General features: G+C 45.9%; 1 protein-coding gene and 1 pseudogene across 1 annotated transcript; one reads left to right on the forward strand and one right to left on the reverse strand.

Annotated features, from left to right (window-relative positions):
• Positions 1-1,374: 1,374 nt before the first annotated feature.
• SEMA3E (semaphorin 3E) lies at positions 1,375-223,404 on the forward strand. Its single transcript, XM_055000402.1, has 17 exons — positions 1,375-1,579; positions 100,118-100,278; positions 124,707-124,766; positions 131,441-131,560; positions 163,226-163,319; positions 170,041-170,160; positions 171,633-171,775; positions 174,652-174,766; positions 175,948-176,017; positions 176,857-177,001; positions 187,637-187,859; positions 190,306-190,397; positions 194,028-194,069; positions 200,016-200,182; positions 213,539-213,606; positions 219,963-220,102; positions 221,660-223,404. The coding sequence occupies exons 1-17, from the start codon at positions 1,459-1,461 to the stop codon at positions 222,113-222,115; spliced, it is 2,337 nt and encodes a 778-aa protein (XP_054856377.1). The 5' UTR covers positions 1,375-1,458; the 3' UTR covers positions 222,116-223,404.
• LOC129343965 (isocitrate dehydrogenase [NADP] cytoplasmic-like) lies at positions 96,514-100,892 on the reverse strand (annotated as a pseudogene).
• Positions 223,405-227,422: the final 4,018 nt, after the last annotated feature.

Here is a 227,422-nt window from a genome sequence, read left to right on the forward strand (position 1 = left end):
ACACTCACCATTGGCTGACAGGTTCCACAGTCTGTCTAAACGTCAGGTAGACTGACTATGGTAATAGTTGGAACTATTCAGGCAAACAGTACAGTTGATGTAGATCTGTGAAAAGCAAAGATCTACTAGAGGCACTGAAAAAGCTTAGCTAAGACCTTGTACTGTCCTTCCGAGAAAGCAGGATAGGAAGCAATTAGGAAACCATCAGTCTACGTAGCTGTAGCTTGAATTTGAGGCAAATGCTATGTTAGGAACGCCAGGAAAACTGGATTGGCGGAATGCAGGCAGCTTCCCTGGCTTTTGTGCATATGTGGTGGTTCCTGTAGAGCGTAGCTCAGGCAGGGCAGCTGAATTCCTCCAGGTTTGCCATCCAGCCTACATGCATTTCAATTTGGATATTCTGATCAAACCTTTAAAAAGATGAGATAATCTGCTCTGCATATATTTGGCTGCAACATTCTCTGTCTCTCTCTGTCTCTGCCAGGTTCCTCACAGCCAAGATTCTGTCACTCTTTTGCGCCGTCATCAACCTTTCCTTGAATGAGAGTTACTTCTGAGTAATAAAAAGCATCCCGAGCATGTTAGCAGGTTTTGTTTTGTCCTGGAAGCAGAAGGTAGACTGGAAAGAGTACCTGGCAAAAAAGCTCAGCAGCGCAGAGGAAAATCCTATAAAGGAAAAGCCTTTTAAAAAACAGAACATCTTCGGATGTTGTTGAGAGTGTTCTTTTAGGGGATTCAGGAGCTCGGTGTGGGAGAGCCTGTTCTAGGACTGAACGCGGCTTGGGTAGCCTGGCGAGAAGCCAGAAGCCCGCTGCGCCTGGTCACGGACCTGAACGGCCGGGCCCTGGAGGGGGTGGGGCAGAGTGCCCTCAAGCCACAGCGGACCGATGGCAACCCCGGGCGGGATTTTCCGGGCAGGAGACTGAGCGAGGGGAGCGGGGGGGGGGGGGGTCGCCATTGCCTGCCTGATCCGCCCCGGTCGCCCCGCTTGGCTTCTGGGATCTGGCTGGCCCTGGGCCCGTCGAACACTGAACCCCGGCGGGGCTCTCTTGGGCCCGGGCGCGCCTCCCGCCGGGCTCCCGCCGCCGCCTCCCCGAGCCAAGCGCCACCGAGCCGGCTCGGCAGCCGCGCTCTCCCATTGGGCAGCGGAAGGCGCGCGCTCCGGCACGTGGCACGTGGCCCGCCAAGCCGGACCGGGCAGCCCCTCCCGCCGCCGCCGCTCTGCCCGCCCGGGAGGAGGAGGCGGCGGCGCGGCTGGGCTGGGCGGGGGCTGCGCGCTCGCCGGGCGCCGCCTGCCTGCCTGCCCGCCCGCCCGCCCGCCCGCCCTTCCTCCCGGCTCGCGCGGCTGCAGGCGGGCCCCACTGCAGGCGGGCATCGCCGCTGGGCAGCCGCGCCGGAGCTCCTCGCCGGGCTGCTTCGCTCGCCGCGGCCGGGCTCGGAGGCGCCGGGTGGGGCGGCATGGCAGCGGCGGCGCCCCTGCGGCGGCGGGCCCCGGCGTGGGCCGCGCTGCTGCTCCTCTCCTGGGCCGGACGCCTCCCCGGCCAGAGCAGCCCGCCGCGGCTGCGCCTCTCGCCTCAAGGTAAGCCCGGCGCGCCGCCCCGCCCCGCCCGGGGCTCTTGCGCCGCAGCAGCCGAGGGCGGGCGGGCAGGCGGCGGGCGAGAGGGGCCCGCGGCAGGCAGGGAGGCAGGCAGGCCGGCGAAGTTCCCTCCGGCCGGCCAGAGTTGCGCGCTCGGGCTCGCGTCCCGACTGGCCCAGGAGCTGCCCGGCGCGCCAGGCCGGCAGTCCGCGGGGCGAGGGGGGGGGCTGCCTCCGCCCGCCGCTGCCCGGACCCTTCGCCCCCCGAGGAGCCGCCCGGAGAGCCCCCAGGGCGGCGGGGCTCTTCCGAAGCATGCCCGGGCTCGGGCCGGGGTGGGGGAGAGGCCCGGCGGGGCGTTTCATCTCGCCCCTGCCGGCGCCGAGTGCAGAAGCTGCTCCTGTCCCCACCCGGGCATTTGTTCGGCTCCTTGCCCCGGGAGTCTTGTCGCCCCTCGACAGAGAGACCCGTCTCGGCTGCGCCGCCCGCGCCCGGCCCGGCCCGTGGAGTGGCCGCAGAGCCCGTGTGCGCGCAGCCTGACCCTGCGCACCTTGCATTCGCCGGATGCGCGTGGCGTTGGCACCCCCGTTGGGCTTACTCGCGCGGACGTCTCATCGCTGGGCAGGGAGGCACAGGGCCAGGCTACAAGTGAGGAATGACACTTGGGCGGCAAGTGGATCCAGTGGAGGGCAAGTGAACAGGGAGGAGTACACTTGCCCTTCAAGTGTCATTCCTCACTTGTACTTTGGCCCTATGTCCGCGTGCATGGTGCTGCAGCCTGACTTGGAGAGCAAGACCCATAGGGTGCCTTGCTTCTGAGCGACTAGGGGGTGCCGTTCTGCACGTCTGAGGTCACTTGGGTGGGATCCAAGAGGGGCTTCCTGAACGTGGCTTTGCCAGCATAGAGTGGTGTCCCGTGTCAAGCATGTTTCAGGTTGATAAGGAATATCGTATTTACATGTAGAATATATAGCCGGCATTTAGAGTTGTAATCCTTCCAAAAGCCAAATAAGGTTGCTCGTGATCAACTGCAGAGACAAGAGGCAGCTGGGGGCCTCCTCAGTCATAGGTCACGGGGCCACATCAGTGGGTCTTCCATGATTTGGCAGTTGGACTGGGGAAACTGGGAAGGACATTCTGATTCTGCTCGACCGCCCACCCCCACCCCCCACCCCGCAATCCTCTCCAATCTATTCAGGAATAGTCCAAGTCTGTACTGACAAAGTACTTTCATTTGCTTAAGGATTAGAGGCTTAAAGAAGAAGAAGAAACTGAAAGTGTTAGGATGTAGCACTCAGCTGCATGGACAATCGCTCCGTGCCATCAATCTCACAGGGGGGCTTCAGGACAGTCACTCTCCCTCGGCTCATCTACCTCTTGAGAGGGAAAAATGGAAGAGGAGAGGGTGGAGGAAGGGTTAGGAGAAACATGCACAAAAATAATGGCCGTTTGCAGCGTGATGTGCTGGCTTAACTGTATTCACAGTAGAATGTGGAAGAAGTTGTGCTTTCTACGATTTTAAATCAGGCTATCGGGCAGTATTACCCCTACAGCTCTCCTATCACAGCTCTCAGCTTGGACTATGCAAGCAATAGACTGAAAGTGGAAGAACGGGGCTCCTCTGCATACTGTCTCCTGCCCTGCCCTTTCAGGAGAAAAATGCCAAATTGGTATCCATGAAAGAAATGAATGACATTATTGACGTTTTGGAGATACATGTTTCTCCCTTTTTCATAATATTAGAATTTCAGACCACCCAATAAAACTGACTGGAAGTAGTTCAGGACAAACTGAAGAAAGTACTTATTCACATGACATGTAATTGACTTACGGAACTCACTGTCACAAGATGCTGCAGTTGCAATCTTCACAGCAGCAAAGTAACAGAATATTACAGACTTTCCCAGACAAAAATAGACAGCCCCCTGCCCTTGAGGCACATACAATCTAAAACAGACAATTGGGGGGAACATCAGAGGGATGGAAGAAGGACAGTCACGATGTCGTGTATTTAGGGCTGTTAACTGGCCTGAGGATTCTGGGATACGCCAAAGGGCCACAAGATAGGCTTTAAGGTAAGAGGTTGTCAGCCTGCAGGTGGGGCCTCGAGTTCTGGAGTTACATCTGATTTCCAGACGACAGAAATCATTTTCCTTGGAGAAAATGGCTGCTTTGGAGGGCAGAATCTTCGGTATCCCATCTTCACCAAGCTCTGCCCACACCCCAGACTCTGTGTTCCCCAAGCACCACCAGATCTCCAGGAATTTTCCAAGCCAGAGGTGGCAACCTTGGTACAGAGTACCGAGAAAGAGAGGACCATATCCCGACTCAGGGAGGGTGTTCCCGGCATAGGGGCAGAAAGGAAGGATGGGTGGAGATGTGATGGAGAATACAACCCAAAGGCAAGGACCTACGGAAAGGCAAGGATCGAGGGACAGGGTGGAACAAGCCCATAGTGGCAACTGATAGCCTCCTCTTGGCTTTAAGAAAGGATGAGGTCTGTCTGAGCAGCATATCCTCACTGGCAAAAGCCCTCGTGCGCTTCCCTCCCCTATACTCACTCCTCCTGGCAGAAGAGTAAGCAGCAGCCCCACACCACTGCCCTCCTCCCAGTCCGCACCGTTTAAAGGAAGACTACGTCCGTGTTGATGAACTGTACCATGGCCACTTGCCTGCCTGCACGACGAGCCACGAGGCAATGTGGGTGGTACGCCCACGTTCAGGAATGCCCACTGAGGAGGTGGTGCTTCCCCTGTAGCAGGACTGGGGAGGGGGGGCATCAATTAATCTGAAGTCTGAGTGAATTCAGATTAATTGATGTACCCTGTTTTCCTGTGCGAGGGCATCTCTGCCCTCTTCCCAGGAACTGCAGCTGGCTTCACAGGCTGCCGATCAAGCCAATTGGTGCCAGCAGCAGCCAAAGGGTTCCCAGGAGTCCCCTGCACAGCCTCTGCTGCGCCCTCCACCCAGGGCCCAGATGGGAAAATTTGGGTGGGGCACTGCCCCTGTAGGCCCCCACTGGGGCCTCAGCCCTGCCTCATCCTGACCACCATGAGAGCAGATTGGCATTATCGGAGCTGATATCGAATGCTTTCTCCGAGACGATGCTCTCCTTCACACTGTCGCCACATCACTTGAAAGCATTGCTAGTACGCCCCAAGCGCACATCCTAAGTGGATCATTTAGGATACCTGTATTAAAGAACACACACTTTTGTTCTCTGAGTGAATTCGGATTAATGGATGTACCCTAAGCAGTCTTTGAGAGGCACCCTTAAGATTTAGGGGGGAGGGAGGGAGAGGGCGCCACGGGCAGTTTTTACAATGCTGACTATAAAGGGAAAATGGAACAAATCAAGACAGTTGAAAATGCTAATCTGGCTGTTTAGATAGATGACTGCTCTCAGGTGATACATTTTCTAATGATTCATAAAAGTAGCAGAGGTTTGTATAATGCCTTGACACCCTGGAGCTAAGTATCGGCACCAGCACTGATGGGATGTTCCTGCACTTAACATAACCTGTGAGGGTTTTTAGAAGCCCAGAGGCGACATCTCCTCATTGGAACAAGACAGCCTTCTAGGAGCAAGGCTGCTTCTATGGTTGTGGAGTGTAAAATGACATGAATTGAGGTGGAAAATGCTAACTTTAGGCATACGCTGGTCTGGAGGTGAACAGGTGGGGAAAAGATCTTGGGGTCATGGTGGACAGCTTGGTAAAAATGTTGACTCAATGTGCAGAAGAGAGGAAAAGGCAAATTCTGTGCTAGGGTTTATTAGGAAAAGGATTGGGAAAAGAAGCAAATGACCAATGCAGCAGCCTTAGGGATACTGCCTGCAGCTCTAGTTGCTCACAGTAGTCTCAAGAAGGAAAAGGTGAGAAGGGGGCAACCAAGATGACCAAGGGGGTTGGACAGATTCAGAGACGGCAAAGTTGTAGTGACTAAAATGGAAACCCCCTGCTCAGAGAATAGCAGAACGGGGGGAAAGCAACGAGGGGCAGAAAGCCCTTCCAGAGGTGCCTGGTTGGCCATGTGTGAGACAAGGAGCTGGAACAGATGAGGGGTCTGCCAGAAGCAGGGGGTTTTCCAAGGATTTCAGAGGTTAAGGAAACTCGCTTGAGGGCAAGATACTCTGGCAAGATAAATAGGCCTTTAGTTGAGGGGGAAAGCTGGCATGTAGCACTCTTGCCACCGGGGAAGCAAAACAGTCACCCCTTAATTTACAGTGCCCCGCACACCCCTGAGTAGCGGCAGTGCAGGCAGCTTGGCCAGGTCTCTTCCTCCGGCTGCCACATGCTAGGCCTCGGCTTCCCAGGCACAGCTTCCAGGACCCGCAACACCTGGCAGTCTGTTAGATCATGCTGGCCTGGGGCTGCTCTTTGCACCTGGTGCTCTGGAGGATCCTTCAACTCTTCCTTAGAATATGGTAAAAAAGAAGCAATCCTGCACCTACTTGTGGGTATGGTCTCTAGTGCTGGCATGCTTGAAGCCAGAATGGGATTGCCTGACAACACCGTTCCTCAAGACTCCCCGGAGGTTCTTCTGCAACGGCAATCCAGAGGCCATTGGCCTGATCCAGCACCCCTGCTTTGGTGAAAGTTCCAAATTTGAGAAAAATCCAAAAAGAATCTGGTGCCGTCTGAAATACAAACTAGAGTGTTGTGGAATGAAGTTTTGAAGATAAGTGCAGGTTTCACCAGATGCATTTGAACAAGGAGGCCGTGATCTGTGACGGTGGTGGCGGTGGAGAGTGCCCTCAAGTCACAGCTGGCTTATGGCACACACACACACACACACCCCAGTGGGGCTTTCAGGGCAAGAGACTGAGAGAGGTGGTTTGCCATTGCCTGCCTCGGCAACCCTGGGCTTCACTGGAGGAGTCCCACCCAATCACTCACCAAGGCCCGCCCTGCTTAGCTTCCAAGAGCTGGAGATGAGGCTCCCCTGGGCTATCCAGCGCAGGCAGTAAAAGAGAGTTCATACCACAACCTTTTTTATGGTTCCCCGAGAATGATTTTTATTTTTTACATTAAGCCATTTAAATCATTGATTGGCCACATGGAAGGAAATGTCTTGTTTCATTGATTTCTCTTCCACATGCGCATATATATATATATTTAAAAAAACCCTTTCTGGTTACAAGAATCCCAAATTGCCCAGCAGCTATTAATAAAGAATTGTCCTTGCTGGGAATAATTGCTGCGATGGAGGGCTCACTGAAAACCCCATTGATCTCTACATCTGTATACCGTGTTGCAGCAATCAGAATAAAGCAGAAATACGGTCGTGTCTTTCTCTATGGGGTCTGTCCTTGGTAGGGGCAAGAGTGGAGAGGTGAGGGGCACCTCACCAAATAGTCCAGATAAACCAGGTAAGCTGCCTCCTTTGCCTGGTTTCCTATGAGAGTACTGCCGATATTAACAGCTTCTGTATTCACTTGCTGGCATAAATGTTTTTTCCACTGATTAAAATAAATAGTGTGTTTGACTGTGTGTTCCTTCAACCAGTAATTTAGTTGTAACACATCATAAATCTGGCAATACTTTTACATGAAAAATCCTTTCCTTCAAGCAAGGGTTTGATCTCACTCCAGTCAGTTTGCATGTATCCCAGTGTATTTAACAGGACAAAATTTCATCTTCAAGTTATACATTCCTCCTTTTGTATGGTGTGTGCACAGTGCACTTGTACTTCCAGCTGATGGTGGCCTCCAACCTTTGAGGTCAGTGTTGTAAAGTAAGGAATCAGAAGGGGCATACTTACTTACTTAGCGTATTTTTATGCTGGCTCTCCCAAAGCCAGCCTGAGGTGGTTTACAAAATACAAACACTACAAACTAAATATTAAATGCTATTAATTAAAATCTAGCATTAAAAACTCAGTCCGGCATAGAAATGCAGACCAGCACGGCTGCCCACCTTGACCTATCCACAGGGTTGTGGTGAGGATAAAAATGGAAGGCAGGAGAAGGGTGTCAGCTGCTTTGGGTCCCTGCTGGGGAGAAAGGCAGAGTATAAAAGAAGGAAATAAAATAAAGAGTATCAAAATCAACCTCTTAATTAAAGCCTGGGTGAACAGATACGTGTTGGCCTGGCGCCTAAAAGGGAACTTAAGGAGGGCATTCCAGAGGCAAGGTGCCACTACAGAAAATGCCCTCTGTCTCTAATTGCCCCGACCTGGGCTCTGCAGGCGGGCACACCGAGACCGGGGCTTGAGAGGCAGATCTTAATTGCTGGGCTTGATAGCAGGGGAGGCGGACGGTCCAGCTGCCATCCTCCCACTCCAAAGGTGGTCACATTCAGTCCCTGGGGAAAGGGGCAACTGTTGCGTTTGCTAACCAGCAGGATCGAGTCCCGTCTTCGTGGTGCAGTGCAGAGATCCTGCCGAGGCCATTGAGGGCACAGTAGCATTACGTACCACGTTCTTTTCTGCAAAGTCAGACTTGCATTTTGCAGCAAGGTGCCATTGGGGGGGGGGTTGATAACCTGCTTCTAAGTGTGTACAGTGTGGAAGAAATGGGATTGGTGAAAGCATGTGTAGTGCTTATTGTGTGTGAGAGACATCAGCCATTTGCTCCGAGCATCCCATGCTTCTCTTGTACCACATGGAGGGTTTCCATGCCAGCAGTCATCTGTAACACTGAGGTGGAGGTGCACTGTGCAGTCAACTGGGCCGGGAGGGTATTAGCTGACAGACAGGAAGGGAGAGGAGAGGAAGTTTCCTCCAGCCTGCCTGTGAAGGAGAAATGCAATTACTGCGGGTGCTCTGGGAGAAAAGCACAGTAACGGGGGGGGGGAGGGAGGTGGGGCTCAGTGCTGTGGAGGTTTGGCTTTGGGCTGCCGCCTGTCCCAAGGGGGGGGGGCCTTCTGTGTAGCTGCGGCTGACTGTATATGCCACACTAGCCTTTCCAGGAGCAGGAGTGGTTGCCTTTGGAGCACAGGGAGTCCACAAGGGGGGATCGCCTCTGTGCGGAAGTCGCCCTGGGCTGGAGTCTAGGCTGCTTTCTGCTGCTGCTGCTGCTGGCCTGGGAGCTTGACCACAGCGACTCTCGAGAGGGTGCTGCATGGAGGTTGTTTTAAGGGGCACCTGCCTGGTGAAGGTAACATGTAGGAAGAGGCCACGGCGGCCCAGCTGCAGGCCAGAGAAGGAGCAGCTGCTGGGAGCTTGTTGTGCCCCCCCCCCAGTTCTGCCACACACTGCTCAAATGCTGCTAGTAGTCCCTGAGGAACAGGCAGGGAAAGATGCTCCAGCCGCTCCATCCCGCCCAAGGCTCCGGGCCTTTGATATTGTACTTAATGTGCTGTCAGTAAAGCAACTTGAGAAAACCTTTGATCGCCGGGCAAGGGATCGATCTTTTAAATAAGCAACCAAGCATTTTCTAAGCATCTTCCTAAGTGTTTCTAAAATCATCACTGCAAAGAGAGGCAAAATAGGGACAGAATGGACAGGAGGCAGGCAGAAAAAGACCCCTTCCCTTTTGTAACGAGAGGAAGTTCTTTCCCTGGGGGTTTGCTGTTGTCTTGTGGTGCTGGTCATTCATTACAAGGACATGCTTCATCCATCGTCCTATAAGGTGTGAGATGGCTGCTCCTTTGCAACATTTGTCCCTCCTTTGCAACTTCTTGAACATCATGATCGTTGTGTGAGAAAATGGCCTGGGGGCCATTTTCTTTCCAAAGCATACCAAACTTGGTGGGGACCTTCTCCTAACTCTCCACTAATGACACCCCAAGTTTCAGAATGATTGGACTTCAGGACGCCATGTTATGGCCCCCCAAAGATGGTGCCCCGTCTGCCTTCACTCTCCATTGTTCCCTATGGGGAAAAACAGTATTTTCTAGGTGGCTTGGGGTGGCATTTTGCAAGCAAAATGCACCCAGTTTTCAGGGGACCTGCTCCTACCTCTCCTCCCAAGCTCCCCAAGTTTCAGGGAAATTGCACTTTGGGGGGGCATTTTATACCCCCCCGCAAGGTGTTTTCTATCCCATGCCATATTTCTACTGTGGGGAAAACTCCCACACAGCAGAAACATGGATTGTGTCTGCCAATGGCCGCAGCCAAAGTCCCACTCACTATCCACCCCCAACAGCCCAACAGAAGCAAAGACATACACCCCCAAGTCCTCCCCAAACCCTCAGAGCTGGCTGGCCAGCCACTCTCCATTCGTCCCTATGATGAGAATTTTTTAAACTTTGCTCCCAGGGGCACTTATGCACAGGTTGGGTGCCACACAGCACAAGCATGCACCCCTGATACAAGCTCATCCCTGCGATAGCACAGCAGAAGCAAAGACACGCACCCCAAAATCCTCCATCACCCCCAGAGCTGGCTGGCCAGCCTCTCTCTATTCTTCCCTATCTTCACACCAGAGAATCACACACACACAATTATTTTTTTTTAAAAAAAAAATCTTAATGTTTTTAAAACTTTAAAACAAGACCAGCTCCCCCCCACCAACAACAACAACTGGAAACAAAACTAAAGCCCCAACAGTAACTTTAAAACAGGACCAACCTCCCTACACCAAACAAATGCCCCAGCCATCAGCCACTCAAAGCAAAAAAGGCCACCCTCCCACACACACTCAAATAAGCAAGAATCCACCCCCCCAAATTAAAGAGTAATTTAAAGTTTTTTTAAAAAATCCCTTCCCTTCCCCCCCCTCGACAAGCAAAAACCCACCTCCCTCCACAGAGAAAACCCAGTGAGTCACTGACTCTCTTACCAGTCCTGAAGTCCAGCAGTGAGTCAGGCAGGCAGGGAATCCTCCAGGTGAAGTCCTCACACTCCAGAAGTCCATGCCAACATGGAGACAGAGAGTCTATCCAGCAGTGGAAGTCTCTCAATGTCTCTGTGTAGGCCAAGGAAATATGTAGCCTGGCCCAAAGGCGAGCCTCCCAATTTAAATCCCCTGCAGCATCTCCTTCCAGAGAATCCATTGGCTGGAAGGAGGATGCAACAGCAGGATTGGACACTCCTCTAACTCCCCCCTCCCTTCCCTGATCCCCCTCCCTCCTCCCCCTTGTACTCCTAGTCTAGTCACGCACCCCTCCTCCCTCCTCCCATCCTGTATATTAGGCGGGAATCTTTGACAGCAGCACTTTTCTTGCTGTTTGCAAGTTTGCAAATAGCAAGAAAGCTCCTGCAAGTTCAAGCTTCCCACTTTTTTTTACAAGATGGGAGGGGGAAGGAGGAGGTTGTAATGAGTCACTCACTCCTTCTCCCGCTCCCCTATAGTAAAAAAGAGCGGGGAGCTTGAAACTGCTGCAGAAACAGCCAGCCAAATGCTGCCGCAGCTGCTCCCAAAGCTTTCCGAAGTTACCTGAATTGCTTCAGAACGCTTTGCTTTGGTATTTCCAAATTGGGCCCATTTCAGGTACTTTATCTGAATTGGAAACCCGAAGCACGCAATCCTAGCTGTTATTCACATTGCCAATATGATGGTCACACATTTATGCTAGTTTACACCAGAGGGGCCCCTGACCTGGATACTCAAGGTGTGCCTGATCTCATCACATCTCAGAAACTAAGCAGGGTTGGCCTTGCTTAATAGTTGGATGGGAGACCTCCAGCAAAGACCAGGGTTGCAGAGGCAGGCAGGCAATGGCAAACCACCTCTGTTAGTCTCTTGCCATGGAAACCCTGCCAAGGGTCGTGATAATCTCAAAGTGCAATCATGCATAAATTGCCAATAATTTAACTATTGTAATACAATAGTATTTAAAAACCAAAATTCAAGAGCACATCTTGCGTATCAGAAACAAAAGGCTGGAAGCCCCTCTGGTGCAGCGTTTCGCACAGCACCATACAAATGAAAAGGATTTTAGATTCTCAGTATTATATGTGGTTAACCCCAATTTTAAAGTTGATGTCCAGAAAGCATAGTTACAATTGGAATCACAGTGTATTTTTAGATTAAACTGTTAAACCCCACAGGGACTTAACAATGAGATTGATTATTCATGCTTTTTATAATTATGATTTAGTAATACCTTTAAGAATCAGTTGGGTGTTAGGCTATGTTTGCTTTAACAACGATGATACAAGAGGTCACGCCACAGTGTCAAACTGTCAAACATTAGGCCAACTTGATGTTGAAAACATAGCAGTTTACAAAATAGTGACTATATTGGTTGTTGTGGATTTTCCGGGCTGTATCTCTGTGGTCTTGGCATTGTAGTTCCTGACGTTTCGCCAGCAGCTGTGGCTGGCATCTTCAGAGGTGTTAACCACAACAGAGAGTAATGCGGTAAACTGAACAATATAAGACAAAATTTACCCACGTAATCTTACTAATGCACTCAAATTTTAATTTCACTGTATATAACACGTATAATCACCACAACAGTATAGTCAATTGTTAAACCACATCTATCATTAATACCCCTATCGTATAGTCAGAAATACATTTGTACATAGGAAGTGATTCTGTTATTGGGTACTCAGTGAAATATGTTGGAATGTGATTCAATGACTGTATTCTTTGACAAAGATATTCTTGAAACGGGATTGATAAGGATCTAGACCACCCGTTAGAAGAAGATTTATTATCACAAAAAAATTATTTTTGTAATACAAGATCTGCAAAAGGACTAATTCTGTGATCTATACGGTCGACTGGAATGAACTTTGGAAACCACACTTAGCCCCTGGTCTGAATACGAAGCACCCTGGATCTTGAAGCTTGTTGCAAGTATTGGTGTTTGAATGGTGCTAACTCTGCATTTGCACTTTATTCATTGGTGCAATGATATACTATGGAGGCACTTAGAGCACTAAGCACTTTATTATTGAAATGGAAGCCTGAAGGTGCCTGTACAAATGTATTTCTGACTATACGATAGGGGTATTAATGATGGATGTGGTTTAACAATTGACTATACTGTTGTGGTGATTATACGTGTTATATACAGTGAAATTAAAATTTGAGTGCATTAGTAAGATTACGCGGGTAAATTTTGTCTTATAATCTTCAGAGGAGTAGCACCAACAGACAGAGATCTCTCAGTGTCAACCTGGTGCTACACCTCTGAAGATGCCAGTCACAGCTGCTGGCGAAACGTCAGGAACTACAATGCCAAGACCACAGCGATATAGCCCAGAAAATCCACAACCATCGTTCTCTGGCCGTGAAAGCCTTCGACAATATAGTGAGTATATTTTTGGAAGGATTATGAGTAGTTTCTATGAATGAACAGGAGAATGTAATTTGGTTGTATATGTGTTTGTCGAACTTCCATTGAAAAGTTGTTCAGCCCCTGAAGAAGCATGGTTCAAAACGGCATTATGAACACGCTGGCAAACCCATTGTCTTGTTGTTTCATTTTGGGTTCCAGAATTGGACCTGGGTGTACGTCCACTCATTTGGAAGGCAAATATTTGCTAAAATAGAAAGTAGAGAACAAATAACCATCAGTGAATTTTCTTTGATGCTACATTTACTCACCTCCTCCACATCTTTGCTTCTTAAAGCAATAGCAATAAGGCTTACAGGTGAACATTTACCATTTGGTCTTGAAGATTTCTTGTACTGTGACTCCTTATATCTACTTAAGATTGGTCTAGATCTTAGGACTGTATTTATTATATTGTATTACAATAGTTAAATGATGGGCACTTTAAGCACAATTGCACTTTGAGGTTATAGTAGTTTTATAATAGTTGTGTGTATGTTACTTTAATCCCCGGGCGGATTGTTCCTCTGTTCTAGTGGCTATATAGTATCCTGGGGAGCCTCTCTGTGTTGTAAATAGGGGTCACCATCAGCTATGACTTCAGGTCACTCTCCACCACCACACCAGAGGGGGAGAACCCAGACTGCCTCCACCCCTGTGCACATGTTAATTTCATAGTTATATATTGCTTCTACATGCAATCTGCACAGTTCAGAATACAATTAACAATACCAATTTCACAATGAAATGACCAGCATTAAACACAAATCAACTAAAAACAACTAAAACGGTGAAATACAGAAATATAATAGCATTTTTTCAACATTACTAACTTGCCTCTATCTTGTTTTATATATTCAGGGTTGTTAAATTAAATACCACTAATGTTTTGGAGGATGGACATAAATGTATGTGCCCCTGAAGGAATGCACACAGGCACATACACACACACTGATGGAAAAACCACAGCTGGTTCAAATATCAAAATAAATCTCAATCTACAAATTCAAATTCTACCAAAATACAATGTAAGCAACAACTGCAACAAAGGAGACAATGTCTAGCTAGAGTTTAATTTTCCTTCTCGCTAGAGAAAATGTGTTAGCTCTTGACAGCCATTTCCCTGTCCAAAAACTGCAGTAAGCTACAAAAATAAGTAAGCTACAAAATAAATAAGACAATATCGCACTCTGCTACTTGTGGTGAGCTTCTGATTAACACAGAGAACACTCCCTTGGAAATAAATTCTTTGGTAAGCGGAAGAGACATTCTGGAGTTCACATATTTCTGCAGGGGAAACTGCAGGGGAAACTGGCACAGGCCTAAAGCCACTGGAACAGTGTGCTGCCAACATTGTGCCAGTGTGAATCCAGTGCTGATGTCAACATGGCCCAACTGAGCCAGCACCAACACAAGTTCCAGAAAAAGGTGGACCTTGTGTTGTTCTCTTAGTTGGTCTCTTCAGCCCATATCCTGTCCACAGTGCCAGTATGACATTATGCCAGCAAATATGTTGGCTCAAGTATACACTCAGTGGGAGTTCAGTTGAACTGAACAACAGAGCATCCTCTCCCCCCCCCCCCCACTGCCTCCTGCCATGCCTACAGGGCATTGGCACAGCTTAAAATAGCTTGCAGCCAATCACAGCTCCCCTAAGCACTAGATAAACTCCAGTCAGGTTGATGGGGCATGGCACTGGGCTGCAGCTCTCTGCCCTCCTGTGGGGCACACTGAGAGCACGCACAGGTGCCTTGGTGATGACAGCTCTGGAGAACGTGTACTTGGCACAAACAGCCAAAGCTGAGAACAAACTTTGGTTCTGCGGGTGCTGGGAAAGAACTTCCTGAATTCAGTACAGGGATAGAGACCTGGGAAGGTGCTTAGCCAAACAACTGGATGCTGAGACAGCTCATCAGCATGAGTGGCCACTCTGCAGTTAATGGGTTTGATGGTGCAACATTTCAGCTGTGCCTGGGATGCCTTCCAGGGCTGCCTGGTGGTTAGCCCTTTGCCGGGCTATCTGGAGATCCTCATACACACTAAGCATGTGCTACTCTGCTGTGCTTCACCTTCCTTTCTCCACAGGAGGGGCTGCCAACTTTTTCTTTAAGGAGAGCAACTTTCGAGCAATGAACAGTTTCCTGAATTACACTCCCCCAAGCATAGTACTAAATTTTGTTCTGTCATAGAAGGACGATGAAGAGCACCAGAAATGAAGCCACCTGCTAAGCAGCGCAGCAAAAACCAGTATGAAAGAAAAGCTTTTTTTTAACCTAGAACAGATGGTTTTTTCTTCATATTTTCCAGGGCCTTCTAGGGGCTCCAGGAAGTATTCTGGAGGCTCATGAGCTGTGTGTAGGAGGCTCCTGATCCACAGACTTTCCTGCCCTGGCTTTGACACCAGGAGATCCAATGGAGGATTCCTCTGTGCTTAGCTGGGCATGTGGTCAGAGAAATGCTCTGGATGGTGTGTGGGTCCTAGACCTGTCTCATGCAACTTGTTGGTGGCTGAAAGGGAAACTTTGCTTTATTCTCAGCTTCCCCCTTGGTGGGACTTGAACCCATCCCTCTTATTTCCTGCATAAGTTCCTTTTCTCCAAAAATCTGTTGGGGAGGTGACAAGGTTGTCTTTCAGGTTCCACCACCGGGTGGTCGGCACCTAGGGTGGGCTTGCCTCCAGAGTTCCTCCCTCGCTGCCGGAACTCTCAGGTAGCCTCATAAATACCCTCTCTCAGTTAGCTGTCAGGTAGCCTCAGTTTACAGCACCCCCAGCCCTCTCCCTAGTCCCAAGCCCTGCTCTTGACAGCGTGGAGTCTAGGGCTGGCTCTCTCCCTCCTCAGCTGCCTATGGGAGTCCTCCTTTAAGACATGCCCCTTTGAAGTAGCTCCACCATCCCCTAGGTGCCACCAATGTTTTAAGGATGCCCTCCCCAGGTGACTTCCCCCACCTAGCCCTGGGACTGCTCCCTGACTCATCTTCTGTCCAAAGTATCAAAGCCCCACCACAGGGTCGAGCTGGCTGGCATTTTCCTGCCCAACCTTCCCATGGTGCTTTCATCACTTCCAGCTCCAAAGGTATCTGCGTTGTCACTCTTCCTAACAGTACCATATTAAGTACACCCTTCTAAGAGCCAAAACAGACAAGATGCCTGATGCGTGGAGGACACTCGTCAGTTTCCCACAAGGGTCCACAGGAAGTGTAATGAGAAAGAACCTCTGTCGGGGAGAAGAGGGAGAACTCCCGCTCATCGCCACCTGCTCCCCTTGCTCCCCTAAAAGCACTTCACAGCCTCCTCACCTGCAAGGAGCAGCCAAGCTCCTCTGGCGCTGCCTCAGCAGTTCAAAGTGGAGAAAGGGAAGTGGGGCAGCTGCCGCTCAGCTGGGCTCGGAGGTGGCGTATGTGGCTTCCAATTGCGCCCCAGCAGCAGAAGCACCTCCGCCAGGCATGCAAAACATGAGCCCCATGCTGGCTCCCTGTGCTCGTGCCATCCATCCTCCTGCCACTGCCAACGAGGACAGGGCGCGCACACTCAGCTTTTCCCTTGTTCAGTGCCCGTGAATCATTCTGCAGCTCCTGCTCAGCTCCTAGTCCCTCAGCGCGAGGGTGCACCCCAGCTGCCACCACCTTGTCCCTCTCACCATTGCCAGCATGCTCAGCTCCCTCTGGCTGCCGAGTGCATTTGGGGGAGAAACCACACTAGAGGTCAAAAAGCAAAATTATAAATATTGATTTATGAATATATTGAAATGAAAAGTGACTAGTGCATTCTACATCAATACTAATAAGATCAATATTTATAAATAGATAGCAATAAATATACATATTTAGGATACAATTCTCAATTGAAGACCAAAATCAAGATGAGTAATAGTCACAAAAATGTTATAATCCATAGCAAACCTCTATATGGCCAACCTTGAGAAGATGTTTATTCACAATAAACATACTAATCCATTTCACAATAGAATTTGCATTTGTAAGCGCTTTATTGATGATCTGTTTACTTTATTTGATGGGCGAGACTATGAGCGGGACCACAAGTGACGCCTGACACAGGTTGGACACTAGTCAGCTTCCTTCAAGTTTTGATGGGAAATGTAGGCATCCTGGTCTTGCAGCTTGACTCTCTGACTGCTGTCCAATGGACTTTTCAACTGTCACTTGTCCAACATTCTGCCAAGCTGCCTACATTTCCCATCAAAACTTGAGGGAAGCTGACAAGTGTCCAACCTGTGTCAGGTGTCACTTGTGGTCCCGCTCTATGTTAATGAATTTGGGGTCTGGATCAATCAACTAGATGAGAACATCAAATTTTCTTTACAGACAGATCCTAGTCATATTAGTTTTTTAGATGTGGTGGTATATAGAGATGTGACTCACAGAGTAGGAGCGAGACCTTATTAAAAACTCACTGATAAAAATTCATATTTACAATACCAGTCGTACCATCTGAGACATATACGAGATACCTTACAGTCAGATGCTCCATTTAAAGCATAACTCTACTTCAGATTCAGATTACACCAGAGAAAGTAAGATACTTGAAAGAGCATTTAGAGAGAGGGGCTATCCTGAAATCCTTTTGTCACATGCTAAGGCACGAGCTGATGAGAGACCAAGGAAGGATTTATTTGTCAAGAGAGACCGCCAGGCTGATTGCAGACTGAGATGGGGTCTAGAATATACACCTTTGTCACTGGATATTAAACGTATTGTTCACAGACACTGGCACTTACTGTCTGGAATTTCGGGATGTGAGAGACCACCAGTGATTGGCTTCAGGAGAACTAAAAATTTAAAAGATTTAATTATTCTTTTAGATCAGAGAATCCCACAACTTACAGTTAACAAGCCTAATGGACATCATACATGTGACCATTGTAAAATTTGCCCTCTGATTTTAAAGGGTGACAGAGTGAAATTATTACATAGATCATCACCGATTAGATTAAAAGGTTTTCCCACTTGCCAAACACCAGGTGTTGTGTATTTAATTATATGCAACTGTAATAAACTGTATGTAGGAAACACTATTAGACTAGTGAGGACTCGTATATTGGAACATATATCGAGAATCCAAAATCGAGTGATGGACGCTCCATTGGTACATCATTTCATTAACTCACATCATAACTATTCATAGCCAGTAACAGCACCCCTAGTCAGACCCAACAGGAATTATTACGTAGAGAAGCTTTTTGGATTCATTCATTAGATTGTTTACACCCTCTAGGTTTAAATAATGATCTGAATTGGTCTTGCTTTTTGTGAACTTTTTGTGCATCTGATGAAGAGAACTGTGATTCTCGAAAGCTTATGCTACAGTAAAGTTGGTTAGTCTTAAAGGTGCTACTGGACTCTTTTCAACTTTATTTTTTGTTAGTCATGGGATTCTGTCTCTTTAATTTTGTGCCATTGTGCGTCATTTAAATAACTGAATGTTATGTTACAATGTTGCATTTGGCCGAATCTTGGAAATTGAGTATGAGACGCGTATATTGAGAAAGCCATTATTGGATACTCTTATGTAAAAATTGGGTTGTGAAGTCTGTATATGATAATTAAGATATTTTTACTTTGTAGAATGCTTAGGAGCCCCATGGTGCAGAGTGGTAAGCTGCAGTACTGCAGCCCAAGCTCTGCTCACAACCTGAGTTCGATCCTGGTGGAAGCCAGGTTCAGGTAGCCAGCTCAAGTTTGACTCGGCCTTCTATCCTTCCGAGGTCTGTAAAATGAGTACCCCGGTTTCCTGGGGGTAAAGTGTAGATGACTAGGGAAGTTTCAGATAGGCCTCCAGCATATCTGCCATGCCCTGAGGTGTATTGTGGTTGTGAAAGTATTGTGTCTCTGAGTACATGCAGAATAAAACCAGTATTCTGTTGCTTTGTTGCTAACTTCTTATCTTCCAGGCAAGGTGTTTTCATTACTAGTTCCTGCTGAAGCCTGGGAACCTGACCTTGGACTTAATACAGAGACTGAGCAGAACTCCTTTCTCCCTCCCTTCCCTCCTCCCAGGCGATGTGTGCCAAAACCTCCAACGGCCTCTCCTTCCCTCTGGGAGGTGGGGTGGAGACATATAATTGAACCTGCTTTACTACCTTTAGACATTCTGGTCAATTCCATTGTTACAGCTTCTTGAACTGATATTCTTCCTAATAAAATCTTCTTTAACTCATACACAAGAGTGATGCAGTGAAGTGATTGGGGAAGTATCTGGCAAGACCTGACAGGAAGGCAATGGCAAACCACCCCTAACAAAAAGTCTGCCAAGAAAAACGTTGTGATGTGATGTCCCCCCATGGGTCAGTAATGACTCGGTGCTTGCACCTTTACCTTTTTTTTGTAGAATGCTTGCTGGATACACTAATAGACTCATACTGTTCAAATTGCATTCGTGGTAAGCGTTTATGGTTTGTATCTTGAAAATGTTTATTGAAGTATTTAAATAAGATATTTTGAATGAATTATGCTTTATTTGTAGAATGCCTACTGGAACTGGTGGACTGCTTTAATTGGCCCCAGATAAGGTTTTTATGAAACATGTTTGAGCAAATTAGCCAGCCACTTGTTGGGCAGTGGGGTCCTTCGGGTCCTTCCCCCATCTATTTGGCTTCACCTGTAAAGAGAACAAAACGGGAAAAGTAAAATTTGGTTCTTATTGATTGATTGACTTGCCTGTTGAACTTTTGCCTTCGGCTGAACATTTTTTTTCTGGAACCGACATCTGCATGAAAGAAGGGAGGAAAATATCATATATGAACGATGATGTTTTTGTGACTATTACTCCCCTTGATTTTGGCCTTCCATTGAGAATTGTATCCTAAATATGTATATTTATTGCTATCCATTTATGAATATTGATCTTAAATATTTATTACTATTTATATGGAATGCACTAGTCACTTTTCACTTCAATATATCGTAAATCAATATTTATAATTTTGCTTTTTGACCTCCAGTGTGGTTTCACCACCAAGTTTTTTGGTTTGTGGTTCTGGGGATGCCTCTGTTATAATTGCAAGTGCGTTTATGGGAGCAAGGGGCAGAACTGGAAGAAGCACACGCTCCCTCCAAGCCCAGCTGAGCTGCGGCTGGCACGGCTTCCCTTTCTCCCCCTTGAGCTGCTTCCTCCACACATCAGGCATCTCGTCAGCTCTAAGTCCTTCTAAGTCAATCAGCTTGAAATGGCACTTCAGCAGTATAACCCTATACAAAGTTATCCCAGTCTAAGCACATTGGTGTCAATGGACTTAGAAAGGAGTAACTGTGCCTGGGGTTGCACTGTAAATGGATGGTCGTTGTAGTGCAGCAGAAACTGTTTTTATCATCTTAACTAATTTTGGATACATGGCCCTCAAGTTAATGGCCATTTCAGAACAATACCATGTGGATCATAGAGTTCTGTGCTTTGTGTGTGTTTTTGGCAAGGGCTCTCTATAGCCCCCCTCTTAACGGCATCTTGCAGTGGGACTTGGACTGGTTTGTTGTTGCTTGTTATAAAAATAACTGCATGCTGTGTTATCTTCACTTGACATGCTGCTTTTTTGTTTGATGCTGGAGAACTGAGTGTTACTTGAAGCTGCAAGACACAAAGGGGCTCGAAGTGCCTGTTTCTGTGCTCTTATCTCCCTGCTTTCAAAGTTACAATACCATCTGGTGGAAACTTGATGGTGCAAGTGGGTATTCTATGGAAACAAACGTTTTATTTTATGTGGGAGTATATTTTCAAGGTGATTTACTGCATGCTATATGGCAGTGTTGTCTTCCTGAGGAAGCTTGGGACAAAGAGGATTGCTAAGCTTTGCAGCTGAGAATACTTCTCATTATGAAATCTGGGTCCTCTTTCTTTTCATGCTATGAGACACAGATGATGATACCACAGTGTGCAGTCAAGACTAATTAGGAAACTGATTTTTGAAACAACATGCTTCCCTTTGAGGGGAAAGCCTTGGAAAAGCAGTTCAGTCCTTTGTAAGCATTTGTTCATCAGTTAAGCTGTTCTCCAGTTCAGGGCGGAAAGTGTCTTGACGTAGACCAGTTCTTATGTGATACAACCAGGGCTGTTCAAAGAAGGCCCTTCCTGCTATGTTTGTCTTTTTAGGATGCTTTGTAGGATGCTTTTGTTAGGGAAAGGGGCAGGAGCCTCCCCCAGAGGGGCTATATAAGGGCTCAGTACAGGGTGGCCGGTGAGGGGTAGTTGGGAGTGGATTTGAGCGAGAGTGAAGGTGACAGAGAGAGTGTGACAAGGCTGAGAGAGAAGGGCAGATTCAAGCTGAGATACCCCTGCGAGGAGAAAGAGGGAACTCGGGTGCTGTCAACCCTCCTCCTCCCTCAATACTGAGGCCTACCCTGTGCCCGCACCTAGCATGGTAGCCAACCTGGAGGGATGCCCCCCAGGCTCTGATGACCTTGAAGGGGGGCCTGACAAATTAGTGGCCTGTATAGGGACTGTGTCCCAACCTCAACCACACATACTGACCCCAGCCATGCAGACAGCCAGACTGTCCCACCTAGCTCCAGCCAAACTTCTATCCTCTCCTGCAGAGCCGCAACCACCGGCACCAGAAGCCACTCAGACTCCTGCGCCAACCAGTCCCTCAACTGATTCCTCCCCTAGAGACATGGATCTGGCCCAGTTTGAGCAGTGGCTGACTGAGTGACAGAAAAATTGCTCCGGGATGTGATGATGCAACAGCCTGAAGCACAAACCTTCCTGGCCAGAGACCTATGCTGGGCTTGGGAGAGTACCCGAGCCACAGCCAGTGGCCAAGCCACCCTGGTGACAATTCTGAAGCCATCCCCCTTTATGCCAATCCAGCGTGGGCCGGAGGCGGACATGAAGGCATACTTAGACATTTTTGAACGAACGGCAGACATTGCCTAGTGGCCCAAGTTGCAGTGGTCCTACATCGTAGGACCTTACCTGATGAGGAGGGCTCAAGCTGCCCTCTGGGCGTTACCTAAGGACCAAGCCACTAACTATGACACCTTGAAGGCCACAATCCTCCTCAAGTATGAAATCAACGAGGAGACCTTCAGGCAGCGATTCCGGGCATGGGTGTGGTGCAGGGGGGCCACCCCTGGCTGGTGGCTGCCAAACTATTGGAGCTGGCCACCTATTGGCTCAATCCTTGGACACCCGGAGAGAATGCCCTCGCTGACAAACTGGTCACAGAGCAGCTACTCCAAATTGTACTGCTGGAGGTCCGCACTTGGACCTTACAGAACAAACTGGGAGCGCCAAAAGATCTGGTGACACTCCTGGAAAACTTCATGGCCACTGAGTATGCCAACAGATTCATGGAGCCGTTGCCTGCTGGCCAGCAGGGATTCCAATGGAGCCAGACTGTGGGCCCCACAGATGGGGGCCCTCAGGAGAGTAGCCCCACTGGAGGGCACTTCAGGTCCCAGAGTTGCCCCCTTCTTCCAATGGACACCTCCAATGCAAAGTACCACCATGTCGAACCCTGCAGCAGCAGTCCAAGGACAGGACAGAACGAGGGAGAATGGGACCAGAGGATGGACTCCCTCCATCAAGAGGGGGCCCTGCTTTTTGTGTGGACAGTTAAGCCGTTACCACAAGGACTGCCCACTCATGGAATGTGATGCAGGATGGGAAGTGGCCCTGCCAGTCAGCACCGGGCCCAGATGAACCCCCAGCCCCCTAGTACCTGTGCTCCTATATGGAAGGAGGGTGCATGCTCTGCAGGATTCAGGCAGCACAATATCCTTGGTGACAGCCCAATTACTACCCTCTGATCTCCCGGTGTGCAGGTGGACCCAGGTCTTGTGCATTTACCGGCAGACCCACAAGTGGCCGATCATCCTGATTACACTGGAATATGGAGGAGCCTCCATGTCCTCGAGGTGGCCAAGGTTCCTGATCATGTTATTGGGGCGGGTCGCCCCCTGATTCTCAGGACTCCTCCACGAGGTCTTATCCAACACAGTGGTCATGTGGGGGAAGACACAGAGGCTGAGGCCCCTGGACCCATCAGGGCCCTGGACACAACACCGACCAGTCCAAACTCAGATGCCTGGCAAGCTGACCCCACCTTCGTCACAGCCCAGGAAACCGATGCCTCATTGCAACACCTGTGGGAGATTGTGACAGTGAGTGTGGGGCAAGTCTGGGATGCCCTACAGGCAGCCCATCTACTCCACATAGAAAAGAGGGGAGGGGTGTTTCACATGGTTAAAACCCCAAGAGGGCAGGGGGAGACACAACAGTTGTTAGTCCCCATGGCCTACAGAGTGGAGGTGCTCCACTTCATGCATGAATACACCTGGGTGGGGCACCTGGGAGCCACCAAGACCCTAGCCAAAATTCTTGACTGGTTCTTCTGGCCCTCAGTAGACGTTGATGTGAAAGCTCATTGCCAGTCATGTCCCACGTGTCAGAGTCTCTGCTAGTCTTCTGTTCAGTGCCCCCTTGGCTCCCTTCTCAGTGGTACCCACCTCATTCCACTGGATAGCAATGGGTTTTGTGGGGCCCCTGCCCAGGGGTTTCCGCTATGCTCTCATGGTAATTGATTATGCCATGAGATTCTCCAAGGTCATACTACTACAGACGATGCAAACCCCCAGGATTTTGAAGGCCCTCCTGTAGTTCTTTGCCATGGTGGGCTTACTGACCAAGGCCCTGACTGACTGCGGAACCCTGTTCCGATTGGCACTGATTCAGCACCTGTACCAGAACCACGACAGCTGCCAGATCTTCACGTCAGCTTATCACCTCCAAACCGACGGTCTAGTCAAGCCACTCAATCAGACCATGTAAGAGCTCTACGCAAGCTAACATATGACCGGCCAAATTGGTGGGACCTCTATGTGGACCCCCTCCTGTTCGTACTATGAGAGACTCCACAGGCCTCAACTGGCTATAGTCCTTTTGAGCTGGTATATGGACATAAGCTCCGCAGACTGCTCGATCTGCTGGGGAGACGATGGACCACTCTGCCGGACATGCCAATCTTTCTGCCAGGCGAGCATGTGCGGCAGGTATAGGCCAACTGACATAGTTCTGGGAAGAGGTGAAGTGGTGCCTGGCAGCTGGCCAGGCCCAGCAGAAGAGAGTGTACAACTGGGGGATGAGAGAATGCTCCTTTAAACAGGAAGAGAAGGTGCTAGTACCCCGGATGGCATTCCTGCAAGAGGAAGGGGACTCCTGTCAAGGCCCCTACGAGTTGACTCGCATGCTAGGCCCCCTCACCTACAAAGTCCGGTGTGGAGGCCAGGGACAAAGCACATCCCTCCATATCAATCTCCTGAAGAAGTGGCATGATAGACTGGCCACTGGCTGTCAGTTGGTGGAGGGCCCCCTGGAACTCCCGGGGAGCAAACTCCCATGGACACCGTGGCACCCACCTATGAGGAACTCCAAGTCGACCCTCACCTGTCCCCAGAACAGCAGACCCAACTCACAAGTCTCTGGGCCTGGGTCTCTGGTGTTTCTCCTGGGGGAGATGAATCTGGTCCAGCACGCTATCCCCACCGAATCGGGTCCACTCGCATGTGCTACATGGAACCTATCCCCCGCAACCAATGGGAAGTAGTGGATCGCAAAACAAACAAGATGCTCTGGTTGGGTGTCATAGAACCCTCTAGGAGTGCCTGGTGCAGCCCCATTGTTCTGGTATCCAAGCCAGATAGCTCATCCCACTTCTGCATAGGCTATCGCAAGATGAACCAGGTCACCAATAACAATAACAACAACATTCAATTTATGTACCGCTCTTCAGGACAACTTAATGCTCACTCAGAGTGGTTTACAAAGTATGCCATCATTATACCCACAAAAAAATACCCTGTGAAGTGGGTGGGGCTGAGAGAGCTCCTAGAAGCTGTGACTGACCCAAGGTCACCCGGCTTCAAGCGGAGGAGTGGAGAATCAAACCCAGTTCTCCATATTAGTGTCCCATGCTCTTAACCACTACACCAAACTGGCTCTCCAAGTTTGACGTGTACCCCATGCCCCACGTCATCCTGGTGGCCCACCTTGGAGCCACCTGTTACCTGTCTGCTTTCAACTTGATTAAGGGGTACTGGCAGAGCCCCATAAAACCAGAAGACCCTCACAGACTCATCCAGTTTCTCCGGATGCCCTTTGGTCTGCATGGCACAGCAGCCACATTTCAGTGCTTCATGGATCAGGTCTTGAGAGAATTCGCCCTTGCCTATATTGACGATGGAATCCCATGTGTGAAACCTGGAAGCAGTCCTGCTAGCTTTCTGACGGGCATGCCAATCCCAAGTAGAGGCAAATTGGGTTTTGGGAGCTCCCATACGTGAAGTTTGTGTTTGGCGGTGGATGACTGCAATCTCCCCTGGAAAAAGTGGCTTCCCCAGCAGATTTTCCACAACCTGGTCCAAGAGGCAAGTGCGCTGCTTCCTTAGGCTGCTAAGGTATTATGGATGATTCATCCCACACTTCGCATACGAGACAGGACCCCTGACTGACTGCCTTAACAAGGGCACCCCAACCAGGTTGTGTGGACAGACTGTGAAGGAGCCTTCTGCTAACAGCATGCAACTCTGGAACCCTGAATTCGAGAAACTTTCCAACAGGCCACAAATGTTTCTAATACCAGTCTCGGGGCTGTCTTGACCCAGGAACACAAAGGAGCAGACATCCCTATCCCATTCCTTAGAGGAAACTACAGCCCTCTGAGCAATGCTATGCCACAGTGGAATGGGAGGCCCTGGCAGTCAAATGGGCCATCAGGGCCCTCCAATATTACCTTGCAAACAATCCACTCGTTCTTGTGACAGACTACGCCCTGCTCCGATGGCTCCATTGGATGAAGGATCATAACTCAAGGGTCTTAAGATGGTACCTCTCTCTCCTTCCCTACAGGTTCTCCATCCGTACTGGGCTGGCCGCACCATGCAGACGCCGACTATATGTCATGCCTCTTTGAACTTGACCTGCCTACACTGATGTCCACGCCCAGGTGTGTGTCCAGAGGGAGAAGCGCAGCCCCCCAGATTCAGTGCCCCAGCCTCCCCGGGACCCACGTGGCGACCACGGAGCCCAGTTGGAAGGAGGAGCAGGAGGATGACGATGACACGGCCCACTGCTCAGCTGGAGTGGAAGAAGACCTAGCAGCTCACCACTCTGCTAGGGGAAGGGAAGATCCAGCCAAAATCATCCCCACGTCCTGGCTCCTTGTGAGGCTTGGAGAGAGCCCGGAAGCCACAGAAGCCCCCACCTCAGTGGAGACCCAGCTGGAGGAGGAGGCAGGAGGCACCTCCCATGCCACTGAAGCTGCATCAGCGCAGAGGGTCAGCACCAGAGGCCTGAGTGTGCGGGCAAATCCCATGGCACCTGAGATGCTGGGAAAGAGGCTGGGCCACACCCCTGGATAGAGGCCAGCCAGCCCTGCCCTGCCCTGCAGGGTGGCCGAGAGGACATGGGAAGAGGCCAAGGGTCAGACATGGCCACAGGAGAGGCCGAGAGAGAAGAGCCTGGTCATCACCCTGGGAGGGGTGGGGGAAGGGCTGGGAGTCTCCCCCAGAGGGCTATATAAGGGCACAATACAGGATAACAGTCAAGCTGTCAGGAGTTAATAGAGCCAACCTTGGACCCCACTGACCTGTCCAGTTACCACCCAGTTTCGAACCTTCCGTTTCTGGGTAAGGTGACTTAGCGGGCAGTGGTGGAGCAGCCTACTGGACCCATTCCAGTCTGGCTTCCACCTGGGTCACAGGACTGAGACAGTGCTGATCGCCCTCATGGACGATCTCCGTAGGCATCTGGACTGAGGTGGGTCGGTGCTGCTGGTCCTGTTAGATCTCTCAGCAGCGTTCAACACAGTCGACTATGAACTGTTGACCCACAGCTTTGCCAATGTGAGGATTCGAGGTATGACCTTGCAGTGGCTTGTCTCTTTTCTACATGGTCGGGGACAGAGTGTGGTGCTGGGGGAGAGGTTATCAGCATGCCAACCATTGGTGTGTGGCATCCTGCAGGGGATGATACTCTCCCCTTTGTTGTTCAATCTTTACATGCATCCCCTTGCCTAGCTGGTATGGAGTTTCAGACTGGGTTGCCATCAGTATGCGGATGACCCCCAGTTGTATCTGTTGATGGCTGGCCAGCCTGGCTCTGCTCCCGATGCCCTAATTAGAGCATTGGGGGCCGTGTCTGGATGGGTGAAGCAAAGCAGACTGAAGCTGAACCCCATGAAGACGGAGGTCCTGTACTTGGGCCATGGGGTGGCAGATGTGGGGATCCAGCTCCCAGCCTTTGATGAGGCACTACTTGTGCCCATTTCATCAGTCAGGAGCCTTGGTGTGACGCTGGACTCCTCTTTATTAATGGAGGCCTAGGTCACGGCAGTTGCCTGGTCTGCCTTTTTCCATCTCCAGCCGGCCAGGCAGCTGGCCCCCTGTCTCTCTGCCCATGACCTAACAACAGTGATCCATGTAAAGGTCACCTCCAGATTGGACTACTGTAACTCGTTCAACACCGGGCTTCCCTTGAGTCTGACCCGGAAATTGCAGCGGATCCAGAATGCTGCTGCACGTATCCTGAAGGGAATTACATTCAGGGCACATGTGATTCCGACTCTGCAGCAGCTACACTGGCTCCCTGGGGAGTTCCGGATCAGGTTCAAGGTTTTGGTCTTGACCCATAAAGCCCTGAACGGACTGGGACCAGCATACCTGAGAGACCGCCTCTCTCTGTATGTACCTTGGAGAGTGCTTAGATCTGCAGATAAACACCTACTGGTGGTCCCTGGCCCCAGGGAGGCTTGACTGGCCTCAACCAGGGCCAGGGCGTTTTCGGTCCTGGCCCTGACCTGGTGGAACTCTCTGTCGGAAGACACTCCAGCCCGCCATGATCTTGTATCTTTTTGGCAGGCCTGTAAGACAGTGATGTTCCACCAGGCATATGGTTGAGGCCAGCACTGGGTCCATCTAATTGGCCTCCCTGCCAGTCTCCTACCAGTGGAGGGCCATATGATCATCTGCCCCCTACACATGAAGAGTTATAGTCAGAGTTATTAACTCACACCTCCACCCTTTCTTATGTGTATGACGTGCAGGGAAAAGGGAAGGGGACCCATCTACGTTACTGGAAATTATGTTTGTGATAACTGAGTCTGTGATTTTATTGTTTTATCTATTGTCATTCTTATCTATTGCTGTAACCCGTTCTGAGCCCACCTGCAGGGAGGGTGGGCTATAAATTAAGTAAGAATAATAAGAATCCAAAATCGTGTTGTGAAAGGCATTGGGATTCTAGGGGGGAAATTAAATACTCATAGAGGGAATATTGAGGACTAGAGAGAGTCACATCTTGATATTACCAAAGTATCATGGGAGAGTGAGATGAATAAACTGACAGAAATCTGAGTGAAAGGAGAGAGAAGTGATTGTGACAACTAAGTCAGGAGAATAACATGCCCAGTTTTATTTTCTGAAGAAAAATTATCCAGCATCCTGAAACAGATACGCTGCATGTACTAATAAAGGTTTATTTTGATTTTTGTTCACCCCAGAGTCATCCTCAGGGCCACGTAGTCCCATCAAGGAGCCTGAACGCTTGGGCACAATATTCAAGGGACAATTAATGAACCAGATTGGAACTGCATTCCTGGTGGCAGCATTACCTATCCAGAGGGTGAAATAACAAGAGAGTTTAAGGCACCAAATCTAACCACACAATACAAAGGAGGTTGTGACAGTATGTGTGTGTAAAGTGCCATCAAGTTGCAACTAGGGCATGGATAGCCAAAATTTGAAAAACAGGCATAAATCCAAATACAGAGTTGAAAACAATGCTGGGACAAGACATAAACAACCTGACATGGCATAGTAAATGGCACGAAAACTACCCAGTAGAAGCATATTTATAGGGAAAGAATATCCAAGGTAGTAGAGCCTGCAGTCCCTATCCCTTTTCCAAACCATCTCTCTGAGCCATTTCTTTACAGCACCTGGGTAAGAAAGCCATCCTGAATAATTCCGTTTTGCCTACGTATTTTGTGGATAACCAGAAGAGTAAGAGCTTTTGTACCTCTTCAGGCAAACCATTCCATAAGGTGAAGGGCACCACAGAGAATGCTGTTGATTTAGCCCACTTGCATGGTGGCACCTCCAGAAGGCCCTGCTGCAATGAGCGAAGCTGCTGTGGCAGAGCAGAGGGGGGGGGCAGTCTCACAGATACGAGGGGACATGACCGTGAAGGGCTTTGTACGTGATGTCTAAAACTTGGGACTGAGCTCAGAAACTGACGGACAGCCAATGAAGTGACTGCACACCCCACCTAGTTCCTGAGAATAACAGAGCTGTGGCGTTCTGCACCATCTGGAGTCTCCAAGCTGACTTTGAGGGGAGACCTGTGGAAAGTGCATTACAGTCGTCCAGTTTCAGTGTTACTACAGTGCGGATCCAGTGGCCAGATTGGTTGTTTCAAGGTACTTAGTTGAAAGAAGGCCCTTCTCTAGCAGCAATGCTGGATCTAGTATGACCCCCAGGCTCTTAACTAAGTCTGCAGGGGTCAGTTTTCAAGATCTCTGCCTTCCCAACCAGCATCACGTCCATTTGGTCAGTTTTAATTTGTTTACTTTCAGCCATTTTACCCTAGCAGTCAGGCAGTTACTCAAGACTTCTACTGCATTGCCAGGGAAATTGTGAGATGCAGAGCTGGGTATCATCTGCATATTAACGACATCCAGTTCCCTAGCTATGCATGATTTTTCTCCTAAAGGCTTTACATAGAAGTTGAATAAATGGGGGATAAGATTGCGCCCTGTGGAACCCTGCAAGATAAATTCCATACTGGAGATAGTTGGTCTTCAACAGCAACCCTTTGAGGCTGTTCCTTGAGGAATGATTCGAACCAGTCCAAGGCATCAAGGGGTATGATACCTACTGCTGCCTTCAAATGCCTCAGCATAGTCTACTGTATCAGAGGTTGAAGATAAATCCAGTGAACTGTTCAACCAGCGCTAGCCTATAGCCTTGATGTTTTCTTGGACACCAGCAGGGCAGAATATACATCTTTAAACCTGGTTTGTGCTAAAGCTGCAATGCCCTACTTGGGAGTAGCCTCAGTGGACACAGTAAGGCTAACTTCTAAGTAAACATGAAGAGAACGTTAAATTCACATACATATGTGTGCACCTGAACCCAAGGTTTGCTTTTCCATGTACTTGTGTACACAGAGAGGGACGCGCGCGTGCGCACACACACACACACACACACCAACACTACAGTATGCACAACCTATATTCTTATGTTCAGCTCTTGAAGTCTTCTACAATGCAGTCTAGCAATGCAGTCTAGCAAAACAACACTGCAGTCTAGCAAGTCCACTGAAGTCACTGAGCTTAGAATGCTGCAACACTACTTAGAAAGGCCTTGACAGCTTAGAAACGGAGTTTTACTCCTGCTTTGCCTTGCTATAAAGATGTGCCAGTTCGTTGTCTGCACTTGGACAAATGCACCAGCCCTGAGCTGACAGCATGTAAAACGTAAATGGGTTTGGCTGATAGAGGGAGGAAAGAATGTTGAAGCGCACACGCCTGCGTGCCTGAGACATTTTTTGTGCTTTGGTTCCTCGCCACTAGATCGTTTCTAGGTCATCTAGATGGCAACAAATCCCAGCCAGGCATCTGCATTGTTTCATTCTGGAGAGCAAATACCTTAAGCCCATGTGGTTTCTGCAAATACCAGCTCCTGTGTATGACCCATAAGCTGTTTGCAGATCCTTGCAGCTACCACAGATGGGGAAAAAATCAAGGACTCTTTATTGATTACAGGATGATATGAGAGGTCTGTAAAATGCACATAAACATACAGGGCTGTGAAATGTGCTGGGGTTGCGCAAACTACCCCAAGGAAGTATCATTCAAACATGTCTGAATGTCTCCTAGGGGTCTTCTTGACTGGGGCATCCTCCCAAGTCACATGGCAAAGCATAGGTCCCAGCTGGGCTTTGGGCTTCCTTGGCTGTGTCTGGGTCCTAGCACTGACACACGTGGGCACTGAGACGGGATCCACAGGAGTGGCCAGCAAAAGCCACAGGTTCTGTGGAAAGTCTGGACCAAGCTTTGGCAGATTTTCTTTGGTTCTAGAAGCCAGCTGAAAAACGTAGGAGCCGGATTCGTATTTCAGCCTTCAGCCTTTTCTGATTATTGCTGCCATAAAAAAACATTAGAAGAAAAACAACGGGCAACCCCGGTATCTATAGAACGAAAACAACAAGACCAGGGAATCGCAAAAGTACACAAAGTTGATATTAATAGTTCAAAGTGCAACCGTGCAAAAATGTGTCAAATTGAATAAATACAATACAAAGTTACAGAGTCCATCAATATCCAACTCATACAATACAAAATAAATATCCACAGTCCATAGCAATCATTTAACAATTATAAAGTGCAACATGCTGTCAATGAAAGACCGCCAGTAGGTGGAATACGGTGCAAGATGTTCTGTCTTAACAGTCCATAGAATAAATATGAATACGTTGAAAATCGCCGACGGGAATATGCAGGCAAATTTTTCAATAACCCGTTTCGTGAGTACAAACTCACTTCATCCTGGGCGTACAACAATTTGGACTGGGCACAAAGTGCAACATTTGTTCAGAAGCACCCACTCCTACGGCTCATGAAAAGGTGGTATGGACGGACCAATGCCAAATGGAAAAGGACGCTTCTGAACAAATGTTGCACTTTGTGCCCAGTCCAAATTGTTGTACGCCCAGGATGAAGTGAGTTTGTACTCACGAAACGGGTTATTGAAAAATTTGCCTGCATATTCCCGTCGGCGATTTTCAACGTATTCATATTTATTCTATGGACTGTTAAGACAGAACATCTTGCACCGTATTCCACCTACTGGCGGTCTTTCATTGACAGCATGTTGCACTTTATAATTGTTAAATGATTGCTATGGACTGTGGATATTTATTTTGTATTGTATGAGTTGGATATTGATGGACTCTGTAACTTTGTATTGTATTTATTCAATTTGACACATTTTTGCACGTTTGCACTTTGAACTATTAATATCAACTTTGTGTACTTTTGCGATTCCCTGGTCTTGTTGTTTTCATAAAAAAACATTAGGCATTCTTCTAGGTGCCATGGCAACCTGGCAGCTGGGATTTGTCAAGCCCTGATTTGGGCACTGTATTTCTGCAGACTCCTCGTACGCATTTGTGTATGTCTGCCCTCTGAGTTCAGCTAAGGAGGCTCTGCTTCAGGTGCCTCCTTTTGGAAGAGGGGATTGGTGGGGATTTTGGGGAAGGTCTTTGGGGTCATTCATAGACTGCCCTCCTCCTCCTGATTAAACTTGGCAGTACAAAGCACATTGCCTGGGGTTTCTAAGGGCTCATTTTTGTAAAAACTTTTGCTCTTCTGACATGATGTTTGTTCCTTTTGTATTTGGCTTGTTGGTTTGATTTTTGCATTGCTTTTAATTGACACAATTGTACACATTTTAACTAGCAAAGCACAGATTCAAACACTCGTGTGTAATTCTATGCAAGAACACAAAGGTGGGCTTGGCGTTTGTCTAAGGCTTTGGCAGCTTCACAAATTCCACAAGCTAAACCATCATGGATAAGAGCGGCCTTAAGCACTTCTTGAAGGACAGTGTTAACATCCACTACGCCTCCAGCAGGTTGCTCATAGCCTCTGTGAGCTGAGGCTGGCAAAGGAAGCATCGGCTCATGGAAAAGGAAGCGTTGACTTCCTTTTCCAGCATTGGCTCATGGAGGCTGTGAGCAACCCCAGGCGGGAGCATTGCTACCAACCATGGCCGAGGAAGACATTGCTGCTGGAAGTGTACTGGATGTTAGCACTGCCCATCAAGAAGTGCTTGAAACCGCACTGATCCATGACGGTTTAGCCTGTGGAATTTGTGGAGCTGCCAAAGCCTTAGACAAACATGTAATTCTAGGACTTCTAGTATCTGTCCAAGAAGGAGCGGCTCTATCTTTTGAGGGAATTTTGGAGCAAAGTATATTAATTTTTCCTCATTGTATATCTGTTGCAGATGCTGGAACGGACTTCTATTTTGCTTACTTTTTGGATAGCTTTCCTAGCTTGCTTCAGAGGCAGCCTCTTGTGTGTGTTGTAACACCTCTGGGCTAACAGAAGTATTCTCTCAGGTTTATAGACTATCCTTCTGACTTGACATTCACTTCCTGAAGTTTGTGCTGTTATACTCCTTCATTTGAGGCCAAGATAGAAAGATTTGCCTGCAATAAATCCAAACTCAGCAAAGCCTGGATGATTGACCCTCAAGACTGAAGTGTCAGATGGCTGGAAATTTCAATCTGCGCAGGAAATACAGTTCATTCACAGAATAATGTATTTGTTAAGACTGGTTAGTTCAGCATCATAATAAACTCTGTTCCTGTTGGCTGCAGCAAATGATATTTGGCTCTTTGCCAGTATTCTGAGAAGGGCAGAAGCGTAGATGGTCCTCTGTGAACCTACAGACTCCTGTAAAACAGCAGCTGTTGAGGAAAAGGAATTTCACAGTGAATGTGTGAGCCTTACGAAATTGCATTGCTCACATTTCATCAGCCTGCAAGCAGCACATTTTCCAAGCTGTAGAATCCTATGAGCATAGTATCTGAACTTTACCATATTATTGTTTTTTGCCAGTTTCCAGATTCCTTGCAAAATGAATATTTACTAATAGATTTAGAAGGAACTTAAATAAGACTCTTCTGTATGTTAATGATTATATTTGGCAATGGCTAATGTGGCACTTCTGCCAAGCAGTAAACTAATATTTGGACGAAAGGCTGACAGAATTCCAAGCCCTTCTAAATGACGTCTGCTCCAAACTTGGTAGTGGTGAATTGTTGGGGGGGGGGACCTAAAGGCCCATTGACTTCAAATTGTGATGCCATTAATGTTCTGTTGTAAGTCAAATAGCAGACTTTTTGAGGGTTCTAAGTTCATTAATAATGAGGGTGACAGGACCATTCCTTGTGACATACAATAGCTTTCTTTGTTAAGGCTACTAAAGTAGAGAGAACTTGAAGGAGCCAGCTAGAAATCAGTTTTTGTTGGTTGCAAGGCTAAGCTAGAAAATACAGGATAATCATAAGAAATGAAGACAGCTAAATTGTAAGAAGACAAGATCTTAAGAATTTCAGCAAGGCAACCCAAGCATTTAAAACTGCCTGTTAGAGAAGATACAGGAGTTTAGTTTGCAAATGCACAATTCCTTAGCAGGGCATATTCTTCTTCTAGATTCTGCCAGGAAATCTAACAGAAGAGTAGTCCAAACTGTGCACATTCCTACTGCATTTTGACAATATAGATTTCTTTATCCTCCATTCACCTTAGATTCCTATCAGACCATCATGCATATGTTCCATGAGCACATCACCTAGATGGACATCTACATGGACATCATGTGGAAAAATGTAACGGCTTCAGTGGCACCTTAGAGACTAACAAATTGTATTGCAGCATACACTTTTGTGAGCTGGGCCCACTTCCTTGGATACATCCATCAGGCCAAAGGCAGAGTGTAAACAACAGAAGGGTGTGTGGGGGAGATGTTAGAAAGAGGCCAGCGTAAAACAAGATCCAACCAAAAGAGCAATCAGTCTACTTGAAGTAGGTCAGGACCTCGGCCAATTGCAAACAGGCAGTCAAAGTAACATTCTAGCACTTGGGAACGGCCCTCGCTGTTGGAGAAGTGAAAGAATGCCAGTCCTTTGATCACTAGAACTGCTGGCACAGAACATCTTTATTATATTCTAAGGGGGGCGGGGGGGGGCTGTGATTTATGCTTTCTACTGTTCAGAGCTTGTTGAGAGCTTCTTCCTCACAGCAGGGAATCAGCGATTGGCTATGATGTACGGAGGACAGAAGCTGTCCATCACAGGGACCTGATTCAGGCCATGCATTGAATGGGTATCTGACTAACACTGAAGCTTCTGGTTAGCTGCCACAAATATCTTTGTATCCTGATCTGAGAATCAGACTGCATTACTTTGCCAATAAGTTCTAAATTCAATTTTTCCCCTTTTAAAATGGAAAGTGTTCCTGTGTTTTGTAAACTGCTTTGATTTTTGTCTGAAAGAAAGGTGGGATCTAAAATAATTTAATGAATTGTAAATAACATAGTATTTTCAGAGCGAAATATGAGAATATAAAATATTCACATATTAGCTTACTAGGGAACATTTCTTGGTGCTGTGGATTTTATGTGCAGCTGCAATTTATAATTAAGTTGAATGTTTCAGTGTGGGATTGAGATGGAGTAAAATTTCATTGAAATGGCATATTTTTCATGCCTCAACACAGTTGGCTAAAAATGTCATGATGCTAGGAAGGCAATATCCAGAGAAGTGAAAGCTTACAAGAGGCGTTTCTGTGTGTATCAATATTTCCCCTCTTTTTGGTCATCTCCTGCTTAGTTGCTCTCTGTTTGCAAATCTTCCTGCCCTTCCTATCACTGAAAGGCTCTGTTAAGACCTTGGGTGCCTTGTTGGATCCTTGTCTCCTGTCTGAGAGCGGAACTACAAGTGACAAAAGGCACAGGTTGGACACTTGTCAGCTTCCCTCAAGTTTTGATGGGAAATGTAGGCATCCTGGTCTCGCAGCTTCGCTCTCTGACTGCTGTCCAATGGACTTTTCAACTGTCACTTGTCCAACATTCTGCCAAGCTGCCTACATTTCCCATCAAAACTTGAGGGAAGCTGACACGTGTCCAACCTGTGCCTTTTGTCACTTGTGGTTCCGCTCTGAGAAACAGATCTCCATGACAACAAAAAGTGTTTCTTCCCAGCTCCACCTGGTTAGGAATCTGGCTCCATATTTATAGACACCTGATCTCACACTCATCCATGCTTCAGTAACCTCAAGGCTAAATTACTTTAACATGCTCTAGGGGGTTGCCCTTGAAGAAACTACAGCTGGTACAAACGGTGGTAGTTAATCTATTATCTAGGGCTAGCTGACAGGACTGCCTCACTCCTATTCTGAGGTCCTTCACTGGCTGCTAATTAGTTTCTGGGTCCAATTCAAGGTGCTGGCACTCCCCTTTGAACCTCTTCATGATCTGCCTGGGGCCTACATACTGGAAGGACCAGCTCTCCCTACATGTCCCCATGTGACCAGGCATCCCATTCCCTTGATGGGAATCCCCTGGGCCTTGTTTCCACTGCCTGTTACCACTTAGAGCCAAGCTACAAGCCAGACAGGACGCCTACACTTCCCGTCAAAACTTGTGGGAAACTGACACGGGTTCTCCTCGTGTCAGTCGTCACTTGTACCTTGGCTCTTAGAGGAACATGTCGTTCACTTCGAGCACACAAGGAGGAACTTTGGAAATGGGGGCTCCAGAGAAAGGGCAGGGAGCCGTGCTGGCATCACCACGGGCTAGGCAGTTACGTCCACGTGTGGCTGACTTGGAGGTGTCATCAGCATTCAGGGCTGTGATGGTCAGTGCAGGCAGCATCACTGGCTATACTCTCTAGAGCAGCTGCTGTACTCTTCTTCCAGCCCGACCCTAGTTTGGCTCACGTGAAATACAAAAAAGTATAAATGACACAAAAGCCTTCTAGATGAATAAGAGGGCCAAGATCCCTCCAGACAAATCTTCATGAGGTTTGTTAATTTTTTCCTTGTGTATTATCCTTCCATCATACTGGGGAGGATCCAGCCATTCTCCAGGGAGCCTTTCTCCAGCCTAATGAGCCTTCCTTCAACTTAAAGGGTTCTTTCTCCCATGGAAGAGCCGCTTAATAGGAGGAAGTCTGCTTAGATTGAAGACGGGCTTCAGTCTTGAGCCAAAAGGAAACGTGAGGTATGACTGCTTCGACTAATGACTTTGCTCAGCGGAGTAATAAGACAGGGTTAGGATCCACCCCACTAGAGATAGTTATTACCACACAGTCCCATATCTTCCTTCCTTCCTTCCTTGTTGATATTCTTGCATAGTTCATTCTTCGTATTGGATGAGGTGGCTGTGGGAGAAGGAAGTGGTAAGGTTCCCCCCCCCCTTTAAAAAAAAATTACTTAAAAAGAAAAAAAGAGTAGAACGTGCATTGAAAAGCTTTGATAGTATACAAAGTAGTAGATGTAGGCTACAACAACAACAAAAGAAACATATATGAGATATATAACAGCACAACAAAATTACAAAATGCTACTCCTCTCTCTCTCCTTAATTACTTGTACCCAAAATTTTATACTTCACACTCTATATTCAATCTTATATTTCACGTTTTATATTCTGTATTTTTGAGATCTTAATTTTATAATTAATTTATGTCCATATTAACTTTTCTTGATTTTTCTTAATTTCCAGTTACGTTAACCATGAAACTTTTCCCCCTTGAGCTTGAATTTCTTGCCACGTCTTTATATTTCCTTGTTTATCCACCATAAATTCCTAGTTTACATGCTCAGTTTTGTTTCAGGAAGGCTTTGAACTGAAACAGCTGCTGCCTGATCTGGCCATGAAATTGAAACATCATTAACATATCCGTCACGTTCAATAATAAGGAGAACTACCGCTGTCTTTTTTAGTTATGTCCAGTATTTAGACCAGCAAGGTCTAAATACATTAAAATCTCGGAAGATAAATACAGAACTTACCAAACTCCAATAACTGTAAAACTGAATTTTAAAAATCGTATATCAGGGCTGGTAATGTTCCCTCGAAAATCTAGAGCCCTACGATGCACAAAGGTTGCTCAGGCCGAGAATCTCTCTGCAGTCCATGAGGAAAAATCCAAGACGGGTGAAGTAATGTGGGTCTCCTGAGAAACTCCGCAACACAGAAGGTTTGGCTTTTGCCTCCATGAGATAACCCTCTGATTCTGAACCTACAGACGTTCTGGGGATACTTAGCAAATCTCCAAAACAATGCTGACCCGTCACATCAGGCAGTCACGGAATCCTCCCAGCTGAATTTCCAGTGGCAGGGCCATCTCCATTGAAAGTAGAAAATTCCTGAGGGTACCTCCCGGTGAAATAATTTTGAGCCCCCATAAGTATCACAAGACTCCCCAAATAGCATAAAACATGGAATAAATATCCCAGCTTTGCATCTTCAGATTCATCATCTTCAAGGTGTCCCTCCCTGGCCACCTTGGCAGCTCAGCTATGCATGCAGTTCAGGACAGGGAATCTACACCTTCTTATGTATGACTTCTTCTTTGAGAGCCAGTTCGGTGTAGTGGTTATGAGTGTGGGACTCTAATCTGGAGAGCCGTGGTTGATTCCCCACTCCTCTACTTGAAGCCAGCTGGGTGACCTTGAGGCAGTCACAGCTCTCTGGAGCTCTTTCAGCCCCACCCACCTCACAGGGTATTTTGTTGTGGGGATAATGATAACATGCTTTGTAAACCACTCTGAGTAGGCATTAAGTTGTCCTGAAGGGCGGCATATAAATCAAATGTTGTTGTTGTTATCCCCCTGGAGTCCCACCTCACCCAACGGTCTCTGCCAAGCCCGCTGCCCCTCTTCTGCAAGCTCCCTTCCAGAGCCCTCTGACCTTCTCCATCTTGTTTACTGGTTCTTAGGGCCACCGCCTGGCTCTGGGGCAAAGCTGAATGTGGGCACCCCCCCTGGAGGCTCACACAAAACAACCTTTTGTTTTTGTTCCTCCTTTCTCTTGCTTTGAGCACCTGTCTCAAACAGCAAGTGTCTATGTGCTCTTGGGCAGCGGTCTCAGGGCACTGCCTGACTCTGGGGCCAAAGTTAGTGGGATTCTCGCCCGAGAGCTCACAGGACTGATATTCTTTCTTGGAGCACCTGTCCTTAATTGTAAGGGGTCTGTGGGTTATGTCCCTCCTGTGCCAAAAGTAAAGTGGTCCACTGTCAGGCTCTGTCTGGGCCACTCACACATCCTTGAAGGGGAAGGCCATGTCAGTCGGTCTGTAGCACTGTCAAATATCTCCTCATGGGCAGGGGTGGGGGGGTGCTGTTTCAGTAGTGTGCTGCAGTAGGTGCTGCCACAAACCAAAGAGCAGGAGGCATCTGTCCATGCCGCCAACTCCAACTGGTGGGTTTTACTGGCAGGAGGCAGAGTCTTATTTTGAACAGTGCCCCTCTTGAGAGGGTGTGGAGGGAATCTGTTGGTACCGCTATGTCTGGAGAGTGGGTTCTGTTGGCACTGGCAGCCACACAACTCCTCAGTATGGGGGAAGGGCATAGGTCAGCCATGCTGCCCTGTGGTCTCCATACAGACCAGAGGCCTTATTTGGAGAATCAGTGCCACCTGGAAAGGTGTGACCAGTGGGCATGATTCTGTTGCATCACTCTGCTGTCCCAGGGTGAGGGAGACGCCCCCTGGGCATTTAGAATTTCCTCCCTCCAAGGGGGAGGCATCCATCCATCCCATCCTCTCATGCCTGTCCCATAGTGAGGGGAGACACCCCCCCAGGCATTTAGAATTTCCTCCCCGCAAGGGGTAGGCGTCTGTCCGTCCATCCCACCTACCCATGCACATCCCAGGGTGAGGGGAGACAGCCCCCCAGGCATTCTTAGAATTTCTTCCCCCAAGGGGGAGGTGTCCATCCATCCCACCCACCCATGCATGTCCCGGGGTGAGGGGAGATCCTCCCTGGCATTTTTAGAATTTCCTCCCCCCAAGGGGAGTGCTGCCACATACGGCAGGTGGGTTCTCGTCAGCCACCACCAGTCCTCCTCAGAATGAGGGCCGGGCATCTTTCTATCCTCGATGCTTCTCCCCCAACAAATGTGGGACGGTATCCAAAGGTGTTGCCATGTCCATAAGGTGGATTCTGCAGACAGGCAGTAGACAAGAGTCCATCCATCTGTCCATTCCATCATAGTACCGTCCCCTCAACCTCTGTCCATTCAGTGCTGCTATATCCGGCTAGTGGGTTTTGTTGGCAGCCATCCCCAAGAGTGGGACTTATAAAACCCACATGCAAGATGTGGTGTGCGCCCCTTAAGGTCCAAGGGGGTGCTGCGGGCCACCCCTTGAGCCCATGGGTGGGGGAGAAGCCCCCCCGTAAGAGTGGATATTAGAGTAACTCCCCCCCCAAGAGAGGAAGACATCCATTCATCCATCCCCTGCTGCCACGTACAGCAAGTACAGACTAACACAGCTAACTCCTCTGGATCTCCCCCCAAAGAGGGGGAGGCATCTGTCACTGCCGCCATATACGGCAATGATATGCCCACGAGGAGGGGTGGCCACCGACAGAACCAACATGCCATATATGGTGGGCACCTCTGAAAGCACAAGGGAGGTGCGGGTCATCCCCACCCCCAAGCCCGTTGCCCATGGGGGATGAAAGGGAGGTGGTTGGTTTTGCTGACCGCCTCCTGGGCCCATAAGGAGGGATGACCACCAAGAGAACCCACATGCTGTATTTGGGGGCTACCACTTAGGGCACAAGGGGGTGTGGGCCACCCCCACTCCCAAGTGCATTGGCCACGGTGGGGGGGGGCAGAAGGGAGGCTGATCGCCTCCACGAGGAGGGGCAGCCACCAAGAGAACCCACACGCTGTCTCTGGTGGCCGCCCCTCAGGTCATATCTCGGGATGAATTGCGGGGTTTTGGAGAAACATCCAGCTCATCCTGCACACCCCAAACTCTTGGGACTGTCTCTGCCTGCTGTCCGCCCCCACTCCATTTTCTTGGCCCAGCTCCACACCACGGCCGGTGCTTCCTCCTCCTCTGATCCAGCCACTCCCAGTCCCCGTTTCAGTCATGCACTCTGGCTTCACTTCCCACCCTTCCCGTTGACCGTTCCAATCAATGTATTGCAAAGTGGGAGGGTGGGTGGGGGAGGGCCTGCTGAAGTCTCCCTGTGAGTTTGGCATCTCCAGGTATGAAGGGAACCGTTGAAGTGCCCCGGGTTATTGTGTTTTATTTTATTGGTTTCTTAAGTCTGCCTTTCTCACTGAGACTCAAGGTGGATTACCCAATGTAATAGGGTATATAAATGCAAATTTGCCAGGAAGCTTGCATATATTGTGCTTCTTTACTGATTACCACTTGTAATTCTACCCTTTGTTTTTAACTGGGCAAGAGCTTAAACAATACTGTACTTCACAGACACTTTAAACTCTTCTTCTCTTGGCCTGGCGCCTACATCCAAGTAGGCTGGCAGTGGCTCCTGCTTCAGAGACACCGGAAATGTGAACTGGCTCTCAATAATTAATAAACATGCTTCTTAGTATGTTCCTGGCTTATGGATTGTAGCTTTTGCTATGACACATAGCAGCCTTTTTCTGTTTTAAGGAGAGCTGCTTGCTTCACTGTTTTTATATTTTCTGATGCCGGTTTATTTAATCCTTTGGAGACTACCCTGCAGTCTGATGAACAGCTATAACCTCTCAGTGCTAAGAAATCTTTGTCTGAATAGCCTTTGTAGTTTGTCTTCTTGATGGAAATAACCACTCACTTTTCTACACATGCACACCCCCAAACGCACTTGCTAGGGGGGATTCCCCCCCCCCCAAGGAAGGTCCTCTTTGAACAGCAGGTTTCATCATTTTAGTTTTCTCTTCAAGGGTTTAGCTGGGAGCAGCCCGCAGGGCACTAGAGGCTGCTGCATATGTAATCCTTGCTGTTTGTTACGGGTATTCAAGAATGATGGAGCCACTGTGGGTGAAGATGGCAGGAGGCGCCAGCACTCCTGTCCCCTAACCCTGTTCGTTACATCAGGGACGAGGATTTGTTCCCAACAGCTCATCTCTCCTAAGAGTTTGTGTCTTGGACATCAGTTTCGACATACCTTATGCCATATGAATAATCTGACTGTTTAACCATGGGGAGGTCATGCAGCACTCATTGTCAGCATAAAGCACTCTTTTCCTGTTCATTTTGTGTATAGTGAGCTAATTGCTTGGAAGAAGATCTGTTTGCTTACAGCCAGTCCTCCCATTACAGTTTAGAAATGCTACTTCAGAAAAAAATCTGGATTTTTGCTAAGATCTAAAAGGGATGGACACCCGAAATGTCAAAGCAGGCGGATCTGAAGCTTGGGGCAAAGTTTGTTTGCGCCTGGATGTATCAGGAATCCTTACCTTTTAAGGGCAAGATTTGGGTCCAGCAGCACCTTAAAGACCAGCTAGATTTCCAGAGTAGATGCTTTCGGGAGTCAGAGCTCCCTTCATCCGATGGCTTTGGCTCTGGAAAGCTCCTACCCTGGAAATCTAGTTGGACTTTAAGGTGCTGCTGGACCCAAATCTTGCTCTTACACTACAGAAACTACCACTTGAAACTACCTTTTTAACGTACACTCTCCTAAACATGCAAGTATGACAGTTATGTTTTGCATAAAGACTTCAATAAATACTATATCACCAAACAGCAACTAAGAGGTACAGCGTTTTAGTTGACATTCGTATCTGGGTATGCAGGAAGAGAGAGAACCCAGGATTCCTTCTGTTCTGTGATCAAGCTTGTGAGGGAATGTTTCCCCTTTCCACTGCCTGCTTAATTTCCTCCTGCAAGTACTCCGGGTAGAGAAATTCCTGGAGATTTGGGGAGTGGAGCCTGGGGGTGGAGAGGGTTGGGAGGGACTTCAGCAGGGTACAATGCCATACACTCAACCCTCCAAGGCTGCCATTCTCTCCAGGGGAACTGATCTCCAGGAGATCTCCAGTCACCACCTGGAGGTTGACAACCCTATCTATTATTAGGTGGTATTCCTGTGTATTTTTTGGTGCAGGGAGCACCTGGCAAGATGTGTCCTGGTGGTACAAGGAGGCTTTGAATGGCGACATTTGGGGAGAGGAGAAGATTCCGCACTGGAATAGTGGTGTTAGACTATGGAATCCCTGTTATCTAGAGTTTGTCTCCCCCTTCTGCAAGAAGCAGAAGTTTCTTGATTTCAAAAGGTTTATTGAAAGACAATGCTCAGGATACAAGTGTCCATATTTCAAGGCCTAAAGAAGACTTGACTGAACCAAGGCTTTGTTGAGAATGAGATACAAAACAAAACCAGCAACACATCAAACCCTTCGTTCCCAGCCTCCCCCCATAGTTCCGTATGCTGAGAACGTGGACGTGGGAAGGCCCGGGCTGCCAAGGTCTTTGGCTGAAGAGACAGATAAGAAGTATTCTCTCCCATGGAAAATGCGATCAAAACAACATCTTGGCCTGGAGGGAGAAAAACTTTAACAACTGCAACTTAAACATGGCGGAACTCTGGTTAAGAACATGAGCCTTAAAAGAGATCCTGACAAGTGGTACGCAGTCACGGTACAATAGTGCTGATCATCTCAGATAGGGGGGAAATGATCAAAAGTTACTCCTGCAAAAGTTCCTCCTAAAAAAGTTCCTCCTACAAAAGTTGGTGAACAAAAAAGAAAGCAGATCCATGAGAGCTGAGTCATGTTGCTACTGTTCAACAGTGCCCCACCTCCCAAAGATGTGCCTGGGACTGGTTTAAACCCCTTCTCATGGAATGGACTCAAAAGGTTTTAATTACTGAAATATTCTGAGGCTGGAGTTACCTTTCTTGTGCCCCCCCCCACACACACACTTACATACACACACACACTTTGGGCAAGGGTATAAGGCAAGAGTATAAGTATAAATAGCAAATGTATTTTATGAAAGTGGAATTAATGCAGAGAAGCTGGTTTAAGCCTAGAAATTGACAGCTGAAATGCATCGTATATGAATTTCAGAATATGTACAGGTATATGCCGTTGTATCTTTTGGCTTCTTAATTGTCCTATTTTTGCATAATTTATTCTTGTCCCAAATCTCTTTTTATTTGTGCTGCAGAGTAAGGATTAAAGTGAAAAAGTCATCTTGAATTACTGTAAGCTTTCATGCATGCATTAAAATAAGTGGCAGATTAATCTGACATTTGAGGAGGGGAATACAGTTTCAGTACATTATTTTGCTGGTTAACACGGCTTGGCTTCTCTTGGCATTGGCTACTCTCATTTACTTTAGCTGCATTACTGGGGGAAACGCATAAATCCCACTCTGGCGGATTCCGGATTGTCCAGCAGGACTTGTGTGGATGTAGTTGCAAATTTGAGCCCAGGTCTAGAGCATCAAGGGGTCGTCTCCCAGCCATGCTTCATCTAATAAACATCAGGCCTGGCTAGGGGATTCTCTCAGACTCTCCACTTCATCAAACACAGTTGTATGAGTTAAAGGTCCTTATTAGCAATTGCTCCCTAGGAGTGCAAGAGTACATAGTAATTGCCTGGAATGCCAAAGCCAAGTCTTCCCCAAGAGGTTATACCTCCAGTCCCCTCCCCCTAGTTCAAACAAGTTGAAGTCAGCAAAAGTCCTGAAAGAGATGCAGAGCTGAGTTTCCCGAGGTCGGTTCCCAGACGTTCAGTTCCAACTGCACTGATAACACCACTCAACCCAAGCAAAGTGTAGCCAAGATACAGTGAAGGAAGAATGCTACACAACTACACATCCCCCCCCCAGTAAATATATGTTCACATGTATGGATGGCCTGTCTGACATTATCCCCCCCCCAAATCCTATCTATAACATGATCACCCCTCCCTCGGTTTATCAGGATAACATTTGTGAAAAGCTTTGATGAGTTTTCTAGCTCTTACATCTTTAGACTGAACCCGCTCATTTTGACTCTGGTCAAAGTACTTCCAATGGATAAGGTAAAGCAATTTTCCCCTTTTCCATTTTGAGTCCAACACAGCTTCCACTTCATGATGAGGTTGTCCATCTACCATGCGGGGGGGAGGAACTCCAGATTGTGGGTGCCAGACGTCTGCCCCTGGGCTTTCTTTTAGCAAGCTGAAGTGGAATACTGGGTGTATGTCTCAATTTTTTTGGCAAATCTAGCTTAACAGCCACTACATTTATTACTTCGAGAATCTTATAAGGTCCTATGACCTTCCATCCCAACTTTTTGCTCGATTGTTCCCCTTTGAGATTTTTTGTGGACACATAAACCTCATCTCCAGGTTTCAGATCCCAAGGGAGGAAGCGTTTATGGTCTGCATGTTTTTTGTAATCCTGTTTGGCTTTTTCCAGGGTTTTTGTTATCAGATCCCACTGTTCCACGATAGAGTTCCACCAAGTGCTGAGATTTCCCCCCCACACACACACACACTCCCAAGCGAGGATCTTTCACAAACGGCAAGGGTCTGCCTTCCCTTAGATGCTCCCGTAGAATTATGGACACTATTGTTGTAACAATATTCTACGAACGCCAAAAAATCAGTCCAATTATCTTGTTGATAATTAATGTAACATCTTAAAAATTCCTGCAGGATCTGATTAACCCTTTCGGATTGCCCATCGGGCTTAGGATGGTACGCTGAACTCAATCCTTGAGTCATGCCTGTTACTTCCATTAGCTCCTGCCAAAACTTGGCAACGAATTGTGGGCTCCGGTCCGATATTACTTTGTCAGGAAATGAATGGAGACTTACTACGTGCTGCATGAACAATGTGGCCAACTTCTTGGCTTTTGGCAACTCTGAGCATGGGATGAAATGGACTTGTTTGGGAAACAATTCTACCACAACTAGAATCACAGTTTTCCCTTTGCTCGGAGGAAGGTCAGTGATGAAGTCCATGGATACTACAGACCAGGGTCGGGGTGGGGTTTCTAGAGGTTTTAATAGTCCTGGAGGTTTCCCCCGTCTTTTTGCCCATTTAACAGGTCTGACATGTGGATACGTATTGCGATACTTCCTTCCTCATTCCTGGCCACCAAAACTGTCTTTGTATTAAGTGCAGTATTTTTAAATAATGCAGATGCCCGGCCAACTTGGCATCATGACAGTGTTTCAAGCTCTCTCCTCTCATTCCCGGCAGGACATACATTTTGTTGCTCTTATACCAGCAATCATTTTCTCCTTTCTCTAAGTCCTCAGGCCGATTTTCCTCCCCCTCCTTTTCCAGGTCTGCCTTCATTTTCTCTTCCCATTCCGTGGGGGAAGAAAGGGAAAGGCAAGATGGAAGACCGAATCATTGCTCATGAGATGGCTGTGTCGTCTTCATATAATCTTCTATCTGACCACATCTCCCAGTTAGAGAGTTTCACTCATTCAAATCATTGTGTCCTTGGACTCTCAGAAAAATCTGAAAAGATGGGACAGAAGAGGCTGGCTGAATTTATAGAGATGCAGCTTCTTGCAGATTATCAGTTGCAGATTGAACAAGTTTACAGGATTCCTAGGGCACCAGGCAGTGTAAACAAACCAGCCTCTATAATTGTCCCATTTTTAAGAGTGGAGGTGAGAGATCACCTTCTACATATGGCAAGAAAGAAACAGGATTTGATTTGGGGTCCTAATAAAGAACGGACCATGCTTTACCCAGATTATACTAAAGAAGTGTCAATATTACATCTTTAATTCATGGGGGGGGGGGGGAGATCTTGCAAGAGATTTGACTTTGCAATACTATATCAAGTATCCTGTCATCTTGTGTCCAAAGTCAAATTAAGACATCTCACAACCCAGATTCTGCAGAAGCTTACCTTATCCATCTAAAAAAATGAATTGTTTGTGCTGACTGTCTGAAGACATATTAGAACATTTATACATATACAAATTAATCCGGATGAAAGCAATCTTCCCTCTTCCCTCACTTTTTTGTCTTTTTCCCCTTCTTGCTTTGACTTCGAGATCTGAGCATAATGCAGGCTAGAGGTAGCAACTTAGCTTTTTGATAGGTTCTGTGTGTGTGTGTGCGCGCGCGCACATGTTCGTGTGTACATGTGTATTTTTTTCTCTAAGCATCTCTAAGATTTATGGCCAATCAATACTCATATGTATATTCATAAAATATTCATATCTATATAACTATAAAGAGGGGGCTGGCTGGTACTGTGGAGACTTCTGACATCCTACCCCAGATCAAAGATTTCTTTTTACTTTTAAAACACATTCTATTTTTATTTATTTATTTCTTCATTTTTGGCATGGGGTGAGAACTGTTGCGGTGGGCAACTGCTACATAATTTGCAGAGTTATTCTCCTACTTATTTTGTTTTAATTAGTAATTTTTTGCCATGCATAGTTATTTTGTTTACTATTTTTTGACAAGTATTTTACTTATAATAAGGTTCTGTATGCGATATCCTGTATCTGTTCGGTGAAAAGTGAAGTGAGCTTTCTTGGTTTATGTTCAATGTGATAACATGGAATGTTTAAGGGCATGAGAGCCGCTAGTAAATGTGAAAAAGTAATCTCCAAATTGAAAAATCTTAATTCTGAAATGGCCTTTTTTTACAATGATAAAAACAAATTGTTTAGAGACTGGGTTGGAGAGGTATGTTACAGATACATCTACTCAATCTAAGGGTGTGGCTATATTAATACATAAACGTGTCTTTTCAGGTTCAAGAAGTAATAACAGACCTAAATTTTGGTAGTGAAAAACTCATTCTATTATGGTTATAATTAATGTATACAGCCCAAATGTGGATTCTCCAGATATGTTTCAACAATATTTCAATAACTTGGTAGATCTAAGATATAATTATTTGTTAGTGGGGGGAGCTTTTAATGCAATATTAAATAGAGCTTTAGATCAAAGCATACTCTCACATAAAGAACGTTCATTGGTGAGATCTACATTTAAAGTCTGTATGGCTGAACTAGGTTTGATTGACCCTTGGTACATGTTACACCCAAAGGACAGAGACTATACTGTTATTTCTTTTTTACCTCATAACCGTTTATGATCAGATTATTGCCTTGTTTCAGTTGTACTGATGCCTCAAATCAAAGCATATGATATAGATGTAATTGTTCTTTCTGATCATGCCCTGATTTCATTAGTTCTCCAGTTTCCAGATTGGGTTAGACCACCCAGTCTATGGAGTCTTAATGCTTCTCTACTCAATAACAAAACTTTTGAAACCCAAATGATAGCTGAACTTGCAAAGTATTTCAATATTAACCAAGGTCCTGTGAATACTTGTGCTCTTGAATGGGAAACTTGTAAAGCTTTTATCAGAGAAAGGATTATTGTATATGTCTCTCAGAAAAAGAAGCTTAGAGAAAGAGAAGAAATGAATATGAACAATAAGTTGAAATATTTGTTGACTGGGTTTGCTACAGCTCCAAATCCAGATCTCTATCGAGAGCTACAAAAGGCTAAGTATGAGTCGAATATCATATTGTCTATGAGATCAGAATATGCTTTGACATGCTTGCACCAGTCATATTGAGAAAGGGGAGAGTAAGCAGGCAGATTATTGGCTCACTTAAGACAGCAAAAGAAGAGGAACTATATGCCTTTGATTAAGGAAGAGGAGAATGTAATGCATACTACCTCCACTGAAATAAATTTATAGTTTCAAAAAATTACAATATCTTCTGATTGCATTAAATATTTCATTATCATTTTTGTCTTCTTCCAGTTAATTTTATATCCTAAAAGGGATCCAAGTTCTTCAATATGTTCCATTACATACTGAAATGATTTTTGTGGATCCAAAACTGTTAAAACCACATAATCTGCATAAATTTTCATTTTAAATTCTCTGTCTTCCACTTTTATTCCTTTAATCCTTGTGTTTTATCTAATCTTTGTAGCTAACGTCTTTATTGCTAAAATAAATAATAAAGGGACATTTTCGATATTGCCCAGATGCTTTTATGTATCTTGGAATATTTTTTTTTTTGAAAAAATTTTATTGGGTTAGAATCCATTATTTTTACATTTACATTCAATTTTCCCCAATTTTCCATTTCTAACCCCCTCCCTTTCCCCCCCTTTTGTTGACTTCCAACAGCTTTCCAACCCTTTGTCCCTTTTCCCTTACTTCTATTAGATTCCTCTATCTAAAACAAATATATATTCTCCATTATTCTAAGCAGTACATCCTTAACTATTTTTAATATTATATACCCAAACTGTAAGTCTTTGTGTCCATCTTAGATAAACAATTTATCCCATTTTCCAATTTCAAATATTTCTATATATCATAAACCATGTAAATCATACATTCATTTAAATCAAACAATTTGACTTATTCTCTATATATTACTCATTCTATCTTTTTATAATAATTCTATATAACTCTCATCACATAGTCAATCAATTTGACTCATCTATACCTTCAGACATTCAGTTTGGTGCATTGTACAAATCTTACCAAAGAAAGAAAATATTGTTGGTTAATCAATCCTTATATTTAATCCTTATAGTTAATTATTTTCTATCGATATTCTGTTTATTAACCTATATATATCTATATATATGTCAATCTATTAATCTAACTGCTTATAAATTCACATTTATCTCTTCTCCCTCCGGTAAAGTCACCCCCTCTACATTTTATTGTACTTCAGTAGTTCTCAAACTGCCACAGTTTTCCTCCCACCTCCCATTTCTTCTCCAGATATTGTTTCAGCTTCTCCCAGTCTGTGTTAAACTGCCCTGAGTCCAGATCTCTCAGTTTTCTTGTCATCTTGTCCATTTCAGCCATGTACAGCAATTTGTAAATCCAATCTTCAATAGTTGGCACTTCTTGTACTTTCCATTTTTGCGCATACAAAAGTCTAGCTGCTGCCGTCATATAAAATATCAACGTCCTGTGATTGGGCTGGAATTCCCTCCATTCCCAAGTTCAGTAGCAGGAGTTCTGGGTTCTTATTGATTTGAAATTGTAAAATTTCACTCATTTCTCTTATTATTTCCCCCCAGTACTGCCTGGCTACCTCACACGACCACCACATATGATAGAGGGAGCCCTCATGCTTCCTGCATTTCCAGCATTTATTAGAAGTGTTCAAATTCCCTAGCGCAATCTTCTTTGGTGTCATGTACCAACGATAAATCATTTTGTAAATGTTCTCTTTGATGCTAGTACATGTCGTTGTCTTCATTGTAGTCTTCCACAAGTATTCCCATGCCTCCATTGTTATTTCTTTGTTAAAATTTATAGCCCATTTCACCATTTGTGTTTTAACTGTCTCATCCTCGGTATACCATTTCAACAGTACTTGGTATACCTTGGATATTCTTTTCTTGTCCTCTTTAAGAAGGGTCTGCTCTAGTTCCGAATTCTCTATTCGTATACCTCCCTTTACAGAGTCCGAGTTATATAAGTCTCTGATCTATCTATACTGGAACCAGTCGTAGTTAGGTGATAGTTCCTCTTGCGTCTTTATTCTAAGTTTGGATGCTTCAGTTTTAATTATTTCTTTATAAGTTAAACATTGTTGTTCATTATCAACAGCTCTCGGGTCTATCACCTCATATGGAACCACCCACAAAGGAGTTCCTTCTTGTAAATAAATTCTGTACTTCTTCCAGATTGTGTATAGACTTCTCCGTACAAAATGGTGCAGGAACATCGAGTTGACCTTTACTTTGTCGTGCCATAGGTATGCGTGCCATCCGAATATTTTTTATATCCCTCTAGGGCTAATAATTTCTTGTTCTTTAATGTCATCCACTCTTTCAGCCAGACTAGGCAGATTACATCATGGTAAAGTCTCAGATTGGGCAGTTGCATTCCGCCTCTTTCCTTTGCATCTTGTAAAACTTTCATTTTCACTCGAGGCTTCTTGCCTGCCCATACAAAATCTGATATTTTCCTCTGCCATTTTTCGAATTGTTTAGAGTCTCTGATGATTGGTATTGTCTGTAGCAAAAACATCACTCTTGGTAACACATTCATTTTAACTGCTGCAATCCTACCCAACCATGACAGATTGAGCCTATTCCATTTAATCAAGTCTCTCTCTATCTGAGTCCATAGTTTTTCATAATTGTTCTTAAATAAATCTATATTCTTTGCAGTCAGTTCAATTCCCAAATATTTCACCTTACTTGTTACTTCACAGTCCGTTGTTTCCATTAACAATTGTTGTTTCTGCTTAGTCATATTTTTACATAGTATCTTTGACTTCTTTTTATTAATATAAAAACCTGCCAAGTCTCCAAACTCCTTGATCTTATCTATCACTTTTGGCATGTTCTCCAACGGGTCCTCTACGATCAACATTATATCATCCGCAAATGCTCTGACCTTGTATGAATAGTCCTTTATTTTTATTCCTCGAATTTCCTCGTCTTGTCGTATTTGTATCATCAGGATCTCCAATACTAAAATGAACAACAGTGGAGACAACGGGCAACCTTGTCTTGTTCCTTTACTTATAGTCAATTTCTTAGTCAGTTCATCATTCACCACAATTGCTGCAGTCTGGTCTCTGTAGATTTCCTTAATTGCTCTGATGAATCTTTCTCCCAATTGTAGCTTTTCCATAGTGGCAAACATAAAGTCCCAGTTTAAATTGTCAAATGCCTTTTCAGCGTCAACAAAGAAGAAAAACCTCTTTATCACAACGCTTATCATAATATTCAATAGCATCAATCACTGTCCTTAAATTGTCTCTTATTTGTCTGTCTGGCAAAAAACCTGCTTGCTCCTCCTCTATAACTTCCGAGAGCCACCCCTTCAGTCTCTCCGCCAGTATCTTCGCAAAGGTTTTATAGTCATTGTTAAGTAACGATATAGGTCTGTAATTTTTCACATTAGTCAGATCTTGGCCCTCTTTTGGGATCAATGATATGTTCGCTTCAGACCAGGTGTCTGGAATCCTTTGATCCCTTAGAACTCCATTGATCACCTCCTTTAGGAATGGTGCCAGCTCATTGGCCATAGTCTTATAAAATTTAGCTGTAAGTCCATCTGGCCCTGGCGCCTTTCCTAGATTTGCAGATTGTATTGCCTTACTTATTTCCTCATCCGTTACTTCACTGTTCAATTTATTTCTCCAAGCATCCGAGATTTCTGGAAGTTTCATTTTCTCCAAATATGACGCTATTGAATCTTTATTTACTTCTTTCTTATTGTACAGTTTAGCATAGAATTTATAAAAGGCTCTACTAATGGTAGTCTGTTCCAAATACGTTTTGTCATCTTCACAGATTTTATTTATTGTTTTCTTTTCCCTTCTCTTCTTCAGTTGCCATGCCAAGTACTTCCCAGGTTTATTTGCGCCCTCAAACGCTTTCTGGTTCAGCCTTTTGAGATTCCACTCCAGTTCTTTATTACTCATTGCTGTTAGCTGTTCTTGAAGTATTTTAATTTCCTGGTATAATTTCTTTTTCCCTGGTCTCTTTTTTAATTGTATTTCCTTGGCTTTTATTTTCTCCTCAATCTCTTGTCTTTTCTCCTCTTTCTTCTTTCTTGCTCTACCATTTAAGTCCATTAGTATGCCCCTTATAACCGCCTTGTAAGCATCCCAAACTTTATCAGTTGGTACTTCTTTATTCACGTTATATTGTATGAAAAACTTTGTCTCTCTTCTCAGTATTTCCATATTCTCTTTTTCCTGTAGCAAATCCTCATTTATTCTCCATGCTTTCCTTTTTCTCCTTTTCCCTAGTTTCCACATAATTGGGTTATGATCTGAGCCTACCACCGGCATTATTTCTACATCCTTAGTCCATAACGCCAAATCTTTTGAGGCCCAGATCATGTCAATTCTTGATAATGTGGAGTGCCTTGCAGAATAAAAAGTAAACTGTCTACTTTTAGGATATTCTCTCCTCCATACATCTTCAAGAGTCTCTTGTTGAATCAACTCAAAAAAGAGCTTTGGTAATAGTCCTCTTTTCTTTTGTGCCATTGTAGTCTTTTTATCCAGTTCCAAGTCTGTCACTCCATTGAAGTCTCCAGCAAGAATTATCTGGTCATATGAAAGATCGTCTAAATGCTTCCTCAAATCCTCAAAGAAGCTCTCTTTTGCACCATTAGGTGCATAGATTCCGACTACCAACACTCTCTTTAAGTTCCAAGTACATTCCACTGCTACAAATCTGGCTTCCACATCTTTCATTATGAATTTTGGTTGTAGCTCCTCTTTTACATACAACACCACTCCTCTTTTTTTCTTACTTGAGGCCGCTACAAAATCCTTGCCCAATTTTCCCAGTTTTAAATATTTTACATCCTGTTTTCGAATATGAGTCTCTTGCAAACAAACAATATCACATTTTTGTTTTAATAGCCAGTGGAAGATATTTTTCTTCTTATTCGGTGAATTTAGTCCGTTTACATTCCAAGATAATACTTTACACTCCATACTCATAATCTTGTTGGTAAGTCTTTTTCATTGTCCCTTATAAATCGCTCCATTTCCCTCTCAGATCTGATACGCTTTTTGGCACCTCCAAATTCAAAGGACAAACCCTCTGGAAGCTCCCATCTGTACCTAATTTTCATGTCCTTCAACATCTGGATTAGCGCTTTATATTTTTTCCGATCTAGTAACACTGATCTGGGTAATTCCTTCATTATGATGATTGTCTTGCCATCGATCTCCAATGGATCTTGAAACTGTTTAGTCACAATCTTCTCTTTCATGTTTCGTGTTGTAAATTGTACAATCACGTCTCTTGGTACTTTCCTCTGGGTTGCAATTCTCGAGTTCACACGATATGCCACATCTAGGATAGCCACAACTTCCTCCTCCTCCTTCCCCAGGTATTCAGCTAACACCTCGGTCATCTGTTCTTGCGCTGACTTTCCTTCCACTTCTGGCAAGCCGCGAAAACGTAACTGCTTCTCCATGTGTTTAGTTTCTGCAACTGACATTCTCCCCCTCATCAGTCTCATCTCTGTTTGTTGCGTGTCTGCTAAGTTCTCCATCGCGTCTTCTACTGTTTTAACTCTCTGCTGCGTCCCTTGTAATTCATTTTGTATTGTTTCCATACCTTTCTTCACTTCTGACAGCTCCGATTTTACTTGTGACAGCTCCGATTTTACTGTCTGTTTAACCTCTTTAATCAGCTCCAATTTCATGTCTTTGAATTCCTTGATCACCTCTAAAAGTTTTTTGTCCAGGTTTTCTATTGCCGATTGCCACTCTTTTTTCGACATCGTGGGGCTTGCTTTAGCTCGCTCCCATGAGTCCGCTCTCTTCCTTAACTCCGTGGCGTTAAATTTAGTTCCTTTTTTATTTCAAATGTCCCGGTCTTCTTGCATTAATTAATTTTTAAAGGGTCCAAAATGTCGGGCGTCTTTTCTCTATGGTTTCTCTATGATTTTGTAATCCAAAATGGCCTACTTCCTTTTCCGCTGAGGCCGCGACCCTTCCCCTCTCAAAGATGGCGATTCCCTTCTTCCTGCCCTCCAGCAAGGGCCGCTTCTCTCCGGCCGCTCTATTGTTATTACGCACTTCCTGTCTCCCGTCTTCCCACAGCAGATCTCGCGATGGTGTCTTTTTCTCACAGCTCCAAAGCCACAGGTATTCAAAACAATAGTCCGATTTCTTTAATAACTTCTTTAAACTTAGTCTCTTTTCAAATACAACTCCTGCCGAGTCTTCCCCTCCTTTTCACTAGTCTGTTGCAGTTTAAAAATCTACTTTTTTTCCTCTCTGTTTTTATCAATCTGTCCGGTATCAGAAGATAGTGATCTTTACCTTCCCTTCACTTTTCTCGGGTTGTAATCGCTGTTTCGATTTTAAGTTCTCCTCTCAGCTTCTTCCCCCAATCGAAGCTTGGGTATGTAGGTCTTATGCCAGCCGAATTGGCCCCAGAACTGCCGCAGAGATTGTAGCCGACCCGTCGCAGGGTGGGACCTCAAGGATCGGGAGGGGACCCGTTGCGCAGAGCCCCCCCTCGTCCGAGATCTAACTCACCCTAGGGTCTTGAGCATTCTTTGCCTGCTCTCCGCCTGAGAGCAGTCGGCCGCGGGCTATTTTCACCCCGCCAGCCGCTTAAAACGGCAGTCCGGTCAGCTCCGCAAGTGGAGCTGCGTTAGACCTCCATGAATCCCAAACCGGAAGTCCTGTATCTTGGAATATTGATCCCAAGGAATATTAAGCACATTATTTTATTTTATTTAATTTTGGCGGCGGCGTCTCTTGCCAGCGGCCGACAATTTGTGGTGCGGATGTAACCACTAAAGAACTTCACGGTGGTCTACTTAACGTGTGATTATTGGGTGACTCCTGTGGAAGTTTTGATGAAACAAGATACTAGCTGGCTCCTTGTTCAGTTGCGGGGTCCTTGTACCCCTACCACAGCACCTGTGGAAAGAAAAGAGAGTATAAAGAACACTGAAGACTCATCATTATCACTTTTATGGATATTTACTTTGACTGTTGAAGCACTTTTCCTTTTGCTTCTGATTTACACCAGCAACTGCATTGGAAATATAAAATAGACTGTTACTATATACAGGAGGGCTGTTGTTTGTAATATCTTTTTGTAAAATTATTGCATATTGGATTTGGACATACAGGTACCATTTTTATATTGATATTTATTATATATATTCATGTAGCATTTTGCACTTTGTAATATATTTGAAATATACATATACATTCTAGAATTTTTTGTTATTGTTCCCCTCTGCATTTTTGTATTTTTGCTTTTGTGAACTGCTACTGAATGGCAATATTTACAATTGCAACATTTGTTAGCGCTCAAATATGTTCTGGCAGCTCTGAGCACTTCAGAATCACCCCCACTTTTGGAAATTCTTATTGAATCAATATAGAAAACAAAACCTACAATATTTGTTTATAAATATTTGAGGTGGATTAATAAATATGATACACAGGGCCTTAGAGATGAATGGAATAATGAGCTGGAGCATCCAATTTTGCTGAAGCAATGGAGTAAAGTCTTAAGCCATGTATCTATTACCGCTATCCACCTTAAGTTGTGATTTATTCAGCAAAAAATTGTGTTTAGGGTATATTGGACACCACATGTCATGTATGCCAGCATACCTGCCAAGATTGTATTCTGCATTTTGTACTGGTCAATGCTGTTTGCCAGAGCTATATGCTGTATTCTGTGTAGATCATCTGAGAGTGTCTTAACTGCTAATATTAATTGCAGGAGAGCCAGTGGGGCCTCTCTGTTATCAGTTGAAAATATGTACTTTCACTTATTCCAGCAAGTGTCCTTGAAGGCGAGCTGCTAGCAGTGGACATTGTATTCCCCCCCCCCTGAGACTGGGATATTTTCCTTTGTACTTCATGTAGTCTAAACTAATCTGTTCCCATGCAACTTCTTTGGGATTCTGTGCCAGAATGTCAACAGACCCCGAAGGGTGGGAAGTTTCCCTATAATTAGTAATTCCTTTGTTCAAATTGTCACTTCTGCCAATTGCCACCTTTGGGTGAACACCCTGAACTGTATGGATCTCAATAAAGCTACTTCAGCTGGAACACCTGTGTGTTAACTGTGGATGGCTTGCGGGACCTGACTGCCAGGGACTGACACCACAGCACCTTTTGTTAAAAGTTCAAGCACAAGTGTCTAACTGTTGGCAGTGTAACTCACAAGATGCATCTCTTAAGCATACACTTTGGACATCTTCAGTCATTCAGCCCTTCTGGGAGGAAGTCATTAGTCAGATTAATTTTGTATTAGAAAACTCATTTATTTTGGAGGATGGGTTAATGTACTGATAAACTCTTTGCCTGTCTCTTAGACTCTAACGGTAAACAGAAATGGACCCTCCATGGCCTTAGAGTTGCTAAAAGATTTATACTACAATACATAAGCCCACTGCCTGTAATTCACTGGACTGAAGACCTTATAAACTTATCAACATTGCAATGTATTGCATGCAGATGGCAGTTGCATATGAACTTATTGTCAGATAAGCCTCCATCATATCTGCCATGGGTTAAATGTTCCAGCATAGATGTCATGTGTTATGCGTTCCTTGCTAGAGTCATTAATATGCCTCTGAGAACATGCAGAGTAAAGCCTGTCTTGCTGAATGGTTGCTAGCTGCTTATCTTGCAGGTGTTTTGGTTATGACTTCCTGGCAGGCCTGGGAACCTGGCCTTGAAGTTACAGCAGAGACTGCACCAAGCCTCTAAGCGACTGAGTAGAGCTCATCCCTTCCCTTCTCCCCTCTTCCCAGGCTCCGAGCGCCAAAATCCTAATGGACTTTCTTTCCCACTGGGGGGAGGGGTGAGAATTTTGACCTATAATTAACCTTGCTTTGCTACCTTGGGCCATTCCGGCCAATACTCCTGTCCTAGTATCTTGATACTGGTACTTTTCCTTTAATAAAAACAACTTTAACTCATACACCTGAGTGATGCAGTGAAGTGTTGGGGGAAATACCTGGCAAGACCTGGCACTTATTTTTAGCTATTTGGAAACCCTTTATGTATACTTACGCTTACGTATAGGTTTACTTATGATTTCCTTAGGTAAATCTATACCTATGTATAGATTTGTCCATGGTGTTTTTGTAGCCAGCCGTTTTCTTTTGTTTGCTTTTTGGTTTATTTTTGTTTTGCACTAAGATAATTAAAAAATGGGGTGGGGGGAGCTCATCATGAGAAAGCAGCCTGTGCGACTGGGGGGGGCCTGGTGAGGCGGGTCTGCCTTCGAAAGTTCCCCTTCCTCTCCGTCTAGGTTGGGGTCGGAGTGCTCAGAATCAGGGTTGCAGACCCCCTCCTCCAGCTGGGAAGATTTCAGAGGAAAATCCCACTGGTATGGGGTGGGGAGGCTTCTTTGCACTGCTTTAGTAGGCCAAGGGGTTTCCCTGGTTTCTTGAAGCTGGCCTGCCAGATAGCCTTGGGCCCAATGGGTAGCCTTTCTCTCAGGAGGAATGCAGGAGGCAGGGGGGCATCGGAAGGGCTGTGCCTCTCTCTGTCCTGAGATTGCTCTGTTCTGATGAAACAAGTTGGCCTGCCCCTCCTGAGGACCCTCTCCCGTTCCAAGGGACCCAGGGAAACCAGATTAACCTGTTCACTCAACCGCCTCCTGATTGGTCTGCACGAGAGTTGCAGGAGCAGCTGGTGCAGACTGCGTGCAATGGCTGCAGTTGAGAGCTACAGTTGCAGGCAACCTGCAGCCAAAGCTGCAAGCAACCCGAGTACTTGGAGTTTCAGCCTTTTACTCTGCAGTGTTGCTTTGGGCAGCTAATTTGCTCCTCTGCTTTTGTTTAAGCCATTCATTCGGCTCCAAGGTCACTTTCTACTACGATGGCCATCTCCATTTTAGTTGACTGAAATGTAGATGACATCGTTGCAAGGGCTCCGGCAGCGAGTCAGTTGGAGCAGAGCGGGCAAAGACCAAAGGATCCCCCCCCCAACATAGACATAGAAAGGAAAATACACATATTGTATATACACTTGGGAAAAAAAGAATGGCCTAGGAGCAAACTCTGGGGCAAAGAAGGCCCCTAAGCAGTCAGAGCTGCAGCAGAGTTTGGCACTCGCACGGAGGCAGGAAAAGAGCTGAGGAACGGAGGGCTCCTCCCTCTCCCCAGAGATGGGAAAGGAATGGCCCAACATCCTGCCTCCAGGGATTATGGGAGAAGGAGTACCCAAGCATCAGGATGCCCCCCTCTCTTCAAATGAGAAATGGCACCCACACTAGAACTAGAACTGCTTTGGGTATGATTTGCAATTATATTTGATTTTTTTTAAAAAAATTGTATTATCGGTTCCTTCTCTGACATGAGGCTTGCCATGGTCTCTCATCTGCATCATTTATCAGATCTACCTGTGCCTCGCTTTAGTGTTGCTTCTCCCTCTGCCTCTCATAATGCAGTCCCAGAGTCACACCCTTCTAAGCCCATTGCGTTCAGTGCACTTAGAAGCATGAAATTCTGCATAGGATTGCATCGCTTGTATTTGATTACATTTGGTGGCTGACACCTGCAAAAATCAAATTAAGTCATAGCAAAGAAGACTAAAGCACTTGCATCATCATGGAATATTTCACATTGATTTCAGATTTCAGCTTTATTATGAGCACTCCCCGCCCCAATCCCTTTTGGAAACCATCTGATCATGCTGAGCCTGTTATTTCCAGAAATGTCACAGTGACATTTCATGCTAATATCTGGAAATCAAACGTTGAACTGTATTCTTATCTCCTTGCAGATGGTCGTCTTTAATCACTGAGTTACGCCCCACCAAGGAAAGATGCAGGCAAGATCTAGAGTATTCCTCTCTATCTTCCAGGTTGCTCATCTGCCTCAGGGGAATTGCCCGGAGCTTTGAAGGCTGAGAAACCATCACTCGTTCTCTTAACACAAACACAAACCCATACATATTTTCATTTTTGAAAATTTTAAAAATCTGTTCTTGGAAGCATTTGTGTGTGTGTGTGGGTGGGTGGGGTGCTTTTAATGGAATATTTCTTTCTCATCTCAGAATAACTTTGTTCATAATGTTTCATGGCAACATATTTAATAGTGTTTAGGGAGTTAGATTCTTGACCAACCCTCCTTTCTTCCGACTTCCCTTCTTGTGTGCCTGGTCTTTTGCCTTCATAGTGTCATCCTGTGAGCATGTCCTGTTTTTATTTTTAAGTGTTCTACTGTGCCTAATGAATGCATCTGTTTACTAAAAAACAACAGTAGTGGTTCATTGTCAGCTGTGTTAATTATACATGTTTGCAGCAGGTCATATAGCTGTGTTAGTCTACTGTAGCAAAACAGGCTCACATTTATTCCAGTACGAGATTTCTTGTGACGGAGCTCAATTCCTCCAATACAACGGAGGGGGGGGGGGAACCCTTTACCTAAATTTTAAGCTGCTGGAGGAGAAGGGGAAAGGGGGAGGAGTTGAGCAAAACTATTTATAACATGGGAAGCACACCTGGTTTATGACATCAGGCCTCTCTTTCCTCAGTTTCTCCCCCTTTTCCTCAATTCCTCCCCCTTTCCACTCCATTTTTGCAACTTTCTGAAAATGAGGTAAATGATTTTCTTTTCATATGAAGTTTGACTTATGAAAGCTCACACTGGAATAAATGTTGTTAGTTTTTAAGGTACCACTGGACTTTTGATTTGCATGTCATAATCATGGTTAGTTATGGGAAATTGGAGATGAAAAAATAGTTGCAGGTTGTTGTAGTTTGGCAGAAAGTAATTGTGATGGGAGTCAGAGACTTTTAAAAATGTGTTCTTTAATATTACGGATCCACAGGAATTAGCCATGTTAGTCTGTAGTTGCAAAATAGTAGAGTCCAGTAGCATCTTTAAGACTAACCAACTTTATTGTAGCATAAGATTTCAAGAACCACAGCTCTCTTTGTCAGATGCATCTGATGAAGAGAGCTGTGGTTCTCGAAAGCTTATGCTACAAATAAGTTGGTTAGTCTTAAAGGTGCTACTGGACTCTTTACTATCTTTGCAGATGTTTCTTCAATGAGACCTAATGGGTAGCAGCCAGTTTCCTGATTATAGTAATACCAAGGACCGATCAGAGACTCTCACATATGGAGACGTGGGGAGCACGTAACAATATTCCACATATAATTCCTTAAATAATCCCATCTTGTTTAAAGAAATTTTTCCTTTCAGCTGTACCAGGAAGTTTCTGTTGAAACAAACAGTTTGAAGGCTTGCTGCACCTGACTTCTGCAATAGAAGATTCTGAATAGTTAGAAATATTGAAGAAGTGAGCTGTAACTAGACGTGGGCATGAACCAAAACACAACCCAAAATTCGTCATGAACCAGTCTAGTTCATGGTTTGCAAACTGATGGTTTGTCAGAGCCCATTTCTGACAAACCACCACGAACTTTAGGCCGGTTTGTTTGGTTCATTTTTCAGTTCGTCACTGCAGACAGCCTGGCGCCGATCAGTCAGTTTCCTAGGCAATGGGGGGGGGAATGGGCTTTTTGCTGCCCTAGAAGTGACGTTTTCATGAACCAAACGAACCGTTTCGAAAACCAGGGCAAGTTTGTGAAAGTTCATGGTTCGTGAAACACAATGAACCACGAACCACATGGTTCAGTATTTTCCCAGTTTGTTCCCGCCTCTAGCTGTGACTCATGAAAGCTTATACCCAATTATAGGCGCTACTGGACTCTTGCTCTTTTCTAGGAACACTGGTTTTGCTAAAGTCAATTAATAACTGTCTTGTTTTCCTGTCTTCATTCTCTCTGGGTTTTTTTCCCAGACATGAAACACAAAATATGGGTTAAACTGGTTTTTATTAACTGATCTACATAAGTATTTTAAACACCTCATGCCATTTTAGCATAGGTTGTTATTTCTGGCCAGCCTTTTTGAACAAGACAAGGCATCAGCAATGTGCTGTTACCTTTTGGAGTAAGTGGAACCTGCCATGTCATAAAGGGGGTGTTGAACTTTAAAGAGCGGCACTATGAATGCCATATCCAGTCTCATAGCCCCAGCTGACTTGGGAGAGTGGGAATTAACCATAGCCACCACTGCCATATTGTCACACCAAAATCTAATCATGGAATTTCTTGGCCTCTCAGGCCAAACATGCAAAGATAACTGAGTCCACCAAGAGCCAGTAGCTGCAACTCCTCCAGCAGAAATGAAAGGATTATTAAATAATAGATTTTATTTAACTTATGGTTTATACAGTGAACGTCGCAGTGGGATGTGGTGCAAAACAAACAAACAAAAAACCAGGAGTGAGCAGAATCAAGAAGACTCCCCAGCCAAAAGACCTAGCTAGAATGCTAACGCGCATTAATATAGGTGAGATCCAAGTTACCTGGGAACAAGTCCCATTCTATCAAGGGAGACATTAGTTTCCTTCAAAAAGTACTAAATTGCAAAAGCACTTTTAAAATACTAACCAACCCACAACAAAGAAAACTCTTTAACAATGTGACGATACTTAATGGGGGAATGAAAATTGGGGGGAATGTGAAAAGTCAGTTTTATTGTCCAGGGAGAGGAGGAAGGAAAGCCAAGTCTTCCCATGATGTTGAATTCCTGCACCTATCAGACTAACAAAATTTGTGGTAGGGTATGAGTTTTCATGAGTCACAGCTCACTTCTTCAGATGCAGCTAGAATGTATTTCAAGGTATAATAGCTCCATTTTGATGGGAATTACAACTGCTTTTCTTTCATACTAGCAAACACTTTTTCTATGCATGTAACAACATCTACAGACTGATAATTCAATTCAGGTATCCAATGAAATAGATTCAAACCATGAAGCTGGAACTACAATACATTAAGGTTCCTTTTTAACACTAGATTACCTTTTCATTTTGCCCCAACAGACTAACATGGCTACATCTCTAGATCTTTTCCAATTACTCAGTTTGTGTCAAGGTCTCAGTTTGTTTTTGGCATGGGCTAAGTTCTGGAAGAAAAACGCTTCTGGACATGCAGAGAATGTTGCTCAAACTGCAGTCTCCTTTCTTCCCACACACATTAACAATTCAGTAGCATACTTGGGATCACTGAATAACATTTGTAGCCCTTCTGTAAAAATGAGATTAGGATATCTACATGCCCTGTACCTTTCAGCAGAATAAAATAAGAGTTGTGCTGAATCACACCAGAGGGTTCTCTAGTCCAGTCCTATTTCCCATGGTGGCCAGAGATACCTCTGGGAATCTGGGAATCTCGCCAGCAGGGAATAAAGGCAACAGTCACCTCAAACCATTGTCCCCAAAAATTGGCATTCGAGACTATCCTGCCCCTGAACATGTTGCTTCTGTGTGGTCATCGCAGCTAACACAAGTTTAGTCACATGGGGGTTTCCTGCAAGTTTCCCCCCCAAATCAGTTCTGGCCTGATTCTGCTTTCATTTATCCCCTGGTTTCTGCACGCATTTTTTACCTTTTCACTCTGGTTCCCCCATCCCCACCCCACCAACCGGTTCTTTTCTGATTCTTTTGAGACTACTTTTACCACAATCATCTTCTAGAAGCTGATTTTAAGTTGATTTTTCCCCATAAACATAACGTTGCTTTTGCTTTCGTTTGCCTCGCCTACTTCCACCCACTTTCCAATGATTGGACATTCATCATCATCATCAAACCACTCATCTTCCCACCTCCGTTTCCCCCTACCTGGCTTTGTTTTCTATCTTTTGTAAAAGTCATTTTCATGGATCCAGTTTGGTATAGTGATTAAGAGTGGCAGGACCCTAATCTGGAGAGCCGGGTTTGATTCCCCCCACTCCTCCACTTGAAGCCAGCTGGGAGACCTTGGGTCAGTCACAGCTCTCCCAGAGTTCTCTCAGCCCCGCCCACCTCATAAGCCGTGTGACCATGTCAATGGAACTCATTTTTACTCCACAGTACCAACTCTGCAACTCTAAAAATGCAAAGAGAGGGAAGACATGCAGAAGAGCTGTACCCCAACTGATTCCAAGGCTTGGGGAAATCAGGAATTAGTTGAGTGTTGTGAAAAAGCACATAGTTAAGCTAGAGCATTCTTTGCTCTGATAAAAACTGGACCTAAGACATCTGCTATTCCACATTTATCCTAATATAGGTCACAGCCTATGTTAAGGGTGGAAGGAGAGGAATCACCACTTGATGGATTCTTAGGAAATATTGATCACCCCCTCCCCTTTATTCTGTTCATAATATGAACAGAGGTTTTCTATTGTTAAGCATTATTTAACTCTCAGCCTGGGAAGCAATGAGAAGAAATGAGGCTGGATGAGGAGAGAGAAATGAAGACATACCAGGTTGCGTGATGGACTTGGCAGCATACCATTTTCCTTCGGCCACATTATACTTTGCATTGCAACCATGGGGAGCTTCCTTAAAAATACACTGGCTGTTTTTAAAGGGGGAGGGGCTGCAAACACCTCCAGCCAGGAAGTCAGAGAGCCTGTTTGTTGTGCTCTGCCTCTGATGTGCAGGACTACACAAAAGTTCTATTTTTTAACAAATGAAATGCATTCACTGAATTCAAGAAGATGATTCCAGCCTCAGGAGCCCTCAAGAGCTGCTTTGGGCCCTGGGAATTTCGTCCCCACAATCCCCTTCTCTCGGCACAGAGAATGGTGTGTTGCAGCATAGCTGTCCTGTAAACCAGCTGCAGCAGGGTGGAGAGCTGGGCTGCTTTTATGACTTCTCACTGATGCTGACTGAAAGCATGCTGGCGTTTCTCGGAAGAGTGGTTCTTTTCCCTTTCAGAACGCCTGAAAAGAGATAGTATTAGCATTTTGTCATTAACTCAATTATTTTTCTTTTATGAAAGTATTGACAGAATTTCCCCCTCCTGGAAAGAAGTGCCTGGATGGTTAAAATGCGGTGGCCAGATGCAACGTCTCAACTGCAGCGTAGATTAAAGTATTCTAGGCATTTTTGCCATCTATCCTTTGTGACAAGCTATTGGCAATGCCATTATTCCAGTGAATTGGTTTTCTGCAGCAATTAACCATTAATTTGTTGGATGGAAACCACAAACTAGACAATGTTGGTACTGGGGCAGCAGACCCAATGTGAAGGGCTTGTCAGCAAGCTGAACCTTATGGCTGAGTTCTGAAAGTCTACAAACAGCACCCTGATCTCCAAACAGTTCGGAAGTTAGGAAAATGGAGGGAATGTTGTCTAAACTATCATTTCCCAAGCCATAAATACAGGTGTTATCTTTTAAAACTTGCCTGAACTGTCCTGTGGGAATTATGAAATACCTTGAAGCAACACAGCTTCCTAATGGATGACTAAGTAGTAAGCTTAGTTGGTATGGCAAAGCATAGCCACTGTGGAATAGCCCTAGTCTGGGATCTGAAACATGACACGGCTCAATGGAGGTGACTTAGTGCCTCAATGGAACCCAGTGGCTGGGATAGATGAACTGGTGCTGTGCATAACTTGAGCAACTTGGTGTGATTTTTCTTGTTTTTGCACAAGTTTTTGCATTTTTTGCTAGCCTGAAAGAAGCAGGGAGTAAGGAGCGACACTTAAGCCCCACTCTGGCCACTGGATCTCCAGCTGTTTCCCTGACTTTTTCCATCCAGCATTTCTTACACTCTTTCAGGGATATATTTATGACCATAAGTTATAGAAACTTGGTGAGGAGCCTTTCAAAGAAAAGTGGAGGCTCTCAGCTGAATTCTGCATCCAGCGCTGATGACGCCACCTGCCTTACGTTGGAAAACGCAGAATTATCAAGACATTGGCAGGCATTGCTGATGGGCTATATTTGGCTTGGATGCTTGGATGTTAGCTAAGTTTTTCAATAGCAATTAGTGATTAAATGTTTTGTAACTATATTCTTATTTAATCGCTTGTATAAATGTATAACAAGTTCTGACCAATAACAAAACATGGATTAAAACAACATAAATATAAGCATCAAGATATAAATATAAAAACAAAAAAAAAGAATGGCAGAGAAATGCAATAGAGGTTAAGTGTACAGGCAGATTGTTGGATTTTGCAATTTGTTTCAAGAAACCAACATTTCTGGGGTGGTTTCACAGACATACCCTCTTATCCCACATAGGAAAAAATGGACGGCATTCTGCACAGAGCCCCACCCCCACCCCCACCCCACACACATTGGCTTTGCCCTGGCTTATTTCATTGTGGTGTTTGAGCTTGATCAAAAATACTCCTGCCCTAGTTTATTATGTGAGGCAGAGATGTCCTTTTCTAATACCTGCTATTTCAAGACTAGTTGCTGAGTGTTTCAAGGACTCCAAATGTCTGTATTTTCAGTAGTCCTTTCCCCCTTTTTCTTATTTGTCCTTGGTAAATAAATGTCTTGATTTCCTCCCACCCAATTTTGCCTTTGGTAGACAAGCTGAAGGTGCCTTTTAAAAAAAGTGTTAGTGCGCAAACACATATACATGTATAGTAGACTTTTAGGACTGAGTCATATCTCAAAGTCTCTGGAAGTTAAATCGCAGTGTGTGTGCATGCACGTGAGTGTGCATGGGCATGTGTGGTATTGATACAATCTTGATTCTAGTGCTCACACACAACATTAATGCATGGCTTACCTTCCGTGTTCCATAAAATTGTCTACCCAGGTGCTAACAGGCACTGAACATGTTGGTGGGCAGGTTTTCTGCAATAAGTACAAACGCTGAAGTTGACCATTCTATTGGGCATGTCCTGCTAAAGAAGACACAGCCATCTGAGTTCAGAGAAGGAGAAGGAAAGGGAGCTGCAGCTAAAAGAGCACTCTTGAAATATACTTGGGAGGCAATGATGTTGACAGAAGGCCCCTTTCCAGTCACCTGCATGGAGTGTGCCATGTTTGTTTTCCTCCCGGAAGAGAAGACGGACGTCATTTATCAGAAGTGTAAGCTGGTCAGGTTTTTGGAGGAGAAGATTCAGAGCCTGGAGGAGAGGATCACCACTAGAGATGGGCACAATCCCAAAAAAATTAATGATCAAGCTGATCGTAGATTGGCGCCGGTGACGATCCCAATTTAACAACCCGCACTGAGCATCTCCCGTTCCCGATCCGTGGATCGTGGATTGTGGATCATGGAGGCAAAAGCGGAGGACCAGACCATACTCGATTTTAAAATACCAGCTTTATGCAGTGTCATTTTATTACTTACATTTTGTTAGATAATATCTTTTAAAAACATTAACAATCAATGGTTGTTGTGGGTTTTCCAGGCTGTATTGCCGTGGTCTTGGCATTGTAGTTCCTGACGTTTCGCCAGCAGCTGTGGCGGGCATCTTCAGAGGTGTAGCACCAAAAGACAGAGATCTCTCAGCGTCACAGTGTGGAAAAGATGTTGGCAGGTCATTTATATCTACTCAGGAGGGGTGGGGTTGAGCTGAGTCATCCTGTAAGAGTTTCCCAGGGTGTGGAATGCTAATGGCAGGAGGCTTCACTGTATCCTGAGGAGGTTCTTTTGCATATGGATTGGTACTTGATGTGCTAATCTTCTCTGCAGGGCTATTGTCGGGTATAGAGTGTTTTGTTAGCCTGGTGTTTTTCAGAACTGGATACCTTGGTCATCCGCAAAGCAAACTTTCAGTTAGGTCGCAAGATCTACAGGAAACCAACTCACACTGATCGGTACTTACACAAAAACTCCAATCACCACGCCCGACAGAAAAGAGGCATGATGAAAACATTAGTGGATCGTGCAAGACGGATATGTGAGCCGCACTTTCTCAGTGAGGAAATTAATCATCTAAACCACGCACTTCAGGCAAATGGCTACTCCAGAAATGAAATCCGAAGAGCAATCAAACCCAGGATGAATCAAACAACCAAGGAAAAACAGTCTCCTACAGGAAAAGTGTTTTTGCCATATATCAAAGGAATTACTGATCAGATGGGAAAGCTTATGAAAAAGCATAACCTTCAAGCAGTATTCAGACCCACCCGAAAAATACAACAGATGCTACGATCAGCAAAAGACAGTAGAGACCCCCTCACCTCTGCAGGAGTATACCGTATAGCCTGCAGCTGTGGACAAGTTTACATCGGGACCACAAAGCGTAGCATCCAGACAAGAATAAAAGAACATGAAAGACACTGCAGACTTGGACAACCTGAAAAATCAGCAGTGGCTGAACATAGCCTAACTCAAACAGGGCACAGTATCTTATTCCAGGACACCAAAATACTGGACAACACTTCCAACTACTTTGTCAGACTGCACAGGGAAGCCATTGAAATTCACAAGCATAAGCAAAACTTCAACAGGAAAGAAGAAACCTTAAGAATGAACAGAGCATGGTTTCCAGTTCTGAAAAACACCAGGCTAACAAAACACTCTATACCCGACAATAGCCCTGCAGAGAAGATTAGCACATCAAGTACCAATCCATATGCAAAAGAACCTCCTCAGGATACAGTGAAGCCTCCCGCCATTAGCATTCCACACCCTGGGAAACTCCTACAGGATGACTTAGCTCAACCCCACCCCTCCTGAGTAGATATAAATGACCTGCCAACATCTTTTCCACACTGTGACACTGAGAGACCTTTGTCTTTTGGTGCTACACCTCTGAAGATGCCAGCCACAGCTGCTGGCGAAACGTCAGGAACTACAATGCCAAGACCACGGCAATACAGCCCGGAAAACCCACAACAACCATCGTTCTCCGGCCGTGAAAGCCTTCGACAATACATTAACAATCAAGCTACTTGATGGATGAGGTAATGAGTCAGTAAAAAGGGGCTCACAAGTCATGGGTGGTGCCAGCATACCTGGAGGTGGGTGGGGCAGCAGCTGGGGGCCAGGGACTCGGGCAGGACCCACAGCCGCCTACTCCCCAGCAATGCGCCTCTCCTGCCACTTGCCTGAGGCCTTTCCCTGGTCCATGCACTGGCCAGTGCCCTGACGCCCATGCTGTCGGCTTCCCATTCTTTCCCCCCTGGCCAGGGATGGGCATATGGGTGGTGTGCAGCAGTTCTCCTGGAGCTGACAGCAGTAGCCCTCCCAGCAACACACACCTCACAATGCTTTTGAGGAGCATGGGTGCCAGAAGGATGCACAGACAGGCAGGGGTATGTGGGCGACTGCACAGCAAGGAAGGCATGAGCCAGTGGAGGGGGGGGTGCTCTGGAGCCCTCTCAGACCTGAAACCAGCCCTGGCACAATTATTACATCTACTGGTGGATATACAACTCCTGAAAAACTCAAAGCTTCTAATGCATATTAAAACTACCAACTTGGCAGCCATATTGCAGCTGTGAGTCTCTCGTGACCTCTATATAAAAGCACCACTGGGGCCTCCCCCCATGCCATTTTTCAGAGCTGGAAGGGCCTCGTGGGCCTTATTTGCTCTGTCAGGCAGCAGCATGGGCACCAAATGCTTGCACATGCAACCCTACAAAGGGGCAAATAAAGTTTCTTGGTGCCATTTTGTGTCAGGAAAACAGTAAAGGTGGGAAGGCAGGAGCCCCAGCATTCTTCACATTGTAGTCTTGACCCTTCAGAGTTTCTAAACAGAATTTGGTATATGGCTACAAGTCCCCATGGGGATCACAAATGTTTATGTCTCATTTGTGTCATGTCTGGGCCCCATCCATGCCAATTTTGATTCTGTTGTGCTGAACAAAAGGCATCCTGCCATAACTTAATATCGCTTTGCCAGTGTCATAACTATTTCTTTCTCAGGCTTTCACTGGTGTTTATCTGTTGGACTGTAACATCTTCAAGTGTTTATGGCCTTGTGTTCCTTCCCAGACTATGATATGTTTTGCTTCCTAGTAACTCAACTTGATATCACAAATATGTGGAACGTTCTCACACCAGGAGAGCACCAAAGCCTTGTTTAGGGTTGGGAGGGGGGAAAGGAGCAAACTCGAATGTTAAAAGAGAAGTTTCTCTCGCATGATGTTATTCCTATCAACTTCTGCTCTTGCTGCTTCGATGTCTACCTTGCTTCTAAGTAGTCCTATGGACCTGTATATGGAAATGATCTGATTTCTGAATAAAAGACATTTGACCAAGAACTTGTGTCTTGCTGCAATGGTGCAGGGATCTATCTGTTGTATCCTGTCATCCATAGGCTGACAATTTGGGCCTATGAAGCACCATCTCTGTGTCACAGAATCACAGAGTTGGAAGGGACCATACAGACCTTCTAGTCCAACCTCCTGCCCAATGCAGGATGAGCCTAAAGCATCCCTGACAACTATTCATCCAGCCTCTTCTTGAAAACTGCCAGTGAGGGGGAGCTTACCACCTCCCTGGGCAGCTGATTCCACCTTTGAACTACTCTGACCGTGAAAAAGTTTTCCCTAATATCCAGATGGTACCTTTCTGCATGTAATTTAAGCCCATTGCTTCGAGTCCTATCCTCTGCTGCCAACTGGAACAGCTCCTTGCCCTCCTCCAAATGGCTTCTCTGATGGCTGATCTGCAGTACCTAGGAACCCTCATATATTCCTCTTTAGAGATCTGTTCTTCTCTCCATTTCCTGAACATTTCCTTTTTCTCCCATAGCTTATACTGGAGCTCTCTGTTCATCCACATTGGTTTCTTGGAGCCCTTTCCATGTTTCCATCTTGCTGGAATAGTGAGGGCCTGAGCTTGCAAAAGCTCGTGTTTGAGAATGGCCCACCATTCACTCGCTCCTTTCCCTTCCAGCACACTCCCCCACGGAATGACTCTCATCAAGCCTCTGAGTTCATTGAAGTCAGCCCTACAAAAATCTAACCTATGAGGTTGGCTACGAAGTTCCATGGCCACTCGCAGCAACTGGAATTCAAGGAGGACATGGTCACTTCCTCCTAAGGTCCCCACCACCATCACCCCATCTACTAATTCTTCCCTGTTAGTTAATAGTATGGCCGAGCCCCTTGTAGCTTCCTCCGCCATTTGAAAAAAAGAAATTATCAGCCAGGCAGGTCAGGAAGTAGTGAGACTTGTCGCTTCACTCAACTTGTCTCCCAGCACACATCTGCCTTCCAAGAGCTTCATAGTTCTCTTGTGATGGTATTCACAGCCGTGTCATTAGTTCCCACGTGAACCAGCACAAACGGCTACTGATGAGTTGGTCTGATAAGTTTTAGCAGTCGGTCTGTAATATCCTGAATTCTGGCTCCCAGCAAGCAACACATCTCTCAGAGTAGGGGATCCGGCCTGGACACATGATGTTCCGTACCCCTGAGCAGAGAGTCCCCAATGACCACCACCTTCCGTTTTCTTCCACTTTCATGTGGCCCCATGCCCTCTTCGCTCCCTCTTCCAAGTTTTTGTGGTTCTCCTTCCCTTCTCGTCTCCATCACCATCTCAAGCATCTCAAAATAATTCTTGAGCTCCAGTGGACCAGAGCGTTGCCTTAGTCCACATCTTCTGGTTTGTACTGCAGAACTGAGAGGAGGCTCAGAAGGGAGATCGACTCTTCTTTCTTCTTTTGGACTTTTCTTCATGTTTGTGCAGAGCCCCCAGGCTCTTCTCAATAAAATCCTCCCCTTCCTTGATTTCCTGAAGGGTGGCGATCCTCTCCTCTAGGCTCTGAATCTTCTCCTCCAAAAGCCTGACCAGCTTATACTTCTGACAAGTAAAGTCCATCTTCTCAATATCAAAACATTTCATTATACATGTAATGGGTATTTACATGCAATTTGCAGGGTTTAAAAAAAGTATAAATGAAAAGAAAGGTTTAAAGAGTTAGCAGTGCTGAAACAGAGCATAGACAAATTCCATGACTGATATATTAAACAACGTAGGAACTACCCAGTAAAATCATAGCAATAGTCTATGGTCCCTCACTGATTACAGCCATAGTAATGAACTCTATGGTCCCTCGTTTGTTACGGAAGTAGTAGTGAAGTCTTTGGTCTCCCCTTATCCCTTTACTGACGAATCTCTTGAGGCCACTTTCTTACAGTTCAGTCCTCCAGTTTGAGCAAAAACCTTTAAATAACATTAACATTCAATTTATATACCGCCCTTCAGGACAACTTAATGCCCACTCAGAGCGGTTTACAAAGTGTTATTATTACCCCACAACAATCACCCTGTCAGGTGGGTGGGGCTGAGAGAGCTCCAGAGAACTGTGACTCACCCAAGGTCACCCAGCTGGCTTCGTGGAGGAATGGGGAATCAAACCCAGCTCTCCAGATTAGAGTCCCGTGCTCTTAACCACTACACCAAACTGGCTTTCTTGTACAATTCAGTTTTGCATCATTTACAGAAGGCCAGGAGAGTGGGAGCTTTTCTAACCTCCTCATGTAGGCCATTCCATGAAGTGGAGGCCACCACAGAGAATGCCCGTATATAGGTAGGTATTGATTTTGCCCATTTGAAGGGTGGTACCTGCAAAAAGCCCTGTTCAAAGTTGTCATGGTGGAATATAGGGAAAGAGGCCATCCCATAGATATGATGGACCAAGGACATGGAGAGTTTTGTAGGTGATAGCCAATACCTTGAATTGGGCTCAGTAACTGATTGGAAGCCAATGGGGAGACTGTAGAATGGGAGTAATATTCATGGTTCTCCTGGCTCCTGATACTAGTTGAGCTGCAACGGCTGGAGTCTTTGAGTTAACTTAGAGGGGAGACCAAAGTACAGTGCATTGCAGTAGTCGAGTCTCGGTGTTACCTTGGCATGGATCCAGGTGGCCAGATCGGCCATGTCGAGGTAGGTGGCCATCTTCCAGGCCAAGTGGATGCTGTGGAAAGGGTTTTTTTTGCAGCTGCCTTAATTTGCTTTCCTAGCCGTAGTGCTGGATCCGGTATAACCCCTGGCAGCCCTCTATCAAGTGCGCATAGTGGATCTCATGGCTGTGTCAAAGGTTAGTAACATGCCGCACCAGGGCCCAGGTGCATCACAATGGAAGAGAGTCATGTTGCTGCAGCCGAGTCAAATCACAACGGAAAGACAGTCCCTTTAGAAAAACTTAGATTTACATACGTTTGGCCGCATGGAAATGGAGCGATCAGATCTATTTAGAGTTGCCAAGTGCTAACTCTTTCCCTCAAGGCCTTCAGGAATGGCCCAAATCATTTTTGATTTCTGACGTAATTTATCTTACTTGGGTTTCTTACATTAGTCAATGTTTTATTGAAATAACATCATTTGAGCTTTTCAACTAAGAGGAGCCCATTTGTCAAGTGGTGACACATTGGCTACCTTGCAAAAATGTGTACGATCCCATCAATTGCAGCCCCCTCTACAGATGGAGAAAGGAATGCCAAAGCGCTTGTGCCATTCCGAAATATTTGTGATTAATGAGGCACAGTCTAGGCTAATTAATCTTTGCATTTTCATATTACCTCAGTTAAAATGTGCAGTTGGCTGCAGCTTTGATAATACATATTCGCATCCATAGGACATCTTAGTCTTTTTTTACATATCCTCACCTTCATCTTCCCAACTAGTTGCTTCCTGAACTACTCAACTATTTTATTATGTTACATTTCCAGTCAGTCTTGATATCCATCTTTCTGTTGGGGAAACAACTTTATACTCCCTGTATTATAGTTAGTATAGTGCCAACCCAAACTCTTAAGTAAGAGTCACTAATTCCATATTTTCCCTTATAGAACATATTTTGATGACACCATAAACAGCGTAAAACTTTAAAAGACCCATTCAAGAACTGGAAGGAGCGATGTACAGCTAAGGATGAATATAAACAAATTGCCAGGACTTGCAGAGAGAGAGTTAGAAAAGCAAAAGCTCAATATGAGCTCAGGGTACCAAGAGATATTATGTTCGGAGCAAGAAAAAGAATAAGGAAGTGAAAGGTCCACTGTAGGGGGAGAAAAGTGAAATTTTAACAGGAGATAAAGAGAGGACAGAACTGCTCAATTCCTACGTTGGCTTGGTCTGCTCTTGCAAAGGGAACTATGCTAAACCTGGCAAAAAGAGAACACATGATGAAGGAAGAGAATTGCAGCCTAGGATAGACATAAAGGTTGTACATAACCACCTCACTTCTTTAAATGAAATCAGAACCTCAGGGCCAGATGAATTGCACCCTAGGGTACTAAAGAAAATTACTAGTGTGATTGCAGAGCCCATGGCTATCATCTTTAAGAATGTTTGGTGAACTGGTGAGGTGCCAGAAGGTTGGAGGCAGGCAAATGTTGTCCCCATCTTCAACAAGGGGGAAATGGAGGATCCAGGTAACTATCGACCTGTCGGGTCCATACCTGGAAAGGTTTTGAAACAAATAATCAAACAGTCAATCCTTGAGCATTTAGAAAAGACAGCTGTGATTACTAAGATCCGGCATGGGTTCTTCAAGAACAATTCATGTCAGACTAAACTGATTTCCTTTTTTTGATAGAGTTACTACTTTGGTGGGTCAGAGGAATGCTGTGGACAGTTTATCTTGATTTCAGTAAGGTTTTTAATAAGGTTCCACATGATATTCTTGTTGACAAGTTGATAAAATGTGGTTTGGATCCTACTACTGTTAGGTGGATTTCTTGACAGATCACACCAGAAGAATGCTTGTAAATGGCTCCTCATCCTCTTGGAGAGGAGCGGCAAGTGGAGTGCCTCAGGGATCAGTCCTGGGCCCTTTGTTGTTCAACATCTTTATGAATGACTTGGAATAGAGGGGATGCTCATTAAATTTGCAGATGATACTAAATTGAGAGGGGTTGCAAATACCATAGAAGACACAGGATACAGGATGATCTTGATAGGCTGGAAAACTGGGCTAAAACTAACAAAATGAAATTCAACAGAGATAAATGTAAAGTTCTGCAATTAGGTAGGAAAAATCAAAGGCATAATTATAGGATGGGGAGACTTGTCTTAGCACTAGTACATATGAAAATATCTAGTGGTCTTAGTAGATCATACACTGAACATGAGTCAGCAGTGTGATGCAATAGCTAAAAAGGCAAATGCAATTTTAGGCTCTATCAACAGATGTTCGGATCACATGAAGTGATTGGTATTGCTTTACTCTGCTCTAGTTAGACCTCACTTGGAGTACTGTGTTCAGTTTTGGGCACCATAGTGTTATTGGAATGAGACTCCTTGAGAGTAAGAGAGGGGAATTAGCAGCAAGGAGTAAGGCTATGTGAGAAGAGTAACAAGTGGGACCTCCATCAATGTTTACGGGGTCCTCTCCCAAAGGAAACTGTTGAGATAGGTGTTTTTCAAAGCAAAGAGTACCTTTATTTAAAGGAAAAATGCATGCATATATATAAGAAGTAATAAACTGTTGGGAGAAACACAGAGTCCTAGGAAATTAGCCAGAGGTTGGAATAGAGTGACAGAGGGGAAGTATCTAGGAGATTCGAGCAGTCCACAGAGGAAGAGAGCTTCAATGTCCTGCGTCTTCAGCCAGAGAGGAAGGCTCAGAGAAGGAGACTTTGAGGGCACTACGCTTGGGTCCCAATAAAAGTGTACAAATTGAGTGGGGCAAAGCTCTGATTTTTATAGGTTAAATCATGTCCTGAGGCTGGGGAGCCCCTTTTGGTCATTGAGACAAAATGCCATAACAGTCAGTTCCTGAGATTGAGAAAGGTTTTAGCGCCTTTGATTGTTGCTACCAAGGTGTAACAAAAGAGAAATATTGGGTTTTCCTGTTGCCAGGAAGAAATTTACAACTTATCAATGCTGATTGATGGTCCATCAGAAGGAGGATGGGTTGTAAATCATGGAAATGAGGGGTGATTGGAATGTATGGGGCAGTGACCCATCGGAAACCTTTGTAGTCAACAACTGCATGTCCATAGCTTGGGGGGGGGATAGGAAAAAAATCACACCCAATTGCTTTGCTGTCAGGCTATGGATGACAGGCTATGGCAGACAGATCCTTGTACCATTGCAGCAAGAATCCAGGCTCTTGGTTAAATAGTTTTATTCAGAAATCAGATCATTCCCACGGATATGTCCATAGGATTGCTCAGAAGCAAGGTTGGCTACTAAGCAGTAAGGATCAGGTTGACAGGAATAACAACATGTGAGAAAATCAGTCCTCTTTAAAGATAATTACTCCTCTCCCCCTCCCATCAGCAAATATACTTTTGGCACGAACTGTTCCTGAGAACTTCTTGCATATTTCAGTGATCAAGTCTAGACACTGAGAAAGCAGGAGATCAAAGTTGAAACACAGTAACTCATGGGAGCGAGCAGAGTACAAGGTCAGAGGCACTGAGAGCTTCCCAAGCCGTTTGATAAGGCACCTGCAGCTTCAGTAAGTCTGTGAAAGCAAAGCAGTTATGGCATGGCAATATGACATCAAGTTACAGCATGAAACACTAGTTCAGAAATACAGGTCAGCATGAAATAATGGCATGGATGGGGCAGACATGGCATCTGCATCTGCATCTCTATTCAAGCTTCGTTCTCCCAGGCAAGGCTTTGACTCATTGCTTTGCCCATCCAGCTGGGATTTCTCTGATGCAGATCAAGCAGCATCAATGCAAGAACTCTGTGATCTTATATCATAGTTACATTAAACATGGCCGAGGCTGGGGCCGCCTGCTTACTGTTGGCTGTGGAGAAGCTGCAGCGTGTCCAAAGGAGAGCAACAGAGACGGTGAGGGGTCTGGAGACCAAGTCATATGAGGACAAGTTGGAAGAGCTGAGCATGTTTAGCGTGGAGAGGAGGCAGCTGAGAGGTGATAGGATCGCCCTTTCCAAGTATTTGAAGGACTTCCACATAGAGGATGGAGCAGAGTTGTTTTATGTTGTCCCAGAGGGTTAAAATTAAAGCAAAGGAGTTTTCAGCTAAATATTAGGAAGAACGTCCTGACAGTTAGAACAGTTCCTTAGTGGAACAGGCTTCCTTGGGAGGTGGTGGGAGGTATTTATGAAGAGAGTAGACGGCTACTTGAGAGCAATGATGATTCTATGACTCAATATAAACATAGAGCTATCGGGAGAGGGAGGGCAGGAAGGGGTGAGCCTGTGCTAGGCTCTCATGTTCCTTTCTTACATGCCCAGGGTAATGCTGATTGCATTTGGGATCAGGAAGGAATTTTCCTCCAGGCCAGATTGGCCAGGGATCCTGGAAGTTTTTTTCCTTTTTATCAGGCTATAGCACGGGTCCCTGGGGTGGGGGAGGTAGGGGGGGAGTTAGCTGTGAATTTTCTGAATTGCAGAGAAAGTTGGACTAGATGACCCTTGGGGTTCCTTCCAGCTCTATGTCTTTATGTTTTCCCCTATGGAACACCTTCTGTTCTTTACACTAGAATTCCTGTGGAAAAAAAGGCAGAGAAGTTATGAGTTTGTCCCGATCGTTTGCAGAGAGAGGATATCCCAGTAGAGTAATTTGGAGGGCACGGGTCCAAGCAGAATGCACCTTGAGGAAAGATTTATTTATTTCTAGATCCAAAAATAATAAAGAACAATTGTGGTGGGCCATTGATTTTACCCCGCTGTCCTATAAAATAAGAGACATCATATATAGACATTGGTTTATTGTACATGACATTCCGGGGTGCTCTTTGAGGCCAACCATTGGGTTTAGAAGAACTAGATCAATAAAAGACCAGATAGTACATTCGGACTTAAGAAAAGTAGAATCATGTGATGCCCACCCCCCGAAGGGCCACCATCCCTGTGGCCATTGTAAAGTGTGTAAATTTTCCTTGTCGGGGGATTCGATCACTGCTACTAGTGGCAAGGTTGTTACCCTGAGGGATTTCTCTACTTGCCAAACGCCAGGAGTAGTTTATCTGATTATGTGTAACTGTGAGAAATGGTATGTAGGTCACACTATCCGGCCCCTCAAGGTTAGAATTTTAGAACACATATCAAGAATTAAAAACAGAGTTCTGGAAGCCCCACTAACGGAACATTACTGGCAATATCATCGGGGAGAGGCATCCTTGCAATTTACAACCTTGTTCGTTGCAAAAAGCGGGTCTCCAGAAGCCAAACAACGTATCCTGTTACAGAAGGAATGCTTCTTGATACATTATTTACAAACTATGACACCGCAGGGCCTGAATAGTTCATGGGATTTGTCATGTTTCTTATAATTGAAACTTTACCTTTGCATAACCTTTAGGAACTGCTTATTGTGGTGCCTGTATTTTTAAATTGATTTGGCTATCTAATTGGGGAGGTTTAAATACTATGACTAAGCATTTTTTGCACGGCTTAGCAACAGAGAGGTGCTCCAGACACGTTCAAGAAATGTAAAGATTGTATCATAGGATTGGTAGATAATACAACGCTGCAAAATGTTTTACATAATGTGATTTATTGAGAATTAGTTAGTAGTGACAATATGTCTTATAGGATTGTTTACGGTAGCACTGACGGGGGACTCCTGATGAAGCAGAGGGAAACAAGTTGGACATCAGCCGGCCCCTTGTAGAGTCCACGCCAGTGATGAGCTTCTTTATCTTCGTAGCCACCTGAAATATACAAAACGGTCTGAAAATTAGCCTTGCGTGCATTGAGAAAATATTCCAGCATTCTCTTTGGACTTATACCCCATGAATGAGACTTTTGTACATCGTAGGAGGGGACTTGATTCGTTGTAGAACACTTGATTATAGAACCGTTGCTATAATACTATTGTAAATAGTACTTTTGTAAGAATTATCCATTGGATGGAATGTATGAGTATTCATGATTCTGTATCATAGAGCAGGATGTTAAGTATTTTCACTGAGCACTGCGCACGTTACAAAATACAAGAAAATTATCTGATTCATTGTTCCATTAGTTTGTACCCTCCGGTGTGGTTCCCACTGTTGGTTTGCCACTCCTAATACCAGCTGGGTTAAGGTGAGGGAGGGCATTGCCACCAGCTCCACTCCTAATACCAGCTAGGTTAAGGTGGGGGTGGGCATTGCTACTTGTTTCACTCCTGATTCCAGCTGGCTGAAGGGTAGTGGGCATTGAGTTAGGGTGAGTTACCTGGGTTCCCAGCTTGGAGGAGCAACAGCGAAATGGTATGTGACTCTCTATGCAGCCAGAGGCCCAGAACTCCAGACTGTGAGGGCCTTCATGCCCATACTCAGAGAGCAGTACAAGGACCCCCTCGAGGAGGAGAGGGCACGAACCAAACTGAAGCACATGATGCAGGGAAACCGCTCAGTGTGAGAGTTCGTGGCAGATTCCCAAGCATATGCAGCCAAAGTGTGAGACTGGACTTAGTTGGTGAAAATTGAGTTCTTCCGTGCCGGCTTGTACCCAGATCTGGTGGCCAAGGCCATGGTCCAAGATGACCCGTGCACCCTGCTGGGGTGGATTCAACTGGTGTGCAAGATTGAAAATAGGCTGCAGGTCATGAAGCTGCTCTGTCTCCAACATCAAGCAGACCAACGGCGAAGAACTGCAAAGTGTAGAAGGGGAGATAAGCCCCATCCAAAAAGGCCAACCGCTCCAGCCAAAAAGGAGAGAAGAATGAAATAAGGTCTGTGCCTAAAGTGTGGGGGTGCCGGCCACTTTGCCATGGAGTGCCTCGGTGTGAAGAAGGCTCTCCTCATGAGCAAGATGGGCCCTAAACGAGGTTCACTTGGCCACCCTAAGCTGGGAGGAGCAGCATCGAAACCAGTGAGTTTAAATCCACTGATGTTAGAGCTAACAAATTGGTGCAGGCTTTTCATAATATCCAGAGAAATCGGGGGGAAATTGAGTTTTTTTGGGGGGGGGGAGGCAGGATGTCAGGTGCTCAGTATCAGCTGTCATACTCAGCAACTTCCGCTGCCATATTGGTGGTCTAGTGCTTCATGTTTGTGGTTCTACTATTCTTTTACTGGTCTGCAAATGTTACTCATATTGTCTTTCGAACCCGCAATGTGACAGTATGCAAGGGAGGCATTTTTTCCTGCTGTTATCTCTCTGAACATCTGATCTCCATGAGAGCCTCTCTCCTTAGTCTGGGAAGAGGTGCCATCCCAGATGCCACGGCCTTGAAAATCCCATATATCAGTTCTGCTGTTTTCCCGCTTAGTTGTTTTCCCTCTGAGCTTAGCTGACCATTAGATGGGGGGGGGGGGATTTTAGAATTTGCCCACACTCTGAGAACCTATATATGTTTATAGATGCAGAGGAGTTAGCCGTGTTAGTCTGTAGTAGCAAAATCAAAAAGAGTCCAGTAGCACCTTTAAGACTAACCAACTTTATTGTAGCATAAGCTTTCGAGAATCACAGTTCTCTTCGACAGATGCATACAATAAAGTTGATTAGTCTTAAAGGTGCTACTGGACTCTTTTTGATTATGTATGTTTAATGCTTGCATGTGAACAAAAAGAAATGGACCTGCAGCTGGAAGAGTATTCTTGGAATATACTTGGAAGGCAAAGATTTCAACAGAAGGCCCCTTTCCAGTCACCTGCATGGAGTGTGCCATGTTTGTTTTCCTCCCGGAAGAGAAGACAGACTTCACTTGTTAGAAGTATAAGCTGGTCAGGCTTTTGGAGTAGAAGATTCAGAGCCTAGAGGAGAGGATCGCCACCCTTCAGGAAATCAAGGAAGGGGAGGATTTTATTGAGAAGAGCCTGGAGCCTCTGCACAAGCATGAAGAAATAAGTTCAAGAGAAAAAGGAAGAGTCAATCTCCCTTCTGAGCCTCCTCTCAGTTCTGCAGTACAAACTGGAAGACATGGGCTAAGGCAACACTCTGGTCCACTGGAGCTCAAGAATCGATATGAGGTGCTTGAGATGGTGATGGAGACGAGAGTGGAACCACAAAAACCTGGAGGAGGGAGTGAAGAGGGCATGTGGCCACATGGAAGTGGAAGAAAACGGAAGGTGGTGGTCATCAGGGACTCGCACGAACCGCATTACAAACTTCAAAAATCCACAAAATTGGCAACTGCGCGATCACGATCCGGCAGTTCGTGATTGTCCTCGTCCAACGAACCTGCTTTCGGAAGAAGCCTGGTTCGGTGCGTTTGGCTGCAGTTCAGGAAGCCAGACACTCAGGCGCCAGCAATCAATTCCCCTGGAAACGGAGCCGGGGGAATGCCTGAACTCAGTCTACTCTCCTTCTGTCACCCTGGAAACCCAAATAGAAGCCCAGCTTACCTTGATCGGCAGGTCTTCCTTCCAACCACGGAGCTGCAAAGCGGTTACAAGTTGGGAGAAGACACCCAGGGGAGGGAGGGGGAAGGGGGTGTTCTGTAGCCATGGGCACTCCAATCGCATCCCTGCAAACCCTGATAGGCAGCTCTGACGGCCAAACACAGACCTCCTGCGTTGCTCAATGGGACCTGTGCTTATAAATAGCTGTTGGCTCCCAGGCTGGGTTTCACTTTCAGCGAACAGTGGAGTGGGACAGAGCTCTTGCTTGCCACTTGCTAGCCTTTGTGGAGAGAGACAGAGTTTCCTGGGGGTCTTGGATTGAAGAGGGTATAACTCCAAGATCCCTTTTGCAATCTTGTCCAAACTTGGCTGTAGGAGAGCCTGCAAAACACTCCCCGGGAATATGGGCTCTCTAAATGCTATGGGGGCCATTCCGCACCCCGTGAACTGCGAACCGGTTCGGCAATATAAAATGTTTGTTGCAGTTTGCGACCTTGGGATCGTCGTCAGCACCAAACCACCAACTGCAGAGTCGTTAAATTTTTTTGGTTCGTGCCCATGTCTACTCTCTGCTCAGGGGTATGGAATGTCATGTGTCCAAGCCAGATCTCCTACTCCGAGAGATGTGTTGCTTATCAGGAGCCAGAATTCAGGATATTACAGACTGACTGCCGAAAATGATCAGACTGACTGATCCATACCAGTTTGTGCTGGTTCATGTGGGAATGAATGACACAGCCATGAATACCATTGCAAGAATTAAAGAGGACTATGAAGCTCTTGGAAGGCAGTTGAAGACAGTGGGGTCACAGGTGGTATTCTCTTCTATCTTTCCAGCCAAAAAAAGAGGAATGCCAAGGGAGCAGACCATACTCGAGGTGAATTGTTGGCTGAGGTGGTGGTGCCAGCAGGAGTGCTTTGGGTTCTGGGACCACGGGATAAGTTTCCTTAGAGAAGGCCTTCTAGCACATGATGGGCTTCACCTTTCAAGGTCAGGGAAGAAAATGTTTGGAAAGAACCTGGAGAGCTTCATCAGGAGAGCTTTAAACTCATGCTGCAAGGGGAAGGGGACGATCAACATGGGGATTTCAATGAAGAAGTGATAACGGCAGAGGCCCACCTGAGTAGGACAGATCAAACAAAGGTACAAGGCTACAAGTGCCTATATACCAAGGCCCGAAGTATGGGTAGTAAGAAGGATGAACTTGAGCTTCTCTTGAAAACAGAGGGCTACGATATAGTAGGAATGACTGAGACTTGGTGGGATGAGTTCATAACTGGAATGTCATAGTGGATGGGTACAAGTTGTTCAAGAAAAACGAGAAGGGTAGAAGAGGAAGCGAAGTAGTATTGTATGTTAGGAGAGGGCTTGATTGTCAGCAAATTCTGGAAAATGTGGTTGACAGCCCGGTGGAAAGTATATGTATGGAAATAAGGGGAGGAAGGACAAAGGGTATTGTTGTTGGAGTCTGCTACAGACCGCCTGACCAGGGAGAGGAAATGGTGCTGCCCTCCTTGAACAGATTGGTAGAGTGTCCAGACATCAGAACCTTATAATTATGGATGACTTCAGCTTCCCCGATGTGTGCTTGGAGACAAGCTCAGCAATGAGACAAGACTCACGCAACTTCCTGACCTGCCTGGCCAATAACTTCCTTTTTCAAATGGTGGAGGAAGCTACAGGGGCTCGGCCATACTAGACTTAATATTAACCAACAGGGAAGAAATGGTAGATAGGGTGAAGGTGGTGGAGACATTAGGGGGAAGTGACCATGTCCTCCTTGAATTCCAGTTGCTGTGGGGGGCTAAGGAAGTTCGTAGCCAGACTCGTAGGTTAGATTTTCATAGGACCGACTTCAATGAACTCAGAGGCTTGATGAGAGTCATTCCGTGGGGAAGAGTGCTGGAAGGGAAGAGAGCAAATGAAGGGTGCGCTCTTCTCAAACATGAGCTTTTGCAAGCTTAAGCCCTCACTATTCCAGCAAGATGGAAACATGGAAAGGACTCCAAGAAACCAATGTGGATGAACAGAGAGCTCCAGAATAAGCTAAGGGAGAAAAAGAAAATGTTCAGGAAATGGAGAGGAGGACAAACCTCTAAAGAGGAATATATGAGGGTTACTAGGTACTGCAGATCAGCCATCAGAGAAGCCAAAGCTCAGTATGAGCTGGATCTAGCCAGGGGGGCTCGCTACAATAAGAAAAACTTGTACAGATATGTGAGAAGGAAACGCAAGGTAAAAGAGGCAATTGGACCGCTGTTGGGAGTAGATGGAGAAACTCTGATGGAGGACAGAGAAAAAGCAGACAGGCTTAATGACTTTTTGCCTCTGTTTTCTCCCTGAAGAACTTGAGCCCATCTACAGATGGTAGTAGACGCGACAGGACACCTGGAGGGCTAGTTGACATTGACAGAGAGGTTGTGGACAGGCACTTGGCTGCACTGGATGAATACAAATCCCCTGGGCCAGATGGTGTGTAACCAAGAGTGCTCAAAGAACTTTCTAAAGAACTTGCAGAGCTTCTGTCCATCATCTTCAAGGCCTCCTGGAGGACTGGGGATGTGCCACAAGATTGGAGAAGAGTGAATGTTATCCCAATCTTTAAGAAAGGGAAGAAGGATTACCCGGGAAACTAAAGGCCAGTGAGTCTGACTTCTGTTGTTGGGAAGATATTAGAACAGATTTTAAAGGGATTGATCTGTAAGCATCTGAAGGACTGCTCAGTGATCTGGGGAAGTCAACATGGTTTTGTTCCCAACAGATCTTGTCAGATCAACCTGGTTTCCTTCTTTGATCGAGTGATGAGCTTACTGGATTGTAGGAACTCTGTCGACGTGATTTACGTGAATTTCAGTAAAGCTTTTGATAAGGTTCCCCATGACATTCTAATGGTCAAACTGGAAAACTGCGGACTGGACTATAGGACAGATTGGTGGATAAAGAACTGGTTAGAGGACCACACCCAAAGAGCAGCGGTTAATGGCGTTTCATCAGATTGGAGGGAGGTGTCCAGTGAGGTGCCACAGGACTTGGTTTTGGGCCCAGTACTTTTCAATATTTTTATCAATGATCTGGATGAAGGGGTAAACGGGCTACTCATTGAATTTGCTAATGATACCAAGGGAGAGGAAATGGATGCTGCCCTCCACTCTGTGAGGTGGGTGGAGCTGAGAGAGCTCCAAGAAGCTGCGACTGACTCAAGATCACCCAGCTGACTTCAAGTGGAGGAATAGGAATCAAACCCAGTTTTCCATATTAGAGTCCTGCCTCTTCTAACCACTACACCAAACTGGCTCTCAAGACAGAATTGCATCTGTGGTCACAACTGATCCCCTGTCCAAATGCTGCCTGTACAAGCTCAAGCTCCCTCTAATATCAGGGCAGCCTCATGTCGATTGAGGGCCTTGCAAGCGGCATGTGGCAGCGGACACTTCTGCTCATCAGATTATCACGCTGAGGACCTCACCAGGGCAGCAGATCTACCTCTTTAAATTAGAATAAATTAGGTCGTGGTGTGAGCTAAAGCACAGACGGGCTCTGTGGGTGGGGGGCTCAGCCCTTCCCCTTCCCCCAATCCTGCCCCCAGTCCTCCGACCGCTGCTATTTTTGCAAGCGGAGTTCTACTAGGAAGTCCAGCTGCAGCAAAGTGGAACTGGGAGCCCAAGGAAAGGGCTGTGACGGATGGAGCTCAGGAGGTGGTAAAGTAAATATTTAACATCAAGGTGTTTTCTTGCAGGTCTCCACTGGAATTTACTTCAGAACCCTTATTTGGCATGTCAAGAGCCATTTGAAAGGGCTTTTGCTTGGCAGAGAGTACAAGGCTCCACACACGAATTTCTGTCTCTGCAACGAGACTCGGTGCAGGATGTGGAGAACTTGTGAGGAGGTAGAAGGGCACAACGTGCTTTTCAGGTTGTACAATGTTTCTAATTTTAAAAAAGCCTTTCAGTCTTTACCTAAAGAGTTCTTCCACAGTGGATTTAGAAGGAGGAGGGGAAGCAGGAGCGATTGACCTCAGAGCCCTTTGTAGGCAACTCTAGCTGTTAGATGGCCCATTCGTCAAAGACTGAGGGGATCCAGCAATAAATCAAGAGAGTTACAATGTGTTTAGACTTCCTAATTAGCCCTTGTAAGCCAGTATGGTGCCTTGAACTAGAATGAAGGCCATTTGCATTTGCTGACGGATAAAATTAGCTTCATTTACTTCGCATTTCTCATGTCATTGGTTGTGCTGGGGACCGTAGAAGACTCCATTGGGGTGCTATAGGGCAAGACCATCTATGATAGTAAATATGATATTACTCTGGTCTACAACATGCTGAATAATATAAACATAGGAAACAATTGTATTGTCCCAAATGTTGTGTATTCAAACATGGATTGCCTTTCTCTGTAGCTTTAAGCTCACCAGTACGAAGCTCCCTCCACTCTGCCTGCCAAAATAGATAGGGGTGGGGGGCTGAGGCGGTTTTGCAGGGTAGAGGGTCTTCCGGTTCCTGAGGTTCTGGGAATGGTTGTTAGGATCTGTTTCTCAATTCAGCCTTTTAGATGTTTGTTGATATTTTCGTCTTATTCTTATTTCATGGTGTGCCTTGCCTTGAGTCCTCTTTATAACAACAACAACATTCCATTTATATCCAGTGTGGCTGCTGGGTTTGAGCTATTGCCCCATAGCTTCCATCTGTGAGGGTGATTTTACAGTGGCCGGTGGGATCTTTTCCTACCTCAGCCAGTTTTGCAACGGTAGGGTCATTTTCCTGGAGGGTGGCTAGGTCGAGTAAGGGTGCAGGGCATGGCTCTGCTGCCGCCAGGTTACTACAGGGTTAAGAGGTGTGGCGAGGGTGAAAATGAAGTCTGGCTCTGCCAGTGCGGCTTCCTTATCAAGGGCATCGGCTCGGTTGTTCCAAATGCACACTTCTGAGTTGTTCCTTTGGTGGCCTTTTTCATGAGTGACCCAAGGGCTAGCGGTTGTACTCTGGAGGAGGGCTGCTATGTGGATCCATTTGTCCGTATGGGGAATGGGTTTTCCTTTGGAGCTTTTCTAGCCAGATGGGGAGCCAAACAGAGGCTGCGTTTGTGGGCCAATCTGAGTCGGTGTAAATAGCTAATGGGCAGTCTGGTGGTTCAAACTCTAAGATAGCTCGGAGGGCTTCTACCTCAGCTGCCTGACTAGAGTGGGGACGCACTGGGCCCTTAAGGATGTGGGAGTTGACCACACGGATTGCTCCATAACCCGTGTGGGGGCTACTGGCAATGTGGGACGGGGAGCCGTCGCAGAACCAGCATACAAGCGCTGTAGCTGTGCTTCCCCTAAGCAGCCTCCCCAGACCACAGGCCAGTGAAGTTGCTTAACTGGGGGAAGGGGGCACTCGTGCTGCTCTCCCAGGACAATGAGGCCATAGGGAACGATAGGCTTGGTCGGCTCTTTCTTGAAGTCAACCCCTCTATTAACTAGGGCAAGCGTCCACTGCGTGATCTGCACATTGGAGACCTGTCCGTTCTGTATTCTGCCAGATAAAATATACTTAAGGGGTGTGTGCATGGTTTGAACTACTACTTTTGCACCCCAAATGATAAATTCCCAATGGGTTAGACTCCGTACCAGAGCAAGGCAAACCTTCTCTCAAGGATTAAATTTGCTTTCTACTGAGGTCAAATTCCAGGAGGCATAAGCTATGACTCTCTGGGTTCCGGACTGCTGCTGGGTGAGTGTAACTCCTATGCTGTGCTCAGAGGTGGTGAGCTGAATGTAGAGGAGCTTGGTCAGGTCTGAGTGAGCTAGGGCCGGGGCGCTTGCCAGGATGCGCTCAAGTTCGGCAGACACTTGCTGCTGCTTGAGACTCCACTGACAGGCTACGTTCTTTTTAAAGAGGGCGTACTGTCAGGCCCTGCCAGTTAGATCCCCAGTTACTTCACTGAAGACACTCCCAGAGTCCAGTTAAAGTTTCTTTATTAGAGATCCATCAGTATCAGGGCACTCAGACGACAGCACTGGCAGAAGTGACGTAAATGGGCAAAGCAATGTTAGTTATAGGGCAGGATTCCCAACCTGGGATAAGGACCGTTAGAATTTAGGCACGCAGGGCCTAGGAGGTTGGATGGGGTAGGGGAGGGAAGACAAGGATGAGCTCATTTCATGTCTCTGGGAGATACGGCTCCAGCTGGTATTCCAAGGACACTTTCCCAGGCCAGTCGAGAAAGTGAAAGTAGCCACCTGCAGGATAAGCTACTCTTGGCTACAGTTATAACAGATAGTTCTTTACACATTCTCAGAAGCCCAGAGTACAGAGTACAGAGAATAATAGAGAGCCAGTCTGGTGTAGTGGTTAAGAGCGCAGGACTCTAATCTGGAGAGCCGTGGTTGATTCCCCAACTCCTCCACTTGAAGCCAGCTGGGTGACCTTAGGCGAGTCACAGCTCTCCGGAGCTCTCTCAGCCCCACCCACCTCACAGGGTGATAGTTGTGGGGTAATAATAACACTTTGTAAACTGCTCTGTGGACATTAAGTTGTCCTGAAGGGCGGTACATAAATCGAATGTTGTTGTTGTTGTTATACATGGCAGATAAGCAGGGGGCATCTGACACGTACAGGGCCTGGGCTTTATCTGCAAATGACTCTATGAAGTCCCGGAGAAATTAAGTTTTCCAAGCAAGGTGCGGAGGGAAGGCACATCTTGGGGGGGCAGGGAGTTTTGAAATGACTTCCACACTCTGAGAGTCGGGGGTCCTGCCGTGGGTTCCCAGGGAGAGGCCAAGCTATTTAACTTCAGTGTGAACTAGCTGGGCTTTTTTGTGGCTTGCCTTGAATCCGGTGTCTCTGACCAGACCAAGGACCTCTCTAGTAATTTCTCGGGTCTTTTGTTCTGATTCTGAATGTATCAGAACATCATCTACATATGAAAGAATATAGGACCAGGATTCAGGCTTTAATTTCCCCCACATTTTTGTTAGAGCGAGTGTAAAATAACGCTGCGGAATAAACGCTGAGCTGATTCGAGAGGCAAAAGCTTTATTTGAGGAAGGTACATACTTGAGGGAAAGAGGGAGAGAGAGAGACCCTAGCTATCTGACTACATCTTGCAGAGAGAGAGAAGTGTGGCAGGAGAGAGAAGAAGCAGGATATTGCCCTGTTTAGCCCAATAGGAGACAAGACAAGGAAATGACCCCCAGGAAACAAGAGAGGTGCTACTCTCACTGTCCTAACTAAGTGATCCTTGCTGCCCCCTGCATAGTAGGCTCTTCTTCCTTCTTGCTGCTGCAGTACACCAGACATTGCTATTTCTAACACCCTTTCTCAATGTCTAGTGTACAAAGTCCACAAAGTTCAATCTTTCACGTAGACTTTGAAATTTCTCTTTGGCAAGTGGCTTGGTGAGGATGTCTGCTATCATTTCTTCTGTAGGGCAGTACTGTAGCTCAACAAGCCCTTCTTCTTGCATATTTCTCACAATGTGATTCTTTATGTCAATGTGCTTGGTTCTTGATCCAATTCCTTCTGTATTTGCAAGCTTTATGCAAGATTGATTATCTTCAAAGAGTTGTATAGGTTTGGGTTCATTTATCCCAAAGTCTTCTAACAGTTGTAGAATCCACTTGAGTTCTTTGCATGCTTCTGCTGCTGATATGTATTCAGCTTCTGTAGTTAATACCGCTACAAGGTCTTGCTTTCTGCTTGTCCAACTGATTGCTCCTCCACCATAAAAGAATACTCGTCCACTGGTAGACTTTATGTCTGTGATGTCTTCTGCCCAGTCAGCATCCATGAATACCACTAGTCTAGGATTGTCGCTTGCTGGTAGCTTGAGCTTCAGTTGAGCAGTACCTCTCAGGTCTTGCCAGTCTTTTGACTGCTTGCCAGTCATTCACACTTGGTGATGCACTTTTCCTGCACAGTATTCCAACTGCTGCTGCTATGTCAGGTCTGGTTACTGTACTTAATGTAGAGCAGTTTTCCAATTGCTTCTCTGTACACTTTGATGTTTCTCAGAGGTTCATAGTTTCCATTTTGTTTCAGGAAATCTGTTTCCATTGGAGTACATGTTGGTTTTCCATCTTTCATATCCATGTAGTCTAGGAAATCCATGATCTTTTGCTTTTGATTGAGAAGATAGCTTCTATCTTCCTCTCGCTCTATTTGAACGCCAAGGTAAAAACTGACATTTCCAAGATGCTTTACTTCAACCTCTTGGTTCAGGTGCTGAATTATTTCATCACAATCTTGTTGATCCTCATAACAAAGGAGAAGATCATCTACATAAATCAGAATAAAAGTCCATTTGTTGTCTTTCTTTCTTGAGTACAGACAGCGTTCTGCCCCGCCTTGCTTGAATCCTTCTTTGATGAGCATTTGGTTCAGTTTCCGGTTCCAGGCCCTTGCAGCCTGTTTCAGTCCATAAATGCTCTTTTGCAGTTTGCATACAAGTCCTCTGTCTTTGGACTGTTCAAATCCCGGAGGCTGTGTCATATACATGTCTTCTTCCAGCTCTCCATGAAGAAAAGCAGTTTTCACATCCAGATGCTCCACATGCATCTTCCTTGCGGCTGCTATGCTCAGTAGTGTTCTTACTGAAGTGTGTTTCACTACTGGTGCAAAGGTTTCATCATAGTCTTCTCCATACTTCTGGGAATATCCCTTTTCAACTAGTCTTGCTTTGTACTTTTGTACTTCTCCATCTGCATCAAGTTTGGTTTTGAAAATCCATTTGCATCCTACTGTCCTTTTTTTAGGTGGTAGTTCTGTGAGGATCCATGTTCTGGATCAGAGAGTCAATTTCCTCTTTTGCAGCTTTTCTCCATTTCTCTGCTTCTCTTGTTGGCATTCCTTCTATGTCTTCCCAGCTAGAAGGTTCTGGTACAGCTTCTGTTTTTGCCAGGTAAGAGAATTTCAGTGGTGGAACTCCTTTGTTTGTTCTGCCTGAACGTCTGCTTCCCCTTCTCTTTCTGTGGGCTCTGCAGGTGTCTCTTGCGTCTCAGTCAGGTCCCAGAGTTGCACAATTTCTGGCTGCTGTGCTGCATCAGCTTCCTTTGTTGTAGACTCTCTGGTGTCAGGCTTGCTTGCCTTCTCCTTTTCATCAATGTACACCACGTGGTGGATCTTCACCGTGTCTGTCTCTGGGTTGAGGATTCGATATCCCTTGCATCCCAGTGCATATCCAACAAATATGCCTACTTCTGTTCTGAGATCCATCTTAGATCTCTTCTCCTTCGGAACATAAGTGTAGGCCTTTGATCCAGACACTCTCAGATGCCTTACATTGGGCTTGCGGTTGTACCACAGTTCAAATGGTGTGCTGCTTGCACCCTTTGTAGGTAGCATGTTCTGCAGATAGGCAGCAGTGTTGATAGCTTCTCCCCAATATTTTTGAGGTAGCTGTGCTTCTTGCAGCATGCTTCTGCACATTTCTGTGAGAGAACGATTTTTCCTCTCTGAGATCCCGTTGAGTTCGGGGGTGTATGGCACGGTCAGGTGATACTGTATTCCTTCAGCTGCTAGGAAGCTTGTCATCTCCTTCCCCACATACTCGCCTCCATTGTCTGTGCGGATAGCCATTGGTTTTCTCTGGAATCTGTTCTGCACCATTGCTAGGTACACCTTGAATTTTTCCAGTACTTGGCTCTTTTATTTGAGTAGGTAAATCACAGTAAATCTTGAAAAATCATCAGTAAAAGTCAGAAAGTACTTACTTCCACTGGGTATTACTGTTCCCATGGGTCCACAGACATCACTGTGAATCAGCTCCAGTGGTCTTGTGGTTTGCTTCTCACTCTGCTTGGTGAAAGAAGGTCTTGTGCCTTTGGCTTGAATACAGCAAACACATTTCTCTGCATCAGGACATTTTCTCATTTGCAAATCATTAGTCAGATTCTGCCTTTCAAGCTGATATATATAATCCATATTAGCATGTCCAAGACTCCTATGAATAAGATTAGTACAATTCTTGTGAGTGCAGCTTTTAATTAAATTCACTGCCCCTTCAGAGCAATCCAGCATATACAGGCCATCCTTTAATGTGCCTTGTGCAATTAATTCACCTTCATTGCTAATAAAACATTTATCTCCTTTGAATACAGTTTCAATGCCCTTTTTCGCCATCATAGATACAGATAAGAAGTTAGTTTTAAGTTCTGGTATGTAGAGACAATCAGCAATCTGCACTTCTCTAGTTTGGCGACTGGGTAGCGCACAACATGCAGATACGGTCCCTTGTCCCCGAGCTGTTAAAGCTTCTCCATTTGCAGTATACAATCTTTCATGATATGTATTCATCTCATCAAAAAGTTTTTCCTCTTTGCAAATATGGTTAGTACATCCACTGTCAACGGCCCATTTGCATAAGCTTTGATCATTTTTATCAACATTTAAACAGTTATCATTCAATCTGCCTCTTCCTCAGCTATCGGCATTTGGTGAGCTATTAACTGTATCTGCATTCCTAAAGGCTTTTGTTTCCGTCCCTCGTGGCGGTTTGCTCACTCTCTGTGAATCACGAAACCTGCAGTCTCTTTTTAAATGTCCTTTCTGTCTGCAGATGCTGCAGAAGAAATCATTTCTTGAACTGACTCTTAAAGCAAGCTCTTTGGGCTCATTTTTATAAGTTTGTCTGTTGAAACTTTCTTCTTGCAATCTTGCAAGTACATAGTTTAAGCTTAGACTTTCTCTCATTTCCAAAACATGCACAATGCTTGCATAAGATTGAGGAAGGCTGCTTAACAGAATTATAGCTAAATCCTCATCCTGGATCTCCTTTCCAAGGGATCTTAATTTCTGTGTTAATTCCATGAAATTTGCAATATGGTCTTTTAGTTGTTGCTGGGGCTGCATTTGAATTCGATACAATTGTCTCAATAGCAAGATTTTAGTTTTAATTGATTCTTGCCTGTTTATTTGTAGAAGAGACCTCCACATTTGTCCTGCCGTGGGCTCATGAATAACTCTTAACAATTGTTTATCACTTAAAGCATTAATGATAATAGATCTTGCCTTATTATCCTGCTTTAGCCATTTGGCTTCATTCTGTTGGTTTCCTGTCGGTTTTTCATCTGTTACCGCAGACCAGACGCCCAATTGTATGAGGTGCGCCTTAATCCTTTCTACCCAGAGATCATAATTTCCATCGCCTAGTCGGTCGACCTGGAACCCCTGCTGTGCACTGTAGGAGTCGGCCATCTTTCCTCTATTGTCTGCCCTCTGTACTTTAGCCTGAGGCTATGACAGAAGTTTTATTGCTCTCTCTTAACTTCAGCTTGCGTTAATTGCCTCTGTGGCCCATCACCCTGTTAGAGCGAGTGTAAAATAACACTGTGGAATAAACGCTGAGCTGATTAGAGAGGCAAAAGCTTTATTTGAGGAAGTTACATACTTGAGGGAAATAGGGAGAGAGAGAGACCCTAGCTATCTGACTACATCTTGCAGAGAGAGAGAAGAAGTGTGGCAGGAGAGAGAAGAAGCGCAGGATATTGCCCTGTTTAGCCCAATAGGAGACAAGACAAGGAAATGACCCCCAGGAAACAAGAGAGGTGCTACTCTCACTGTCCTAACTAAGTGATCCTTGCTGCCCCCTGTATGGTATGCTCTTCTTCCTTCTTGCTGCTGCAGTACACCAGACATTGCTATTTCTAACAATTGTAACTACATGGGCATGGCAAATGCTGGGGCAGGAATGAAAGCCTTGAGGCATGCGTTTCAAGGAGTATTGCTGGCCATGGAAAGTAAAAGCAAACATACCAGCAAGATTCATGGAGCGAGATGGAATGAAATGCATTGGCCAGGTCCAGAACACCATACTATTTGGCACCAGCAACAATGGCTGTAAGGATTTCATTGTACTTTGCGACTACCGGGGCAACTGGGGGAGTGACTGCATTCAGGGCCCTAAAGTCTACAGTCATTCTCCATGTAACTCCATCTGCTTTCGAAACAAGCCAGGGGGGAGCAATACAGATGAACTGCATAGCGGTGATTACATCCCATTGCAGAAGACCCGCAATAGTTTTCCCAGTTCCAATTTCAGCTTCTGCTGGGTATTTATACTGCTTTTGAGGAGGGGGGGGGGTCTCTTCCCTCGATCAGAACGCAGGCGTCTTTTACCATGCCGCATTCTTCTTTATCCTTTACCCAGACTTCAGGGAATTCCTCTACCCAGGGATCCTCTACAGCCAGGGCATGGAGAAGCGGGGCTTTTAAAGCAGCACATCGGTGGATGTTCGAAATAGAGGGAGGACCATTTTCAAGTTACCAGAGAAAACCATTGGCTAAATCAATCGTGAGCCCATGTTCGCTCAGGAAGGGGACTCCTCAAATTTCTAGGTCCTCCCCTTGGTTCTCGCAGTCTGTGACCGACACTGCGAGGTTCCCAACCAACATGGGAACTTGCTCCCAGACCTTAGCTCAATGCGAGCCTCCTCCAAACCCAGCAAGCGCCATGGCACAGGGAGTTGGCTTCCGATGCGCAGCAAGCTCGGGGTGCAAGATGTTAAGAGAGGCACCAGTATCAACTAGAAGGGTGGCAGGGGTTACGTTCCCTGACATCCCGACGCCTGCCTGCACCATCGGTCTCCCCCAATTGTCCAGCTTAAGTCTAGCCACTACTCCTTGGGGAAGAACTGTGGATCTCAGGCAGCCCTAGCGGAATGGGTTCCCAGTCAGCAGCGGCTACAGGGAGGCCGACGCCTCTCTAACCGTGGCTACTGGCTGTGAAGCGTGGGGTGGGACATTCCCAAGGGTTTTCAGGAGGGCATCCACAAGCACCGCAGTGGGTTGCTTATCAAACTGGGTCATGTCGGTGCCAGTTTCTCTAAGCTGGGCCCAAACAGTGGGTGGGTGTTCATCCCAGTTCAGGGCTGGGGGAAAGTAAGGCTCTGGTGGGGCGCTTGGTTCCTGCCAACGAGCAGTGGACCGGGAACGGCTGGCGTAACTAGAATTGCCTTTGGGAGGGTAGCCAGGCTTAGGCTGCCTGTATCGTGGGGCAGGTTCAGGGTCGGACTGCCTGTAGTGAGAGGGGCCAGAATTGGAGCCATAGCGCTGGCTTCCTCAATTGCAGCTGCCTCCACCATCAGCGTTTGGATCCCAAAACTGATCTCTGGGGTGGTCCTTGGGGTAATCTCAGTAGTGATCCTGGGGGAAATCTCCGTGGTGGTCCCAGGGCTGGTCTCCGTTCCCTCCCCAGCTCCCTCGAGGCTGATTATTATGGTGTTAGCCTCCCTCATTCCTAGGCTGTGAATGGTGGCCATTATTCGCCTAGGTCACTGCCTGAATGGGCTCTGGGTGTTTAGGCTCAGCAGCTCTCTGTGCCTCGACTAAAAGAAACATGCTGCGATTTACTGAGTCACCCCCGGGGAAGGAATGAGGATGCCAAACTCCAGGCAGGAGCAACTCCTGTCAATGACCCCCCCCACACACACACACACAGGTGCAGTGACATCACTTCTGGGAGTGACGCCATTGTGCCCCTTGGCGGGCATGCCCTCACCCTTCACAGGGCCCCAAATTGGCCCCTGTGAAGGGCAGGAGCGTGCCTACTGCCAGGCATGATGACGTTGCTCCAGGTAGTGACATCATTGCACCATGCCAGGAGCGCACACACGAGGAGTGTGTCAAAAGTTGAGTGCCAGATCCTTCTGCCAGGAGGGCGAGGGGACTGGCAACCCTCCTACAATGCCATTGTTTCCACCCTCCAAAGCAGCCGTTTTCTCCAGGGGAACTGACGCCTGTTGCCTGGAGACATCAGTTGTAATTCCGGGAGAATTCCAGGCCCCACCTGGAGGTTGGCAACCCTAACTTATCACAATGCCTCCACTGGACCCAGGAGGTCTCCGCCGCTGCCCACCGGCATCAAATGTTCCGTTCCTGAGCTGGTCGTTGAAAGGGTGGTGCTGGACCACTCCAAGCTTCCCTGGATGTGGAAAATCCTTTGGATCCTTCCCAGTCTGGTCTTAGGTCTGGTGGTGGGGCTGAAACAGCCTTGGTTGTTCTGGTGGATCACCAGCACTGAGAGAGAGACGTGGGGTGTGCAACTCTTTGGATTCTCCTGGGGCGCATGCTGGCTTTTGTGATCATGGATCATCATGATATCCCTCAGGCTGGGGCTGGGAGGCCGTGTTCTGTGACGGTTCTGGTCCTCCTGGTTTCAGAAGCTGGTGCTGGGCAACTGCTGCTCAGCCTCTTGGCCTTTGGCCTGAGGGATTCCACAGGGTGAGTTCATCCACTGCTGCCGCCAGGTTAGCAGTCTGATCACTCAAATCTTGATACATCCACACTGGCTCCCAATCTGCTCCCGGGCACCATTCAAGGTACTGGTGTTAGCCCTGTATGGCTCATACCTGATGAACTCCAGTGCACACCTACCCAACTGCTAATCTTCTGAGTCCCTGTTTGGGTGCCCCTGCTTTCGGAAATTAGGCCAGTGGCAACCCAAAGGAAGGGCTTTCTTGCTCAGGGCATCAACGTTCTGGAATGTTCTCCCCAAGGATATCCACCTGCACCCTTCTGTCCCTGTCTGCCGGCAGCGGGTGAACACTTCTTTGTTTGGCCTGGTGTACCCTTAGTGATCGTCCCTTCCTGCCCTAGATTTTAACTCTTATGTGTTTTTACATATGGACTTTAGTTTTGGCTTTAATTGTTTTTAAGATATGTTTTTATTATACTTTGTTTTAACTGTTAGCCACCTGGGTGGCCCTGATTGGGTAGAAAGTAGGTATAAAAATTTTGTAAATAAACAAACAAATAATAATTATAATTGAAACTCTTTGTCTAAAAACAATATAAAAAATTGCATGCCTTTTAAAAATGTTAAAGATTTGACCTGTAAGGTTTTTAGACTCCACTACAAATAACGAAGACTGAAAAATGATACAAGAGAACTTGTTTGTTGGACTATTCGATTAGAGTTTTTATTAGATTATCATTACCAGTTTATTATTAAATTAGGAGATTTGAATATTTTTTTAGGGAGGCACGTGCTCCTATGACTAAATTGTAAAACCTGAAGCCGTACGAGTTGCTTCATTGTTGCTTTTGGATTCTGTGGCGCAATAGCAGCCAGATACAAATGAGAACCGGAAATAAAAACCATTACATCTGACTTGTCTTCAGGACGGCTACAGTGAAGTCTTGTCTGATCTTATAAAAGAAATGTGAGGATAAATTTAATAACAACAACATTCAGGTCAACTTAATGCCCACTCGGAGCAGTTTACAAAGTATGTTACTATTATCCCTACAACAAAACACCCTGTAAGGTGAGTGGGGCTGAGAGAGCTCCGAGAAGCTGTGACTGACCCAAGGTCACCCAGCTGGCTTCAAGTAAAGGAGTGGGGAATCAAACCTGGCTCTCCAGATTAGAGTCCCACCACTCTTAACCACTACACCAAACTGGCTCTCTTTCAACCCACTGCAAGTATAATAATCACCTTGTTTAATTTCAGACGTTGTCTTTATCAATTACAATTACTTTGATATCTCTGATATGTGGCCTGCTCTACAGCACAGTGCATGTCTGAATAGTCCCGCCCCTCCCTTGGAAAAAAAGAGCTTGAAATGTTCACATTTCTCATCTTCTGGTGGGATCACTTCTGTGAAAGCTAACATTAATTCTGCGTTCCACTTGCACTCCAAGCGCTGAGAAAAGACATAAGGAACACATACTGCTAAGGAAAACAGGTTGTTTTCTGATAAACACATTGAGTAGCCCATACTATTCATTTTGTTCTCCTCTGAGCTTGCCATGAATATAAATTGGGATATGAAGTTGGGGTATGAAATTGGGATGTGAATATGTTGATGACACTCTATAAGAAGAGTCATAGATGCGCTGTAACGTATGCATTAATGACTTGATACAGGGTGTGTTTATTGTGGCATATCCCTACAAAAACTGTAACTCAAGCAATGAGCCACACCACAGCTCCAAAAAGCACTGTACACACGTACAGACAAAAGCTCCTCTCTTTGAGTGGATTTAACCCTTCACCGCACCCCACCCCAAGTTGCAGGCTTTTCTGCCAACCTCGTGGTTGCTCACGTCTTCTGAAAAAGCTCTCTTCTGCCTACATGGCCCTGACTGGAGGATTTAAGTATGCACAGATAGGGCCATATTAAGTATGAGATGTATTGATTGCTTGAGACATATGGTATTCTAAATATTTATTCCATGACAAAACCATGTGAGGGTCATCTTTCAGGTAGCTTCAGAACACTAGTCGGTAATTTATTTTGAACTTCATATCCTTGTTCAAACGACAACTGAGAAACAGCACCTCGACTGACGTACAGCTGAAGAGAAAAAGGAAATTTCTGCCCTTCAGCTCAGTTGCAAGATGTAATGAAAGAAGAGGTCTGGCCTTTATCATTCTTCGACTCTTCTCCTCTCTCCCTCTTTTGTTGGACTTGGTTCTGTTTGCAAAAATTCATTAAACCATATGAGAAAGGGACGGTTTTCATTGCAAAGATGGCCCTCTGGTGGTCAAGAGCCAGTGAAGAGCACAGGAATCCATTGCCTCCTGCACTTTAGAAAACGGGCTTTGCTGTAGAACTCAGACCCCAAGAGGAGGGAGGGAAGGGTTTGACCATCAGGAGGACCAGCAGTTTGTCAGGAGGGCAGTTGTTGTGGTTTCTCCATCAGCCTTTTTTTTAACAACACAGAAACCATTTGGGAACCTAAGGGGTGAGAGAGTCTACTGCACATTTCTGTTGCCAGGTTGATTTCTCCTCAGAGCGTGGTGTGCCTACCCCACACAACAGAGGGGCTTGTTCATTCATCTGGCAGGCAACCTTCTTTCTCCCAGCAGTTGTTCAGACCAGCTCTTTAAAGCCTCGGCTGAGAGGACAACTTTGCCTTCAGGTTTTCAGCAAGTTTGTCTAGGAACTCAAATGTATTCAAGTAGACGGAGAGCTGCACATTCGGCAATCCTTTAATGCAAACAGACAGATCTTTTGTCATGAAGCCAGCCTCAATGGACTTCCTCCAAGGCAGTGGCAAAGGTCTTGAGTTCTGTGTTGTTATCTAACTTTGCTCTATGGGCTAGCCCTCTGGTCCAGGCAAAGATAGAGGCAATAGGGTTGGTGGAAGTTTCTTGGCCTTTCTGGTGCATGCGATAGTGGCGGGTCACCGTGCCGTGCGCAGCTTCAGCTTCCACTGTTCTGCCATCGGGACATATCAGGACACTTGTCATCATTCCAAGGGAGCCATAGCCTTGCGCAACGGAGCCAAACTGAACATCACCATCGTAATTCTTGCAGGCCCGGATAAACCCTCCCTCGGATTTCAGTGCTTGGGCCACCATATCATCTATGAGCCAATGCTCGTACCAGATGTTTTTGGCTTCAAACTGTGACTTGTACTCTTTCTCATAGATCTCCTGAAAGATGTCCTTAAATCTGCCATTGTATTTCTTCAAAATGGTGTTTTTGGTGCTCATATACAGGGGCCAACTTTTAGACAGTGCCATCTGGAAGGAACTGTGAGCAAAGTCCTTGATGGGTTGGTCAAGGTTGAACATTCCCAGAGCCACCCCTCCACACTTTTCAAAGTTATGTATTGTGTAAGTTACAGGTTTTCCTCCATCCTTTGGTGTGTAGGTAATCTCTACCAGTCCAGGTCCCGGAACAACAAAATCTGTGGCTCTGTATTGATCTCCAAATGCGTGACGGCCGATGATGATGGGCTTCACCCATCCAGATGCCAGCTGGGGGATATTTTTGCAGATGATGGCTTCCCAGAACACTGAACCCCCCGGAATGTTTCTGATGGTCCCATTCGGGGATTTCCACATTTGCTTCAACTTGAATTCTTCTACTCTCTTCTCGTCAGGCGTAATCATGGCACATTTAATTCCTGCGTTGTACTTCTTGATGGCTTCAGCAGCTTCCACAGTGACTTTGTCATCAGTTGCGTCGTGGTTCTCTATGCCCACGTCATAGCTGTGAAGTTCCAGATCAATGTAGGGAAAGATGAGCTTTTCCTTAATCAGGTCCCATATAACACGAGTCATCTCATCTCCCTGCGTCTCGACAACAGGCCTGCTATGGATTCGTTTAGACATTGTGCACTGCTCGGGGTGGCGAGAGACTCCCAGTGCCCGGCTGGAGGGTCCGGCGGCTGCGCTCGGCTCGGCTCGGCTGCCCTAGAGGAGAGGAGAGCCCGCCCGCGCCTGCCGCTCTAGATAAGGAGGGCCGGGCGGAGCGGCTGCTCCTGCCCACGGAGAAGGCGGGACGCGGGACTAGTCATCGACAGCTCACATATGTACAGCATCTTTATGGAAATAATGCTCCAATATAATAGAAGAGGATTGAAGATTATATAAGAGGTTTAGAGGAAGTATGAAGAAGGACTGTTTGGTGCAGTTAATTGTTGTGTCAAATCTTTCACCTGTCTTACCCCTATAAGAAAATTCTTCACACCTAAGAATGGAAAATGTATGAAATTGAATATTTCTTCAGTGTTTAAATTTACATTGGATTACAATTTGGATTCTGTCTGATGATAATCACTTGAAAGAATTTGAGATTACAAGAACAGTTTATGTATTGGCCAACTTCCCTTTAGACAATTTTAAGAGGCAGAAGTGTTTTAATTTACTCTCACAACAAAATCTTGTTTTTATGGTGTTTTTTGAAAGGTCAGAGAAAAACTGAACATTTAAATGTACCAGGAATACCACCTGTTATGTCGCATCTGATTATGACTGCTGGAATTGTTGTTGCTAGATTCTGGAAACAAGCTATTCTTGAGTCACAGTTTTGAATTTCCAAAATTAAAAAAAAATATTTATATTGATAAAGCTCACTGCCCACAAAATGGAAAAGACGTATAGCAAATTGAGTTACTACGGCAAACAGATATCAAACAGATAGATAAGTAGGGTCAATCGCTATCTTAAGGTAGTTTGTTAATAATTATTTTATTTTGAAGAGTTGGAATATCTATTTAGAATACCATGATAAAGCACATTTTATTTAATCTGTTTAAAATCTGTTATGAGCATATGTAACTCCTTGTAAATAGCTTTTGCTTTGGACCATACGTTTATGAATATACATCCAATCCAATATAACTAAGAAAAATAGGTGGGTCTCATAAGATGCTGCCACGTTGTCAGGACCGACCAGAAGTGCCAAGGTTTTTGAACCTTTTTGAGGTTCTGCGGTTCCCCGAGGGAAGAAGTTAAATCTCAGGGCAAGAAGCTAGAATTAGGGTTGCCAGGACCCTTTTCCCTCCAAGCAGGAGGGGGTACCCGGCACTCACCTTGAGTAATTAAAGAACGAGCCTGTTTGGAGCTCAAATTAGCCCAGTGTAAAGCTCAGGAGCACGATGACATCACTCCTGGAAGTGATGTCATCGTGCAGCGTCGGGATCACCTTCAGGATGGCCATTCCCCTGCCTTTTTCTCCCGCTGGCCAGGTGAGTGGTGGCAGGATGTGTGTGGAGTCGGAGCGGGAGATCCGCCGCCACCACCAGGGGACTAGCAACCCTAGCTGAAATCAGGTGAATAAGCCCTTCCCAACCCTTGGCTGTCCATCTCTTTTTTAAAACTTAAACACACACTTTCTCACAGCATATTTTCTTTTTCTTTGTTTATATGGTAAAAGTGGCTGATAAGACTGCCCCAATATGGCCATAACAATATTAATGCTAATAATATTGAATATACAGTTGCCCCTCCTTTACTTATCCTGCTTGCCTCTTACCCCGTTTCAGATACTATGAGGCTTTTAGAGCAATACTAAGAGAACGCTTTCCTGAGGGTAAGCACCACTAAATAAAATGGGACTTGTTCCTCAGTAGACCTGCTTAGGCCTGCTTCTTTTGCCTTGGGGGCCTCTTACAGAGCTCCTTCTCACAGAGCTCCCATATAAGTGGCCTCCATGTGACTGAGAGCCCTAAATCAGGACACAGCACCGGTCAGCTTACCCACGCCCCATGCGTCTCCCACCTGCCTCTCACACCGTTCCTCCAAGAGGTTCAGGGAGACAGAGTTTGTCCCCCACTCTTTCTACTGGGTCAATCCCACTCCCCCTGTGTTTGAAGGTGTGACTCTCTTGGTCGATTTCAAAGAATTTCAGACATTTTTTTTTACAAAAACATGATTTCATCCCTCGTGGTATTTTGTAATTCTGGCAAGCAATGAAAGAGAACTTCCTTCCCCAGCCCTAGGACATAGCCTGTATTTTTCAAAAGAAAGTAAATATCCTTTTTTGTTTGCCGTCATGATATATTTAGCAGAAGGATTAGATTGAAAAGGTCTACACTGAGCCTTCCTAGAAAGTTGAGCACGTTGAAAGTGATCTCCAGGGAACAGTTTAACATCCGGGAACCAGTTACTTATTTCCCAGGAGATTATGAAACTGGCCACGTGGAAATGCACTTTGTGGTATTGATATGCACACTCTGGTTGTATTTCAGAGCTCTGGGACTTGAACAGAACATCAGTCTTTCATAGTCCATCTGGATACCTTGGTCTTCACGTAATGCTTTTGGATGAGTATCAAGATCGACTCTTTGTGGGAGGAAAGAACCTGCTATATTCCCTGAGTTTAGACCGAGTCAGTGAGAATTACAAAGAGGTATTGTAACTTCTTATGTACTGTATAATTACAGCAAGAAATTTTAAAGGGTTTTGTTTTTAGAGAGAACAAAGCACTGCTCAACTGCTTAGAAATGGGACTGTGAGGAAGATCCACAGGGACCATAATGTGAGCAAGTTTATTATTAAATGCCCCATTTTAATGGGGCCTTGGGCAGAGAAGTTCCTGGTAAATTATTTGTACCTTGGACTACTTTTGAATGCCAGTAAAAGGTATTGACTGAACTACTGTGTACCTTGAACTATCTACCTTGTTAGTTAGCTGTAAATTCGTATCCTATCCTTTCCCCACGCAACTCCAGGTGACTGCCTAGTTTCCTGCATTTTGTCCTCACAACAGCCCTGTGAAGTAGGCAAGGCCTTGAGACAGTGACTCACAGTCACCCACTAAGTTTCAAGGCAGAACGGGGATTTGAAGAGAGGTCTCTCGGGTCTTAGGCTGACACTCTAACCACTATATTTTATTATTTATTTTATTTTATGTCATTTATAGTCTGCCTTTCTCACTGAGACCACTGAAACTCAGGGCGGATTGCACAGTGTGAGATTAGTACAATCAGGATCAAAGACATTTCCATACAGTGACAAGGACATTGGGCATCTTTGTTATCCGCCCTGAGCCCGCTGAAGCGGGGAGGGCGGAATATAAATGTAATAAATTAAATTAAATTTCCATAAACAATGCCATAGGACCAATAAATACAGTTTACAAAGACATAGCATTAGCAAGGATCCAATACAGAGTTGAAGAATTGCTGAAACAGAACATAATCAATTCTAGGACTGACATTAGACAACATGAAGTACAGGTAGTATATAGGAGTACATATTTAAAGCAACAGATAATATGTAAGGCAACACAGTGGTGAAATCTATGGTCCCTAACTCATTAGCGAAGCACCTGAGACCCCCTCCCTATAATATCGCTTTTCTATTTGAGTAAAACGCATTTTTGAATAATTCAGTTTTGCATCGTTTGCGGAAAGCCAGGAGAGTGGGGGCTCTCCTGACTGCCTCAGGCAGGTCATTCCATAGGGTAAGGGCCACCACAGAGAAAGCCCGTGTACGGGCTGCTGTTGATTTTGGCCGTGTGCAGGCTGGCACCTGCAAGAGACCCTGTTCAAATGAGCAAAGCTGCCATGGAGGGGCATAGGGAGGGAGGCGGTCCCATAGGTTTGCTGGGCCAAGGCTGTGAAGAGCTTTGTATGTAATAACCAATTCCTTGAACTGAGCGCGGTAACTGATAGGTAGCCAATGGAGCGACTGTAGGATGGGAGTGACGTGGTTTGTGGATGGCACTGAATGACAAACAGGGTGTTCAGGGTTTTTTTTGTTCATGCCCATGTCTACTCTGAACATTCCATTGAATGTTGAGTCAGTGACCCCTAAGCACCTGCAAGAGTGTGCTTAGAGGCACGAGATCAGGGAAGCCGCAGGGCACGGAAGAGCCCCATGCACGCACTTACATGCATTTCAGACTCACAGATGATGTTCCACACAATGTGCAGGTGGGATAAGCAGACATAGTCCTACTCCCCTCTATGTGGACTGCGTATGCATGGTGTATTTTAACATTTGCACAGGGCTATTGTGTCAGAGCATGGGTCGGGATTGAGATGTGTTGAATCATCTTCCAAATGGGTAAAGAAACAGATGTTTTGCTTTGGAATGTGGCTGTTTATTTTATCATTCTCTCAATGAGCTTGGAGGAACTTGTGTAGGAGTTTAACACATATAGTATTGTGGTTAGAGAGTTGAACTAGAATTTGGGAGACTTCGGTTTGAATTCCTACTCTGCCACAGATGCTTGGCCAGTAACACAATCTCAGGCTAGCCTACCTTACAGGGTTGTTGTGAGGATAAATAGTGGAAGGGAGAACAATGTAAGCTACTTTGGGTCTCCGTTGGGGGAAAAGGCAACTATAAATAAAGTAAGTAGAGATGGGCACGATCGGAATCACGATGTGAAAAAAAACCCGATAATGGCATTTGCGCCATCGGGACTCAGCTAATTGGTTCCGTCCACGGTGACTGATCCAGCATTCGGGGGGGGGGCTTGATGGGGGGGCATTGTGATCTAATATCTAATCGGAGAGCCAGACACTCAGGCACCAATAATCTATTCCCCTGGCAACGGAGCCAGGGGGATGCCTGAGCTGTGTTTGCCCTCCTTCTGTCACCCTAGAATACCGAATGGAAGCCCAGCTTTCCTTGATTAGCAGGCTTCCTTCCAACCACGGAGCAGCAACCCAGGGGAGGGAGGGGGAAGGGGGTGTTCTGAAGCCATGGGCACAAAGGTTTTTTGCTTTTTTAAAAAAACGGGGCTTTGTAGGAGGAATGGGTGTTTTTCTGTCTGTCACTCTCTGTTTTTAACCTGCTTTTAAAACACTGTATTTTGTGGGAAAACCTCATTCACGGTTCTGTGTGTGTGTGTTTAAAATATGCTTTTGGAAGACTGGCTGCTTGCTTTTAAAATCAGGTGGGGAGGAACGGAGGATTCTGTCCCTGCTTTTTTTAAAAAGGTGGCTGAAACATGTTGACGGGGTGTCTCTCTATTTGGAGAGGCAGGGATAGATCCCCCCCTCTGCTCTAAGTGTGTGTGTGTGTGTGTGTGAATGTCCCCTCCCTGAGGGGAGGCGGCTCATTGCCGGGTTAAAAACTCCCCCCCTCTGCTCTAAGTGTGTGTGTGTGAACATCCCCTCCCTCCCTGAGGGGAGGCAGCTCATCGCCACCTCCCCGTGCCCGCTGGGCTTGGCAGCCGCTGCCACCAACCACTGTTCCTCTATCCCTGGAAACAGCGGGGCACCTCCCGCTTTGGCCTCCCTGATTCCTGATTCCAGATTGGAAACGGGACTTGATCGGTTAGAATCGGTGACCTGGGTTCGGCGGCGGCCCAGATCCACGAACGGCTTGATCGGTATTTTGGGGGGGGGGGATCGTGCCCACCTCTCGAAGTAAGTAAGTAAGTAAGTAAGTAAATAAAACAGTTTGGTGAATTTTGCTGAGGCTGGGGGGGGGGGCAAAGGGATGTGGTTTCATCCCTCAATCCCAGCCCTCTAAAAACCACCAGATCTCAAAGTGCAGCCAACACCTTTTCTTTTTTGAATGCAAGGGTTATAATAACCAGTAAGAGGGCTGTGCTTACTTCACCCAGAGCTTGTCATCCTTCACCCCCCCCCCCCCACCCTGGAAGCTTCTTGCACTTCTAGAGGACCCCAGGGAGGCTGTGGAAATGGCAAGCAGGTGCTCGGAGGCAGTTATGGAATGGGCGAGGTCTAACAAACTGAAACCTAATCTTGACAAAACAGTAGTGCTCTTGGTGGGGTTGGGTTGGCAGGTCTGCTGGAGCCTGACCTGGGGGGCAGAGGGGTCATTGGGAGGGTGCAGGGGGAGAACTTATCTCTGGAGCTCTTCCTTGTCAAATTGGGAATGGTGTCATTTCCAGTGCGACAAGGAAGAGCTTCAGAGTGCGTGTCTGCATGCTCTGGAGTTCCTGGGCCCATTCCTCATGCCACCCCCCCCCTGCTTGCCAGGTGAGTGGTGGTGCGGGCGGGGGAGGTTGGGTACAGGGGGTATCCCGCTCTCACCAGGATAACCCTATGATGGGGGAACATTTGAACCAGGAATCGCACTCCTGTTTGGGATGGGGTTGCACCCCCCCTAAAGGAGCAGGTTCATAATTTGGGGGGTGCTACTGGGCCTGGGTCTTCTGCTTGAAAAGGAGGTGGCAGAGGCAGCTACAAGCACCTTTTGCTGGCTTTGGCTGATATGCCTGCTGTGGACTTTCCTGGGCAAAAAGAGCGTGCCACTGTGGTGCATGCCCACATCTAGAGTAGCCTACTGCAATGCCCTCTGCGTACAGCTACCCTTGAAGAGTGACCAGAATCTACAATTGGTGCAGAACGCAGCAGCCAGAATTTTGGGTGGAATGTGCTGTAGGGAACATACGACTCCAGTACCCGGGCTCCCAATTTGCTTTGGGGGCCCAATTAAAGGAGCTGGTGTTAACTTTTAAAGCTCTCTATGGCTTGGGGCCAGCATACTTTAAGTGCTGCCTATTCCCATATGACCACCGTGGTCATCTTCAGAGGCCCTGCTTCAGGTCACCCTGCCGTCTGAAGCTAGAAGCCTGGTAAAAGGCTTCCTTGGTTATCACAGCAAAACTATGGAATTCCCCAAGAAGACTCATCTGTCCCCTTCTAACATTGTTTTCCAGGCTTTTTTGTCTTGTCTGGTGTTCCGTCACTGATTCTCACTGATCTTTCCTCCTGTTCATAAGTTTGTTTACATGTTCTGTTTTGTCTTAAAAATTATTGTTATATATTTATGCGTGTTTTTAACGTTGTCGGAATTTTTGCATTGTTTGTTGCCTCGAGGATCTTAAGAGCACGGGACTCTAATCTGGAGAGCCGGGTTTGATTCCCCACTCCTCCACAAAGCCAGCTGGGTGACCTTGGGCGAGTCACAGTTCTCTTGAGCTCTCTTAGCCCCACCCACCTCACAGGGTGATTGTTGTGGGGTAATAATAACACTTTGTAAACCGCTCTGAGTGGGCATTAAGTTGTCCTGAAGGGCGGTATATAAATCGAATGTTATTATGTTATTATTAAGTGGGCTGGAAAGGCACGTAGCCTGTGTGCATCCTGGATGGTTCTGTGCAAAATATGTCAAATGAATGTGAAGGACTGTAGAAAAGAGGTGACGAGAAATGTGAAAGGAACGAAATGTGTAGAGAAGACAATGCCGTCTGTGGCATCCATCCACCCTTGCAAGCTAGCAGTGACACCATCCCAGTCCTAAAGACTGGGGGGACTGGGATCCCAAGTGCGTTGGACTATTTGCTTTACTTACAAGCAGAGCGTACTGGAACCAGATAGGCATTCTGCTAAACAAAGAGCACAACGGTCACTCTTATATCTGATTTTTGGGTACCCACGACTCCTTCATCCTCATGTCGTAGCTAACTCCTGCTAAACCCTTTTTGCCTTCTCCATGAGCTAAAAAGTATATCAAACTCCTGGTCTTCCAAGAGGAATGGCTCCGGCACTCATGGCTCCTTTCTTAGGGCAGTGTCCTCCTCGCACTGGTATGAATGAAGGAGATAGGGGCGCCTTTTCAAGATGCAGTCAGAATCCAACTAAGCTGGTATCTGGGTTGGAACTTTCTTCAGGATGGAGCCAGGAGCCATCATGTTACAAATGTCAGGGGCAAGGGGTTGCCAAAAAGTCTCAGCTGACTTATGGCAACTCCTGCTGAGGTTTTCAAAGCAACAGATGTAACCAAAGTGGTTTGCCATTGCCTGCCTCTACATAACAACCTTGGACTTCCTTGGTGGTCTCCCATCCAAGTACTAACCAGAACTGACACTGTTTGGCTTCTGCGATCTGACAAGATTGAGCTAACCAAGTCAGGGTGGTGGGTTGTGTGTCTATTCCAATAATAATATAGAGGTTTCAGGCTTAGCAGTACTATGAGTAGCAGTGAATTAAGTTAATCAAAAGATGTTTGAGGGATCTTGATTATAAGGATATGTTGGTTAGAGCTCACAGAGTATGTTCTTCTTTTTCAGTTGGTATCCTTCCTCCAATAAAAATGCCAAACTGTTTGAGTTAACCTTTAGAAGGGCATTTATGATTGTGTGTTTGAACGCCTTGCCATCAGTGATATTGTTGGGAAGGTTTTGTGGTATTCCATACTCTAACAGTCTCTGTGGATATGGAACTAACCAAATTGATTCTATAGATCATATTCTTTTGGAGTGTCCTGAATTTTTAGATTGAAGAGCTAAATTGATTCTTCCTCGGTTATTTAGTACCCTATCTCCGGATTTTTTCTCTCTTGAAGCTAAATCTTCTTGGCTATTAAGAAACGAATAAGTAACTCTGTGTGTGGCTAAATTTTTGGCAGCTGTGGTCAAATCATGCTGTAACTAAGTTTCCCTTTTAGTATGTGATGACTCGTTGTTTATGACTTTGGTTGACAAAACAGAAATTAAGAAGAAGAAGAAGGCAAGGCAGTAGGAGTGAGGTCTGTGTTGTCCACTGGCATGAAAGGGTCCCACAAAACTCACCAAAGGCAAAACATTTGCCTGAAAGTCCATTCTAGACTTCCACTCTGTTTACCATTTTACTTTATATGCTCTGCTATTCCCATGTCTGCATTTATGCATGAAAGCAACAGGCAAGTTGAAGCCCACAACAAACCAAAGAATGGCTACACGTTCCACTCCTTCGCAGGAGTTACTCTCCCGAGGAGACCAGGTCCCAGTCCTCAACAGCCAACGAGTCTTACCAAATTTGCCTTGCTACTCAAAAACACCATCAGTATCCAGTTAGGCTGTCGACCCAGTACAGAATTAGCAGCTTATTTAACTGATTCATTAATTGGTTAATTTTAATTTTGTATTTTAGCACGATCATTATAGGAGCCTTTCGGAGACTAAATAACTGAGAGAGCAAGGGGCTCGAATGTTGGATCGGGACCTCAAGGCAACGACGCCTGCTAGGTGACCTTGGGCCAGTCACACTCACTCAGCCCAGCCTACATCACAGGGATGTTGGGAAGATAAAATGTGTGTTTCCCGGAGCTTCTTGGAGGAAGAGAGAGATAAAAAGTACTAAATAAATAAATTTAATGAATAAAAACTATTTCCCCCTTCAGTGATTATTATACTGCAAAATCAAATTAGCATTTTTAAAAGAGAGATTAGAATTCTCCACTCTTGTTTATTAAATCAAATGCCTAGTATATTAATTACATTTTTTACTTTCTAAATTCAAGTATTCTTTTCCAGATCTTTTGGATAATATATCTAGCATCAATTGTGTAGAATGGATAACTGTTTCGCTGTAGTTTCTTCTTTGCGTAACTAGACCCAGAAATCACAGGCAAAGATTTTAATCCGCGCAAAACCACCACAGACATCAGAACTCCCTTTTCATCTTGAGCCCCGTGGGGAAGGGCGGGGGGAGACTACGTTTGGGATTTGGCTGCAGTGTTGTTTGGATCTGTTCATCAGGAACAGTGAAGAGAGTTGTTGCTGTTAAGCTTGGCCTTTAACCTGGCACGTGGGACTGATCTACAAACACATTTTAAACTGCAAAATAAAAACATTTTTTATTACAGGCATATGTCTTTTATCAAGGAACAATCCAGTTGTTCTTTTCTCAGCAGTGAGGAACTTCATACAAATAACATATGGATGAATTATTAAAAGATGACCTTAGACATAAAATGGATCTTTATGAAGCACCAACTTGATAGTTAAGTAATTGGTAAAGTATATGAGCTGGTCACTCTCTGGACCCAACACCAGGTGACTATTCAACTGTCCTCCCAAAGTTCACTCTTAGTCTTATTCCATGAAACCACATAGCTAAAATGATCGCGTTAATCAGCACTCTGTCAGGTAGGTGGTTGTTTGGCTCCATTTTAGTTCCTAGAATAGTCAGAACTTTCCCCAGAGAAGTTCAGGGGGCTCACAGGGAACTTGCAAGGTTTTCTTATGTGGACCTCAAGTCTGAGTAGGGAGATTCCAACCCAGATTTGCCAAGCTCTGTTTTCTGTTCGCTTCCTCACAATTACTGTCTACAGGCCAGCAAACATTTCTTTTCAATAATATTAAATTACTTAAGAAGATTCATAGAAACTCTTTTTATGTTATATTGAAAAGAAAGAGTACTATATTTTGTCGAAGGCTTTCACGGCCGGAGAACGATGGTTGTTGTGGGTCTTCCGGGCTGTATCGCCGTGGTCTTGGCATTGTAGTTCCTGACGTTTCGCCAGCAGCTGTGGCTGGCATCTTCAGAGGTGTAGCACCAAAAGACAGGGAGATCTCAGTGTCAAACTGAGAGACCTTTTATAGTTTGACACTGAGAGATCTCTGTCTTTCGGTGCTACACCTCTGAAGATGCCAGCCACAGCTGCTGGCGAAACGTCAGGAACTACAATGCCAAGACCACGGCGATACAGCCCGGAAAACCCACAACAACCATAGTATTATATTTTGTATTTGTACATTTCATTTTTTTTAACATTGATCACATATCAATCTTTAAATTTATATACATTTTATAACCATCGCTTTAGTTTCTCTCACCTATACTACTTCCCTCTGGTCCTGCTTCTGGTCACTTCTGGGAGCTTCAAAGGAAGGAGATAAGACAGCTGTGTTCTCAGGATGCTTGAGAAATGAAAGTGATGGTTAGAGCATTTGCCAAATGACATTAAAGTACAGCATTAGCAATACATAGAACAATGGCATGGATATAGGGGTACAGACATGACATTTCTGCCTCCCCAAAAATCTTGCCCCTCAGGGGCCAGATTTGTCAGGATAATGCTTATGCAACTTTGAAATTAGTCTTGGAGCTTTTACATGGGGTTGCTCCACTCATTCCCAGAAAGATTCATCAAAGACTTTCCACCTGATCAAGTAAAAAAGTTTACTGTGTTTGATTTTAGAGTCCAGAATTTCTTCCACTTCACAGTGGATCTGGCCATCCACCAGTGTTGGACGAGGAGCTCCCTTTCCTGGATGCCGTTCGTCTGGTGGGGGAGCTTTTTTCAAAAGCCTGAAATGAAACGTTGGGTGGATTTGTTTTAAATTCTTTGGAAGTTCTATTTCTACAGTTACATCATTTATTACTCTTTTTACAGGAAAAGGTCCTAGGTATTTGAATCCAAGTTTTTTACTGGGTTGTTCTCCCTTAATATTTTTTGTGGAGATGTAAACAAAATCTCCTGGTTGCAGCTGCCATTGTTCAGAACGTTTCCTGTCAGCAATTTTTTTATAGTCCTCTTTAGCTTTCTTTAAAGTATCTTGTATCACCTCCCATTGGGAAGTTAAGTTGATCCACCATTCCCCCAAATCTCCAGGTTTTTTAGAATAAGGGGTTGTAGCAAAAGGTACAGTGTTCCCCTCATATCCTTGAGCTATCTTGAAAGGAGAAACTCCTGTAGAGCTGTGGATCGAATTGTTATATGCATATTCGGCAAAATAAATGAAATCGATCCAATTATCTTGTTGATAGTTAATATAGCATTTTAAAAATTGTTCTAACACTTGATATGAGTGTTTGGTTTGTCTGTTGGTTTGAGGATGATGAGCGGAGCTTAAACCTTGTTCAATCCCAGCAACTTTGAGAAGCTCCCACCAAAAGTTGGCAACAATCTGTACCCCTCAATCCGAGATCACCTTGGTTGGAAATGAATGTAATCTGACCACATGTTTCATGAAAAGGCTGGCTATTTTTTATCTGTGGGGATAGTAGTACATGGAATGAAATGGGCTTACTTAGAAAACAAGTCCACAACCACTAAAATGACCGTATATCCTTTTGAGGAGGGAAGGTCAGTGATAAAGTCCATTGAGATTACAGCCCATGGTCTAGGAGGGGTTTCTAAAAGTTGTAATAGTCCAGGGGGTTTTCCCCTCCTAGTTTTCCCCATTATACATATTGGACAGGAAGATACATATTGAGAGACATCCTTTGTCATGTTTGGCCACCAAAATTGCCTTTGCACTAAATGAAGGATTTTCAAATACCTGAAATGACCAGCTAGTTTTGCATCATGACACTGTTGTAAGATTTCTTTTCTTAAACTGGTTGGGATGTAGGGTTTGCCCCTTCTGTACCAGTGGCCATCTCCCTCCTGTTTCAATTGGGCCTTGGGCACATTTCCCCCCTCCCTTTCAGTTTCAGCTTTTATTCTCTCCATTCTGAGAGATCAGGTTTCGTGCTGCTTTGTGTTTTTGCATCTTGGCTGCATGTCGTCACCGCTCCTCCCCACTGAGCTGGTAAGAAGGCTATATCAGTTATCTCCTCCTTCTGGCTGTCGTGTTGGGGCATGTGCGAAAGTGCATCCGCTAAGAAATTTGACCGGCCAGGAAGGTACTTCAATGTGAAGTTGAATTTAGAGAAGAATTCTGCCCACCTTAACTGTTTGGCGTTCAGTCTATGGGGGGTGCGTAGTGCCTCTATATTTTCGTGATCAGTCCATACTCCAAAAGGCACTTTAGCCCCTTCTAGCCAATGCCGCCAGGTGGTAAGTGCCAATTTCACTGCAAAAGATTCGTTTCCCCACATGCTCCAATTGCGTTTAGTTTCAGAGAATTTTTTAGAAATGTATGCGCAGGGGTGCAATTTCCCCTCTTCATTGAGTTGTAGGAGCACACACACACCCCACGGAGGTGTCACTAGCATTAACCTGGACCACAAATTTCTGGTTCTCATCAGGGTGTTGTAGAACTGTTTCAGAGATAAACAGCTTTTTTTGGTTTTCAAAAGCCTCCTGGAATTCCCGAGTCCAGTTCAACCTGGCACTGGGCATTTTCCCCTGCAGTCCCTTCCCCTTCGTTTTTAACAAGTCTGTTAAGGGGAGGGCGATTTGAGCAAAGTTCTTTATGAAGGGCTGGTAAAAGTTAGCGATCCCTAGGAACGACTGTAATTGCCTTCTTGTTTGGGGGGCCTCCCGCCCCACTACAGCTTGGATTTTTGCTGGGTCCATTTTCAGTCCTTGGTAAGAGACGCGGTACCCCCAAAAATCCAGCTCTACTTTATGAAATTCACATTTAGACAATTTCACTGGCAGTTTGTATTTCTTTAGAGTGGTCAGTACCTTTCTGACCAATTCCACATGGGATTCTTTATCAGCAGAATAAATCAACATGTCATCTAAATAAACAACCACACCTTTGTTCAGGTGTTCATGCAGTACCTCGTTGATTAGGTTAATGAACACACCTGGTGCCCCCTGTAGGCCAAAAGGCATTACGAGGTACTCTAACTGCCCTAAGGGGGTGTTGAATGCAGTTTTCCACTCATCCCCCTCCCTTATCCTCACTTGGAAATAAGCATCTTTTAAGTCCAGTTTCAAAAAGATTTTACCTTGTGCCACCACACTGAGCAAGTCTCTAATTACAGGGAGGGGGTATGCATTTGACATGGACACAGCATTTATTCCATGATAGTCAGTACACAATCTCAGCCCCCCATCTTTCTTTTTGAGGAACAATACGGGCACAGCATGGGGGAAACTGGCAGCGCGGATGAATCCTCGCTCTAAGTTTTTGCCAATGAACATTATCTGCTCCTTTCTTTTGGCTGGGCTCATAGAGTACAATTTTCCCTTAGGCAACTTTTCCCCTGGAATGAGTTCAATAGCACAGTCCTTGCCTCTTTCTCATCAAACACTTGTTTTAAATCGTGGTATTTGGGGGGAATGGCATCCTCCTTCATAGTGGTCAATAACACAGTCTCTACCGGGGAAGGTGCTTCTCAGCCCCAAGCTTTAGTCCATGCATGTTTTGCACAATGATCTCCCTTAAATACTATACTGGTGGACCATTTGATGAACGGGTCGTGGTCCCATAGCCAGCGACTTCTCAGTACCAAGGGATAATTGGCCACATCACTGACTATATATGTCAAATTCTCTCAATGATCTCCCATACCTGTTGGGGTAGGTTCAGTTTTATAGGGTGCCGGATGCATGTTAGACCCATCTATTTGCTCAAATACTATAAGGTCTTTGAGTTCTGTTAGTTCTAGTCCCAGTCCTGTAACTAGGGCTGGCGATATTAAGTCCCGGGAACGTCCGGAATCTATTAAGGCTTGCACTTGCACATGAGTTCCCTTTTTTGGATTCAGTAACATCACGGGCATATACAGTATGGCCCCTCTTTCTCTCACCTTTGGTGGTTCAGATTCCTCAGAGACCTGCCGTTGGGGCTTTTTCATGGCAGGTCAGTCTCGTTTCCTGACAGTGGGGTAAAATCCTCTGCTTCTTTTTGTGTGGATTCCTCAGTATTTCTGGGACTCTCATTGGCATCCAAGCCAGTTTCTGGCCTCCCATGCTTCAGGGCTAGTTTTCGACCTGGCGGTTTGTGAGGGGCCGTGGGTTTGGGTGCACTTTGGTCTCCTCCCCCCTGTGCCGGCCATATGAGGCATTGGACTGCAAGATATCCAACACCCCCACATTGTAGACATAGTCCTTGTCTCCATCGTACTTCTCTCTCAGTGACAAAGAGGGGGGTTCTCAGCCCCCGCGGGGTATGTCCCCTGTCTGCGGTGGTTGGCCTCCTCGGCCCCACATGTTGTTGTATTCTTACAAGTTTTACTACTTGGGTTCTATTTTCAACCTCACATGCTAGCTGGCTCCAACCTAATAAAGTCTGTGGATCGTCTTGCATTAATGCTCAATCTAGCAGGTCAGCATTCAGTCCGTTTACGAAAAGTTCAATTTTATCATGGTAGCCCTGTGCTTTGGTGGCTAATTGCCTGAATTCGGCAGCATATTCTCTCACAGGTCTGGACCCCTGTCTTATGGTTCTGAGCTTTGTTCGAGCCCTTTCCCCCTCTAGTGGGTCTTCAAATTGGGCTCTTAGCACATATATAAAAGCATTTAAGTCATACAGCTTGAGTGCTCCCATATTATGCAAAGTTATATACCATTCGGCTGCTGCCCCTTCCAGTTGAGATCCTAAGTGGTTCACTCGACTGTATTCCAAGGGAAACAAATGTCCCCAATCTTGGAAAAACTCCATGGCTTGTACTATAAAAAATCCCAATTTCCTGGGGTACCCATCGAATGTGGCATCCAATTTTAACCATCTTTGTGGCAATGCCGCTGCGGGAGCTCCTGCTCCCTGGTACCCCACTGGCTGGTGGATTAGAGCTGCTCCAAAGGGGGGTGGTTGAACGTGTCCCTGCAGCATGAAGGGTATTCGATAATCTCCATTTGCTCCGTATGCTCTTGGGGCAGCTTGAGGCACCCCTGCATATTATGGGTGAAAGGCTTGCACTTGAAACCTTGGGGTACCCTGAGCGGGGTATATTGTGGGACGCTCCTGTTGTAGGTGGCCTATTTGTATTCCTACCCCTACCCCAATATGGGTCCCTTGTGGTTGACCCAATATTCTTCAAGGGGGTTATACTGTGGGACCCCCCAGTTGCAAATGACCCATTTGCACTCCTGTCCTCGTTGGAATGACTATACCAACCAGAGGGCTTAACCTGGGACTGGAAATTGACAAAAAGGTAATCCCAGGAAACAATATATATGCAATATACAAAGTAAGGCAATAAAGTAATGTTTTATCAACAATGCAAGAGTGTATCAAGTTTTACATGCAGTTCATATAACAATAAATACAAAAGAATTCATGTCTCAATACTCTATAGCATATACAAATTCATCCAAGTGGTGGAAAAATCGTTTAAGTTCATTCATACCAGTGCAACAGCACTCCTAACAATGAATAGCAATGAATAGTGTCTGAGAGATCTCTGTCTTTTGGTGCTACACCTCTGAAGATGCCAGCCACAGCTGCTGGCGAAACGTCAGGAACTACAATGCCAAGACCACGGCAATACAGCCCGGAAAATCCACAACAACCATCGTTCTCCGGCCGTGAAAGCCTTCATCAATAACGAGGAAGCTGCTGAAAATTGTGAAGCAGAAAAGCTGTGGAACTGCGATAGCCACGCCGAAGCTGTGAAGCTGTGAGCATTCATTTCGCTGCCTACGGGTTTTGCTAGCATGTTGGTCTGGTCCCGTTTCGCATTATTGCTTCATCACAGGAATATTTGTCTGTTGGATAAGATAAAATATAACAGTCCACAATAACCTAAACAATAATATCCATGAATGCAACTACCATAGAAAATTACTTACAGCATAAGCTTCAGAGAATCTCATACCACCATATCGGTATTTCAAAGATGGTCTGACGCCGCGGGCGGAACCATCACTCAGAAGTCTTTTAAACCCAAAGTTTCTTAAAGGGGAATTGCACGTCATGATAACAAGACAAATTTAGAGGTAACAGGTAAAATCCAGTTCCTTATTTAAACCATGTGGTGTGAGGGTATTCAAGCGAAAAATCCAACGGGATTCTAATGGTAAAAGTTTTTGTTTAGCATTTTCAGATCTCATGCTATATTTCGTTATGTCCAGGACCTCCAAAACTGACACTTTAAAGTCCTTCCTTGTGTCATGGGCCTGAATGAAATGCTCTACGAGGGGTGCTTCTAGGATTTTATGTCTTATTCTAGATAAGTGCTCCTGCACCTGGATTTTCAAAGGGCGTGTTGTGCTCCCAATATATAATAATTGACAGCTGCACTGTATTACATAATTTAATTTAATTTTAATTTATTATTATATTTATATTCCACCCTCCCCACTTTGCAGGCTCAGGGCAGATAACAAATACAAACATCACCCAACCATTAAAAACATTTAAAAGCATTAAATAATACATTAAAAACATTTAAAAGCATTAAATAATACAGTTCATACTGCATAGTGGTTCATACATGCCTCTGTGTTTGCATAGGGGCGATGGTTAACCCCCCCTCCACAGTTTAACCCCCCCCCACACACAACATAAGACGTTTTACAGTTTGAAAAGGCTGAGGAGTACGATGGTTTATGAGTGCTTGGATTGGTGATTTCTGACATTTTGAAAGCAAGTGGACAGACATTGCAGCCTCCACATGAGTAATGTCCCTTAGGCAATTTGTTATCATCAGGTTTGTCCATAGCTGAGTGGACCAATAAGTCTCTCAAATTCTTAGTTCTTCTGAATCCCACAGATGGTGGTGAGCCGCAGCCATCTATATCAGCAATAAGATGCCAATGTTTACGGATGATTCTTGCAATCCCTGGGGCAGCTTTAGTAAATTCTATTGGCCATCTGATTCTCTTGCTGTCCCTTTTGGTCTTGGGAGTCAACAAATCCCTTCATGATGTCTTGCATGCTCGATGGTAAGCTGTTCTGAGAACCGTTTCTGGGTAGCCCCTACTGGCAAAGGTCCCGTCCAAAATCTTACTTCCTACTCGGAAGTGTCCCTTGCGAGATGAGTTTCATTTTATTCTCAAGTATTGTGAGACAGGTACATTCCTTTTGAGATGAAGCGGATGACAAGAGGAGAAATGTGAATACGATGGTCTATCTGTAGGCTTCCTGAAGGGTCGAATGCCCAGTTTAGTAGAGGTCAATTTGTAAATAGTAACATCCTGACAAATCTATGGTAACAGTATTGCCTTTCCATGTAAATTGGATGTCGGAGTTAATTTGATTCATCCACTGTGCTAGAGGTTGTGCCTGCTCTTCATTATCAAGGAGCACTATGACGTCATCAATGAATCGCCGGTACCAAACAATATTACTGAAGAACGGATTTATGTTGTCATTCAAGATAGAAGTCTCCTCCAGATGGGACATAAACAGATTAGCGATACTGGGGGCAGCGGAGCACCCCATCGCTACCCTCTTTATTTGGTAATAATATTGGTTTCAAAATTTAAAATATTTCCCCCACCTGCTTACCTAAAGGACACTATGATGTTTATTAACATGATTGAAGCTTTAGTCATACCACCCAATACTTATTTAATGACCTTAGATGTCAGTGCTCTATACGCTTCCATACCTCCTTCCATGAAGGAGCGAGGGGGGTAGTGGAATGGGCATGATATAGGAGGACTACACAACATCCTTCTACTCCTTTTTTACTACATCTGTTGGACATCATTTAACCTCCTCTCATAGATTGTCTCTGTCCTCGTGTCCTTTAAAAAAATTTTCCTGCTGTCTCCCCAAAAACATCTCCTTGACTGTCCCCTCAAAGAGTACTTCTCTCCCTCCCCATTCCAGCCACAGAGCAAGTTTTCTGCTCCCAGGAACCATCATTCCACTCTGGGGCCCGTCATTCCATTCTCAGAGGAAGATTCTCCAACCCCATCCCATATTTTCATTGCAACTTTTTGGTGCTGCAAGCCAATGCAAGTTGCAGCTCCTCTGCTATGTACTAGAAGTTTCCTGGGGGCGGCCACTTTGGGGGTGTGAAACTCAGATGTCCAAAATGCAATCTTGGCCAAACTTGGAGGGTGGCTGGAGGAGAGACTCCTGAAGACACACTGTGAGTTTGGCATCTATGAATGTGAAGGGGGCGGTGCTAGGGGCCCCGGAAGTGACAAAACCATGGACCAACGAACTGGTCCGCAAACCAGGGCGGGTCCATGAATCGTCCGTGGTCTGTGAAACAGACCAACAGTCCGTGGCTTTTTCCCAGTCCGTGCCCATGTCTACTTGTGAGGAAATGAAAGCTGATTCATGGCAAAGTCATATATTAAATCTTGTAGCCAAACTTGGATTTGCAGAAGAATATTCAAGGATGCTTGTCTTTTTTTGCAGCAAAAAAATTAATTTTAAAAAAAGGCTGTTGGATATACATGTCTAGGTGGCCACATGGTTAGGCGCCCTGAGAACAGCCTCTCTCTCTAGGCAGCTTCCATCCTTCCCTTTAACCCTTCCGTCTTATGGTACCGATCTTTTAAATTTTGAGCATAGTAAGACATTTACTAAAGCATGTTTGGAAATTTTACCACTGGCAATTTTACGAAGTCATTACAACAGAATCCCATATAGTGATCCTGTCAGCCCTTGTGGTGATCAGAGTTCTATTGAGCACCTGGCCAGTGGGGGTTTTTTGGTGGCCAAGGTTCAGAGAAGAACATGAACAGTATCTTGGCATTATTTTATCTTTATATCCAGGAAGATCAGATCAGAATAAACTTGTAATATTACTTGCTGATGGGTAACATCACAAACGGCAAAGTTTACCACCTGGGTTATAAAGACACTGTCAAAATCCTCTGTTGCTATTTTGGCTAGGGATAAACTTTTAGTATTAGGCTGTGTCTGCTCTGTGTTGGATCTGATATGTTAATATAGGAACAGTAAGTCACATTAATTTTCTATTTCTTGCTATGATTTTATTATATTTTAATTTTTAATGGACATTTTATGAGTTTTAACTTATATTGTCTATGTTGCTGTTTTTTCTTGGTGTTATTTGCTAAGGCTATGAGCGAATGCAGTAAAGTTTATGATTATGACAATTATTGAACTGTAATGATTCCTAGCACACAAAAAAGTTCTTATCCTGGCAAGCACCTAACACAAGCACTATATACCAAAGCTAAAGGTGTCATTTGCAATCAGTTCATTTTTGGCTTTTAGTGCAATGCAAACACAATCTATGTGGTCTGTTTGGAAAATGTTCAGAAATTAAACACTTAAAATCAAGAAGAGGGGTTACATTGTTAAAGGACTTCACATTCCCTTATATGCTCTGAAGTCTGTGCAAAAGAATGTCGGCTAAGGGGCTTTCATCTGGACCAAAAAAGATTTATATTTGACAAACTTTTTCTTAGCCAAGTATCCTGCTAAAAGTTAGCAAACTTTCTAACCAAATAGAGCATTTCAGATGCACGCACAGGAACACACACCCCACTTCTGTGTGCCTCGGACTGGGAAGGACAACGGGCTGCATCTTGGTAGGATGTTAATTGTTAATTATTTCATTAAGTTATTTAGGGCATTTGCTATCACACTTTTCTCCACAATGGGAACTCAAAAGCGGTTACAAAAATATCAGTTTAGGAACACAGAAACATAGAGGTGGAAGAGCTCCCGAGGGTCCTGTAGCCCAATCCCCTGCCCAATGCAGGAAGCCAATATTTACCTCCCACTCCCTCGGTGACCGCTGCTCTATGCCAGGAGGAAGGCAAAACCCTTCCAGGATCCCTAGACCAATCTGGCCTGGAGTAAAATTCCTTCCTCATCCCAAAGTGGTGAACGGCATTACCCAATGCATATAAGAATGTGCCATGAGAGCCTAGCAATGGCTCATCTTTTCAGGCCCTCCTCCCAATCTGCCTCAATTCATACTGTGTCATAGAATTAGCATTATTGTCAAATGTCCATCTACCCTCTTCTTAAAATCCTCCAAAGAAGGAGAGCTCATTGGCTCCCAAGGAAGCTTATTCCACCGAAGAATCACTCTGACTGCCAAGGACTTCTTCCTAAAGTTTAGGTGAAAACTCCTTTAATTTAATTTTAACTCATTAGTTCTGGTTTGACCCTCAAGGGCAATGAAAAACAACTCTATTTCATCCTCTGTGTAACAGCCGTTCAAATACTTGAAGAGGGCTGTCATATCATCTCTGTCTAATCTCCGGACTAACAGACCCGGCTCCTTCAACCTTTCCTCATAGAACTTCTCACCATCTTTGTTGCCCTCTTTTGGACACGGTCCAGCTTGTCAACATCCTTCTTAAACTGTGGTGCCCAAAACTGAACACAGTACTTCAAGTGAATTCTAACAAGAGCAAAGTGATGCTAATATTTTCCATGATCTGAACACTGTATTTCTGTTGATACATCCTAAAATTACATTTTCCCTTTTAACTACCACATCACGCTGCTGACTCATGTTCAAGCTATCATCTACTAAGACCCCTAGATCCTTTTCACATGTACTGCTGCCAAGACAAGTCTCCCCTGCCCTATAATTATGCCTTTGATATTTCCTACCTAAATTCAGAACTTTACATTTACCTCTGTTGAAATTCATTTTGTTATCTTTAGCCCAGTTTTCCAGCCTGTCAAGACCTCCCTGAATCTTCTTTTGCTGTATTTGCTACCCCCCCCCCCCCAAATTTGGTATCATCTGTAGATTGAATGAACATCCCCTCTATTCCTTCACCCAAATCATTTATGAAGATGTTCAACAACACACAGCCCAGGACAGATCCCTGAGGTGCTCCACTCGTCACTTCTCTCCAGGAGGATGAGAAAGTATTTGAAAGCACTTTTTGGGTGAGATCTCTCAACCACTTGCAAATCCATTTAACAAAATATCATGTGGAGCCTGATCAAAAACCTTACTGAAATCAAGATAAACGCTATCCACAGCATTCTCTGATCCAACGAAGTTGTAATTCTCTCAAAAAAGGAGCTAAGGTTAGTCTGACATGACTTGTTCTTGAGGAACCTGTGCTGGCTCTTAATAACAGCTGCCTTATCTAAATGCTCAAGAACTGACTGACTGATGATGTGAAAAGACATGAATCTGATGAGTTTCCTCTTTTTCCCCGCTCTTAAAGATGGGGACAATTTTGCCTGCCTCCAATCTTCTGGCACCTCACCTGTTCTCCAACAATTCTCAAAGATGACAGCCAGATATTCTGAAATTACATCAGTAATTTACTTCAGTACCCTAGGATGCAATTCATCTGGCCCTGAGGACATGTCATTTGAAGAAGCCAAGTGTTTATGTACTATCCCCTATGCATGTTTGTTTGTTTGTTGGTTGGTTGGTTGGTTGGTTGGTTGGTTGGTTGGTTGGTTGGTTGGTTGGTTGGTTGGTTGGTTGGTTGGTTGGTTGGTTGGTTGGTTGGTTTGTAGTCCGCCTTTCTCACTGAGACCCAAGGTGGATTACACAGTATGAGATTAGTACAATGAGTTACAAGTACATTTCAATACAGTATAAAGGACATTTCCATAAACAATTCCATAGGGTAAATAGATACAAGTTTAAAAGACACAGTATTAGCAAGAATCCCATATGGAGTAGAAAAAATACAGAAACAGAACTGACATTAAACAACATGAAGCACAGGTAGTATATAGGAGTACATATTTAAAACAATAGATATATGTAAAGCAACACAGTGGTGAAGTCTATGGTCCCTAACTCATTAGCGAAGCATCTGAGAACCCATCCCTACAATACAGCCCTCCCATTTGAGTAAAAAGCCTTTTTGAATAATTCAGTTTTGCATTGTTTATGGAAAGCCAGGAGAGTGGGGGCTCTCCTGACCTCTTCAGGCAGGTCATTCCATAGTGTGGGGGCCACCACAGAGAAAGCCTGTGTACGGGCTGCTGTTGATTTCGACCATGTGCAGCCTGGCTCCTGTAAGAGACCCTGTTCGGATGAGCGAAGCTGCCATGGAGGGACATAGGGAGGGAGTCGGTCCTGTAGGTATGTCGGGCCAAGGCCATGAAGAGCTTTGTATGTAATAACCAATACTTTGAATTGAGCACGGTAGCTGATAGGTAGCCAATGGAGTGACTGTAGGATGGGAGTGATATTCATGCTCCTGCTTGCTCCTGATAACAGTTGAGCTGCAGCATTTTGCACCAACTGGAGCCTCCTAGTTAACTTAGATGGAAGACCAATATATAGTGCATTACAATAGACTAGTTTTGATGTTGCCATAGCATGGATCCAGGTGGCCAGGTCGGCTGTGTCAAGATAAGAAGCCATCTTCCAGGCTAGAGTGAGATTGTAGAAAGCATTTTTTGTAGCTACCTTAACTTGTTTTTCTAGTAGTAGCGCTGGATCCAGTCTAACCCCTCGGCTCTTAACCGAGTCAGCGAGTGTCAAACAAACTCCATCAAAAGTGAGGAGTACAATATCCGTCAAGATTTCTGCCTTCCCAACAAGCATCACTTCAGTCTTGCCTGTGTTCAATTTCAATTTGTTGTTTTCCCTAAGCTGTAAATCCCTTCCTTCCTCATGTGTCCTCTTTTTGCCAGGTTGAGCACAGTTTCCCTCGCAAGAGCAGACCAAGGCAAAATAGGAATTGAGCAGTTCTGCCCTCTCTTTATCACCTGTTAAAATTCCACTTCTTTTCCCTGCAGTGGGATTACCACTTCTTTGTTCTTTTTCTTGCTCTGAACATAACCCAATAACCCCTTTTTGTTGCGTTTATTATCTCTCGCTAGCCTACGCTCATACTGAGCTTTACCCTTTCTCCTTACAAGCACTTGCTATTTGTTTATCTTAATCCTAGGTTATATGGCCCTCCTTCCATTTCTTAAACGTGCCTTTTTAAATTCTCAAATCTTTTAAAAGCTGTTCATGGAGCTGCCCTTTCTTTAGGTTCCTCCAATGTTTCATTTTCATTGGAATTGTTCATGATTGTGCCTTCAATATCTCACTTTTTAAAAACTCCCACTAACTTGAACTCCCTTCTAGAGTATTTCTGACCAGGGGATTCTGCTCAGCATAACTTTGAGCTTGTTTAACATTCGCTTTTCTAAAGCTTTTGCTGAGAATCAGGTCCAAGATAGCAGATTCCCCTTCTTTCCTTCACCTTCTAGGAGATGAAGTTGTCAGCCAGACATGTCAGGAATTTATTAAACCTTACATTTTCAGCAGATTTTGAGTTCTAGCAGATATCTCCCATAGCCACTATGTCCTGTCTCTTTGAAATTTAAACAGTTTAAACTAACAAAATGCATCGTGGACCAGCCAATACCCAACAACACCAACAACCAAAGGGTCCACTAAATATCCTGGGCTGGGCTGGTGTTCAATTGGGTGGCCCATCAGGGCCTACAGCCTGTGAGCCTTGGGCCAAAAGCCCTTTGGCCCTTGGTATTTGGCCACACTCAGGCTTCAGGTGTGGCTTTACCCTGTTCCTTGTACCTTTTGGAGACATTATAGCATTTTTAAACGAATGTGTGGAAGCGAAATCCTTTGATAGTCAAATGGAGCCATCACATGCAGACGCTCCGATGCTCACAGGTCTGTGACAAAAGGGGAAACATGCTCTGTTTGTGAGTTTCCAGAGGAAGGTAGTTGCATAAATAACTACATTCGTTCATCAGAAGACGCATTCCTAAATTACGTTGCTATATCGTACAAATATTTGAGGTCTTGATGTGAAGCACAGTTTTGATAAGTGATCCAGTGTTGGGAAATCAAATTTGAACCGGCTTAAGTTCTGTTTACTTGAACGGCTAAGAAGTTTTCTTGTGTGTGTTTTACTAGTGCATATTATTCAGCACTTCAGAGAAGAAAAGGGGGACAGACTTACAAGTATTGGGGATTTTATGGCTTATTAAGGGACTGAAATTGCACAATTAATTTGCACAGCAACAAAGCATAGCTATTTCATAGTGTATAGAGACAGGATGCTGAGTAAAAGTCAAAAAAGAAAACTTGCTTTATTGAGAAATATTCCACTTCTATCAAGTCACTGCTGTCTAGACCCTGTTATGACAAGCCGTCCCTGGAGCTGTGTATGTGAGTATGCTGGGCAAGCATGATGAAGCCTGCCTTCCTCTGCCTCTCATGCGGAGAGACAGCCACGTGTGCTTCTCTTCAGAGAGAACAAAGGCAGGAAAGAAGACAGCTGCAGGGAAAAGGGGGGTTATCTGGTTACCTTTGGACATTGAGAGACTTGTGAAAAGAGTGAGAATACGCCTTCGGATTCTGGTGCCTAGATAAGCATATCAACCCCCCACCCCCACCCCCCACCACACATACAAAAAGTGTATGGAGTTGCCTGTTTTATTCCAAGGGTCACTGCCTGCTCGAAGGGGCAGTGATTCAGTCATAGATCATCTGCTTGGCATCGAGAAATCCCAAATTCAATCCCAGCATCTCCATTTAAAAGGACCAGGCAGTACATGCAGTACAACTACAGGCCGATCAGTCTGACTTCTGTTGCTGGGAAGATATTAGAGCGGATTTTAAAGGGATTGATCTGTAAGCATCTGAAGGACCACTTAGTGATCCGGGGAAGTCAACATGGTTTGGTCCCCAACAGATCTTGTCAGATCAACCTGGTTTCATTCTTTGATTGAGTCACGAGCTTACTGGATCGGGGGAACTCTGTCGGCGTGATTTACCTGGATTTCAGCAAAACTTTTGATAAGGTCCCCCATGACATTCTAATGGGTAAACTGGAAAACTGCCGACTGGACTATAGGACAGTTTGGTGGATAGGGAACTGGTTAGAGGACCGCAGCAAAACGAGTGGTGCTCAACGGCGTTTCATCAGATTGGAGGGAGGTGTCCAGTGGGGTGCCACAGGGCTCGGGTCTGGGCCCAGTACTTTTCAATATTTTTATCAATGATCTGGATGAAGGGGTAAACGGGCTACTCATTGAATTTGCTGATGATACCAAATTGGGAGGACTGGCAAACACCCAAGAAGGTAGAGTTAAAATTCAACAAGACCTGAATACTATGGAGAAGTAGGCGGTTGTGAACAGGATACAATTCAACATAGATAAGTGCACAGTATTACATCTGGGCCACAAAAATGGGAAGCACAAATACAGGATGGGGGATACACTTCTGGGTAGTAGTGTATACAAAAGAGATCTTGGAGTAAGAGTGGACTGTAAACTAAATATGAGCAGTCAGTGTGATGCAGAGGCAAAAAAAGCAAACTCAGTCTTGGGTTAAATCAAAAGGACCATTGCATCAAAATCGCAGGAGGTCATAGTCCCTCTCTATACTGCCTTGGTCAGGCTGCACCTGGGGTACTGTGTGCAGTTCTGGAGGCCTCGATACAAAAAAGACGTGGACAAATTTGAGAGGGTGCAGAAGAGAGTGATGAGGATGATCAGGGGTCTGGAGACTGAGCCCTACGAGGAAAGGCTGAGGGCCTTGGGAATGTTTAGTTTGGAAAAGAGGAGATTGAGGGGGGACCTGATTGCTCTCTTTAAACGTTTGAAAGGCAGTCATTTGGAGGAGGGCAAGGAGCTGTTCCAGTTGGCAGCAGAGGATGGGACTCAAAGCAACGGGCTTAAATTACATGCAGAAAGGTACCAGCGGGATATTAGGAAAAACTTTTTCATGCTCAGAGTAGTTCAGAGGTGGAATCAGCTGCCTAGGGAGGTGGTGAGCTCCCCCTCATTGGCAGTTTTCAAGAAGAGGCTGGATGAATATTTGTCAGGGATGCTTTAGGCTCATCCTGCATTGGGCAGGGGGTTGGACTAGGTCTGTATGGCCCCTTACAACTCTGTGATTCCGTGATGATGTGCAAGTCCTCTGCCTGAGAGCCAAGAAAACTTCTGCTGGTCTGCGTAGACAAGACTGACTTCAACTGACCACAGAAGACAGCAGCTTCATGTGTGTGTGCAAGGGCCAAACTGGATGTAATGGCATCCTTGTGGCCACTCACAGCAGTGTCCACGAGGACATGGTCACATTTAGTTTGGCCCTGAGGCCTCCCCATTGCTGCCTGCTGTGATGGCTGCTCGACATGCGTCCTCTGATTTAAAGCCAGGAGTGTTTTGTTCCTAGGGCAACCGAACTTTGCTTAAACAATTAGGCTGTGAAATGGTAGGCCACGTGGCTCGTGCTCTCGCTTGTGCACTATTGGTGAGAGGCACTCACAGATTTCACTTCTAGAGGCTCATGAAAGGGAATGGAAGCATGAAGAACCACAACGTGAGCTAATGATCAGAGTGTTATCAAAGGATCAAGAGGAACAAAATATGGACGGTGATTTGCCAGGAAGCCTCGGACTGAAGACAGCAGGGCCAGGTGCTCTTCTGTCTCGTGTCAGATTGTTCTCCTCTCACACTATGACCATCATGCATGCCGTTGCCTAATTTACAAGGAAATAGAAAACTGAAATTGGTTTAGTGGAATATTGTACAATGGGCAGCAGCAATGAAAACTGACTACAGAATCCAGATGTCATCATGTGTAAAAAGGAGACATTGGTCTCACTGAGAATATAAAGCATCTATGTAAACTATTATCATTTGTACCGGTTATTAAATGTCTTCTTATTTTATTACAGATTCATTGGCCTAGTACACCCCTGCAAACAGAGGAATGCCGAATCAAAGGGAGATTCGCTGTACGTATTAACAACAAAATCCCTCCATTACCTAGTTTAGGCATGGGCTATATTTTAATGATAAGGATGTTGTGGAGAATTAAAATGAACTAGGATGAAGTGTTTGTGCAGCAGTGAAGTACATAGTAAACTTACAACATTAAGCTTACAACAAAATAAATGGATGAGAAACAGAGTTACAGTGAGAAAAAAATACAAAACATTTCCATGTCTATCCAATTCTATCTAAATACTGGTTGCTAAAAGCGGCCCCTGTGCATGCTAGTGCGAGCAGGAGGCATGTCTGAATTTGCCTGCCTTCCCTCACGGAAGAGCAAGAAACATGTGGCAGCTACTGCTTTGGAAACAGCACCTTCTGCTCTACAGATGAAGGAAGAGGATGAGAAATGGAGAAAGGAAGGACTCTTAGGTTGGTTGTTGTGGGTTTTCCGGGCTGTATTGCCGTGGTCTTGGCATTGTAGTTCCTGACGTTTCGCCAGCAGCTGTGGCTGGCATCTTCAGAGGTGTAGCACCAAAAGACAGAGATCTCTCAGTGTCACAGTGTGGAAAAGATGTTGGCAGGTCATTTATATCTACTCAGGAGGGGTGGGGTTGAGCTGAGTCATCCTGTAAGAGTTTCCCAGGGTGTGGAATGCTAATGGCGGGAGGCTTCACTGTATCCTGAGGAGGTTCTTTTGCATATGGATTGGGGCTTGATGTGCTAATCTTCTCTGCAGGGCTATTGTCGGGTATAGAGTGTTTTGTTAGCCTGGTGTTTTTCAGAACTGGAAACCATGCTCTGTTCATTCTTAAGGTTTCTTCTTTCCTGTTGAAGTTTTGCTTCTGCTTGTGAATTTCAATGGCTTCCCTGTGCAGTCTGACAAAGTAGTTGGAAGTGTTGTCCAGTATTTTGGTGTCCTGGAATAAGATACTGTGCCCTGTTTGAGTTAGGCTATGTTCAGCCACTGCTGATTTTTCAGGTTGTCCAAGTCTGCAGTGTCTTTCATGTTCTTTTATTCTTGTCTGGATGCTACGCTTTGTGGTCCCGATGTAAACTTGTCCACAGCTGCAGGGTATACGGTATACTCCTGCAGAGGTGAGGGGGTCTCTACTGTTTTTTGCTGATCGTAGCATCTGTTGTATTTTTCGGGTGGGTCTGAATACTGCTTGAAGGTTATGCTTTTTCATAAGCTTTCCCATCTGATCAGTAATTCCTTTGATATATGGCAAAAACACTTTTCCTGTAGGAGACTGTTTTTCCTTGGTTGTTTGATTCATCCTGGGTTTGATTGCTCTTCGGATTTCATTTCTGGAGTAGCCATTTGCCTGAAGTGCGTGGTTTAGATGATTAATTTCCTCATTGAGAAAGTGCGGCTCACATATCCGTCTTGCACGATCCACTAATGTTTTCATTATGCCTCTTTTCTGTCGGGGGTGGTGATTGGAGTTTTTGTGTAAGTACCGATCAGTGTGAGTTGGTTTCCTGTAGACCTTGTGACCTAACTGAAAGTTTGCTTTGCGGATGACCAAGTTATCCAGAAATGGGAGTTTTCCCTCGATTTCTTTCTCCATTGTGAATTGTATATTCAGGTGGATGTTGTTGAGATGATTCAAACCCCCCATCAATCTTCCTCCCCATGGCTCCAGGGAGAATTCAGGCTTGATCTGATCTAGTCACCCACTTATTTGTATTTTTGGCCATCCATGATATCCGCAAAACTCTCCTCCAGCACCACATTTCAAATGAATCCATTTTCTTCCTCTCAGCTTTCTTTACCGTCCAACTTTCACATCCATACATAGCAATGGGGAATACCATAGTTTGGGTTATCTTGATCTTGGTTCCCAGAGATACATCTTTATCTTTAAGGGTCTTCTCTAGCTCCCTCACAGCTGCTCTTCCAATTCTAAGTCTTCTGATTTCTTCATTGCAGTCTCCCTTTTGGTTGATGATTGAGCCAAGGAATAGAAAATCTTGAACTTCAATTTCCTCATTGTCAACTTTAAAATTGTGTAATTCCTCATTACTTTTGTCTTCTTGATGTTCAGTTGTAATTCTGCTTTGGCACTTTCTCCTTTAACCTTCAACAGTAGTCATTTCAAGACTTCACTATTTTCTGCTAGTAACCTGGTGTCATCTGCATATCTCAAGTTGTTAATGTTCCTCCCACAAATTTTCACTCCACTTTCTTCTAGATCTAACCCAGCTTTACTTATTATATACTCTGCATAGAGGTTGAACAGGTAGGGAGATAATATGCATCCATGTCTGACACCCTTGCCAATTGGAAACCATTCAGTTTCCCCATATTCTGTCCTGACCAGGGTTCCCGCGAACGTGCGCTTCCGCGCTACGGTGCAGGAATTGTCACAACTCAGCGCAGAGCTGAGAAGCCCCAGAGCACGGAAGGCACTGGGCGCTGGAGGAGGAGCCGTGGCAGGCGCCCGTGCGGCCTTTCCCAAGCCCCTCGCCGGGCTCTGGAGGAGGCACTGCAGCAGGCGTCTGCGCTGCCTTTCCCTAGCCCCTCGCCAGGCTCGGGGGAAAGAGCCGCGGCAGGTGCCCGTGCAGCCTTTCCCCAGCCCCTTGCCGGGCTCGGGAGGAGGCACCGCAGCAGGCGCCCATGCTGCCTTTCCCTAGCCCCTTGCCAGGCTCAGGGAAAGAGCCGCGGCAGGTGCCCGTGCAGCCTTTCCCCGGCCCCTTGCCGGGCTCTGGAGGAGGCACCGCAGCAGGCGCCCACGCTGCCTTTCCCTAGCCCCTTGCCAGGCTCAGGGAAAGAGCCGCGGCAGGTGCCCGTGCAGCCTTTCCCCGGCCCCTTGTCGGGCTCTGGAGGAGGCACTGCAGCAGCCGCCTGTACGACCTTTCCCCGGCCCCTCGCCAGGCTCGGGGGGGGGGGGAGAGCCACGGCAGGCACCCAGGCAGCCTTTCCCTGCCCCCTCACTGGGCTCTGGAGGAGGCACCGCAGCAGGCGCCTGCGCAGCTTTTCCCCAGCCCCTCGCTGGGCTCTGGGGGAAGAGCCATGGCAGGTGCCCATGCAGCCTTTCCCAGGCCCATTGCCAGGCTCTGGAAGAAGAGCCATGGCGGGCACCTGCACAGCCTTTCCCCAGCCCCTTGCCGGGCTCTGGGGGAAGAGCCGTGACAGGTGCCCACACGGCCTTTCCCAGGCCCCTTGTTGGGCTCTGGAGGAGGCGCAGCGGAAGCCGCCCACACAGCCTTTCCCCAGCCCCTCGGAGGAAAGAGCTGCGGCAGGCATCCGCACGGCCTTACCCAGGCCCGTTGCCAGGTGTGGAAGAGGAGCCACGGTTGGCATCCCAAGGCCTTTCGCCAGCCCGCCAAGCATCCTCTCTGGCCCAGTGCTGTAGGAAAAGGTGGCGGCAGCAGCGGCAGGCACCCGTGCTATTTCTCACCAGTCCACCGAGCAGCCTCTCTGGCCCAGCGCGGGTGCTGGAGGAGGAGGAGAAGGAGATGGCGGTGGTGTTTCACACTCCTAGGGTTGCCAGCTCCAGGTAGGGAAATACTCTTTTTCTGTGTGTGTAAATTCATGACTAAGGAAATCTGTTTTACATGCACACAAAAAATTGACTCCCTAGTCACAAGGACTTGCATGCCAAGGAAAATTCATGGCAGAGCTAGGGTCCGAGTCTGGGAATTTTACAGGGGCTGGTAAGACAGGCTGTCCTCTAGTTAAATTACTCCATGGGGAGTGCGGAGCTGCGGCCTCAGTTTTACCAGTATTTTTGTACATCAGTGGCATTCTGCTTATATCTTCAGGGGAGAATAGATCATTGCAATACAGTGTAATAAAACAGAATGGCAAGCAAGGAGAAGGCAGGACTTCAATGCTGACTTTACGCTTAATGACTTAATTTCATTTCAAAGATTCCATGACCACAACTCACAAAGAGAAAAGGAAAGAGTTTTAAAGCCATGAAGCCTCCAGGGCGACTAAAGGCCAGTTCTAGGCTGTTCCAATGAGCAGCTCTCAGCTGGAAGCTAAATAGGTGCTCCCCCTGCAACTTCAGCCAGCTTCCTTCTTCTTTCTGCAGACCTGGCCACAGAAGAGACAGGAAATGCCAATCGACAGAGCAGAGGTAGAGGGAGGGATGACTGCCCATCACATTCTGTTTAGGATTTGCTTGTGGGCAAAGAGGAACCCTTGCTGAAGCTCATCTGCCTGATGTTGCCCAAAATGCAAAGAAAACTCTGGCAATACACTGATGCACATGGAAAGAAATGGTGTCTGAGCCATTTGCAGGCATGCTTCACAACACCTTTTTATATAAAACATAGAAGGGAATAGCCAGAGAGTGAGTGCATTGCGGGCTGGATGAGGCACAATTCTTCTTCTCCGTAGATCCAGAGGAGTTAGCCGTGTTAGTCTGTAGTTGCAAAATAGTAAAGAGTCCAGTAGCATCTTTAAGACTAACCAACTTTATTGAGGCCTAAGCTTTTGAAAACCACATGCCTAAGTGGGTGTCATCAACATATTGATGGCACCCAATACCAATGCCTCAGACAACCTAAATCAAAAGTCTTTTAACCAAATGGAATCTGGTTTTCGAAAAGGCGCACTCACAACTTGCAAGTTGCTGCTCACAAATTGGATTTCTGGCTCACAACACTGCACCGCTTAGAGGGAACATTGGACAGTAGCCTCTTGTCAGTAACTTTACTGTAGCATAAACTTTTGAGAATCACAGTTCTTGCATCTGAAGAAGAGAACTGTGATTCTCGAAAGCTTGTGCTACAGTAAAGTTGGTTAGTCTTAAAGGTGCTACTGGACTCTTTTCTATTTTTCATAGTAAAACACTGTGTGGTTTTCTGACTGAAAATGTCCTGAGTTCGTCCACATTAGTTCACTCACATCCAGGATTGCAAATGTTTAAATGTTCCATTTCTTGTTTTATGATTTCTAGCTTACCTGTTTTCATACTTCTCACATTCCATGTTCCTCTTATGTGTGTCGTAGAGCTTTGGACATTCCTTTTGCATCTATTCATGTCCACAACTGGAGGTCCTTTCAGCTTTAATCCAGTCCCATCATTAAGAATAGTGCTATTCGTACTTGTCCTCGGCTCTTCCCCAGTAGCCAATTGAGTGCCATCTGACCTGGAGATCCTGTCTTCCAGCACTATATCTTTTTTTCATTTTGGATTGTCTCATCATAGGGTTTTCAAGTTAAGAGACCAGCAGAAGTGGCTTACCATTGCCTTCTTCCGCTTCACAGTACTAACCAGGGTTAGCAGAAGTGACACTGCCGTTGTCTGTGAACGATCCTCCGTCAGCATCACCTTCCACTACTGCTGCTGCTCTATAGCTGGCCTTCAAGAATTCCTCCACTCCCATCACCATTCGAACAGTCAGTTGTCTTCTGCTGATATGACCTTGATTCCTAAAAAGGGTGGATGCATCTTAGTCTGGTGTCTCAGCTTTGACCATTCTGCCTTGAGTGACTCTTCTAGAAGTTTAGATTCTTGACCAAGCCTGTGCTCTTGACGGTGTTGCTCTCAGCTTCACTGACACACTCAAAGCCCCTCACCGCGTTAAGGTGTGTATCCAGGAGGGAGCCATGGGACATATAGGAAAGTTTACCTGCAGTTTCCATACAGCTGACAGCACTTAGGCAGTCTCCTTGCTGTAAGTCAACAGCCGTCTCCTGTTTTTCATGTATTGAAGCCAAATTCAGCTTCACCTAAAAGACAGGATAAGCAAGAACCTTTAAGGATTCAATCAATCAATCAATCAATCAAGGATTTAAGGATTCTCAAGAGCCAGTTTCCAGTAACCCAAGTAGTTCAGTTACTATGATAAGTCTTTAAGGTGCTACTGGACTATGTATTGTCGAAGGCTTTCACGGCCAGAGAGCGATGGTTGTTGTGGGTTTTCCGGGCTGTATTGCCGTGGTCTTGGCATTGTAGTTCCTGACGTTTCCACACTGTGACACTGAGAGATCTCTGTCTTTTGGTGCTACACCTCTGAAGATGCCAGCCACAGCTGCTGGTGAAACGTCAGGAACTACAATGCCAAGACCATGGCAATACAGCCCGGAAAACCCACAACAACCATCGTGCTACTGGACTCTTTACTATTTTGCAATTACAGACTAACACAGCATCTATGATAAGGATGTGAAATAAATGTTAAGAGTATGTTATCTGCAGCCCTTTTTAATTCAAAATTATTGTCCTTTAAATCAGTACTTTAAAAAAAGCTTCCTCTGTTGTTTATTTCATGTCTGTTCCATAAAAATTAATTTAAATTGTGCCACAAAGGTGCACCTAATTTTTCATTTTATTTTTAAGAAGTCACCATTCACCTTGAATTCAAAGGTATCCCATACTGGTGTTTGAAATGCTTTCAAGGCACACTGTGGTTTGCAAACCAGAAAGCAACAGTCTGCTTATGACGAGCTCTCCCCGCGAGCGAAGGCCTGTGCCCCTGGCTCCTTCCTGGTGAGACCGGGGAGCTCTCTCTGCCACGGGGGCTTAGTAAATGTCCTCGTTTTGAAGCCTCGTTGAAACGGTTCCATTCCCACGGGCAAAGGTGTCAGTCAGCCTCAAAGTCTTCAGTTATTAGTTGGAGAGCAGAAGTGCCTGTTACATGAATAAAAAAATTGTTCAAAGGTTTCCATGTCACTCGAATAAAACATGGAATTGTTCTTAAAATACTTATATGCACCCCTTATCTCTCACCCTAGGAAGAATGTGCAAATTACGTCCGTGCCCTGCATCGGTACAACAGAACACACCTCCTGGCCTGTGGGACGGGGGCCTTTGATCCCATCTGTGCCTTTATCAGAGTTGGCCAGCAATCAGAGGTAGGCAATATACTGTTCAAATATGATGCCTTCTATGAACGCAAGTCGTCATGGGTCCTATCTGAAGGGAGCATCCCAACAAATGCACAATGCCCCATTAGCCACAGGAAAGTGAGTAGGAAGAGTTCTCACATCACTGTTGTCTTAAGGTGGTGGGATTCTCTTCCAACAAAGCTTTGGGGGTCAGACAGCAGACTCCAGGCAGAGCCTTCGGGGAAAGAGGACAGACGTTTGCTCCTGCTACTCAGACCATTTTGATACCTGAGCCTGCCTGCAGGGAGGGTGGGATAAAACCCCCATCAATCAATCATTCAGATTGTTCCCATCTTCGTTGCGTGTGTATCTAAGGTTGACATCCCAAGGATTCAGACTGTGACTGAATGAGTGAATAAGTATTTGGCAACAACTCGCATCAACACGGCAGTTCAAAGCCCCAGGATCTGCGACCCATTGTGGGCCCGGCCCATCTTCTCCTCTGCGCACTCTGCTGCGTGAACGGCCTGGGATCCCCAAAGGGAGGGGGGCCCCCCCTTCCTTTTTAGGGCTGAAAAATGCACATCAGTAGCCCAGAGAGGAGAATTCTTGGTTTGACAGGAGAACCTCCCTCAGTAAAAAAAGGTTTGTGAAACGTACTGAACAGCAGGAGCACGCCCGACTTGGAGCCAGTTGTGGGGATGGTACCGTAGAACCCAGACGGGACAAACACGCCTCCAGGTAGGCAGAACTTAGTGCATGGGAGGAGATGGCCCTATGCTTTTGTACCATCCATGCTGCAACACTGAAATTGTAAGGTGTGGTAAATGACTGTAAGATGTGGCCTAGAACACTTGAAATTGTTCGGCATAACTGTCCTTATTTTGCAAAGCACTTTCATGGTTCATTTATTACTTTCTTGGAGAAATCTCAGTCTCAGGTGCACTAGTGTTCTTATTGTGCGTGGGGGGGGGGGGAGTAATGTGTGAGCCAAATTATACCGTATCAAAAGAAACATAGTACCGGCCTGATCCTGCAACTTTGGGAGTGGCAAATGCCCTTTGCCACTCTCAGCAACTTCTCTTGTTCTTCACTCAGACATTCTAAAGTCCCCTGTGTCATTTCAGGCTCGTACAAAATCAGCACGCGCAGTGTGTGCATAGGCATGGTTTTGTACCACTAAAAGAGCAAGTGCGGTCCAGGGGATATGCTGTTACTCACCCGGGTTCAGCTTTTTCCTTAGCAACTAAATCTGTGACTGCCCTTGAGAAAATACTGTCATGAGTCTCACCCAATGACCACTTGACCAACTGGTTTGAACCAAAATAGCCTTTATTCCCAAGGCTTTCAGGAGTAGGAAGGATGGAACTAGTATTAGTAAGAAATACAAAGAATGGAGAGGTAAACGTAATTTGACATCTGTTTGTTGCATGAACATAAACTCACAGTAGAGAGAATGAAGTGACTTATGGGTATAAATATCAATTAATCTCTCGTCAGTCACAGGAAGAAAGTGGAGTAAATGTGTGCTGTTCCAAGGACCTCCTTTCCATTTGCAAATGCTGTCGAAACATGCTGTAATGTTTGCCAGAATGGTTTGCATTTTATTATAAACAATAAATCACTGTGTGTTTACATATAAACTGTGGCATAATTCCCAACAAGAAAAAAGTATTACTGACTTATTTCCCGGGGAGGGATTCTGACAGATTGAAGGGGTTCCACTGTTTCTGAGAGCACAGAACACCTCCACCTGATTGCTTGGAACAGAATTCATGAGATATATTTACATTGGTGTAAAAATACTGTATACACATTACATTTTTTCCATCCAATGTTACACTGATTTCAAAAGTGTGGTTTTAGTCAGGGCTATTACTATAGGAATGACATTAAGATCCAGGTACTCTGTGGTCAAGAGACATGGGTATCATGTCAGTGTGAACGTGGTCCCTATTTTTGTGGTCCATATATTTTGTTTTGTTAGGATTTCTCCTAATAACCATTATTGATCTCTTCCCTGTTTGTAGTCTGTGTGTTTATACATTTTACTGAATTGTATTGTCGAAGGCTTTCACGGCCGGAGAACGATGGTTGTTGGGGGTTTTCCGGGCTGTATTGCCGTGGTCTTGGCATTGTAGTTCCTGACATTTCGCCAGCAGCTGTGGCTGGCATCTTCAGAGGTGTAGCACCAAAAGACAGAGATCTCTCAGTGTCACAGTGTGGAAAAGATGTAGGTCATTTGTATCTACTCAGGAGGGGTGGGGTTGAGCTGAGTCATCCTGTAAGAGTTTCCCAGGGTGTGGAATGCTAATGGCGGGAGGCTTCACTGAGTCATTCTGTAGGAGTTTCCCAGGGTGTGGAATGCTAATGGCGGGAGGCTTCACTGTATCTTTTGCATACACTACTATCCAGAAGTGTATCCCCCATCCTGTATTTGTGCTTCCCATTTTTGTGGCCCAGATGTAATACTGTGCACTTGTCTTTGTTGAATTGCATCCTATTCACAGCTGCCCACTTCTCCAGAGTATTCAGGTCTTGTTGACTTTTAACTCTATCTTCTTGGGTGTTTGCCACTCCTCCCAATTTGGTATCATCAGCAAATTCAATGAGTAGCCCGTTTACCCCTTCATCCAGATCATTGATAAAAATATTGAAAAGTACCGGGCCCAAAACCAAGCCCTGTGGCACCCCACTGGACACCTCCCTCCAATCTGATGAAACGCCATTGAGCACCACTCGTTTTGCTGCGGTCCTTTAACCAGTTCCCTATCCACCAAACTGTCCTATAGTCCAGTCGGCAATTTTCCAGTTTACCCATTAGAATGTCATGGGGGACCTCATCAAAAGCTTTACTTAAATCCAGATAAATCACATTGACAGAGTTCCTATGATCCAGTAAGCTCATCATTCAATCAAAGAAGGAAACCAGGTTGGTCTGACAAGATCTGTTGGGGACAAAACCATGTTGACTTCCCCTGATCACTAAGCGGTCCTTCAGATGCTTACAGATCAATCCCTTCACTTACAGAGCCCACCCTTCACTCGCTCCTTTCCCTTCCAGCACACTCCCCCACGGAATGACTCTCATCAAGCCTCTGAGTTCATTGAAGTCGACCCTACGAAAATCTAACCTATGAGTCTGGCTACGAACTTCCTTGGCCCCCCACAGCAACTGGAATTCAAGGAGGACATGGTCACTTCCCCCTAAGGTCCCCACCACCTTTACCCCATTTACCATTTCTTCCCTGTTGGTTAATATTAAGTCTAGTATGGCCGAGCCCCTTGTAGCTTCCTCCAGCATTTGAAAAAGGAAGTTATCAGCCAGGCAGGTCAGGAAGTTGCGTGATTCTTGTCGCTTTGCAGAGCTTGTCTCCCAACACACATCGGGGAAGTTGAAGTCACCCATAATCATAAGGTTCTGATGTATGGATACTCTACCAATCTGTTCAAGGAGGGCAGCATCCATTTCCTCTCCCTGGTCAGGCGGTCTTTGTTGCTTGCTGCCTTAGGGATCTTTTCTTGGGTGGAAAAGTGGCATAGAAATGTTTTAAATAAATAAAATATTTAAAAATCCACATTTAAATAAGCTGAGGGCCAAACTGGCAGTCACATATAACATCAGTGAACAGATGTTCCCAAGTGCTCTGGGGCTCAAAAGTGCTCAGGAGTGTGGTGTGGGGACAGGACAGGCTCCATGTCCTCATCCGCTCTGTTTTCCTGATCCATACAGCCACTTTTGCCCTGGTGTGGGGCACTGTGTGTTGCAGAGAGTGCCCAGGCCCCCCGGTGGCTGTCTCAGCTTGGGGAAATGGTGTGGGAGGGAAGGCTGAAGCTCCTCTTCTCTCCACATTGCATTCCTGAGCTGAATCAGGACCTGGAACACTTGGGAGCTTTAGTTCTCTGATGTTCCACGGGGCTGCAAGTCAATTTAATGTGCCTCTGAACTGAACTGCGTCACATGCATCATCTATGGTGGCACTGAGTCTTGCCCTTCTGACAACTCACTGCAAGTCTACGGAGCCTCAGTTTCCACATCAGGGTTAAAGAAACCCTCAGGTCTAAGGAGTGATCCACACACTAGCAATAATGATCTTTGACGAAGTCTCAAGGGATTGCTATGTGGTTAAAAGGAACAGTATGATCCCAACAGAGTAAAACCAGAAATCGTTTATTAATGGGAATATTACAAATATTTGGCTGGGGAATTAGGGTCTCCCATGCTGATTAAATAATAACAAGTGCTCACATGTGTCGTGCTACAAGCTAATGAAAGACTCGGCCATTCCAGTCATCCAAATATTGTCCAAGTTACTCTACTCAAAAGGGGAGGTCAGAGGCTAGAGGAAGGGAGAGTGGAGCTACTGATCCCTTGAAAGTTTACATAGGGGCCAGGTATGAAGATGGGATCAGCAAGTAATCCAAAAGGGAAGAGGAGCAGGTGTTACCCAAGGAGGAGGTCTCCTTGTGAGTTGGAGGAATTAGTGGGCAAGGAGGTGGATAACTTGAGAGATCTCCACTTATGTACATGAGGATTGTTCCTGCTAAAGGCCTCTTTCAAAAAGAGAGGCAGATGTTTTGATCAAAAATGTTTTTTTTTCCATTGAAGATGATGAAGATCAACAGCACTCAAAAACACACACAGTGCATCAATGCAGAAGATCTCAGACAGAGGTCCAAGGGTGGATGCTGGATCTGAGGGCATGCACACAACTATGGCAGAGGGGTAGTCCAAGTATATTGTGGAATGTACTCTGGGGCAAGATGGCATCTTCTGCCCCAAAATTAGACATGGGCATGAACGAAAAAAAACCCAGAACACCCTGTTCGTCATTCGGTGCCAGCCACAAACAACGAACAACGAACATGGACGAACATGAACTGTTCCCGGACGTGTTCGTTGTTTATTGTTCGTGGGGGCCAGAACCCCTACCCCAACCCCCCACACTTAGCCTCCCCTCAAACCCACTTACCTGGCCCTTTAAAAATCCCTTTAAACTATCAGCTGGCAGATGACAGGGGGGGATTCCCCCCTGCTGCCTGCCAGCTGATAGTTTAAAGGGCCCTTTCCTGACACATGCAAGGGGCATGGCCCTTTAAACACCCCACAAACTGACCTTCCCAATGTCCAATACCCACCAAATTTCCAGGGGACATAGTCCTCACTGTCCTCTGAAGACCCCCCACGTTTCAGAGAGATTGCACCCCGGGAAAGGCATGATCCACAGGTCTCCCCCTTGGCTGTCATTTTCTCTTAACAGAGGCAAAAATAGGATTCTCTGCTGGAAGTACTTTGAAAGGTTAAAGCCAGAAGGAAAGCCAGAAGGAGTTCAGACAGAGTTCAGTCCCTCCCAGCCTACGGTTGCCAAGGAGATTGATTGCAGCAGGTGCCAGACTCTCTGGCTTGCTGAACGGCTGCCGAAGGCAACGAACAAGGCTTGCAACGACCACCTGCTTGTTTAGGATGGGGCCTCACGAACAGCTTGTTCGAGAACAGCAGATTAGGCTGTTCGTTGGTTTTTCCTGATCGTAATGCTGTTCGTGCCCATGTCTACCCAAAACAGTAACTTAACGGTTGTCCCTGGGGCGGGACAAAGGACTAGAAAGCTATCTCCAGGGCAAGACAATGAACTGGGAAAGTTTGATTACTTTCCTGGGTGAAACTAAAGTTATCAACAGTGACTGATGACCTGTGATAGATAGGTGTGTAAATCTATCAGAGCCCTGAATCGCCTGAAAATTGGGGAGTGGATAAGGAAAGATTGGTAGGGTGTTTTAAAGTAATTAATTCCAGAACTCCGGGAAGACCAGTCTTAGGATCTTTACACATCTCCAGGGCGTGGGGCTGAAAGCTGGCCTTGCTTGACATCTCACATGTTAGTAATTTTCTGTCTCCCAGCCAGGATCTGACTTCCATATTTCTGCCTGGCTTGGGCAGTATTTTGTGTATGGAGAGGGGCTTATGGCATAAACTTTCTTAATATTATGATGGAAAGTCTGACCACTAACACAGGAACTCTCAGATGGGGAATTCCCCTCCTCCCAGCTGAAGCCGGGAAAGCCCCCAAAGGGTTTTAAACTTCAGCTGAAAGGAAGGGGATTCCCCCCACAGCTGAAGCCTCCCTCCCTTCCCTCCCTTTCTCTTTCTCTTTCTCTTTCTCTTTCTCTTTCTCTTTCTCTTTCTCTTTCTCTTTCTCTTTCTCTTTCCCTTTCCCTTTCCCTTTCCCTTTCCCTTTCCCTTTCCCTTTCCCTTTCCCTTTCCCTTTCTTTCTTTCTTTCTTTCTCTCTCTCTCTCTCTCTCTCTTTTTCATCTTTCCCTCCTTCCCTCCCTTCCTTCCTTCAAAATGGTTAAAAACTACTTAGCATCCTAGAGCTCTGAATCCCCCCTGCTGTGCTTCCCAGTTGTGGCTGTATCCCTCTCTTCACCCATCCATCTATTTTTGTTTTGATGTAAATTTTAATTTAACAGTTGTAATAGATGTAATTTTAATTTAGTAGTTGTTAATAGATGTAAATAGTTTGCTTCGTGCTGCAGTCTGCAGAGCTCTCTCTGTAGCCAGTCCCTTTGTAGACAGTCACTCATTTCAGCACAGGCCTCTGAGATAACTCCCGGCCGTGTCGAGAGTGAAAAGATAAAATATTTAAAACAGCAAACAGCTGTCCAAAGGGATGTCCAGGTTATCCCCAGCAATGTGCAGCCTAGATGCCAGAAAAGCTTAATTAAAACATAAACGAGATAAAATGAAATTAAAAACCCCCAAGCTACAGGTTACACGTCTGCTCTTGTCGCCACCTTGTTGTGGAATCCTTTCCATGACTTTCCCTTCTTTCTTTCTTTCTTTCTTTCTTTCTTTCTTTCTTTCTTTCTTTCTTTCTTTCTTTCTTTCTTTCTTTCTTTCTTTCTTTCTTTCTTTCTTTCTTTCTTTCTCTCTCTCTCTCTCTCTCCCCTTCTTTCTATGTCTTTTCTTCTTTCCTTCTTTCCTTTCCTCCATTCCTTTCTCTTTCCATGTCTTTCTCTTTCCTTCTTTCCTCCCTCCCTTCTTTCCTTCTTTCTTTCCTTCCTCCCTCCCTTCCTTCCTCTTTCCTTCTTTCCATGTCTTTCCTTCCCTCCCTCCCTCCCTCCCTCCCTCCCTTTCTTTCTTTCTTTCTTTCTTTCTTTCTTTCTTTCTTTCTTTCTTTCTTTTCCTTCCTTCCTTCCTTCCTTCCTTCCTTCCTTCCTTCCATGTCTTTCCATCTTTCTCTCTCTCTCTCTCTCTCTTTGTCTTCTGGGGGGTGGCCATAACATGCACGATGACATCACTTCCCAAAAGTGATGTCATTGCATGGTCCCAGGAACACGTGCGCAGTCCTGGGAACACATGCACACTTTGTGCATGCGCATATAATTACAGGGGTGCCACCTCCTGCCAGGAGTTGTCCCAGGTGAAAGTTCCCCCACCTCTTTCCGCAGAAAAAGCCCTGTCCCTAAGAGACATGCCAGGAGGGTCTACAGACCCCTCTGCAACTCTGATGTCATCAAAAACCACATGGGGCCAGACAGAGAATATCTTGCAAATGAGCATAGCTCAGTGAAAAGGTACTGGGATAGCATGCCTGAGGCTTCTGGAGCGACTCCCCACATGAGCAGGGGGAGAGGTGGGTTAAAGTCTAAGGTCTGATTCCCTCCCCCCCAAACAGCATACGAGGGAATAGGCTGGCCTAGCCGATGAGGTGCCCCAGAAAGCCATCTTTTTGGCTGCCAATCGTTCCCCAAGTTCTCCTCCTCGCGTCCTTGGCGACAGCAGCATTGTGAGGACCTCAGACCACCACCACCCATGTCCAACCATCTGCCTAGCTTACAAGACACCAGCAGTGCTTTGTAGAGTGTAGAACCCCCTCCAAGCCCCTATCCCCAGGGTAGACAAATATGGACAACACTTCCAGTCCCACTCTGCCCCTCAGTGTGTCTGAAGGGGAAGAGGGGGGAGGATGAGAAGCTAAGTGTAGCTTCAGCCTCCAGAGTGCCACTGGGCACTGCTCTGTTGCTCAGCACAACAAAACAGAAGTCCTCTGCCACCTGGAACATCTTCTGGAGTCACCCCATCCATACCAGTCCATCCTCTGGGATGCAAGAAGGGGCAGCCCTATGGGGAAGTGACAGATGGGGGAGCTGGGGCAGGGAGGGGCATTGAGCTACTGCCATCCAGAGGCACGCAAACAGACCAGGAGAGAGTTGTGGTACAACCAGACTCTATTGAACTGCCAAATGTGAAGAGGATGTCTGGGTGCAGGTCGCCAACTCCCTTCACCTGGGGTGGCAACTGGGGCTGTGCCTGCTGCTCCTCAGAACCTTTTGGAGCCAAGTTGAGCCAGCCATTCTGCTGCTACTGAGCAAGTGAGGCAGACTCACAAGTCAGATGGTTGTCTCAGGTGGGATTCCCCTGGAACCGGGCTGGAGATGCAGTCTGAGAGGATTGCCAGGGACTGTGTGGTCCATGCACCCATCTCTCCCAGTTGGATTGCCACCTGCCTGAAGAAAAACAGCAATATGTGCAGCAATGGGAAAGCCACCTCAGGAGGGCCATGCTCTGTTCTCTGCCCGAATGGGAGGGTCCAGCCAAGGCAGTCTGCACGCAGCCCTGCCCCTCCCCATACACGGCGGCTCTGTCAAGCACAGTTGCCTGGGGAGTTCCCTCTTGGTCAGGCAGGGGCCAGGTTACCTAGGGGGCAGGGACTGTCCTTCCCCCCCCCCATGCCGCCAGCCTCGCACAAAAGAGGCCAGCATTTGGGGGGAGGCCCCGGCCCATGTACCAGGGGAACAAGGGAGGCAGCTGTGGACGAGCAAGCTGTGGAAACAGCCTCCCAGCTCCCTCTCACCTGCCAGGGTGCCCTCGCCTCTTCGAGCCGAGACTCTGGAGATGGGGGACCTTACCTGTTAGCGTTCTGGAATGGGAGATGTTAGTCAGACATTAAGGGACTTAGCTCTCCAATTGTGTAAAGTGCCTGCTATGCACTCTCCCTGCCACTGAAGTGCCGCACACTCAAAGTCCCCACGACAGAAGGATCTCTGGCAGTCTCGTGCCACACCTCCCATTTACCAGGTTCATAGGCACCCTGGCTGGAGTTTATGTAGGGGGTGGGAATTATTGGGTGCCAGGGAGGGGGCTTGGCTGCTGCCAGGGCACATGGCAGATTGATTGTGGGTTTAGGTGGCATTCTGTACTCCTCTGGACCATTTGGGTGGGGCCATGCATGGGGAGCAATCAACTTTCCCCATAAAATGGACGCCTATGGCTATGCCACCTTTTTCATGGTGTAACGTTCTGCAGCTGTTAGTGGAGTTCCCAAGCCTGGAGCCCCTTTTGGAGCGAACTCCTGCCCCACCTCCAGGCTGCCCCCTCTGATGCCAGTGCCGGGGTTTATGCTCAAGATCCATAGAGGCCGGGCTTTGGCAGCCCTCACGGGCATGAAACCCTGGCGGGGCACCACAGAAGAGCTCCATCAATGTAATTTGGCTTTACAACGGTGTAACTGCCAGATACACCGACATGGGGGCTCATCAGCTCCCTAAGCTCCTTTTAGGATTGCTCTGTTTTCTCCGCCACCTCCCCTTCCTCATGTTCTGCATAGATCAAATAGTACAAGGGCCACATGACCCACAATGAAATTAGCATGTACCCATACTATGTAAAAGGCACGGCACAATTCATTGCTCCTCAGATTATGTACACTCCATGTTAGGACTGAAAAAATTATGAAACAAGTTAGTTAACTAAAATATGTCAATATTTGGCTGATTTTAGAGGCAAGAATTTCATATGTATTATGTTGAAACTTATCAGCATGCGATCATCTATGGCTCTCCAAGAACAACAGAGAGGTCGAATGTTAGGAGGAAAATCTAGCTGCAAACCAAACGCGCTGAGTAATTACAGATCATGCAGTACATGCAGCATATTTGTCAAATGATATATTAACATCCCGGTCCGGATTTCTTTTAAGGAGGAGGAGCTTGTTTGCAGTATGAATTTTGCCACAAGCCTCCTCAAGGCACACGTGTCGCCCTCTTCTGCCAGAGGGTGGGGGGGGGGGATACACACTTGCTCATTATTGTGAGCAGGGCCTTTTTTCTGGCAAAAGAGGTGGTGGAACTCAGTGGGTTGCCAGCATAGGGGGCAACTCTTGGCGGGAGGTGGTGCCCCTGGTACCACATGTGCGCGTTCAAAGAGTACACATGCTCTCAGGGCCAATGATGTCACTTTGGGTCAGCTGGAACAAGGGGGGAGTTTTTAAAAGTTTAAATCGCCCTTGGCAAAAATGGTCACATGGCTGGTGGCCCCGCCCCCTGATCTTCAGACAAAGGGAAGTTTAGATTGCCCTCCGTGCTACTCCAGTGGCGCAGAGGGCAATCTAAGCTCCCCTCTGTCTGGAGATCAGGGGGCGGGGCCACCAGCCATGTGACCATTTTCAAGAGGTTCCGGAACTTTGTTCCACCGCGTTCCTGCTGAAAAAAAGTCCTGATTGTGAGGCTAAGCCGAGGCTCGTTGCAGTTGGTGAAGGCATTGCGGAAGAGGAACCAGTCTTCATTTTAAATTCCACTGCGCTGCTCAGATGCTGCTATAGAGTATTTTGTTTCTGTTTTACACCCTTTAATATAACATGCAAATAGATTTCCTTAATTCTTTCAATGCTCTGAACACACATGCAAAATTCTCCAACTTTCACAGGGGAACAATGAAATCAACAGATACAGCTGGCACAGGATCTAAATGTGGAATGTGAGAGCCCTTAGAGATAGGGGCACAGAGAGAGAGAGAAAACTTAAAACCAACAAGCTGAAAAGCCCTTTATTAACGGTCCCCATGAGCAAAATTAAACTGTGGCTCAGCCCCACCCCCCATATATGACAAGAAAAGGAAATATGGATAAAGGAACATTATTATATTAATGAGACATCTGTTACAGCGGATTAGTTCTATTATTCAGCCACAAGGCCTTGAGAATTCTGTTTCATCTTGTGGTAGAGAAGTTGACTTGAATCTACAAACAGAAGAGTTGGTCTAAGGGGGCTTTCTAGATGGCCTCTGGCATCTTAAAAAGCTCACATGTAGATTGTGGCAGGAACTTTTGTTCTCTGGACTTTGTAACCCTCTTTCTTTTCTGAAAACTGGGTGTGCTGCCATCTTTGAGGGTCTGAGACCCATTTTTAAAAATAATAAATACTACGTTGCATAACTTTTGATTTGCTTGCATTGAGCATTTATTTATTACAAAATAACTTTGTGATTGTTGGAAGAGGAGGACTCAACACTATCTCTTTCCTCAGGTTTCAGAGGAGGACAAACCAAAGAGTTAGAAAGATAGAGAGGCCAGGGCACCCTGTTCACTGTCGATTGCTCTGACTATCCTTTCATATGTAGACTGCTATTCTCAGGTCTTCCTCCTCTTGACCTCCTCCTCCTCTCCTCTCCTCTTCCTGGCTTTGTGCCAGACGCCATCTATTCCTGATTTCCAGGCTGCCACTTCTCTGGCTGCCCCCTGACCCAGGGAATCCCGTTCCCATTGACTAAGGGCCAAGATACACATGACGAATGACACTTGAATGGCAAGTGTATTTCTCCCTGTTCACTTGCTCTCCACTCAATCCACTTGCCGTTCAAGTGTCATTCGTCGTGTGTAGCTTGGCCCCCAGACACAGCTCACAGTTGAGCCAAAGAGATGAATGCTTCCCGTGTGTCCATAGCAGAGGTTTGTTTAGAGGTGCGGTAAAAAAGGAGTCACTTCCCCATCCACATGGAAGAGGCTCGGTAGAGACAAAGGGAGGAAAAGAGGTTGTAAAATCACACTTAAAACAGGAAGATAAGTGGTAAGATCTCAAATGTCCCTCTCTCCTTTGGAGGGACTACAATTCCCATGAAGGCATATTCTTAAAGGGGCAACACATATTTCTGATAGAGCTAATACAAAGATTTCTAAGCTGCAGCTAACAGCACTCCATCTCTCCTTCTCCTCCCTCCATCTTGGAACCACGCATGCAGGACTTGTCCCAGCATCCGGGCCCATCCTAAGACTAGATAGGTAGATAGGTTCTCTCTCTCCTCCTTTCCTGTCTTATTTCCTTTCTAATTTCCTTATTTCCTTTCTAAATTTAAGCAAGTGTATGCTTTGTTATTTTCTCTCCTGCACACACACCAGCCAGCAGAACCAGCTCACAGCCACCTATAATCACGCTTCCACTGCTAAACAATAAACTCTGCTAATGGCCCAAACATGGAATACTTTCATTAGGTTTCTGGGGCCAATGTATGATTTATTTTTCAGTGATGATGTTTGAAACAAATGTTAAATGCCCTAGCCATATTTGCTGGATTTATGCTGCTTCTGACTTCAGTTAAATTGTCATCGATAAAGCTAATTTCTGTATTTCCAAATCAAGTTTAATCATGCAAATATGACTTTGTCAAGCAATAGAAGGAGGGGGGGAAACACATTGTCTTCCTAAAAAGCCAGTCATAGCCTTTCCTAAATTTATTCTACCTAGGAGGTTGACAGTTGGTACCTCCTTTTCCATTAGTGGTCACCAGCACTGGTGCCTTAGTTACAACACCAAGGAGCAACTAGATCTTCCTGTTTAAAACTCACCCCCCAAATAAGTGATTTATACCTCATGGCTCACACTCCCCATGCGCATGCGGTGGGAGTGGGGACCTGGGTCGGTCTCAAGTTCTCTTTTTTCCCTTCCTCACTCCTTGCCACACGAAGCTTGGGTCCGAGGTGCGTACATCTGTGCAACGATCCATTTGCTAGGGGAAAATGTATGGATGAATTGGGCAAGTAGCTCGTCTGTGCATACGGTTGTCTAATTGTAAGCCTCAGGTCACATGTGATGCTCTGCACATGGCTTTTGTTGGACAGTCATTATTTGTATGGCATATGAAATAAACCATCAGAGCCTACTGTAAGTTCCTGCCAAGAAGCTGCTCGCAGTCCTCTGTGTGTTACGGCCTCTCTGTTTTCGCCTTCCACTGGGGCAGATGATTCTTCTATCTTTCTGCAATGAGTGTCACTGGATTTCTCTGACATTCCTTTTTTCCCCTTCTTAATTTTTTAAAAAAGTATTAATAAAAATTGTACAACATAGTGTCAACATTAAGACTTGCTCGATACAAAGACTGACAATGACAAAATAGGCGACCTGTACAACCTTCCAGAATCCCTTCAGACTCTCATCGTTGCCAAATAAGCATCGGACAGGCATTTAGGGAATTCCTATACGCCAAAAGAATGCCAGTTCAGCTAGGTCAAATTTGGAAACATATCAAAGGTCTTTCCAAGAATTCTGGCTCCCAGGGGTGGAATATCTTTCTGAACAAGAAGGGGTTCCAGCAAATCCATACTTTCGAGATCTGATGTTCCTTTCTCTGTCATTCCTGACATAGAAATGCATTTTTGTCTGGTGCCCAGGCTGGATTTGGGAACCCTCCCAGAGCTGCACACCTCCAAAACAAGGCCCTGCCACCCTTAGCACTCACCCAGCAATGAGGGAACAGGCAGCGAAGGCACCGTCAGAGGCCAGGAACGCTGAGGAAGCTCCAGGTGTGGACAAGGCTTCATCAGCAGGAGGCAGGCTAAACGGCAGCTTCTGGGTCCTAGCTACTGCCAGCTTCCCAGCCAAGGCTCCAGAGCAACCCCTTGCCTCAGCCCAGAAGAAGCTCAGCAGCCCAGCCGGATGGAAGTGGTAGATGAGGCAGAGACAGCCAGCCCCCACGCTAGCAGTAGATTGATGGTGGCTAAGGCGGAGCCAGGCCACACTAGGGATCCCAGACCCCTGGTGGGGGTGGGGGATCCCCCACCACTGCTCCCCACACCCTGCCCACACTTACGTGAGCAGCAGGGGGTGTGCACCTTCCTTGTGTGCTCCTCCGCGGCACAGTGTGCTCCCGTGTGCCTCAGCTGCCGGGATCAGGCTCATTTTGGCCTGGATCAGGGCTGCTGTGGAGCGCAAGGGCGCTCCTGCACTCTGCAGTGCTCAAAACAGGCCCAGTCCACGGCAAACCAGGCCCGTTTTCAGCAGCTGCAGAGTGCTCTGCAGCGCCCAAAAATGAGCCTGCCCAGGGGCCGCATGATGACATCACTCCTGAAGTGACATCATTGCGCCTGTGGGGGCATCCGTGCGTGCTCTGCGCACGCACACCACACACACACACACCTCACCCCAAAGGGTGCAAATTGATTGTGAAAAATTCATAAGCTGTTCAATATACAAACATCATACATCTATAAATTCCCGCTTCAGATTACAACGATATAATAATTAATATATAATTTTTCCAGGGTGGCTCCCCTATAATTATTCCAGGATTGGGTTGGTGCCTGGCAGGGGACCCCTCCTCTGCCCGGCATCAACCTGATCTTGGCTGTTTTGTTCCCAATCCAGGCCAAAACATGCCCCAAATTGCCATTTTATGCCATTTGGGGCCCGTTTTGGCCTGGATTGGGGCCAAAGCTGCCCTGATTGGGCCACTGCCAGGTGGGGGAACACTCCCCCGTCTGGCAGCAGCTGAATCCCGGACATTTCAGGCCCGATCAAATCAATTATGCTAATAACGCACTTTCTTTGATGGCAAGGGGCGTGGCATAGACTAATGAGTTATACTAACGAGTTCCTGCTGCTCTTTTTCTATGAAATGACCCCTGTATACTACCAAGATGATATCTCCGTTGTTTCAAAGCATCAATCTGACTCTCCATCTTGTTTGACTCAATGGCCTAACAGTTATGTATGATACATGGCTAGTTAGAATTTGCCAATGCTGAGTTGATTCAGAGAAGTAATTGTAGATCTGTTGAACCAAACTGAAGAAACTTGTTGCTTCCTGACTACATTTAGCAGCATCATTGACTACAAAATTTAAAGAGTGTGCAGGGCATGAAAAAGCACATGGATTTATATCTAGGACTCTCTTTTGCACGTACAGCTTCTTCAGTGGTAGTTTCAACAAGGGTATAGTCATATTCTTGTTCTTCAATTGCTTTCTGTGTACAAAAGTATTTCCAGAAGAACCCCTCTTGGTTTGCTTGGACCTTAGCATATTTTGCTTTTCGTTTGCCGAACTGAGCATTTTTTATTAGCCATAGCTCCCTAGAAAAATGACTATATTTTCTAAATAAGTTTAAGATCAGTCCAGGGATAAGCCGGGACAGTAGTTAACATAAACCCACTTAGTCCAAGCCAAGCAAGACCAGGAGACAGTTGGGTTTAGGGGAGAGCATGTTGCATGGGGATGAAGCTAGCCAATCATGGGGTGAGCAATAGTGAGGTTTTGGTATGTTAACTCATGTCATGTGACGTTTCACTCCAGGCTTTGCTGCTAGTGGAACAGGTCAACTAGTGGACTGGAGGATCCTTGAAAACTTCACCACAATTGTATCCCGAGTATTAGTCCTCCCTCTGCTGCCCCCTCCCCATTTGTTAATTTAGCTTCATCTACAGGTGCCATAGTTGCTGAGTCCCAGGGGTTGTTATTGCTGACTTGTAAGTAGAGCATTCATATAGCTTTAGGGAAAGTGAGCTGGCGGAACCCGTCAGGCTCTCTTGGCCCTACTTGAGGGTTTGAAGAAACTCCACACAGATATTAACAGCTCTGAAATAGAACAAGCACAAAGTTCATACAGTTCACATCTCTGGAAATTGACATTCATCACCCAAAGTGGATTTGGTCAATTGGACGCTTGATGAATATTTATGATTATTTATGATTATTTATATATTTTGAATATTTATTGGATATAGATTGGATGGATTTTAGATATTTATTGTAGAATTATTTATCACATTTGAGCACATAGCACTTTTGTATGAATTAAAAATATAAAAATTTACAAAATGTAGTAAATATAGAAATTTATATAAGCATAAACCTTCAAGGTTTGGATATTGTTTGAAAAGTTTCTTTCTGCAGCATCGGAAGTTATTTCCCCGCCTTTTCTCCTGGCTGGCACAACAGAGCGGCTTCTGCTCCCTCCCTTTCTCATACTTGTTGTGAGACAATGGGAGGGAGAATTATGTTGTACTTGAAAAGGAGATACTTTTTCTCTGCAGTTACATAGTCTCTCTACACAAGACGCCAGGGCGTGTGTCTGTCAAGTGTTGGGAGACGCAATGTTATCCGGGAAGCTTAGTTTTGAAAGACAGAGCCGGCGGAGATTGCTCTGGAGGAAACAGATTCTCTCACAACCTTCCACCACTTCTGTCATGACAGACTATTTCCCTTTCTGGAGCTTTTTACCCCTGCCACGCTTGCCACTTAAAACTTTGAACTAACTGAGCCTTGGCAGGGCAAAGACCTTGGAAGAGGAGACACCATAGGCAGTGGAGGGCTGTGAGAGAATCCATCCCCTCCAGAGCTATCTCTGCCGTCTCTGTTATTTAAAACTACACTTCCTGGCTAACATTGTGTCTCCCAACACATAAAGAACACGTATAGAGAGACTCTTATTTTATTTGCTTTCTTCTTTTAGCCAGCTCTATGGAGAGCTAAAAAGGAGTCGTTTCAGTGAGGCTTGTTCCTCTCAAGTTGATTGAGTCTTCTGGGTTAACTTTGAGTCTCCTAGACTATTTTGAGATGCAACAATGACTAGCAACATTATCTCAAAGTAGGATGATATAATTCATAGAGGTTGCCTTTTTGAGAGTTAATGATCTCATATTGCCTATCCAAAGCCATACCATACTGCTGTTATTCAAAGAATAATATATACGGATTGCTAGCATCTTTTTCACCTTAATAATTAAGCCAACTAGCCCATTTATGGTACAGTTTTCTGGTATTTGTTTTACCTATTGGGAAATATCTTGTTAAAAATGTTAGGGTGAGCTTTTGAGCTGCCTGATCGTCTGCTGAGAGGACAATTTCTCTACCCTGTTGGGGGAGGGGCTCGATAGGTTTTCTCCCCCACTGCTGCCTGCTCATTAGCCCCGTTTGCTCGACTTACCCCAAGCGGCAGACCACAGTGGCTGGTGCCAATGGAACTTTTAATAATAATATACTAATAATAACATTTGATTTATATACCACCCTTCATGATGACTTAACACCTACTCAGAGTGGTTTACAAAGTATGTCATTATTATCCTCACAACAATAATCACCCTGTGAGGGGGGTGGGGCTGAGAGAGCTAGAAGCTGTGACTGGCCCAAGGTCACCCAGCTGGCTTTGAGTGGAGGAGTGAGGAATCAAACCTGGTTCTCCAGATCAGAGTCCTGTGCTCTTAACCACTATACCAAACTGGCTCTCCCCTATACCACTACACCAAAATTTTGCAGTATATAGAAAACTTTTATAAGTCTTTATAATTAATTATAATCCGTGGCATGATTGTAGTATTTATCTTAAAATAAAAAATATAAATTGTCATTTGCATTTTTTCAAGAAATGAGTGTGTATAAAATTGTGCCCCTTGAGTCAGTTCTGCACCCCTCTGAGATCTGCGCCCTAGGTGGCCTCCTAGTCGGCCTAATGGCAGCACCGGCCCTGCTTGCAGCTAAGTTTCTTAGAATGTGTTGAATGTGTCTGAGCCTTAGATATCGGGAGGTGGAAACAAAAGTTCTGAACAAAAGTAAATGTGTTGGCTCCAATGCTAGGATGTGATTCACAACGACAACTCCCAGTGATGATTTGGGAGCATGTACAAGCACTATAAGCACAATCCCAAATATGTTAGTGAAGAACCAGGCGTACTTGAGCCTAAGTTATGCTAAACGTTTATGGCCGACTGACTAGAGTCCTATAAAGCCTTCTGGGTAAAAACCTTCTATGTAAGCATTAGCCAAAAAGAAAGACATTCCCAGAGACAGCTCAAAGCTTGTTACCTGTCCCAGATGCGAGGCTCCTCTGAAACTGTGAAGAAGGGGAGTTGAGGCATCCAAGGCCACTGTTGCTGAGCAACCATCCATTTCATTGGCTGATCTGGACCAGGTTGGCTCTCAGGAGAGGATTGGAGGAGGGGCCTGATTCAGTTGCAGAGTCTCATGTCCTTACCTTACTGCCATGTCCTGATTTGTTAATTAATCTTGCCCCTTGCTGGACTTTGGGGAATAAAGGCTCATAGAATCATAGGGTTGGAAGGTACCTCTAGGGTCATCTAGCCCAACCCTCTGCACAATACAGGAAATTCACAAATACCCCCCCCCCCGAGTGCCCCAGTGACCCCTGCTCCATGCCCAGAAGATGACAAAACACCTCTAGGATCCCTAGCCAAACTGGCCTATGAAAAATTGCTACCTGACCCTCAAGGTGGTGATCGGCATTACCCTGGCATTTAAGAAAGGCCATGAGAACTAAGCACTGATGGAATCCATTCTGCCCTCCCCCTCATGATCTGCCCAGGTTCACAGAATCAGCATTGCTGTCAGGATGGCCATCTAACCTCTGCTTAAAAACCTCCGAAGAAGCAGAGCCCACCACCTCCTGAGGAAGGCTGTTCCACCAAGGGACCCGTTTGTCAGGAAGTTCTTCCTAATGTTTACCTAAAAGCTCTTTTGATTTAATTTCAACACGTTGGTTCTGGTCCAACTTTCTGGGGCAATGGAAAACAACTCTGTGCTATGCTCTATATGACAGTTCTTCAAGTACTTGAAGATGGTTATCCTATCACATCTCAGTCATCTCCTCTCCAGGCTAAACATTCCCAGCTCCTTCAACCTTTCCTCATAGGACTTGGTCTTCAGACCCCTCATCATCTTCATTGCCCTCCTCTGGAAACATTCCAACTTGTCTATATTCTTCTGAAATTATGGTGCCCAAAACTGGAGAATTTATAGCTTCCCTGGCAACCCTGGGACTCTTGCAAATTGTGAGAGGCCCTACACATGAAAGAGGCCACACCTTAGACTTAATGTTTTGCACAAAGCCTTTAAGAGAAAACCTTGTTTCAACATTGGAGGTTCAGCCTGGACCATGGTCAGACCATCATCTGCTGAAGGCAAAAGTTAATATAGCCCCAACTCCTCACAAAATTGGGGGTCCAGTTAAAATGATTTGCCCACAAAGGCTCATGGACCCTTCTAGATTCCAAAATGCCTTGGGGGGATTTTAGAATCCCAAACACATGTCCCATGGTAGCTGCTGTAGGAGTATGGAACGCAAAGCTCCTTGAAGCTATTGACACCATTGCTCCTTATCAACCGCTCTGGCCCTTAAGACGGACGCTAGCCCCATGGTTTACCATGGAAATGGCTGACTTAAAGAGAATTGGAAGATGTCTAGAAAGGCGCTGGTGAAAAACTCATGCGGAAGCAGATAGAACATGCTACAGAACGCACTGGAGGACCTATGAAGCAGAAATGAAAGTGGCAAAGAAATATTTTTCAGCAATTATTGCGTTGGCTAGTTCACAACCATCCCAATTGTTTAAGATATCCAGATGCCTCCTAACTCCTAAATCTAAACCTTTACAGTCCTGAGAACAGACAACTATCTGCAAGGCCTTTGCTAAGTTTTTCGCTGATAAAATAGCACGAATATGCTCTCATCTAGATGCTAGCTGCAATGCAAGTGAGATATAAGAAATGCTAAATACACCACCCAGCTTACATTTGGACTGCTTTGAACCAATCACAATGACAGACCTTAACAGGATCTTGATGTCTGGTCCATCCAGCCTAGTAATATCTGGCAGCAGTCTTCTCTTGTTTGACTATCTGTGGGCCAAGCTACACATGACGAAAGGCACTTGCCTGGCAAGTGGATTGAGTGGAGGGCAAGTGAACAGGGAGAAATACACTTGCTGTTCAAGTGTCATTCGTCATGTGTAGCTTGGCCCTGAGATGCTTCCATCTGGAGAATGAACCTGGAACCTTGTGCAAGGAAACCATGTGTTTCACGGCATGTGTATTATGTGCCATCAAATCACCTCCAATCTATGGCGACCCTATGAATGAAAGACCTCCAAAACATCCTATCATTAACAGACTTGCTCAGATCCTGCAAACTGGAGGATGTGGCTTCTTTTACTGAGTCCAGCCATCTCATTTTAGGTCTTCCTCTTTTCCTACTGCCTTCCACTATCCCTAGCATTATTGACTTTTCCAGAGAGTCTTGTCTTTTCATGATGTGACCAAAGTACGATAGCTTTAGTCTTGTCATTTTAGCTTCAAAGGAAAATTCCAGCTTGAGTTGATCTAGTACCCACTTATTTGTCTTTTTGGCTGTCCATGGTATCCGCAAAACTCTCCTCCAGCACCACATTTCAAATGAATCAATTTTCTCCCTGTCAGCGTTCTTCACCGTCCAACTTTCACATCCATACATAGTAATGGAGAATACCATAGTTTGGATTATCTTGGTTCCCAGAGAGACATCTTTATCTTTAAGGATCTTAAAGATAAAGGATCTTAAAGATCTTAAAGGGAGACTGCAATGAAGAAAGAAGACTATTGAGACTTGGAAGAGCAACTGTGAGGGAGCTGGAGAAGATCCTTAAAGATCAAGACGTCTCTCTGGGATATACATGGAATCGTTCATTATACCAGACCCCGACCAAACTGATACATCCACATTAATTCACATCCTTTTGGTTTGTTACTGATAACCCATCAGTTTATGTGATATATCAAAAGTGTCTCTCATCTGTAGTATGCACTTTGATACTGCACACCAAACACAGATGTATTAACCTAACACTACAGGAGTCATTAGAGATACTCTTCAAAGTGTCTGGTTACCTTGAATTAATCAATCTATTCAGTTTATTCAAGCTTAACAGCCTACAGGCCATACACTATAAAAAAAACTTCAATTAATCAATCACTCACCTGCTGGTTTCCCACTGTGTAGCCAAGTACTGAACTCCTAATCTGAAATTCTGTACATACCAAGCATCCACAGGAAGTGATCTTATTTGCATTTTATCCAGGTAACATTATTATACAGGTAACCCTAAAAACTGGGCGGGGGGGGGGTTGCACCTTTTCCAATGTCAGCCTTATTACAAAGTCCCTTTTTTGCTTTCTTTGGGGCCTCCTTTCCCTCCTCCTTTTTTCTGTATGATCCTTTGTGAGCCTCATTCCATCAAGTTGTAGCTGCCATTCTTTTCCTCCCTGCTTTCTCCTGCATTGCCCACACTCCTTTCCCCAGTGCACTGCTCTTTTCCTGGAAGAAATCTTGTCCGTCCCTTTTGTAATCCCAGTAGAAACCATCACAACCACCCCCACCACCCCCGGTGGCTTGGTAGCTTTGCTCTGGCCATCCGGGCCTGAGCGGGTTCAGCCTCCCATAGAAAGAAGGGCCAGCAGCTGTGATGTCACCCCAGAGAGCTGGAAAGACGTGCCTTCCTTCCTTTTTCAACTTTTAAAGGCCATGGAGGGATTTCTTTTCTAATTTCAGGCTAGGGCACACTTTTCAGGAGCTGTAATCCTCAAACAGAAATTTTTGCTTGAAAACAATAGTTAAAATTAATATATGCACACAATTCTGGCATAACAGAAAGCATGCCCTGTTAAAAACAAAGTACCCAAAAACTTAAAACAGACATTTTTGCAGTGCACGCCCCTGCTAGTTACTGAAACCATAATTTATAGAACATGATTAATCAGATCCAGAGGAGTTAGCCGTGTTAGTCTGTAGTAGCAAAATAGAAAAGAGTCCAGTAGCACCTTTAAGACTAACCAACTTTACTGTAGCATAAGCTTTTGAGAACCACGGTTCTTGCATCTTGCACCTGACGAAGAGAGCTGTGGTTCTCGAAAGCTTATGCTACAGTAAAGTTGGTTAGTCTTAAAGGTGCTACTGGACTCTTCTATTATGATTAATCAGGACCTCTTAATACACCTTCAGAAACATTGTCTCGGACGTATTGCTAACAAGAATATTGATGGGTCAGGGTGGATAAACGTTGATGTAGTTGTTCAAAAATGGGAAATTCACGGACATGCCTGGAGGGCAAGTTCCCTACTCCAGGAGGCTTCCTAGGAGGTGGCCACACGCCACTGAGTTCTGTGCTGTCGCCGCAATACAGTAGTTATTTATTTCCCTGTGTGGATAAGGCAGTACAGTTGCACATAGCTACTATTGCACAAGGATAGCTGAGTATCCAACAATGTGTGCTCTTAGCTTGCACATGTGTATTCCCCCCTGACGCTGGTTGCTAACTTCTTTAGAACCTGTAATGTACTTTGCATGGATGCTGATTGATTGCTCCCAAGCTTGGAGTAAGAAATGTAATCACAGGAAAAGGGCATTGGAATGTGCTAATGGGGTGACACAGCACAGCCCTCTATTGTCGTGGTCTCAAGCCAGTTGCTGGGAAGATAGTAAATCTAATCACCCTCGTCCTTTGCATTTACATGCATATTCCAGGCATACCTCAATCTCTTGGGCTGGGTCCAGCAACATTCTGCCTAGCCAGCTTGGAATTTCCCCTGATGCAGACCAAGCTGCATTAATCCAGGGGCCCTGTGACCTTTTGTAGCACAGGCCTGTATTAAAGGTGTATCAAATATGTCGAAGGCCAGGGCCAACCGCTTACAGTCTCAAATACAAGATTATATTAGATACCATGAGTCAAAATTACAATATACAAACCAAAGAATCTGGAACAAATAACACCATTATATAACAATTACATCATTTGTAGAATGATTTTGTGAACCGCAAAGATGTGCAAACAAAAGCAATATACGTGCCACATTAAGGAAAAGGTGGTCTTATTGGAAAGGATTACATGTATGAATTATCTGTCCTATGGAATGAATGGTACACTTTTTGGAGAGTGAGCCATAATGCGGCACATTCTTGACAAAGAATTCTTGAAACGAGGTGATAAGCCGGCTCCTAGTTAGGCGGAGCTGTGAGGGCGCCTTCTCCCTTACAAGAAAGAAAAAAAAGAGTACAAGAATCAACAGCACTGAAGATGTTGATTGCACTAGAGACTTTACTGGACTTACCTGAGATTTCTTTATATTCTAATAGTATTGTGAATGTCAATATGTATGGAATTGAGTTTTAACTCAGTGATTCTTTGGTTGTACATTACTTTTTTCACATCTTTGTGGTTCACGCAATTATTCTATAAATGATGTAATTGTAATATAATGGTGTTGCTTGCTCCAGATTCTTTGGTTTGTATGTTGTAATTTTGACTCATATCTAATATAATCTTGTATCTGAGACTGGAGTAGTTAGTAAGTTATGGTTGGTTTTCCTTTTTGGTTATCAGTTTTCTAGCCTCTCAAGATCATCCTGAATTTTGCAACTCCTCTCAATTTAGTATCATCGCTAAACGTAATTAACATCCTCTCTATCCTTTCATCCAAGTAATTTTAAAAAATGTTGAACAACTCAGAGCCCAGGACAGATCCCTGAGGTAATCCACTTGCCGCTCCTCTCCAATGGATGAAAACCCATTTACTAGCACTCTTTGGGTGCAATCTGTCAACCAGTTACAAAACTACCTAACAGTAGTAGGATCCAAACCACAGTTTACCAGCTTGTCAACAAGGATATCATGTGGAACATTATCAAAAGTCTTACTGAAATAAAGATAAACCGTGTCTACAGCATTCCCCTGATCCATCAATGTAGTAACTCTCTCAAAGAAAGAGGTAAGGTTAGTCTGACATGACTTGTTCTTGAGAAACCCCTGCTGGCTCTTGGAAATTACAGCTATTTTATTTAATTGCTCAAGGACTAACTGACTGATGATTTGTTCTAAAGATGTTCTTTTCTATAATATAAATTTTATTAGGTTATTGTAAAGAAGAAGAAAAAAGCTTTTTAGTATCAGATTCATGTACAAGATAGTCATCGTATAGTCAATATTTCAAGAATTTTACAATATAGACATCAATCCGTAAAGAAAGCGACTGAATAACCAAGTACCCCCCTTCCCCCCCCCTTTATACCTTCAACCGTCCATTTATATCTCTTCTGGCATTTTTTTTTTAGTCTCCTTGCTTTTTTACCCACTTATTCCATTTCTTTTCTCATTTCATACAGTTATTTATATTTATGGGGAGCATCTTCTTAAGGTACATTTCAATCATTTAATTTTTAAGCCTAGGGTATTAATCCCTTAATCATTCCAGAACAGAGGGGGGGGAAGAGCAGAAACATAAGTAACCTTTATATTTCTATTGCTAGTCCCATTATTTATATCATTAACTAAATATTTTCTTAAAGGAGAGAAGTATGGAAAGAGATTTTTGTACTACGCTACCCTCGATCTTTCATGTGTCTGAACCCAAGCCATCTAAAATGTAGTACTTGTATTTTCGTTATGAAGAGGCAGGAAAAGAAAAGGGGGGGGGAGTATATAGGTAGACTTAGCTTAACCACTAGTTTATGTTTTAAACATTAAGAAATTTATGAGGTTCCCTCTACCTCCCTGGTATTTCCCCTGTTAAACCTAGAGGCTATCTTACCTTTTAATTAAAAGGAAGAAAAGAGATCTAAAAAACGAACTAAGAGGTAGGAGTGAGAATAGAAGATTCTAAGGACCCATTTGCCACACTCTCTCTAATCCTATAACAGCACATAAACAGTATATAACATGTTAAAAAAACATATAAGATTGCATTAGATCTATGTTGAGCTTCATAAAGCAAAAGGGGGCATATGAGACCTAGTTTCTTTCCCTATTCTCTGAATTTTTGTATGAAAACAGTTTAAATCGCATTCAGGACATGACTATTTAAAAATCGCAATATATCTCATATACCATCCTTATTTATCAAAGCCCCTGCATCATAATCTAAATTTCATCCTGTTTCTTCTTCTTTCTCACTCTCAAGTAATACTGTAACTCTTTCTTTCCAATGATCAGCCATAAACTACTCTTTTTGCCTTCTAGCCAATTCTGCGAAGTGTCGGTGAATATGTTGCAATGTCCCTGTTGGTCTTTCTTGTTTGAAGTGCATTCTATGCTTTTTACTTCATTCAGAAGCAATGCACCAGGTCTCTTCCTCACAGCTTTCTTTCCATGCTCCTCCCCCTTCTTCTCTACTTTTCATACTTTCACAGAAAAGGACTGGTTTTTCCTTCCATTTTGTTGAGAGAGCTTTTCATCATTCCACTCTAATTTTCATTCAAATAAATAAATCACTCTTCAGTGTCAGTCTCCCGGTTCATAAAGCAGCCGCCTCTCCGGGGGATAATAAACACCCCCTCATCAAGCTGGTTAGCCCTCATAAAGCCATAAACAATTCTCTTACTTGGAGAGATGTCAGGTAGAATCACTTTTTTCGGTCTTTCAGTTGTCTTTGCTTCTATCTTGTCAGGAATCTTTGTTTTATTTTAGCTTATATCAGAATCTCGGGGTTTGTAGCTTGAGAGCCATAAAGGCTTCTTCCTCGGTCCTTGCCTTTCAAGCCAGTGTGGAGGCTCCACAGGGGGTTGCCAGTCCCCTTGAGCTCCTCCACCTTGCTCTGGCCAGCCCCCCCTCTCCATGGGGGGGGGTCTTGGGGGCCCAAATCCTCAAGTCCCAAGGAGTCAGGAAGATCAGGGCACTGAGCTTGTAACTCAGCTGCCGTGACAGTGCCACGCCATACCGGAAGTCAGGTCTCCAAAGGCATCCCTTTTTCTGACATGGAACAAGCATGTGTATTTTAAATGATATTTTAGAATCTTAAACCAGTGTACGTGGAGGTCTTAATTCAGAACAGCACCCAAAAGGATGAGGGAGAATAAGCATTCTTAAACAAAAGGTTCTTATTGAATTAACAAGAAAAAGCCAAATTAAACAACTATTATGAAAAAGAAAGGGGGAGGGAGAGGTTTAAATAAACAGAAATTCAAAAACCGTTCCTTAACAGCTACCTCTCTATAGCAGAAAATGAAAAGGGAAGAACAAGATATGCAAGCCTGATGTCAGTGAGGGAGTGGGGAGCGATTCCTTGGTGGTGGTAAAGCAGCGTTGGAACTTGGGGGAACTTCTGACAGGGGACGGAAGTGCAGCAAAGCAGGTCCAAGGGAGGCCATCAGTGATCCTGGGGTAACTGGAGGACTTCCAAACTGGCTATAAAAATTGGGGCTGAGGAATAACATTTTATAACTTTTTGCCAGAAATGAGGAGGGGAAGGGATGTTGACATATGAATGGGAGAGTGATACAAATCCAATCTTCCCGGAGATAGGCAAGTTGGAAAAGGAATTTCTCTTACTGTTGTAAAGCGGAGCTTTCCTGGTTTGCATAAAAGAATCAAAAATGCCCCCTTGAGGAGGTTTGGAAAAATAGAACTGTGGCTGGGTGACTGACAGGATTAGAAAAAGGCAGAAATCGTCCTGTACGATTGTTAAGATATGGGAGGTGGGACTGGCTGAGATCAGTCCGTTGCTTATTGTTTTGGAAATCTAAGTCGTTCATTAGGCTCAAATTATTCAGGGAGTCGGCTCTGAGGTCCTTGGGGAAATGGTCCTCTGGTTGAATCTTTCATGGGGTTGGCTTTGCATGATTGACAGATGAGCTGCCCTGTATTCCATTATGCCATTGGTATCATTTGACATTGGCTTAATGCAGACTCCATCTTATTTGTAGACGCATGAGGAGACAAAATGGGGGTCAAAATGGGGGTCCCTGTGAGGTGAGTATTCCAGGGGCATCATAGATCTCTTCAGCTCATGACTCTGTCCTCTCCCATGCTTCACCAATGTCGGCAAAGAGTTACCCTCATGTTGTTTTTTTTTAAAAAAATGTGTCCCACATCACTGCTCCCCTATTCCCCTGCAGCTGTTCAGCAGAAATATACAAACCTCACATCCCGCTCCTGGGGAACAGTTTGCGAAGCTGCTTCTGCAGTGAAGCCGACTCTAGCTAGAAACTCTGCCTCTTCAGCTGGCATTTTCTTCTAGGAAACCACAAAGCTGATTCCAGAACTGTGGCACAAAGGACTTCCATGCCAGCATCTTGTGTCAGACCAAACGGGCATCTCACTTGCTGCTTTTATGAAAGTAATTGCCACAATATAGTCAGAAGTGACTGTTCTGAACAGACAAGCTCTCTTTCAGTGGCTTAAAACTTTGAAAATATCAGGAGATTTTAGGCAGTTCTGGGAGTATGTCTTATGTTTCAAGGAGTCTGGTTTGCACCTCTTACTATAATCAATGAGCTTCCTGGAATCTTATTCTAATTTCACAACAGTATAGAAATGAGAGAATGTTTTATTTTTTAGACAGGATAAACCAAAACAGACAAAACTAGATCATTCAAGAAGCTCAGAAAACCACCTTTGGCACAAAGGGATGAAGAGGCCTTTAAATCAGAGGCCAATTCCTATGCCACCCACAGCAGCATTCCTGCTACCAAAAAACCCTTCTGTGTGGTTGGGTCTTGTATCTAGACATGGGCATGAATCAAAACACGAATCAAATTTTGTGACAAATCGGGCCGATTCATGTATCATGAAAACGCGTTTCGTGGGGCCGCATTTTTCTTGAAATCCATGACTTTTGAGGCCAATACTTGAAGGATGGCTGGAGGAGAGCCTTCTGAAGTCTCCCTGTGAGTTTGGCATCTCTGGGTATGAAAGGGGCCATTGTAGGGCCTTGGGATCTGACAAATCACGAACCTAACGAATCATTTCACGAAACGATTCAATTTCGTGAAAGTTCATGGTTCGTGTTTCATGGAACACGACGAACCACAAAGCTCAGGGTTCGTTCCCCCCCCCACCCCGTTTGTGCCCATCTCTACTTGTATCCCAACAGCACTGTGCCAGAGCTGTGCATCAGGATCATTCTATCCATAGCAGGGTTGCCAGTTTTTTCCTGTCATTTGCTTCTGGTGTTTATGATAAAGCTTGGTTCTCATCTGTGTCACAGAATGGTGAAGATAGTGTTAGGATGATATTGATGAGTAACAGTTTTTCTTTGAAAATCATTAAAATGTAGAATAGAGAGAAAGAGAGAGAGAGAGATCATTTCACCCAGTACTGGAAGCTTCAGTGCAGCCAAGGCCTTGTTGTGAAAGGTTGAAATGCAGCCGGGAGGGGGGGGGAATGGGGAAAAGTCAACACTGAAATTTCACAGAGCCTTTCTCTGATGAATGTATGCATCTGCAAACATTTATGAAGAACATGCTGTGCTTTCTATCAAAACTGGTAAAATCCACTGGAAAACCATCTCTGTGCTTCAGTGGAATATAAATTGTGGTCCACTTCCACTTTGAAGAGTGTCTTTGAAAAATGTAAGCTACATTATTCAGTCAGAAACTGCAGCTGTAAAAACACAGATAACAAAAGACAGACCAGATGCCACTGCTCAAGTCAGGAGGATACCAAGCATTTCATGGGCATGTCAGAGGGTTTTTGTTTTTATTTTTAGGTGGTACACAGAAGAATATTTACTTTGGTAGAGAGAACCTAAAATCAACGTGTGGAAACTGTTTAATCAATTATAGTTTGGTTTTAAGTAGGAATGTTTTGAAATTTGGTCAGGTTCAGTTTTCAGCATGTTATGTACTGAGGAAAGGAAAAGATTTTTTACTTATTCATTGCATAAAGTTTTCAGTTTCTTCTCTATAATATACCCTCAGCAATGTATGATAAAAAGAAATAAAAACATCTGTTCAAAATAAGGCGATAAAACATTTAAATCTAAAAACATCAGCAATAAAATTGCCCATTTTAATTAAAGTTTATGCCTGCTGAAACTATATTTTAAATATGTTAAATAATATGTTGCCCCAGGTTTCTTCTACCCCTTGACCACACATATCCTTTCAGTTTGTTGCCACCCCCTACCAATGCTGCTACCTGTTCCCTTGAGATCTCCACGTAACAGGAGCTGGGGGGAGTAGCACTGGGGACCCCGCCCTTTGGGAACCCAGAGGGTGAACCAAACAGAAGGGGGCCTGGCTAGCGGATCAGGCACGGTGCCAGGAGTTTCCCACGAGGAGATTAAAATGCAAAGCTGCAGTCAGAAACATGTCCTGCGAGAGAGGCCTTCCCACCTAGAGAATTGCTTTCCGGATCCTGAGATCTTTATTGATTCCAGAATGACAGAATAGTCAGTGTATGTGAGACGTAAGCATACATCTGACGCTACCCTATACCTTTCTCGAAACAATACCTAAGCCTCTAGTAGGTAACTGAGAGCCAAGCTACAAGTGACGCCTTACACAGGTTGGACACTTGTCAGCTTCCCTCAAGTTTTGATGGGAAATGTAGGCATCCTGGTTTTACAGCTTGGCTCTCCATTACAGCTGCAAGACCAGGATGCCTACATTTCCCTTCAAAACTTGAGGGAAGCTGACAAGTGTCCAACCTGTGTAAGGCGTCACTTGTAGTTTGGCTCTGAGCCGTCTTCCTCTGTTAATCAACAGTGATGGATCCATGTCTCTCACAGCTTTCTTTCAGAGACTAGAGTAGGTTTTAACTCCTGCCCTACCTCCATAGTCTCAGGGACAACATGTAGTCTTCAAGAAAGGTAGGTTTGATTTTAACTTATCCCTTGTTTGTAGCTTCACCTGCCCCCATTATGGCTTTTTCTCCACACTGCTCAGACACACTCCCTGGTGCCTGCCGTGAATGGGTCTCTTTGACGCTCCAAAAGCAGAGTGCTCTCTTTTTCTCATGGAACAGCCTTGACTGAGGCTTAATTGGGCATCTTAATTAGCAAGTAATTGTTTGGGACTCGCCACAGTAGGTATTTGAATTTTGCTACTGTCTTTATTTTCAGTTGCCAAGAATTTAAATTGCATTTCTGTCTTGCTTTTAGTTTATCCATTTTTAGTTCATAAAAAGTTGTCTTTTTAGAACAATGGGCTTATTCTTTTATGGGAAAACATTGCCTCAGTCTGCACTCTGTGTATATAAAGACCCAGGTCACTAAAAAAAACCCAAGTTGGGGGTGCATGTGTGAATGACCACACTCTTGGACTTCCTCCAGGTCTTTGGATAACACCTAAGAAATACACTCCCTTCTTGAGGAGGAAACAGCCTCATTCCTAGTTCCCACCGGCCTAATCAAGTCAAATCATGAGCATGACATCCAGATGTTCCATGTGTACCTCATAATGAATGGAAAATACAGGATGACGGTTTCAAAATGTAGATCTCCTAAACACTCTGTCATATGAGAGGAACTGACAGCAACATTAACCATACACAAAGGCACACAAGGAAAATCATAAAGGGGTTGTTAATGCTGCCATTTCTTGACTGACTGGCACCCATCCTTCCTGGCAAAATCTGAAGTGAAAAACCAGTTAGCAAAATGCAGACATGGGAATGTGTAATAATAACCCCACGAGCCATGCCTTCTGCCTCTTGGAATCCAGTGTCCAGTGAAACCTAAATACTTGAGCTGGGGGAACCCAGACACAGCTTGCTAAAATATATATTGTGTGGTTTGACTCTTACTCTGAGATGGTAGAAGTTCTTTGAAAATATATCCAGAATGGCCTGGTGATTCTCACTGTCTCACACACTGATGCAAAGACATACAGTTTGGGCAACATGGCCACTCTATGTGCAGTGTGAATATTTATTTATTTATTTATTTGTTGGAGTGGAGGGATTGCCATTCAGACTCCTGCTTTTTCTTTAATCTGCTTCTGATCTGGCTTATTGTGCCAGCGAGCTTTATTTGTGGAGGTCACGGATCATGTCCCAAGGGCCCTTTGCTGCCTGGGACACTCAACTTTTTCTTCCTTCAGGTTCCTCCTTTTCTTCTTTTGGCACAACTCCCTATACTTCAACCCACCCATGCAAAACACAAAGCATGAGGAAGAATGTTTGCATGTTAACGCCCAGTCGCCTTTCCTTTTCACACCCACTCTCTTGTGTCGCTACAATCAAAGTTTAGAATGTGAGCACACTGGTCTAATATAAATAAATGCCTAATAAATAAATACATACAAAATACGCAGGAAGTACTTTTTCAAAAATATAGCCTGTAAGTAGACTAGCATTCGTGGGACAACCTTGCACCATCTATTTCCCCATCATTCGGTTAGCTCAGAGCGGTTTCCCAAGCGACATCTTTGTACCCCAAGAGGAGGGGCAGCAACATACCCCGGCATGCCAGGCTCTTCTGCTTCTGTTGGGCCTACTGGGAGGCACCGTCTGCGACAGCTTTTAAAAATATTAAAGTAATGGCAAGAAAGACGCAAGCAGAGTGGTCACGTGACGTGGTGCTGCCTTCTTTTCATATGCAGGAAAAAGTGTATATATATATATATACAGTGTAGGAAAAAGTTGTTACGGGAGTAGAGGCCCTCATTGCCCACTTCACACAAGTTGTGTGCTGGGTGAGTTTTCCACACAGAGGTCAAGATGGGGGGGGGGACAAGAGGAGGAAAAATGTCACTGACAGCTCTCCTTATTTCTTCTTAAATGCATGAATAGCTGAGTGGTTTATTCTGGGCAGGTTCAGTGCAGGAAACTGAATGGGCATTAAATTGCATCTCTGTATGCAGAAGAGCTGCGTCTCAAAGCATAGAGAAAAGGAATATAGGAAAAGCATCTTGGCTATCTGTTTAAGTGCTGAGCACTGTCCTTTGACAATCAAAATGCACTGCGAATTCACGCAGAGAGAATGTGGCATCCAGTCAGCTTTGCCTGTTGCATTTTCCCTGGGGCCAAACATTTCTGTGATGCAGGGATGTGAAGCCGCCCTGTCGGGGTTGAAAAAGCTCCTGATCCCCCACAATCAAGGTCAAATTCTCCTGCCAGCTCCGCTGCATTTCTAATGCTTTCTGTGCTCCTTTCCCCCCCAGGCCCACCTGTTTCACCTGGAAGCTCACAGGCTGGAGAGAGGCCGTGGCAGATGCCCCTTCGACTCCAGCTCTTCCTTCATCTCCACTCTCCTTGGTAATGCCTCCTGGTATCTCAAAGTCTTTCAGAGTCTCCTCCGTCGTCTCTAATGCATTGCCAGGATTCCTTTATGTGCCAAGCCCAGTTCCAAAGGGTTGCTTGTCTTCATGGGGTGTCTCATTCAGACCTTTTCCACTGGTGCAGCGGCAGAGGCAGACTGGCCATTGACTAACAGAGAGGTCCACGGCCCTAGCGCTAGAAGTGAGCAAATCCCAGAAGCCACGGAGACTCAGTCAGTGCCACAGGGGCCACGTGGCGCAGGCCCTTCCCTTATGCAATAGTAATGCCTCAGGGAGCACTCGCCTTCGCTTGCTCAGCTGGACCATAGATGTGGTTCTGTGGGTAGTTGGGCAACGGTTTCCCTGATAGTGGAGAACTAATTTTCTTTTTCAAAATCAAGGTTCTTCAGCTTCAATATGGTACAGTCAACACTGACTGACTGACTTTCCCCCAAAGGATTCATTACAACCCCAGGCAGCCACCCAGTGGGCCACTGAAGCCCATGAAAATGCAAGCAGGCTCTCCCCAACCAGCCCAAGGAGCCCGAGTGGCGTGGTGGTTAGGAAGGCAGCTCAGCTTGACTGGTAAGGAAGCAGCTGAGTCCCAGCAGGCATTCAGCTTGGGCCTGGAGCCGGGGTCACTGGGGGAGTGGGGAGGAGAGAGAGTTGGTGCAGGGGGCTGGACTAGATGACCCTAGAGTCCCTTCCAAGCCTCTGAGTCCATGAAATACCCACAGGCAGGCCTCTTAGAGGAAGGAGAGGATTCAAATGTACCACACAGAGTTATATTTCTGGGTTTCATTCATGTTTGCACAGGGCTGGTGTCCAAAGGCAAATGGATTCAGGCTGACGAGTGGCCTTCCTCCTCCATCGCACACCCTCTGCCAGGGACGGGTAGTGCAGAAGGGAGAACACCTGCAGTTTGTTGCTTGGCTCAGTGCTTTCCAGGGCCCATGCGAAAGCCCCCTTCTGGCGGTGTGAAGTGCAGGCAGGCTTCCTGCAGGGCCGGCTCCCTCAGGAGGGGTGCCCTTGGCTGGCGCCCAGGATTTGCATACGTGGACGGAATCCTTGCATCAGCACATAATGATCCCTTGGAGTCTTTTTAGATGTTAGAGGCATTTGTCATGTTTTTAAAATCCTTTTTACTCGGGATGTCTTCAATAAGGACTAAGATATGGACAGTCCCTGACATTTCCTTCCTTTCGTTAACAATATTGGGCACGATCCAGCCCCAGTTATGCATTTTCTCAAATTCTGCTAATTTCAATAGGAGAATGCCTGCTTAACACTCCTGGGGGAAGATGGGGCCTCAAAGTGCTTAATGCAAGCTGGATGAAGCCCCCTGTTGGTCTGAGTGCTTTGTTTCCTTGTGGGCTGGCTTGGAAATGCCCTGCCTGGCATTTTAATAGGCTTTCCATGTGTCTTCTTACTGGAGGCTAAAGGAAAACCCTGTTGTACAATTCCCTTCTGAAGGGGTGAACTTGTAATAAGGTATGAATTACAGTCAGTCAGGAGTTCACAGTCCACAGGTACCGCTACATACAAATGCTAAGGAATTCTTGGGTCCAAATGTCTGAAATGGACTTTCCTGCCGGCTTCCAATAAGCAAAGATCTACTTGGCAATAGATCCCACTGGCAGGTTGGCAGAGACCAAGGAAGCTCTTGAAATGAGGATGATGATGATGATGGTCTTTAAAAAGGAAGCGTGCCTTGCGATGCACTTCCCACCGCCCTCCTCTCATCTGCCCCCCGTCTAGCCCAGACCTTTCCCTCTGCAGCAGTCTGCTGCTGTACTGTGAGACAGCAGGGGAGTCCCACCAGGCCCTGACCCTGGGGAAGTCTCAGGCAAGCCGTGGCAGCAGGGCCCATGGGGTGAGAACCAGCCCCCTCCATCAGGCGCGCAGCAGCAGCCAGGGACCTGCAAGTTCGGTCCAGCCAGCCTGCCTTCCCTGCCGCACCCGCGATGGCGAGCGCACTGCCACGTGGCTCGGTCGTCGTCTTTCCATGGAGCCCTTCAGGCCAAACCCGGCTGACCCTTCCCTCACCCATCCTGGGGTGGGAAGGAAATGGCCCAGAGAGACTATGCCCAGTCGTGGCAACTGGACACTGGCATTTTAAAGGTGTGTGCCATGGGACCCTCCCCAGACAGCAGAAAAGTCTCCACTGGCCCCCAACCCTATTTATCCGTTTTGAAATGAAATATGGGCATACTGGGGACAAACTCTTGGGGGCTTCCTCCCCTTCCGGGGGTCTTCCTCCTCCTCCTCCTCTGAGAAGCCTTCCTCTGTTGTCAAGGATGGATTTCCAGCCTATAAGTATCCTTGGCAGAAAGAAGAGAAGGATGAGATATGGAATTAATTCTTAAAGTACGGTTCCGAATGTCAAATCGATGGGTGATCTTTTCCTTCCACGAGGAAGTGCGTGTTGGCAGAGGTTGGAGGCAAAGGGGCTGTGGGTGAAATTGGAAGCTTTACAAGGACATTTTTCACAGTGCACAAGGAATTCATTCAGGCATTGTGCTTGAAATGTAATTTATTATAAACGGAAAGCAAAATATTAGCAATGTTACAATTACATGAATATTTTGAAATTAAATCTAAAATAATGCTACAAAGAAAGAATCTTGGGAAATGAAAACATTCCCAACCTGAAAAATTTAATTTTAGTTATAGAATCAAATATGTTCAGATGAAGAAAACTGATGGGCAATTGATTTCAAATGCTCTGATCTACTCCATTGACTAAAATGTCAGTATAGACGACGTAAAGGTTGTGTGTCTTGTGGCTCCTGCACTTTTGAAGGTTGCTGTATGCGGCTTGGTGGAGCTGAGGGTCTGGCCAGCCTCGGTTTACAGATCCACGTTGGCCACAATGTGTTTGGGGGGAGATCCGATGCGGTTTCCTCAGGAGGTGCCTGGGCTCCTATCAATAACTTGGCACACTGTTAACGCCGAGGCCACAGAGTCCTCCTGCCTCTACACTCCCACAGTGCAAGTGCCTGAGCTCACGATAAGTGCAGGTTGCCCAGCAGTCTCCTTGTGAGAACAGGAGCATCCGGAGCGGGACCACTGGCCCCTCTCTTCCAGCATCCTGTCTGATACGTTTACTAACCAACTGTCCTGGAGAGACGGCATATGCTTGAGGCCTTCCCAGATGTTGGCTGCTAACACTGGGATTTGGAGGTTGCCTCTGAATATGGAGTCACCATGGTTAGCCACCACTGATAGGCCTCTTCGCCATGAACTCCTTTTCAAACCTATCTGTGCCTGTGGCCATCACTGCAGCCTCTGGCAGTGGAGTCCACGTTTTAAGCGCTTGTTGAGTAAAGAAGTATTTCCTTTTGCCTGTCCTGAATCTCCTGCCCATCAGCTTCATGGGATGCCCCCAAGTTCTAGTATTTTGGGAGAGGGAGAAAAAGTTCTCTCTGTCCATTCTGTCTTCCCCATGAATAATTTTATAAACTTCTATCATGTCCCCCCTGAGTCATCCCTTTTCTAGAGGGAAAAGCCCCAGACTCTTCAGCCTTTTCCTCCTAGGAAAGGGGCTCCCGGCCCCTTAATCGTCTTGGTTGACCTCTTCTGTACTTCTTCCACCTCTGCAATGTCCTTCATAGATCTCAGATAGCAAATAGAAGAATTGAGACACCTGAGTAGGGATTCCTGCCTCTTCTTGAACAATTGTTTTGTGTGTGAAGAAGGGAGCTCTGACTCTCCAAAGCTTACACCCTGAAAATCCTGTGGGTCTCTAAGGTGCCACAGGACTCGAATCCAGATGTTCAGCAGTTTATGTGGTTTCTTTGACTAGCCCTGAGTGGCAGTTCAAGATTATAGCCTGAAGAAAGTGCTGTTGGAGAGTAACCTGTCTTGTTGAGACCACCACATCATCTCCTTTTTCATAGCTTTGACTACAGAGTCAGAATTGTTTCAGAGGCTGTGGACAGGCTGAGATTATGGGGTGTGAATGCGTCATGTGCTCCATACCCAAAGCTCAGTTAATGTTGGCTCGGCAGTCTCCTTGTTGACCATCTCAGATAACTGTTTGTGGCTATATGAAAACTCCAGGCAAGACTAGTGACCATTGACGGTGGCCTAAAAGTGATGGTTAACGTTGACTGTCATATGCTGTAGAGGGGGGACAGATTCATTCGTTTTCAGTCATCACAAAACTAATCGAGGATTGTCAGGATTCATATGTGAATGTCAATGTTCACTGATTTTGAACATATGTCGCCGTTTACTGTTTATTTACTTCTCTTTTTATTTACTAATATACTGTTCTACTTCAGAGCAATACTTGTTTTCTGCTCTGTGACACCTCAGGGACAACTCCACCCAAGCAGTTACTGTTAGGGAAATTTCTTTTAAAAGTACTCTGCTTTAATTTTATTTTCCATAACAGTCATTACTCTCCGTTATTCAAGACACCAAACTGTGATCAGTGAAGAAATAGGAGTTTTATTACATTTATTTAATAATAAAGCTCAGATGCCCTCATTATGACGTATGCATAAAGATCAGCCATAGCAGAGAATCTTATATACTTTCCAAAGTTAATTGTTTACAGAAAAGTGATAAAATTGTTATACAAAACTAGATACAAACAATTCCTCAGAATCAAATTCTTCAGGAGACACAACACAAAACAAGCCTGATTGACAAGACAGTAAACTCTCTGCAATATAAACATGCTCCATGTCTGGTGCCACTCGGGAATTTTGGGTGTCTTCCTAAGAGGGTGCCTATCCAAGGTAAATTCTGGAGTACAAAGTCAAAAAAGAGAGATACTGTCCTTGCAACGGGGCTTTCTAACCTCACTTAACCACAGTGTTTGAAACAGTGTCAGAAGGAATCTGCTTACAAGGAAAAGCTTTCCCCTTCTGTGCGAAAGGTCAGCTCCAAGGAATGCTCCTGCATAGGTCTTTTGGAATAGGGGTCATAGAAATTCCCTACCAGTTCCCCCCTTTGAGCAGTTACTGGGGCTCACAAAATATAAAAGTTATTATCAAGCTCCTGTGGAACCTCCAGAGACAGTTGGAAGCATCTCTGTAATTTGCTACATTGCATAAATGAACAACTGATGAAACACCAAAGTTCCATAGGTAAAGTCAACAGGCCTCTGCCTGCAATAGCCAGACCCTCATAGCAGGCCAGGGTCAAAGGTTTGTTGTTGTTTTTTTCGTTGACCATGTGTAGTGGAAACCGTGTGTTTGATCTAAATTTCCCTTTTCACTGACCCAATTAGTGCTGCAAACATGAACACAACATTCAGATTCAAAAATTTCTTATAAAATTTATTTCTTGGATTCCTTGCCCTCCCGCTTCACAAGCGGGCTAAGGGCATGTAACAGCATTACTGGCACATTCAAGTCACAACCTATGGTCCAGTTTGAACAAAAAAATAACATCACACCAGAGAATCACACACCCAAAACAATTCTTAAAAAAATATTTCTTGGATTTTCAATATTTCATCACAGGAGAAATTTCCCTAACAGTTACCAGTAAAGATCTCTGAGTTAGCTGTAGCTGCCAGCCGTCTGCGAAATATTCAGAATCATTATATACAGTTACAGAGTTTAGGGCTGGAGCATCTTTCCTTCCAAATATATAATTAAAACTGAAATGAATCTATACTTGTATGGCAATGGCAAGTAAAATTTTCAGATCCTTGGGATAAATGCATACAATGATATACAAGCTCTTCTTGGTTTTGCTTAGAGTTTTATAAAGGACAAAAAAGAATCAGATGGGGGGGGGCGGCATAAAACATCCGCATACTTTAATTTGAAACCTTTGCAGAATGCTGCCCCTTGTTTTCTGGTACAAGAGAGCCCTCTAGTGGCCAAAAAAAAACCCCAACCCGTAGTGTGTTTGTTCTATTGAGAGGAAAGTAAAACATCTGTACAATTCCTTTGTTTAAAGGGATGCATCAGCAGTTTACAATCTTAATTGGGCCTTTAACTTATTTCCAAGTGAGTGGATATATTGAGCTGGCTCTGCGTTTTTAGTCACCTGAATGACAGAGTACTCAGTTAATTTTAGCCCTACAGCTATGAATCATCCTTCCTCTTTTAGGCCCAGTATATGAAACACACTAAAATAAGCAGCTATTGCTTTTCCTCTCCTGTAAAGCTTCTTGCTGGGGGTGGGGATCAATGGACATTCTATACAGATCCATGGAGACAAATCCCCATATGTGTAGAAAAACAGCATGTTAGGAGAAGGCGGTCAATCCGAGCAAGGCTGCTAAGGACAGGACAGTTCGGAGGTCATTGATTCACAGGGTCCCCGTAAGTTGAAAGCAACTTGACAGAACATGCCACACACACACACAAGACAAGGGAAGGCTGAGTTGAAACTTTCCTCCCTGAAATGCTTGACTTTGGGGAGGGGCTGTGGCATGGCACCTTGTAAGCAGGCAGACTCAATCCACAGCATCTCAGATTCAAGGATAAGATAGGCTGCTGCCAGTCTGAGCAGACAGTACTGACCTTGATGGCCCGATAGTCTGCTTCAATATAAGGCAGCTTCACTTGTGTCCGTGCAACTTGTACATGCCCTGAAGGATATGGGAAAGGAGCCTTCCGAAATAAAGAGATTCACCATCGATTCTGACGCGTGCGCCGAGTTGGGTTGGGCACAGGCACCGGATGCCTGACGCAGCCTGCTCTGCTTCACGGCATTCCTATCTCCTCGTCATGAAAGCTTCTGCCTCTCAGGTGGCGAATTGTTTGCTGGGCTCTACAGCGACTACTGGGGGAGAGATGCGGCCATCTTCCGGACAATGGGGCACGCAGCACACATCCGGACCCAGCCAGATGACGACCGGCTCTTGAAAGGTACAAACAGTCTCTGCAAGCATTCTTTTTTCAAAAAGGCTTTGTTTGCCTGGAGGGAACAGATGTTACATTCACAATGCTATAGTGCCGGGATGTGTGGGCCTCATCACAGAGCCAAGCTACAAGTGACACCTGACACAGGTTGGACACGTGTCAGCTTCCCTCAAGTTTTGACGGGAAATGTAGGCATCCTGGTCTTGCAGCTGTAATGGAGAGCCAAGCTGTAAAACCAGGGCGCCTACATTTCCCATCAAAACTTGAGGGAAGCCGACTAGTGTCCAACCTGTGTAAGGCGTCACTTGTAGCTTGGCCCTTACTTGGAAAGTGCTCTTGTGAACAGTGGCCTGGGGCAGCCCTTAACCAAGCAGAAGTTTTGCTTCAGGATATACCTGGTTCCAGGGGCTGTGTGTGTGAGAGAGACAGTCTGTCCTGGCCAAAGCTTTGCTTTGGGGCATTTTGGCCAGCACAGAAGTTTCATATCAGGTCAACGCTCACATGCCGCTGTTTGTACTGCAGGGTTAGAGGAAGGGCCGCAGAGGAGATCAGACACAAGCTGAGCACTCTGCCAAGCTGATTCACACACTCCCCTGGCTGAGTGTCCAGTGTGGGCGGAGAGGGGAGAGGTGCCTCCCTTTCTCCCTGCAGAAGCTTCAAGCCAGTAGGCGTCCGTGGACGTGAGCCCTTGCCTCAAGGAGCAACGGACACAGGAGCCCAGCATGTGCTGATGCGGAAGTGCCGCGCCTGTCACTCATCAGCTTGCTCAGGCAGGGGAGGGGCAAGTTCTCTCACCCTCTGTATCTGCTCCTCGGATCTCTCACGACAGTCCACCTATTTTTGTGCTCTCCAGAAGAGCTCCTCAGTCATGAAGGCTACAGCTGAGCCAGATTTCCTTGGCTCATAGCTCTGGCAATGGTTGAACTCCCCCCCCCAGCTGTTTCTTAGGTCTAGAATCCTTCCCCAGAACACTGGTACGGTGTTCCCTCACTCCTTTCTTTCAAATGCTTCTACAAGTTCCACTTCTCCGTGAAGTCCTTGCCTAATTCTGCATCCTCACATCCCCTTTTCTATAAAAAAAATCTATGCCTCGGTATCTAGAATTGTGCATGACTGTCTCTTGCTCACCTTCTCTGTGTGTGTGCTCTCTTTACTAAGACGTTTGGGCTGAAATGTCCTTGGGTCCGAGATCTGCGTTTTTGGCTTGTTTTAAGTACTGTTGATAGCACAAAGTCTGGTGGCAGCTGCGAGGGGTTCCCCCCACCCCATATTCCTTAACAAATGCTGTCAATTCAGAGCTATCCTGGGGTTAAACTCCAGGTAAAGATATATCCTGGTACAGCAAATCAGTCTTTGCTTTCATAAGAAATGCAACCAAAGTGCGGAACATTTTCCTAGTTTTTGTTCTAAAAGTATTTCCCACAAGCATGAGGCACTCCAATAAATGTGATCTTTCTCCCTTTTTGAATTTTTTAAAGAACCTAAATTTGTTGGCACCTATATGATCCCGGACAATGAAGACCCAGAGGATAACAAGGTGTACTATTTCTTTACTGAAAAAGCTGTAGAAGCCGAGACAGGAGCCCACGCCATCTACTCCCGAGTAGGAAGAGTCTGTGCAGTAAGTAACCCTCACGTGTCATTCCAGAGCTGGTGTTGCGCAACCTTCTCTTGGCTCGGGTCCTTTGAGTCTGAGGAAGCTGAAAGGAAAATCCCAGCCGCCTCTTACACCGGGCTCCACCTCCAGGAGGCCCTCAGCGCCTCCTCATACGGCGGGTGGTGGTTGACCACCCACTGCGTGTGGCTCGGACCTGGCTCAAGGAAATTGCCAAGCTATGTGGCGTAAAATAAAATGTGACAAGAAACATAAAAAGGCATAAAAAGGAGGGCGTCTGGCAGGGGGGAAATGCCATTTTAATAAAGGGCTTCGTGAAACAGTTTGGTTTGTTCCACACCTTAACTCTGAAAAGTGTGCACTCCCAAATTTCACTCAAAGCTAGTGTGGAGTGAAAAATAGATTACCAAACCTCAGTGCTGCTGATCCTGACAGAAGCAGCCAAAGAGCTTTGACTGATTTGGAGAAGCTGGTCAGATCTTAATCATTCCCACAGAAGAAGGTTCAACGTATTGTAATGGGGCTTTCTTCCAAAGAATTGCCTTTAGGACGGCAGCTTTACGGCTTTCTTCTCTGCATGTTCATTCAGCCCTCAGTCTTGCCGAGAGAAATGATCATGCATCCCAGATAAAGCCTGCCAGCCCATTTATGAATGTCTTGTCTGTTATTAATGTGCTTGCTGCACCCGTTCCAATTTGTCCACATCCTTTTTGAAGTGAGGCCTCCAGAACTGTACACAGTACTCCAGGTGCAGCCTGACCAAGGCAGTATAGGGAGGGATTATTATGACCTCCTCTCTCCACTGGGTTCCTCTGAAGGGCACAGCCCTTGTTCTCTGGCAAAGAAAGGCCTCAGTGGTGCTAATCAAAGCCTTCTCACATCATAAAGGCGGATGGCACGTAACAAGCCCCACTTGCTCCCAGCTTCACAACTGATATCCGTGCATCAGATCCTGGTTCTGTGCTCAGGTTTTCCCCTCCTCCATTTACACACTTGTTAAGTGTGGGACACGCGTGAGTGTGACCTGCCGGTTCACCCATATTTAGGCCTACAAAACACTTAATCATTCTGCAAGTAGGCTATTTGCCTTTTTCTTATTGCTCTTGAAGTTTATCCGTATATTTATCGCTGCTTTAATTTTTTTAAAGTGCACAACTGCTATGGGGATTGAGGGGGGCCTCAGTGCCATCACTGGTGTGTGTGGGGGGGGGGGGGGCAGCCAGCCAGGGCCAAAGAACTTGCAGAATGGATTATTTCAGAGGTCACCAATGGGAAAGAGAGGTACATTTGGATGGCAAAGCTTGCAATAGCCAGAGGAAGTTTTTTTTAAAAAATGGCTACTGAAGTGCTTGGCCGTTCCCGATTCTCTAAGATTAAGATGACTCCTGAATAGCCTTTGCAAAAGCTGTGTTGTAGACATGGTGAGGGGTCCCCTGCAGCCCAACCTCTGCCCCCCCCCCGACTCACCTGGCCCGTGGGGGGAGAGGCGGGGGAACAGGCCTCTCAGGAATGGCAACATCTCACAGGCCCCAGGAGAGCTCCCACACTTCACACCAGGCTGACTTGGGCCCCAAACACCCCATGGGGAATGTGGGGGTGCTCCCAAGGCCTGCAGAATGATGGCCCTCCTGGAGGTGACGCACCAGGAGGAGAGGGGAAAGGGCCCCCCTGCCAGGAGAGTGAGGAGACCTGACCAGTAACGCAAAAGGAACAGCAAGCCCAAACGTTCACTTCCAGAGTAAGCGGAGGGCTGCTTCTTCCCCTGTGCGCTCTTAGTCTTCTTCACCCACTCCTGCTCTTGGGGTTTCCTCTCTCTGGCTGGGGCCTGCAAAGAAATGGGCCATTCCCTCAGTCAAGCTCCAGGCCTTTTCCTGCCCGGCTGCCGGCCAGACTGCCTGAGGGCCTGGGGCTCTTGCAGTCAGTAAGGCCGGCGCAACGTTACAAACTGCCCCTGCTCTGGGCCCTTTTCTCCTTAAGCTCTAAATTCTAGTTTCTAACAGAAATAAAATGTTTAAGAGAAAATGGCATGAGTTACATCTGGACAGTTAAAAATAGTTATTGCCTTGATTTTAATTAAAAATTCTTACCAATCTGCCCCTTTTAATGAGAAAGTTGATAGCTCTCAGCACTCTGGGTAGAATATGGGGTCCGGGACAGAAACATAAGCTATATAAAAGGGAGGATTGTTCTCCCAGATGTTCTGGGAGGCTTACATTTCCGAGTTTATGATTCAATAGACGATAACAGGTGATGGCTGTGGAGAGTCCATTGGCCTCGATCACCTTTGGAAAGAGGTTTCGTGTGGCTTTCCAGGCTTACAGGACACGCTCGGAAGCAGCTGCTGATTGCAGGGAGACGCTCCTTGTGGCTGTGGAGCTCATGTGGCAAGCCCTTCCACTCTTCACAGCAAGTGAGAGGGAAAGCTGCCACGTGGAGATGATTTGAAGTGGCCACTAGCTGGCGACAGCAATACGTGAGCAGGAGCACAGCCGTAGCCTCGTCTGCCTCGTGGGCGGGGGGGGGGATTAGGCGGTGGGTCCATCCCGCTACGTGACGATGAGCGCAGGGACAGGAAGCCCCTTTGGCGGGGGGGGGGGAATCCAAACAGCGCCTCCATGTCCATGGAGCTGTGCTGAGAGTCCCTCCTTCCGGTGTGAGGGAGAAATGTGGGGACCAGGAAGCACAACTTGGCCGCCGTTCCTGCCTCTCCCGTACTCGTAGTTTTGTTTGAAGATTTTGAATACTAGAAGCCAGGAAAAGGAGGCTGTCGGGGGCTAGACGTTTTATAGCCATGCCTCATCATTCAAGTTACAATTTCGTGATAAAATGTTGGATGCTACTTCCATTGTCGATATTTCCTTCCTTCCTTCCTTCCTTCTCAGAATGATGTGGGTGGGCAGCGAATGCTGGTGAATAAGTGGACCACGTTCCTCAAAACCCGACTGGTCTGCTCTGTGCCAGGAAGGAACGGCATCGACACCTCGTTTGATGAGCTGGGTGAGTCGTGTGCTGCCTCTGAGCAGAGTGGAAATGCTCTGGGAGGGTTTAGAACGATGGTCCTCTCAGCACAAGCGACCATGGGTGTCCAGTGCATGATGCTTAGATGTCGCTGGCAACAGGAGCGGCTTCCCCCTGTGCAAAATGTCCATTGAGCGGAATACAGGCCATCAGGGCCGCCCTCCCCAGCCTCAGGAGGCCACAAGCTCCCCTGCAGTCCCCCTTTTCTTCCTCTCACCTGCTGGGCTGTCCAGCCAGGATAAGGCCCTTGCCTGCGTTCTGTGGGCAACTCTCTAGGGGGTGCCTCTGAGTGTGTCTCTAGACGTGCAGGTTTTTAAAGAGCCGGGTTTGGGTTTCCCAGACCCAACTCAGGTTTTCACAGCCATACGGCAGTTAAAAAGTAAATGGCTGTGAAACAACAAAAGAGAGGCCAAAAGCCTCAGAATATCTCTGCAGGGGGAGGAGGCCCCCCCCCCCTTCAAGCTTTCCCCCCATGTCAAAATAGCACAGGTGGAGTTTTTTACTCTTCCACGTGCACAGAATACTCTGTGTGGAGGAGAAAAAACGGGGACACCCCCCCCTCTGCTGTATTTTGACAGGGGGAACGGCTTGGGGGGGAGAGCCCCTCCTCCTCCTCCCATGAAAGTATGCTGAGGCTGTTTGGGCTCTCTTTTATTTTTAACAGCCATTCCCCAAAGTGGCTGTGTGGCTGTGGGGAACCCAGACCCAGCTCTAAAACCCTGCATGTCTAGCTTGGCCCTGAGGTAGAAAAGAACAAAGACTGAAAGGGTGAAAGAGGGGAATGGTGGCACACCCACTAAGGCTGTGGTTAGGGTTCCAACTCCAAACTGGGGAATTCCTGGAGATTTAGGGGTGGATCCTCGGGCGGGTAGAGCTTGGAGAGGGAGGGAGCTCAGTGGGCACGTGTTCCCAGAGACCCCCCCCCTCCAGAGCTGCCGTTTTCTCCTTGGGAAGTAATCTCTGTAGTCTGGAGATCAGTGGTAATTCAAAGAGATTTCCAGGCCCCACGTGGAGGCTGGCAGCCTTAGTTACACCTCTGCTTTGTGTGTTATCAGTCAGCCAACATCAGTTCAAGTGTAAAGCTATTTCCTTGATCATCTGCAAGAGCAGCCACTAAAGCCGCCGCCTTGGCTAACCCCCATCACACTTCCCTTTTGCAGAGGATGTCTTTCTACTCCAGACTCGAGATAACAAAAACCCAGTGATTTATGGACTCTTCAATACTACCAGGTAAGCAGTCATAATAATGTCAGGGCATAAGGGTATGGATGAACTGAGCCTGGAGCTCAGAATGATGGCAGCCCAGAGTGATTTCAGCCAAAACAAGGTTCTTTATTGCAAGCCAGAACAGACAGACGACAGCAGACACTACTGACTAGACACTCACTAACAAGCTGAACAGAAGCCCTCATTATATACACAGAAACCCCGCCCCAATAATAGCCAGCAACCAATAAGAACGTGTATGTTAGAATGCCATCATTTGCACAAACTATATACAATGTTGTGTGCAGGCAAGCCACTGCCTTTGTCCGCTGTCCTCACAAGTTCCCAGCCTTTCCCCATCTCCTGCAACTGATCTCCCCTGATGGTCGGTGGGCTGCCTTATGCTGTGTCTCCAGACAACGCTGCTATTCAGTGTCAGACATATACTGTCCATTCTCTCATCTACCGTGGTCAGTTTCAAAGCGCACATTCACATCCCAAAGACAGTTCTGGAGCCCTCCCCTTTGCAACATTGCGCCACCCCTAGTCCCCTTCCATCCCTCCTCCCCAACTAGTAGCTTATCGACCCAACCGGCAAGGCTCTTGCAAATTCCCACCGTGTCTCCCATCCCACCTGGGAGACGCTACTTGCTACCTGGTGCTGCTGTCCAAGTGTGCAAATATGTTCAATTCCTTCCTAGCAAGTCTGCATGCGTACCCTGGTGTGAGTGGTTGATGAAGGCTTTGCACATCTTACATACTCATTTGTATATGACAGTTCCTGTTGTCTGCATCGTGTTTCATCTTCGTGGCTAATTCCACCTGGAAGATTGCTTTAGTCTCTTTTGGTTTTTATTTTATAGCAATATATTCCGAGGATATGCTATATGTGTCTATCATATGGCTAGTTTCCGTGCAGCTTTCAATGGACCGTATGCGCATAAAGAAGGGCCTGAATATCACTGGTCTGCATATGAAGGGAAAGTGCCGTACCCGAGACCTGGATCGGTAAGTGAGAATCATCTCATTCTTTGATTATTACAGGGGCTGACGCCTCAGTGAAGTGGGGCCCTGTTTGAATGTAAATCAGCAGCGGGCAAATCCTGATCAGGCCACCAGGGGCTTGGGGGGTGGTCTGTAAAGACACAGATACACGAGACACGTGCCGTTGGAAGTGTGCCCCCCTCCCAATCCAAGTCCAGATCCACACTAGAAGAGCCTGAGGTAAGGAACAGACCCTCCAGCCTCTCCCCTCCCACACACAGCCTCAGTTCTGAACTAACAAAGTTAATGCCTTAAAGCAGGGCCTTTTTTCTGGGAAAAGAGGTGGTGGAACTCAGTGGGTTGCCCTCGGAGAAAATGGTCACATGGCCGGTGGCCCCGCCCCCTGATCTCCAGACAGAGGGGAGTTGAGATTGCCCTCCATGCTGCAGCGCGGAGGGCAATCTAAATTCCTCTCTGTCTGGAGATCAGGGGGCGGGGCCACCGGCCATGTGACCATTTTCAAGAGGTTCCGGAACTCCGTTCCACCACGTTCCTGCTGAGAAAAAGCCCTGCCTTAAAGGAATGCCCCTTATCTGTTCAGTAACCCACAGTAACCCAAAGATAAGGGATCTTTGACAAAATGGTAAAGTCCTGCTACAAGCTTAGAAAGAACACTAAATACTAATATGAAAACTGGAAAAAAAGTTTATTGAGGGGTCTCATACAGATTCCTGGACAGAGTAGGAAACTCAAGCAATCAACATAACACCAGCATAATTCAACAACAACATCAATTCCTGGAGCCGCACACACCTGCACACACCTACGAAGGGACAGTCATTCCAATGCTCCAAACACTGCGTGTTACTCTACTCAGGAGGGGAGGCAAGAGGCCGAAGGGGCAGACCAAGAGAGGTGCCTAAGCTGGCCACAGCTGCCCATCCACACAGGCCCAAGCAAAGGACTGGGGCCCAAGCCAGGGAGACGTCCAAGGGGTTCGGGCAGCAAATAATCCCAAAGGCAAACCCTACCTGTTGCCAGCAGAGACAAGGACCTGACCAGCTTTACACACACCCAATGGTTTGGAACCAGGCCAAAGTACATGTTAGGGACAGAGTCTTTGTAACCAGCTTTGCAGCTTGACTTGGATGAAGAAGAAGAAATCAAGTAGAACTGCATGGGTACCTGAGCAGGGAGTGCATGCACTTGAGGGCAGCCTCGGTCAGCTCAGAAACGTTGGGTGGGAAGTTCTGAATCTAAATCAAAGCACAAAGTGGGAAAACCTTTTGGCAAGGAATGCTGATCTCCCCACCTAGAGTGTTTTGCTTCTGCCCTCCCCCCGGTGAGTTCAGGGCGGGGCACATTGTTCCCCCTTTCACATTTTATCCTGGCAGGAATAACTCCGTGGTGCAGGTGAGGCTGTCAGGCAGAGTGGCCCAAGCATCCCCACTGAGCTTTACTGAAGAGGAGGGATTGGAACTCAGGGCTCCCAGATCTTCGTCCAGTACACTGACCACTGCTTTGCACTACACAGGCTCCCCCCATGGGGATGTATTCGTTCTTTGGTGACTGCCAACGCAGGAGATTCCTCTGCTGCCTCTCAGAGCAATCACTGAGAGGCCTTAATGAGCCATCAGAGGGCCAGATAGCAGCTGAGGCTTTTTCCCGGGGAGGCCTATTTGACTCTTGCTGGCAGCGGCAGAGGCATGCTGTCAGGCACAGCCATGCTCTTCTGTTGGCTGTCTGGTCCTTGTTCAGATAAAGGCCAAAAACGTCTTTAATGATCTGTAAGATGCAGAGAAGAGCACTGGGGGAACAGGGGAAAGGAAGACAGCGCCCCAAACGGAGGCTTCGTGGCAATGCAGGGCATCTGGCAGGTTTAGTGCCCCCCTGAGCATATCCTTTGTCTTCCCCTATATAAATGAAATCTTTTGCTTCTGTGGGAAAAATAACTAGCACTTTGAATGCAACTATGGTGAAGGCAAAACTAGACACTGGTTGACTGAGTCTCTACTAGCAGGGATTCGGCTGGAGAGGGAAGATCTGTGTGCAGTAGAAGGTTTCGGCATGCATAACAGATGCATGTTTGCATCCATGTCCGTATTGTAACTCTTATCATTGGCCCTCTTTGGTTTGGCCAGGCATGAGCATTGCCACAGGTGGGGATGCTGCCCACCCCGCCCAAATCAGCTCGATGCTGCCTGAGGTGTCACGGGACTCTGTGTGTCACTTTGACTCTCAAAAGCTCATACCTGGGAAATCTAATTGGTCTTTAAGGGGCTATTGGACCCGGATCCTGCTCTTCGACTGCAGACTAAAATGGCTACCTACCTGTAGAGACTTTCTGTGCAGCCCCCAGGGCTTCCCTCCAACCTCTCCTATGTTTTTGATGTGATGGACAGTTGCTCTATTGTAGTTAAGGGGATATACACAGATCTATATGTCGAAGTGGTACAAAGAATTTTGGATTATAGCCAATCAACAGAATTCTCCATGGCCTGCTCCTCAACGCCTAGTTTGGCTTCATCCAGTTCTGCACTGGTCTTCCGCTGTGCACTGAAGCATTTCAGTTAGAACATGGTTTCAGGGGCTGAGCAGAAGCTGCGTAAGAATGACTATAAACATCAGCTTTCATGTTGTTGGCAGAGCCATCACGGTTGCATCTCCCGAATCAACTGATTTGATTGATTCCTGGTGTGATGCTTGTGAAAATGATACTACACAAAATACCCACCCCAAATGTGCTAATGGGCCCCAAATGTGCAAAAGCATTTATTCCAAATTTCTTGTTTTAATCCAAATAAATCTCAAGTTGGAAATTTCAATTATATTTGGCAGGCCTGTTTCCTTGGTTTCAGTTGTGTGTGGAAAATCAGACATCCAAGCTTTGCTGAAAGCCACAGACTTCGTCTTCTATGACAGGGAGCCAGTAAAAACTCTGCTGCTGCCTGATTAGAGAATATATTTCAAAACCAACCCAGAACAACTTCTTCAGGGTAGCCAAGCACCAAGAAAAGGAAAATAAACGCTGTTTCATTTGACAAATGCAGGAGTTTGTGAATGTTAATTGGAGCCTCTAATGCAAGTTTCTTCTTGGCTCTTTCCAGTAAATGGAAAGAGTATTTGATTTCACGTTATTGATTGAAAATCCCATTTAAATAGGGAGAGCTTGCTACTGTGGTTGTACTTGAACTGTTTCTTAAAACCACACTGTTTTCAATCATTATGAGGGAAATAAATGATTACTAAAATATTTCTAGCAGAATGATTCCTATTAAAAAGCATGAGGCAATTTTTGAATTGAAAAATCCATGTTGAATTAGGGGATATTAACCTTTACTTTTATTAAAGAGTTCATTTTCTTTTTTAAGATAGTAATCCATTTTTTTAAAAAAGGTAAACGATCCCAAGAGCAAGCACTGCTGAGTTTACCTTCCTCTTGCCTGAAGGAGTAACTTGCATTTTCCCGTCCCTCTTCAACTGTCCCCAGGCTCTGCCACATGCAGACAAGGGGACGGATCCAGCATCTGCACTGTGCTGCTTTGATAAGACGTTTAGGTTGATGATAGGAAAGGGGGACACACTCTAGAACCGAGGTGTTTATTACGCAGTCATTCCAAAGATGCGGTAAAGTAAAGATGACAGGATATGGCAGACAGATCTCTGCACCATTGCAACAAGAAGTCCAAGCTCTTGGTTAAATGGTTTTATTCAGAAATCAAATCATTTCCATATATATGACCAAAGGGCTACTCAGAAGCGAGGTAAGCATCTAAGCGTTAAGAGCAAGAAATTGACAGGAATGGGAACTTGTGGAAAAACCCTTTCTCTTAACACACATGTTTGCTCCTTCCCCCTCCCAACAATAAACATGATCTTGGCGGGCACTCCGTGTGAGAACATCTCACATATTTGTACTATCAAGCTGAGATACTGGAAAGCAAGACATAGCAATGATCAGGAGGGGGTAGTATACAAGGTCATGAGGACTGAAAGCTTCTACAGTTTGTTAGATAAACACCTGCAATTATTCTGTGAAAGAATTGAACAGAAGAAACAGTTACGGCACTGGGAATAGGACATCAAGGTACAGCATGAACCCACATTAGCATTGGCATGGATGGGGTTCAGACATGACATTATGTATTAAAAGATAGAATTAAATATGATGGCAGGATATTTTAATGTAATCTTTTAAAACTGTGGGGGTTTAATACGTATGATGAATTGTGTGCCTTGGGCATGGAGGTAACTGATAAATAACGTTAAAATCTGTCACGTGTTTATTATTCCCTTCCTCTGAGGAATGTGTATGGTTCTCTCCTTCTCCATTTTATGCTCACAAAAACCCCGTGAGAAGGGTTAGGCTGAGAGAGGGTGATGGAGCCACGGCCAGTAATGAGCTTCGTGGCTGAGTGGGAATTTAAACCCAGGTCTTAGTCCAGCCCTCGAACCTCTGTACTGTGGTCACTTTCTGTAAAATGTAAAGATACCTGTTTTCAGGACATTTGGCTCTCTTTAATGATGCCACCAAGCTTGCCACCTTCCTCCCTGCTGGGGCCCTGCCCTGGATGGCCCAGGCTAGCTCGATCTCATCGGATCTTTGAAACTAAGCTTGGTCCGCTCTGGTTAGCGTTTGGGTGGGAGGCTACCAAGGAAGCCCAGGGTTGCTACACAGAGGCAAACCTTCTTTGTTTGTCTCTTGCCTTGAAAACCCCAGTAAGGGTCTCCATAAGTCAGTTGTGACTTGACCACACTTTAGATTATTTAAACTATAATAACTATATAGACAATAAACATAAAAGATAAAAACCACAACATTCTAAAAGAAAAAATACACACTGACAATACATAAATAAAAGAAAAAAGAACAAAACGCAAAACTAAATTACAAATTGAGTTCTGGTTTTCCCCGCAACAAGTATACATCGTTTCCATAGTCTCACTTATCCTAAGTCAAGCATTCGGAGCCCCCTTTTTTCTATTGTTCTTCATTCTTAATCCATCAATCCAGATGTCATCAAGTCCTTATCATCTATTTTGTGTTAAAAGTTTATAAACAAGTTTCCATTCCACCAAAAATGTAACTCTCTTTTCTCTAATCAGTGAAGTAAGTTTTGCCATTGACGCCAACCCCAACACTTTTATCCACCATCCCTCCACTGGAGGCCATGTTGGAGTTTTCCACTTTTGTGCATCGAGGGCTCTTGCTGCTGTGATCAGATATAAAAACAAAGTTCCAGAGCTTCTTTCCAACTGGCTGCCCATCATTCCCAGCAAAAAAGTCTCTGGTTTCAACTGGATTTTAATCTTCAAAAACTTCTGAATCGATGATTATATCTGCAACCAGACCACACTTTACACACACACACACACACACACACACCCTGCTCGGGCATGTGTGTGTGTAAAGTATGTGTGTAAAGTAAAATCACAACCAATTTGTGATCAATTTCTTCTAGAAATTCTTCTGTCTTGGGATGATGAATGAGATTGCGGGCCTTCTGGTCCCAGATGGGTCGCAGGCAGCAAGAATAAAGAGAAGCTTAGTGGCACCTTCAGGACTCACAACATTTTATTCCAACACAGGCTTTGGGGAGTGGAGCAGATGCCATGAGAGGCTCCTCACGAGGCTAACGTGATTTTAAAAGAGCACGCCAGAATCAAGGCGCCATAAAATACAGAGTGAAACATAACTTGTAATATCAGGTTTGTGTCCATTTATTCTCTTGCGTAGGGACCCCTTCTGAGGGATCCACACACCAAAGATTTCGGGCACTGAATGTGTAGACGTAGCGTGGGAAGCTGGGGTGGGAAAGGGTGTTTGCAGGTGTACCAACCACCCAGCTCACCAGCTGACACCCTGCTGAGCCCATCAGAGGTGGTTGCAGCTTGGATGCTGCCGTTCACCGGGTCAGTGGTCCTGGGGGACTTCAGCATCCAGGCAGAGGCTGTCTCGTCACCAGCGGCAGCCTCAGACTTTATGGCTGCCCCGGTGACATTGGGTCTCTCCCAGGTTGTGTTGGCTCCCATGCATGAAGCTGGCCATAGCCTAGATTTGATCTTTTCTGCAGGGGTTGATGCAGAGTCTGCGGATGTCTGTGAACCATGTCATGAGCAGATCGTTTTCTCATTAGGGCGGGATTGAAGTCAGCTGCCCCCTCCCGCTGGGACAGTGAGCTGATTGATGCTCACCTGTGGAGTCTTATGGATCTTAGTGGATCCTGGAATGCTTTGCGGGATTTCTCTGGTCCTGCTGGCAGCTCACTCAATGGACTTACGAAGTTCTGGAATAATCTTCAGGAGTTGCTCCCCGACGCCCTCTTCGCCCTCGATCGTTGGTGGCTGCATGGTATAATGAAGAGCTAAGAGAGGCTAAGAAGTACTCAAGACAGCTAGAGTGTAAATGGTGCCAGACGTGTGATGAGAATATGAGAACATGTTATAGGGCTCAGTTGAAGGCCTATGAAACAGTGGTGGAGGCGGCAAAGAGGAATCACTTTCCTGTTTCCATTGCATCCCCTAGTTCATGTCCAGCTCAACTGTTTAGATTGTTTGGGCAGTTAATTAGTCCTTCTATGGAGTTTAAAGTGGTAGGTGATTCGATTTCGAGGTGTGACTTATTTGCAACTTATTGTACGGATAAAGTCTCTGAGCTTCATGCTGACTTGGCTGCCAAGTTTGTTGCTAGTAGCATACCAGCAGCTCCATCTGCATTGCTGGGTCCATTCTTAGACTCCTTCAGTCCACTTACCCCTGCAGATGTTAACAAAACCCTTATGGCTGTAAGGCCCACCACCTGCCCGTTAGACCCCTGCCTCTCTTGGCTAATTCCGTCTTGCTGCGATGTGGTGGGAAGCCTGTTGCAAGCAATTATTAACTGTTCTCTCGCATCGGGCCAGTTTCCTAGCTCCCTCAAGGAGGAGGTAGTGAGACCTCTGTTGAAAAAGCCTTCCTTGGATAAAGGGGAGCTAGTAAATTACCACCCCGTGTTGAATTTGCCTTTCCTGGATAAGGTCATTAAGAGGGCGGTGGGTGACCATCTTCTGGGGTTTTGGGATGATACATCAGTGCTTGATCCATTCCAGTCTGACTTCAGGCTGGGCTTTGGGACTGAGACGGCTTTAATAGCTCTGGTTGATGACATCTGGCTTCAGCTAAATAAGGTCAGTTGTGCGCTGCTGATTTTTAATAGATCAGTTGGCAGCATTTGACACAGTTGGCCGTTTGGTCCTGGTTGACCACCTCGCCTCGCTGGGGGTAAGAGCTGCCTTACAAAGGTTTGCCTCTTTCTTCCAGGGACACTCAATGAGGGTGGTCGTTGGAGATGATATATATATGCACCCCCTAGCAGATGTTGTTCGGAGGTTTGGGGCTGGAAGCCACTCTACCTTCTACTTGATAGGCACCCAGAAGCAAATATCTCTTTACTGGCCCAGTGCCTGGATGCCATAGTAGAGGGGCCGAGGGGTAGCTGGCTGAAGTTAAATCCTTTGAAAACTGAAGTCCTGTGGCTGGGCAGGACTTTGGCTGTGGGGAATTTGCTACTCCTATTACTCAACGGAGCCCAGCTTTCTGCTGCAGACTCTGTGAAGAGTTTGGGGGTTTCGCTTGATTCGAAGCTTTCCATGGACAAACAGGTATCTGTGGCTAAAACAGTATTTTCCCATCTTTTCTAGACCCGACAACTTTCCCCATATCTATTTTATTCTGACCTTGCCACATTAATCCATGCAATCCTCACCTCTCATTTAGACTACTGCATCTTGTACCACATAGAGCTACCCTTGAAGATGCCCTGGGGACTTCAGGTGCTGCAGAATGCGGCTGCTGGGTTGCCCACCAAGTCACCAGGGTCAGCTCATATGACACTCCTTTTGAAGCAGCTGCACTGGTGACCGATTAGCCTCGGGGTCTGATTCGAGGTGTTGGTCCTCACCTTTAAAGACCTTCACACTCTGGGACCCTCATACCTTTGGTCAGCCTCTTCCATTAAGACCCCCCCCCACACACACACACACACACTTGTTCATCTTTGCAGGACTTCCCAGCCTCAGGAACTTTCTCCCACCAGGAAGGGGGCCTTTGTGATTGTAGCGCCCTCCCTTTGGAATGCACAGTCTGAAGGCACTCATGCGCAGCAGGACCTGTTGATGTTTTAGAAACTCTGTAAGGCAGAACTATTCTGGCATGCCTTTGCTATCGGATATTCTTTTGTGAGGCAGAGCAAATTGCTGTGCATTTTTATCTACCTGCAATTTTTATCTTATTTGCAGATTTTTATAGGTTGGGACTAGACTGTTTTTTAATTATTTATATTAGGCTGTTTTATTGTGATTTTGTTGAATATTATATTTTTGTGCTGTTTTTAACCACTGTAATTGTTGACAACCACTCCGAACTCTTAGCTGAAGAGAAACGGTATAAAAATTGAATAAATATAAATAAACAAAAAAATCATAAATAAGACTGACCTGTGTCCTGTGTTGAGAGCAGAAGGACATTGTTGACACCAATGGCATAAATCACACTGAAGGAGAAGCCCAAGGTGGAGTCTCTGATGTCTTGTATAAGGTCAAAGTTGGCATCTAGGTCTGTTGCAGGACTTGGATCCTGGGTTTGTATTTTTCTTACATGACCCACAGTTGTTGGTGAGAACCTGTTTTCGGTTAGAATACTGTCTGTAAGCAAGGTAAGACTTGCCACCCAAGGCCCATGAAGGAGGAATACTGGATGAGACGTACATCAGTGAGGACACACTGGACAGGTGTTACCTGGGAGCTGTTAAGTGTCAACCAGTGATGGCCACTGGTTCTCTCTTTTGGTTCTCTCTTGTCGGAGGCTGTTGCTGGGCACCCGGCTGGCCTTATTCTTCTCTTTTTCCAGGTATCATAATGCTAAGAATGCCTGCGGGCGCCGTCCAAGGAATTGTAGAAAATGTGCTTGGCTGTAGACAATAAAATGCGTGGGGTGTTCAGGGTGATAAGTGGAAGTGGATAGACAGATGTCGCAGTCGGGGGCTTTTCCATATACAGTTCTGCTTATATGCCATCCATGTCATTGTACTATGGTGTCCAGAAAACTGACCTGTGGTATGTGCCATAGAGTCCTGCATTTCTCTGAAGTCTGCTGTGTTCTGTGAATGCTCTGCCTGCCTGAACTTCCGAGATACATGATTTTGCTACAGACTAACACGGCTAACTCCTCTGGATCTATGAACATGTTTGATATATTCCTTGCCACTGCCTGGGGAGTTTTTTGGATTATCAGATGGGCTAGTCGAGACTTCACCTCTTGAATGTGGTTGTGCATGCTTGTCTGAAACAAGGGAAGGATCTCCCGCTTGATCCTTCTCAAGTCACTCAAAACTAAAAGTAAAAATTTGTAACAGGTTTATTTCTACATGCACACAAACAGATATTGAAGAAAATCTCCCAGGAAAACACATTTTCTTACTATCTAAATACTTACACAGAACACTTTTCCACCTTGGAAGATAGATCAGCTTCCCCTAAGCAGGTATCTGGACTTGGCAAAAGATGACAAAACTTCCTTAGGGGCTCATGTTTCTAGGGCCTCTCAGGGCCAGGGAATTCTCTCGTTTAGACTTGTAGAATGTCAGTAAGTCGAATGCCTGTTCAAGACTCCTGCCAAAGGAGATCTTGACCAAGAAACAATTACCTCAGGATCCTAGGTTGTTTTGCAGGGGGCGTGAAAATGGTGTAGCCTGCAAAACTAGTATGAATGCAGAGAGAAATGACTAGGTGTCAGGCCAGGGGAAATTATCCACTGATCTCCCTCAGGATAGACAGGTCCTTGTGACAGACGCTAGATATGACATGTGTATGCTTATCACCTCCACACACACTGTGATGCTTATGTGCTTTGTCCATCACTACATTGTGTAGTGCTTGGTCCAAATAGGACAGGCCTGCTTCTTTCATCTTCTTCTTCATCATCATCATCATCACCATCATTTATAGTCCACCCTTCTCACTGGGATGCAAGGCAGATTACAAGTACGATAAAAACTTTTAAAATCAGTCAGTAAGACAATTACAATAATATGATACTATCAGTCAGTCAGTAAATAGATTACAAGATATAACAACTGCCAAGATTCTTAGTAAGAGAAAACAATGCAGATGGGAAGTACAATCTTGCCGAACCAGATTGAAGAATCTTACCTGGATTTCAGGGATTCCAATTTTTTTGGGTTTCCCTGAAAACCAGGTCCTGATCAACCAATTTTGGGGAGAGGGGGGCACACCCCTTTCTGCAGTATCTGTAGATTTAGGGGAAGTAGTTGAAAAGCAAGAGAATGTTCTCTGGGTCACCGCAAAGTCCCACATTTGCTTCATTTCCTACCATTTCTCCACCTCTGTAACAGCTTCCAGGTTTTAAGATCCCAGCTTCTGTACTGATTTTAGAAGTTCATATGTCCAAACGTGTTCCTTGTCTAACTAAGACCTTAGAATTAAAGAAGGAACACACATGTTAAAACTTACATGTTTGTTGATAGCCCAAGTCCTCAACAGTACAATCCTAACCAAAGTTACACGCTTCGAATCCCATTCAACTTCAATGGGTTTAGAAGGGTGCCGCTCTGTTCAGGATTGTGCCAATAATGCCATATGCTCTCTGACTTGTATTTTCCAGTGTGCCAGCAAAGTGAATGGAGGTCTGCATGGGAGCACCAAAGACTACCCGGACGAAGCCCTCCATTTTGCTCAGAGTCACCCACTGATGCACCAGCCTCTGAGGCCTGTTCACAAGAGGCCAGTGCTTGTGAAGACAGACGGGACATATAATCTCAAACAAATAGCCGTAGACAGAGTGGAAGCGGAAGACGGGCAATATGATGTCTTGTTTATTGGGACAGGTAAACAACAAAGGTAGAGAGAAGCTCTAGCCCATAATGCCAATTTATGCAGGCTGGAAACACTGTAGACGTGCAGGATTTGAGTCCAGGGAACCCTTCGGGACCAACAAGGTTCAAGGTACAAGCTTTTGAGAGCCACAGCTCCCTCCTTCAGATTCCAGGTTTGACTCTCAAAAGCTCCCTGAGAACCTTGTTTGTCTCTAAGGGGCCACTGAACTCAAATCCCCCTGTCCTACTCCCCATCTGGATGCCTGGACCAGCTCCTCCCTACATGTCTCAGGCATCTCCTGGCTACTTCCACAACTGAAGGCAGCATGAACCGGTCAGCTCCTGGCTCAATCATGTTAACAGGAGTATATCCAGCTGTCTTCCGCATGGACTGTGCGTCGATATCTACCCTTTATCAGAGTTTCCCTCCATGTGCCTTTAGCCACACCAATTACCAGCCATGTCGGCATCTCTCAGATTCTTTCTCTTCAGATGAATCTGCTGGGGCTGTTTGGACTTGCTCATGAAAGAGACACTCTTTCTGATATGGCCAAGAATTCCCCTCAGCACACCACCTCCCTGCCAGGATACTTCCCCTCATACTTTTTGGAAGTTTCCCTAGGATCTCTTGAAGCACCCCTTCAATTAGGCATGTTTAATCAAGCCACCTCAGTCGGATGGGGAGCAGGGAGGTACGGTGGTGAGAGGAGTGACGTTGTATGAAGGGGGATGAGAGAGGTGCCTGGACCACCCTTTTTTCCTGACTTCAAAGTGAAAGTTCTCTTCACACAAATCCTCAAAAGGTTTACTTTTAGAGAGCAGATGAATAAGAATCAACCACCCTCTCACAAGTCCATCCCTCTGTGTGTCTGTGCAAGTTACTGATGTAGGTGTGCTTCATGATTTGAAGGAAACAAGTTGAGGGCAGTGACTCATGCAGCGTGCAACAGGAAGGCTCCTTCGAGGGTGCGCACTTCTTCTGTCTCTCAAGTGATTGAATGAGCCAGTTGCACCTAATGCAAAGACAGGGCGAAATGGAATCCTCCACCCAAGAAGTTGCTTGAAGAGAGGCATGGCCAGACTGGTGACTCATGCAGAGATGCAACAGGCAGCCTCCTTTGAAAATGAATAATTCTTCTATAATTGAATGAACCAATTGCACTAGATACAGACATGCAGCATCTTTATCTGTTCCTCCAGTACCTGTCCAGGAGTTGGATTCCGCTAGAATGCTGATGACATCCAGTGCTATATCCTACTGAATAAGCAACAAGGGGCTGAGATCTCGGCCCTTGCCCAGTGCCTGGATGTTGTGGTTAGTTGGTTGGTTGTGGGATAGTTGGCTGAAGTTAAATACATCAAAACCAGAAGTCACATGGCTGGCTCAGTCTGCCAGGATAGCAGACCCTGCTCTTCTATCACTTGGTGGAGTCCATCTTGCAGCAGTGGACTCTGTCAGGAATTTGGGAGTGTGGCTGCTGTCAGGCTATGGATGACAGGATATGGTAGACAGGTCCCTGATACCATTGCAACAAGAAGTCCAAGCTCTTGGTTAAATGGTTTTATTCCAAAATCCAATCATTTCCATATATATGTCCATAGAATTACTCAGAGGCAGGAAAGCATCTAAGCAGTACACGCTTCCTTGATAGGAATAGAGACTTGAGGAAAGTACAGCTCTAAATACCCACTCATTTCCCCCCTCCCAACTAGACCACAGTTTTGCATGGGAAATGGCCTGGGAATGCATGAGAGTAAACTGTAACATTTCAGACAGTGCAAGGTCACTTCTGTGAGCTTCAAATAAACGAGATAACACAGCTGGGTTCTCAGGCTGTTAGAGAAACGAAAGTGTTGGCTAGAGCATTTGCAAAATGAAATCAAGGCACAGCATTAGCAATGGTTCAACACCTAGAACAATGGCATGGATGTAGAGGTGCAGACATGGCAGCTGGACTACATACTATCCACGGACAAGCAAGTGTCCATGGTGGCAAGGCCCCCCAGTTATCCCCATATTTTCTGACCTTGCCACGGTGATTTATGCTATGCTCACCTCTCAGCTAGACCAGTGCAACTCACTCTACATAGGGCTACCCTTGAAGGTGCTCTGGAGACTTCAATTAGTACAAAATGCAGCTGCCAGACTGCTGACTGGCACACCACGGTCAACTTACATCACTTGATTCTGAAGCACTTGCACTGGATTCCAGGTCCCAAATCAAATTCAAAGTTTTGGTCTTTTTAAATTCCTTAATAGTCTGGGACCCTCACACCTATGGGGACATTTTTCTGGTATGACTCCCCATGTGCCCCACAGTCTGCAGCTCAGGGACTGTTGTGGTTCCTGGCCCCAAGACCGTTCAGCTCTCTTCAACCACTACTCTGGCAATGTACACATAAAGTTGTTATCTGTGTTAAGTTCTATTTGTTGGTTTTTTTTAAAATTCACCTACAGATAATGGGATTGTTTTGAAAGTCATTACAATTTACAACCCAGACACAGAATCAATGGAAGAAGTGATCCTTGAAGAGCTGCAAGTGTTCAAAGTAAGGTACTTCTCTCTCTCTCTCTCTCTTAAAAATTGATGGTCCATATAAATTACATAAATAATTATTAACTAGCTATCAATAATTAATTAATTAATTAATTAATTAATTAATTGACATTACCAGGATGAAAAAAACCCTTCAAACTATCAATATATGATTACATTACCATAAAGAGCTAAGAAATATAGATAAGAATTACCTCAAAATTCAGTTAATCAAACAGACCCAAGATACCAAGTACCTCCAAGATCAGTAAGATCAAACATACTATAAAACACATGTGATGTGTGATGCAATATTTTCAAAAATTCAAACATAAAATCTAAATCCCCCCCCCTTTTAAAAAATACGTTCAAGGAAAATATATCTAAATCTTCCCCAGGTACATAATTGCACACCATACTCCAAAAAAGGGTTTTTCAGGAAGTAGGAAACATTTTTTTAAAGAAGTATCTATAACCTTCATGATTATTCTTCTAAAACATAATGAAAAAAGTCTATTTTTCAAGAAATTTATCAGATTCCAAACTCTTTCTGCTTAGAGAGCTTTTATAATACATCATTCCAAATTTTATGCAGCCATTCTGATATTGTAGGGATATTTAAGATGCTACACATATTCTTTCCGAAATTAACAAATTCAAAATCATTTCAAGTTCAACATCATGAACTATCTTTTTGAGAAGGCCTAATAAAATCACTTTTAGATTTTGAGGAATAATATATACAGTAATATCATGGATTAAATCCAATGCTGAATCCCAGAACCTTTGAATCTCAACACAGTCCCAAAAATATAATACAAATCTGCACAGGCAGGATTGACATTTCGAACATGTATCAATTGATATATCATAAATCCTAGAAAGTTTGTATGGAGTTTTATTCCAGCCAAATAATATTTTGAAACATTTTCTTTACAATCTACTAAAATTAGTGTCTTGTGTACTGTTTCCCAAACCTATCGCAATTCATCAATAAAGATTTCTTCTCCTGATATCCTTCCCATTTTAACAAATAATTATTTCATGGTATCTGATTAAAAATTAAAGATTTCTTCTCCTAATAGCCTTTCCCATTTTAATAAATAATTATTTCATGGTATGTGATTTAATAATATAGATGTTTCCAAGTGTCTCTCCTAATAGGATTCTTTCATAAGGGGTCTTTAAACAAAGCTGCTAATGTTTATTAGAAAATGCCATTACAACATGTCTTATCTGAAGGAACTGATAACATTTTGGGCTTATTCCTTCCTTCTTATATACTAACAATCAGATGCCCTCAGTGACTGTTACTAGGCAACTGTAAGAGTTTAGCCAATATCCCAGGTTGATTTCTGTCAGTAAATGGCAGGGAGAGGAGGCAAGGCCCTTTCCAGGGCTGTTTTGGTCTTTGAGGGAGGACTCATTGGGGCCAATCCCAGAAGCAACCACTGGGCAGCAATGCCACATGACTCACATGACTCACCCTGCCCCCCTCCCCCCCTCCACCACCACTCACTTGGCCGGCAGGAGGGAGGGAGGGAAACAGTCCTCCTGGACACGCTCCCAGGGGGGTGAGATGACGTCACTTCCGGGAAGTGATGGGGCACAAATTGGCCCACTGCAAAGCATGGAAGCAGTCCCAGGGCTGCACAATGACATCATTCCCAGGAGTCACATTGTTGCACTGTCCCAGGAGCACACTCAGGGGGGCTGTTTCCCTGCCTCCCCTCCCAATCAGGTGAGTGGTGGCAGGAGGAGGGGAGTGGGAGCGGGGGATCCCCCACCCCATGGGGGGGAAGATGAAATATTATTAAGCAGTGAACTCAGTGAATTGAATGGACTATAAACAAAACAATTCAATATAAATGCTCAATAGACAAATATGCTGTAAATAAATCACTTTTTTAAAAAGTTCAGTCAATTAATTAATTAATCCTGTAACTTCAAGTCAAATAGCTAAACCTCTCAGGTATCCATCTTCAACATCTAATACCTGTTGCTGGAATCAATGAGCCCAATAATATTCTGAAGAGCATAATGTGCTCCCCCCTCAGACCTCTCCAAAAGGCTGATGTCCCTGGCATCGCACTCCTGACAATGCCCAACCGGGTGCTCCTACAGTGCTGCCACAGGCACGCTGCAGGTTTTTAGAGGCACCACCTGACCTGGTGCTGCCTGGCAGAAACAGCTGAGCGGGAATGCCCACTCTTTGCTATCTTATCACACTCAGCAGCCCCGAGAGATCGTGCTGTGGAGGCTTCTGGGGTCACGTCAAGTAAGTTCTAATCACCCCAACTGTAGATGTATTGCAGTTGGAATTAAAGGTGCCTTCAAAATGAGCTGCCAGACATTTCTACCCTCTGTCAATATAACTTCTAGTCATAACAATAATTCCTATTAATAATTAATTATCAATATTTTGGCAGTAGTAATATTTATTATTAATATTGTAATCGATAGGATTGCTCATTAATGTATTAGTAAATGTGATTACTTAAAAAAAAAATGAGCTGCCAGCATGATTTCCAATAAAACACCTACACTGCTTTTTAGAAAAGGAGAGAAATTTCCTGGTGAATTGAAGGTCATCATCCCTAGAAGAGCACATCTTGCAAATAGCTTTGAGTACTGGGAGGAACTGACAGAAAATGAAGCTTCCCGTGGACCTTCAATGTTTGGCTTAACGTCGTTAGAGTTTTGACTCAGTCAAAGGCCACTGGTGGTCCTGGACAGCTCCGTGTGACGCACTCCGAGGGCACGCCTTCCACACACACACACACACCTCTTGGTTCATTCTCTCCCCTACCCCCTCCCCCAGAGAGATCTGGGCCGTGTGTCCATGGCTCTCCCTTTCTCCCTTTTATCCTCACAACAACTCTTCGTGGGTCAGCGGGGATCTTCTAGATCCTGGTCCGACAAACTAACCCTTACCCCAAGCCAGCTCTTTCCTCCTCCTTGTCTGCAATACAACACAGCTTCCTGCCCACTGCCTTGCCCCCTGTGTTGTGTGTCTGCCTGGCATCCAACTAATAGCACCTGCTTGCTGTCCATGAGTCTGTTGCCGCCTGAAATGTGACCTAGCACGGGGCGTGGCGTGGCCTCACTGCTACAACACCACACAATTTCTCCTCTCCCCGCCTTCCTCTTTGTAATCTGCTGCTGATAATTGGCAACCTGATACTGTTAGAGGAGCTGCTCCAGACCTATAATCTGTCATTATTTGATCGTTCATCTCTGGGAGTGTTGCGGGGTGTGAGGTGCACAGATGTTTTTACCTAACAAAAGGTTATGTCAAAAGACTTCCATCTCCATTGTTCTGGCTCTAGTCCTTCCCCACCCTCTTAATTACTGAGCCATTTCCCCTTTCATTGCCCATTTTGAAAAAGTACAAGATGAATTTAAGATGGAAATAGAGCATGGCATAAACAGTGAACAGCCACTAGCACCGGGTGCTGCACAGGGGAGGAGCAGGGTGCGCGTTTCTTTCCTCACATGTAGCCTTTGAAAAAGAAGAAAGACGGCATTTCACATGGCAGAATGTCTCTCAATATTTGCTGAACAAGTATAGAAATGTATTGCTGTTGTAAGGCAGAGGAAATCCAATGGATTAAATTAAAGGGGGGAATCTCTTTTTTTCCAGGTACCAGTACCTATTATATCCATGGAAATTTCTTCAAAAAGGGTAAGTATACCTGAACGTGCAGTTAACCTATTGATTTCTGGTTTTAACTGACGTCTGCTTTACCAGAATTTTCTTCATGTTTCAGTAAATCTGTATCGTATATAGACATGGGCACGAATGGGGAAAAAAACCCGAATATGCTGTTCATTGTTTGTTGCCATTGACGAACATGAACAAACAGTAACGAACATGACCCATTAACGAACATGTTCAGAACGGCCCCCTTGGGACTTAGAGAGCCCAGATTCACAGGGGGTGTTCAGCAGGCTCTCCTCCAGCCATCACCAAAGTTTGGTCAAGATTGCAATACGGATCTTGGAGTCATACGTTCACAAATCCGACACCCCCAGGAAACGCATTCGATACAATCGGAGCCACCAGTTGACTTTGGACCCGTGTACAAGTGGTGGACTCGAAGATGGGCTGCCTCCCCTTTAGGGGGCGGGGGGGGGTTGGCCGCTCACTGGCAGCACCTCCCATGTGCCCGCCCGCCAGGCCTCAGAGAGACCATCTTCCCAAAACCAGGGAGATGGATGATGTCAGCGGCCACCAGACCTCGTGGTCTTGGGGAGGCAGTAGCAAGAAGCCTCCCCTCTAGCGGGAGGGGGGTTGGCCACTCACAGGTGGCACCACCCCATGTGCCCGCCTGCCAGGCCTCAGAGAGGCTACTTTCTGGAACTCAGTAAGATGGGTGATGTCAGCGGCCGCCACATTTACCAAATGACCTAGCAACAATCTGCTAAGAATACCCTCCAGCAAGACATGGTGGTGAATGTGGAGGCCTTGCACACACAAACACACACCCTGGTGGGTCAGAGACACCAACATATGTCCACCAGATGGGGACTTCATGACATCGGGGTTGATGCTGTTGTCTGCACCTCACGTGGTGCAGAGGCTGTTGCCGCAAAAAAACACCGGCTGGACATGGATCATTGGATGGTACATGGGATAGACAGGTTTCTCAATAGACAGGTGCATAGCTGCATGGGATAAGTGTATAGGATAGAGGGGTGCACGGATGCATTGGATACCTGTACTGGATTGACAGGAGAGATAGATACCGTGTACAGGGATATTGGGGAGACAAGTGTATTGCATAAATATCTGGGTTGTCCCAGCATTAGACAGCTGGAAGGAAAGAACCAAGGGTGGGAGGTGGGGCCCACCCCCAATGTGTAGAAGCAGAGGCTCATGTGCTGGCCCTCAAGGTGGTGGAGGATGCCTTCCCCCTGGTCATGGGGGAGGCATCAGTTCCCCTAGGAAAGGGAATTGTGGGCAGACAGGTGGGTGCCCACATGGGGAGCTGTCCTGAGGGACATAGCAGCCTATTCAGCACCCTACAGAAGACGGCATTGCAGTGAAGGCTGATGCCATTAGGCTGATGCCATTAAGGGTCCCTCCAGCCAGACACAGTGGAGCCGGGAGGACACTCAGCCCAAACTGAGAACCCCAGGTGATGGGAACTGTGGAGAAATGCTATTCTGTTGGTGGAGTTAACTTTCTATGGGCTGCAGAGGGGAGGACCCAGTTCTTGAATGGAATGTGATTGGAGCGAGAGCGAGTCAGTTGGTGGAGGGGAGTTGAAAGTTGACAGTTGGTGGCTCAGTTGGGGGAGAAAGGGCTCTGAGGGGAGATGTAGATCTAATGTAACCCCAGATACCAAAGTATCAGGCCTGCCCTACACAACATCTAATTAGAGCATGAGGGAGACAGAGTAGGGGTTTCTTTTTAGTTTGTATTACTCCTTCCATTCACTGTATATTTGCCTGTGTATATTTAGAAGTCAAATAAATGATTTTTTGGAATTGATGAAGGAAGAAAGCTCTTCTGTTCCACATAGTCCCCCAACCGTTTGGGCCCACTAGCAGAGGAGGGAGGTTAGGAGGCTGTCCTGCCTAACCAGGACCCCATACAGGGACAGTGGTGGCAGCAACTACCCGGTGACAGGAAAGTGAGATGGCTCCTCCAGGTGCTAGGCTAGGCAAGGGAAGGGTAGGCAGAGCGGGGTCTGCCAGTTAAGATAAAAAAGAAAGGAGAGGCTCCAGTTCACCACAGGATCCACCTTTGAGGAATGCACAGACTGCTGCAGGAGAGACACTTGTCTGCCCCTCCTGTGTTGAAGTGGAGGCTGCCACCAGCATCACCCACCTTCCTGCCTTCACAGAAAGGACAGGAGTCACAGGACCCATTCTCCCCTGCTCAGAGGGGACAGCAGGTACCGTTGACAGGGGGCACCATGCAGTACAACCATATGTGCAACATCTCCTGAGCTGGCCCTCCTACCCAAAAGCGGCAGAAGCTGTCATCGCCCACCTTCCTGCCTTTGTGGAAAGGACGGGATGGACAGGACATGAGAGGTTGTTGGGAAGGGTCGTATTGGTTCCACAGACAGCGAGGTTGAAAGAGGGACCAGGATCTTGTCAGGGAGAGGATGGGATGGGCAGGGCAAGTCATGGGGAAGGGTCGTATTGGTTCCATCCAGAGAAGGAGAGGTTGAAAGAGGGAACGGGAACTTGTCTGGGAGAGGAGGACAAAGGGTTACCAGCCATGGAAGCAGCCCTGAGAACTGAGGGGGGCTAGAGCGGTTCCCCACCACCCAGAGAAACCTTACCTGAGCAGGCAGGATGGGCACTACTCATAACTGTGAGTCTTTCCTGCCTTTGCGGAAAGGATGGGAGTCGCAGGACCCATTCCCCCCTGCACAGAGGGGACAGTAGGTGCCCTGGATAGGGGACACCATGCGGTATAACCACATGTGCAACAGCAGCTGAGGTGTCCCTCGTGTTCAAAAGCGGCGGCAGCTGACAGATCCCACCTTCCTGCCTTAGTGGAAAGGACGGGAGTTGTGGGACCCATTCAGAGGGGACTGCAGGTGCCTTGGATCGGGAGCACTGTGCTGTATAACCCCATGTGCCCAGCATCGCCCACCGGCCTAACCCTAACCCTACTGTGTCAAAGTGGAGGCTGCCACCAACATCACCCACCATCTTGCCCACAGAAAGGATAGGAGTCATGGGACCCATTCCCCCCTGCTCAGAGGGGGCAGCCGGTGCCGTTGATAGGGGGCACCGTACAGTACAACCACATGTGCAACAGCTCCTGAGCTGCCCCTCGTGCTCAAAAGCGGTGGCAGCTGACAGCACCCACCTTCCTGCCTTAACAGAAAGGATGGGATGGGCAGGAGAAGTTGTTGTGAAGGGTCGTAGTGGTTCCATCCAGAGAGGGCGAGGTTGAAAGAGGGACCAGGAACTTGTCAGGGAGAGGACATGATGGGCAGGACAAGTCATGGGGAAGGGTCATATTGGTTCCATCCAAAGAGGGAGAGGTTAAAAGGGAATGAGAACTTGTCTGGGAGAGGAGGACAAAGGGTTACCAGCCACATTGCAGAGCAGGACCAGGAAGACCCAAACATTTGCGAGCCATCAGCCGAGAAACCCACTGAGTGTGGCATCGGACCTTGGAAGCAGCCCCAGGAACTGACGGGGGCTAGAGTGTGACACCACCACTCCCAGATACCTGACCAGATCAGGCGTAGACAATACTCAATGTGAGCCCTCAGCAGAGGTGGCCACTGAGCTTGGCCCCCAACCTTGGAAGTAGCCCCAGGAACTGAGGGGGAGTAGAGCACGACACCACCACTCACAGAAACCTGACCTGAGCAGCTGCAGGACAGGTAATAGCATTAAGTTGCTTTGTCCTGGAGCCAGTCAGCGGGCCGGAGATCTTGAGGCCACTGCAGAGGAGCTTTGCCTAGAACCACAGTAGACTGGGGTGGCTCAGAGCCCAGGCAGGTCAAGGTCCACAGAGGGATACCCAAGCAGGTTGAGGTTGACTTTAACAAAGGTCAACATGTCCACCAAGTCTGGGTGTAGATGTGCGCGGTGGGGATGGAGGACATCTCCCAGGGGGGAGAAAACCCACTATCTTTGCACACTGCTGGGAGGGCAGGACAGGATATTGGTTGCCACAATGGACAGGTACGGCCATACGGCAGATTTATTCACCCAATACTCCAATGGCTTGGAATGGGGGGGGGGGAATCGGTGGGCTCTGCCAGGTAATCTCACACCATAGCTCCCACCGAGTCCTCCACTGTGAGAGATGTGCCCGCTGTGCTGTGGCCAACCACAAGATGTAAGCCAAACAGGGAGACCCCTTGGAGTTCTTCTTGAGAAAATAAAGGTGTGTATTTTATCAGTGCTTAGAGATGACAATCAGATTTTTTAAAGAAGAAGAATCATCATCCACTAGAATTAAAATGGTTTCATCTTGGTAATATGGGACACAGCTTGCCCCTCAGAACCTCTTTTACTCCTCCTCCCCCCCTCCCACCCGGACACTTTTTTTTTTAAAACTGCTGCTTTTTCTTCTGCGTCCAAGAGGGGGCAGATCTCTATCTGCACAACTAAACTGCTGTGCACCTCTTTATTTCCTATATAAAATGAGTTTTCTTTGAGTGATATTTGGAATTTGAAAAGATCCATGCCTACTTACTATGTTCTGCAACCTGTGAAATGTGTTCAGCTGTATTCCCCACCTCCCACCCGCAATGCACACGGCAATGCTTAAGCTGTTTCATGTGCTTTGGACCACATTATCCTCTATTTCCAAGGAAGAAAATTCCCTGATTCATGAGGGGAAAAGAAACTTCATGAAAATGCAATTGTTGATGTGACAGGCAAAGGAGTGAATGTGAAGATTTGGTGTGAATGTGGATGTGAGTCTCATGAATATGAAGAGTTGGGTAAACTTGGGGAACAGCTGTGGCTCAGTGGCAGAGCATCTGCTCGGTGTTCAGAAGGTCCCAAGTTCAATCCTTGGTATCTCTAGTTTAAGAGATCAGGTAGTACGTAATGTGAAAGACCTCTGCTTAAGACCTTGGGGAGCAGCTGCTAGTCTGAGTAGACAATGCAAAGGCCTTTCACACCATGTACTGCCCGACCTCTTAAACTGGAAATGCCAAGGATTGGGCTTGGGACCCTCTGCATGCTGAGCAGTTTCATGTGTGCAACATACCTTTGAGGTACTAAATGGAATGTGTGTGTGTAAAGTGCCATCAAGGTGTAGCGGACTTATGGTGGCCTCTGAGAGGGTTTTCAAGGCAAGAAACTAACAAAGGTGGTTTGCCATTGCCTGCTTCTGTATAGCAACCCTGCTGTTCCTTGGTGTCTCCCATTCAATTGCTAGCCCAGGCTGGCCGTGCTTTGCTTCTGAGACCTGACTCCATCAGGCTAGCCTGGACCATCCCGGTCAAGGCATCATATGTTGTAATAAATGATATGTATATAAAGCTGGTTTCCATCGCACTCTGAAGTTGCTAAGAAATGGTGCCCTGCGGGGCACTTACGTAAACAATGCGCATGGAAGGGCGGAAATGTGTTGACAGGAGTCAGAGCAAATCTCACCTCAGCTGCAAATTCAGCAGGTGGACTTAGGCTAATCCCCCTTGGTTCAGCCCCAGAGACGTCCCTTCTGCAGTCCTCCTGACTGACTTCCTTCAGAGACCTCTCTTGAGTGGGAGGAAGGGAAGCGGTAGAAATGAATAATCCCTTTCCCATCCCAGAGCTGGCTCACCGGCTGTGCTAGGCCAGGATCTCCAACACTAGTTCTGTCCGCAAACAGTCGTTTTCCAACATGACACAGAGTCTAGGGTGAGACTGTGTGTGTGTGTTGTATCTCTGTACTAAAGACTGCCAACCTGCAGGTGTGTCCTGGGGAGTCTCTTAGAATTACAACTCATCCCTAGATTACAGAGATCAGCTGCACTTCTCGGGAGGGTGTCCCTCCCCTCCCCAAACTCGGCCCTTCCCATGCTCCACCACCCCAATCTCTAGGCATTTCCCAACCTGCAGGGTGCAAGGCTTCTTCTGGAGGGCAGTGTGTGGCTAATAGTGCAGGGTCATTTGATTGTGCTGAAATACAATGTTGGTCCTTTTCTTTCAGCAACAAATCTATGTTGGCTCCGATTCGGCCGTTGCCCAGGTGAAGTTCCATCAGTGTGACATGTACGGAACGGCCTGTGCTGACTGCTGCTTGGCACGAGATCCGTACTGCGCCTGGGATGGGGTCACTTGTTCCAGATACTACCCCACTGGTACACAGACAAAGAGGTGAGAGCCATGCTTGGCATTCGAGGTCATATGACAAAGCAGTTCCCTAAAAAAGGTGCCCTGTTCCAGGCTGAGATGGTTTTGACATTTGGCACCATTTCCCCTTTAAGTATTGTGAGAAACTGAATGAATTGTACATGTTTAAAAGGGATGGAATGACATTTGGATGATAGTCACTGATTCACCTAAAATAATGAAGGCACTGAAACCTTGTCATAATCTGACTCTAGAAGAAAGAAGATGGAAACCAAATACCTGTTATGCACTGGGAGCAGGCATAAGATAAAAAGAGATCTCAGAGCGTGCGCTAGCCCACCTTCAAACCTGAACCGACAAACTCCACAACAAATCAAGCACTCGGGGAAGGGGAGACCCTTCCAGATGGTTCTGGATCACCTTCTGCCCACAACTTCACCTCTGCTGCTTCTCTGCATACAGCTGGCGAAACTCAGGCAGCCAGCGCTGCAGGGGGCTTTGTTACCTTTCCCCAAGGGTAAATGGCTGGGCCAGCAGGCTGGAGCAAGACTGATGGGTCAGCCTTCAGCTCCGGCAGTTCGGGTTCGAAGGCAAACTTGTAGCACGTCTGTGCCTTCTTGTGCTTTCAGTCTAAGATTTAACCAGCATTGAAAGAGAACTGCTGGTTGCAAGTCACTATGGCACTCCGGCCAGAGCGCTGGATGTCATATTAATGCCATACTTTCTTTCAATAACTATTTTTCACAACATATATACAGAGCAGCTTCCTCTGCTGGGCTCCTTTTTTGCGATGCACTTTCTGTTTCCATTCTCTCCGTCTGTTTGGACTTCTGGCTCCTACCTCTTTCTTGGGCCTGGATAAGCTTCACATATCACTACAGGACGTGGGTGAGGGAGGACTCTCACCTTCAAACACCACCGAGCTACCAAATGCTCTGAGAAATGCCTTGAGAAAGTCAATCTCCCTCAGCCTACTCTGCCTCACAAGATTACTATGAAGGGAAATGTTTACTTTGCTCCATGGGAGGAAGGGCAGGTTTCATATGCAGGCAGGGTTGCCTGGGTGGGAGGTGGAACACCTGGCACTTGCCTGCTCTTCACAGATCTCTCCTGGCCTGCATGATGACATCATTTCCGGGAAGTGATGTCATTGCATGGACCACAGGCCACCCTGGGAGCTCTCTCGTGCTCTGCAAGGGCCCAATCCACCCTAGATTGGGCTGCTGCAGAGCGTGGGAGTCCTGCTGCACTCCGGAGTGGCCTGATGCGGGCCAATTCAGGCCTGATTGTTAGCAGGAATGAGCCTCTTTGCGAGTAAGTGGGGGAATTAGCGGCAAAGAGGAAGGCTATGCAAGAGGGATAACAACGGCACATCTCCACCAGTATTTATGGGTTCCCTTCCCCAAGGAGGCAAATGAGACTAGTGATCTTTGAATGAAAGATTATTTTTATTAACAGGGGAAATCTTACACGCAGACACACAAGAGATTATTCACAAACGCACAAGATGCCTAGGAAAAAAAAGGGGTGAAAGTGAAATAGATTTGAGGGATTTCAGGGTGATAATTACCTATCTGAAGAGTAGAGTAGTCCACGGAGGAAGAGCTTCAAATGTCCAGCATTCTCAGTCAGGGGAGAGAGAGAGTCTTAGGGGAAAAGACCCTAAGGGAGCAGCGCTGGGATCGAGGAGGCATGCAGTTTGAATGGGGCAAGAGCCCAGGTTCTTATACGGCAAAACATGTATTGAGGCTGGGGAGCCCCATCAGCCATTGGAACAAAGACTGTAAAGGTCAGTCTCTGGGAATTACAAAGGTTTGATTACCTTGATCACTTGCTGCCGGGGTGTGTGAAAGGAAACGCAAAATCTCTCCTGCTGCCTTACAAAGGGGCAGTTTGCTAATGAATCTCCCCATAGCTGATGAATTTAGATATGAAGATGCATGTTCCCAGAGCCAAATTAAACTTATCAGTGCTGGTTGATTGATCCTCGATCTTAGGGTGGGGATTTCATCACGGAAGGAGGGTATTGGAATGTGCTAAGTGGAGTGACACAATGAGACCCTGTCTTATCACAGCTCACGCCCATATCTGGGAAGGCAGTAAATCCTTTTTTTCTTCCTTTTCTAAAAAAGAATTTTATTTAAAAGAAAAGGAAATGTAGTAAAGTAAGTGCATAGTATAAAGGTTATGCAGCTTCAAAATTAGACATTAAATTGAAACTTATACAATCTTACACAAACAGTAAGTATATAAACAGTACAATTATAATAGTTTTGAGAGTAAAACAAGCAATGAATTTAAGCTTCTTTGACCTGATAAACAACACATTGCATATTTGACTTCCCTAAGCCTGTATACATAACATTTCTCCTTCTCTCTCCTTCCCTCCTTCCCTCTAAACTTCTATATCAATTAGTTTTGCCTAAGTAATCAAAGAGATCCTTCCATTTTTTCCAGATCTCAGTTATCTGTCCATTATGTAAGTAGGTAGTCAATTTGGCCACTGAAGCGTATTCGTGAATCTTATCTCTCCAGTCTGGGAGACCAGGACAAACATCGGTTTCCCATTTTCCTGCAAATAATACTCTCGCTGCCGTCACCATATAACGGAATGGTTCTCCTCGTTCTTTTCTCACATTAGTTGGTAAAATATTTAAGAACATACTTTTTGGATTTAATTCAAATCTGAGTTTGAGGATCTTTTGCATCTCTTCATGTATTTTTATCCAGTATTTTCGTGATTCCTTACAAGTCCACTACATATGGTAAAATGTTGCATCCATATTCTGACATTTCCAGCAATGTCCACAGTAAGGCAGTAAATTCAGTCACCACCAGTCACTCTGCATTAGCACGAACATTCCTTTCTTGTCTTAGTCTCCCGGGCAGGTCTTGGCAATGCTCTTGCCCAGCCAGCTGGAATTCCCCCTGCTGCATATCAAGCTGCATTTAATTCAAGGGCCCCATGATTTTATATCATAGGCCTGTATATTAAATATAGCAGAGGCTGGGGCCAACTACTTACATGATCAGGGCTGATTTGACCCCAATTAGGGCCCAAATTGGGCCGCTGAGGCATGGGGGAGCTTGCCACGCAGCTTGGGAACACACCCCGGGAGGCATGTTCCCTACATTGGACAGGTAAGCAGGAGTGGGGAGGTGGAGGGTGGGAGTGGGGAATCTCTGCCACCAGAGGGAGACTAATCAATAGAAAACCACTGTTCCCGTAATTAACACAGTAATTCAATATGCATCTACACAATAATTTTTTAACAATTATAATTTTAAAGTGCTAGTGCAAAACTCCTAAGTGCAAATTTACAAACTGATTTAGATACCAGCAACTGGCACAGCAGTTCCTGCCGGAGCTTATTTAAAGCGATAATACAAATTAATGATACATACAAATGCTCAATGACCACAACCATTCCTGAAAGGTGACCAAGTCCTTTTCTCAGTCACCAGCTCATTGACTGAGAAAAGGACTTGGTAAAGAACATTGCTGGATAAATGTGAACGAGGACTTGAAATTGTCAAGGAGGTGACCATCTATGGAGTGCTACATCTCGTTGTACCCGTGGAAAGTAATGGAACAATTGGGATAAAGCATTATCAGGATGTTATACAGGCAGCAACTAGATCACACCACAGGGGAGAAGTACCATTCACCTCCACCACCTCTTTCAGGAATGGTTTATATAATTAACTTTATCTTTCTACTTTTCTATGTACCATTGTGTATTTAAATAAGAAATGTTGTATACCCTGAATTATTTTTCTATTTATGTATGACTATTTATTGCAATTCGTTGTAAAAGCATTTATTGTGGTCATTGAACATTTGTATGTATCATTAATTTGTACTATCGCTTTAAATAAGCTCTGGCAGGAACTGTTGTGCCAGTTGCTGGTGTCTAAATCAATTTGTAAATTTGCACTTATGAGTTTTGCACTAGCACTTTAAAATTATAATTGTTAAAAAATTATTTTGTAGATGCATATTGAATTACTGTGTTAATTACAGGAACAGTGGTTTTCTATTGATTGGTTTTACCTGTAAGTGCCCTTATTGAGCCCAGCGGGAGACTGGCAACCTAGCAGGCAGTAAGCACCTAGCCTCCCTGACACAGAGGATGGTGGATGCCGGCCCAAAGAGCAAACTGTTTCTTACTGGCCATTTTAATTGCTTGCTCTTATTGTTGCCCCTGAAGAAAGATGCTAAGTTTCAATGCTATGATGGCACGACTCATTCTAATGGCACGCGCACCGCGGGCCCTGAACCCCTTTATTCACTGTGTGCCTCAGTGTGACCTTGCTAGACCCATCCATCCATCCACAGATGCAGCTCTTGACCTGCTGGGTGCCCCGTTGGGAAGCTCACGAGCAGGGCACAGGAGAATAGGCCTGGTTGATTTTTCCAAATGCAGAGAATGTGTTTCTTTTTTCCAACAATATTCTTTTCAACTCCATAGAAAGAACTAGAAGCAGACTATCATATCTTCTGTTTAGTCATGAGAAGGTATATAATTTGGCACTGAAATGCTACATATTTACCAATCCTTTTTCTGCTAACCAATCATACCCTTTGCATTTGTGGTCTTTGAAGCAGGCCAGGCTCTCATTTGGGTTTTTTAAAAAACAATTAATGATTTTAAGCAAAGTCAGAGATGATGGATGAATGGGGCTGTTGGGGTGCTTTTTATAAACACCTATAGGTATGAAAAGGGAACAGAGAAACTGAATTTCCTGACAGTTAGAGCAGTCTCTCAGTGGAAGAGGCTTCCTCAGGATGTGGCGGGCTCTCCTTCTTTGGAGGTTTTTAAGCAGAGGCTGGATGCTGTCAGATGGCCAGGGCAAGGCCAATCACAACCTTGGGGTCAGGTAGCAAATTTCCCAGGCCACTGTGTGTGTGTAGGTAGGTAAAGGTAGTCCCCCGCTCAGGCACCAAGTCACTACTGACCCATGGGGGGACATCACATCACAACGTTTTCTTGGCAGACTTTTTACAGGGTGGTTTGCCATTGCCTTCCCCGGTCATCTACACTTTACTCCCAGGAAACTGGGTACTCGTTTTACCAACCTCGGAAGGATAGAAGGCTGAGTCAACCTTGAGCCGGCTACCTGAACCCGGCTTCCGCCAGGATCGAACTCAGGTCATGAGCAGAGCTTGGGCTGCAGTACTGCAGCTTACCACTCTGCACTACGGGGCTCCTGGAGTAAGGGTCACTGTGTGGGGGGGAGGGGTTATTTGGGAATTTCCTGCATTTTGCAAGGGATTGGACTAAATTACCCTAGAGGTCTCTTCCAATCCAGTGATTCTATGATCCAAGACTAAGCCAAGTGGAATAACAGGATTCCATCCGTGAGAGATAGATACCCTGTCTTAGACTCATCCTGCCTGCTGTCACATTTTCTGAAACAGTTCAATTAAATTGCTTGATCATAGGCAGTTTTGAAAGCTGATGAAGGGATAAAGTTTGGTTGCCAGACAAGGAACGGGGAGACATGGGTTCAAATCCTCATTCTGCAGTGATGCTCACTGGACAGCCTTGGGCCAGAATTGCCCTTCAGTCCCTCCACTAACTTCACAAGTGTCTTGTGGTGGTAGAAAAATGAAAAAACCACAAAAAGCATTTTTTGGAGGGAGTATGATTGTGTCCCCCTTATGTACCACCACCCACCATAAATCTCCCTTCAAAGGTTTGGGGGCTTCCCGGGCATTTAAAGGCAGTCATAACCCTCCACCTGTCTAATCTGGCAGTGAGCCCTGACCCAAATCTTCACAGGGTTCCCCCTCTCTCTTCTTCCCAGAGGCTCCACCATACAGCCAGCTCCTTCCCTATATCTACTTCCCCTCATCCAATTACGGTCCAGGGCTACTGGAGAAAGGGAACTCAGAGTTAGCAGCCTCCAAGCCTTCTCCCTCAGTAACTCTTCCAATGAACTTTCAACTGTCACTAGCCCAGCATTCTGCCCTCTCTCACTGGCTGTTTCTGAGGAGAAGCAGAGCTGGAACCAGTCCTGTCTGTCGCAGTGATATAAAAAAGACGCAACCCCTTCTACACGTTGGCAATAGAAGTAGTCTTATAGAAGTAGTCTTCTAGGGCTGATTCACACAATAGAGTCCTTACGGTCACCACAAGGCATTTGTATCTGCCAGTGTGATGAGAGTTCTGTACCTCCCAGACACATTCTGATTACAACAGTGGCACGTGGGGAAAAGCGGCCGTCCACGTGTCATTTTCATGTCCTGAAATGGTCCTGGGGAGCGATTGCTTGCTCTATTGAGAAAACGCATGTGAAGCCATCATTGCTAATAAGTTCCCCACTGATACAAATAGTGGCTCTTAAGAGTTGTTTCAGGGGAAGACTGGAGCTGCTTCTCCTCGTGCTGTAAGTGTCACGATCAGAATCAGGGCCAGGGGCATCCAGGAGGCACAGAACTCCCCTCAGATGTCTGGTGCAAAGGCCCTCGTGGCGACTTGGGGTTCTGTATCGTGTGAATCAGCCTTTAATCCGGCTCCGTGTTGCCAGGGCTTGGGTAGCCCAAATCACTGGGGCAGGTGCATTTCTCAACTTTCGTATGAACATGGACAGTGTTGCCGTACAGATCTACAGATCTACTTCCCTTCCTGTTTTGTGGCAGTAGAACTTTGCATAAAGCCAGAAGGCCTCTTAGAAACCAGGGAAAGAGTCGATCAGGTTTTATTTCAGCACATTGTTATGTTTAAACGTAGGAGATGAACTCTGCGTTTTGAAAGCTGTTCCGTACTTGATGTCATGTTCCCTAAACAACAGGCAAATACTCCCAACAGAATAACTAGAGATTATTCAGGTACCTAAAGTAAACAGAATTTGGCACTCACACATGCAAGTGATTAAAAAATAAAAATTGCCCCATCTGGACATGAGCAAATAAGAATTGTTCCTGGAGGTGTGTGCATTAAACAGGTAGTGTATTTTTATAGCAAATTAGCTGCTCATGTCATCATATACAAATCCCACTCATTTGGAAGCAAGCCAGATGACCAGAGCTCTGATGCTTTTTTGTGCCCCTGTTGTTTCCCACAACTTCTTTGCCTGGGAAGAAACTGTGCACTGACTAGTAGTTATCCTGATATCACAGAGTATATTTGCAGTTAGGCCTCTGGATGCTCTCTTCTGGGGTTTGCTTAAGTGAACTCATCTGTTCCTCTCTGTAGAAGGGGACCAACTCAGGCTGGATATCAGGAACAGCCGAGTCCTTCTCCAAAGAGCCATTCCTGGGAACAAAGGGGGTTCCAATGGTCAAAACATAATTTGCTGAATTTCTCCTAGGCACAAAGCAAAGCAGCATTTTTTGGCTCACAAGGTGGCAATCTTGCTTGTGATTCTGATCTTTATTAGCATTTTTATTCAACAGAAACCAGAAGGAAAGTAAATTCATCATAATTGTAAACATGGTGTGGCTTGAATAAAAATACAGGGGGTGAGTCTTGGCCCCTCGGTCATCAGACCCAGTCGGTGGCGGGCCCTCCAGGTTGGCCCCAACCCCGTAGGTGGTCTGGGAAAGGACCTCAGAAATGGGGGAGGAGGGGGGTTTACTGCACCCTCTACCATCTCTCCCCCCGCTGGGTAGGCAGTGACCCCTTCTGTATGCGGAGGTTCTCTCTCTCCCTCTCTCTGTGCCTTGCAGCACTGCCTCCCAACCATTCCTCCCCAGCCTCCCCAGGTTACCTGCTTTTATGGGGCCTTCCTGACAAGCATCTCCGCCCCCTCCTCCTCCTAGATCCGCCCTATCCCCTGCCCCTCTTCCCACCGCCCTGGGTGACTGCTAGCCCTCTTTGACCCGTGACTGGCTGCCCCGGGTGTCTTTCTGCTTAGGGCTCCTCCCCCAGCCCTGCCCCTGCAGGGTGGGGCTGGCAGGGCCATGCCAGATGCGGCGTGGCTAACTTGGCAAGACCGTCAGGGGCCACACCAGAGGTAAGTCTGGGGGAGGGGGCTAGCTGCCCTGGACACACACACACACCCCTTGGTGATGGCATATCCATTCAGGTGTCTGACTCAATGAGGTGATGCATGAAATCGGCATTGAGGTGCTGAGATCCGGCCTAGTAGCGGATGGAGAACCTATAGGGAAGGGAGCGGTACCAGCGTAAGACTCAGGGGTTGTGAGCCTTCATCCGATGGATTCACTGTAGAGGTGCCTTGTATGTGCAGTATGAAGATCCTCTGGAAGAGAAGAAAGCAAGGACTAAAATGAAATGCTTGTGGCAAGGCAAGATGCCGGTAAGAGAATATGCGGCTGAATTCAGAGCCCGTGCAGTTAAAGCCCCAGAGTGGACAGAATCAATAAATTTTTCCATGCTGTGTTGAACTCAGATTTAGTGGCCAAAGCAATGATCCAAGATGACCCAAGAATGCTGCTGGGATGGATCCAACTAGTGTGTGAGATTGAGAACGGAGAGCAAGTGGTCAAGCTGCTCATCTTCAGCATCAAGCAGGACAGCCATGGAGAGCTGGGAGAAGCCGCGCTGGGATGGTGCGTGAAGAGGATTACAAGCGGGGGCGGGGGGAGAGACAATCTCCCCTTGACTGAGAAGGAGAGGCGCTGGGAACAAGAGTGCTGTTTGAAGTGTGGGGGAGCCAGGCATTTTGCGGCCAAATGCTCCAGGGGAAGACCACCAATGACAGCCCATCCCGTACCTTGAAGCCAGAGCTAGAGAGGCTTGAGACGTCCTGCCAGGGGAGGGGACGAGCCCCTGGTGCCTGAGAGGAATGAAGCAGCGGCAATGAGTGGAGAGGGGATGAATTTACAAGACGCAGGGAGCAAAAGCAATGAGGAAGAAGACAAGGTGACGGGAAACGAAGATCTGTTGTAAAGGGCACCCACCAGCAGGTCAAGAAAACATCGGTGCCAACTTTGATGGTGAGACCCAAGGGGGCCTTATTTTTTATTCCCATCACCTTAGTGCATCCCCAGAGAGGAACTCACATAAGAATTAGAGCCCTTATTGATTCAGGTTGCAGCAGAGATCTCCTTGCTCCCGCCTTAGCAACCAGGTTGGGGCTGAGTTTAAAGAAATTGGCTGAGCCAGTCCAATGTGAGCAAATGGACAGATTCCCTATGAAAGGGGACCCATGCGTGTATGAGACTGAGCTAACACCTATGGGAATGGGTAACCATTGGGAAGACAGAGTTCTTGTTATAAGCCCCATGGCAAAATTCCCAGTGGTCCTAGGAGTGAGATGGTTTTTTGACCATGATCCCTACATACAGTAGAAAGATGGAAGTATCTATTTCCTAGTCAAGGGATGCCAAGAGCATGTGTGGAGTACAAACTGGGGGGGTCACTCCCCCTCGCCCTGTTCTGGAGAGTGTGTGTTTAACCCAAGAGGACTTGGCTACTATACCCCAGGAGTATCATGATTTGAAGCAAGTTTTTGAAGAGGAGGAGGCAGATGAACTTCCTCCCCACTGCCCTACTGATTGTGCAACAGAATTGATTCCGGGGCAGAGTCTCCCAAAAGGGAGGTTGTATGCAATGAGCCCAGCGGAAAGAGAGGAACTCTCTTATTGATAGGAATCTACAGAGGGGTTTCATCAGGCCAGCCAATTCTCCCCATGCAGCACCTGTACTGTTTTGTAAAAAAAAGGATGGAGGCTTAAGACTATGCGCTGATTTTCAGGGTCTCAATACTGTTTCTGTGTCTAATGCCTACCCTTTGCCCCTCATAAAAGATCTGCTAGGAGTGCTGGCTTAGGGCAAAATCTTTGCAAAGTTAGAACTGCAGGAGGCATGCTACAGAGCAAGAATTAAAGCAGGGGATGGATGGAAAACTGCCTTTAATACTCCCCTGGGCCAATTTGAATATCTAGTGATGCCATTTGGGTTACAAGGGGCTCCTTCGGTTTTCATAAATTTAATAAATGAAGTGTTACACAAGTACCTATACAAAGGAGTTATTGTTTACCTAGATGACATTTTATTGTAGAGTGAAAATCTGGAGTCACAGGTATAATTGGTCAGAGTGGCGTTGACCACCTTGCATCAAAACAAATTTTATGTAAAGATTTCCAAATGTGAGTTTCACAGGACAGAGCTGGATTATCTGGGGTATCGGGTGTCCAACAAAGGGATAAATATGGACCCTGGCAAGGTTCAAGCTGTACAGGACTGGGAGGCACCCAGCACCCGAAAGCAATTACAATAGTTCCTGGGCTTTGCCAACTTTTATAGACCTTTCATTAAGCAGTCTGCTACTATCACTTTGCCTCTCACCTAACTGTTAACAACCAAGGACAGGGGGGGGGGCAGCAGCTGCTAAACCAAATGCCAAACTGTCATGGAATGGGGAGTGTCAACAAGCATTTGACAAACTAAAGGAAATGTTTAGCACAGAACCCATCCTCAGTCACTCCGATGAGAATAAAAAGTGTATTGCACAAGTTGATGCAAGTGACCAAGCTATGGCAAGGGTGATTATCCAAGGAGCAGATGGAGAGTTACATCCATGTGGTTATGTAGCAAAAAAGTTTTCAGCCACAGAAAATCACTGGTCCGTCTGGGAAAAAGAGGCAGCAGCAATAAAACTAGCCCTTTCTACATGGAGACATTAGCCAGAAGGGGCCAAAATTCCCTTTGAAGTGTGGACAGATCATAAAAAATTTGGAGTATCTAAAGATGTCTAGGAAACTAGGGGCAAAGCATCTGAGGTGGGTGGAATTTTTTTCTAAGTTTCATTTCACTTTAAAATATCTCCCTGGGAAGTCTAATTTCCTGGCTGACGCTTTATTAAGATTACCACAACATGAAAGCCAGAGAGAGGAAGTTAATGACCAATTGTTCACACTGTGACACTGAGAGATCTCTGTCTTCTGGTGCTACACCTCTGAAGATACCAGCCACAGCTGCTGGCGAAACGTCAGGAACTACAATGCCAAGACCACGGCAATACAGCCCGGAAAACCCACAACAACCACAGTAGTACATGTAATTCAAAGTACTGGCCCCCCTTTCTGGAGGTTGGACATTCGGCCTATGAGAACCTAGGCACTCAAGGTCGACGTGTCACCACTCCCAGTGCTTCAGGCTAAACATCCTCTGAAAGGGAAAAGAAACTGCAGCTGTCTCATCCCCTGGAAGGTGCGGGAGGAAGGTAGATGCCAACCTCCTGACATTTTTTGCCACCCTGAAAATTAGCATCCCCCCCTGGCTTTTGAGGGTATTTCTTAACTGCTTAAGGTTTCTTCTTTCCTGTTGAAGTTTTGCTTATGCTTGTGAATTTCAATGGCTTCCTTGTGCACTGCCGGTTGCCACCCCAGAGTCCTCACTGTTGATCTTGGCTCCACAGCCCAACTACGGAGTGGCCCTTTCCCTTCCTTCTCTGGATGCTTGATTTTTTTGGCCTGCTGGTGGCAAGAATTCAGGGAGGTGAGAAGCTCAAGCCCTTCATCACGACCTCCTGCGCCTTCAGCAGAGACGGCAGTGAGAATAATTCTGATGAGCTGCAACCTCACCAGGTTTTGAGTCACTGGTGCAGGAAGCTCGGTCTGGGATACGCCTGGAGCCTTCGAGGCACAAGAATCTTCTCTTTGCAACATCACTCCATCAGCCCCAGCTGCAAACTGAAGAAGGATGGCCCAGGGGCAGGGTTCAGCTTCAGTAAGAACTCAAAGTAACGACCTGTGACTACAAAATGAATCCTGAAATTGTCAATACGGGATGGTGAATTTAGTCTTGTACCATCGTAAAGCAAGCAGAATCCACCAGATGTTTGTAAGTGGTGGAAGGAATTGACTGTGCAATGTCATTTCATTCTAGTACAGACACTGGAGTCGCAGGGGAGGGAAGTGAAGAGCTAGTGAAGTGTTACATGGACTGCTTCCTGAGACATTTGCTTTGTCCACTTCTGCTGCCCCTTTGTTACCCAGAATGCTGTTCTTAGTTCTTAGTTGCTTCTCTCCTTCTCTCTCTCTTCCTCTGTTGACCATGAGGGCTAGACATGCTTTCTAGAAACTCTTGTCCATCTTAAGTTAGATAGCTAGCTAGAAGCTTTTTCTCTCAGCCTTTCCAGTCTAGTCCAGAATTCTCTTACAATAAAGAACTTCGGTTTCTTTTCTAAGTCACAAGCCTCAGTGTGAACTTACTTCTCAAGCAGCCAGACCATAGAACTCCCCTGTGGAGTGGCTTGGCTCTGCTTCCAGTAATGTTTTTGATTTGCAAGTCCCAGAGTACATGATCAGAATAGTAACATGGTATAGCTTTTTATGGGCTGTACAACTGCAGACTGTGTGTGGGAGATTGCATGCCCCTGCCATATTGAAGAAGCAGCCCTGCATTTCAGCATTTTAGAAAGATGCCTGGAAGCACGGAGCTGGCCATTTCCCTAACAAGCTGGTTTTGTAGGTGCCTTTAGACTTGGGGGAAATTTCAAACATGCACCTGCTGCCTGAAGTGGTACGGTCCTGCCATCAATTTCACATGATTTTACTGATTGCAGAACTTGCTTCTGATTGATAAAATGCCACCTCCTATTGGTAACCGTATCAAGCCCGTTTCTTCAGCATTCAATAACAAGTCCCTCCCAACACTAGCACCAGAGAGGTGGGTTTAATTCTAACTCAGTTGATGTGAACACGATTCTCGGGTTTCAGATGTGAAACTTAAGAACAGTCACATCTTAAAATGTTTACTCAAGTTGCGGACTCAGTTGCTGGCTCTCAAACCACAGTGTAAGACATGAGAAAAAGGTGTTTGAACAAACAGAAAATGGAGGCAGAGTAACAGGTAAATGGCTGCACAAGAAACATTGGCAGAAACATCAGCACAGCACGTATTTACTTGTTTGTTTGTCTGTCTGTCTGTCTGTCTGTCTGTCTGTCTGTCTGTCTGTCTGTCTGTTTGTTTGTTCTAGTCCACCTTTCTCACTGAGAAGGTAGATTACATAGTGCAGGTTAACATTGCTGAACATAACAAAACATAAGTAAACATGGCATATTTAATGATGCGGAAACTACCCAGTAGGAGCATATCTATATCAACAGACGACATACCGCAGTGTAGTCTACAGTCCTTGCCCCTTGCTTTAGTTTTAAATGGTTGTATGCTGACTCCTCAGCTAATTCACAGCGTGGATTGGAAAGACAGGAGAGGCACTTCCCTTAGGGGTCTTGCAAAATGTGGTCAGACGTCTTTCATTGCTGCCTTAGATATTGAACATGGAATTTTGTCAGGCGCTGCTAAAAAGTTCTGGCTATTTTCCATCCAAACACTTTGGTTGTATTTGGAAAGAGAAAAATGGATTGACTATACCAATTCCCTTCCCACATTGAGGAAGGCATCTAAAGTGAGCTAATAGCAAGCTTGAGAATCTCTTCTTTTTTCCCCCCTTCTCTAGACGTTTCCGCAGACAAGATGTCCGCCATGGAAATGCAGCTCAGCAGTGCTTTGGCCAGCAATATATTGGTAATTTTCATGCTTTAGTCAATACATAGAGCTTGACAGAACTGGTTTTCATAAGAAGACACTTTCATGGAATCTCACATTAATTTACACTGCCCTGTGTTGTCCTTCCTTCCTAGTATATTCTAAGTACTGTATTCTTTGGTATACCACGACATGCCAGCTGCTCTCCACAGACAGCTTTCTCCTCATTGTGCCCTCTCTTAGGACTGTCCATACAGTTACAGCCAAGTCACAGTCTTTCTCCGTGGTAGGTCCAGTCCTCTGGAATGGCTTACCAGGGTGGGTGTTAAGGGCTCCGTCACTGGCTACATTTAGGATGTTTCAGATGAGTATACTTTGTTCTATAGTAGTAGTAGAACAAAGTTCAAGTCTACTAGCACCTTGAAAACTAACAAAATATGTGAAAGATGGTATCTGATGAAGTGAGCTCTGATCCACAAAAGCTTATACCTTGGAAAATTTTGTTAGTCTTTGTCAAAAAGCTGCCTTGGCCTAGTCTGTTTCTTGGTTCCGTTCAGGCTTTAGGTCTGATAGAAGCCAGTAAAGTCATTATGACTTGCAGTTTCAGAGCTGATGCAATGAGATCATAATTTCAAGGTCTTGCACCTACATTGCATCATCTTCGCAAAGGATCATGGGTGGGAGTATGTGCACTGTCCTCGGTTGGCTAATTGGGATCCAGCTAGTGGCAATAGTTTTGGGTAAAGCAAGGATCCTCATTCCAGCTCACTTCTCCCCTTTGATCCCTTTTTACTCTGTATGGTTGCCGAAGGATATCGGCTGCTACTTGCTTTTGTGCTCTGGACCTGCCCACCTGGGTTGGTGTCAGCCCATGATCTTTGTCTCTGGCCCTTGAGTAGAGATGGGCACAAACAGAAAAAAAAAACACAAACATGATGTTCATTGTTCGTTGCCATCCATGAACAGGGACTCACAAACAACCACAAACATGGCCCTGTTCATGAACATGTTCGTGATTGGCTGTTTGTGGGGACCAGCAGGCTCTCCTCCAGCCATCATCCAAGTCAAGATCCCTAATGCACCACTCCCAGAAACCTGACCTGAGAAGGCACCAGGAAAGGTACCAATAATAGCTTGGCCCCAGAGCCTGGCAGCAGCCCTGGAACTTGAAGGGGTAGATCCCTATCCTACCACACAGAAAGAAAATTCAAGCTCCAATGCACTCTATCAAAATGCCAACAGCAACTGTCTCTCCCTCTCCAAAGCCAGAGCTGGGAGCCCCCCTCCCCCCTGGTCTTTGCTCCCTTGTTGTAACAAATTTGGAGCTCCACACTTGAAAGGAAGACCTGCCTATCAAGAAAATTTGAGCTTAGATTGGGGTTTCCAGGGCAACAGCAGGAGTTCAGACAGAGTTCAGACAATCCCTGCCTAAGTTGCCAAGGGAATTGACTGCAGGTGCCAGACTGTCTGGCTTGACGAACAACAATGACTGAGGCTTGCAACGACCACCTGTCCGTTTAGAATGCAGCCTCACAAACAGCTTGTTCGCGAACAGCCGATTGGGCTGTTCGTGGATTTTTTTCGTTTGTATTGCTGTTCGTGCCCATCTCTACCCTTGAGACCCTGGAACTCTTTGGAATCCTTTGTTTGACCCTGAAAGGTAACCTCGGACTGGAAGACTGCAAGTCTGTTTAAGTGTGTTAGTTTGGTTATCTAGTATATTTTGTTTCCTGCCTGCCCGTTTCTATGTTTGTATCCTTTTGCACTTCTGTTAATAAACTCTTTTGAGTATAACCTTATGATCTTGGGTAGTTTGGAAGCTTTCATTGTAATCCAGTAGCATGGCCTATTTGGCTACTGCTACCTAAATAACTGTTTTGGAACTCAGTCCATAATTGTTTTGGAACTCAGGGGGTTTGGGAAGGGAGGAGCTGGGTATAATGCCATAGAGTCCACCCTCTAAAGCAGCCATTTTCTCCAGGGGAAATGATCTCTGTTGCCTGGAGATCAGTTGCAATCCCAGGAGATCTCCAGCTTCCACCTGGAGGCTGGCCACCCTCATGCCTGTCAGGCACTCATTCGCCAGTTCTTCTGTCTCCTCCTTGCTCTCTGTTCCCAGACCAGGCCCAGCAGCCAGACTCTGGCCTCATGGCCTGCTAGACCCCCACAGCACTGCACAGGAATGCCTGCACACGTGGCCTTCTCGATGGCCGGCAGCTCTCTCCATCAGCTGGCTTCCTGCCTGCCTGCTGCGCTCCTTGCCGTAGCCTTGTCCTGGACATAGACTTGACTGGAGGTCAGACTTGGCAACATGAGGTTTCAAAAGAAAGTTTAGGCACTAGTATCTAGAGACACTATAAGAAATGATTCTGTCTGTCAACTTAATCTGGCCACTAAAAGAATGTGTTACATTATTCTAAGTAGGGACTGACTAGTTGAATAAAAGTTATTCTGTATGCATGCATATTATTATAGTTATTATCTTTATTATAGCACAGGCCACTTTGGGTGGGGATCCTGGAGGTGTTTTGCCATCTTCTGGGCATGGACCAGGGGACACTGGGGCAGTCGGGAGGGCGGGAGGGAGTTGTGAATTTCCCGCATTGTGCAGGGGGTTGGACTAGATGACCCTAGATGACCCATTCCAACCCTATGATTCCATATTGTTATAGTGAGGTTGTTACATTCTAGAATCAATGGGGAAGCTCTTAGCTGTGGCTGAATTTGAGTCAAAGGCACAGACCGCTGCAAAACCTATCCTAAAAGCTGAGAACTTTGACCTGCTTTCGGGTAGCTTCCAAAACTGAGATCCATATGTTAAGCTTTTCCTTCCTCTACAACAAAGTGGAACTTTACCATCTCTACTCCTGGTACCTTGTAGGAACTGAGAGGGGTATCTCAGGATGGTTCCCTGCACAGTAAATATTTCTAAATTTTTATCGCACAGAGAAGGGTGAAAGAATCGACACAGAGAGATAATTCTCAGCAGCAGCTCTGGTAAACGTTGTCAGGGCTTGCCGCGGCTGCCGCTGGGCGTGGCACTGGGCAGTCTGCTCCTGACATCACAGGGGGGCCAGGGACTCTGCAGGACCCTGCTCTGTGGAAGGAGGGGCGGTATACCTCACCCAGACTCCCTCTCAGTCCACTCGCTGGCCTGCTCAACCTGGCCTGCTTACCCTCTGCATCCTCCTTCATCTCCTCCTTCCAGAACTCTCCTCCAAGCCTCCATCCTTGCATCCTACTGCTCTCACTCCACATCATCACTCCTCACTCACACCCACCACCTCAGGGCTCTTCCCAGCCAGCTTTTATAGGGCTTCCTTCTACTGTCCCACCCCTCTTCCAGCCTGGTCTTGGGCTGCACCAAGCAGTTGCAGCTGGGGTAGCTGATCTGGCCCCACTGACCAGCACCAGCTGTGCCTTGTTCCCTGGCTGCCCAGCCTCCCTGCCTTGGCTGATTGCTGAAGGCCTGTTCAGCTGCAGTCCCCTGGCTAGCAGCCCGGCCTCCCTGGCTGAGCTGATGGCTGAAGGTGGGTCCAGCTGCGGCTCCTTGGCTGGTTGCCCAGGGCTTCCTGCAGAGTGCCTCCAATAGCCCCACCTGGAGTGGCTTGGCTTTTGGCAACTCCTGGGCCAGGCTACTATTTTCTAGCTGGGGCATGGCTTTGGGTTGTTGGGGCTGCTGCTGCTTCTCCTCCTCAGGTAAGGTCTTTGGGCGGGTGACTGCTGGGCCCCCAATCCCTCTGCCCTTGCCCCCTTCTGCCTTGCTTAGTCCCCTTTCCTTCCCCAGGGGAGTGGGACTCGCTGGCCTCTCTCTGTCTCCCCTTGCCTCCTGAGGCCCTGGGCCTTTGCCCCTTGCCCCTGGCAGAGGCAGGTTCTGGCTCCATTTGCCTGTGGGAGGGGATGACCTGCTGTCCCCCGGCTGCCCCCTCTGCTTGCCAGTCAGACCAGTAGACCTACTGTCTGCTGGCTGACCAGTTGACCTGCTGTCAGCTGGCTGACCAGTTGACGTGCTGTCTGCTGGCTGACCAGTTGACCTGCTGGCTGCTGGCTGCCCCCTCTGTTTGCCCGTCAGCCCGGTTGACCTGCTCTTCCCTCTTGTCAAGTCTGGGGGCTGGGGCTCAGACCCCGGACAAACGTCACGCATGCTTTGGGCCTAACAGTGCCAACCTGTGCAGAGTTACTCCAACCTATGGCTCTTGGAGTATCTCTACACAAGACATCTTAGATGGGGACGCTCAGGTGAAAGATCTTACGTTTGTTCTCCCATTGTGGATACACCTGCACTGCTAGGGAGGCAGAGGACACTTGACTATAAGACCACACCGAAAGTCAGTCACATGAGCGTCCCCCATGTGAGATGTCTTGAGCAGAGAGGCTCCTGGTTTTGCAGTGCATTCTTATGCGGAGTTAATGCACTCATAATCTTCAATGAATGACTGCACAGAATCTTTTCTAGTGGACTCAGTCACCTTGATAATACTTGAATAGTGCAATCTTAAGCAGAGTTACTCTAGTCCAAGCCCATTGAGATTGGACTAACTCTGCTTAGGATTGAAATTAATGGGCTTAGACTGGAGGACCTCTTCTTAGGATTGCACTGCAAGTTCTCTAAACTCCAATTTTCAGGAAGGAAATGCCCAAAGAAGTCAGGAAGGCACCATTGTCCCTGGATTTGAGAGCAAAAGTGTAGAGTAATTTTATTTCCGAAAGCTTTCTGCTGGTCAGTGTTTATTGTTGGTTGAAGATGTTGGCTTGTTTTCTGTAACGAGTATTGCAGGTTCTTTTTTTTTTAAAAAATGATGTTAGGAATCATTTTATATCTTTTTGAAATCTATTTTTTTATCTGTTTGGCAGAATTGGTGTAAGCCGCCTTCTCCTTCAGGGGAAGAAATAAATATAAGTATTTTTGATTAATTAAAATCTGAGATCAGTGTTTGGAATGAGGTTTATCTAGGTCCAGGGCCAATTATGCCAGGCACCCGGGGGCCTGCCCACTTACTCCTCCTCTATTGCCCCTCCCTCCAAAACATCGCATTGCAGTTCCCCAGAATGCTCTGAAGGCTCAAGACAAATGTCCCTGTCTGTCCAAGGCTCAAAAACTTTGCATACTTCTCCAGTGGTTCTTCAGACTCTCACAAACTGCAATGGGATGATGCCCGTTCTGCAAAATCCTGGAAATGCTGCTTTCCTCCATGAAAGATGAAGGGATGACAATGTTCTTAATTGTGTGTCAAGAATTAAAAGATGGGGATGGATCCTCTGATTCCCATCCAGTAAGTGAGGGAACTTCCCACTAATAGAACAAGAAGACTCCTCACTTAGTGGAAAGGAGTCATAGAATCCAATCCATAATAGGTTGTACAGCCCTTAGGCAGGTAGCACATTTTATTTATTTTTTAAAAAAAGGGAAAATCCACTAGCAGGCGCTTCTCATCAATACAGCCATTTCCACTGTTTTCTTTAACTTGCTCTGCTGTTGGAGGCCGTGAGTTGGATCCACAGATCTGTCCTGCTAAGGGAGGAGCAGAAGGAAAGTATCTCCACTAGCAAAACAGATCTGTGGCAACAAAAGTTACTCCATTATTGTTATTTATTTATTTATTTATTTATTTATTTATTTATTTATTTATTTATTTATTTATTTATTTATTTATTTATTTATTTATTTATTTATTTATTTATTTATTTATTTATTTATTTATTTATTTATACCCCGCCCTCCCCACAGATGGGCTCAGGGCGGCTTGGTTTATGGAACTGGGGAATCGTTAAAGCAGGGGATCCCAACGTGGTTTTCCTGGAACCCACCAAGTGCTTTTAGAAAGTGGGCAGCGTTGGGTGGGGCTTTTGCCCAGTAGGGCTTCTGATTGTGCGGTTTAAAAGGCATCCTGTTCAACAGAACTTCTCCTGAAATGTTGAAGAGTTATGCATAAAATGTCTCCTGACATTTTACGGTTGGCTCCCTGTGGCTGCCCTTTTGGAATAGTACCCACCACCCTGTCTCAGAATTCCAAAGGTGCCAACAGGCTCAAAAGCTGGGGACCCCTGCCTTAATGCCTCTGATTATTGCTGTGATAACTATTTGTTTGCTTCTGTATGAAAGGTGTGACGTGCAGAGTGACCTAGCAGGTGCAGTAAAGTGTGCGTGTGTGCATGTGCATGCGCGTGCTGAGGAACAAATGACCACCAGGAGCCTGGTTTTATCTTTACAAAGCAATAGGAGCCATATTTAAGGAACTCCAATTGAGATAGGAAAGGAGCAGTATATTCTATCTAAGTTGGGATGCTGAGAGATGCAGGAGGCATGTCTTGGACCCCAAAAGTGTTCCTAGACATTCAGGAAGAGCTCAGATGGAATTTCTAAGATGAGGTGTTCTGTGTCTTCTGCTTTGCAGGAGAAGCTCTGGCTCAGACTGAAGAGCGAGTGGTGTATGGGATCGAGTACAACAGCACTCTGTTAGAATGTACTCCTAGGACCTTGAAAGCAAAGGTGATCTGGTTTGTGCAGAGGGCACCTGAAGCCAGAAGAGAAGAGGTACTTCTTCATTCAGCTGGGGAGGAAAGTCTGTCTCTTTGCACTCGAGATGAGATTCCTTTCCTCCCCATTCATCATCACGCTCATATTACAATGATCATAATATCGTTAAATCATAAGAAGCAACATTTTGAGACATCCTGTTGTTCGTATTCCATTCCACATAAAAAGGAATATTATACGGTCAACCAAAACTTTTAATGAATTACCTCCTAGAAAAGGGTTGTCATTTAACATTTTGCGTAATGGATTGTTTGAGGTGAAGCCCCTCCTTTTAAGGCTGGTTCACACTGAAAGAGTGGGACAGACCCAAACCAAAGTTTCCACTAATGGAAGGGGTGGGAGAATTCCCTGCCCCTGCTGCAGACCCTCCAACTGGCCTCTCATGCTGTTCTGGAGGGCCCATTGCCCCCCCCAGGAGCGACACCAGAGAGCTACAGGAGGAAGGGGAGGCAGGAATACTCTATTCCACCAGCAAAAGTACTTTGCGTGAGCAGAAAACTTAATCAGTATCCAACCCAATGTAGACCAGGGCCTACAGCTGTTATGTTTGCACAGATAGAAACCGTTGCTATGATCCACCCACTGGAAAGAGGACAGCATTCTCTAGTGGTTCAGAGGTGGGGCAGTCTGTGACTGCTGGGTAAGTGCATCCCAGGACCCTGGAAGGGTCTCTAAACTTTGATGGCCCCCGTGGGAGGGGCTCTCCCTGGCAATTCCCAACCCAGCTCTGCCTGGCTAGCAAACTGCGAGTCAAGGGTTGGCTCAACACAGAGCTCCGCAGGTCTTTTGTTGAAACATGAGGTTTCCTTTCCTCTCACCCCCCCCCCCCCAATTTCTTAGTTAAAGTACAGAGTTAAAGTGCTGTGCCAACTCTCCAAAGCCACAGAAGGGGGTCCTACTGCAAAAGATGGGGCCTCCTCTCGTTTGAGGTTTTCTCTTCCCACCCCCCACCCCCACCCCCCAACCGAGCAGGGAGAGGAACAGAAAAGTGGCCGCGGGTTAAACTAGCCGTAGTCCAGGGAGGAGAGGCAGACTCGTCAGCAGCAGCAGCCAGAGCCTCCTCGGGCAGTGGAGCCGTGCTCCTTTTCACCTAAGGGTGCCCTCCGCCCGAGCAGTGGCGAGTAAGCTGGGCAGGGGGAACAAAGTATTTCCTTTAAGAAATCCCTTAAACACATAAGCATAGTGAAAACTTGGCAACCTATTGAGCCCCCTGAAAGAGCGGCGATAGTACTGATGCCTTTATCAATTCTTTTTTAAAATGGACAACCGCTTTAATTTTAAGAATCCTTGGATACAACAAACTTATAACTCTCTAGCATCAGTTTCCAAAGCGCTGCCCTCAAATAATTCAACATGTCATGTGTACTGGGCTGACAAGGAATTACATTATAATGTAGGGGAAATGCACACACACACAAGGAGCTGTGTCTATTTCAACACAATTTTCCTGAAAGTTTTGCTTAATTCTGAAGAAACTAAAACATTAGGGATTGTTTAGGGATAAACAATAGATATATAGAATTTTTAAAAATATAATTTTATACCATTTCTCAGGTAAAGACCAATGATCGGCTACTCAAAGTGGACCTTGGCCTCTTATTCCTAACACTGCACAGGACAGATGCTGGGACATATTTCTGCCAGACAGTGGAACACAGCATTGTTCACACAGTCAGAAAGATCACGCTTGAAGTCCTGGAAGAAGAGCGCGTAGATGGCTTGTTCAACAAAGACTATGAAGAGGATGTTTCTCATAAGATGCCCTGCCCTGCCCAGAGCAGCATGTCCCCGGGGGGCTCAAGGCCCTGGTACAAGGAATTTTTGCAACTCATAGGTTATAGCAATTTCCAGAGAGTGGAGGAGTACTGCGAAAAAGTGTGGTGCACAGATAAGAAGAGGAAAAAGCTGAAGATGTCCCCATCCAAATGGAAGTATGCTAAACCACAAGAGAAGAAGGCCCGCACCAAGGCAGAGCGTTACCGTGTCCCAAGGCATACTGCCGACTCTTGAGGGGGGAATATCTATCCATTCAAGACAGCTCACTGGTTTTCTTTTCTTTTTCTTTTTGGACATAAGGAAAGAGGAGGAGAATAAGTCTTGAATTTGGTAATTAATTTGAAATGTTGAGACTGGAAATGGGGGGGAAGTGAGTCGTAGTAAGTTGTACACCTGGTGTCTGCCTAGATGTGTTTTTTAAAGTCTGCTTAATGCTTAAATATGCCATGACTTACTTTCGTTTAAGGAAAGCTTGTCCACTTTTACATTTTCCACATTCAGTCCAGCTGAGAATGGGCTTCTGCTGTACATTCCAGTGTGTTGTGAGAATGTCAGTGAATGCAAATGCCAAAGCACTGGAAATCAGAGCAATCGTGTGTTGTAGAGTTTCTTGTATCTTTCATATCTTGTTGGTTTTTCATATGGCATGTCCAACATGGACCTTCTCAGTGTTTAGAATTCATGCATAAAATGCAGGAGTTCGTGGCAGAATAATAAAAACTACACTTACATACCAGTCTTCTAAACAGATACCAGTGCACAGAGACATGAACCAAGTCCATGTTTTTATTATCTCCACCATTCCGCTGGTGCTGTGGTTTACCCAAGGCTCCCTACCTAGTTATTGGCAGTCGTAGTATTTGAACTGCAGAGTACCAGTTCACATCCCAGCCGCTTTGCCATTGTGCTACAGCAGCGGAAATGGTGAAGAATCGTAAATCAAGAGAGAGAAAGCAAAACTCGTGGACAGCAAAGCAGCAAAAGTTAGCCGTGATTACATCTCACTTAAAGCAACAGGTTAAGTTGTGACTAAGCCTTAAGCTCCTCTGACAGCGCAGGCATGTTCCACAATTAATTTCCACTAGCCTGTGCCCCAAATATTTATTGTTTGTAAGTTAATATATTAAAAATTGTCGAGGCTGGATAACAACTATTTAATAAGAATATTGTACAGCAATTCCTCTGTGCCCCCAAATGTAATTTGGAATCTGCCATGTTTATGAAAATGAGATGCAAATTAAGGGGAGGATCCAGTTCTTTGCCACGTCCTTCCCTCCCCAGCTTGTGGCACTTCTTCACACAGAGGACTCTCCTGCCACCGAACCCCTCTAAACCACGTCAATTGCCCTTCCATGAGGGCAGGGTGTGTCTGTTTATATGCAGGGAGAAAACTGGATCGTGGTGTTTGCACTTATGAAATGTAGTACAAACAGATCTCACCAGAATCCCTCCAGTTCATAATATATTTCCTTAATATCACAGTAACGAATTCCCATCCCTGCTTTATCAGAGCCAAGTCGACAGAGAACTTCTACCTTTTTAAACATGTTTGTATTTGTTATCCGCCCTGAGCCTGCGAAAGCAGGGAGGGCGGAATATAAATATAATAAATTAAATTAAATTAAATTACTGTTACTATGAATCCCACGATACCTTTTGCTACATGTAAGGCGAATGCAGAGGTGTGCTTTTTTCCTTTGAAGAGGTGGTAACAAGCAGTCTAGGAAGCCACCTGCTCAGCATCTGTAATCTGGATGCTGTCTTGTGGCAAAGAAAGAACATTTCCTTCTTCTCTGCACAGTCTTTCCAACTTCAGCATATAAACGGGTAGGGCTGCACAAAGCGACTCCATTTTGTTTGATGTTTATTTTTGCGAGCATTGATAATCGCTTCCTGTTTGCAGGAATTTTCAGCACTCATTGCAAAATCAATTCTGTCCTCAGTGCCACATTCTTTTTCCTCTTCGCCCTTACTGCCCCTGGTGACATTTGCCATGGCTGTGCCATGCCACGGCTATCCTTCTCTCCAAGATAGTTGTGTTATTGTTAAAAGTTTCTACCTGCACAGGCAGGCAAAGTGCTAACCATTTATTTTCTCATTCCCCCGTTGGTGGAATTGGCCATTAATGCTGTCATTTGCTGGAGAGTGGGTAGGTGGGAGAGGGTGAAGGTGACTCTCGTGGATGTGCAGGGATTTGACTGAGGGTCTCCAGGGCAGCCATTTAACACTGGCTTGGATTTGTTGCTTGGAGTGGGGCTGGATGCATTAGTATTAAATCCAGAGGAATTAGCCATTTAAGTCGGTAGTAGCAAAATAGTAAAGAGTCCAGTAGCACCCTTAAGGCTAACCAACGGTTGCACAAGCTTTTGAGAAACACAGCTCTCTTCGTCAGATGCAATACTTTAATTAGTATTAAAGGAGCCGAGTCTAGCATCCACCTGGTTCTGTTGTCATTTACCTTTGGCCAGATCAGCATCTGCAGTAGTCTGGCACAGAGCTGTTTCGCACAAAGGATGGGAAATGCGGTAATGAAGTGCTGTGCTTATTCCTGAGAGAGAGAGAGAGAGAGAGAGAGAGAGAGTATCATGAAACCCAGACACTGGCAGTCGTTATAGAACAAATTCTGTGCATGAATTTGCCAATTAAGAGATCTAGTAAGGTCACATTCATTTCTGTTACTTCAGTGAAAGGGAAGCCCATGCAAAAGTCCATGGTCATTCCTGTCTCAATCTTGCTTCTCTTTGTATTGACTAATTAAATGTGGCCTGAACTGCCAGATCATGCCAAGCGGTGGTGTGTGTGTGTGGGTCATTATGGAACCAAGAGACGGTTGTGCTGTTGTGGTGTTAGGGCAACTGGGCTCTAGCAGAAGTCCTATCCGTTTCCATTGGCTTTGTTAAGGAGATCTTCCTTGTGCTCCAGGCGAAGCGCTGAGGGCAGCTGCCTGCTTGTTCTGGAGTCCACAGGGCACATGGCTTTGCCTGGCAAGGAGTGAAGCAGGGAACGAAAGACTTAGCAACATTCATATGAAAGCAACTAAATGAGCAGCATAAACTATGTCCTGAAGAAAAATAATAGTGTGTGTGTGTGTGTGAAAGTTTCCTCTTTGTCTTCCACCAGCAAACGGCTGCAAAGACTGTCACACAATCATCACCATTTCTGCAAATTATCCTGCAGAGACAGAAGATCCACAAGACACATTGAAGGACACACTGCAGGCATCTTGCACAAGCGTTGTGTCCTGCAGGCTTTTGCCCAGCAAACCCTCTTTCAGCCACGGTAGCCCTGAGGGTTCCTCTGGTGGCACCAGGTGCATCAGCCGGCCTGCAGGACCTGCATTTTGCCAACTACAAAAAGCAACCGCCAGACTGGAGTTGATAGCACATTGCCCCATGACTTCATCAGTCTTCGTCCCTTCTTTATGTATGATATTTATTTTATTTATAGTCTGCCTTTCTTACCAAGACTCAAGGCTAGACATGGGCACGAACCGCATTATGAACTTCAAAAACCCACGAAATTGGCAATCTCGATCCAGCAGTTCATGATTGTCCACGGCAAACGAACCAGCGTTCGGAAGAAGCCTGGTTCGATGTGTTTGGCTGCGGTTTGGGAAGCCAGACAGTCAGGCGCCATCAATCAATTCCCCTGGAAATGGCGCCGGGGGAATGCCTGAACTCTGTCTGTGCTCCTTCTGTCGCCCTGGAAACCCGAATCGAAGCCCAGCTTACCTTGATCAGCAGTTCTTCCCAGGGCCAGATCGAGGGAGGGCAGGGGTAGCCTGCCCCCGGTGCCGCCAAAGAGGGGGCGCCGGGCGCAGCTGCCAGCTGCCCAAGTGTGCGAGGGGAGAGTTTACTCTCGGTGTTATCTGTCTGCTCCTTTGAACATCTCGCCTTAGCCTGGGAGGGGCTCTGGCACGACCTCGAGAGCCCCCATCCACCCTTCCTGTCCTTTTCTTGCCTAACTGTGCTCCCAATGCCTGCCTGGGGGGAGGGGCACTGGGAGTTAGCCCTGCTTTGGAACCTAGAACTGCTTGATGTTTTCATATAACTGTTATTCCTGGCTAGGCTTACCATTCCCCCGCCCGGTGATGCAGTGCACTGCCGGGCAGCGCAGCCCACTCCCACACCCCACAGCGGGCCCATTTTGGACCGAATCGGGCCTCACGGGGGGAAGGGGTGATTCAGCCCTTTGGAGAGCACAGGAGCACTCCTGGGCTGCCCTTTGAGTCGTGGGATGACATCACTTCCCGGAGGTGACGTCATCACACCAGCCTGGAGTCAGAAGGAGGGGGAGTAAGAGCCAGTATCCCAATCTGCGGCTGGGAGAGTGGAGGGACCCGGCAACCCTCTCCCTGGCAAAGGAGGCGTAAGTGTGTGACACTGGCAACTTATCAATAAAGAACTTTTCCTACTCAAAGCAAAGTCCTTGTTTGAGAGTTGCTTGGCATCCCTACAGAGGCCAGGCCACAAGTGCACCTCTTTCACTGGGGAGTGAGCCCGTAAGCACACAAGCACCTGGGAGCAAGGGGGGGGCTAGGAGTGCTGCCATTAATGATAGCGGGGCAGGGAGGACTGGCGAGAAAGGCACCCAGCCCTGGAATGCAAGCACGGAAGAGCCAGGCTGTCTGGCTGCCCGGCTCAAGCCCAGACTGGGAGGAAGCCCCGGGCACAGCTGAGGCCTTACGCCATCAAGCACCCTTGTTTCAATGGGCCACTGTCTTTGACCGGCTGTCCTATGTATTCATCAGTCTGGTTGGCATATATAAGGTTCCCAATTGACTGCCAATGGGGGACAAACTCCTGGAGGTTTACCCCACCAGTGATGGGCAGGAGGTGGCAAACCACCCGGCGATCACCCTCTACCAGCAGGAAATCTGGGAAAACATGCAGCGGGCACGGTCCCAGCGGGTGTAGTGATGTCACTTCCTGAAGAGACATCATTGCACCAGCCACAGGACCTTCACAGGTGCCAGTTTTGGCCCCCAACAGGTTGAGTCGGCCCTCTGCAATGCTGTAGCAGGAACTTCTTGATGCATGTGAGGAGCGCTTCTTGTTCTTGATCTATTTCTCTGGCTCTGGTGGGAGGGAGGGAACTCTTTAAGTAACTAAGTCACTGAAGACGGGGCTGGAGCTTCCTCCCCTGCCACAGAGAAGCTTCCTTGCCCCAAAAAAGTGAACCCTCATTGAGGCAGCAGTCCTGCACACACTTGCTTGGAGGGTGAATCTCGTCAATTCAGAAAGACTTCTAATTAAGTATGCACAGGATTGCATCATTAGGGGGAAATAAAAGCACTCTGCACATGGACTCTGTAGTGAACACAGGGTCACGAACTCTGGTCTGGGAAATTCCTAGAGATTTGGGGATGGGTGGAACCTGCAGAGGGGAGGGACCCAGTAGGGTATAATGCCATAGAGTCCACCTTCCAAAACAGTCATTTACTTCAGGGGAAATTATCTCTGTCATCTGGAGATCAGTTGTAATTTCAGGCAACTATAAGGGATGTACAGAAACAGAGAGCTGGAAGAGATCCCAAGGGTC

Source organism: Eublepharis macularius, chromosome 16 (genome assembly GCF_028583425.1).
Source record: "Eublepharis macularius isolate TG4126 chromosome 16, MPM_Emac_v1.0, whole genome shotgun sequence".
NCBI lineage: Eukaryota > Metazoa > Chordata > Lepidosauria > Squamata > Eublepharidae > Eublepharis > Eublepharis macularius.

Coding starts and splice junctions, on each gene's coding strand:
- SEMA3E (XM_055000402.1), top strand. CDS start 1,459: ATGGCAGCGGCGGCGCCCCTGCGGCGGCGGGCCCCGGCGTGGGCCGCG. Junction 187,860..190,305: donor TGTCTTGTTTATTGGGACAG/GTAAACAACAAA, acceptor ATTCACCTACAG/ATAATGGGATTGTTTTGAAA. Junction 194,070..200,015: donor TGGAAATTTCTTCAAAAAGG/GTAAGTATACCT, acceptor CTTTTCTTTCAG/CAACAAATCTATGTTGGCTC.